Here is a 288,358-nt window from a genome sequence, read left to right on the forward strand (position 1 = left end):
TAAGAGTCTTGGAGAATCTAAGATTCACGCTATATGACATGAAAGTACCTCCAAGACCAGCACAGTTTGAAGCATTAGCGATTTGGGAGCAAATGGGTAGGAGGCAGCTACAAAAGAAATTTGAGACAAGAGTGAGAAAAGTAGAAAAGACACTTGCGGATGCTAGATGGGATAGTACTCAAAAGGTTTGGAGATCAGATATATTGCAGGGAATTAAATTGTTTCCAGCAATTACTGACGAACCAGAGACGGAAGGAAGGAAAGCTACCTAGAAAACAGGCAGGAGTCAGTCCGGAGATAGAGAAAACAATAGAAATTCGAAAAGGTTACACGAATCAGACGATAAGGAGTTCATTCTGCAATTGCTAAATGACCGCCCGCCACCATATGTGGAAAGCGAAAACGGCCCAAGCACTAGTACTGCCCCTCCAGAACCAATATAGGATGCTGTAACACCGAATTTGAGAATATCGCCGAGGCAAAGTAGTCGCGACATGCCTTTTACACCAGAAATACCACAAGTTCAGAGAATATATCCTGACGTGCCTAAATTGAAACCTGTCAATGATTATCACCCACAGGTTCAGAGGCGCTATTATGATGAGCATAATTTGGAAATGACTTCTAGTTTAATGGCACAGGGAGGACAGAATTATCAAAGACCGACATTGATTCAAGCCGAATCAACACAAATTTTGATGCCTCAAAAGCAGATGCAAGAAGTGCTGAAATACATTCAAATAGCAGAAAACCAGTTAGATATGCCAGCAATGATGAACCATAATGTGGGAATTAACAAGCCACAGAATTTGGGGAACAGACAGAATCCAGACGCAATATCTCTGCCTATCACTGTAGGTCCGCCAGTACCATTGTATATACAGGCAAAGCCGAATGTATGCGACCAAGGGGTAGTGACACAAAATGAGACAGGGAGGAGATGCATAGAAAATACTCAAGAAACGACTCCGGTAGGTACACTGCTAAATAGATCTGGGTCCTTGTTGGAATTCAGTCCAATTCCAGCTTGTGCTACGTCAACTGTGGTAAGATCAGGTCCACCACTAATAGTACAGCTAACTTCAAAAACAGAGATTTTACAGAAACCATCAGTAGCAGTAGACGTAAGTGCCACATTAATGGGACTGAACGCACAACAGTTAACACAATGGTTGAACAGCCTGAACTCTCCACAGAGTACACCCAACGGGAAAGGAGAAGAATATTTGAATAGAATAAGATTGGGCATGGAAGCAGACGAACTAGTAGAGGGAACGATGGGTTTGAACAGGTTAGAATCATACACAGAAGAAGAGCTGAGATACATGTGCCTTAGAATTACAAGAGAAGTAAGCAGCATACATAAGAAGTTACAAGAAATTGCAGACAGAAACAAAGTCGACATAGGTAAAACCAAACACTTGAGCAGAAGTTACAGGTTAGACTTTGAGACAAAAGATTTTGAACACATGAGATCTGCAGGAATGAAAACACACCTTAAAGAGATACTGCAAAGCGGCCAGGTTTGGAGATGTTTAGACAAATGGGAGAGCAGGTGAGTTAAGAAAAAGGATGAGAAGAAAGAAAGTACCCCAGATCGGAATGAGAAAGCACAACAGAATGACGATCTTATAACGATGCTACCAATGAGAGAAACAGCAGGGGGAAAGCTTGTCCATGTACCATGGCACAGGTGTGATATTCAATCCTTTACGGATGACTTCCCTAAATTAAGAGAGAAACCGATTGAGTGGTATCAACAGACAGATAGATTTGTGAAACTCGCAAAATGTCTTTGGGAAGACCTGAATACCTTATTCGAAATTGTGGTTCCGGTAGATTTGTGGGAAGATTTTAAAAGGGCTGTAGGTTGGCCAACAAGTGAACCAGAAAGAGATAGGGACACAGGTGCACCATCGCCTACAGTAATGATTTTATACCATAAGGTGATTGAGCATTTAAAAACAAAGGTGGCGTCGAAAAATGTGGATTGGCAGAGAATTGACAGAACAGCACAAGAAGTTAACAAGTTGATACATGCATACCAGGAGAGATTGTTGAAAGCATTTAAAAATTACAGTGGCACGGAAGCGATTGAGGCAAAGGACATGCTCCATTTTGTGTTCAGATTTGTGGAAGGATTGAGACCCGAAATCACGCAGATGATTAAAATGCATTTGATTTGTTGGCAGTCAAAATCGATCGATGAAGTGTTGAATTATGCAAAATACTGCAGTGATGAGATCGAGACAAAACAGAAAAGGTTGAAAGAAAAAGTGATGGTGATGCAGATTAGAGCAGCTCAGACTGGTTTGCAAGGTCTACAAAGTTTCCAAAAACAGTTGCCGCAGCAGCAACAGCAGGGAAATGCTATGTTTCAGCCACAGATGAGAGGCAGAGGCCGAGGAGGTTTTGTGAATAATGGTCCTGATTTAAATACTGTTGTGATTCCAAATGGTATACAGGCAATGAAGAAGGTGATGCCATGTCACAGGTGCGGAATCGTCAGGCATTGGAAACGGGAGTGCCCAATGTTGGTGCGGGAAGGTGTAGGTCAGCAAAACAATGATGTCAATACATTTCAGAATATGAGAGGACCAAAATTGAGAGGTCCAAATCCAAATTTCCAAAATAATGTGAATCAGATGCAGGGTCTACAACCCATACAACAACAGCAGATGCAAATGCCCCGTGTACAAATGGCATAGTTGAGGCCAATGCAACAGCTGTTTCCTATGGTACCTAATCAGCAAATGCAAATACCCTTAGCACCAATGAATCAGCAACAAGTAATGCTTCCTCAACAGGTCACGGGTCAAGGAATGAATCAGAATGACACAGTACACCAATTCCCGTTACACAGTGAATAATGGAATAAACAATGTGTGGGAGAGTGAAAGTTCAGATGAGGAGGGAAATTGTATGCTTGCAGCATCTTTGGAAGTTGATCAAAAGGGACTGTATGTGGAAGGAAGAGTTATGGGTCACAGCGTTTCATTCTTGGTTGACACAGGAGCTACACGCTCTACAGTCAGAAGTATCGAAGTACCAAATTTGCCACTTTCAGGGAGAACAGTTCAAGTAGTGGGAGTAGCAAACAGGTATCTGACAAACCCAATCACAGATCCAGTGCAAGTCAGAATTGGTAACTTTCAAGGGTCACATAAATTTGTGGTGTGTGACTCAAGTCCGATATCCCTATTAGGGAGAGATTTATTGTGCAAATTGGGATGCTCGATTATGTGCTCAAATGATGGAATTAAAGTTCAGACAAACAGTGATGAGGAAGAAGAGGACAGTTTAGGAGGGGACGAAGTGGAAACTGTTGATGAAGAGTATCCCCTGATTACTCTTTATCCAATTCTCACTGAAGCAGATATTCCTGCTGAGCTACAGGAAACAGTTGAAAAAGAAGTGTGGGATATGACAGGGAAAGAAGTAGGATTGGTTAAAGGAGCATAACCAGTGAAAGTGACTGTAAAACCTAATGTAAATTTTCCTCAGACTCTACAATACCATATGTCACAAGACACTCTCATGAAAGTCGCCCAACTCATTGATGAGTTTGTGAAACAGGGAGTACTGAAAGAAGTACTAAGTAGTCCATGTAATTCACCAATCATGGGACTAATAAAACCGAGTGGAAAGATCCGAATTGTTCAAGATTTGAGAAAAATAAATGACATAATAGTCAAATGTTGTCCCGTGGTACCAAATCCAGCTGTGATAATGTTTCAAATTCCCTGTGATGCAGAGTGGTTCTCAGTCATCGACTTGTCACAAGCATTCTTTTCTGTGCCTCTTCATGAGGACAGCCAATTTCTCTTTTGCTTCAAATTCCTGGACAGAGTCTACAGTTGGTGTCGAATTCCTCAAGGGTTTTCGGAGTCACCATCAATTTTCAATCAGATTCTAAAGAAAGATTTGGAATCATTGGAATTACCTTTTGAATCAACCTTAGTACAGTATATTGACGATTTACTGATCGCATCCAATTCAGAAAATGACTGTACGGTTGACACTATTGCCCTATTGAACCATTTGGGAAGGAATGGACACAAAGTGTCTCCTTCAAAATTGCAATTCTGCCAGAAGAAAGTGAAATATTTGGTTCACCAAATAGAGAAAGGGTCGAGAAGAATCATGAAAGAAAGAATAACAAGTGTACTTCAAATGAGTCCACCCAAGACGAGAAAGGAGGTGAGAAAGTGTTTGGGAATGGTAAGCTACTGTCACCAATGGATTCCCAATTTCTCAAGTCTAGCAAAACCTTTACTGAAACTGACCCAGAAAGATGCGCTGGATGAAATAGTGTTGAAAAGAGATGAAATGGATGCTTTTATTGAATTAAAGGAATGCATGTGCAGAGCTCAAGCTTTAGGTATGCCTGATTACACAAAACCTTTCACATTGTTTTGTCATGAACATGATGCATGTTCCTGATCTGTCTTGACTCAAGCCCATGGTGGCGTAAACAGACCAGTAGCATATTTTTCAGCTACTGTGGATCCAGCCGCAGCAGCCTTACCAGGGTGCTTGTGTGCTGCAGCAGCAGTTGGTATAAGCCTAAATCAGAGTGAAGGAATAGTGATGGGACATCCTTTAACAGTTATGGTCCCTCACTCAGTCGCAATACTTTTGACACGTTCCCGAACACAGCACATGACCGGTGCTAGGCTTACAAGGTACGAGACAGTAATTTTGGGATCACTCAATGTGCAGCTGAAAAGGTGCACTACGTTGAATCCAGTAACTTTGTTTCCCAGTGAAAAGGTCGAAATTGAGAACGCCGAAGACATCGAGCACGACCTACTTCAGGTGACTGAATTTTGTACAAAACCAAGACCTGATATCAAAGATACTCAATTGGAAGAAAATTATCAAATTATTTTTGTTGATGGTTCATGTTTAAGAGATGCACTAGGAATATTGAAAGCAGGATATGCTGTATGTACAATAACGGGTGTTCTGGAAGCATCTTGGCTTCAAGTAGTTTACTCTGCACAGGCAGCGGAACTAGTAGCCCTTACTCGAGCTTGCCAACTTTCCGCATTAATGAAAGTCACCATTTACACTGACAGTCAGTACGGATTTGGAATAGTGCATGATTTTGGACAATTGTGGTCACAGAGAGGCTTCTTGACCTCTTCAGGATCACCAGTGAAAAATGGTGAAAGAATAAGAGAATTGTTACATGCCATCCAGTTGCCAGGAGAAGTAGCAGTGGTAAAATGCAGTGCACACTCGAAATCACAAGACTTTGTTTCTTTGGGAAATGGATATGCAGATCAAGTCGCAAGGTTTTGCGCATTGAACTGTATATTGCTCAGAGACGAATGGAACTTAATAAATGAGCAAGAACTTGAACCAAGTGAAGCCATTGCTCTAAAAGTTGTAGATACAATCGAAGAATTGAAATTCCTACAAAATAATGCCAGTAAGGATGAGAAACTCTCATGGAGCAAATTACAATGCGTAAAGAAACCAGATGATTTGTGGGTTTCAAGTGAAGGGAGATTTTTTTTTCCAGACAGTCGTTTAACGCAGTTAGCCAGGTTGTATCATGGACAAGCCCACCTTGGAAGGGATGCCATGATTAGACTATTCAAAATTGATTGGTTTAATCCCAATTTCCGTCAAGTTGCTGAAGCGGTTTGCCATTTGTTGCGTCATTTGCCAACAAATGAACGCAGGGAAGGGAACAGTAGTAAATTTGAGCCACATTGGAAGAGCAGGTGGGCCATTCAGCAGGATGCAAATGGATTTCATTGAGATGCCTATGCATGCAGGCTTGAAGTATGTGTTGGTGATTGTGTGTATTTTTAGTCACTGGATTGAAGCATACCCTACACGCAGAAATGACAGTCTCACTGTCGCAAAACTACTCTTGAGGGAACTAATACCATGTTTCGGATTCCCGATCTCTTTAGAATCAGATAGGGGAAGTCACTTCAATAACGAAGTAATCAAATTATTGTGTGCAGCACTGAACATTGAACAAAAATTGCATTGTAGCTACCGCCCTGAAGCATCAGGACTAGTGGAGCAAATGAATGGCACATTGAAATCAAGGATGGCGAAAATATGCGCATCCACAAACTTGAAATGGCCTGATGCGTTGCCTTTGGTGTTGATGTCAATGAGAAACACACCTGATAGAAAAACTGGACTATCACCGCACGAAATTCTCATGGGCAGAGCCATGAGACTTCCAGCAGTTCCTGCAAATGCTCTTGTAAATATTGCAGATGATATGGTATTGGACTACTACAAAGGTCTGGCTGATGTGGTCCGCTCTTTTTCTCACCAGGTGGAGGCAACCACCTTGCCACCGATCCAAGGTCCAGGACACGCCCTGAAAGCAGGTGACTGGGTCGTGATAAAGAAGCACGTGAGGAAGTCGTGTCTGGAACCCCGTTGGAAAGGACCTTTTCAAGTGATTCTGACAACTACCACCGCTGTGAAGTGTGCGGGAGTTCCCAACTGGATTCACGCCAGTCACACGAAAAGGGTGACGTGTCCCACAGAAGAGGAAATTGAAGCGCTGAAATTACCAGCAACCGACAGGAAAGTATCAGGCACTGAGACAGAATGAAGAGAGCCTGAAAGCGAATGAGAAGAAATAGAGGCAGAAGAAATATTCTCTGAGGAAGACGCAGTCGATCCTTTTGAGGAGAAGCCGCCTCAGGAAGCGACAAAGATCCTGAAGGTGACAAAGATCCTGTCACAGGTGAAGAAGCAGGAGAGCCTAATAAGGGGAGGGCTTTCCCAGAAGCAGATGATACAGGGAAAGAAAGAGAAAACCTGATTGACCTCCTAGGCGAAGGAGACAAGACAGAACAGAGTGAAATTGTAAAAATTCTTCCAGAACCAGTTGCAGGTCTATCAGGTGAAAGCAGCGCGAAATGAAGACAAAGCATATCGCCAGTGAAATCAAAGACTAAAGAAATATTAAAAGAAAATGAAGGGCCAAAATTGAAGGAGAAAAGAAAATAAGTTTCTATCGTAATAACAACACCGAGTGAAGAAAAGGACACAGCCAAAGAACAAGACATCAGCGAGAGAGAATCAAAAGGAGATGCAAAATTGAAAAGGAAAAGAATACCGAGCAGAAGATATTCTGGTCTAGAATGGGCATACAGAGCCACTAACGATTGGTCAGACGAATTTCTATCTCTCTGTCTTGAAAACGAAGAAGCAGAACGTCACTTTGGTACTTGAAAAGTGAAATTTCATGAACATTACCGAATAAGACATTGACAACCTGATTGACTTTTGAACCGAATAAGACATTGATAACTTGATTGACTTTGAAACCGATTTGAAACAAAGCTGCTAATCTGATAAGAGACTAAGCTGCTAAAGAAAACCGTGTGAACATTGAACTCGTTCAGCTTTATATATATCTGCAAATTTGATTTGATAAAGTGTCTTCAACTTTCTTATTCTATATAGATCATGCCAGGCAGTACTACAATGGGACATAAAATGAAATGCTGTAAATATATGTGTATAGGTCTAATAACTGCATGTGTACTAATAATTATAGCAATAGTTCTTGGAATGCTTGGAGAGAATGAAAGAGACGCGAATGATGCTTCTACTTCTAAAACTACTACTGAATTAACTCCTTTGCAGAAACTCGAACAAGACAATAAATATTTACACGACAAGAAAGAGCTCTTCTCGAGCATCTTCTATTGCTTGCTGAATGAGTATGTTGAGACAATGGATGCGAAAGATTATGTGTGCACACAAATACCTACCTCAGTAATAGGAGGAGTGACATATCATAGCATGCCTCTCACGTATGGAATTTCATGTAGTTTGTTACTAACCAGATTCTATAACCAGGAGTATATTCAATACTTCTATTTCAATCAGGACCTCGTATTTTCATTTATTCCCATAATTGAATATTTGAGTAAAACAGCAAGAGATTATTATATAAAATTAGTTAGAGGTTTCTTTGAACCACTATTGCCACGCTCATAGAGACAACCTTACATGCTTACTTTCACCCGTAGAAAAGAGTTTTTTAGATCACACTGAAGATAGAAGAAAAATGGTAAAGGAAAAATTAGAAAGGGAATTACACAAAAGGTCATCTGTAGATAACTATGCTTTTGCTGCAATAAAGACACAAGGGAAATTAGCTTTAGATGCATCACATATGGGGAAACTTTGCATATATAGACCTAAATCATATTATGACACAATCTTTGTGGGAACGAGTGAATGTAAACATACGTTTTCGTTTCAGGCTAAGTGGACATTCATGCTAAATGGACAAGACCCAGCTATTCCAGGGGTATATTATATTTGTGGATTTAACGCCTATTATCGTCTTCCTAAAGGATAGTATGGGATGTGTTATTTGGGAATAGTATTTCCAAAGATTTATCAACTGGATGACTTAAAGAAGTTTCCAAAGCTGTCTGAATCACATCACATTCAGAAAAGGGAGACAGCTTCTGGTGTGGTAGGAGATATATTTGGAGCGATGAATCCTTCAGTAGGGGTCATATTGAATTCAATTAAAATACGAAAGTTGTCTACTATTGTGGATAACATGCTGACAAAATTCTCAGGAGCCATAATCCTGATTAATGCTGAACTTGCTGCAGAAAGAGCTATGACTCTTCAAAACCGGCTTGCTTTAGACATTTTTTTAACAAAGAATGGCGGCGTTTGCAAAATGCTTAGTGCACGTCACTGTTGTTCTTATATTCCGGACAACAGTGGTCAAATTAGGAAAATGCTTACAAATTTAACTTACGAGAGTGCAGTTTTGAAAGAATTGAAAGAACCAGAAGTATGGGAAAAGGTTGGAAAAGGATTTGCTTCCGTGGGAAATTGGCTCAGCAACATTTGGAATGGACTATTACTGAAAATAGTAAAAAGGAATATTAATAATACTAATTTGCTTAATAGGTATTTGGGGAATATGGAAAGCTATTCAAATATTGAAATCAAGAAGCAAGAGGAGAAGAGAAGAGAAAGAACAAAATAAAATAGTAGAAATATGCAGAGAAAAATCAAAGGGAACAAAAAGGAAGAGAGAATTGACTGAAGTACCAAATTACTAAAAGAGAATTTTAATGGAATAAAATTTGTGATGGAAGATTTGATGTGATGACATAATTAGTCATCAGAGGAGGGATTGATTAAGCAGAAAAAGAAAGACTAACAAATATTCATATATCATGTAACAAAATTGTATAAGGCAGTGTGATTTTAGCAAAGAAAAATGATGTACTTGGGAAAATGTCCCCACGAGGTAGTTCGCCATTATTATAAACAAGCTTAATTAATCATGAAGAATTGTCAATGTAGTAATCCGTCATAATTGCAGATGTATTCCATGATTTTCTTGTTGAAACTGTTATATGCTTAGCTTAAATTTAGCAGAGGCTTTGGCCTAGTTGCCTGGTCTCAAATTTAACTGTGTGGTTTTCACTTGTATTAACAAAAACACGTATTCTAACTTTAAGGTTGTATTTTTCCAGTAGAAATGATTAATACACTTATATTAAGGTTTCGTGCTAGGCTAGTTTCATCCCCTTTGAAGCAAGGTCAGCTTCTGCAGGTGCAGACAATAAAGACTCTGATACAGAAATAATTGGCAAACTTTGTTGCAACTTGTGTTCCAAGGCTCCAAGGACACCTTATGCATAAATGAGTATTAAGAGAAAGACACTATTCATTGGTCAAAAGGAAGCCACCCTATGAACCCTCCAATGGAAGGCCCTGAAGAATTTGGAAAGTTTCTTACTTAAACCCACCGGACAAAGAGAAGTCAGCCATTTTCTTTAATGCCATTTTGAAGCCAGATCCAAGACGCCATTTTAAATGACCCTTTGATGCCTTTTCTCTGTCGCAGAGAAAGAGACTTAAAGAATTCTCACCCTAGAGACTTTAAATTTAATTTTACCCCATCTCGTCCATGCAGTAACTTTTGCCCCATTCTCCTTGCTGCCGCAAGGAAACTTGCTTTAACTTTGCCCCTTTGAAATCTGTCCCATGCTGATCGAACTGGTACCTGAAGGACAAAGACTTTTCTTGAATGCTGATTGAATTTGGTAATTATAAAAGGATAATTGTATTATGCATTGTGTTTTCCTTCTTAGGTACCAACTGCTTATTTTGACAGGGCCCAAGCTAGAAGTTTTCTAAATTCATGTTGACTAAATTTGTTTTGCATGAAGTCCCACATGCCAATGCTAATTAGAGGTTAGTTGAGGTATTCATTGGATGCACCATGCTAAATTGAAATCTTGTTATGCTGACCGATGTATGCAATTAGTCAAATTCAGTTGCTTGTATTAGTGATTTGCATTGCTATAACCGAGTGCATTATAATCCAGATTTTGCGTAGATTGCGTTTCTTCCGTCGCTATGGACAGCTAGTAACGTTCGTATACGTATATCATTTGATTTTGAGACTTACTTATATTATGTTAGCTTTGTTAATGTAGGGAAATAAACTCATTAACCTTTAATAAACAGGTGTGGTTATTCTTGACTGAAAGGTCATGGTGTGTCTAATCACTGATTTTCTGTTTAACTAATTTGTTGTTTGATGTATAAATTGAGTATTGGTTATTGATTAAAATGATTATTAGTTATTGATTTGAGGGATCCGACTATTCTTGGATGAGGAGAACCCAACTCGGTCAAAAGGTTCACCGACCTCCGGCGTGTCCAAGTACAAGTAATTTATAAAGACTGGACGCGCTATCAACATCGTTTGTCATACTTGTCTCGTGAAATTCATCACTTTTGGGAGAGTGAGCAGATTTAGCTACTAATGAACAGGATTGCCTACTTCCAAGACACTCTGGTATTAGGCTTCAAATTCAAACTGTCAGACAGAATGCTAAAATGTTAACCAGCTAATGCGTAAAGCTGATCAGCTTTTACATACTCCTTTCTGAAAAGACTGCTGTCGATATGATGTGGCTATCAGTTAGAACAACTGCTGGCTCTGCAACACTCCCAAAAAAACTTCGATTTACAGAGAGAGCAATACAGGAATGTTTGACATATCTCCACTAGATATTTGACGGTATATACTTGAATGATTTCTGCCAGACCTGTGACAGATACTTAAAGAAGCTTTGGAAGCTAGCTTTTGTATATTTAGATCTGTAACAAAATTGGGATTTATGAATCTCTGTGGAATATCCTTCCCTGTATTCTTAAAAGATAGAATGTTGTACAAATTCCTCTGCAGGAATTCAATGGGGTTGCATGAAATATAAATGCCTAAGTAAGTGATGCCCTATAGTTCTAGCAGTAGCACCGTCCCCAGTGGCAACCGCGGTATACCGCCCATCAGCAGAAATGGACATGAGTTGTCCCATTTAATTTGATAAACAAAGTGTACTCCGAATATACAAAACACCTGTAACACTCCATCAGTTAACAATTGAGTGATCCTTAAGTACAGGAAAACATTCTCTGCATAAAGAGATATGCTTTCTTCACTAGTACCTGTACCACTAATCTCCCAAATAATCAGGTTGTCACGGACCCAGGATGCCAAGGGTTCCATTGCCAGTGCAAGGATCATTGGGGATAGTGGGCACCACTGCCTGGTTCCTTTGCCCATGTTAATCATTCGAGCCAGCACTCCATTGACTCTGACCCATGTTACTCGTTTCGTATACAGAAGGCAGACCCAGGTGCAAAATTTACGGCCAAATCGTAAATGCGGGCGAACACCGAATGGGTAATCCGATTCAGTACTGTTGGATGCCATTTGTACATCTAAGAAAAGGACCATGTCAGGTCTGTGTGGAAATCCTTGGTCCTGTGTATTACCCCAATCAATCAATCAATCAATCAAAAAATGTATAGAGCGCGCTACTCACCCGTAAGGGTCTCAAGGCGCTGGGGGGTGGGGGGAGATTAGGGTGGGTGGGCTGCCGTTTTACTGTTCGACAAGCCATGTCTTGAGGTGTTTTCTGAAAGACAGGAGGTCCTGGGTCTTGCGTAGGTTGGTGGGGAGGGAGTTCCAGGTTTTGGGGGCAGGGTAGGAGAAGGACCTGCCTCCGGAGGTGGTGCGTTGGATGCGAGGAACTGTGGCGAGGTCGGCGGAGCGGAGGTGGTGAGTGGGAATGTGGAAGTTCACTCTTTCGTTGAGGTAGGCTGGTCCAGTGTTGTGGAGGGATTTGTGTGTGTGGATGAGGACTTTGAAGATTACCCTTTTGTCGATAGGAAGCCAGTGGAGGGATCTGAGTTGGGCGGATATGTGTTCATGGCGTGGGAGGTTCAGGATGAGGCGTGCAGCTGCGTTTTGGATCCTCTGGATTTTCTGCTGAAGCTCGACTGTGGTGCCAGCATAGAGGGTGTTTCCGTAGTCTAGCCTGCTGCTGATGAGTGCATGGGTGACGGTCTTTCTGGTTTCTATGGGTATCCATTTGAAGGTTTTTCGCAGCATGCGGAGGGTGTTGAAGCAGGAGGAGGTGAGCGAGTTGATTTGCTGGGTCATGATGAGAGAAGAATCTAAGATGACACTGAGAATGCGTGCGTGGGTGGCAGGTGTTGGCGGTGATCCTAGGGTGGTGGGCCACCAGGAGTCGTCCCATATTGTTTTGTTGGGGACGAAGATGATGATTTCGGTTTTGTTGGAGTTTAGTTTGAGGTGGCTTGCTGTCATTCATTTGGCGGTGTCTAGGAGTCCGGCGTGGAGGTTGGTCTTGGCGGTGGTGGGGTTCCTGGTGACAGAGATGACCAGCTGGGTGTCATCTGCGTAGGATATGATGGTGATTCCGTGGGGGACGGAGGATGTTGGCGCGTGGGGCCATGTAAATGTTGAAGAAGGTGGGGCTAAGGGAGGACCCTTGGGGAACTCCGCGGATGATCTTGGTTGGAGGCGGACTTTCTTTGTCCCTTTGGCGAGGAAGGAGGCGAGCCAGTCCAGGGCCTTGTGTCTGATTCCTGCGTTGTAGAGGCGTGTATGGAGTATTTGGTGGCAGACACTGTTGAATGCTGCAGAGAGGTCCAGGAGGATGAGTGGGACGGTCTCGCCTTTGTCGACTCTGGTTCTGATGTCGTCAGTACAGGCGATGAGGGCGGTCTCAGTGCAGTGGTTCATGCTGAATCCAGACTGGGAGGCGTTGAGTGCATTGTTTTCCTCTAGGAAGTGAGACAGACGGGCGTTCACTAACTTCTCAGCGACCTTGGCGCTGAGAAGTTAGGGAACTACCACATGACTGTTGTAGACTGAGTCGTGTTCACTTATGGGCGTGAACCGGGACTGATTGGGTTGAATTAGTGTGGTGATCGCTTTAAGTAGCCTAAGTGCCAGCACCTTGGCCAGGACTCTTGATACACCTCCAGCATGTGTTGAGCTACCTTAGTGGCCATTCCTTTATTGATCTCAATCGGAAGGCCATTGGGGCCCACCGCTTTCCCAGAGTGTCTTGATTTTAGGGTACCCACCAGCTTACCCTCTGTGATATCGCTCTACAGAGCCTCCATGCCTTCATCCGGCAGGGTTTGAACCTTAATGTCATTGAGTAGCTCTATACAGTCCTCCGGTGTGGCCTCCGAGGTGAGTGTATACAGTGGAAAGTAGTAAGAGGCAAGAGTATCTGCAAACTCATAGGCTATCTCCCACAGGTTTCCTGCCTTGTCACTTATGTTGAGTACCCAGCTTCTACCTTGATCTATCTTCTCCAGCCATGCCTGGAGTCTTCCCGCCTTGTTTCCTACCTCGTTTAGTTGAGGCTGGGTGTTCAGGGTATGTGTCCTAGCCATGCCCCCGAAAGCGCTCGGAATTCACTTAGTTTAAGCTACAATTTGTGGCCCTTCTCTTGGTCCGTCTGAGTCTGACTGTCCTGTTCCAGTTCCTGGATCTCACCCTCCAAATTTTCAAGTTCACCTAGCACTCTTTTTTTAATTCCAGTGATCAAACAGATTGCATGTCCCCGCAGGACGGACTTTAAGGTCTCCCACACTGAATTAGATGAGTCCACAGTGCCCTCATTTTCTCAGAAATAGAAATCACCTCCTCCCTTAGTTGTGCTATTTTAGCCTTGTCTTTGAAGTACCAGGGATCTATTTGTGGCATTGCATCTCGTCTGGGTGTCTTCCCAAAAGATCCCCACTACCGGGGAGTGATCCGAAATAACCCTGGTCATAAAATGGGTCTGCGTGAACCTGTGTGCATGCATGCAATGTGTCAGTAGGTAATCTAAACAAGAATGACTGGAGTGTGCTGCTGAATAAAATGAAAATTGACACTCAAGGGGGTGGTGTTCCCACCAAAGGGTCTATCAAGCCAAAGGCATCAATAAAAGCTGGCAGACTAGAGGTCCCACCATCTCCATCTACCCATCTGGATCTGTTATTGTTATGGTCCATTACAGTGTTCAGTCCCCCCCCGCCTCTACAAAATAAGGACCCCAGGAGACATTCCCACCTACCTGGCGCTTAGTTCTGAAAGTGTTTGTGAGTGCATCTTAGGCAGAATGTAAACAGAGCATAAGTTCAAGGCACATCCCTGCAAGTTACCCAACAATACTACAAATCACCCAGCTGGGTCTTGCCATGCGTGTTGTAGGATGAATGGAGTTGATTTTTTTTTAAACACTTTTTTATCACCCATTATCCCTACTGCTCTAGAGTTGGTCGTGAAGCTTTCATGTGCTGTCAGGGAATATTCCAACCTAGTCAAGCACTTGGTGTCGGTTGCACTTTAGATGGGCCTCTTACAAGAGGACAATGTCCAAGGATTGTCGTTTCAGATATTGTCATACCATGGTTCCTTTAATTTTGCTTCCCAACCCATTAAAGTTCCAGGTCATTATTTTTAGTATGGTTCTTTCCTCCCCTTGGTGGCCATCACAGAGCGTTTCCTACGTGTCTTCTCCACCCCATCCATTTCCTGCACCATTATATCCCTGAGGTAGGTTCCCCCCCCCCCCGGGCTTCCTTCCCCTCATGGTAACTCTCTGTGGGCCCATCTGTCCCTTTGTCATTCGCTCGTGTTGAGAGCACAACTGCATATTTGTCCATTTTCTTGAGCTGTGTGGGGCATCCCCCCATATCCGCCCACCATTCTCCCAAGTGTTCCTTGATGTCCTCTCTGCACCTACTACAGGGCACTGTCTGGAGACAGGGCCAGGCTATGTCAGACTTCCCAGACTTGTGGGGCCAGCGCTCCTCCGGGGCCCCGCTGAGCGGAGTTGCACTGTTGGATTGTCCCTTGCCAAATTGGCTGGTGTATCAATTTATAGGTCTTTTCCCCACTGATGCATGAGTCCCAAATTGTGGTGCTTATCAGTCTTCAGAACAATACTATCAAATGCAGGGGATCAGTACACCCTATTGAATCCCTCAGGAGAATGCCATACAAAGGAAGTGTTATTCACTGCTGTGCGGTCAGTCCTACTTTCCACAGAGCGATATTTGCGACTCAACAGGGTCTCCCAAGCCCCCACTGCCTAGTTTATTAGAGGGAGCCCACACGTACAGTTTAGTCACTGCTTCGCCGCTTGCCAAGCGGAGAGCCAGGCCTGACGGTAAACTCCAGCCCAACACAGGTGCATTCCCCACTCACCCGGCCTCTCTTGTGTACTGGTGTGTGGTCTGGTTCTGAATGCCTCCCCCTCTAGGAAACAAAAGGTCACTGCGTCGCGATTTCAGTAGACCTCCTGAGGCAGGCAATCTGCTCAGAAGTGCCGATCTCTGGAGATGAGGCTTGGCGGCCCCAGTTCTGTCTCTGAGGAGCTGCTTACCTTGCAGGCGCCCTTTCCTCCTCGGGACAGTGCTCCGATAGGGAGGGCCCACTCCTCATCCTGGGCCCCCAGTCTGCCCCTTTTTCACGTTGTCGTGGCTCCCCAAGTCTGACTAGGGCCCTTCGGTCTTGGTCTCTTGTCCTCTGACACATACGCCCAGGAGCTATCTGGCTGCACTCGGTCGTGCAGGGTCATGTGAGCCTTTGGGCCCCTCAATCGCATCCCTGCCTCCTTCGCATTAGGGGAGGAGAGGTTGGGGAGAATGTCAATCAATCTTCCCTGCTTTGGGCAGATTAGTGATTAGATGTGGGATGATTGTAAATTCGGTGTCGGAGCTGACTTGGGCTGTGGCCATCTTCCTCGGGGTCAAGCCATGCCCCGCTGTGTCCATCATTCTAGATCGTTGGAGCAATATGTAAACACAACTTGCTCCATCCTTCTTTAACCCTTTGCATGTGTCGGATGGCCGGGAGCCATGTGACGCTGCAGAGCTCATGTGAGTCGGACGGATCCCCTGAAGTCAAAATCCCTCTGATGCGGGCAACTGAGGGATTTCATTTGGATATTTTTAACCCTGGTTGCTGGGGAAAGAGCTTCCCCAGCAACCAAGGCTAAAAATATCCCCACCGTGTAATGAAGATCGGCACGCCATGTGCGCCAATGTCATTACAGGGGAAAATGAAAGTAAGATCGGCTCATCAGCTCATCTTCTTTTATTTTCTTTGGGGCTGAGGGGCACATCTCAGCCCTCTGAGCACCGATTTCAATAGGAGAGCCATTGTTGGAAAGGGGAGGATCACCCCTTTCCAAAGGCACCTCTCCCTGGTGGATCCCTGCTTTGGCGCCTCAGGAGTGCGATCCCCAAGCCAGGATTCACACCACCAAGGAGGATGGAGTGGCCCTTTAGTCAAGGTTTTTTGCGCCCCCTTTACTTTTTTTTAACTTATTGGGGGAAGATAGGGTAACTACCCCCAACCTGCCTCCGTAGTGGGGGGTTGGAAGCCCAATAGATGCCGGGGAATATTTTCAATGACAAAAAGAGGGGTTAGGGCTGCCCACCATGGGCATGGGCATTCCCCCAACCCCAAATAAATTGGGACACAGTCTTGCTGCCCACCTGGGATGCAGATGGAGCTACTTCCCACTGATCATCCCCCCGGAGGGTGAGAAAGCTCGCTAGACACTAGGGAATAAAAAAAATAGAGCGGGGAGGGTGAGCCACCACCATGGGCATGGTTATGCCCCCAACCCAACTGACTGGAGCAACTGTCTTTCCGCCCCCCCTCCCCAACTCAATCATCTAATCCCAGTGGCAAGCAAAGGACATTTAACTCTTTTGGGTGTTGATATTGCATATGTGCTAGGAGAGCTTCGCCAACTCCTAATATCATCCCACTTACAATGGTGTACAGCTGTACTTTTTGGACTTCTTACACTGCCACCTGCAAATACCTACCAAACTCAGACACGTCTTATAACTACACATCTGGGGGAGTCCAGGGTGGTGTACTTCACGTGCACCCCACTCCATTTTCCTACCCCCAATGCCATGCAAACCCCCATCTTTGCCTGAAATCATGCATTTTCGCTACACCTGTGATGTAAACTTCTGGAATCCACAAAATTCCTACCACCCTGCATTGGCCCATCTGTACTGATGTAAACTCTGCCCCATTTGTGTGGGTGCCCAAAGCCGAGTCAGCCTAAAAACGTATTTAAAAAAAAAAACCTTTTGGACCCGCTTTGGTTCCCTTCAAGGGACAGTTTTTGATCCTTCCCTGTAGCAGGCACTTGGCCCACCTACACAAATGAGATATCATTTTTATCAGGAGACTGAGGGAACAGCTGAGTGGTAGGAAATTTATGGCTCCTTTCAGATTCCAGAACTTTCCATCACAGAAGCGTGAGATAAATATGTTTTTTAGACTAATTGGGGTTTGCAAGGGATTCTGGGTAAAAGAGCCTGGTTGGAGCCACACAAGGCACTCCATCCTGGATTCCACTGGATGTCTAGTTTTAAAAAATGTACAGGTTTGCTAGGTTTTTCTAGGTGCCGGCTGAGCTAGGACCCAAAATCCGAACCTAGGCACATTGCAAAAAAAGGGTCAGCTTTGGGTGGAAAAAATGTGATGTATCCCTGTTGGATTTTGGACTGCTTCTTGTTGCGGGCACTAGGCCTACCCACACAAGGGAAGTACGATTTTTATCTGGAGACTTATGGGAACACAGAATAGTAGAACAAGTGTTATTACCAATTGCCTTTCTCTACATTGTTGCCATCCAAATGTAAGACAGTGTGTAAGAAAGTCATTTTGAGAAATGCCCTCAAATTCACATGCTAGTATGGGTATCCCCAAATTCAGAAATGTGTAAATAACCACTGCTTCTAAACTCCATATCTTGTGCTAATTTCAGGAATACATAGGTTTCCTTGATACCTATTTTTCACTCTTTATTTTTACCAAACAAATTTCTATATACTCAGGCCCATATTTATACTTTTTGACGCACAACTGCGCCAACGCAGTTGTGCGTAAAAATTTTTACCGCCGGCTAACGGCATTCCAACGTGACATGCGGGCGCCTTATTAATGGAATGACATTAGCCGGCGCTGCGGACTGGTGTGCGTCCAAAAAAATGACTCACACCAGGCAGCGCCGGCTTATGGGAAAATGGGGGTTGTGCGTCAAAAAACGGTGCAAGTCAGGTCTGAGGCAAAATTCAGGCCTCAAACTGGATTTGCGCATTTTTTTTTTACGCCCAGCCTCCATTGACATGACTCCTGTCTTAGCAAAGACAGGAGTCATGCCCCCTTGCCCAATGGCCATGCCCAGGGGACTTATGTCCCCTGGGCATGGTCATTGGGCATAGTGGCATGCAGGGGGGCCCAAATCAGGCCCCCCTATGCCACAAAAAAAATCGGAAAAAAATACTTACCCGAACTTACCTTTCACCATCCTCGGGTGTCCTCCTGGGGTGGGCAAGGGTGGCAGAGGGTGTCCCTGGGGGCAGGGGAGGGCACCTCTGGGCTCCTTCCGAGCCCACAGGTCCCTTAACGCCTGCCCTGACCCAGGCGTTAAAAAACGGCGCCCATCAGGCTGTGCGCCTTTTTTTAAGGCCAACCCCCTCCTGTGCGTCAAAATGACGCCAGAGTATAAATAAGGGGCACAGGCCTTAAAGTCATTTTTTGGAAGGGAACGCCCACCTTGCATATAATTGACGCAAGGCTGGTTTCCCCTTCCAAAAAATGACGCACATGGTGGAATTTTGACGCCCGCGGGGTCGGACGTCAAAGTATAAATATGGGGCAGGGTTTGCGCCGATTGTGCGTCAATAATTTTGACGCACATTCGGCGCAAACAGAGTATAAATATGCCCCTTAGTACTCTATGAAGAACCATTGCAAGGTGCAGCTAAGGTGTTGGTTTTGGGTACATGCGGTTCTCTTTGAACAAACAATCCCTATCTATACCCGCAGCCAGAAGGGTCCAGCAGACGTAACAGTATATTGCTTTTGAAAATCTACCATAGGTAGAAAAAGTTACAGATGAAAACGTAGTAAAAAATGGCTGTATTCAACTCATTTTCAATATTTGTTTATTTCAACTTTTACTTTCTTTGGAAAACCTTGAAGGATGTCCCCTTGCTGAATTCGGGATTTAGCCTACTCTTCAGAAATGTTTAGCTTTCTGAGATCCACCATTAGGTTCACACTCATTTCTACCACTAACTGGAAGGAGGTTGAAAGCACACAAAAAACGAAAAATGGGCTATGTACCAGTAAAATGCCAAAACTGTGTTGAAATGTGGTTTTCTGAGTCAAGTCTGCCAGTTCCTGAAAGCTCAGAAGACAGTGATTTTAGCAGCGGAAACCCTTCATTGATGCCATTTGCAGGGAAAAAAAAGAATCTTTCTTCTGCAGCACATTTTTCGCCAAAAAACCAAATTGGCTGTATTGTGGCTCATTTCTCGTTCCCCTCCAGGAGAATCCACAAACCCTTGGGTACCTTCAGAACTTCCAGGATATTGGGGGAAAAAAGGACACAAATTTGGCGTGGATACCTTTTGTGGACAAAAGGTAATTGGGGGGGTCTAAGTTTGAAATACCCCATGTACCCAAAAAAAGGCTCTGCATTTGGGGTGGGCAGGGGGACGTTGGAGGAACGGGAGGCCTTGCAGTGAAAGGGTTAAACAGCTCTGTGCTGAATCTCAATTACAAAATAATTACGACGAGGCACAGGCCCAATGATGAAGCGTGACAACCATTGGGTGTGTGTGGGCTCTTGCTTCTACTTATAGAAGGGCCTAGCTGACCGGTGGAACAGTGTACCTAATTATTTTGTATTTGACTTATGGGAGGTTGAGCATTGGACCAATCTAAAAATCTCCCAGTCCCTCTACTGTATTCTGAATCTTAATTACAAACAATTCTGTTTAGACCTTTATTTGTGCACCTGAAACATGTTAACAAGACAGAGAGACATAAACTGACAACTTTACATGATAGCAGCAGTATTCAGTGGCTGGACTTCTGAAAAATGTCACCCTGTAGACTTTGCCTGTCCATTGATCTTTTGTTCACACAGCACAACAGTTGTGTAAAACTGCATAGCAATGCGCACCATGTTGGGAGGCAGAGTAAGCAATTTACCCTCACCACGTTACATGCTGAAGCATCATTTCACTAGAAGAATGCTCCACAACATGAATCTTTACTTGAAAACCCCAAACCAGTGAGTAAACGGAAAGCTAATGGGCAAACCGATGAAGGACACTAGGGGCCATATTTATACTTTTTGACGCACAACTGCGCCAACGCAGTTGTGCGTCAAACATTCTAACGCCATTCCAAAGCGCCATGCGGGCGCCTTATTTATGGAATGACGTTAGCTGGCGCAGCTGACTGGTGTGCGTCAAAAAAAATGACCCACACCAGGCAGCGCCGGCGTAGGGAAAAATGGAGCTTGGGCGTCAAAAAATGGGGCAAGTCAGGGCTGAGGCAAAATATTGGCCTCAACCCGATTTGCGCCATTTTCTTTGACTCCCAACCCCCATTGAAATGACTCCTGTCTTAGCACAGACAGGAGTCATTCCCCCTTGCCCAATGGCCATGCCCAGGGGACTTCTGTCCCCTGGGCATGGTCATTGGGCATAGTGGCATGTTTGGGGGCACAAATCAGGCCCCCCTATGCCACAAAAAAATAAAAAAATAATACTTACCTGAACTTACCTTAAGTTCCCTGGGATGGGTCCCTCCATCCTTGGGCGTCCTCCTGGGGTGGGCAAGGGTGGCAGGGGGTGTCCCTGGGGGCATGGGAGGGCACCTCTGGGCTCCTTCCGAGCCCACAGGTCCCTTAACGCCTGCCCTGACCAGGCGTTAAAAAATGACGCAAAAGCGGCTGGACGTCATTTTTTTTGACCCGCACACTCCCGTGCGTCATTTTTGCACGGGAGTTTAAATAAGGCGCACATGCCTTGGAGTCATTTTTTAGACGGGAACGCCTACCTTGCATATCATTAACGCAAGGTAGGTGTCCACGCAAAAAAATGACGCAAACTCCAAGATCTTTGGCGCTAGACGGGTCTAATGCCAAAGTATAAATATGGAGTTAGCTTTGCGTCGGATTTGCGTAAAAAAAAACGACGCAATTCCAGCGCAAACAGAGTATAAATATGCCTCTAAGTTGGCAAGTATAGGTCTTTGGAATTAAGATCAAAACCCTTGGGGCCTGGCAAGTTAATGTTGATAGGGAAGAGAGCACACATGACCACCAAACGATATGAGACTCCAGTTTATGATGCAAACCTGAAAACGATTTAAAAAGTCTGTTCTGGACCTAGAAAAGCACCCTAGAAACATACTACTTGTAGATTGAGCGCTATAAAAATGCTATATTTCAGCTATACAAGTTGATGGATGTTGAGAGGAGTCTATGTTGCTGGATCCTATTTACTCACTGCAGTTTTAGCATTTAATAGCACAATATGGGCAAAGTACAATAGAAGACACCTTCTAAAATACATACAATCAAAAGCTGTTCCATATATACATTTCATTCCATACAAATTACGACCTTATTTACTTTCCTGATTACACGGAAAGTTGAAATAGACCCCAGCTGGCAGGTGTTGCCTCGGCTCCAAAATAACTTGTGTGCCTCCACGAATTTTTGTCACAGAGCCTGTATGACACCACACCAGTGCACTGAGGCAGTTCACTCTTCAATGCTAGCCAAAAATGTTCCAATTTTTTTTCTGTTTGCATATCATACAGATAAGGCCACAGAAGAAGTGCCCTGGACACCATAGGTGCTGTTCCAGCCGTCTAAAAAAATCTTCAGATTCACACATTGTCTGCCTGGGCAGGCTGAACTCTGCACACGCTTTAGGACTCACATTTTGATTGTACCTTCTTGAATTTTTTTGATGTCTTTAACTCTTTTCTCACAAGGTATAGGATGATCTTCTTTTGAGACTCCTGTGGTTCTTTCTCAACCCTTGAGAACTTTGCTGCCCCAAAGTTATAGGCAGTGGATTAGCTGTGTTCTTACTCGTACTCTTGAAGGTCCCAAGTGTCGGTAATGGAATTTACATTCCCTCTGCTATTCTGCAGCAGTTTTTTTCCAACGACCATGCAATAATCCCTTCCCATGTCCAAAAGCAACATTTCTCATTATGCCATCCCGCCCCTCCCTCTCCCAGTTTCCCTGTCGAACCCTGTATATGTCTCCCTGGAAAGAGGGTCTGAATATGTGATTGTGTTCTTGGAAAGACTGCTGTTCATAATGAGCCTTCACGGCGGACTTCCTTGCTGTGTGGTCATCTTGTTGTTCGCATGTAGCCCACCAGGTTATCTACGGTTCATAATATCTGAAGTTGTGCTCAGAATGTCAACATTTCCTCTATGCAGTGCTAGTCCTGTTCGTACCAGGATTAACGGCAGTGTATGAGATGAGCGTGCACCATTGTGGTGCCTAGAAGCTCCTCTTGGAGAGCACTTTGTTTACTTCTGCATGGATACTTCTGACACCCAGGATATACCTTCATGATAAGGCAGACCGCGTACGTTGGTTCTTTTGTTTGATTCTATGGCCAGATAATTGTGATGATGGCGTAGGATGTTGGATGTTTTTCGGGGGAATGGCTTTCTATGGCTGCCTCTGTGAACAGGTGTCTATTTTAGTTAGTCTCATCTGTTGCTCTCTCAGATGCAACTGTCTTGTCCAAGATATCTGGTTACACCCTCATTTGGCCTCCTCTTCCATCACTGTTGCTGGGGCTTCCTACATCCTACTTAATTTTTTACTCTGGGCCTCAGTGGAGCCTGTTTGTCCCAGTTCATAGGTTGTTTGGTGTTGGACCTTACTGAGTGTCATTGTGTTCTCCCTGTCTGGGCAGTTATTGGTTGCCAAGGCAGCATACTGCAGCTGTGTTAACAGGTTCCTACTCTGTTTTGCCTTTCTCTACTGGAGCAAGATGTTGTATAGTGGGAGGTAAATGTCAACTTGTCATTCCCCATTGTTAAGCAAAACCTGACTTGCCGTGTGAAATGTACATTAAGTCTTTGTGTTGAAGGTCCCTCTCTCCCGTTTCTTTCGTATGCATTAGTAAAACAAAAAAAAACGGGTTGATCCAAATTGGAATTTAGAATAAGGACCGTTCTATCAGCAAGTGTATATACTGGCTTACTGTGCAGGGATTTTCTTTTTTTTCTCGTTGCTGGTCTCAGTTTGCAGCTTGGACTAGGGATAATCACTTATGCACATCCCTTAGTGCTATTCTTCTGTCTCTCCACAGACTCTCATCTTGATGTAGTGCTTTGGTATGGATTGAAGAGGTCGGGCATCTGCAGGTAGAAGTATATATCACAAGAATGAGTTATCGTCTGTAAGTGTTTCTGGTGAAGACTTCTCACCGAGCAATCCACAGCCTCATTGTGAGGAGTATTGTTTGACAGGGGTGGCTCCTCTGTTATAGTGGAGGAGCAGCACCCCGCACCCCACTCATAGTCAGGCAGTGGCAAAATGATAAAATTATTTTATTGGTCACTGTCTCTCTGACAACCAATGAATCTAGGTATTGGCGGGGCCGGGCCATAGGGAGGAGGAGTGGTGGGCACCGTGAAGTTTGCATGTCTATTGGTTTGGTCAGCCGTCTTAGGCCACCCAAACTGATATGCACACTTACATTTTTCCAACCCAGCTGTATTGCACAGCCAAGTTGAGAAATGGTACAGACTCCCTGTGCCTGAGGGGGCGTCAGATCAGCCCACTCAGGCCAATCCTAGTGCTGCTCTCATACTTAGTATTGCATTTGAGCAGCATCTGGATTGGAAGCCTGTGTTTGGTGGTGACTGCCGGGAAGAGAGGGAGCTGGCGGCAGTGGAACGGGGAGCAGCAGCAGCAGGCAAGGTTTTTTTATTTTTATTTTTATCCCCCTGCCCCCACCACTTTTGATTGGCCGTAGCCGCCACTGGTGTCTCATGGCATCCCCAGTTAGTTAACTGCTGTGATTTCTGTCAGTTATGTCAGTCTCATCATCACCTTTAAGGGAGTTGAAAAAAGGATGGGAACAGATATAAGAACATCACAGTGGCACCTTTCTAGGCTCAATGTAATCACATCTTGGGTGATACTAGAGTTGTGTTGGAGCAAAGGCATCACTTGTCAGAAACGGAGAACAATGTAAACTTTTCTGTGTTCAGTTTGGTACTTAAAGAGATTCAAGAGATAAGAATTTACAGGCAGCATATCCACCGGAAACACAAAAGGTAAGTAAATTATTCTTTATGTACAGAGATATTTTGACAGACATATGAGCCTCTTTTTTGCATTCTGTTTTCACATGCTACACATCATCCACCTACATGAAATTAATATGTATTCTCAGTTCAACGGAAAGCATCAGTGTTTTTTTGTGTAACTCCCTTATAGCTATTGGTAATATTCACTTACTTGACGTCTGCTATGGAACTTGCCAAAATTCTTCCATGGACACCAGGTATGTCTGAAATCTGATCTTGGACAACTTCTTAATTGTGGGACTCTTTGTGTACCCAGAAGCAGTTTGTGGTTACTCCATCATCGTATATTCAAATATAATAAAATCCTGGTTCAAAGCTGGGCATTTCTTATTTTGGCATTTCTGATCGAAAGGACGAAACTGTGAGCGATTCCTCCCCACACATCTCTAACATTGGACGACTCGTGGAGGTGAGTAATGAGGCAAAGAAGACTGTAAGGAAGCATACATTTCCTGGTAGTATTAGGGAGGTAGGTACTGATACAGTTGGAGCCCTAATTTTCCTATGGTAGCAGATGCACTGGTTCATAGTCTGCATATGGCGTGGATCTTCTATGAGCAGTATATAGCACTCTCCAGGTTTCAAAATTAAAACAATTGTATGAATTTGGGGTTGGTTTTGTTCTTAAGTACTTTACTTGGTTCTAGTGGATGGCAAGACATCAAAGTTTGCTGGTGTTCCACACTCTGAAGAAATTTCTGCCATAATAGTCTCTCTGATTTTTTGTGCTTGGATTAGCTTTGAAGGTGTTTCTTTTCTTTTACCATTGACCATAGTCATTGTGGTTATTATGTCATTCAGTCAAACCTATCTTACCTCAAACTATACCATGGAGATAAACGAGTAAGAAGTGTGGTGGACGTGAAGCAGTGGGTCATTGAGAGGGTGGTGGAGGTTAATAGAGGAACGTGTTGTAGGACACTGGTAATCTGGCATGTAGTATTTCTTGGAATGGGAGGGGTGGATGAGTACCCTATAGCAGCACTGCTGCTTAAATTAATTACACTGACTGAAAGCTTGTGCTGACCTCTAGTGGAACAGTGTGCTTTTTGCACCATGAAACAAACAGCAATACTAAATTAGACGTGGACATGTGCAAATCATCCTACTTTGCTTGCATGATGTTAGAATGCATCTTTGGATTTCATCCAGTCTGCAGTGTCACCGCTATGGGTGTTAGGTCATAGGGGCGGTTGAATGTGTGTTCTTGTATAATAATTGGATAGATGAAGGAGGTTAACTGGTACCTTCAATGTCTGCACTTTTCTGCTTGTACTGTACTAAAATAGATGGAGATAGTCACCTGCTCTTCCACGAGCGCACTGCATGTATTATTAGGATAGTGGGAGGCGGTGTCAACTAGTTTCTTCAGTGTTGTGATATCCACAGTTTGTACTCTAGCAGGGTAGTCTGGGAGGTTAGCAGCACTGGAGTCTTAGAGTGGTCTTTTTCGTCCTCTTTTGCAGGATATGGAGAATTAAATCAGTAGCACACTCAATGAGATCTACTTTGGGAAAACCAAAGACATAGTGAATGGACTTAGGTAAACCTCCATTTTTTTACCACATTTTGTTGGATTCCTAAAACTTTTTTTCAATGTTTTGCACGCAGGCAGACACTTCACACCACTTTGCCCCTTTCCCTTGAACCACTCTGATCTGTTCACTTATCTTCTGTGCATTTTCCATCATTTACTATCCTGTTGATTGTCTTCCACTAGATTCCTGCTCAGTCTGATTTACTTGAGCTATGGTTAAAGCTAATCCATAATATCACCCCCTTAACAGCTCACTTATCAGAGTTATTTGCAGCGGTTGGGTCATTTCCTTCTTGTCTCATGATGACATCCACATGCGCTGGCAATAATTGTGCTAAAGGCTTGACCCTCCCCACAGAAGATCTTGTGTGTGCCACCGACCTCTGTAGTACCCCACTTGTTAACAGGCACGACTTTCTCCAGCCACATGTTCTTTTACCTTTTATCTCACACTCCAACTGCTGCCACAAATTATGAAAACATTAATATGCTAATTCTAGTTTTCCCCAGCACCAGTTCAGTCATTAATGAGTAATGTAACTCCAGGCCCTCCACCGAAATACCCTAGCCCCGACTCTGGTGCATTTATTTTCCAGTGCTTGATCCTACCTTCGCTGCTCCTTTTTGTGCTGGCTCATGCCTACGCTCCCTCTCTCAGCTGGTTCATGCCTTTGGTGTCAACTTAAGCGGGATCATGCATTTTGCTAGCCTCCTGTAGCCCTGGTAGGGGAACATCTCCTGGTTTGCAAACTAATGAGGGGCATACATCTGTCTTTGCCGTCTGAGCCACGCTACTCCGCTCTGTGGGATGTGACTCTCATTCTCAATCTCTTCCTTCCATGGCAACGAAACAAATATTTATCCCGAAAGGAATTATTGGCCAAGTCAGCCATGCTCTTGTGTCTGGTCTCATGTCGTCAGGTATCAGACGTGAGGTCTCTGGACATTTTGGGCTGCTCCTTCACTCCAGACTTGGGGGGACGTTCACTATTTTCAGGCGCATAAAAACTAATTTGAGAGTGGTTACTTACCCATCTTTTCAGGGCTTCCCCAAACTATGTGTTGTGCGTTGCCTTAAAGCCCATGAGAGAATGACGGAAGAGTTCAGACCTTCCAGGGAGAAGGAGTTACTTATCTCTTTTAAAAAGCCTCATAGGGCAGTCTCATCGCCAAATATCGCGATATGGGTCCAATGGATCATGCAGGAGGCAGGGGTTAATACCGTGATGTTCAGAGCTCACTCAATACGAGGAGCGATGGCTTCTAAAGTGTTCAGCCCACTTGGAAGGCATTATCAATGCACCGGACTGGTCTTTAGATTCTATGTTCAAGCAGTTTTATTTTAAACCATTATTGGTTATGGCTTCGTTGGTGGTAAGTAAGCTATGAACTGGCATAATCCTCACGTCCAGTCCTAAAATAGGTTGGAAAATTTCCTAGTAAACATGAAGGAAAGTTTCAATTCGATTAGGGACACGGAGGTGAGGATTATTCCCACCCTTGGCTTATCAAGACCATTGCCCAACCCTTTATTATTTCCCGAAGATGTGCTAACTGTTACAGCATAAGGTCTAAGTAATCTTTATGGTTTTCTCGGATCTGCATGCCCTAAGGAATGGGAAGTCATATGAAGTTATAAATGTGTTCACGCTGCGTACCTGTTTTTCTGCCTATGACTACCTGGGGTGGCTTTTGGCTTCATAGGAATGCTTTTTTTTGTTGGCTTAGTTATTAACTGACATTAGAATACCAGATACTTTCTCTTCGTTTTAACAGGAAACGAGGGGTCCAAACAAGAATGAGGAAAGCAGTAACCCACTTTTCTCCTTGCAGTCAAGAAAGAGGACGTCACAGGGGAGGCGACCCGGATGTGATTGTGCAGGTCTCGGTGCGAGGACCTGCAGTTTTTGCCCTGTGTTTCTTGGTAAATGTAGGTCATTGTAGTTTAGTTGAAGCTGCTGTTGAAAAATAAAGAAAGAAACAATGAATAATCCTCTGCTCCGGTCCTGAAATAGAATTAACATGGGAAGTGCACTTTTTTTTACCCCTGATAACACAGCCCCCCACCCCTCTTTTCTTGGCCCCCTGCTTGATGGATCACACCAAAACTTTCCACGCACAAAAAACCCTAAAAGTCAGGTTTTCACTAAGATTCATCAAACGGCGCCAAAGATATAGCAAAGTCAAAAAAACGCTTTTACTATGGAAACTAGGTCATAACTATAACTACCTGCTGTAGGAGATATATATAGTTAAATGTAGATATAGATATGGAGGCAGTTAATACCTTTAAGAGAAGGAATACTATCAACTATACATACCTTACCCACTGACCATCACATGAAAATGGATCACAGATCCCCATTCATTCAGGTCCCTGTGTATGTCCTACATTGGCATAAGGGGGTTGATGCAGGCTTTCACATCACCTAGCATTAATCAAAATTATGCTAACAGCTCTGTAGTTTTATTTTTTTAAACAATTATTTTTGGATAACAATTGTTTTATATGTTGTGAATTTTGTTAATTTGTTTGCGAAAATAGGATTTGAAACTCAACATGCAGTCTATAAAGCAGAATTGCAACAAAAAAAAAAAGCACAAAACTTAAAATATGTAGCTGGGTGGGTATAGTGATAGTCACTCAATCTTCGTTCTATATAGAGAAAATCTAATCTGTTGACTTCATCTAATTTTCTTTGATGCTCATGAAATTCAGATTGTATGCTATTACTCTTATCTGTCTGTGAAGATTTGTAATAATTGATCTTAGTCCTGATGAATGTCCATCTTATTGCTGTTGATGATTGTATTTGCAACGACATGTGTACGTCATATCTGTACCCAGACTCCTCGGGAATATCAGATTGCCTGTATATTAATATTGGGCTTTGACGTTAAGTTTGTTGTCATTAGCCACCCTAGGTTGTTCCAGAGCAAATTCCACCTACAAATCCAGCTCCAAAAACGATAAAACGAACGCCTACCATATGAACCTCCTCTACACTGCTACAAATTAGAAGAAGTATCGTCTGAAGCCATTGCCTGGACCTTTGCTTACGTTTTTCCACCCATTCCCCTGAATTCCTGTTTTTTGCGCTGAGATAAGAGACCTGCACGCTTCTCATTGCTCCAGCATGTGTGAGAAATTACCCATTCACGGACCTTCTGAACATGTCACTGTCTGAGTACACCTGAATCAGGTGACAAAGTCAAGTCGATCCCTACACAACGCCCCAGCTGCTGACAACGCAGCTCCCGATTAGCTAGGAATTGGAAATACCACAACCTCGAAAGATTACAGTCTTATTTTGTGTGCAGCCAGAGTAAATATCTAAAACCTACTTACTGAAACAGACTTGTTGTCCCGCAGGAGGGTCTCAGTCCCATGTCTGTGTAATTTCACCTGTGATTGCCAGACCTGCTGGATCTGTTGACGCATGGACAAGTATTGCTTTCACGATGCACTTAAAACGGGTTATTGCTTCAGGAAAAATACAAAGTTCACTTTTATTTTCACTTTTAGCGTGATAAAGAAACCAGTGTACTCATTAGTACTTTTCTAGCAGTCTCTGCAGTATCATCTACACTGAGACGTGGCACAGCTCTTGCAAAGCTCATATCTCTTCCTTTGAGACTTAATGACAGATTCTACACGTCTGTCTCCGAAGACAGCTCTGTTGACAATCACATCACTCATGTTAGTTGCACATGTTCCACCAGAGCTATAGCTTAGATTTTCCATTAGCATTGTTATCCTAAAGATTAACCTAGATTTCAGCCCTAAACTAATTTCAGACTTTCCCTAAAACCAGTATGTTATACTACCCATTTTATTTTCGAATCCCAAAACGTCAGCTAAGACGTTGTTTCACTAAACAGTGCCTCATTTTATACTAGGAAATACCGAAGCCATCCATAAAAGGGATAACTTTTTCATTTCTTTTGGATGCAAGCAGCAGAAGCAATTGTTAGGCAAACATGCCTGCCTCAGTGGATATTACCATGCATTTGTCTGGTCTAGTTGGAATAGAGGAGTAAAGACACATTCGAGCAGAGGAATGCCAGGACCAGCAGCACTCTGTGTGTAGGGGGGGGCACGGGAAGCCTGCTGGTTGACCCATGAAAGATTGCAACCTATAAGTTGCACTTTTACTAACCTCTGCTTTTCAATCTGAACTGCATATCTCATCAGTTGAGTGCATCAAGCAGCTTTAAGAAATCCCTTTGTAAATTGAAACTTAGGCCCATATCTATACTTTTTGACGCAAATCAGCACTAATGCAGATTTGCTCAAAAAGTTTACTGCCGGCTAACACCATTCCAACGCACCAGCTAGGTGTCTTATTTATGGAATTACGTTAGCCGACGCGGCCTGGTTAGCGTCAAAATAAATGACGGTAACTGGGCAGCGGAAATGAAGGGAAGACTGAGGGTTTTGCGCCAAAGAATGGTGCAAGTCAGGTTAGAGTAAAAAAATATTGGCTCAAACCTGACTAGTGCCATTTTTTGACGCACAACCCCCATGGAAATGACTCCTGTATTAGCAAAGACAGGAGTCATGCACCCCTACCCAATGGCCATGCCCAGGAGACTTCTGTCCCGTGGGCGTGGCCACTGGGCACAGTGGCATGTAAGGGGGCCCAAGTTAGGCCCCCCCCATGCCACTTAATAAAAAAATAAAATGTTACTTACCTGTACTCAACCTGGATGGGTCCCCCCATCCATGGGTGTCCTCCAGGGGTGGGCGAGGGTGGCAGGGGGTGTCCCTGGGTGCAGGAAGGGCACCTGTGGACTGCTTCCATGGTCTCCCACCATGGAAATGAGCCCACAGGTCCCTTTATGCCTGCCCAACATTTTTTACGATAAACCTGCAAAGGGGCGGACTAGCGTAAAAAATTCCGACACTAGTCCCTTAACTACTGCCATGGTGCGCCATATTTTAAGAATGACGAACACATGGTGATGTTAGGGGGTGCTAAGGGGTGCAAGAAAAGTGGCGCTGCACTGTGTGCAGTGCCACTTTTCCTAAATATGCCCCATAGTTCTGTTTTTTGCAGCAGGCATATTAACCCTCTATGCTACTTTATGTTGAGTCAAAACTGCCACTGGGCAAAAACTCCCATCTCTCTCCCTAGCTAGAACATTAATCACCATAGGTATCCTGACATTTTATTTGTTTCTTGAAGGCTAAAAGCACAAGGAATTTTTCAGCAGGTGCTTTTAAATCGCAAGTTTCGGAAGTTATTGCTAAACACAGCGCCCCCCTGAGGTAAGCGCCCGGTGCGGCCCTGCCCACAATAGTTAAATTTTTGTAAGCTGGGTGCATGTGTACTGTTGGTTCATGTATCTCAATTCTTGCCACACAAACCAGACGTGGCTTTACAGTGGTTCTGCTCCTAGAATCTAAAAGGAACGCCCCGGTCATTAATTCCTGATGTGTTTTAATATAATTTTTGTTGTACCTGTGCATCGTTTCCAGAGTATCTACGTATGGTTTTAACATTTTAACACTCCTGGCATTTTTACGTATCTCAAATGCGATTTTAATCAAACCTTACCCCTCCCTCTCCATTTCCTTCCCTCAGCGGCCTAGCCCTGTTGTGTACTGACTCATATCACTTTTTCACCGCAGGCCATCATGTCTCTTCTTCCTCTCTCTAGTTCTTCCTTAGGTTAGCATTCATTTCATGCCATAGCACCTTTTTCAGTACAGACCCGCATGCGCTATGTGTGAAGTACCCGAGTATAAAGTATATTTAGCTTCACACTGTTTGCCAATTGTACAGTCGTGCACCTTTCAATAGGCTTTGTCACTCTACAGACCATGTATGTGTCTTTAGCTAAGATGCAGAAGAGACAATAGCAGCCTAAGGTTGTATTCCCTGTATTTTCTCAGGCAACTCCGCTGGGAATAGTATTTCTTCACATTTTCTCTCATCATGGTGGAATACATAGGTAGTTGCTTCATATGTGCTCATAATTTAAAAAATTAAAAAGACTTACAACTGGGCAGATAGGCAAACTACTCCACAACTGCATTCCTCCAATTTGTACCCCAAGTTTGAAAATAAAGCTACAACTACAGAGGACAATGTGACCTCCAAAATATATGCTCATCTCTTATTCCCCACTATTACAACAAACGTTGCAGTAATAGAATCTGAATCCTTTGTTCCAAACCACTTGCATTGCAGACACAATACTAAAACTATCACTTACCCTCTGTATTGAGTCTGAAAAAGCAAGTCGATTCTCACTTTCTTTTCTCTGCCATTTGGAAGTACCTTTTGAATTGTTTCTGGCATGGATCATAAAACATTCATTTCAGTTTATCACAGCTGAAACCTAGATAATGAACCCTTGAGGATTCGTTAAAGATTTGTTTGGAAAATCCTTCACATATTTTCATATGCATAGTCTACTGTTAGCTAAATATATTCATAATTCAGCATCTTCTGCACATAACCATAAACATGTTTTATGTTTTTGAGTGAGAGTGTCAGTGAGAGTGAGAGATTGAGAGTGAGAGATTGAGATTGAGTGATAGTGTGAGAGATTGAGTGAGAGATTGAGTGATAGTGTGAGAGATTGAGTGAGAGTGTGAGTGAGATTGAGAGATTAAATGTGAGTGAGTGTGAGTGAGAGATTGAGTGAGTGTGAGTAGGTATGTGAGAGTGTGAGTGATAGATTGAGAGTGTGAGTGATAGATTGAGTGTGAGTCAGTGTGTGAGAGAGTGTGTGTGAGAGAGTGTGTGAGAGAGTGTGTGAGAGAGTGTGTGAGAGAGTGTGTGAGAGAGTGTGAGAGAGTGTGTGAGAGAGTGTGTGAGAGAGTGTGTGAGAGATTGAGTGCAAGTTAGAGATTGAGAGATTGAGTGAGAGTGTGGGTGAGTGTGAGAGAGAGATTGAGAGAGTGAGAGAGATTGACTGAGAGTGTGAGTGAGAGTGTGAGTGAGAGATTGAGTGAGAGATTGAGTGAGAGATTGAGTGAGAGATTGAGTGAGAGATTGAGTGAGAGATTGAGTGAGAGATTGAGTGAGTGTGAGAGTGTGAGTGAGATTGACTGTGAGTGAGAAATTGAGATTGAGTGAGAGATGGAGTGGGAGTGTGAGTGAGAGATAGTGTGAGTGATTGAGACTGCGTGAGAGTGTGAGTGAGATATTGAGTGAAAGTGAAGGATTGTGTGAGTGAGAGATTGAGTGAGAGATTGAGTGTCAGTGAGAGTGTGATTGCGAAAGTGTGAGGAAGAGATTGAGTGTGAGAGATTGAGTGTGTGTGAGCGAGAGATTGAGTGAGTGTGAGTGAGACTGAGTGTGAGTGAGTAAATGAGAGATTGAGAGTGAGAGATTGAGTGTGAGAGTGAGTGAGCGAGAGATTGAGTGAGAGTGAGAGATTGAGTGTGACTGAGTGAGATTGAGAGTGAGACTGAGCGTGAGTGAGATTCAGTGAGTTTGAGTGAATGAGTGTGTTAGTGAGAGTGTGAATGAGTGTGAGATTGTGTGAGAGATTGAGTGTGAGTGAGACAGTGAGTGTGAGAGAGTGAGTGAGAGAGTGAGATTGAGGGTGTGAGTGAAAGATTGAGTGGGAGTGAGTGAAATATTGAGTGTGAGTGAAAGTGTGAGAGTGAGTGTGAGAAAAGTGTGAGTGAGTGAGAGAGTGAGTGTAAGTATGAGTGTGATTGAGTGTGATTGAGTGACAGTGTGAGTGACGAGAGAGTGAGTGATTGAGTGAGATTGAGTGGGAGATTGAGAGATTGAGTGAGAGATTGAGTGCAGGTGTGAGTGAGAGATTGAGTGCAGGTGTGAGTGAGAGATTGAGGGAGTGTGAGTAAGAGTGAGAGTGTGACTAAGATTGAGTCAGATATTGAGTGAGATTGAGAGTGAGTATGAGAGTGTGAGTGAGTGAGAATTTGAGTGAGAGATTGAGTGAGAGTGAGAGATTGAGTGAGATAGCAATTGAGTATGAGTGAGAGATTGAGAGTGTGAGTGAGAGATTGAGAGTGTGAGATTGAGAGTGTGAGAGATTGAGAGTGTGAGAGATTGAGAGTGTGAGAGATTGAGAGTGTGAGAGATTGAGAGTGTGAGAGATTGAGAGTGTGAGAGATTGAGTGAGCGATTGAGTGAGATTGTGAGAGAGTGAGTGAGAATGAGATTGAATGTGATTGAGTTAGAGTGTGCGTGAGAGTGTGAGTGAGTGAGAGATTGAGTGAGAGTGAGTGAGAAATTGTGAGTGAGAGTGAGTTAGATTGAGTGAGAGAGAATTAGCGAGTGAGTGACAGGAAGTGAGAGATTGAGTGAGTGTGACAGATTGATGAGAGATTGAATGTGAGTGAGTGTGAGAGATTGAGAGAGTGTGTGAATGAGAGATTGAGTGAAAGTGAGAGATTGATTGAGACTGTGAGTGAGTGATAGAGAGATTGAGTGTGAGAGTGAGTGAGATTGAATCTGAGTGAGGGATTGAGTGTGTGAGAGATAGAGTGTGAGTGAGAGATTGAGTGTGAGTGAGAGATTGAGTGTGAGTGAGAGACTGAGTGAGTGTGTGAGTTGGAGATTGAGTGTAAGTGAAAGATTGAGTGTGAGAGTGAGTGTTAATGAGAGAGTGTGAGAGAGTGAGCGATTGAGAGATTTAGTGAGAGATGGAGAGAGAGAGAGTGAGATTGAGCGAGAGAAAGTGAGAGTGAGAAAGAGTGAGAGATTGACTGTGAGTAAGCATGTGAGTGAGAGATTGAGGGAGAGATTGACTGAGTGTGAGTAAGAGATTGAGTGAGAGCTTGTATGAGTGAGATTGAGTGTAAGTGAGAGATTGAGTGTGAGAGAGATTGAGTGAGAGAGTGAGTGTGAGTGAGTGTGAGAGTTGGAGATTGAGTGTAAGTGAAAGGCTGAGTGTGAGTGAGAGTCTGTGAGAGAGTGTTAATGAAGGAGTGAGGGAGTGAGAGTGAGTATGAGTGTGATTGAGTGTGATTGAGAGACAGTGTGAGTGACCGAGAGAGTGAGTGATTGAGTGAGATTGAGTGGGAGTGGGAGATTGAGAGATTGAGTGCGAGATTGAGTGCAGGTGTGAGTGACAGATTGAGGGAGTGTAAGAGTGAGAGTGTGACTAAGATTGAGTCAGATATTGAGTGAGATTGAGAGTGAGTATGAGTGTGAGTGAGTGAGAATTTGAGTGAGAGATTGAGTGAGAGAGTGAGAGATTGAGTGAGATAGCAATTGAGTATGAGTGAGAGATTGAGAGTGTGAGTGAGAGATTGAGAGTGTGAGAGATTGAGAGTGTGAGAGATTGAGAGTGTGAGAGATTGAGTGAGAGATTGAGTGAGTGAGAATGAGATTGAATGTGATTGAGTGAGAGTGTGCGTGAGAGTGTGAGTGAGTGAGAGTGTGAGTGAGTGAGAGATTGAGTGAGAGTGAGAGATTGAGATTGTGAGTGAGAGTGAGAGATTGAGTGAGAGATTGAGAGTCAGTGAGAAATAGGGAGACATTGAGTGAGATATTGAGTGAGAGTGAGAGATTGAGTGAGAGTGAGTTAGATTGAGTGAGAGAGAGTTAGCGAGTGAGTAACAGGAAGTGAGAGATTGAGTGAGTGTGACAGATTGATGAGAGATTGAATGTGAGTGTGAGAGATTGAGAGAGTGTGTGAATGAGAGATTGAGTGAGAGTGAGAGATTGATTGAGACTGTGAGTGAGTGATAGAGAGATTGAGTGTGAGAGTGAGTGAGATTGAATCTGAGTGAGAGATTGAGTGTGTGAGAGATAGAGTGTGAGTGAGAGATTGAGTGTAAGTGAGAGACTGAGTGAGTGTGTGAGTTGGAGATTGAGTGTAAGTGAAAGATTGAGTGCGAGAGTGAGTGTTAATGAGAGTGAGAGATTGAGAGATTTAGTGACAGATGGAGAGTGAGAGATAGAGTGAGATTGAGCGAGAGAAAGTGAGAGTGAGAAAGAGTGAGAGATTGACTGTGAGTAAGCATGTGAGTGAGAGATTGAGGGAGAGATTGACTGAGTGTGAGTGAGAGATTGAGTGAGAGCTTGTATGAGTGAGATTGAGTGTAAGTGAGAGTGAGTGTGAGAGAGATTGAGTGAGAGAGCGAGTGTGAGTGAGTGTGTGAGTTGGAGATTGAGTGTAAGTGAAAGACTGAGTGTGAGTGAGAGTCTGTGAGAGTGAGTGTTAATGAAGGAGTGAGGGAGTGAGAGTGAGTGAGCAACAGAGATTTAGTGAGAGATGGAGAGATTGAGCGAGAGAAAGTGTGAGTATGAGAGTGAGTGTAAGTAAGAGCCTGAGTGTGAGAGATTGAGTGAGAGTTTGAGTGTGAGTGAGAGATTGAGTGAGATTGGGTGAGAGATTGAGTGAGATTGGGTGAGAGATTGAGTGTGAGAGTGTGAGATTGAATGTGAGTGTGTGTGACATTAAGTGAGAGTGAGTGAGAGTGAGTGCGAGTGAGAGATTGAGTGTGCGAGATTGAGGGTGAGTGAGAGTGTGAATGAGAGATTGTGAGTGTGAGGGAGAATGAGTGAGTGAGATTTAGAGAGTCCGTGAGAAAGAGAGAGATTGAGTGAGATATTGAGTGAGAAATTGAGTGAGAGTGAGTGAGAGTGAGTGAATTAGATTGAGTGAGAGACTGAGTGAGAGAGTGAGAGGAAGTGAGAGCTTGAGTGAGTGTGAGTGAGAAATTGAGGGAGAGATTGAGTGTGAGAGTATGAATGAGAGACTGAGTGTGAGTGAGATTGAGTGAGAGTGCGAGTGAGAGTGAGTGTGTGAGAGAATGAGTGAGTGTGAGTGAGTGTGACATTGAGAGTGTGAGTGAGTGAATGAGTGTAGGAATGAGAGTGAGACAGATATTGAGTGAGAGATTGAGTGAGAGTGTGAGTGATTGAGAGTGTGTGTGAATGAGTGTATGAGTGAGTGTGAATGAGAGATTGAGTGAGTGTGAATGAGAGATTGAGTGACAGTGTGAGTGAGAGATTGAGTGCGAGTGTGAGATTGAGTGAGTGAGAGAGATTGAGTGAGTGTGAGTTGGAGATTGAGTGTAAGTTAGAGATTGAGTGAGAGTGAGTGTGAATGAGTGGGTGAGTGAGCGCTTGAGTGAGAGATGGAGAGTGAGAGATTGAGTGAGAGATTGAGTGAGCGAGAGAAAGTGAGCAAGAGTGAGGAAGAGAGACTGAGAGATTGAGTGAGTGAGAAATTGATTGTGAGTGTGACTGAGTGTGAGTGAGATTGAATGTGAGCGTGAGTGAGACATTGAGTGAATGTGTGTGAGAGTGAGTATGAGTGAGAGTGAATGAGAGATTGTGTGAGTGAGAGATTGAGGGAGTGTGAGGGAGTGAGGGAGAATGTGAGTGAGATATTGAGCATGGGAGTGAGAGTGAGACTGAGTGTGATTGATTGTGGGTGAGAGATTGAGGGAGAGAGTGTGAGTGAGTGAACGTGTGTTAGTGAGAGTCTGAGTGAGAGATTGAGTGAGATTGAGAGTTTGAGTGTGAGTGTGTGAGATATTGAGTGAGTGTGAGTTGAGTGAGAATGTGAGTGAGAGATTGAGAGAGTGTGAGTGAAAGTAAGTGAGTGTGTGAGTGAGGGTATGAGTGTGAGTGAGAGATTGAGGTTGAGTGAGAGTGTGAGAGGGAGTGTGAGTGTGAGTGAAAGTGTGAGAGAGAGAGATTGAGGTAGAGAGAGTGTGTGATTGAGAGTGTGAGTGAGAGACTGAGTGGGATTGAGTGAGATTGAATGTGAGTGAGTGGGAGTGAGTGAGTGAGATTGAATGAGATTGAGAGTCAGTGAGAAATAGTGAGAGACTGAGTGAGAGTGAGAGAATGAGTGAGAGTGAGTTAGATTGAGTGAGAGATTGAGTGAGAGGGTGACAGGAAGTGAGAGATTGAGTGAGTGAGAGATTGATGATAAATTGAGTGAGAGTGTGTGTGAGAGAGTGTGTGTGAGAGATTGAGTGTGAGTGATTGAGAGTGTGAGTGTGAATGAGCGATTGAGTGAGAGTGAGAGATTGAGACTGAGTGAGAGAGTGAGTGATAGAGATTGAGTGAGTGAGATTGAATGTGAGTGAGTGTGAGTGAGAGACTGAGTAAGGGTGTGAGTGAGAGATTGAGTGAGAGTGAGTGTGAGTTGGAGATTGAGTGTGAGATTGTGCGAGTGTGAATGAGTGAGGAGTGTGAGAGGGATTGAGAGAGATGGAGAGTGAGAGATTGAGTGAGAGAGAGATTGAGCGAGAGAGTGACAGTATGAGAGAGTGAGATATTGAGTGAGAGAGTGAGAGTGAGAGATTGAGTGAGAGAGTGAGTGAGATTCAATGAGTGAGTGTGAGAGATTAAGTAAAGGTGTGAGATTGAGTTTTAGTGAGATTGAGTGTGTGTGAGTTGGAGATTGACTGTAAGTGAGAGATTGAGTGTGTGAGTGTGAGTGAGAGTGTGAGTCTGAATAAGTGAAAGTGTGAGAGAGTGAGAGATGGAGAGTGAGAGATTGAGTGAGAGATTGAGAGAGAGATTGAGAGAGAGATTGAGCGAGAGTGAGTGTGAGAGAGTGAGAGATTGAGTGAGAGACTGAGTGACTATGAGTGAGTGAGCGTAAGAGATTGAAGGAGAGATTGAGTCACTGAGGGAGAGATTGAGTGTGAGTGAGAGTATGATTGAGAGTGTGAATGAGAGATTGAGTGTGATTGAGTGAGAGATTGAAAGTAAGTGAGAGAAACTGAGTGAGAGTGTGAGTGAGATTCAGTGAGAGATTGAGAGTCAGTGACAAATAGTGAGAGACTGAGTGAGATATTGAGTTAGAGTGGGTGAGAAATTGAGTGAGTTAGATTGAGTGAGAGATTGAGTGAGAAAGTGAGTGATAGGAAGTGAGAGATTGAGTGAGTGTGAGTGAGAGATTGATGAGAAATTGAGTGTGTGTGAGTGTGTGAGTGAGAGATTGAGTGAGAGTGTGAGATCGAGTGTGAGTGAGAGAGGGTGAGTGAGAGTGTGAATGAGAGATTGAGTGAGAGATTGAGACTGTGAATGAGAGAGTGATAGAGATTGAGTGAGTGTGAGTACGAGTGAGTGAGATTGAATCAGTGAGTGTGAGTGAGAGATTGAGTAAGAGTGTGAGTGAGAGATTGAGTGTGACAGATTGAGTGAGTGTGAGCTGGAGATTGAGTGTAAGTGAGAGATTGAGTGTGCAAGTGAGTGAGTGAAAGTGGGTGTGAGTGTGAATGAGTGAGTGTGAGAGAGACTGCGATTGAGTGAGAGATGGAGAGTGAGAAAGAGTGAGAGGTAGAGTGACAGTGAGAGACAGTGTGAGTGACAGTGTGAGAGATTGAGGGAGAGATTGACTGAGTGTGAGTGAGAGATTAAGTGAGAGCTTGTGTGAGTATGAGTGAGTGTGAGAGGCTGAGTGTGATTGAGATTGAGTGAGTGTGAGTGAGAGATTGGGTAAGATATTGAGTGAGATTGAAGGTGAGTGAGACACTGAGTGACTGTGAGTGAGTACGAGTGAGAGTGAATGAGAGATTGAGTGTGAGAGTTTGAGTGAGAGTGTTAGAGAAAGATTGAGAGTGTGAGTGAGAGATGGTATGAGTTAGAGACTGAGTGTGAGTGAGAGATTGAGTGTGAGTGAGAGACTGAGTGTGATTGAGAGTGTATAAAATTGAGTTAGAGATTGAGATTGTGAGTGAGAGAGTGAGAGAGATTGAGTGAGAGTGAGTGAGAGAGAGTTTGAGAGAGAGAGTCAGTGAGAAAGAGAGAGATTGAGTGAGATATTGATTGAGTGGGAGATTGAGAGAGATTGAGTGAGAGTGAGTGTGTGAGTGAGAGTGAGTGTGTGAGTGAGAGTGAGTGTGACAGTGAGAGTGACTGAATGAGAGTGGAGTCAGAAAGAGAGAGATTGAGTGAGAGACTGAGTGAGAGAGTGAGTGAGAGATTGAGAGACAGAAAGTGAGGGGGTGAGAATGTGAGTGAGTGACTGTATGAGTGAGAGATTGAGTGAGAGACTGAGTGAGGGAGAGTGAGAGATTGAGGGCGAGAGAGAGACAGAGATTCTCGTTTCAAATTGTCGCTCTTCTCAAAATGCTACATTGTTGCTAGTCACTTCTGCGAACGCCGTGTCCACTTCAGCTGTCACGACTCTCACTTTCCAGCACTACATTGCCTTGCTTCCATCAGACATTTGCTCTTTGTAATGAAGCGACAGCCAAAATCTTATAGTGCACTTCATATGGGACTTGTAACAAAAATCCGCTCCCCAGGTAATTTGGTTGAGTTGCCTCTTGGGGTGACAGAACAAGCAGGATGGCACACGGCGATTAGGCCGTGAAATTCGCGTGGACACTCGAGCTCCTCTACATACACGGGGGACTCTACATGCTTTAACATAAGAGTAAACAGTGTTTTCACAAATGTTATTTGCCCTGGACGGCAGCAGGAAAGGTCAGCGCGGGCTGCTTGCATGAGCATGTGTCTTTTGTTAGATATGCACTGGACAGTCCAAACTGCCGTAGGGGGGTTTAAGTGTTCTGCTGGAAGCCACTATGTGGCGAATTTGCAGCTGTTGGTGGAAATATCCGAGTTCATCTGACACTGCCACAAGGCTGTGGCCTTTCATGGAACAGACTACACATCAAAGCTTGACGCCACCTCGGACAGAATTGTGTGTGTGTGTGTCTCAGAGGTGAGAGGGAACCCCTGTGGATGCCGGAAGAGCCTTCAGCGAACCAGGAAGAGCTTGAGACAAGGCCCCCATTTTGTGGGAGGGATTCAAGCAGTAAGCCAGTCCAGTAAGAAGAGCACCTAGGCTGCAAACCGCATCACACTGTCATGAGCTCTTCTCTTGCAAACCAAGAGGAAGCTTCAAGATAGTCTACATCAGTCCCTTGAGAGATGATGATCAGAGCTGCCTTCTCCTCAGTGGTAGTCTTATCAAAAATCAATGATTTGCGCCGTGGTCCGCATACCGGCACACAAACATGCAGGCCCTAGTCCTGGGAGCTGGTAAGGCTGGTGGGCAGAGCTCATGCCTTTCTAACCATTTCTATTCTCCAGTTATTAATATCCTGTTTCTCCAGGCCTCAGAGTTCAGATCTGACTTCTGGGGATGGTACCTTCCCTGACTCGGAGCAGAGGTTCCAATGGAAGTCGATGTGAAGATGTACTACCTAGCACACCGGGCCAGCCTATATCCCCAAAGGTTAGTAGTTGGACCCAAACAGCCGCTCGGAAAAAGTGCAACACTAATGTTTTGGTGGGATGCAGAAGAGTTAACGTGCATTTAGCTTGGGCTTCTGTCTGGTTTCTTTGAAACAAACATCCAATAACTTTCTAAAAAAGTTCAATTCCTTAGGGGTTTGGTGGGGTGCAAGGATGGTTGCATTTCCTGTAGTTGCTACAAAGGGCGTGTCCTCGGTTAGTCTTTGTTAAAGTGGAGCTTCTTTTCCAGGCATAGGCTGCCTCGCCCAAATGTATCCTAGCCAGTGGGAGGTGGGCGAGAATCACTAACTTTGCATTTATTTGGATCCAAACACAGAATGTGGCAATAATGGCCACGGAGGGAAGTGCGAAGGAAACATGCAGTGTGGCAGAGGGGATCGCTAACCCAGTAACTGGGCCATATTGCACAATAATTTGCTTTCTTAGGGCTACAGATATACTGGGAATCCTGAGTCTGAAGTATCTGAACCCCTCCATATACATTTTAATCACGTTCTACGCTATCTCAGACTCTAGTGTGGGAGTGTTGTCCTTTATTTAAGGTTTATTAGGTTTATTGGGGGGAACCAGAAGAAATTCTTAACTAGGAAGACAGGTAGAAAACTGCCTGTACCACATGGGTATGTAATCAGCTGCCATGTAATAGCCTGGTAATGCCCTGGACATCGGGTAGTAGTCACCAAAATTAAAAGGTACACTACTTTGGGATGAGCCAATCATTAGTCCTGTCAGTACTAGTGAGTAACTGAACCAAGAAATCATGTAGATAGTCTGCAAGGAAGGAAGACATCTGAGTAGCTGGCCTCTGTGACAAACATAATAAGCATGCCAGAAATGAAATTAGGAGAATTTAGTAGAGTGGCCTTGCATCAAGGACCAGTGTGGTGGATGTCTGATCTCTGAGAAATGTGCAAAAATACTAGACCTAAAATGTGTTTTTTGGAGACCCAGAAACAGAGTAGCAGCCCTTGCCCCCTTTCTAAGGTCTCTTTCATTAGTCAGTGAAATCTTGTTCATCAGGATGTTAATTGGGGAACGTCTGAGCAGGGTAAGCAAGTGACATAAGGAGGTCTTTCTAGGAAAGACTGGAAGTGCCTTAATTGTCTAGTCCAAAGGACCCACTTGCCTGAGGTAATCTCTTAATCTCAACCAGCGCTCCTATGCAATTCGACATTACCTAGTTAAGACATGTAGATGGTATCTGAGCAGAAGACGTCTGTGTTGCTCCTGCCCACTGAAATTCTGGCAGTTGTATTTGTAGAGGTTAGCAAGGCCGAATAAATTGGAGTGGCATTTTCCACAAATGTCCTTCCTTAGAGAATGGCATATCGGTGAGTTTGAGGGCATACTGTACGACAGTCTGCGGGGCTGAATTCGGGGCGTTTCAGCAGAGAATGACAACTGCGCCCATCCATCTTGTCACAGGACCAACTGTGGTCAGACTGGTTCAGAGACTTTGCTCGGGCACACCTAACCCATCTGTGATGACTTGTGAAAAAATTTAGGTGGGTAGATTAGACTGAGAAAGGTCAGCCATTTCTCAAAAAGCTATTTACGCTCTTTTTGCATCAGGCACTAAACTGATGTAAAGATTTCAGCCCATGGGATCAATGCGTTTAGGCTCACGGTGATGAAGTATTGAGAAGAAATTGAGCCTAACTTGGCCAAGAAAGTCGATGACAGGACACTCTAGTGTAGGACGTGTACAGGGAAAAAATAAGATTGGTGGAAACCTCCAAATGTTTAGGGCTCCCTGTCTACTTAAGCAGAAGGCTCTCTTCCCGGCTGAAGTAATGTGATCTTAATGTCCGCTGCTAGATGGCAAAAGGGATTTAGGGTCCTCCTAAAGAAATCTCTTATGGCCTCAGCTGCCAAAACCTGTGGCCCAAAGCCTCTATAAGCTTTTGCGCCAATTTCTACATGCGGTAAAGAGAACAGGAAAGTCACTCTCAGGAGATGCATGACATTACACACGTTTTGAAAATGCCGGTAAAATGCCCATGTCAGAATATACTGATGGCAATATCTGATCAGTCTATTACTATACGAACATCAAAAAAGATTTGCCATCAAAGCTGAGTCACTCTTACTGCAGAGTGATTCACTCTAGTGAAGTAATGCTCCTTGGAAGTTTTTTGCAGAGGACCTCAGATCTCATTCGCACTGTGTGGTAGAACAGGTGTTGTATTTCAAAATGCAAGCCATGTCTATTGTATGTCATAAAAGTATGAGTGGTGCGAGCCATCTCACGTGTCAGCCGCATGCTCCTGCATACAATTGTTGATTCTTAAATTGTTAGCTTTGGGTTACTCTGTCGGTTGGAAGTTGGCTGCCTTTGCCTAGGTTCACCACTCAGCTGCTGGGGACATTATTACTCAAAAAAAGTACTTACCCGCAAGTTGCTGTCTGCCTAATCACTTCACCAGGACATTAGTAGGCCTAGAAATGGACACCATAAATTGAAATGGAACCTAAGGGGACTTGGCGGCTGATGCCTGATACCTCCTGCCAACTGAGTCAAAATCAGAACTTGTCAAGAACCATGATGGGCTTGGATGACCAATCAGACCCATGGATCAGTGACCAGCTCATACTGGTCTCTTGGACAAATGCGGTACTAAGAGGTACACATCACCACTTATGGTTGTGCTTCCTTAGATGTTACTAGCAGTCATCCTTGAGAAATGAACAGCTGTGCGGCACGAACGGAAGGCTTCTAACGAAATTCTAAGAAAAAAATCTGGATTTTTACTCCATTTCTTATCACTAAAAAGACATGAACAGTTTAGCCACTATCTTGCTCACTACCTGGGATAGCTTTGAGTGAAAGATAAAGATTAAATCTGTGTCATGATTGTTTGTGTGGGACATTGAAATATACCTGGGAGGTTTAGTTAAAAAAGTCCAAATAAAGCTGTAATGTGTCTAAAAAAAATAAATATATATATATATATATATATATATATATATATATATATATATATTTTTTTTTAAAGTATGAAACCCCAGACAGCAGCTCTGCAACCTTCCTATCCACGAATTTGCGGTTTGGAGAAAAAATAAACAAATGTCACTAGCACGTGACGTGAAACTGAGTAGCAGGTCCTTGAAGCATATCTGTGATTCATACTGCAATGATGTCACATTACATGTCATCAAGTATACATAGCTGAAAGTTTCAAGATTAAATCTGATGTCTGTAAATAAGTCTGAACGGGGAATATGCAAGATTCAGTATGCATTATAGATAATGATCTGAAGTGTGTATTTTTTTCACTAAAGTGAATTGAGAGCTTCATAAAAAAACAAAGTAGCCTTGCAGAAATGTTTTGAATCATTGCCAAGTCCCGGGAGGATTCTGCTCGCTTGTCAATCTCTCCTTGTTAAACATCACAATGTAGCTATAGAAAAAGAGCCGGCATTTGATTGGTTTCACAAAGAAATCCGTAGTGAAAGTCTGAGAAAGCTAGAATCAAAGATAAAAAAAAAAAAATCGGACATAGCCCACATGACACCCTCCATTAATGATTTCAAAGACAAAAACAACATTTCGAAAAACAAGGTTAAACATAAGAAACAGCATAGATGGAGGACGACAAGGATCATTATATGAGGTCTATTTCACTTTAATAAAAATACATTGTTTTTTAAACTTGTTGAGTATGGAAGAACTGGAACAAACAAAAAGAGCATTCATAGGATATCTCATTTTTCCTCCGCATTTGGTAATCTGGCAATCTTTGTAGATGTTATTCCACAAACCTTATCTGAGAGTTCACTTACCTCCTGAGGTCACAGTCGGATGAGCTGGTAACTGAGCAGATCCACAAAATTTGAGGATCTAATGTCAAGGGACCCAAATGTTAATGCATAAACATACTGAAAAGGGATCCATGGTGGTGGACCTCTATTTTGGTGCTACTTCTTAACTTCACTCTTAACAGAGGAGGATATACAGACCTTTAGGGGGCAGCTGTCTTAGTGGTAATCTTTAAGCAAGGCAACCCTTTTAATTTCAGGAACTACATATTGTTATCTTTGTCATGCCCACTGGCTAAATTATTTGCTTGACTTACTACTCAAGAATTAGTGTTCTGGAATGAGGAAAATAAAACCTTGCCAATTACTCAATCACTATTCTGCAAGAGTCTAGGCACTGGCAGAAAGAGTCTATACTTAGTCGCAAACAAAGCTGTGGGGATAATTCTAATGCGTTTCATTGTGATTTCATTGATTTATCGAAAGCATCTGATTTTACGACCCATCACTTATTATGGGAGGAAGTGAATACACTGTGATGTACAACCAGCATAATTAACATCCTAGTGAAACAACATATAAACTTGACCATTTCAACCTCACATCGCAGATGAATCTTCACCCAAAACTTTCTTTTGTGCCATAATTATGACAAATGACAAGCAGGACACAGTGAAATTTAGGGTCAATGCAATCCAGCGTTTTAATAGCGCATGAGGTGCTCACTCAATCCAGTCCTTGACAGATGTATGCCAAGGTGACAGCAACTTAAACTTAAGGCACATCTATCTGGTTCCCCTCTATAACACACCTGAGGATTAATGCCCCTAAACTAATTTCGGCACTAACGTAAATGTAGCTCTCAACCTTTAACATTTTGAACTCGGAAGATGTAATTTCACTAGCAATGTTAACCTAGTTTTAAGATATTGAATTACAAATTTTACAAGTTGTAAAATTTATTTTTTTACAGGTTTTGTTAAAAACAGATATGAAACACAAATTGAAAGAAATACAAAGCTATGAGTTAACCTTTCTTTTCTCAGTGGTTTCTCTAACTTTAAAACTCGGACATGGTAAAGTCAGTGACTGACTAAACATGCATCTGCTGTGCTTTTATATGTTTAAGGAATTCTGCCTAATGTGTAAATTTAGATTATTTTGTAGTAATAATAAATTGTTTCCTACAATACACAAAAGATAGCCATGAAACACATTTTTCAGCATACGGCAGTTTATAAATGATAATTTAAGAGGTACAGTTATAATTGTATACTTATTTGTAAATAAGGGTGCACAGATTTTGGTGTACTGCCCACAATTTGTTTGAAAGTGTAATGCTGAGGTTTTCCAGCTCACTGAAAAAGCCTCACACTTCTATGGCAGCCTTCCCAGTGGCAGGCTGCTGAGGGTTTAGAAACCTTTTATAGTCACTTGTACATTAGTGTACGCGGAGATTCAGATAACGGATGTGCGTCCTCCGCTTACACGGTTGCTGTTGGTTTTTGTTATGTTGATATCTTATCCAAAACTAGGAGCCTGTACCATTTGTCTCTACTTTTCAAAACATAATAACCAGACACCTTTATTAAATCAACAACATAAACTTTCTCTATTACCCGTCCATTGTAGACAGTTGTCACGTGAATGCGCAGAAAATACTTCTGATAAGTTCAATAGCATACAAAAAAAGCGTCAAATAAATCAACATAAAAAAGTAGAAAAGATTTCTTTATTCAACGTTTTTAATATATATAAGGCACTTAAATAACGGAACCGTAGGTGTGAAAAAATAATGTTGTTGGAAATGTAACAGAGTCCATTATGTTGTACCTTCCCAGTCACGTAGGGTAGGCTACACTCCACGCCATACTCTACTAAGTCTCACTAGCACATTAGGGATGCAAATGACAGTTATCATGCAGTTCGACAAGCTGTTCTATCCAAGGGCTGTTTATTGAATTTGCCATATTTCTTTTCAGATTCCATATCTTGATAATAAATAGTGGCCTCACAGCAATTCATGATGGACACAAGCAACCGTTTAAAGAAAAGATCCTAAATATCTTTAAAGTCTTGAACTTATCTAAAATGTCTGCCTATCTTAATAGTTTGCAGGCTAGGTAGCCACAAAAGATCCACTTAGGATTGTTCAAGGACGGAAGTTGTGAGAGCAACTGATTCTCAATGATCCAACATTAATAAGATGCAACGCTGACCCCAAGCGGACAGACTCCTTAGGGATGGGTTACTGCTGCAAAAAGTTGGGATAAATTGATCAGCTTCTTCATCCAATACGTGCATTATTACTTAAGATACCACAGAAATCTTTGCAGATGTATATGTTGGTGAGTACCATTGGCTTTCACCTGAAATCCTTCAGGTAGAAGGGATTCAACAAAGGATCGCCACACAGAAAACCTGTCACCAAATCAAAATTGCCTACTTTTTAATTGCTCATTTGATTGCCAGGCTTCAGGCAAAAGATATGTGCATTCTTCCATCCAGTATTTATTTTTGAGTTATTTCCTTGTAGATTGCCCTCCTTGCAATGTTTGTGAACAGATAATGGATTGTTCATTGGATGTCAATCACGTCTTCAGCATTTAAAAAAAAAATGTAACTTTTTAAAATACTGTTTGCTCTGTACTTTCCAATTTACCACAAGAAATCAATGTCTGATTTTAGGCCTGCAGTCTATGAATAGAGGTTATAATTCACTTTTGTCAGATAAACCCACTGAAACACCTGGGATGGTGGGGTCCTGTAGCCCGCCTTCAGCGGCTGCATCTGCAATGTCTATTGTAGTTGACTCTCCCATTGCTTCGGCTTGGCTGGTCAGGGCAGCCTCTGGTTCGGTTGCCTGCGTTTCCACAGACTGCTCTTTTTTCTCACTCTCCTCGCTTACCTCCTTTTGATTGGTCTGTGCTTCTGCAGTGGTTTGAGCCCCCTGTGACAAATCAATTTCCTCTGTGTTGAACAACATTTTTATCAAATCATCCGCTTGTACTCGCTCCTGAAATAAAATAAAAAAATACAGATCATAGGAAATAACAGTGAAAACGGGCATCAGGAATATAAGGAATAGTCTTGCATTGATTTTAGCTGCTTGTGCATGGTGTACATCTCAGAAACCAATTAACATTGTGGTAGACCCAAGGATAACTGTTCCACCTGTTCTAGGTAATAAAGAGAATGATTTCTTAAAACCCATGCAATACTTTTCTGCAAAAATACAAGATAAATCAACTGTCATAGGCATGTCTAAATATCTGTATTTATTTAATACACCCATACAATGTCTGAATGAAAATGCCATGGAGCTGCAACAATAAACCGTTTAAACAAGGTAAAGCACACATTTAAACTAACAACTCTGCATCTGTGTGTATGTGTATATATATATATATATATATATATACACACACATATCTAAACTATATCAGGGTCAGTTGAAAGCTGATACATGCTACATGCTATTTTTTTTAGTTTGAATTAACCATCTGTATGATCAAAGTACTAATCCTAGTTTCCAAACAAGATGTGCAAATTGCTCACTGACTTGTTTACGAACAAGGAGGCAAATTGCAAAGCTGTGTAACTACAAAGTGGCCACTCTGTAAATTGTTAATTTGCACAGGGTCGCAAAATTGACTATCTAATAAATATTAACTAGGCTTGACACATTTTACAATCTACTGCAATTAGATACAAATGTAGGGATGGTGGCCTGCACGGAATGGCACACCTTCTGCCCTACATGTACATTCCCAAATGAAACACTTTTTTTTTCTTTCAAGGAGCCAATGTCCATTAAAGAGATGCGTGCTGTTTATAGAAAGGGTTCCCCATTGATAAGACATTAAGGTGTGGGTAAGGCAAAAGTGGTCCCCAATACCACTGTCGCCTGAGACCGACTGACTCAATCCCCAAAGCGACAGCTGTCCCATGCAGGGTGCTCCCTCTTTGCGAAACAGATACCTCTGCAAATCGGGTGTCAATATCTTATCAATAGTTTGCTCCTGCAATTAGAGCAACAAACCACTAATATGTCATTGTGAATGCAATTAGGACGGTTTGCCCCTTTGACAGCCCCACCTAACTGCTATTTCAGAAGAGCTGCAGAACTACCTTTTTGTGGATTTTCTGAATCAATAAAATAGGTCAATACATCCCAAAACACCATTTTGAAGATGCAAAATCTCTGAATTTGTAATTCATACGGTTTGGGACCGCAAAGCTATTTTGTACTTTGGACCCTACGTGCCTCATTTTCTTTTAATGATAATAACTGAGAAAATAACAGAGAGCATGCACATTTTTAGATCGAGCTCGCAAGCACTTTGACCTGTTAGAATTATGGGCTTTTGGCCACGCCCACCACACGCCCATCACTTTCACTCGTTCGTGGGCTTGCCTTTCAAAAATCCTTTGTTATCATTGTTAAATGTTTTACGTTTGTCCCTCCTTGGTGAGGTTTTGTTACGGCCATGCAGACTGACCCTGATACATGGATAATTGCATGATTGCCAATATGTTTGGCTGTGAGCAAACTTCTTTTTCCTTTTGTGTCTCACGTTCACACTCATGCTCATGGCGGTCATGGCGTTTTGAATGTGCTCGCTTTTGTCAACTAATGTTTTACTTTGCATTTTCAATTTATGTGGCAAGAAAAGTCCAGTTAGGAATTTATAACGGAGCAAATGTAAGACCGATTGCATTGCAAATGCTTGTTTTTAAATGTGTCTGTTTCTGATTTACAGGAGTATGGAAATGGAGGTTCACCAGAAGGAAGATATTCTTTAAAACTCTCCTTATTTCTATTTTGCGATCCTGATTTGAAGGCCTAACTTTGAACTTGATAACATCGGCCATGTAAATTGTAGATTCAGGTACAAATTCTCGCATACTTACTCGCTCATTGTGTCGAGGGTCAAGAGTAAACCACAAAGCGACTGCACAGCGCTGGCCTTTTGTCACGGCTTGAACGCCATGAGGATTCTCTTCTCCTGAGGAAAATCCCACCACACGCCCACACTGTGGTCTCACCTCAGCCTGAAAAGTAGCACGTTAATCATGAGAATTAACACATCATGCAACAGTGAAGCACCCCAATGTAGTATGAATAATTTTGAGAACAATCATTCGCAAAGCCTATAGGTCCGGCCTTGACATGCTGCATATGCTAGAATAATAAAACTAAAATGAAAACATGGCACTACCCACGTGTGGCCACCATATGCTTGCAATAAAACATTTTAATTCAAAACACATTCGCTGATGTGGATATTTTAATATGGCTTTTTAAAAATGCAACAAGAACAAATATTCACCCAACCAAGCACTCAAATTACAGGCAGCTAAAATGTCACTTAAGAAAATGAGAATGACAGAACACTGGATGAAGCCTGCTGATCATATGCCCCTTAATGTATGCACACTATGTATGAATAGCCTGAAAAGACATAAAATGCATTCCGAAATCACCCGGTCTCACTTCCAGCAACAACAAAAAATCAGCTTGGCACACAGAGTAAAAATTGATAAAATGTTAATACCGTTTAAATATGCATGCATATGCAGGCCTCTGAGGAGGAGGTAATAGCACATATGAGCACAATGGTACTAGCACTACCAGGACTTGAGGCGGTATGTGGCGGCACCCAGATGAAGACTGGCATACTGGTGCGCAGGGTAACTGGCAGTGTGGCGGATCTTGGGGCAGTGGAAGAGGGTGTAGTAGGGGAGGAAGGCACGCGAAGAGGGGCGTTTGGGGAGAGTGGTGAACAGCCGGGCCTGACCGTGAACAAATCTCGTATAGGTTTTTGGGTGGGCTGCGGGAGGGTCAGCGACCTTGGCTCTAGGCCACAAGATGGCCGAACCATACCATAAGAGGCAGTGCGGCCAGGTGAGACGTCCTGAGAAGGCCGAAGACACAGGCCAGGTAGAAGTGTCACCTGGTCGCTACAGGCAGTCAGTCCGAGCACAGCTCCGCGGCTGGCATTCCTGTCAGGGATAGAGGGAGGAGTATGTAAAGGCACTTTAACAAGGAGCCCCTGAAGACGCTAAGGTTGTTACCAAAGGCGAGTCAGGAGGGGCTGTAGAAGGGACCGGTGTCCAGGCTACAGCAAGATGGAGGGCATTACAGGGGTGGCTCGCTTACTGCTCGATGGGAGAGGGAGAGGGAGAGGGAGAGGGAGAGGGAGAGGGAGAGGGAGAGGAGAGAGAGAGAGAGAGAGAGAGAGAGAGAGAGAGAGAGAGAGAGAGTGTGTGTGTGTGTGTGTGTGTGTGTGGGGGGGGGGGGGGGGGGCGAGGTCTGTGACAAAGCAAGGAGGGGGCAACCAAAGAGTGGATTAGAATTAGAGATGCCTGAGCTGATGCATGTTTTTGGTGGTGAACGCCTAAAAAAAGCTAGGAGACATAACAAATTCACAATATTAAATCACTCTGTATAACACCAGCCCTCTTGATGCTGGTCTGGCAATAATGAAATGTACCTTACTGGGAAAATTCACTTTACAATTTGGTCGTAAATAATACAAATACATCCTGAAACCTGATTTACAGTTTATGCTTTAAAGGGGGTGTAGGTTTCAGAAGAAAATGTAGGTTTTAATAGTATGCCAGTCTAGAGAATGTAAACAATGACTTCAACAGAAGACTACCAATGACCGAAAATATTCAGCGTTCCATTTAAAATCTCAAAATAATTTCTTGACACCATTAAGGCTCCAGTGAATAATGGTTTCTGGAATTAATATAAATCAAGGAGTGAAAACAAAAGAAAAGTAATTATAAAAACGACACCATGATTTAAAACTGCCTCACAGAATAGACCGAACACCCCCTCCTTCCACCGCGAACACCACCAGAATCCAAACATATTTCTCGTCAATACAAGAAATTAAAATACTTTTTGGAGGGTTTTAGTTTGGCCATAAAACCCTTTCAGGTCACAAGGGAGATCTTTTGGTTAAAATAACGAAGGTTTTTCTAAATCTGTAGAGTAAAATGTCGTCGTTGGTCGGCAATAACAGGGGCTAAAAGTGTGTTGCTGCATTACAAGTGTTTGGTTCAAAGATGTCTTTCCGAGGGCTTTTCCTTAATTGACGTACTTGCGTGTAAAGTGCTTAGTGCCCGGGACATAGCCGCGAATGGTTTGCATAGCGTGTGCTCGCCACCAGGCGGTTAAATCAGGATTAGCATTACACATTTTCACAGGCAAAGGAGTGTCTATAAATAGACGCTAGTTAGGCATGCTACAGGAATGCAGAGACCCTCTTTTTTGTCTCAATTTGTAGACTGTTTGGACCGATATTATTTTTTTCTGAAAAAGCGTGAAGGTAGAAAATATGTCTGATCCAAACATTGGGTTACACATACATAAATTATTCTTACATAGCACGAATATTTTAATCTCTACAGCTGGGCATCCAATTGGGTTGGATATTTTTTTATCGAGGAGTTCTGTAATTTTATAATACTTTTTCTTCCGTGAAAAGAGATTTCAAAGTATACATTTAACTGAAAAAACACAAAACTGCAAGGAAAAACGAGAGATTAGCTTTTAATCGAAATTGGGATAACAACGTGCATGGCAGGCTGGTTGGTGGTTATCCCTATTGCATTATCAAATTGAAGGTTAAGTGAGTGTTAAGATTATGTATGGGTAAGCATAAGGGTTAGGTTTAGAGCTAGGGTTAGTGGTACAGTTAAGTTAGGACAAGGATTAGGTTACAGTCGGGATAAGGTCCTGGAATAAAGTCTCAGGTTATATTAAACTAAAGGTCAAAGATGTATTCAGAATTGGGGTTAAATTAGGGTCATGGCTAGGGTTAAGGAAGGGTCATGAATATGATTAAATTAGGGTCATGAATAAAGGTAAAGTAAGGTCATGATAAGGGTGGGAAAGAGCAAAGATTAGGATAGAGCCAGGGTCGTGATTAGGGTTAGGGAAGGGTCAAGATTAGGGTGAAGCCAGGGTCATGAATATGGTACTTAGGATCATGATCTGGGTCACCGAAGAGTCGTAATTAGGATTACGTTAGGGTCATGAATAGGGTGAAGCCAGGGCCACGATCTGGATGGGGTAGGGTCATGATTAGGGTTAAATAAGGGCCATTCTACTGATTAGAGCCAGGGGGAGGTTTAGTAGGCAAGGCCAGGGTCAGAAAAAGGCTTTAGAACACATTTGCTTCAGGGGTTGGTCAGAGTGTGGCCGTGAGACAAAGATTACCATAATAACTGACCGGGGTTGAGTCGGGGCTAGGGTTCAGTTAAAAAAACAACAACAAAAAAAAACGGTTTGCGGTTTATAAAATCGAATCTTTGAAAAATATGTACTAGCAGGAGAAAGGTACTTGAAAATCCATATTGCTTATCGATAGACAGTTTTTCAAACGCATTTTTATGAAATTACAATTTCAACGGAGGGGTAGGTCTGTCCTATGTAGAAAGTCCCCAACAATGAGAAATAAAGAACAGCTAACTATCCCACTGTAGTGGCATCCACTGAAAGTTTTAATTATGTTTTCTCTGAAACATCACTCCGTTGTAAGCATGTGATTGTAGTGGTAAGTCGAAGACAGCTAATAAGCATTTTCATAGCCCGGCCAGTGAGACACTGCCCCAAACTACGCCAGATGGTGCTGGGTCCAAACTGAGGCGTCACTGGGAGCAAAAAATGATGGATTGGGATGCAGCCACAAGCGGTCACCAGTGGGCGAGATTAACATAAGCATTCCATCCATCACCTTGTTGTTTCTGCATAAGGTACTGCTGTACTGCTCGCAGAATATACTTTAGCCAACTAGAAGTAGAAATACGCATTTTCCCATCCACATTGATAGGGTGCACTAGCTTTGAAGTTGGAGAAAGAAAGGTAAACATCAAGCTCTTTCACACAGCCCGACATCTGATTTCTGTCTGTGAACGCACAGCAAATGCCACAAGATGAGAACACAATTTAAAGGCCTGATTACAGAAAGCAAGCACTTGAGGAAGAATACAATACACAGTCTATTCTCCACAGGAGAGACACGGATATACTTGACAGCCTAAAACAAATAAAGCCAGCAAATAGAAAGCAAGCAACCGTGAGTTACAAAACACAAAGCTCATGGTAAGCAATGGGCAAAATGCATTCCAGGAAAGCTTTCCGCATGGCCTCAAGAAGTCTTTGCAAACCTGTCAGTGGGCTGTCTAGTAGGCTTCAACCTAAAAATTACGATGTGAGAGAGTACTACTCCAATGGAGTTAAAGATCACTCCATATATATTTGAAAGAATTGGTAACAATAGATATGCAGACAGCTCTGCTGTCATGCCAGAAGAAGTTTGACGATACTGGTAAAAGCTTGTCAAGAGATACTAATAGTCCTGAGAGTGCATTTCGATCACACAGAAGAGATGAATGAAATGTGGGCATCTAGTCAAAAGGGAAATATCTAAAAGTGATACCAGCACAAGTTACTTAATTAGCTGTCCAAGTAAGGAATGTGACTGAAATAAAGAATCCTTCGTTGAAAGCAGTAGATATATCAGGATTTAAATTGACAAAGTACTTTGAAACTCATGTAATTAGCCTAGGTAAGCAAACCATGATCCAGCGAGGTCTAACAGTTTAGTTCACTCCACAATGATTAAAGGCACACAAATACAAATTGCAGATCATTAACACAATCGTTATGTGTTGAAACATGGCAAAAAGTGCCAAGAAGCAGCCTGAATCTACTGCTTGTAATGAACACAAAAGAGCAAGCTGAGAGATGACTTTGGACTGTCTATTCAAGATTTCAATTTTTCTCAGAGATCCCAACATTGGCCCTTAAATGATCATCTAGTATGCGACAGTTATCCCCTATGTTACTGGCTCATGTTTCTTTAAAGCTGCCTCTCCATTGCCTTAGCACCAAGACAACCAGAACAAGGGCATAGGTCTCAGCAGTCTGTGTATTTCTCACCTTCGCATATGCAAGTTTCTGCTAATGGACCCATCATAATTCAGTAGGCACTGATACTGAGGGCCTAAGCAGTGATTATGCTGAACTTCGAATATACAGCTATTCAACATAGGAAGATGCAGTGTACATTTGATTATTACATTCTGCTGACTACAAGTAAGTACTAAAAGAGTGATCTGCAGCTTGTAAATAAAGGATGCACTCTGGTTCCTATTGTATTGGGAGTTTCATTAAAGTTCTTAGACATTTGAAGACTGATGCAAAAGGACTACAACAAGAAAAGAAGGGTCTGGGGCTCTGTCTTTTGTGCTGCAAATGATACGTCTTTAATGGCTCTTTGTGATTCAGCGGCTTGCTTTTTAATGTGATATCTGTCAGCAGTCAATACCAAAATTGAGTTGGAGCCACAGAGAAAGCTCTCCCTCCTATCATATGGTTCCCAAACGTGGGTGTTTGCAGCAAGCCTTGACTAGCTGATCTATGGGGCATGAGTGGGGTGACATCAATGCAAAGGAGGAGAGAGGCCTTATACAGTAGTATACACATTTCAGTGGCGGAGACACAGACAAACAGAAATCTGTGATAGGCATCATGTAGAGGCTCTTTAGGACATGGAAGGTGTGCTTTATTCTCCGGACACTCCGAATCATTCTCACTACCGTAATCCTTATCAGATGGAGTTTGGAAATGGATCCGGCCAGAAGATCAAGATAGGGCATATCAGTTGTCAATGCATGCTCACATGAAGGCATGCATAATCATCAACAAATTCAGAAAAGAAAGTAAATGGAGTATTGTTATCAGTCTATAAGAAGGAAATGACAGCCATGAAATAAAACACTGATTTGAGATGTAATATCCAAGCCAGTATCGAGTTTCAGACCTGGATTGGTCACCCCTATACCTAGTTTGATTACCGCCAAATCTCTTAATGTAGTTCCACCATCTTGACTTAGTTGAGTTTGCTACATTTCTTTCAACAAGCCAAGCCACAGAGTCCTCGTATGAGCCTTTGCAGCCGAGTTGCATAACATTTACTGCAGCTCGGGTTCTTGCTGGCTAAGAGCCATTATAGGCATATCCTTACCCTCTGGCGTTTTGCCTGCTTTCTTGAAATCAGTTTTGTGATACCACTGATTAAAAGAACTTTGCTAAATGCTGACACTCCCTCTAATTTTATGACAAGACAGGAGGCGAGTATTATGCTTACTTTTCCTGCTTTATTTACAATAGCAGCTGCAGTCAAAAACAATAACCAATCCCATATGGCTAGCAAAACAAGCTAAAGAAAAAACAAATGACCAATGAGAACACAATACACACAAAAGATATACCAGGCTTGACTGCAAGTAGCCCTCTTTTCGTGCTGCTCGCAGTCAATATAAGTATATCTGTTTGCCTTCAACTAAATTTTACAGTGTTTATTATTACAGTGTCTATTGTACTGGCTATATTTATGTCTTTCCACATTTATAATACGGGCAACCCTTTTCTTTGAAGTTTTTCTCCCTACTGCTGGTGCTGAGCTTCAGCCGTTCAGACCATTATCTCGCGCCTATTGCTGTTGCCATTCAAGCTGTCTGCAGCTAAATCACTTCATCAGCCTTTCATAAGGCTATTTTTAGCCTTTTTTCCTCAATTGGCTCTTCACGCTTCACTGCCTTTTATTGGAAGCTCTCCTTTCCCTTCACCCTTCACTGCCTTTTATTGGCAGCTTTCCCTCTTCCTCTGGGGACCCACTAGAGGCATGGCCTCAATTACTGGCAAGTCCTGACTGACTCAAGTGTTTGTTTTGTGTCACGCCCCTCTCCCTGAGACCTCCCTCTCAACAATTAACCATTTTCCCCCCAGTTTGCTTGTTTTGCACAGATAAAATTGATTTTTCGTCCTTTTTTGAGGAAAATAATGATTCTGAAGAGATTTTTTTCTGATAACTTGAATAAGTTTATACAGTCTTCAGTGGCTAAGGCAGTTTCTGCCTCAATGTCTAAATTGTCTAAACAAATTGAGAATACAGTATCATCCTGTCTATCACAATCCCAATCAGCCCTGTCTGCGGGGGAAAGCAGAAAGCACAAAGCCATGGAGGTTTCTACTGTTAACCAGTCCAATGTCCCTTCTGCGCTGTTGAGTAGTGAGTCTAACTCAGGATGGAGGACGGTGTTCCTCACAGGCCTCCTTTGTCGGAGGGGAAAAACTCTATGGGTTCTAAGAGTAAGGCTAAGACCAAACATTTACTCACAACCCATAAGATTGTGATTGACAATATAAAGGACACTGATAATGAGATGGATGATATGGAGTCTGATAAAGACTTGGATGACATCAATAACTCTGATTTCTGGATTGGTCCACCTGCCAAAAAAGCTAAACCAGTGTCAAATGAACACATTTCTACTCCACTCCTAGATGCTGAAGGGAATCCTATGTTTGATCCCAAACTAATCCACCACCCTAATTCCACCGAGTGGCTGCCTTCGGATCATGTCGCAGAATATATTACAGCCAAATTACGCCTCCCTCTTGACAAACAGGTGCGCGCCAAACTTCGCTCTGAATGTCCTAGACCTTATCTTCCTCTTCACATTACTTCCACTCCCTCTATGGATTCTTCTATGATAACTTTTTTCTCCAAATTTGGGAAGGACCCGCGTAAAGGAGTGGACAGAGCTTGGTCAGTCTGTCAGGACAAAGTCCTAGATACAGTAGGTCCCTTGGCTCATATTTTTGACATGGCAGAATCCGCCAGACTGAATAATGATGCAATCGATCTGGAGGAACTCTCTCTATGAATTCAGCGAGCCTTCTGTCTTCTTGGAAACGCAAACTCTGCCATGACCCATGAACGACAAAAAGGTCTTCTGCTTAAATTGGATCCTAAACTGGCTAACCTCGCCGCTATAGAGCCAGGCCCCAAAGCAGATGGTCTGCTATTTGGAGATTCCTTTATCAAGGAACTAAGTAGATATGTCACAACCTTCACTTCTTTGGATAAAGCACAACAATCACTCAAAAACGTTTTTAATGTGTAGGTTTTTGCCAGGGCCGGTAGAGGAAGGGGTCCCTCTTCCGGCTGTTATGCCAGATAAGGCTACAGAGGCTCCTTCAATTCACAACAAGACTTCCATCCTAAATTTTATCCCCAACGTTCCAAAGGCTTCAGGGGCAGGAACCAGTGTAACTCCAAATTCTATACTCCCTCAGGTAAGCCATCCTTCTGGCCATCTTTCCATAGGTGGTCGTCTAAAATTCTATCTCCACAGGTGGAATGAGATTACTTCAGTTCCCTGGGTTCTCGATACTGTCAAAGGTTATTCGATAGAATTCTACGACACCCCCTTCCAATCGTCTCGTCCTCCTCCTCTAAAATTCTCAACAGACATGGCAGCCCTGGTTTCTTCGGAAATCCAGGCACTCCTTCTCAAACGAGCCATCTAACCTGTTCAACCTCATCATTCAAGTTTCCTAAGTTCAATTTTTCTAGTGGTCAGGAAAAACAAAAAGATCAGACCCGTTATAAACCTCAAACAATTAAATCAATTTGTTGTTTATCGCTATTTCAAAATGGAAACAATTTGGCATCTCAGAGATTCTCTTCTCTTGAACGACTGGATGGTTCGTCTAGACCTTCAAGACGCCTATTTAACAGTACCCATTCATTATTCTCACAGAAAATTCCTTCAGTTCCAATGGCTTCATCAAACCTATCAATTCACTTGTCTACCTTTCGGTCTTTCTTCAGCCCCTTGGTACTTCGCCAAGCTAATAAAACCAGTAGTCGCTCATCTCAGAGCTCAAGGGTTCAGGCTAATCATTTATCTAGACGATATCCTTATTATGCATCAAAACCTGTCCACCCTCGCTCTCAACTGTCTTACACCATTTCCCTCCTGTTGGAGTTAGGTTTCATAATCAACAACGACAAATCTGTACTAAACCCATTCCAATCCAAGGAATTCCTAGGATTTCTAGTGAATGCCGCTCAAGGCACTCTTCAACTCCCAGATAAAAAATAAAATCCATCAAGTCAGAGATAATCCACTCTTTACAGCGGACTTCTCTCTCCCTCTCTTGCAAGAATTGTAGGTCTTCTTTCCTCCTCGATTCAAGCGATTTTCCCAGGATCTCTTCATTATCGAGCGCTCCAAAGATTAACGATTCGGCATTTGGGCAAAGGTCTTGCTTATTCAGACTCCATCCTTCTCGATCACGAATCCCGTACAGAACTTCAATGGTGGCTAGATCACCTAGAAGCCTGGAATGGCAGGACTATCTTTGCATCAGCCCCAGATCTTGCATTAGAATCAGATGCAAGCCCAACAGGTTGGGGAGCAAGGTGTGGTCAAATATCGACTGGAGGCACATGGTCACCTCAGGAGTCTTCATTGCACATCAATTGTTTAGAGATGCTTGCAGGCTCCTTTGCAATCAAAATTTTTACGAAGGACAAAGTACAACGTACGGTCCTTCTTCGTATAAACAACCTCTCGACTGTCAAGTACATAAATCATCTCGGCGGTACCAGATCCAAACCCCTGGGCGAATTAGCCAAAAGCCTCTGGGGACTTTGCCTTCACAGAATTTTTTTAGTTCAGGCACAATATCTGTCAGGTTCTCTCAACTCAGTGGCAGATTGGTACACGTGTCATATCTCCGATTTCATCAATTGGAGGCTTCATTCTTCCATCTTCAATTTGATCCATCGCAAATTGGGTCCCTTTCAGATAGATCTCTTTGCGTCTCGACTCAACACTCAACTTCCTCAATTCTTCAGTTGGAGGCCAGATCCTCATGTCCTAGCTATGGATGCCTTTCTTCAAGACTGGTCACATTCAACAAATTATGCATTTCCTCCTTTCATTATGATCAACAGGGTTCTTGCACAAGTATGACGTCAGATGGTCACCGTAGTTCTTGTAGTCCCGTTTCGGCAGTCCCAAGTTCGGTTCCCCTCTCTTCTCGAATTATCCATAGACTTCCCTCTCCTTCTCCCCTCCTTCCCATCCCTTCTTCTCAACCCTCAGGGTCTTCTCCACGATCTGATCCTCAACAAATCCCTTCTTCTCTCAGCCTGGAAAGTGTCAGGTCTTCTTCCTCCAATCCAAGAATTTAATTCAAAGCTTCATCCTATATTAACAACTCCTGTGCCCCAGGTACATCCAAAGCCTATAAGTCTGCTTGGGTCAATCTGGTCTAGCTGGTGTCTGGGAAAATCTAGCAATCCCTTTTCAGCAGATTTAAGCCTAATAGTTAATTTTCTTGCTTCCCAAGCTAGCTCTGGTAAATCCTATAAGACTATCAACCTAGGTCAGCTATTTCCCTTCATCATCCCTTCATCAATGGTAAATCGGTGGGCGAACATTCTGTTATTTGTTGGCTTATAAAGGGAGTAAAATTCTCCAATCCTTCTCTTCCTAAATATACAGTTTTGTGGGATGTTAACCTTGTTTTACAGATGTTCCTATTTTGGCAACATAATGACTTGTTGTCTCTAAAAATGTTTTCTGCTAAATTAACTATGTTGCTGTGCCTAGTCTCTATTAAACGTCTTTATGATGTCAGGACGCTTGATGTTTCTGCTCGTTGTTTTACCCCTACAGGTGTTCTTTTCAATGTTTCTAGACGTACGAAAACCAATATTTCCTCTGTGTTTTACCCTTTTTTCCCCAAATATCCAAAGCTCTGTGTGGGTAATTGTTTAAAAGTTTATGAACAAAAGACTATTGATCTCAGAACGTCTTCAGCTACCCAACTTTTAATTTCCTTCAGGAAACCCTATAAACCTGTCTCTTCCCCCACCTTGGCTCGTTGGGTCAAATGGATTATGTCACTTGCAGTTTTTGACACCTCTATATTTGGAGCCCATTCTGCTCGGGGTGCTATGGCGTCCAAAGCTTTCTGGGTTGGTTCCCGTTTGGAAGACATTCTGAGATCAGCAGATTGGTCAAATGATGTTACATTTTGTACTTTTTATTGTAAACCTGTTAATACTGCAACTTCAGTGGTAATTGATATGCTTTAGTTGATATGCTTTAAACAAGCATAACAGGAGCCTCCGGTCTTGTCATAAAATGTAGATTTTCCAAATAATTATGATAGAAAGTCTTAATTTTATTAAAGACACGGAGGCGAGTATTATCCCACCACATATATGCTAACTTTGTTTTTATATCCCTCCCTTTAGTCTCTACCAACGCTCCCACTGATTACCTCTGGATAAATCCCTGCGTTCTTCCAACCTCAAGATTCACACGTTCTCTCATCCTGTGTTTCCTTCGAATTGTCTCCAGTTGCATTCCAGCAAGACAGTGTCTGCTTTTCCTCTGGATTGTTTGCGCTAATTTTAGCTGCCTGTATAATTGCTTGCATATTTCCAATGTTTAGATTCTTTTAACGACTTCTCGCACAAGAAAAGAGGGCTGCTTGCAGTCAAGCCTGGTATATCTTTTGTGTGTATTTGTTTTTTCTTTGTTTCCCATTGGTAGCTTGTTTTGCTAATATGGGATTGGTTATTGTTCTTTACTGCAGCTGCTATTGTAAATAAAGCAGGAAAAGTCAGCATAATACTCGCCTCCATGTCTTTAATAAAATGAAGACTTTCCATCACAATTATTTGGAAAATCTACATTATCAGTCAATATCTCAGTTGCGCTATATTGGTAAGCTTCTAGAGAAGGCTGTTTTAAACCACCTTTTACTGATCAAAATGCTGTTCCACATTCAGCACAACTGAGCTTCCATCATGGAAACTGATCCGAACTTACCATTCTCTCATTTCTTGATGACCTACGCAGCTGTGATGATCACATCTCTCCCTCTGTAATAACTGGTAGCGTCAGACACAATGTGCCTCCAAATCCTACTAAACTGGCTATGAGATCTGGCCACCATAGTTTCTGTGTTAGCATAGTTTAGCGACTACCTGTCTCACAGATATATTCTGGTCATTTTTCCTCCCTTTTCAATCTTTGCTAGAACATGTCCATTTGGAGTCCCTCTGGCTTCTATCTTTCTTCTTTGGTTTTTAAGTGTATGTATGATTCATTGATCACATCTTAGCGAATTTTGTAGAGTCAGCCTTTACCTCAACACACAATCATCAAAATGTCAGGCAAAGCCCAGATGGCTGCGAATAAACTTTTTGACTGCCTTACTAAAGTCAACAGTTGGATGACTTATAGATACTTAAGATCGACTTGAGACAAGGCAGAAGTTCTGTGCCGTTTGAAACCATTCCCATTTTCGAAATTCGATTTCTGTTCCCTGTTAAATCAAAAACCAGTCTCTGCCAGTTAGGGAAATATCTAGCAGTGAATTTGCATTTGGCTCCAACTCTGAGGCTACAAATCAATGCAGTAGTGAAAACCTATTTTTTTTTAAACTGCATTTACTGAAACAGATGCTACATTTTTTTTGCATTCCTACTTAAGTTTAAAGTTCTTAAAGCTGAGGAATCCGTCTGTCTGGGCTACTGCAATGCTATATGTCTCGACTGCCCAGATTTCTTGGTGCAGAAGCTATAGTTAGCCAACACCTATGCAGCCAGACTGGTTCTGTGCTTGCGTCCAAGAAATGATATCACCTCGGCTTTAAGTTCTTTGGATTGGCTACCTGTAAAGAAATGTATACTTTTTAAGTTAATGTGCCTAATTCACAAGGCAGTGTTCAATACTCGGTGTTTGCTACTTTCTAAATGTTTTCAATTGTATCTTCCCACCAGGGATCTTCACTCCAAGGACAAAGGTCTCAATATCTTTACGATTAGTTTAAATACCACGAGCTGCTGACCACTGGTGGTACCGGCTAACTTTTCACCTACTTAAAGAAACATTTTTTATTACATTTCATAAACAGCTCAAATTTCGGTTCTTTATTTAAACACCTGCATTTACTTCCTGCAACTAGTAATTACCAATTAGCAATTTGTCCTCGATTTATGTGTGTTTTCTATCGCCAAGATAACTTTAGTGTGTGAATGCATGTGTTCTACAATAATCCAAATTATTAAATAAAATAATTGAATTCTGGTTCCAGACTAGCTGCTAAGGGCAAAGTGATAACTCCAGAATGAGATTAAGTAAAAGGAGAATGTTTCTCAGTTATAACTGAGCTTCAGGTGTTGCTACTCATCCAGTTCTCACCCTGTTGTACTAGAAAAGGTCAATAAATGGCTAACACAGGTATTCATAAGATATCTTACAAATATTTGACTGTGAACACCACAGAATAAAAAAAAAGTGCAGCTGAATGACTGGATGAGATGAGCCAGCAGAAGAATATATAAATTAAAGAACAGAGGAGACGCAAAAGAACCCTGGGGTATTCTGCATTTATGCTGTCACAGGCTGGAGGCATACAATGATAATCCTAACTTCTAGGTATGTGAAGTTAGGAAATTCCAAAATTAGTTCAAGACTGTATCCTGCACAGTGAGACCACCGAGAGAATGTCAATAGTGCCTAGTGGTCCAAGGTCTCAACCTCCACAGATAAATCCAATCAAATATGGGCTGCAGGGGTGCAAGTAGCCGAGATCTGCCGTTGAAGCTGCTTTAACCGCCATCACTGTACCATATGCCGGACAGTAACTCACCTGACAAGGACGCATGCAGCATTGATCCTTAGAAAATTCTTATAGTTGACCGCACAGAATTCTCTCCAATAGTATGAATAACGACAGTAGTTGCAAAATGGATCTGTAACTTGATTCAACTGCTTAATCTAGTGTTTTCTTTTTAGGCACTAGAATGACTGTAAGTGAGGCATTATTGATCAACCTATAAACAATATGTCCCTTTCGAGTAAATCCTGAAGTTTACCTGAAGCATTTCATCAGAGGATCCAGATGGTCTGTATTTACTTACTATAAGATTTAGGTTTTTTATTAAGAAGTTTAAACGTAAAGTAGCAGGATTAGCCATTGTTACCAAATTGGAGGAGGTAATAATCCCCCTACAGTTATTCAAAGCACAAATGGGTAAGGTACATTTTTCAGTGAAGTAAATTGTAATATGAACACATTTTTCAAGCGGGTTCCTTGTCTGATTTGAATATGAGGGCTTTTTAAGTTTGTTTAATGTTGAGGAGACCCATGCTGATATATTTGGAGCTGAAAAATGTCGGTTAGGCTAATATGCAGACTACGTTTTTTAAGGTGGATTTTTAATTTCAATTCATAGTAGCGGGTCTGAGTGTCACTCCTCTGATGAAGGCGTAAATTAGGCAGAAGATATTGATTTGTCTTTCAGACTTGGTGGCCTTATTAAAAGTGCTCCTGGGAACCATGAGGTAACTGTGCTCGCTCCGGAGTTACAGATGCCAAGAAAGCTGGTAACTCCAGGGTAGGGCAGCGTGACAAGTTGATTATGAGTAGGGCTATGAAGGTCCCATGGTCTACTTAGAGAGGGGAATCAGTAAGTCTGCATCAGATTCCCCATTGAAATTCCTCATTTTCATTGGGTTGCCTTGCCAGAGATTTCATTTTCTTGGAATAGGTGAAATCTCTGGGAGTTAAACTCCAGGTCTGCAGTCCCTCTGCACACCTTTTAATTTTCTTGGGGTCAGTAGCACAGGTTATTGGACCCACATAAACTATAGGGCAACTGTGCCCTAAGTAAATGGAGGGCCCAATGGGTAAAGTGCATCGCACATTCTTAAAAGCATTTCAGATGTTCTCCAAGGCATTTTAAAATTACAAATTTAAAGTTTGCAGTAAATGCAAACTCAGAGTAAACAGGACAGGTGAATTAGGCAACAGTTATTACAGTCAATTCTTACAGCGCACCTGATCTGAACCTTGCTCAATTCACTCGGGATAGAAGAGAGGCAAATTCTCAAATTTTACTTCGAACCTCAAATGTTTTTGGAAGAATCTATCATTCCTTTTTTGGGAGAATTTCAATTTCAACTATAAGTTATTTGTTAAAACTGTGCACTAGGAGACTCAAAATGACACCCTTTTCAAGTACACTAAACGTAGAGAAATAAACGCAATAGAAGCAGTAGGAACAGCTTTGATAACAAAAGCAACAGGGCAAACAGAAATTAAATAAAGACCCAGAAAATCAAAAACCAATTGTTGCAGAGCAAGAAAGGGTAATTACGCTTACTGATTATATACTTACAGTTACTGTTTTAGCATCAAGTTCTGTGAAATAGAAGTTCCCACCTTCAAAGTCCTCGTTTAAATATAGGATTGCACTGAAACAAATACAAATTCCTTTGAGTTGTAGAAAACAAATAAACACAACTTGAGTGGCATAAGGTAAGCAACCACAAAGGCATGAGTAAGACGACCTAGAAACTCCAGCAGTAGAAAAATAATTCAATTTGTGACTTAAGTTTACATTCAAGACTAGCAGAGGCAAATAAGAGTTATTTTGGGTGAACTTCAGAAAGTTGTAAATCTCACTACGGGAAACCATGGGAAAACGACTAAGGGGGTTATTACAACTTTGGAGGAGGTGTTAATCCGTCCCAAATGTGACGGATATACCACCAGCCGTATTACGAGTTCCATAGGATATAATGGACTCGTAATACGGCTGGTAGTATATCCGTCACTTTACTGTCACTTTTGGGACGGATTAACACCTCCTCCAAAGTTGTAATAACCCCCTAAGTCCCCTGTGTTTAAGTGTAGAAGGCGGACAAGGGTTTTACCCCTGTACCCACCACATCTAGTGTCTGGTGTGATATTACACTAACACATTCAAGGTCTGTGAACGCATGCAGTGTATTACCTATGTAGCAATATGCTCTTTATTCCTCTGCAGAAAGTTAGCCTTACTCATAGCCAAGGAAGGCAGGCCACCACATCCTTTGAATGAAGATATTCTCAAGGTCACTGAGAATGCATGGAGCTTTAATTGCACCAGCCATCGTATGGGCCCCAGGCCTCAATCATTAACGCCAAGTGAAGGCGTCCCCATTATAGAACCAGGCTGTGTGGCCCTGGCCCAATTGGGTTTCAACCTCCAGTTTGGCTTTGAAGCACGAACCACCAAGTAGGCTCAGGTCACAACATGAACACGAGCTTCCGGGCTTCGCTTGGGAGTCCTTTATAGAGACATAAGCGCTAAATATACACAAAATACTCTGTTTGGTGAGAATGTTTCAGGTTGTCTAGAGATGAATGAGGGTTAGATGTGTTTCCTATAGTTGCTCCTACATTACTAAAATAAGGAAAGCACTATCATTCTGTGTACTCCTCACCTCATTAGAAGAATAACTGGTGTGTAAGACAGTGCTTTATGTGTTGAAATGATACAATAAAAAATAAATAACTATGTGGTTCAAGGTTTTTAAGACGCCCACCACCAGACCAGTGCTATGAAATGCCGGAGTGGCTGAATACCAAGGCTGCCTCGTCTAAACCACTTCATACCTCTTTCTTCACTAACCTATACTTCCTGTCTATTTTTCTCACTCCTGCATGCTCTTTTGCAAGTCTACGCTCTGGCTTGGTCACTCTTTACTTATATTTCTGCGCCAATATTTTTCTCCCTTCTCTGCTTTACTCCATCTCTAGGTCATAGCCTGAAAATAAAAAATAAGTCCTGGATCCCAAAAAGGAGTGCCAGCGCAACCAAATGATTCACTAATTTATATTTGCTTACAACTTAAGTATTGAATAGCCAAGAAAGGTTCTGTTTACATCATGATTATGGGCCTGCCACCCTCAGCTGACAGAATTAGTAGATTCAAATTGTGGATCATAACTATGAAATGAATAAAACTTACTTGATACTTTATTATTTTTCCCTCCTTCGTAAATGGCATGGTCTTATCTAAGCATGCAAATATAACATTTGAAGCTGCACTGCGGCAGCATATATATATATTTTTTTTACAAACATAAATTCTTCAAAGAGTTTTCACCACTTTGTAATTTATTACAATTCCATTCAGATACCACTGAAGATGTGAAGTGTTATCCCTAGGATGAGGCATTCAAATGCATTCATGGTGTCAAGCGAAGGTGTGTATCTGCGCCCTTCCTTTTAGTCTCGCCTGCAGACTGTGTCTTCAACTTCATATTATCAATAAACACACACATACCTACAAAACATGAGTGGACTTTTGGTCAGCCCCCTACAGCCGCCGGCTGCTGACAATTTTTTGAAGTTTTTATTTGAATGGGAGAACATTTCATAAAGCTGTGGTATTAAGTTACATGGGACTTTAAGTAGACCCTTGTGATAATATCTCTACTGTTCCTCCACCCACACCTGCCTTAGTACCCCCCACACCCTCCTCCAACTTCCTCACTTACCAATCCTCTCCACACCCAAGTTTACGATGTGGGACTTATGCTCTTTGGCAAAACTGCACTCATGATTTTGGTTGTGCCAACGTTTGAGGAATTGCTTCACAAGCACTGGCAAAGCCAAAGAAGAAGAAAATGAATGTTATGCATGCTCATGTATACAGCAAACATCTTAGAATTGATTTTCAAAAGATCATAGGAAACTCCCATTACAAGATGGTAAATGCATGTGCCTGAGTGCGCACCACCCATCTCAAAACAGATTTTCAAAAACAAAATAAATGTTTTGCAAGATGGCAGCTTTGCTTGCACGGAAGCCATCTTGCAATAAAAAAAAAATTTAAAGTAAGAAACAGCATTACAAGATGGCCATGCATGCCAGCCGGCACCCAGGATTAAAAAAGAAAGAAACACATTAGCAAATCCAAATGTTTTGGCGCCCACTAGCTAAGGCGAGACGTATTGGCTTTGGAAGTGCTTGTTAAGATTTATTTTGACTGCCAAGACACACAACCTGGGGGGCAGCCACTACAAGATGGTGGACGTGCCTTAGCTCAGCTCCGCTGGGAAACTCCAAGATTCAAACCCATCCGGATAAACACAAACAGCGAGCCCCCACCACGCACCTTCAGATAAATGGGGGATTATTAAGAGCGGTTTCCAAGGCCATTGAGTGGATTGGAGGGCTCGCCACTGCCTAGGATGAGGGGAGGGTTCCGCGGCCCACGTTGACGATGCAATGAAGGACTGCAGTCCCAGGGTATAGCGTGTTGCCTGGCCCACTCCCACAGGCACTTAGTAGGCAGGGAGCAGTGTGCACCGCGGGGTAAGGAGAGGGCCAGCTGAGAGCCATAGAAAAGAAGCCACTGTGGTCACAAATTTAAAAGTGCAGCCATGCAGTGCCTAGGCATGCTGGGCCAGGCCGCATTATCCCTGCATGACCCTGTTGGCTGGTGCCCCTCCTTCCAATAGCACTTGGAGATGCAGTGCATCAATGCTGGATGGTGGCCTGGGGGACTGGAGACCCCGCCCCCAAGTGCTGGAAAGGGAATGACAGACGTGCATGCTATGGGAGTAGACTGTGCTAGAGAAGGGTGGGGGCTCCCTGTATATGCCAAACCTCATTTGACAGGACTGGTCGTATTATCCCTGCACCCCCCAGGCATTAAAGGACTTGTGCAGTATGGCCTGAGGGGCGAGGTGGGTCCCGGAGAACTAAGAGTGTTTACCCTCTAGGCAACAACACAGTGGGCCCCCATGCTGTGATGCAGAGTCTGGATTGCAAATACCTTCGCCGGGTAACCAATCTTCCTGAGGACCCCAGGTATCAGTGCTTGTGGCACCTACCCTAGGACTGGGGCTTGCGAACAAGAAAACAAAGATAATTCTATGTAGTGCATGAGGCAGTGGGGGCCAGTAGATTCCCCCCTCCGAGTGTCATCTGGACCCCAAAAGGAATGCCGTGAACTAGTTCAATCCAACATGTTGTCAATGGGCATCTCGGCAGAACCCATAGCTGCCAAGTTCAATGAAATCCTAGCAGCCATCTCTGACACCAGGCAAGATCTGGGAGGCAGACAGGACGCAGTAGTAGGTGAATTGAGCCTACTGTGCAACAACCAACAGAAGCTCCCAGACTGAGTTAAGCAAATTGAAACTGCTCTACAAACACTACAGTTGGCTACGGCGGACCTGGAGAGGAAGGTCAGGGACCTCATGGTCAGAATCCATGAGCTGAAGAACAGAACAGAAGACTGTTGGAAAATGGCCCTCTATGAAGTGTCACCCCAAACATTTTGTCTTCCTCCTTTTCTTTTTCTGACCTCGTTTTTGTTGGCATTAGGACTCTGGGCACTTTACCACTGTTAACCTGTGCTAAAGTGCATGTGTTTTCCCCCTAAAACAAGGTAACACTGGCTCATACCCAAATGGCATATTTAATTTACTTGTAAGCCCTAGTAAAGTGCACTACATGTGCCCAGGGCCTGTATATTAAATGCTACTAGTGGGCCTACAGCACTAATTGTGCCACCCACATAAGTAGCCCCTTAACTAGGTCTCAGGCCTACCATTGCAAGGCCTGTGTGTGTAGTTTCACTGCTACTTCGTCATGGCATTTAAAACTACTTGCCAAACCTTAACTCCCCCTTTTATTACATATAAATCAACCCTAAGGTAGGCCATAAGTAACCCAAAGGGCAGGGTGCTATGTAAGTAAAAGGCAGGGCGTACACTTGTGTGTTTTACATGCCCTGGCAGTGAAAGCCACCCAAAGTCATTTTTCACTATTGTGAAACCGGCTCCTTGCATAGGCCAGCACTCGAAATTCCCTTATATACCTTTAAGTGGTAATTTCTGATATGAAAGGAGTGGCATTGTCATGTTTAGTATGGTTGGAATGGTAGTGAGAAATCCTGTTTACTGGTGAAGTTGGATTTAACATTACTATTTAAGAAATGCCACTTTTAGAAAGTAGGCATTTCTCTGTGCTCTCTGTGCTTTACAGCCTATCTCCAATCCAAGTCCGGTCTGTGCTGGTTGACAGCTCCTCTTATGCATCCCCCTTGACAGCCATAAACACAGGACACTCAGCTGCATCTGCATTTATCTGCATGCTGATGGGTCTTCCTGCCAAGCTACACGAGGGTGACCCTCGGTGCTCGGAGAGACAAACATGGACGGCTAAATCCCCACCATCCTAGTAGTGGAAAAGAGAGACACACAACACTTCACGAAACACAACACCAAAACGTGTGTTAGTCCTTCACTTTTAGGTCACCCTTCTCCTTACTCTCCAGGGGCCTTGCCAGGTATCATGGTAGTATGCTCAGAGGTCCCCATAGATGGGATAGTGTGTCATTTGTTTGGGCAGTTAGATGTAACTCTGCCATCCAGGGATCGAGAGCTGGGAGATTTATTCATTGTTTTTTCCCCGCAACATGACATGCCATGCTGTCACCATACACGCAGCCTTCCCCCACACCAACGCATCTCAAGGCTACCACCCCCACTCACTTGTCTATCCCACATTGCCTGGACTGGGAGTGCAGCATGGCTCGAGTATTGTTTCTAACATGGAATGTCTAAGGGATGAGTACAGCACAATCACGATATGGGGTACATCAGTATATCAAGAGAAGGAGTGCACAAGATAGTGTTCCTCCAGTAGACACACATCGCTAAGGGGAGGATTGTCACCTCCAGAAGCACTGGAGAAGCCAGTGTTACAGCACAACATATTTTGGGTAGGCCAGGGGAATGCAATATGGGATAGGCCCTCAATGCCCTTCAAGAGCACAAGGGTTGAATTAGACCTTGAAGGACATTTTCTTATAGTTGAACAAGTGACTGGATGGCAAAGATGTCCTTTTGGGCATTATTTATGTCCCGAATGTATTGCAACAGCAGTTTCTAGCATGCCTCTCCACTCGGCTGATGGGATGGTCCCATCTGCCCTGGTTCACTTGAAAGAGGCTTCAACTGCATTGTAGACCCACAGATAGATCGCTCACTCCCTGACTGCCTAGCTCCCAGCGTAGTTGGCAATGCATCCTAACTATGCCAATGGCTTTCATATTAGTCCTTGACTGATGGCTGGCGCATATTACACCCAAACACTAGGGAATACTCCTATTATTCACTACCAAATGAGCTACATGTATGCTAGACTGGTTTCTATGCAGTTGCTCCCTTCAGCTGAGTGGCCAAGGGGTGAAATACCTAGGAAAAAACCTGTCAGACCACAACCCATTAATTCTCTAGGTAACATTAGGTGCACCACATCCTCTTGTACTGACATGGTGCTTACAACCTACAACACTAGAAGACACTGTATTTTGCTAGTCGAACAGTGACGCCTTGCTGTCTTGCAATTGCTGACAACTGGGGGTCTGCCACCACTCTTCTAGCTGAGTGAAAGCTTCCAAGTTTCTAATATGTGGCCACTGCCTACACACTGGAAGCGAGAAATGCCATTGACCGAGAACTAACACAGGTAGAAACTGCATTAGAAACCCTTGAATAGGATAAGCGGGATGACCCCTCCATGAGTGCCACCGTGACCGAGCGGAGAAAGCAACATGCGCGCCTTATAGAACCAGTGCCATGAAATGATTATAAGGCCTAATCAGGCTAGGCTGCACGCTGCGGGGACAAGGTGGGCCATTTGTTGGAGTGGCTGCTGACGACTGCAAGGGCAACCACCCAGTGACTGTGATTCACACATATCCGAGAAGACTAGTCACTAGTCAGAAGGAAATACATGAGGTATTTTATGGCTGTTATTGTGCTCTCAATAGCTCACCCCGGAGGACTGACAGGAGCAGATCCACAAATTCCTTGAATCAGTCCTCTTGCTCACTTTGTAGCCAGAGCATTGTGATAATTTTAATACTCCCTTTACGGAGCAGGAACTCTGAAGTGTAATTTGAACTCTCTTAAAACCCCACGATTAGACGGATTTCCCATAAAGTTTTATAAAACATATGGGGCACCTCTGACCTCCAAGCTATTGGAGCCATTCCTGGCTTCCCTCCATGAGGTGTTTTTGGTCCCACTCATGAAGCTGGGGCATGATCCCCTCAAGATAACTACATATAGACCGCTGTCCTTGGTAAGCAGTGACTATAAAATACTGAGCAAGGCCTTATCCTCACCACTCCTACAACATCTACCCGATATAATCCACTTATATCAGATGGAGTTCATACCAAATAGATTCAAGATAGTTAACATCCATAGACTACATAGGAAACTGGAGGAGTCAATGGCCTTTTGTGGCTTTAGTCCTAGAAAAAAGCATTTGACACCTTAGACTGGGGGTACATGCTTGCAATGCTGGATGTGCTGGGCATTAGCGGCAGAATACAGTGCCTTAGAATACTCCTCTATACAGATCCGGCCACCCTGGTGAAAATAGTGCAACAAATACCGGCCCCTTTACGGCTGGCAGGAGCACACGTCAAGGCTACCCTCTCTCCCCCTACTCTTCGTCCTGGCGATTAAGACACTAGCGGAGAGACTCCAGCAGGCAGACCATGACTGGGGCATAATGATAGGAGTGATGACTCATGTAACTCCTTATACGCCACTGACATTTTAATTTACATGAGGGACATTAGGTCTGGCATTGGTGAAATAGCGAATATCCTAGACGCCTTCAGATTTGCCTTGGGACAAACTGCTCAAAGACCTGCTTGTTCCCGATCCATCCAGACTGCCCCACCTATAAGTTGTGGTGGGTGCTCACGCCCACCAATGGGAGCCCCAAACATTTTGTTATCTGGGAAACAATGTTTATCATGTGCCCTGCAAACTCATAGACAGTAATCTCATGGATGCAATCATGTCCCTGTGTCCTCAAATCGCCTTCTGGTGCTCCCTTCCCCCACTCTTGGTGTAGGGCAGAGTGGCCTTTTCTAAGATGGTGATGCTTTCACACCTAGTATATTATTTTGTTAACTTACCAATGACATCCCACGTATCACCATTCGTACATTTCGTACACACCATGCTTGGCAGCTTCATCTGGAAGAAGTGAAGACAACGGGGAGCACTGACCAAGCTGAAGCCCTGTGATGCTATTGTGTTTGACCAATGACTTTGTGTTTCACCACTGCACATATTAGTTGCTCAATGTTCACCAGTAGCACATTATATGTTTTGTTCAGTTTAGCTACCTATTGGCTTTGACATGGCATTAGCCATTACATTCTATATTCAGTTTAGCTGCCTATTGGCTTTGACATGACATTAGACATTACATTTGATATTTAGGTTAGCTGCCTATTGGCTTTAACATGGGGTTAGACATTGCAGAGGAGCTGTGTTTTTCCACAAGATGGACCAAGCTGTTTTCTTCACACCAGACCTTAGCTGATAAGAGCACGTAGATTTTGTGTTTACCTCGCAATCCAGTCTGAGAGCGAGTGAGCTTGGGAGAATTGGCCACTCTCCAAGGTTCTTCGGCTCTCACACTGAGTTTGCTTTTAAGGATGACTCTGGGCTACAAAGAGGTAGACTGAATCTGCTTGACTTCAGACAGGAGCTAGACGTCAGTTGCCTGTCTCCCGTTTGGGTAGAAAATCTCTTTCTCGCAGTCGACCGGAGTCATCAATTTGCAGACCCCAGAACGATGAAGCTGAATATAGGCCCTACAGCCTTGCCCATATGGTGATGAATTTTGACTTTTATGCTTTGCTTTGAAGTTATGCCATAATATAATCACATATATTTGCTGTGTACATTGCAACTTAGAAGTACTTTGATATATATTGCTTTCATTGCTGCGACTACTTTTGAACGTGGGCTTCCAATCTACTAATTTTGTCTCTCAAGAACCTCGTGGTGGGGAATTAATAACAATAAATGTCTTCTTTAAACTCAGAAGTGCATTCCAGAGAGGTTCTGTAAGCTCGGTTATGAGATAAGAGGGAAAGCAGAACAAGCTCCCTGTGGAAAATGGGGGTTGAGCGCCTGAACTTTGAGCATCACTAAATGCCCACCCACCCGCTAGCAGGGAGAAATTTAGAGGAGATAGGATGGGTCCCTTGTAGGAGGGCACATAAGTTAATGCAGGCGGCACGCCCCTCACTTACTAGTAGTCTGATACGGGTGGCATATGCCAGCTTTGGAAGAGCACCACGCCTCATTCCAGCTATGCCTCAATACACCCCTGGAGTACACTTGAGCTCTATGCGAGCATTCGGAGAAGAGGCTAGCAGGGAAGGAGTAGAGCTTTGAGAGGCGGTGGGCATGTACACCCAGGACGAACAGTTTCTGGATGGAGCCCTTATCCCCTTTGATCAGCTGGTGGACAGTGCAGGCCTTCCGGTAGGCCACTTGCTGGCCTATATAGGAGGCTGGTGGGTGAGACGGAGAGATTGTTGGGTATAGCGGATTCGGAAGGGGACCTGCACCGCTTGGTCAAAGCCCTGCACACAATTGGTGGAGGCCATTGGCTAATTACCTGGCTTCACAAAGTCCTAACCCACATGCAGCAGGATCCTCAGGACACTCTCGGGCGGGCTTGGGAGGGGGGACTGGCTGTGCTTTAACCTTGAAAGAATGGGCTAGAATAGTGTTGTACCATCTGAAGGTTTCCCAAAACGCCTGCTACCAATATATTCGATACAGCATCCTGCACAGGGCATAATTCACACGACCAGGCTTCATAAAATCTATCCTGAGGATTTGTCTGCCAGCGCTACCGAGTGGCCTTGGATATGCTGCACATGTTCTGGGGCTGCCTGATGGCTCGAAGCCTATGTACAGTGGTCTCAAGCTAAATGGTCAGTATTAAAGGCTGCACCGATCTCAACTGCATGACTGGTAGCGTGTTAGGCCTTAACAGGCTCAGTAAGGCTGAGTAGGGGCACAAACTGCTTTATCAAGCTGGCTTTGTGGATGACACATAGGTTAATAGCATGCACTGGAAGGGTGACAAGCTGCCAAGGCAGCACATATTGGCAGGCAGGGACCCTGAAGTGGGCCAAAGCAACAGTGCTCCAGCGATAAGAGGTGCACAGGCAACGGAAGTGGCCCACAGCGATGGACTGGGATGATTTGCTGGCTGCGCCCCACAGACCGCAGGACAGTCCCATCACCTCAGACTGATCAGCCACTTGCTGCAACAGTCTGCTGGACTCATTACAGGAGTGTAACCCCCTCACACTTTTCTCTCCCCCCCTCTATCATCCCCTTACTCCCTTCCCTGTGTTGCCGAGGTGCAGCAAAGATAGACTTTGTAACATGCATAGCGATTCTAACCCGGAATCTCCACACCACTGGGGAGATTTGGTTTAGACTGCCTGGCATGAATACAAATCACATGTTCTCATTTTTGCAGCTGTATTTGGATTGGCTCATAGTTAGAACGGCTTGTTGAGTTGCTGGATCATGGTCTTCCCAGTTACCACCTACGTGGGCTCATGGATATGGGCCTATGTGGCACAATGCTCATAACGTTGTTGCAAAAATATACCAATGAAATGATAAATCCACTGAAACATATGTAATAAAATCCAATAAAGAGGGTTAAAAAAAGACACACAACCTGGTAAAGAATTATACGACAGCATTTAAAGCAGAAGGAATTATTTTTAGCAATCCTGCTTTACGCAGACAATGCTGCCCTCATAGTGGATCTCATAGGTCATGTACTATCACATGTACTTTCCAGGCTTGAGAGGCTTTTGGTGTATTTGTGGGAAGCACACATATTTTCACGAATGCGGGACTACCAAATTAAATTCAAGGTACTCCTGGGGCCAGATATTTAAAAGCAATGTCCTATATGCATTGATGAAATACTAAAAGAGAGAATGCATTTCCTTCAACTCACTCCTAACTGTGGCGAATCACCCAGATGCGGCTCCTCCGTTAGGGGTGGAGGAGCATCAACACCCCCACCCCAAACTTCCAGAAGCAGCAGCTGCAAACCTTTTAATACAAACGATAATAAACTATGTTATTTGGGCCAAGGACATGACGGGCACAGAGGGGAAGTGCACAGCACTCCACCTCAGTGCGCATGTATGTTTGGCTGGCCGTCTGGGGCTGGCCAAACACACATGTGTAGCAGGCTCACTCCAGCCCGGCACTGTGCTGCCGGGCTGGAGAGAGTCTGCACAGGCTCCCAGGCTGCCTGGGAGCAGCCTGGCTAGGAACTCCCAGCCAACCCTGACACTGCACTGAGCACCGCCAGGATTGGCCTCAGGGCAGGCTGGAAGCCTGGACCTGCAGCAAGAAAGGAGGAGCGGGGCAGCATTAAGGTAAGTTTATTCTTTTTTTTTAATTATTGTATTTCTCCCCCGCCACGTGCCGCACCGCCCTTTTTCCCTCCCACAAGCCACCACTGGAACCACCTGCAGTGGAATAATACATGCATGGATCAAGCCAATGGTGGTATGTTTCCAATTTGGTATGCAATATGGCAAACGATCAGACTTATAACAATGTTCTGTCTAGCTTTGCTGGAGGGTGCCATTAACAGACTTCCCAAAATATGCCCCTTATAGATTTCTATCAAATGCCTGTGGTTAGTGTAGTCAAAATCAATTTACTAAGGCACCAACAACATGTCACAAAGTATTTTTTAGAAGGCTGATTAACTTGAATCCTCCTGCTATTGTGTACCTCGAATTGGATCAACAAGTGAGCTAGTTTCAAAGTACTTCTCCAGAATGTGTGTTCTGAAAAAGCTGTTCTAAGCATCCATTCCTAAGGCATGTATTTAATTTATTTGTAAAATCCCGTGCCTTTGCTAGGGAAAAAAACGGGAACCCGATTTATTTTTCGCTTTTAAGCACAGACTCCTGAAAATGGAAAGCATTTGTCATAGAAAATGTATCACTGAAGCATCAAGTGATCCTGAACCTTATCAGTACTCTGAATTGCATTACGCGTTGCTACGACTTCAACTGTATGCTTAACGAGTGGGTATAGAACCAATTATGTATCTGAGAGTGGGGGCAACAGGTTGGGCATTTCGGTTGAAAGTACAGCCACTGTCGGTGATTTGTCAAGCTTCTTAACCAGTTAAGACAAACATATTGAACACACCCAAAAAAGTACAAAACTACAATCAGAGGGCAGCGTATTTATACATTAACACTTCCGGGTGAAAGTATTCGTTATACAATGGGCCAATCCGTCTTTCACGAGTTGACAATTAGAAGGAAGCTCTACCCTCGAGATTTGCCTGCACCCTGGAAAATTCTCTATGTAATAACTGACTGTGTGAAGTATACTGCTGGCCTAAAGAATGTGCACTTTTTGCATCTAAACTTGCACTGTATGGATGCATCATGAACTATGTGCGGGGTCTACCAGGCAGAAGATGCCTGTGTTTTATATTGGCATTTTCACAACTGGCGATCGGATGAGTTTTTATGGACTGAACAAACTGAATTAACTTGAATACACCACACGGCACATGTAATGGAGTGCAATGGTGCCATGTTGACATTGGTGGACCTGCAGCTGAACAAGTAACTAGTTAAAAAAAAACTCAGGGACTAAACCGAGAGATCATCAAAGCATACTAAAATGCATAAGGATCAAACATTAGCATAACAAAGAAGTGTGCATATCTAAGTGTTAAAACATTAATTATGCATTTGTGCTTTTGCCCAAGAACCATATAGTAATAAGCCACATTTTGGGCTCAATTATAGGCAGTCTTTTAAACTGCAATAAATGTGCAAACAGCTGTTTGAACATGGATCGTACTTATAAGTGACAAGATGTTTACCACACACGGTAATTACCAGGAACTATAAAGATCACACCATACGATAAATTTCAGCCAGTCAAAACTGCTGAAACTTGGCTGGAGAAAAAGTCTTGGAATGTATTAGGGCATGGGATTTTCATGCAGTGATCACCAAAAACCGCATGTTAATCACCAAAAGGAAAGAAAATAAGATAATTATTGCATCTGAGAAATTCTGAACAAATCAATTCCAGGTTTTATTGGGTGCAATATCTATTGGGTCCAACAGCAGCCCTTATAATCAGGCATTCAGTATAGCAAAATACTACATTTGGGTATTTGGTTTATAAATTAAAATAAAAAGCATGTGGTCAAATTATATTAGAGAGGAACAAGTTCACTGTAAATCTTCATTTTTAAAACAAGAATTTTAAAATCACGTTTCAGATCAGGAGAGATCATTAATTTTGCCCAGAATCTCGCAGTGCAACTGCCCTCTTGCTCATCGTCTAGGCCTCCTCAATACATAACACACAGTACACCACTCACCGCCTCACTCAGTACCGTTCACCTCTGCCTCGTAGTTAGTGATGGAAATGAAAAAAGTAAAACAGATAAAACAAGCAGTGGCACAGCCATCCCACCTGGCTTTCATAGCACTGACCATCCACATCCAATTCTACAATATAGCCCACATTAAACAAGAATTTTCACAGAAAATTCAATTTCTAAATTAACTTATGTCATTTAATAAATAGGATTGGACAAGAGTCCCCCCAAAGAAATATTTTTACCCCCAAGCAGTACCTTATGAATATAAAAGTAGAACACAAATGATTACGAACATGTTATGTTTATGTAGGTCTGTAATGCACACTGCAAGCGTGGGGTAGCACCATTATTCCATGCCTGTGAAACTGAAGTATAAAATTATTGCAACCACCTCATTAACATAATGCAATCACTACAGCCATGTGCGTTATGGGCCTCTAGTGATCTCATTAGCATTTGCAACAGACAGATAAATATGTATGTATCTAAACCAAAAACTACATCTGAAAAGGGTTATAAAATCTGCAATATTTTGTATAATTGAAGCTGCGTGGGAAACAAAACTGTATGTGAGTGCTCGTTTAATTTCAAGTCATCTCAATTCTTCAGTACAATATTGTAGAAAAACGGGTCCCTACCCATTCAACCGCCTGGGATTTCTTGCTTTTGAACTACTGTTTTTTGGGCATTTACTTTGAGTAACTCACGCTAACAGAGTCTCACTCACCGTAAACCCAGGTAAAATGGATTGAGGGAGCTAGTTGCCAGTGTCTGCCTTTTAAAACAAGGTCCGCTGCTGCACAGCTTCAATAAGAGGCTCTGGGTCGGCTGCGTGTGAACATGGGTGCAGGGCTAGTAAGTCAGACTACTGCTCAGCTAAGCCTAGTATCTGGTCGCAGGTAGCCTGTCACAGAAACGTTTCCTCAAGTATTGGGGCTGACCTGGAATAAGCCTTATAATGTGAGTGAGCATTCATAGTGAGCATTTAAAGTGCTGAGAGCAGATGTGTGGTTCATTTTAAATTAAGAGGAAAATCAATACAGAAGTAGTTTCAGCATTGTTAGGCCTAGAAACTAGTTTAACCTACTGTTCAACATAGCCCTCAACATCTCCCACAGGCAGCTACAAGAGACTGAGAAAACAGCAGTAGCAACACTGATTGAAACCAGCTCCAACACCAGTTAACAATTTTTCAAGATCTTCAGAGAATTCTATAAACCCTGCGACCGCAACAAACAAATTCCCACCAACCCAGAAAATATTCAACAATTTCTTCCACAAGATGGCCAAGATATACAAGAACTTCAAACTCCTGCCCATGCCTACCAGCGTCTTCAACCACCTCATCCACCCCGTAACCACCACAAGTAACTTATTGACTGCATGCAACCAGCTCACCCCCAGGAAACCACCTCCATCATGTAGACTACCCACTCAGGGGACCGCAATGGCCCATGCCCACGCCACATTTTTATACTACGAGGCACCAAGATCAGCCACTAACCCACCTCCCTACTCAGTGCATCTATAGCCATGAGCATCTTCCTGAAGGGCAACCCGCTACTAAAGAAACCTTCAGCAGACCCCAGCAACTACAGGCTCATCTCCCTGCTCCCATTCCCTCCAAAGGTCCTAGAGACAGCCATCAACCAACTACCCACAAAGCACCTGTAAAAGAACCATCTCCTCGATACCTCCTAATCTGGCTTCGGCACAAACGGCCTGATATGTTTCACCTTGGAACCCAAACAAATCGTCTGTAGAGTACCCCAAGACTCATCGCTTAGCCTCACCCTCTTCAACACCTACACTGCCTGACATCATCAGATCCCACGGGCTCAATATCATCTGTTACACTGACAACACACAACTCATCCTCTCCCTCTCCAGGAACTCCACCACCAGCAGGCCCATCTTCTACAAATGCAAGACCAGCATTGCCAGCTTGATGAGGAACAAGGGCCTAAAACTCACCACAGACAAAACCGAGGTACTGATCTTCGGGAACAACCGTTCCCTCTGGGATGACTCCTGGCTGTCCACAGGACTGGGCCCAGCACTGACCCAGTCAGACCATGCCAGAAACCTCAGCGTCATCCTGGACAGCAAGCTGACCATAACATCCCAGGTCAACGCCATCTCCTCTTCCTGCTCCTTCATCCCGTACATGCTGCAGAAAATCTTCAAATGGCTTCCACAGAGCTGAAGATGCACTGCCACTCAAGTCCTCATCACCAGTGAATGGATCTAAGGCAAAACCCTCTACTCTGGAATGCGGCTTACCTCCTCCATAGCATTCAGATCATACAGAACGTAGTCGCAAGACTTGTCCTCCACCTCACCTGGTGAACTCACAACATACCGCACCTCAGGGAACTCTACTGGCTCCCAGCAGAAGAGATGCAAGTTCAAGCTCCTAACCCATGCATATAAAGCCCTTCACAACTGCGGCCCAGCCTACATCAACCACCGCCTGAACTTCCAACAGTCCACCAGACACTTACACTCTACATCCTTCACCTCGATTTCACCCTTCATATCTGACAATGCACAAGCAGTGGATGTTCCTTTTCCTAACTGGCACCAAAGACGTGGAGTGACCTCTCTCCCTGCACCTCCGAACCTCCCCTTCACTACCAGAAATCCGAAAATAATTACAGACCTTGCTGTTCAACTGAACCACTGGACCCTGCCAGCACCTGGGTGCCCTCAGAGGTGACAAGCAGAACTCTAGAAATGATTGCTTGATTGATCAATTGAAGATAACTGAGATCTATAAATGGGATGTGATGTGATATGGCAATGGTAATTAACACTATTTCACAGGTAATAAGACTCTCAGATATGATATGAATAGAGACTAACTTTGAAACTGCAATTAAATAAGTCTCCACCTACCTGTAGTCGCGAAACGTATATGCTGGATGCTCCTTTACACAGATCAAGGCTTCAGCGTTTAATATACAGTTATCCACATGAACCGGGTGGCTTAAATCCTGTCTATCTTCTTGCTTATCTGAAAGAAAACAGATATCTGTGTAAAATTGACTAAAATGTTGCACTGGCTGTAAATGTAACTTTGCTGTATGCTGATGGAGGAGATGTCCCCTGGAGTTTCTATGAAGGCATTTTTTACGTTCACTTATCCACAAGTCTCGCCCATCCCCAATTAGTGGGAAAGTATTATGAATCAAAGACTTCAGTGCAGATGCAATTCACAAAAGTCAAAATGTCAAGCCAACCTAGTGCCAAGAACTTCTTTGAAACAACTGGTCATACTTCCTGGATGAAGAATCCAATCAATAATTGTTACTTGTATCCAGACTTTGAATAGCCCTGAAATCAACCTTCTTTGGGACAGCCATATGTCGCCTTGGATTTGGTGGACTGTACATAGATACTCTGTGGAGTAGAGGATACTCTGAAATTGTAACAAGCTGAAAATATGTGCAACCATGCATGAAGCGCAGAATTGGCCAATACAAGAAGACGTTAGGATGAAGTGTTAGGTTTGGATGAGGTGCTCCGTAACATCAAAGAGAACGGGGAGAGTAATATAAACATTGTACATGAGACTTCCAAAGTACACGGTAAAGAACAAAAAGGGAAATGCAAGTGTTGAGACTAAAACAATAACATTAATTTGAGTGAATACATTGTAATATCATAATGAGTGAGAGACGGCGTACACTGATTTTATAGATGTGAATTTATCAACATTTACACTGCCACCTGCTGGTAGAGGTTCGAGAAAGAGAAGTACAAGGCTTATGTGCCAGTCATAGAATACTTAAGACAATGATCCCACTATTTTATTTTCCCGAAAGGGGCAATAAAGGGTCTCTGTGCACTGACGTTAATGCCACATGCGTTGAATATCTGCCAACTCACTTTGCAAGTGAAGGAGCTACCAGAATCAATGGTATATGCCACAAAGATTATTTTTCAAATACACAGAGAATGGCGCATTTGACTCACATTTAGCTGCCTGAACAGGTTAGTGACATTATTGGCTGCAGACAGTGCACCATGCAGGGCAGATAGGCAAGTAGCACAGCAACATGATCACGGGCAGCTGAAGCCCTCCATCATGGCAGAAAATTAATTTAAAGCCTTCAAAGAAGATGGGAAAGTTATTGAAGAACTGTAAGATGTAATTCAGATCCCCTTTGACGTGCAACTCAATTTAACACTGCAACTGGATGAGCCAGGTGACATCCTGTAGAAACTCGAACCACAATGTATGAAATCCAATATATGACAATTTCCACTGAAGCACAGGTTCCATACTTGGGGCCTAATTAGGACCTTAGCAGAGGGAATTACTCTGTCACAAATGTGATGGATATCCCGTTGGCCGTATTACAAGTTCTATAGGATACAATAGAACTTGTAATATGGCGGGCGCGATATCCGTCACGTTCATGACAGAGTAATCCCCTCTGCCAAGGTTGTAATCAGGCCCTAAGTGCAACACCTTCAGCCTCTGGCCCTTAACCAACAGCCCATTGCTTTGTGTGTTGTATTTCTGTTTTTGCTTTTGAGGAACAGGTTTAAAAAAAAAAAAATAGCAAGCAATGCCCCAACAGCATGGATATTGGAAAGCAGGACTGAGTTGCTTAAAGGGTGCTTTGTGTGAAGTTTTCATATTTGTAATTTTTGCCATAGTGTATGGAATTTATATGTATCTCCAAACATATTGATAAAACCAAAATTGCACATGGAAGTGTCCCTCCTCTCAAATAACAAAAATGATGCAATGCAAAACTGTGGTGCATTAGATCTGGGTGTGGAGGCAGGGTTCCAAAGACATTTGTGCTTAAAGAAAAAAAGAGACCTGTCTTTATCACAGATATGTACACAGAGAAAATTAACAAGTTATTTACCTTTGGTAACACCTTATCTGGTGGAGGCCATCCAGCCACAAATTCCTTACCTTAGAATCATCCAGGCATCAAACTGGATCCAGACATTTTCAAACTGTATCCCTGCACATTTGTGGGTGGTGGTGTTTGGCTATATGTCTGTGTCGTCCATGCCGGAAGTGACTTATGCAGTACCAATATAGGTGCCACCTCCGCGTGCTGACATCAGTTCATTTTCATGACTTTCCACATCAGAAGTGCACAGCCCTAATGAAGACTGACCACTGGTGTAAGCTGCTAGGGCCCTTTGTAAGATGAAGCCCTCATTCGTTAATCAGGTCGCAGAGTAGGGAGGATGAGAGGGAGGGTAAGGAATTTGAGGTTAGATAGAGCCTTTACCAGAAACAGCATTACCAAAGATAAGGAACTTGTTCATCTGATAGAAACTTCTAGCCACAAGTTTCTTTACCTTAGAAGAGATCCCCAAGCATCGCCTTCCCGGAGAAGAGTCTGCAAACCCAGCTTAGACAAAGGTTCTACAGGACTGAACGGCAAAATGCCCATCCTAACGGATCTGACTGTCCAGGCAGTAGTGCTTTATGACTGTGCTCAGTGGAGCCCACGTTGCCGCCTGAAGGATGTACAAGACTGGAACTCTGTGTGCAAACACAGTGGTCACAGCTCTGGAAGAATGAGCACAAAATGCCTCACAAGGTTGCTTTTTGACCAATGCATAGCATATTTTTATGCAGAGTATAGTCCATCGGAGATGGTTTGTTTCTGCACAGCCTTTCATTTCTCGGCCCCAGCATACCCTAGGAAGAGCTGGTCATCCACCTGGAATTCTTTTGTGCAGTCAAGGCCGAATGGCAATGCTCTTTTTCTATCCAGAAAGGGGAGTCTCTTCTCTTTCTTACAAGGATAAGGCAGGACAAAAGTAAGCAAGGTAATCGTCAGGCCTACATAGAAAGGGGTGACTACCTTCGGGAGGAAGGGGGCACGTGTCCAGTGGACCAGCTTGTCAGGATAAAAAATAGTGTAAGGCAGGTGCACCAAGGCAGCCTGCAACTCGCTGACGTTCCTGGGTGATGTAAAGCTCACCAGAAAGGTGTTTTTGATAGTTAATAACAGAAGAGGATAGCTGTGAAGATTCCTCAGAAGTATGAACAACGGGTGACAGAAATAAGGAAGGTTGGTCTTGCAACTGCAAAATAAAACAGAAATGGCTGAGAGATAGCACTGAGAGTGCCTAGAGCAAGGCCCTGCTGGGCCAAAGAAAGAACACATTACAGGATCTGAGAAAAAAGAGCAGATAGGGGATCAATGTTTTTTCATACACACCAAGCCACATATTTGTTCCAATGGCAGGCATATACCGATTTGGTGGAGGGACGCCTGGCTGCCAAAATAACATCACAGACTTTGGGAGGAAGTATTAGCAGAAAGGAATACAGGAGCTGATAGCTCCACTCAAGATGAAAAGCATCTCTGAGTGAGAGCCACATAGGAAAATTCAGCACACAGTACTGCCAATATTGCATGTTCTTGCAGTGGCAAATAGATCTAACCACGGCTCTCCCCACTCTTGGAAGAGGCCTTGCACCACATCTGAATGGCAATGTCATTCGTGATCTGTCAGGAGTTGACAGCTGAGTTTGTCTGCCCTGGTGTTCAGAGAGCTTGCCAGGTGTAGAACCAACAGAGAAATGCCCTGGTGTTCCAGCCATGTTCAGAGACACAGCATCTCTTGACAAAGGGTCCACAACCCCATCCTGCCCTGTCTGTTGCAGTACTACATGGAGGTGGTGTTGTCCATAAGCACCTGCCCTAGCCTTCCCCTGATGGAGGGCAGAAAGGCTTTCAACACGAAGCGTTTTGCCCGGAGCGCCATTAAGTTTACGTAGATTCCTCTGACCTCAACCTCTTCCAGATGACCGCACCAGCTCTGGAGCAACTCATCTGCCACTACAGTCAGCTCTGGTTGGAGACGGGAGAGGGATCTGCTACTGACCTGATCGTGGTTCGTTAGCAACCACTGTAGGTCTGCTGCAGTTCCCTCAGAGATATAGACTATGTCTGAGAGATTTCCCTGCTGCTGCGCCCACTATAACCAAGTACCACTGCAGAGCTTGTATATGCCAAAGGGCATGTGTTACCAGCAGGATGCCGGATGCTATGAGTCCCAGGAGCATCAGAGTCTGCCTCACCTAAATCGAGGATAGAAGCTGAAACATCGTTATTATACCCTGAATATCTTAGACTCGCCATTTGAGAGGGTAAACCCAAAACTGCACTGTGTCAAGAACAACTCCAACCACAGGGAGATTCTGAGAGGGAGTCAGTTTGTTTTTTGGCGCGTTGTCAGTGAGCACTAGTAAGTGCAGGATGTTCATCGTAGTCTGGAGGTAGGAGACCACCGCCTGGAGCGAGCCTGCCTTCAACATCCAATCGTTGAGGTAGGGAAAGACTCAAGGGAGATGTCTATCCCACTGGCATCAGCCAGATCCTCTTACGAGGTGTCCTTGGTATCATCCAATGGGTGGCAATATACATCAGGGTAGCCATACCCCTCCCATTCATCCCCTGTACTAGGCCTGTAGTAGACAAAAGGCTCTGGCTCTGACAAGAGTAGAGGATGATAAGGATGGCATTGTCGATTGACGTCAACAGTGTCTGCAATGGAGTTGGCCACAGAGAAGGTCTTGATCTCGCTGGTGGAGCCTCTCCAGATCCAGGACCAGTCTCGTAGGGCCCAACTGGCACCAAGGGCATACCCCACCAGTGGGAATTCAGTATGGGCCCCTCCCGAACCCATGGGGCCTGAAAGCATTTCAAGGGGATCAGGCCCCCCAAAAATGCAGTGCATGGCCTCTCAGAACTCAAGCATTTGGGTGAGGGTCGCTCTGGCTCTGTGAAAACTAAAGTGTGGAGTCGTTACCGGCAGGGCTCAGCAGAGATGCGGGGTCTGGAGTGCTGAGGCTCCCTCGTCTCACCCAAGGATATGGAAAGGCATGGAGAAGTCGAAGATCTCTTCAACTACTTCTTTTTATAGGACTTACGCTACAACAAATTCAACTGGGACAACAACCGTCGGGCACGGCACCACAAGCAGCCCAGGGAGCTTGATCGGTGCAGAGGCGTTCAACGTCGGGTGGCGAGGAGCTTGAAGAATCTTCCCTCAGAGTCTTCAAGTGCATGGCGTGGCAATTGTCACAGGCCTTCGAGTCGTGGTCTTTCTCGAGGCACAGTAGACAGACCAAGTGGGGGTTTGTCACAGACAGGTTTCTGCCACAGGAGCCACATGGTTTGAAACCAGCCAGTTTCCTAGAAGACGTCCCTGTCACACCAGGAGAAAGGACTTTTTCTCAAAAATAGTAGACAAAATGTTGAAAAAAGCCAATCAAAAAGTGACAGGGGGGTAGATCTTCACAGATCTAAGCTATATGGCGGCGGCCAGAAAAGAACGGACGTTAGCGTGCTGAAGTTGCACCTTTATAGGTACTGCAATTGTCACTTCTGGCACAGAGGTCGCCAACGCGGACCTGAATACCACCACCTATTGGCTTGTAGGGGTACTGCCCGAAAATGTCCAGATCCAGTTTGACACCTGGGGATAATTCAAAGGTAAGGAACCTGTGGATAGAAGTCTCTATCAGATGTCTCTATCAAATATTGGTAATATGAAACCTCTCATCATGGCAGGACTTACATGTGTCCGTAGAGTAGAACAGTGTATAATTTATACAAAGCACAGGGAAAATAGATCATCTGTAGGTGGCAGGCCCTTTAAATGTCTGTAACAGAGAATGCAATGCATAGATAATATGGAAGCTTTCTACAGTGCAGGGCCAGAACACAATTCTCAATTTAAATGGCTTGGGAGGTTGCTGAGAGAACCAAATATTGTTTTTGCAATATTGTACTTCAGGGAAAATGAGGGTCTTTTAGTGCTGCTGCACAATTACCACATGAGCCTGGACCTTCATGCAACAGATGGTCAGACTTCTTTTTCGCTATTGGGGCATCTATAACCATATCATTTATTGTGCTATTGTCACCAAAGCAGCCTGTTGCTCTCATCCGGAGATAGCTGCAGTGTCACTTTTGGAAACTATCAGCACATTTCTCAGCCTTGAAGCAGCTCTTCTGCCTTCCACTACAAGAGAAAGGGATCTGCAAAGCCTCCACACTTTGTTGGGAATAGATGTCATTCTAGGCAGGCTCTTGCAAAAGAAGAAAAGTGATTTCAAAGGATGGCAGTTGAGAGCCTCAATCTTGGACCTCGAGGGGGCACAAGGAGCAGCCACTGCAAACAATAGCAGATGTGGGTTTTCTATGGATCACTGGTGGCGCTCAAAACGATCTTGGGGGGAAGCCTTCACAATAGAAAAAAAATGTAAAGCAAACAGACAGAGTAATGGAGCAATTCAGGAGCTGAGAGGGAAGCAACAAGGATTGGCAGGAATGTTGAGGTTGAATCAACACATGAAAAACAGCACAAGAAAACACATGTACTCTAATGAGACTGCTTGAAAAAAAGAAACAAGCACTGTCAAATCCAATAGCTCTCACCTATGCAAGAGCGATTGGCTTTGCCAATGTGTTTTAGTAATGTTGCACACCAGCATGGCTAAAATGTATTGCCATAGAGGAGAGTGGAGTGGAGTGTTGTAGAGTGGAGTGACAGTGTCAGGTATTGAAGTGGTAAAGAGTGGAGTCACACAACATGGCATACAGTGGAGTGGTGTAGAGTAGAGTGGAGTGGACTGGTGTAAGGTGCATTGGCTTGGAGTGTTTCAGTGTAAAGTGGTGTAGAGTGCAGTGGTGTAGAGTGCAGCGGCACATAATTCATTGGTGTACACTGCAGGGTCATAGATTTCAGTGGCGTAGATTAGTGTTGCATAGTAGAGTGCAGTGGTGTAAAATGCAGTAGTGCAGAAGCAGTGGTGGAGAGCAGCGTGGCGTACAGTACAGTGGCACAGAGAGCACTGGTGCAGAATAGAGTGTGGTGGCATAGAGTGGTGCAGAGTAGAATGGCGTAGAGTGGTGCTGTACAGTGCAATGCCGTAGAGTGGTTTGCTGCAGAGTGAAGTAGTGTAAAGTGATGCAGAGTAGAGTGACGTAGAGTACATTGGCAAAGAATGCAGTAGTGTAGAGTAAAGTGGCGTAAGGTTCAGTTAGGTAGAGTGCCGTGTTGCAGAGTAGACTGTCGTAGACGGCAGTGGTGTAGAGTGGCATAAAGTGCAGTGGCGTAGAGTAAAGTGGTGCAGTACAGAGTGGTGCAAAGTGATTGCAACGACGTAGAGTAGAGGGACAGAATAAAGTAGAGTGGAGTACAGTGCTGTAGAGTGGAGTGCAATGGCACAGAGTGGGTTACAGTGAAGTGGGATGGAGTGGCATAGTGTGGACTGGGGTAGAGTGCATTGGCGCACAGTGTTGCAGAGTATAGCAGAGCAGAGTGCAGCAGTATAGAATTCAGCGGCGTTTAATGCAGCATTGTAGAATGCAGTAGCGTGGATCAGAGTGGTGTATAGTAGAGCACAGTGTCTTAGAGTAAGGTGCTGCCGAGCAGAGTGGCATAGAATGCAGTGGTGTAAAATACAGTGATGCAGAGTACAATGGTGCATAGTAGAGTAGCATAGAGCACAGTGGCTTATAGTGCAGTGTGGAGTATAGTGGCAAAGAGTTGAGTGGCATAGAGTGCAATTGTACTGAGTGGAGTGCTACAGAGTGCAGTGTTGTAGAATGCAGGAGTGCAGAGTAGAGTGGCGCAGAGTTCACTGGCAGAGTGTGCAGTGCTGCAAAGCAGAGTGTCCTACAAAAATGTATAAAAGATGTTCCTCTTACAACTGTGTATTTATTGTGGTTGTTTTCAGAAAGAAGGAAAATCATTCTAATGCCCTATATTGAAGAAACAGGAGCACTGAGATTTGGAATTCCTTAACTGGTAAGAACATGCCACGCACTCAAATCTAGTTCTATTCCTGCATCAAAGGCAAGATATCAAGAGTACCCCAGTTTACAGCAACACATTACAGAACAATACAAGATTTGTATATGGGGAGCTTAATATGATTTGAAAGGGGCTCTATAGAAGTATGTAGTGTATACATTTTCCTTACATTAAGGTTTACGTTTTTGAAGAGTTTGCTTCTGCAGAAATACCCGTTATATTTTCCACTTACGTCCTGCATGTATATGAAACTCAGCATCTTGAACGCTGATGCCATCTAGTGGAAACACGGTGTATGGTGTTTAGTCCAGTTCTCACCCTGTATTTCCTTACTGCTCTGGAGTTGATAGATAATATTGAAGTATTGGGCTGAAGCTAGTTTGAATACGATGAAGATTTTTTTTTTTTATTACAAATTGCAGTAAAATGCATTAATTTATTATGCCTCATATGTTTGCATATATTATTTTTTATCTGTAATTAGACATGAAATGCAGCACCATCATTTGTACTACGAACGAGGCTGTGTTAGTACATGAAGATAGCCCTCTATATAAAACAAGATAAAGAAACACTAATAACTTAAAGAAAAACATAACTTACGGGTGAGGCGGGGCATAAAGAAAGACGAACAAATAGTACCTGAATCAGAGCAGGATTAGCAGAGGGACGCTAATTAAAAATAAAAAAATCTGAGGCTGGGCCCGGCACCCCAGACGAAACAGGAAGTGATGCCAAGGCACATACTAGCCAAGCAGGAGACCATAAAGAAAAGTAAGAAAGGGGCCAATGAACAGTAACCAAGGGGCGGGATGCAAGCCCCTTACTGAACAAAACAGCGTCTTACAAGCGCATGCTGCTCACGCAGGTTTAACCCTAAAAAGTAGTTTCCTAAAACTGAAAATGTAAGGATATAAACCACACAGTAAAAAGGATGGTAAAGAGGCTATGCTCCAGGGGTGGGAAACACACAAGACGTTGAAGGAAACCCATCAAATAGGAAGCAAGAAAATGAGAGTGACAGTAATGCCAACCAATAGTAATTTATGGGCGCAGTCTAAACTCATTGTAAGTTCTTGGTAACCCCACAATATATCTTTCGCAGCCAGACAGCCAACACGGTCAGTCTGCTAAGCCTAAAAACTGAGGTGATTCACGAGCATCTATGAGTAAACGTCTGTGTCAGGAAAGCTGGCATGAGGCATATGAAAGAGAGACAATGACTCTGGGGGAGGAGAAAAATAATGAGAAATGCAGGACAAGTCACGGGGAAAGGGATACACTGGAAAAAGGAGGAGGAGGTGTAATTTTAGAGATGGGGAAGAAGAGGCACTGATAAGAGTAAGAAGACAGAGGACCACTCGACATGCATGTAGCACCCGGTGCTAATCCTGCAGGTGTATATTGGGTGGGAAATGTGACCCTCTCATCCAGAATAGTGTCCTTAAAGTACCCATGTCCTGCACGTGTAATAGGCAGTTGAACAGAGTGTATGCATTGGATAAACAGGATCCCAGATTATCTGTGGTATGCACAATTGTTAAGCATGTGAAAACAATTATACTGAAACAATTGGATGCAGATATTTGGCTCCGTTTTTTCAGAAGTGTCACTCACGGGGTCATATATGAGACCTGCAAATGGCACTCACACACATTAGAAATATGGAAATATCACACATAAGCAAACTGGCAACTTGGCAGCTCTGCTCAACTGCCATCTCACCCACACTGTATCTGCTTACATAAACAGTAGCTGGGCCCCACCAACAGCCTTGTGAATATGGCTGCCATGGACATGGGAATCAGGCCTACCAAATTATTGGTAGGGGTCATGCCATGTGAGCTATAATGAGGTCAGATGTCGTATGTGAAGCGCATAATTACTGGCGCTATTTCAAACTGAAAATACTTGGGAATGGCTCCCGCAAAGCCCACTCTTTATTTATTCTATATAGCCCCAAACAAACAAGCTCTGACACACAGTACACGGAAATCAGGAAACAAATCCTATAAAATATAGGTTGGGTAACCTACCATGCAATAAAACAGACATCAGCAATACAAATTCTGGTTTCACAAGTTATGCTAGCATACTTTATATATGGATCACATATTTATTTATCAGTTTATGGGCTTAATTACAAGGTGTAGGTAATGTGGTAATGGTAAAATTGCATATTTTTGTTTTTACAGTTCCTGTGCGGGTGTGGGGGAGAATGAGGGAGAGGCAGGCGGAAGGTTTTTTACTGACAGCGGTGGGAATATCGCATTCTCCAGTCAAGAAAGGGGGGGAATGAGGCTTACCTGGTGCCAAAGCCTAAAGAGATTTGGTAACGGTTCTTCCACACACACAAACTACCCAACTTTTAACCAGCCAGTGGTTAGGTTAAGTGTAATATATGTTTGAGCTATATTCTTTATGAATATCATCATCATCATCTTAATACTATTGTGGGTGTGTCATGGCAAACGCATGTTTATGGGATTCACAGAAGAGAGTGCTCAATGGTGCATTTCTGTAGTTTTACATCAAGGGATTTCAGATGTCTGAGATCATGTTCTGTTTGAATAGTGCTCTGAAGCGTACTCTTACTCGTGTGAACGCTAAACATAAGCAACACATATTTTCTCTCACAGAAATACAATAAGAACTTTTAAAAATACGAGTATATATTGAAAAGTCACATCATATATATTTGTTCCAGCAGAGATTAGTTCATATTATAAGTGGCAAAGTGATGGTTGACGTGGGCTATCCAAAGAAGAGAAGAACCACAGTTATCTTAGCCCATTAGAAATTACTAACAATTATAAAGAAAAGGTATTGTAGAATGTTGCTTTGTTTGATGATGTCAGCTTACGTTTTGAGCTCTTGTAGTAACATCATGCACTGGATTGCCTTATTAACCCCTTTGCTGCCAGGCCTTTTACCACTCAGGTGCCAAACCTTTTTTTTTGGCTATTTGGGGCAGTTCGTGCTTAGGCCTTCATAACGTTTTGTCCACATAAGCTACCCACGCCAAATTTGCGTCCTTTTTTCCCAACATCATAGGGATTCTAGAGGTATCCAAGACTTTGTGGGTTCCCCTAAAGGAGACCAAGAAATTAGCCAAAATACAGTGAAAAGTTTGTTGGAAAAAAAAAAAAATGGGAAAAAATGGCTGCAGAAGAAGGTTTGTGGATTTTTCCCTGAAAATGGCATCAACAAAGGGGGTTGCAGTGCTAAAATCACCAACTCCCCAGCTTTCAGGAACAGGCAGACTTGAATCAGAAAACCCAATTTTTCAACACAATTTTGGCATTTTGCCAGGACATACCCCATTTTTACTATTTTTTGTGCTTTCAGCCTCCTTCCAGTTAGTGACAGAAATGGATGTGAAACCAATGCTGGATCCCAGAAAGCTAAACATTTCTGTAAAGTAGACAACATTTAGCAAGGGGTAATTTGTGTAGATCCTACAAGGTTTTCCTACAGAAATAACAGTTGTAATAAAAAAATATTGAAATTGAGGTGAAACAAAACAGCCCTTTTTCTCCACGTTTTACTCTGTAACTTTTTTCTGCAATGTCAGATTTTTTAAAACAATATATAACGTTACGTCTGCTGGACTCTTCTGGTTGCGGGGATATATAGGGCTTGTAGGTTCATCAAGAACCCTAGGTACCCAGAGCCAATAAATGAGCTGCACCTGGCAATGGGTTTTCATTCTATACCGGATATACAACAATTCATTTGCTGAAATATAAAGAGTGAAAAATCGGTATCAAGAAAACCTTTATATTATCAAAATGGGCACAAAATAAGGTGTTGAGAAGATGTGGTTATTTCCACACATCTGAAATCCGGGGTGCCCATACTAGCATGTGAATTACAGGGCATTTCTCAAATAGACGTCTTTTTTACACACTGTCTTACATTTGGAAGGAAAAAATGTAGAGAAAGACAAGGGGCAATAACACTTGTTTTGCCATTCTGTGTTCCCCCAAGTCTCCCGATAAAAATGGTACCTCACTTGCTTGGGTAGGACTAGTGCTCGTGAAAGGAAACAGAACATTTGTATATTGAAATCTGACATGTTTTTTGCAAAGTGCCTAGCTGTAGATTTTAGCCTCTAGCTCAGCCGGCACCATGGGTAACCTACCAAACCTGCGCATTTTTGAAAACTAGACACCTAGGGGAATTCAAAATGGGGTGACTTGTGGGAGCTCTCACCAGGTTCTGTTACCCAGAATCCTTTGCAAACCTCAAAATTTGGCAAAAAATACAACTTTTCCTCACATTTCAGTGACAGAAAGTTCTAATATCTGAGAGGAGCCACAAATTTCCTTCCACCCAGCGTTCCCCCAAGTCTCCCGATCAAAATGGTGCCTCACTTGTTTGTGTAGGCCTAGTGCCTGCAAAAGAAAATGCCCCAAAACACTATGTGGACACATCAAAATTATCAAACACTAAACTACCTGTTTTTGCAGGGGGGGGGGGGACCTGCGTTTTTGGTCCTGGGCTCAGCAGCCATATAGGGAAACCTACCAAACACAAACATTTCTGAAAACTAGACACCTGAGGAATCCGGTGAGGTGTGACTTGCGTGGATCCCCCAATGTTTTCTTACCCAGAATCCTCAGCACACCTCAAATTTAGCTTTAAAAAAAATCTAATTTTTCCCACATGTGTGTGTGGGATCACCGCACGGGGACAAAGTTCCTACCACCCAACGTTTCCCTCAGTCTCCCGGTAAAAATAATACCTCACTTGTGTAGGTGGACCAAGTGCATGTGACGGGGAAGTGCCAAAAACATGTCAAAATTGAGGGGGAACCAAAGCGGGTTCAAAAGGGCAGTTTGAAAAAAAAAACATTTTTAGGCTGACAAGTGGGGCAGAATTTTTATTGGTATAGATGAGACAATGCTGGGTGGTACGTATTTTGGGGATGCCTGCAGATTCTGGAAGGTTCCATCACAAAAATGTGGGAAAAATGTGTGATTTCCAGCAAAGTTGGAGGTGTGCAGGGCATTGTGGGTAAGAAAATGGTGCGGGGTGCCTGTGAAGCACACCACCCTGGACTAAATCAGATGTTTAGTTTTCAGATGTGCCTAGGTCTTGTGGATTTTTTTACATGGCAGCGTCCCAAAGTCCAAAAAGTGCAGCCCTCACCATTCCAAGTGGGACGATTTTGAGTTAACCAAGCTCTCAAGGCCCAAAGGTCAAACCAAAACCCAAAATAATCAAATGTCCTCTTGCTTGCCGTGGGATAAGATGTTTTAGTGTGCGGGGGAGAGCTGAAAGAGTTATCCCCTTCAGTTGGGGTAGGGGCATAACCATGGCCATACTGGTTGGTAGCCACAACCTGGCTATTTTTTTTTTTATTCCCTGGCATCTCGTAGACATTCTATCTCCACACCCCAGGGTGTGGATCGGTGGTAATTGCCCCATCTGCCCCCTGGTGGGCAGAACAACTTTAGCCCCATTTATTTGGGGTGGGGGTATAGCAGTACTCTTATTTTGGAAAAAAAATCTTCCCTGGTCTCTGGTAGGCTTTCTGCCCCCGTTGGGACCAGATGGGCTTTCCAAAACTAGGCCGATATGGCCAACAGTAATGTGCCGCCATGGGGAGCAGCCCTTGCCCAAGGGGCTGCCCCCCAAAACAAAACACACATATACACACACATTAATCCCTGGTGCCTAAGTGGTTTCTGCCCCCCTCCACCACCCGGGGGGCATATCGGCCTAATAGAAATAGGCCGATCTGCCCCCATGGGAGGTAGGAATGGCCTAAAAACAGGGGAGCGACCCTTGCCGAAGGGGTTCGCTCCCCTTATCAATATAAATAAAAAATAAAATAAAAAAATCCCTGGTGTCTAGTGGCTTCTGCCAGAAAATGCCTCATAAAAGAATTGCCCCCAGGGAGCGACCCTTGATTAAGGAGTCGCTCCCCTTATCAATATAAAATAAAAAAAAAATCCTTGGTGTCTAGTGGCTGCTGCCCCCTCCCTGAGGGCAGATCAGCCTAATTAATAGGCCGATATGCCATCAGGGGGGCATAAAAGGCCTAATAAAATAAATTACCCCCTTGGGAGCGACCCTTGCCTAAGGAGTCACGTCCCTTAGCAATATATAAAAATAAAAAAAAATCCATGGTGCCTAATGGCATTCTGCAGGAATGCACAGAGAGACATGAAAAGGGAAGGAAAAGCTTTTCCTTACCTTTTCATGCCTCTCTGCCTCCCCTGCCCCCGTACTGATGAGAAACTAATCAGTTTCTCTTCTGTCGCACTGGAGACGGGAGTTGACCTTTGATGAGGTCAGGGTGCGTTGGCACGCTGACATCTTCAGGCGTTACTGTTGGAGTGGGGGGGGGTCGGGGGGGGGGGAGGGGAAGCGATTCCCCTTCCAGCCCTGCCCTGGGGGAGGAGGCCCCCGAGGGCCTCTACCAGGACGTAATGGTTATGTACGTGGCGCCTCAGCGCCACACCACAGGACGTAACCATTACATCTGTGGCGAGGAAGGGGTTAAAGGAAAGTTGAGGTAAACTTGGCCTGATAAAATAATCCTCTGCAATGGCTAGAAAAGAGATTCAGGCTAGAAGGTGGTGAATGCATGCTGGAGAGCAAAGAAATTGTTGTCTATTGATGGTCCAACACTAGGTGGACTGTACAGATAGCTGTCAAGGTACGCGAAAATCAGTATCCCCAATCTGCAAAGATGTGCCACAACCACCAACAAGACATTTAAAAAGGCTAATGCAAATCCAAAAAGCAGTAGGGTTAATTGGAAGTGGTCTGATCACACACACAAAGCTGAGGTACTTCCTACAGGACCAGCATATGAATGTGTGCATCACGTGGGTCTATGGACACCATCCAGCATTCGGAACCTTAGGCATACAATAGCTCCTATCCGTGTTATAATTTTGAACTTCTACTTGTGGAAGGAATTCAAGAGTCTGAGATCTAGAATCCATCATATACCCCTCTCTTTCTTGAGAATCAGAAAGTACTGGGAGATGTAGAGAAAAATACTACAGGGCCGGTTTTGGATGTTTGTCAAAAATTTGCAATCATCTTGTGCTGGCATTTGATGCCTTGAAATGGGTCAACAGATAGAGTGGAATTTTATTTGACCAAGCATTCAGAAACAAGTCAGTCAGGATATCAGAATTTGACAGCACAGGATGATAAATGGTTATGAGGATGTTAGCCTTGGAGTCTTGAGATAGTAGCAGTAATTGCAGGACCTCTGCCAAGGCCTAAAAAAACTACTGCAAATGAGGCACTTTTCTCCGTAGACAGTTAAAAGGGTGATTCCATGGCAGACATCAAAGCCACTGGTATTTTGTACATTGAGATAAAGATTAGCATATGCATCAGGAAGAAGCAAATTATTTGCCTCCTTATAGTCAGCCTAATCTTATAGGGCATGCTGTAGACCTAAAATGACATCCAAATAGAACCTGAAGATGTCCTCTAACCTCAGGAGGCTCTGCTGCTGAGACAGAGGGATTGTGAGGTTTCGCTATCACTAGCATTTCCCTTGATAAATATGTACTTCACCACAGTGCTGTCTCTAGCTGAAGAGGATTATGAACCAGAGGACTGAAAATACTTTGGAATGTCTGCTGCAAAACCCACTCATCTGATCTGCCAGATTCTTAACTGGTGCCCACAAAAGAGTAATAGAAAGGGCCAATGGCATAGGGAACAGCTGACTTTGTTCGGGTCAGTTGGCGCCTAGCAAGAGTCCACCCCTGGAAGTCCGGCCTCAGGCTCTAAGGAGGTCCAAAAGGTTCATTAGACAGAGCGGGAAGGAACTTACAAATCTGCATTTTTAAAGGTAAAAACGTGTTGTGCAGTCGATAATATTACTGGGAACTCGAACTAGCCAAGAACATGCACTTTCCATACAACAGGGAAACTAATAAAAGCAGCGCAGTGCAATGAGAATTAAAGGCATCCTAATCAGGAGTGTGTTGAAATCTCTGTAAAGAGAGGAAAGAAATTCATAGGGTTCAAACAAGTGACATCGGTTTTTTGAGGTTTAAACTACCATAAACAAACACCGATTGCAAAACAGACTGAAAATAAACACCAGTTAGTTATACAGGAGTGAGAAGTAATTATGATAAATAGATTAGGACTATTTACATATCAGAGTATTTAAAGACATAACTGAATAGGTTACCTTCTATGGAAGTCCGACAGACCAGATGAGAGTATGAGAAGTAGAGTGGGTTGTCCAAGCGGAAGTACGATTCAATCACTCTCCTCACTTTATCCGTGGCATTGTAATAAAGAAGTGCACTCTTCATAGGGACTTTTCTTTCCTGCCCCAACTAAAGGCAAAATAGTTTGTTATACTTCAACAGCCAGCTAAAAGCAATTCAGTTTCTACAAGATATAGCAGCTATTTACTTACCCCCAAGCATAAGCCAGCATGCCTCTAATGTACTCTTCATTTACTGTACTACAATTAAAGTATTCACCTTTGTTGAGAAACGTAAATTAAGGCTGAAGTACCATGGCTATATTCTCAGCATCACACCTACCTTCCCACATACAGCTATTGCCATAAGTATCTTTAGTTCTAACACACAAAGCAGGAAGCCCCAAAATAAACTTTCAAAGTGAAAAGGCCAGAGCAGACAGCAGAAGCAACATATAGGCAGTGTATGAGTATGCTGCATTGTATACAACATTCTTCACTATAAGAGGTTTCATATCCTGAGTCTCGGTTATGAAATCCTCCCTTAGAAATGCAACATTAGGCTATTGAGGCATGGGGTAACTTACTTAAACGAAAAAAGGTGATCCAGTAAGAAAGATGGCAATAAAACACTTCCTCCTCGTTGCCATGTTTGCTACCAACACACGTCTGCTCTGCTTTTAACTACATAGTTCCAAACAGAAGATACCACATGACGTCATCCAGCCCAGGTGGAGCTTACTTGGAGCAAGGAAGCACTTCATTCCACCCCCTCCCAATTCCCCTTTATCCAGAAATGACATAATTTAGGACTTTAAGACACAAAGTATGACAGAAAAGCAGCATTTACCATAATTCAAATATAAATGTCAGCCTGATGAAGGCACAAACTGTTGTTTCACAGTCACAGAGGCAAAGTGGATTTTCTTTTTTTTTTCTTCCAAATATTCCGATTCGTTTTTTTCAATAAACAATACAATAAAATAACTCATCAAGTCCTCAATCCCCACTCCCCCTCCCCCAGCGCCCAGCGCCACACATTGATGCACATTGTTCTGGACAGTCTATATCAGTCTCACTATCAATGAATACGTGCGGGTTTACGCCATACCACTCTACAACAACATGCTTTTGTATCATGACAATCAAAGGTATCAATTCTGCGTCTTTGCAAACATTTCGGTCAGCACAGTCAGGTCATAATATTTACACCATGATCCCCAGATCTTAGCAAACTTATTGGGGCAGCCTCTTGCTTCATCCGTGACCTGCTATGCTACCATTTAATGGTCCATCCCCCTACGTCATTCCGTCAAGGTGGATGTCTCCGGGGCTCCCCAATGCTTTGCTACATCTTTTTTCACCACTAACAGTGCCAGATTACTTAAGAGGAGTTTGGAGCTTGGGACATCTAAATCCTTTGGGATACCAAAAAAGATATATTTGGGGTCTAACGGTATACCTATGGTGAGGACTCGGCTTAGTCCCATACTAATCTCCGAACAGTATGTATGTACATCTGGACAGTCCCAGAGTGTATGATAGAATGACCCCTTGTGTTCCCCATATGTCAAGCAATTTGGTGTCTCTGCCAAAGTGATGTAATCAGGCTCGGTAATAGTAGGCTCTATGAAGGATCTATATTGGATCAATTGGAGCCTTGACTAGATCGTCTATTCCCTTGGGTGCATCAAGGCCTCTTCCGGGTCTGTATCGTCCAAGTTTCCCATTTCAGCCTTCCATTTTTCCCTAACCTTCTTTAGTTTGTCTGGCATATTATTGTTAATGGTTTTGTAGGTATATGAGACAGCCTTCTCCTGTATTTCCTCCTGGGGCAGTGTACCTTCCTGGGGGCCGTAGTCCAGGATGTCTGTCACAGCCAGGTTCTCTGCTTGTTGTAATCACATGTACTTTTATTATTATGAGTCGTACAATAAATAGTCTTGTTGGAGAGAGTCAAATGTGATTAACTCACCATTCTCAAGTAGGTCTCCTAGTTTCGGGACCCCGATAAGATCCCACTCTTTAACATCTGTTAAATTGCTAATCTCGTGGAACCTTGCTCCTAACCAAAGCTGAGTCTGCCTAGCATATTCCCTTTCCCATCCTATGCAGCTCAGTGTTTTGGTCTGGGCATCTATGGTTACATGTGTAGCCAGTAGCAGGGTCTGTATTCCTTTGCCTCTGAAGAGGTAGTGCAGATACAACTTAGTTTGGAACTTGAGACGTTCCACGGCGTACGTATGATGGTCGACGGGTAAGTGACCCAGTCGTTAATGGCTATCGGGTAGGTTGCCCAGGATGTCAGGAGGTGCTATTCTTCCATTCTGCTGTACGGTTTGAAGTGCTATTCTGGGGTAGACGTCTGTCTGGAATTCCTGCAAAACAAGGGCTAAGTTCCGGTTAAAGTGGTGATCGCTGTCGCAGGTGACAAAGATGCCAGGTTATTTAAAGCCCTCTCTCCTGATCTGCAGCTGTTTAGGGAGTGCCCCTATCCCTTGTTATTTTCCCAACGGCTAAAAACCTGACTTCCCCCAATTTATAGTATAACCGGAGTGCACCCCATATGGGACAAAGACTTCTAATATCTCCGGGATAGCAAAATTCTTTCCTCTTCAGCTAACTCACTCTGTGCCTGGAAGCCCGTATTGTGAATGTGTCCTGATCAGACCAGGCAGTGTCTCTAAAACCAGGGCAGAAAAGGAGAGGAGACAGCGGGCGAACCTGCCTAGTTCCGTGTCTGATGGGAAATTCCAACTATAGTGTCCCATTCATTCAGACCACTGCCATCTGGTCAGAATATAAGAGTCCGATCCATTCCCTAAATGTGGGTTCAAAGATGAACTTCCCTAGGACCTTCATCAAGAAGGGCCAGTGGAGAGCATCCAAGGCCTTTTCAGCGTCCAATGTAAGTTGGCATATGGGTCTTCCCTGTCTTTGACTGTTTCTATCCAGTTAAATACTTTATGCAGATTGTATCTAATCGATATGTTGGGCATAAATCCATATTGTCATTGTGGATTAGTGGAAAGATCACAGCTATCAATCTCGTGGTCAGATCTGTTGCCAACTGTTTGGTCTCCACATTGAGAACAGACTTTGGGTGATAGGAAGCACACTGTGTGGCTTGTCTTCCCAGTTTTGAAATGTCTACTATTATTGTCTTTCGCAAGTCAGGTGGAAGGCACCCGTCCTGTCGAGCCCTGTTACAGAGTTGTAGGAGAAGAGGTGCTAGGATATTAGAGTTTTTCCTAAAACATTCTGCCTGCAGCCCATTAGGACAGGCACCTTGGCCAGCTTAGGGTGCTTTATTGCATCTATTACCTCTTGGAGAATAATGTGGCCTTCCAGGGTATTATGGTTATCTGTCGGTAGTGGGATGTGTCGTAGGTACTCATCTATTTGAGGGGCGTCCACTAATGGGTGTACTCTAAAGAGGTCTGAGTAATATTGGGCAAATGCTTGGACTATCACCTTGTCGGTATCATGGACAATGTGTGTTTCGTCTATTATAGTGTGCACCCAGTGTGCCTCAACTTCTTTACATCCCAACCGGGCTAGTAATCTACCCACCTTATTGCCTGCGATGTATAGCCTATGTTGTGCTGCTAAGATTTGTGTCCTCACTTCTCTATCTGCCAGAGCTCAATACTCTTCTTGGAGTATCTCTGGAGTGCGAAGTGTCATGGAGTCTGGCTCTGTTCCCACATGTTTCTCTAGGGCCAGCAGCTTCTCTTCCATAGTTTATTCGCTAACATTCTGGGCTCTGTCACGTAGTACCATTTTAAAGGCCTCCCATAGAATCAATGCTGTGTCTACTGAATCTTTGTTCTCCTTGAAGTATAGCTCTGTATCTACCTTTAGTTCCGTCTCTCAGCTCACAGGCGTTTAGGCGCCATTCTGTGGCAGGTCTTTGGGCCCCAGGGTGATTAGAAGTGGCGAGTCATCTGAGATTCCCCTCGCCAAATAGTCTGCCTTGGTGATTTTGGTGATTTCTCCTGCTGGGGCCAACACATTGGCAAGAGAAGGCCTTATGGGTGGCAAAATAGTAAGAGTATTTGGTTCTTGTGGATGATACTTATGCCAGAGGTCAATGAGGCCCATGGAATGTGCAAAGTTAGGCAGTGGTGTGTCCCTCAGGGAGTCTAGGGTTGAACGTGATCTATTTAGACTTGGGATTATGACATTATTGAAGTCGTCTCCCACTATGTGTAGCGAAAAGTCTGTTTCTAACAGTATTCCAGTCACCTTTCTCAGTGTTGTTTGTTGCAGTCTTGAGGGCGTACACATTGCTTAGTGTGATGTCTTACCTACCCCATAATCCCCTGATGGCTATATATGTTTGTTTGGGTCAGTCCACGTCTTCTGAACTCTAAATGGGGGGGGGGGGGGGAGGCTTTCTGATAAGGATAGCTACTCCCTGGTAGCCTGAGGTATAGCTGGCCTGTGCTAGGATTGTGTAGGCTCCTTTATTAAGAACGCAGTTTTTGGTTCCCATTAGGTGTGCCTCCTGTAGGAAGAATACATCTGGCTTCAGGCGGCTTATATATGTGGTCACTAGTCCTCTTTTTATTTTGCTGCACAATCCCTTCACATTCCACGATGAAATGGTAGTGAAGCTCTGAGACAGATCCTTATCTGTGTCAGGCGCAAACAGTTTTGTGATGACAAACATGTCTCAACGATCTTGGTGTCTTGCCAGGTGGGAAATGGTGTGACTTGATGAAGGAAACTATGAACCCCCTAATCCTATCCCCCTTCCTTACCCTCTGCCCACATGGATGCATAACCCCATGTGTTTAAAGCAACTGCATTCTGCAGTAAGCTTGAAAAGTATGCTTCCCCCCTCCCACAACTTTTCAAAAATTAGCACTAGAAATCAAGATAGGAGCAAAGCAATGTTTTCTCACTTTATTTTTTTGCCCAGTCAAATCACTCATACACTTTCGGGTAGTGATATACTTACCCCAACGTTCTCACTCAATCAGTGTTCCCCACTCATTCATCCTCAGGCACCCTTGAACACAGTAGAGATGGGAGGAAATAATCAGATCCAAATGTTCTGGCGCTCCTTTCGGGGCCCACTCATCTGTTCTCCATGATGTTGCACCCAAAGTCTGTGAAGTGTCTCTTTGTATGCTGTTGTTGGGCAGTTGATATCCAAGCTTAAAGGTGTTGTTGATAGATCCATTCAGCCCCAGATCTCATTGCCAGTCCCACAATAATGCTGTATTTGATATAACCACTGCCTCCTCATTTTGGGGGAGGGTGGGTGGAAACTTGTGTTCCAGATTTGCGATTGCTGCTGCCAATGGATGTGTGGTACTATTTTTGGTGTCTTGGGTTTCTCCCCTATCAATTCCCTTTAAGTCCCCCTTCCGGGAATCTCTTTTGTTTTTTCTGGTCGGTCTTCCTCTGAGTCAGAGGTGTGGTAATGCTGTCACCAACTGTGTGGGTTTCATAAGTGCATCCGTTCTTGGTTTTGGCATGAGCGTCTACCTCTCTACCTAAGGGTTTGCCAGGTGTCTGGACGGGTCTATGTCTCTTCGATAGTATGTGAGTTTATCCCCTCTTTTGGGTGGGAGGGTAGTGTTTGTCGTTCCTCCAACCACTCTCAGGTTTCTTCCAGAGTAGGGAAGAAAATGGTCTTCCCCTGAAACAGTATCATAACCTTCATGGGAAACTGGAGCATGTAACGCAAATTGAGTCCCCATAGTTTGACCTTGATGGAATCAAAAGTCAGTTTCTGTTTTTGGACTTTTCATGTGTAGTCTGGAAACACCATGATCTTTATGTTCTCGTGTCAGACTTCTTCCTTTTTGCGTGTTTTAGGGAGGATCATATCTCTGTCTTGAAAGTTCAGGAATCTCGCTATCACTAGTCTCGGGGGCTACAGAAGGGGGTCTAACCCCAGAGAGCTCAATGTGCCTTCTATTACAAAACAGGAGGAGAATCAATCAGGGGACAGGGTGAGCTGCAGCCACTCTTGCAGGAATTGTGTCATATTGGAGCCTTCTACCCCCTCAGGGAAGCCCATGAATCTTAAGTTATTTCTCCAAGCTGGATTTTCTGCATCTCCCAACCTCTAGGATATTGTCATGTGGAGACCTGGGCTTCAGACACCACTTTAAAGAGGTCCTTTACCGTATTTTCTAGCTCCGAGATTCCCATCTCTGCTTCCTTGACCCTCTCCGTCACACTGCGTAGGTCCTGTAGTAGAAGGGAGACCTCAGAGCGCACCATGCCCATCTTTACCTCCAGGGCTTCATGTAAGGACTCTATGGTCATGAGAAGGGCTGCATTATCAGGGACAGCCGGTGGATAAATGCCCGGCGGGGGCGGAATGTTTTTTGTATACCTGTCCATTTTGCCCTGTTTTGGGGGTTTCCGGTCACTGTCCTATCCCATGGCTGTCTCTTTCAATGTGAAGGATGTCCTGTTGGGGTTCTCCCCAACTCTCCTTCCTTGTCCCTTAAGTGCCCCACTGGACATTCCTTGCGGCTCGTCGGACCTATCAGTGACAAGACTGAGGTGTGTCTTCACACGTTTCTATGGGTCTCCACATCTACTGGTCAACGTCTCAAAGTGTTCACGGATTTTTATCTTAGTAGGCTATCTGGTCTGGGTCACTCTGTTTGGCATATTTGATAAGAATAGTGTTAGGGGGAAAGAAGGAAGTCTCTCATAGATACCCTATTCACGGGGTATTGAGTGGTGTGTCTCTCTCTCTCTCCTTTGCCTTGTGTCTTAGCCCCTGTGCCACAGATGCGCACGCTGCCCTCAGGTCTCTGAGTCACCCTAAGGACAAAAGTCTTCCTCCTCTGGAGTTCGGGTCCATTTTGAACAGTAGTGCTGTCACCTGTCTTCTACAGTGATCCCCCGAATGTGTCTTTTATCCAGTGCCTCTCTATTACGGGGTCTCTCTAGGCCTGGGCCGATCGATGTCTGCCAGGAGAGGGAGGGGGGCCAGCTGTTGCCTGCCGGTTCAGCTTGGAACTCTCTCCAGTGTTTTAAACTGCGGGTAGGGACTGTAGGAAGTTGGCTCTGTATGCCCTATTTCAAAGTAAGGAATAGTATGCACAGAGTCCAAGGGTTCCCCTTAGAGGTAAGATAGTGGCAAAAAGAGATAATACGAATGCTCTATTTTGTGGTAGTGTGGTCGAGCAGTAGGCTTATCAAAGGAGTAGTGTTAAGCATTTGTTGTACATACACAAGCAATAAATGAGGAACACACACTCAAAGACAATTCCAGGCCAATAGGTTTTTGTATTGAAAAATATATTTTCTTAGTTTATTTTAAGAACCACAGGTTCAACTTTTACATGTAATACTTCAAATGTAAGGTATTGCAGGTAGGTACTTTAGGAACTTTGAATAATCAAAATAGCATATACACTTTTCACATAAATCACATATAGCTATTTTAAAACTAGACAGTGCAATTTTCAACAGTTCCTAGGGGGAGTAAGAGTTTGTTAGTTTTTGCAGGTAAGTAAACCACCTACGGGGTTCAAGTTTGGGTCCAAGGTAGCCCACCGTTGGGGGTTCAGAGCAACCCCAAAGTTACCACACCAGCAGCTCAGGGCCGGTCAGATGCAGAGGTCAAAGTGGTGCCCAAAACGCATAGGCTTCAATGGAGAAGGGGGTGCCCCGGTTCCAGTCTGCCAGCAGGTAAGTACCCGCGTCTTCGGAGGGAAGACCAGGGGGGTTTTGTAGGGCACCGGGGGGACACAAGTCCACACAGAAAGTACACCTTCGGCGGCACGGGGGCGGCCGGGTGCAGTGTGCAAACAAGCGTCGGGGTTGTAATTGAAATCAATGGGAGACCAAGGGGTCTCTTCAGCGATGCAGGCAGGCAAGGGGGGGGGGGGCTCCTCGGGGGAGCCACCACCTGGGCAAGGGAGAGGGCCTCCTGGGGGTCACTCCTGCACTGGAGTTCGGATCCTTCAGGTCCTGGGGGCTGCGGGTGCAGTGTCCCTACCAGGCGTCGGGTTCTTAGAAGCAGGCAGTCGCGGTCAGGGGGAGCCTCGGGATTCCCTCTGCAGGTGTCGCTGTGGGGGCTCAGGGGGGGCAACTCTGGCTACTCACGGTCTCGCAGTCGCCGGGGAGTCCTCCCTGAAGTGTTTGTTCTCCACAAGTCGAGCCGGGGGCGTCGGGTGCAGAGTGTCAAGTCTCACGCTTCCGGCGGGAAATGCAAGTTGTTTCAAAGTTGCTTCTTTGTAGCAAAGTCGCAGTCTTGGGTGAACAGAGCCGCTGTCCTCGGGAGTTCTTGGTCCTTCTAGATGCAGGGCAGTCCTCTGAGGATTCAGAGGTCGCTGGTCCCTGGGGAAAGCGTAGCTGGAGCAGTGTCTTTAGAAGTGGGGAGACAGGCCGATAGAGCTGGGGCCAAAGCAGTTGGTGTCTCCGTCTTCTCTGCAGGGTTTTTCAGCTTAGCAGTCCTCTTCTTCTTAGGTTGCAGGAATCTAGTTTCCTAGGTCCTGGGGAGCCCCTAAATACTGAATTTAGGGGTGTGTTTAGGTCTGGGAGGGCAGTAGCCAATGGCTACTGTCCTTGAGGGTGGCTAAACCCTCTTTGTGCCTCCTCCCTGAGGGGAGGGGGGCACATCCCTAATCCTATTGGGAGAATCCTCCATCTGCAAGATGGAGGATTTCTAAAAGTCAGAGTCACCTCAGCTCAGGACACCTTAGGGGCTGTCCTGACTGGCCAGTGACTCCTCCTTGTTTTTCTCATTATCTCTCCTGGACTTGCCGCCAAAAGTGGGGGCTGTGTCCAGGGGGCGGGCATCTCCACTAGCTTGAATGCCCTGGGGCATTGTAACATGAAGCCTGAGCCTTTGAGGCTCACTGCTAGGTGTTACAGTTCCTGCAGGGGGAGGTGTGAAGCACCTCCACCCAGGGCAGGCTTTTGTTTCTGTCCTCAGAGAGCACAAAGGCTCTCACCACATGGGGTCAGGAACTCGTCTCTCAGCAGCAGGCTGGCACAGACCAGTCAGTCCTGCACTGAACAATTGGGTAAAATACAGGGGGTATCTCTAAGATGCCCTCTGTGTGCATTTTTTTATACATCCAACACTGGCATCAATGTGGGTTTATTATTCTGAGAAGTTTGATACCAAACTTCCCAATATTCAGTGTAGCCATTATGGAGCTGTGGAGTTCGTTTTTGACAGACTCCCAAACCATATACTCTTATGGCTACCCTGCACTTACAATGTCTAAGGTTTTGTTTAGACAATGTAGGGGCATAGTGCTCATGCACCTATGCCCTCACCTGTGGTATAGTGCACCCTGCCTTAGGGCTGTAAGGCCTGCTAGAGGGGTGACTTACCTATGCCATAGGCAGTGTGAGGTTGGCATGGCACCCTGAGGGGAGTGCCATGTCGACTTAGTCATTTTCTCCTCACTAGCACACACAAGCTGGCAAGCAGTGTGTCTGTGCTGAGTGAGGGGTCCCTAGGGTGGCATAAGACATGCTGCAGCCCTTAGAGACCTTCCCTGGCATCAGGGCCCTTGGTACCAGGGGTACCAGTTACAAGGGACTTACCTGAGTGCCAGGGTTGTGCCCATTGTGGAGACAATGGTACATTTTAGGTGAAAGAACAATGGTGCTGGGGCCTGGTTAGCAGGGTCCCAGCACACTTCTCAGTCAAGTCGGCATCAGTATCAGGCAAAAAGTGGGGGGTAACTGCAACAGGGAGCCATTTCTTTACAGGGACCAGACCTGTGTTTTGGTCTTGTGCATCACACTTCCTTGGCATGTGTCCCCAGGCACTCCTGGTCCAGCGCCATGCTGACCGACAACCCGCGACTTTTCTCCCCCTATGGGAGGCAGGTCAATATCTGGAGGCGGATTTTAGTGGATTATTTAGGGGCCCAGAGTAGAGCTCCCTCACGGAGCATACGTCTCGTGAGCCATTCTGGATTTTCAGACGAAACAGTAGTAGTCTCTTAAACTGATGGAAAAGTAAAACGTTGTTATCCCACTTGGTGGCAGGCAACCCTTTTCCTGACTTTTCTCCATGCAGTTAGAGACTTGTCAAGGATATCCATAATAGTGAAAAAAGAAAAATTAAAAACACCCATTCAGAAATAAAATTAATTCTAATTCCCCAACAAAGAGGAATGATGCATCAACAAACAGGACAGAAGGGGGCGCTAACACAGACTTTACCAACTCAAACTTACTTATCTAACTCCGCCTACCTTGTAAAGTAAAGTTTGCTTTTAATCAAATAAAGTCAGAAGAAAAAAAACACCTGACTCACATACTCAACATGCTTCCTCAAATCAAAAAGATCTAAATTGCAGAAAAAGCAACATTGATTAACCCCCAATTCATAAAACACACAAGATTTAAAATGAAAAAGGAAGAAGACAAACTTGCCAATACAAAGGTCTAATGAGAGCAAATCACATACAACTGGCCATACAAGTCATATATGAATATAGCAAACACATTACTGCAATAAGCAAGTGAATCATATGCATCTAAATGGATTCATTAGTAACATCACATAAATTGCCAAGTAAGACCGTGCTCACACACAAGCCTGCCCTGCAGCACCCAACGACAACACAAATACAGGTACAAAGTTAAAAGTCATGGAATATGAATATGAAAAACTCCAAGAGCACTACACAAACTAAAAACAAATAGGGGACAGAATCATTGAAAAGACCGACATTGAGCTGGGCCATTTCTCATTTCCAAGGATGTTTTTTAGGACTTGCTGAGGAAGAGTTGCTTGCCACTGTCACCAGTTTCACCCTTGTTGTCTTCATGGGTGTAATCATCTGGTGGTACTCTTGTTTTTGAGATTGATCACTTGTGGTATTGCCTGTGGCATTTTTAACCAACTGTTCCACAAATGTATGAATGACAATTAATAGCAAGTTGGCACTGTATGTTTGGAGGTGCTAGAATTTACAGTTCAGAAAGAAGGGTCCTTAAGTGTAGGGATGTCGGAATGAATCATGGTTGGTGCTGGAGGCTCACCACGTTTCAAGGTTTCTGTTTTTCTATTAGAGCTTTCAGCAGCTAAAAAGAGTGCTACATCTGGCAGCTGCCTTGTGTTTAAACTTCAGGACTACCCCAGCCAATTGTCTCAAGGCAATAGTTGCTTTCTAAATGCGGTTCCCCCATTGCAATTTATCTGCAAACCGTATCCCCAGATAATCGTACTGATTATCAGTTTCAATGGAGATACTAACTATTATATGATTCCGCTTGAGAAAAGTTCTCAATACCATACTCTTTGTTTTACTTTCGTTGATGTTCAGGGATTTCCTATCACAATAGTCCATGAATCGATTTAATAACCTATGAATTGAGTTTTCTGTTTGCGCCATCAGTACTGCATCAACAAATAATAGTATCAGAACCCTTTTTACAGTTATGATATGGAAATTTAGGGGTTCATCAAATAAATATTCCACTGCATCATTTAAGAAAAGGCTTAAAATGTACAGGCACCAGCACACAGACTTGCTGTGCACTCTTTTCTACTGGGAAGGTTTCAGTGCACTCGCCACCAAACCATACCTGACTCTAGCAGTTTTGTCAGCATGGAGAAACATTATTGCACGTACCAGGTGGAGGTCGGCCCACTGTTCAACCAATGATCTCCACAACTTGTCCCGACCAACTAGGTTGAACGCGTCTTTCAGATCCACGAATATCAGGTACAGTGAAGATTTCCTTATGATAGTAAACTTGTATGAAATCATAAATAATCTGACTGCTTGATCAATGTTATCTACACATGCCCTGAAGCCAGCTTCTGCCTCTGTCATAATACTGTCAACCCTCCCTGTAACCGATTGAGCAGGTCTTTCCTTGCCACATCGAACAGGGAAATTGGGTAATAGTTGAAAGAGTACTACTGTATTCTGCTATGGTACCACTACCATTCTTAAAGGCACTCCTTTCAAAGGAGGACCAGCAGATGTTTTGCATTTCTTTAGGATGTCAATTTGAAAATGAGTACTAATACAGGTGCCTATGTGTCTGCAACTTGAATCGGTTACAGATATGCATATCCTCTAAAATTCTATTAGCAAATGGATCCAGACCCGCTTTTCACCATTATCCAAGACTGCACTATTGGGATATGTTAAAGAGACATCGGTGGCAGCTGGAAGCTAACTGCTATCACACTTCTCTTAGCTGAAAGGCCAATAATAATGAATTGGGATCGGGTTCTTCACTACAACATGAAAATTGGCTGAAAGACATAACATACAGGTACGAGTAGCTGTAAATATATGAAACAACAGCCAACAAGCCCAAAAGACATCTGAGGTCTCCTCATTAACTTGCTATTGCTACTCAGCAACACTTCTCCCAAGTGCTGTAAAATCTTTGCATACTTCCACTTGATGATTGCTGGACAGACACCCGGAGCCCTGGTTACATCCAGGATGGATTACAACAACTGTTTACCTGGGCTGCCCAGTCTACCAAGTCCCAACCCTGCAAATTATTCAAAACACTGCAGCCGAGGTCACAATTAGGCTTCCACTTCACTCGTCTTTTTTCTTTACACTTTAAAAAAATTACACTGACTTTCTATGGCCAAAGGGTGCTGCTTTAAAATCCTCTGTGTTTGTCTAAAAACATTAATAATAAAGGACAGGCATATTTTACAAACAAATTCATTTCATATCTTTCTTCGCCTTCTCTGTGCTATTCATCTAAACCTCTGTTAGTGACGTTTTCTGAACGGTCAATCAGGTGACCGCTCCTTTGATTTCCTTACTACCAAACTGTTCTTTTGAGCATCAAAACTGCTCCTTGCTACAATTCTTCTAAGAAAAAGATAAAACCTGACTGCTCACTCCGCCCTGAACCTATTTCCTTGAGTATCGTTTCCTTCGGTGCCAGAACACGGGCTCTTTCAGATAGCAGCTCGCACTCAATGAATGTCTACAATATAATATATCCATGCACCTAGGAGGTGGCTTCCATCACCGCTAAAAATGCCTAATCGTTTCATGAGATAGTTTGCAGGGGTGGACATAGTATTAGATTTCACTTCATTTGCTTTTGACAACAGTACTTTATCTATTTACGATGTAGGTTATTGAAATGTGTTATGTATATTCTTGTCACTGAAGGTTAAAAAAACTAGATGTGAAATAAAATGTACAAGTTACTAATCATGTTAATAGTAACCTTTGGTCTTATATATTCATACGTTCCTCTGAACTAATGAGCTGTGTAAGCCAAGTCAAAGCAACGTGAACATTTCTTGCACAACACTTTTGGGGCAGGCACATGAGCGCAACGCATACGGCAGGGTCCCCACCGATGTGCATGGTGGCAGAAGAACAATGAGATGGCATGCTACCCCAAGCAATAGACAGCACTTAAATGAACTGCAAGCATTCCTCCTGTCACATTGTGTGCGTTTGATAAACTATCTTGTTGACCATCAGCACATTTGCAAAGATGTCCACATTAGGGAGGGAGATTAACCCATTTGTACAGCTCAGAAATGCAAGAGACGAAACGGAGGTCACGGAGGTGTCATTTTCTGGAGACGGACAACCTCTGCACTCAGAACTGGAGGACTTTTGTCTTTGCTGGCTATAACATCCAGCATCCATGGTAAGGATTGCCATTTCAGTACCCAAGATCTGGGGCAAGTGGAAGGAGGCATCCTCATTACTGTGCTAGTCCAAGAGCACATTTGAGAGGAATGTTGGATGTGTGTGGAGCACAATTTTGTTTCTATGAAAACTTGTAGCAGGCTTATAGCACCAGAGAGTGCAACTCACTCATTTAGAACTTAACCCTCTGAATCACCAGTCTAACATCGCTAGGTCAAAGGTTTTAAAAGTGTGGGTGACATAGAAAGTCAATGCAAGTTTATAAGAGAAGAAATAAACTCAACAAGCCATGAAAGTGATGTTTCATCGCAGCATTGAGCTGGCAAAATATGTTACAAAATTCCTGCAGACCCTTAATGCCACTACATAGGTCTGACACAGTGAGTTGGAAGACCAAAGAAATGATATCAAACACAGCACAGGAGGAAAGATTAATATTCTTTGTTAGTAAATCAGCCGTAGCCATTCAGAGCAATTTTTTTCAAGAGATGGATTTAAAATCCATGATTCATGCTTCTAACTGTGCCTTGTCACGGTTCACTCGGTTCAAGTGAGCAGCAAAATGGCAGCCAGCTTCCCAAGTTCAGGGCAGCCAGAAACCATAGCCCAAATGCACTCCTCCTTCAAATCAAAGTGAGAGTCCCTACTAGCATTACAGCGAAACTCACCCACTAGCGGCAAAAGAAGACATTTTGGTGACACTTTTTATGGATGGGAATTTAACTTTCCCAGAAGATGCAAAAGTATGGGTAATCTCTGTTCAGGGCTGTCACAACCACAAAGTAACGTACCCACTTATGTGGAACAGCACAGACATTCTCCAATGCAGCATGAACAGCAATTGGGGTACAATTCTTTGTACATCAGTTTGTACTGGCACTATGGACCCCTCTGAGCACCTAGTATGCCAGTTGGACAGATCCTTTACTGGAGGTGTCACAAACATATCTCTAGGATCATGAATTTACTCAAGTCAATCATAGGGTTGAAGTCTATAACATTTCTGATAGAATTCCTACATTTGCACTTCATCCAGCTCTAGCCTCTTTGGAGGCAGCATTTGAGGAAAACAAGTTGGAAACCTGAGTACCGGTTGCTCGGCCTGGTTCGCTAGCAAGCCTAATGTGCTCAACTGGCTCTGAATTCCTAAGGACAAAATTGTCTAGACAGGATTATGTACATTAGCCAGAGCGAGTTTCCCCACGAGGCAGTGCTTGAGGGAAATTCTGGCTGAAGCTTCTTTAACTAAGGCAATAGAATGGTCCTGGTCAATGTCAGAGTGCCCAACAATTCCTGCAGAATCAGCCAATCTTCTCAATTTAGGAGCACAATGCCTGAGTGGGAGGGCACTAAACTTTCCCACGCCAGAACGAAATAATTAGAACCTGGTGGTAGGCCATTTGGCCTTTTTCATCTTTACTGAATGCTGATGAAAGGAGGTTCTCCTGTGCAGCATTTTCCCCCCGTTTGATTGGAAAACTCTTCATAAGGCCCAGTGTTTACGTGCAATTATGCTTCTGTCTTCAATAGTGCTTTTAACATCCGAACTGGGTTAAAGCACTGGTGATATCCAATGCAGCCACTTGAGAATTTGGACGTTCACCTCATGCTGGATACTTTTTGATTTTAAAATTGATCCTGGAAGACTCAGACCTCGCAAACAATTAAGAGGCACCTGCAGCACCCTTGAGCACTGTCCAGTAAGTCATTTGACATGCTTTTGACCTACCTTTGTTAGAGGAAGTACAGACAAACCTGAGATACAATGGCACATTTCACAATGCTGAGGACAGCACCCAGAAAAAAACGAACTCCTGCAAAACTAGGGACTCCTCAACACAGACCACTGAGTCTCTTCGGCTTTCCTGTGTTGAACCACTGTATGCTCCAAAGAGCACAGAACCTAGAAATGTCTGACTTCCAATAAAGCAGTTTACCAATAAAAGAGACACAGATTCAGACAATGTTTTCTACAATCAAGTCAACTTAAGCAGAGGGAGAGGAGAATCAAGGCTGTAGAAGAGTCTGTCCGAGAAGGGCTCCAGGAGAAAAAGTATGAAGGACAAGCAGCTGTGGTCGGTGACATCCAGGTGAAAAGGTGTAGCAGAGGAGAGGAGCAGGTCCTAAAGGCATTGTGTCTGCAGTTATACATGCACAACCACTTGCAGTGCAGACGTTTTAATACCTGGCATAAGATCCGCAAGTATGGAATAAGGAAGACTAAACCTACCAGTACAGCCTGAAAAGACAGTTTTGGTTTGAGAATACATAAAAAATATCAGAATAGCCATTTTAACTGCACTAAATCCGATTACACGCGCTTGGGTGTATAATAAGCCACAAAGTGAACTTTAAAACTTACCTTCAGTGCTTTGTATACAGTTACTCCATAGAACTTCTCATTGGGAGTGTGTGGAGACGTTTTACCTCCATATCCATCTCCAGCAGAGGCAGCTGCCTGTAACATTTATGACATTTTGTAAGACACAAGTAATCATCAAATCAAATAAGCCGCATTTGTTCACACTGGCAAATGCACGGTATGCGGTACCATGAAATTGTGCGCTTTATTATCACAAACAGTAGGAACGTGGACATGGTAGTGCTGCTAGAGCGAGTATTAGAGAAATAGTTCCTTACATGCTGACCAACAGCACGGATTGCTTGGTAGCCCTTCTCTACGGCACCTACAAGGGGAATGAAGAGTAACAATATCGAGCACTAGTTGCACTAGTTGTATGACCTGCAGTTGCACTACCAGTAAAACACTACAACTAGCAGTACATACTTTGTGATGGTGAAGAAGTAACGCTATCACGCAGAAGTATTTACACTGCTACCATGCCACCATTTTCTGGATTTCATTTGGTGTACAATGCACGAGCCTCAAGCGGAGCAAATGCAAAGGAAACCATGGTTATCAGCTATAACAGCAAACTAATAACAGCAGCTCAAGTCAACTTTATGAAAACACCTCTAGACTAAGGTGATCACAACTAAAAGCACTCAATCTAAAGGCTTCTTTTTTGTGGTGCCACAATGAACCCCGAGTGTTGTAAAACAAGAATGTATATTAGATATACCGGACTCAATACACATTGAAGTGAAAAAAATACACATAATAGTCAGCAGCCAGGACTCAAGTGTGTAAGGAGAATGGCCTGCCAGGAGCTAAATTTGCCATGCACAGCTAACTTCTCTTTACTGCTCTGGGGGGTCCTTACACTGTGATACACCCAACATTTCACATGACCTTGGCAGAACATAGCAGAGGAATGCCATAGAAGAGTTTTGTGTTATAGCCCGCAGCTAAGGGCTATGTCTGGTTTTAAAGGCCCGCTACTCGACATGTAGGCCCAGCCACTGTGGGTGGTTTAGAACGAGGGAGAGGGCCATTAAGTGAAGGGCAAAACCTGAGTGAGGACAGCCTGTTCGAAATTAAACTGGAAGAGAAATAATAAAACAACTGGAAAGTATGAGCAGAAGGTCAATAGCAATCATTACTGGCCCTGAGACAGACAGACAGACAGACACACACAGAGTAACGGCGTGGGTTCTTGGGCATGTACATTTGAAAGCCTCTGTAGTTCACGGCATTCATCCTCTGACAGGAAACCATCCAGTACAACCCGCTGGGACCCGTTCAGGGACCTTGAATTCAAGTTCATGCTGATACCATCGTATAAGAGAGGTCCACCTGCAAGAAAAAAAAAAAATGGGCCAAATTTACATTAACTGAGAAACAGCACATTAGACAATTCCCAGGAAACAAGATTTTTTTTATACTGATACCAATGTTAGCAAAACATCTGTTAAATATAAACATGCAACTCATTTGTGATTGGCCTTATGCGAGGAAACCAGAATGACAGCATGCAATCGGCCAATGCGTAAACAATAAATACCCGCTGTGCTTCTAAAAACACCAGTTAAATATTTGTTTTAACTGTTTCAGTTCCCTGGCGGACGCTCAATAGCAACTATATAACAGTAAGTCAGAGAAATGCATCCAGGATGAAGACACTAACTTCGGGCTTGGGCAGTGCAGGGGACTTTGCAGACAGTGAACACTACGATGGTGCTGGTGCACCCTGCAAGCTACATGATTGCCACTGGCTAGGGTGACCACTTGGCATTGAGGCAAATTCTGGAGAGAACTGTACAAAATTCAGGGCATAGGGTCAAAATTCAGGACAAACATTCAGGACAAAGGGTCAAAATTCAGGACACAAATTCAAGCACAAACTTCAGTTTTACAGACACATCCAAGAGAGGCCATGCCTCACTATGTTATCAGTGTATTTATTTACTCTTTTATAACATAGCACTATTTATTCAACTGTGGTCTTTTTGTGATTGCCTCCTGGTATGCTACATTCAGGTGTCACATTAGGTCCTTGTTCAGTAGTAAATTAATGGCCTTCAGCACTGTCAAGGCCATCACCCGTACCCAAATCTACCCAATCTTTCTTAAAGAGAAAGTAACAACAACATTTTGATTATGTTTCTGAACATTTTAAAACCCCTGGAAAACAGTTTGGGAAACATTAAGGTAATTAACCTTATGCCAGTTTAAACAAATTGAACAAAAACATATGTCTCACCCCAACCGCCCATGGACTTTCAACCTAAACAAAATGTAATGAGGCAGGGCAGATGGTGTGGGCGACAGTCTCACACCTAATGTCAGGATGTGAGGTACCCACGACATGCCTGTGGTCTCACAGCACTAGAGTGTGTATGTCTGGCACTCTACATTTATCTCAGAACTGGGTGCCCGGACTACCAAACATAAAAAATAAAAGAGGAGAATGAAATCAAGATCAAATGGGAGGTTGTTGCTAAGAACCAGTTAAATAAGGAAGAGAAGAACATGGTAGGACAATTCCTAAAATCAGACAAGATAGGTCCACCAAGACTATCGGAAGGTATTGGGAACCTGGGGAGTTGTCTCTGTAGACAGGAGAAAAACAGAAGAGGCACTGTCAAGTGGATGAACAAGCAGCATCCACCCACCTTGGCAAACTCTTCTGGTGCAAAGCTCCGCTGTCCGTGCTTGTGAAGGATGAGCAGGGGCCAGACCCCTTGCAAGGTTGTGCAAGGCAATTGCCCGCTTTGTCCATGTCTTAAAATGGTTTTGAAATTGAGCAAAAACAAAACTAGTGATCTGGGTTATCCCTAAGTGTCAAGTACACATAGAATCTTCAAAATATTTGGGATGTAAATTGCGCAAACAAAATGTAAAAACTTTAAAATGTAATTAGTGTTTCTTTAGCATATGGCACTGTTTTCCCTTTTATATACAATTAGACTTCAGAATGAACTGGGAACCGGATACCTTTCAATATCTAGTGATTAATATCTACCATTCTCCCACTGATTTGCAGGATGGAAATCTAGGCAGAGCGTCACAGTCCCTACGAGCCCAGTTTCCTTTTTGGTCTTCTCTTCTGCTTTCTGTAGTGGGCCACATGGTGCTAGTGAAGATGGTGTGCTACCCCGAAAATAATATTATTTTGCAATCCTTTGCCTGCCCATTCTTCTTCAGTCACACATCTGATTTTGTCGCTGGGGCGCCGTTAGGTAGCTCTTTCCATTCTAAAGCTACCCGAGACTGCGGGTGGATTAGGCCCTTGGGACTTAGCACGCTATTATTCAGCTGCACAGATCCAATGAGTGGATCACTGGCTTTCTGCCCGCCCCATTGCATGAGATGGGGTTTATTCGTAAAGACTTTTAAAGAGGGCTTACTGTGCTGCTCATTGTTTCCTACTGACCATTCTACGGATCACCAGCTGGGGTTATCATGTACAGCTTTCTCTTGCCTTGCTACAACCTATAAACTCACTGACACGAAGAAACCCTGTGCTCCTGCACTATCTTTGCTAAGCCTTCCCACTCGCACAGGATGGCTGTGCTCAAAGCAACTCCATCAGTGGCATGCTGCAGGTGTCTTAAAAGTGGGGGATTTGTTTCTGGACTGCAAGCTACTAAATTTACAAATCCTTGAGGAAGACTACCATCTTCACCCCGGTCAACTCCTTACTTACAACCACCTTAAACAATTAGTAAATGCACTATTTCATGTCTGCCACCTAGCACTAACCCTACATGAGGTGTGCCAGAAGGTTTACACCATAGGGACTGGTGGTAAACTGATACAATGGGTGTATAGACCTTTCCTGCAACATTGAGACCACTCCAGGTCTTCTCTTCATACTACCTGGGTGAATGATGTGGCCAAACCTCTGCAAGATACGGACTGGACTAAAATACTGGACTTTCCCAACAAAGTATCCCACGCCTGTCACTTTAAGTACATTTATAAAGCTTCCTTGGGAATACATTCCGCCCATTGCTTGCCATTGTCTTTGTGGTTTCAACTCACATTTCGTTGCTTTCACTTTGCTGGCTTTATTTGGTTTATGCTATGCAGCTTGAGATCGTCCCTTCCCTTGCCCAAACTTTATTTACACTATCCTTCCGAGTGCTCCCTTTCTGTAAACAGGCTGTAAATCTTGGTCTTATCTCATCACATTTGCTGTGCATTCAAAGAATAAGGTCAAATGTCAGGCTCTGTCTTTGTTGGGGACTTAGGGCCTGATTACAACTTTGGAGGAGGTGTTAATCCGTCCCAAATGTGACGGATATACCACCAGCCGTATTACGAGTTCCATAGGATATAATGGACTCGTAATACGGCTGGTGGTAAAGCCGTCACTTTACCGTCACTTTTGGGACGAATTAACACCTCCTCCAAAGTTGTAATCAGGCCCTTAGTGTTTACTTTTCTTTCGCTGACTTCAAAGTGAGAGGATTTATGCGACAATCTTGCTGGATACTGTGGTTAGGAAAGAGATTTTTTCTATCCCATGACAACATTTAAATAAACTTCACAACATATCAGAATTAGGAGAATAAATGAAGCACATTTATGTTAATTCTGAACTGTGCTGGAAACAAATACCTCTGTATGATTAAAACAAATCATTGCATTAGGTGAGGAAATTGCCACACATCATCGTCTGTGCACTGTATAGTTTTATTTGAAAAACTGTATGTCTGTGCAATGTATTGGTCATTTCAGTCAAAAATGTTTTGCCTGTAATGGTAGTGTGTTACCACACCATGCATACTCCACTCCACTCTGCTCAGCACCACTCCACACCACTGCACCGTGGGACACTGCACTCTTCTCCACTCTACTATATGCCAATGCACTTTACACCTCTCTACGCCACTGCGCTCTGCGCCTCTGTACGCTATACAACTCCAGTCTAGGCAACACCAATCTAGTCCGCACAACTCCACTCTATGACACTCGGCAACGCTGCACTCTATGCTAATACAGAGTGAAGTGCACTAGCACAGAGTGTAACACTCAACTTTATGCCCCTGCACTCTACATCAATACACTGTATGTCACTATAATCTACTCTATGCCACGGCACTCTACACCACTTTACGCTATGCCATTACACTCTATACCACTCTATGCAACTCCACTCTACCCTGCACCTCTCCACTCTACGCCACTTCACTGTACTGTGAAACAATGTACTTTACGCCACTGGACTCTACCCTACACCTCTCCACTCTATGCCACTGCACTGTACTCTGAAACAATCTATTCTACACCACTGTACACTATGCCACTCTGCTCCACAACACTCTACGTCACTGCACTCTACTTCAATGCACTCTATACAACTTTACTATACGCCACTGCACTCTGACACTCTATTCTGCAACACTGCACTTGCAGCTACTATACTCTACACTACTCTACTCTGTACTACCTCATTCTGCACCAATACACACTATTCCACTGCACTCTATACCAGTCTACTCTGTATAACTCCATTCTACGTCACTGCACTTTACAGCACTATAGTCTGCTCTGCACTGCACCACGCTACACTATGCACAATTCTAAGCCACTGCACTCTATGACACGGAAGTCTGCTCTGCACTCTATGCCACTGCAGCACTCTACACTTCGGCACTCTCTGCCACTCTGTTGCATGGCACTCTACTCCATTACACTCTATGCCACTCTACTCTGCCCCATGCCACTCCATACCACTGCACTCTGCGCCAATGCAATATAAACTGCACTGTATGCCACTGTCCTCTACTCTGCACCACTGTACTCTACGCTACTGCTCTCTGTGCCACTCTACACCACTGCACTGACTCTACTCTGCAACATTGCACTCTCTGCCACTGTGCTCTACACCACTCTACCCTGTACTACTGCAGTCTACGCCACTGCATTCTATGCCACTGCACTCTACAGCACTATACTCTACTCTGCACTGCAACACTTGACACTACTCCACTCTGCGTCACTGTACTCTATGCCATGCAAGCCTACTCTCCACTCAATACCACTGGCACCACTCTACACTACTTCACCCTCTGCCACTCTATTGTGTGCCAATGTACTCCACTGCACTCTATGCCACTCTATTCTATCCCACGTCACTCCATGCCCCCACACTCTAAACCACTGCACTCTACGCCAATGCACTCTAAACAACTTCACTGTATACCCCACTGTACTCTACTCTGCACCACTGTGCTCAACGCCACTGCCTTTCTTATCCATTAGGCGACTAACTTTTAGCCATGCAGAACAGCAGCCACTATGGTGTATAACATTAAAACACATTGGCAAAGCCAATAAATCTTGCAAAGATGAGACCTATTGGCTTTGTCAATGTTTGTTAGTACTATGAGGTACTGAGGTCCCTGAAAGAACCGTGAATGTGTAAGTCCTTATTTTAAACATGCATTACACACATCAAAATATAGGCTACTACAAAATGTGCAAATACATTTCAGTTAAATACAAAAAAGTCCTTCTAAAATACAGATTTGAATAATATACAATTTATACCTACAGCTAGTTTCTGCCAAGATGAAGTTTTCAGCCAAGTAGCTGATCAGTTTTCAGCCGAGTAGCGAGGTGAATGTAATTGCAGTGGATTTGTATGCCCAACCGAACTACATGCATACATTTGAAAACATGAACGTACAATCAGCTCCCAGGAGCAACATAACTGCCAGTCTTCAGTTAAGTTTGCACCCTTTGAAAAAGCTAATTAAGTTTTAAAGCCACTCGGGTGCTGGATATGGGTTCACACCAAGTGAGATTAGAGAAATAAAGGTCAACATTGATGAAACTTTATTGATCCATAATAATAAAATTAAGATTTTTCTGGTGAGAATGCACAATGACCGAATTCGTTTTTGTCAGTCTAACAAACAAAATGAGCCACTTACGGTGCTCTCAGCTGACTTGACTCCTCAAGTTCTTGCTGCCAAAATAGGATCACATAATGCAGTAAAATCAGCAGGAACTATTTTAAGAAACATCCTGAAAGATTTCGATTTTGGACTTAATGACAAATTTTGTGATGTCCCAGAGCTCTGCAAATCATGTGAGTCAACAAGAATGTCTTTTGTTGTCTGAACATTTTTTTACCTCATTGTTTTATATCAGCAAAGTAAAACTGTTACAAACAAACGTTTTTGAGTTCGGAACGGAAGTTGACAACATTGATGATGGATTTGCACATGTAAGTGAAAAAGTGGAAGACAATCCCATGAAACGACACGCTTTTGCAGCCCAAATGTACTGTTTTTTCCAATCATGTTTTATGATTTACATCATGACAAAAAAAAAAATCCATTACACATGATGACAGCCCACGCAATCTATGACAAGTGCAAAAGTAAAGAGCTAATCACTTCAATGAATAGTGTTGGTGTATCAACAAGTTATAATGACATAGTACGGAGCAGAAACTTGTTAAAAGCTCATGCTGAAAAATCTTGTGAATCCGACAGCACACTACTTCCAACTCACTTTACCAGGAAAGTATTTACAATTGTAGCTCTTGATAATTTTGATTTTGAAGACAGCTCTTCTTTGTCTGGAAATTCCAGAACACATGATCATTCCATGGTGGTTTTTCAAGACTGTACCAATGAAGTGGCTGCTGGAAAACAAGCTGTGTCAGCTGTAGGCAAAAACAAATGAAGCTGCAAACGTATAATCTAACTGCATTGACAATGTGTGCAAAAGCACTACAAGCCATCAACATGTCCCAATTTACCAGAAAGTTTCAAACTGTCTGAGGACATGGATCTTCTTCTACCAGATGCTGCCGTCCACAAAGCTGATTTAACAGAATTGATCATATTGCTTATTTGGTGAAGACCGAAGGATGAATAAAAGGCAGTTCCTCTGTGAGCTTGAATTCATGCTCTGATGATCCAGATTACCGAAGAATGTTGAGTTTTTACCAGAAATACCATCTCCAGTCACAAACTATACAAGAGTAGTGCATGCTCAACTTGAAGACCAGTCTATCCTGCCAATTTTCTGTGATGAAGATGTTTTCTGTATTGTAGCTGAAATTTGTATGAGCAATCCAGTAGAATTTAATGTTCTTTATCCAATGATGGGGGTTTTCCACATGACACATTCCACATTCCTGCAGTGTGCAGGAATTTATCTCAAGAAATGTGGCATAGACAATGCACTTACTGAGGCTGAAATCTTTGGAAGCAAAACTGCCCAGTCAGTATTGAGCAGAACTCATTATGTTCATTACAACGTATGCTCATCATATATGAGGCTACAGAGACACTGCATTGGAATGCTTTCTGGAACAAGAATAACAAAATTAGGCTTTGCATATCTTATCTCAGAAGTGAACAGGGCACAGAGTGGACTTCATCCAAAACACTTTGGGGGTCATTACAGCTGTGGTGGGCGGCTACCGCCGCCCGCCAAGCTGTAACCGCCGTGCAGCCGCTTATGCGGCCGCACTCCAGCGGGGATGTGGGCCGCAACATGGGAGCCGGCTCCAAATAGAACTGGCGGTGTTGCGGCCGTGCGACGGGTGCAGTTGCGGCCGTGCGACGGGTGCAGTTGCACCCGTCGCGCTTTTCACTGTCTGCATAACAGACAGTGAAAAGCCGCATGGGGCCCTGTCAGGGGGCCCCTGCACTGCCCATGCCAGTGCCCCACGACTCCCCGTACCACCAGCCTTTTCCTGGCAGTTCATACCGCCAGAAAAAGGCTGGCGGTCGGGGACTCGTAATCCCAATCGGCTTATCACCGCCGGGGCAAATCTTGCGGAATACCACCGGCCCCGGCGGTGCGACCGCGGCGCTTCCGCTGCGGTCGTAATGGGCCAGGAAGCACCGCCAGCCTGTTGGCGGTGCTTCCATCATTTTAGCCCTGGCGGTCTCGTACCGCCAGGGTCAAAATGACCCCCATAATGCAAAGCCAGGCAATGTTCAATATAATCAGTTCAAAATCAGAAAACCAAGTTTGTAGAGTATGTCAAAGAATGAGAAGAAACATAAGAAATTTGTAAGTACTAGCGAAATGTTTTACACATGATAGCTCAAGTGAAATACTTGGTACATGCAGATCGGGAAAGTGAATGGGAGCGGCGCATGAAGACTGTGGAGTCACTGATGACTGTGTTTTGCAAATTTGATTGTATACGCTGCCTGAGATATGGGTCCTGGTATTTGGAAAGAGTGAAGAAGCTGGAGGTAGAAAACCCACACCTCTACAGAAAATTCATCCAAAGATATTTTGTGGTGAAAGACAGAGACTGAAGGTTCAATGCTGTGGCTCCAGATATGAAACTGGCACAGACGATCCAGAGATCACAGAAAAGCTCCAAGCGCTTTGTTGGTCAGAAAAGTAAAAGTGAATATGTTGCTCAATGGCAGCTAGTTCACAATGAAGACCTTTCTATTTGCAATGTTTTCAGAGATGTGGCAAATTCAAAATGAAACCATCGTGAAACTGTTTCTCACCATGAACTTGAGGGAAAGAGAGGAACATTTTAATAAACATGTGGACAGCCTTCTTCTTTTCAAGCAGCAGCACGGAAACCACTTTGAAATGACTGAGCCTGTGCGACTACACAACTTTGTGACCAAACAATATGTTGATAACGATATAAAGACAAATCTACTAGATGTCCTAGAACATAGATCATAACTATACGTAGAACTGAAGCAGGAGAGATTAGCATTGAAAGAGAAAGGGTGTTTGACATAATCACTAAAGCTAAACTTCTACGCTTTATTGCCATAGTAAGAGTTTCATCCAACTAGTTACTACAAAACATGTTACTGAAAAACACCTTTTGGAAACACCTAAAGAGATGGATGTAGCAAAAGCAAGGGGTGAATATATCAAGGACATTCTGTTGCATGATCTTCTACTAACAAACGCATTATTTGATGGAGATGCTGCAACCAAACCAGTGAAGCACAAACTCCTACAAGAGCTCGGAAAAAAAAATTCACCTGAAGAATTTCAATTTGAAAAGGTGTCCATATTTAAACTGTTGTTGCTGTAGACTATATACGACTATTGCGAATGATCAAGATTTCATCCATGCAAAATTTCAGTAAGGCCGTTAAGACTGTTCTAGAAATATCAAAGTCAGCATGCATCTTTCATGAACTGCACATTGCCTTTGACAATTATCTTAAACTATTTTTCAAAAAATGTGAGAGAATCAGACGAATGTCTACAAGTGGAAAAATTTACCTTGCCTGCATCAAACATTTGACACCTATACCTGTGCAACTTGAGAAATTCTGGTCATCAACATCGAACAAGATGAACTTGGAGATGTTAACTTGCTGATGCTTCAGTGAACACTGAATTTCCACTTATTGGAAGTGGAATGATTGTCAATGAGGAGTTGGTGCCTGCAGAGATCATTAAAAAAATGTCAAGCCATATTGTTCAAGATCTTAGCAAACTGAAGGAAGCTGCCCTTCCTATTGTGCCATATGTTTAGTAAGCTGTTCGAAATCGTTTCAATCGAGTCATTGTATTGCTAAATGACACAAAGGTTACTATTGTGCTACTAGGGTTTGTTGCAATGTTCATAAATTAAGGGTTGCCAGAGTTATGGATACGTTATGGAACAGGCAAGAAAAGGCACTTAATCCCGATTCATATTCTGTACAAGAAAGATGGCTGAGAGATTCCCAGTGTTCTTATCAAGGCACATATTCTTATGGGCAAAACTGGAGCTTTAACTGCTGAACCTGCGAAGTTTCTAAAAGGATTTTCTGAGACGGAAGAAGAATGTGACTTTAAAGATGTTGAAAAATAGCTTGTGTGTGTGTGGAAAACAAGTTCTGACTGTCACACATTCGACAATCTTCTGTACAGTGAGTTCAAGAGATCAGTCGAGCTAAGTGACCTTCCACCAAAATCATATTCTGTAATTATCCAAAAACACAAATCAAAAATTAAAATCTCTGGAAAACATTTTTTTTTTTTGCGGAGGCATAGCAGGGGGCCAGGATTAATTTAAACCTTTCAGCAATGACTCTAGTCACACTACGTCACTGCTCTTCACACCAGTCCATCAAAGGCTCCCCTACTCCTACCGGACATAACAGAGCATGCATTAACTGGGCAGAGATTGAGCAAATCTAACACTTGGTACCTCGAACAAAATTTTGACTCTTCCTCTCCATCACTGCTCATTCTTTCCTTTTCATGGACCCACATCTGTTTCTACCCTTTCTTATCCTGAAACAGTCCTTGTTTCGGTGCTGGAGAGGAGAATGAGGTATTACCTTATTCATCCCCCATTCTATCATACATACCGAAACTTGGCTATGTGACTCCTCGTCTCTCATGCGTCAACCGTCAAGGAAAGCGGGGGCGGCTTTGAGACTGTTTATTGCTACTCTCTGGAATATTCCACCACCTTTTTTTCGTACCTAGGCGAAGCAATTTTGTTCACACTCAAATTCAACCTTTGATCTAACTTCATCCTGGTTCTACTAATCATTCCTGCACCTCTCTGAGATTTGAGCTGCATTCTTTCTCAAATATACTAATTTGATACTGACTGGTGATATTAGCATCTACTTCGACAATCTCTCAGATACTGCCACAGTCTCTCTCAGACTCACTCAGTTCAGTGAGACAGTCATTGATCTCATCAGCTCCCAACATAAAGCGGGACATCTTTTAGACTCCATCTTCACCAATCTTCCTAACATTATGACTTTCTCCACCATTCCACTTATGTGTTCAGATGACTTTGGTATCACTCTGGTGCTTCATTGTAGGTACCATTCTAACACTCCACCTCATTTAGGGAGCCCTAGGACCAGTCCTTGCTGGGCAAATATTAATTATTCAAATGTATTTAAAGTTTGACTCCGTATGCCGGTTACCCATACACGAGACATCACGGAGGCCTTTACCTTTGCAAATCAATTGCTAGGTGGTATTCCGGACTTAATTACCCCTATTAAGACCAGATGTTCTATTCACTCCCACAGCACCCAGGTACAGCAACGAACTAAGGATTGCAAAGAGGTATTGCAAAAGGCTTTAGGTATCTAGTGCGCCCTCTACAATCCAAGGGACAAAGCTTTAAACTAACAATTTCAGCTTTTATTTCGTTCCTCATTTAAATTATATTTTACTAAATAGTTTAGAAACCTCCTGCAATGCCCTTGGGGAAATCTTCAGTATAGAAAATGACTTAAAAAGCTCAGTAGAATGTAGGAAATACATTCCTACTCAAAATCGCTTAACTAATCTAGCTTCCTTTTCCCAACAGAAGTTTGCCACAGTTGATCTAATTCCTCCCCTCATCCCAATGTGACATCTTCTATATATACCCTGGCAACACTGAAGTCTTATGTTAGCCCATCTCTCTCAAATTTCAGCAGTCTTTCTGTGGAAGAAGTCGAAAGTCTTATGACAAAGATTCAATCCAGCTCCCTCCAGTGATCCTTGCCCCCTCATATAACACCCTTGCCTCTAACAACCTGAATTTATTGACCTTTTGTGAAAAAACCTTCAGCAGATCCTAATACTTTAGGTAACATTTCCAATCTCTCTTTTGCCTTTATCTTCAAATATTCAGGAGATTAGCTATGAACCATCAACTCTAAACTTTCCTAGAAAAGAACTGTCTACAGCATACATCTCAATTTGATTTTCACTTCCTCCATAGAACAGAATCTGCTTTAGTGACAGTTTTCGATAATTATGGAATGCCTCTAGATAAAAGGCAGAAACTCTGCCCTAATACTGTTAGATCTCTGATCAGCATTTGTCAAGGTCTTCCATACCTCCCTCCTTTACAGTCTACTTGGCACAGATGTTTGCAACCATGACCTTACATGGATAGATCAAATATTTTTCTGAATAGTACAATCAAAGCAAGCCAACTTGAGCTCCTGTAGGAGAGCAGTGGCCCTACTGATTAAGTTAAGAAAGTATTCCTTTAACAGTCACAAACCATGGTCTTGCTATTTAGTCAGTGTAAGGAAAGGGGCCATTAGTTGTGTGGCCTGCACAAGTAATGGGTCCACATTTGCCCTCACCTGGGAAATAAACACCCCATTGGAGCACTTGACTCTCTCAGGGTAGCAGAGCAGTCCAAGGCCTACTCAAGGGAGGTGGTGCGGGCTAGTAATCACCATTCGCTGGAACACTATAATAACACAATAAATTACTGTCCAGTCTGTGCTCTTTGCTTTTGAAAACGGAAAAGAACTTTCATTACACACACTAATCAATACTACTCAGCAATTTACAAACATAAGGCTGAGGAAAATATATTTTAATGATATTGTGTAATCACCTCTCACCACCTAACAAGGTCCAGACGAATAAAGTACATGTCAAAATATTGTCCTTTTAGGACAAAATTCAATACTCGAAAATAACTGTGTGTAATTGCACTTAATATTATTAATAAATCATATACTTTTTGATCAATAATCACTGTCAACATTATTCTTTCAATAAAACATTTAAAAATGACAATAAAGTATACACCTTTGATAGGTAATCACTGTCAACATTGTTCGCGATGTGCCTGTGTGCTTTGTTAAACACTTTCAGCATTGAAAAGGCAATGATAAATATAGCCCCTAGGGGATATTAAATTTTGAAAAGAAATTACATCTAGCCATAAACCTCACCCCAGAAGGCGCTATACAACAGGTACTTGTTTTAGACACCTTTAGGCCACACTAGTTTCAGTCATAAACTTCGCTCCTAGAGAGCACTACACTTACAGATGAAGAACACACGCACCAGCCTAGCGAGTGCTTGGACTCAGCAGCATATCGTGGGGTGCTCATGCTTTCTTAGACCCGTCAGACAGGGTCATGACTTTTAAAAACAGTTAATTGAGGGGGGTAGCTGTGGTGTCTCTGCAGCTTCCTCATGCTCTTCGTGGTGGCCCGCCATCCGGGGATCACAGCAAGCATCAGAAAGGTGTTTGTTAGTTACAGCCCTGCAGGACCAGTGAATGCTGTATTAGTGGCTCTCCCACTGAGCTGGTGAGAGCCACTGCCTTCCTAGAAGCCATGCAACGTTGCATTTTTCCTTTTTATTTTTTGAAGGGGGTGCCCTACCTCACTTAAGCACCCCTTTGTGCCGACTTTGTTGGGTGCACCTCACGGAGCCCAAACCTGGTTGCCCCTGGCCGGTTCCCCTCTGCCTTCTGTGGTGGCTGCCCCCACAGCCCCCAGACACAGGCACGGAGAGTGTGGTTGAGGCCACCACTATTGGGGTGGGGGGAGAGGACTGCACTTTCCCCCACTTCCTTAGTTTCCCGGGCTGGAGTCCTAGCCCCCATTTTAGCCTGGGGGATGAGGTCATCAGGCCAGTAGAGTCCAGGCAGAGGGCTCCACATACTCTTCGTCCGGGGGGGGGAATATATGTAAGAGTCAGCCCCCCAGTAGGTGGAGGCCCCCGGGGGGCTGGAATGAGACTGCGGAGGGGGCCCCACGCACTGAGCGGAGGTTTGAAGTGCTAGGGTGACAGCTCTCCAAGTGCTCTGAGCTTCGCTGAGGGGTGGTGGAGGGGGCGAAGCAAAGATCAAATCCTTCTCCTGCTGGTATCTCAAACGCCACTGGGCCATTGTGCATACTTTTAGGCTCATTTTGCTCTGCGTGGTGAGCCCTAGCCACCTGGAGCACTTTCCTTAGCCCTCCTGGCCTCTAAGGAGATGACATTTGCAGGGAGCAGGTTCCACTGGCTCCGTGTGCCAGCCTTTGTTTTTGGTTACCTCGGGACCTCTCTCCTCCAGGGCACAGAAGTTCAATCTTTTCCCTCAACTAGTCCTCATGGGGTATAAGAGGACCAGCTTCCTTGGTCCTGGGTAGAGCCCCACTGATCCTGAGGTAACCTGAAGGCACAGTCCTTAGCCCAGATGGATATCAGGGGGTTCCTCCTTTCAGATGTCCATGGCTACAGCCTCCAATCACAGTGTCTAGCAGAAAGTCACAGCCACCAGAGAGCTCTTGCTCTTGTGCAAGACCTTTTAAGTTGGGCGACAGGTTCCAGGTGCGAGGCACATCTGGCCTATCCTGGGGTGCCACATCACCTCTCCACATGTTTCCCAATCTTGCTGCACCACCTGCTGGGACATTTCAAAATGTCAAACCTGGAGTCACTTGTCACATCTGCTTTGGGGGACTGAGCTCTGTTGGCTAAAGAGGCCTGGCAGAAGTATGCAGAGTATACAGATCTACAGCTACACATGCCAGAAACAATTATTTCAAGGACTCATTTTAACAGTAATTTAAATTCCAATTTAATGGTAAGGCCGAATTTTACATTACTATTTGGGAGAAGGCACTTTTGGACAGTTGTCTTAATCCTGCCTACAATAAAAAGGCTTTTTGCTAGTGCCCAATTGTCAGCAGACTACTGATGGCTCCCATGTGACGAGATGTCTAGTGCTCCCTGGCAATGCACAAAGGCCTCTGGATTTGAGGAGGGAGGTACCCCTTGACACGATTGCCTGGGGGCTGCGTCTAACCCCTTCTTGAGCTTCTAAAGATGCCTATCCTGTCACTAGCAGATGGAGTTCACACCTAAGCCTGTCTCGCTTTTGACTTTCTAGTCAGGGTGTCTTGAATCTGAGTGGAAGTGGGGGAGCTGCTCAGAACTGGCTTAGCAGGTGGACAAAGGATTGCTGCCCAACCAGAGGCTGGCACTGGACGTAAAGGACGCATCCCCAGAACTCTCTTCAGGGCACTCCTGGATTCGAGGAAGATCACAAGAGAATTAAACCTGCTGTCTGCAACCTAAGACGAGCCTTAGATGGCTGGACCTGCTCTCTCACAAGACACCTTTCCTGCAACTATCCATCTGACTTGTGGCAACTGGACATGGACTGGACTCTGCTTGAGACCCAGTGAGTCCCTAGTTGCCACCCCTGAGATCCTGGGGGGCTTTAGAAGTGTACTCTTGTGGTGGGGGATTTGGACTTAAAGGACTAAATACAGAAGATAACATTTTTAACTGAGGAGGAACCTGATTTGTGTATGTGGCCAATGCTCCAGATACTGGTCAGTGTCAAATAGTGCTGAGGTCCATTTCTGCTGCACCTGTTAACTACCCGTGGCACTTTATGATGATTCTGGGCGATATTTTTACTTGAAGTTTATAAAAAAATAAAATCCCCTTACTGGATATTTGTCATTTTGGTGTCATTTTGTTCATTGAATTGACTATTCTTTAATTAATTTTGGGATTTAATGTTTTGCATTTCGACTATTACTGTTTTCAGTACTGCATAAATTATTTACACCTTGCCACCAAGATAAGCTTGTCAGCTATGTGACACAGCTACCAGGTGTCTGAGATCAGGTTGCTTTCGTGACTTTTGAGGGTTCACCCTGACAAGGATGGTGATTATTACTTGAAGTGGGTACTTATCGCCTTCAACTAATAATACAGTTTCTTAAACATCTGATTTGATAAGTACCTCAGCTTCTCAAAGCACACCAACCAGTTATTGGGCACCTCTTCGGCCTTCTGTAAATGCTCAAAAAGGTCAACCTTGTCCTACCCACAGAGGCCTGAAAAAACTGTGGTGCATTCTCTGAATACCTCCCATCTCGATTACCGGATTTTGTTGTATCTGGGTTGTCCTAAGTATGTTTTTGCTACGGGTAAAACTGCTCCAAAATGCAGCTGCTAACCTGATTCTGACTCCTTCTCTTCTCATCTAAAACAACTCCAATGGCTCCTTCTTAGCGAAGCTGTCCCCATTTAAGGCCTTACGTCTAACCCACAGAGCTATCTACAACTATGGTCCTACTCATCTAAAAAATGTTTAGGCTCCATCTAACCACTCGCACTTTTCGTGCCACCTCTTCTAAAGTGGTCCTCATCTCTCTCACTAAGAAAACCAGAACAATAGGCAAAGACTTCTATCGAGTGGTTACACTATGGAACTCCCAGTCTATAGACATTAAATCCACTTCCACTCACCTTGGCTTCAGAAAAAAAAGAAATAAATGAAGTGATTTTTCCCTCCTATGCTTAATGCCATGCACTTCCTTTTCTCCCTCGAGGAGGACACCTCCTTGGGGTAATGTTACGCTTTATTAAAACTTGATTACATTACTTTTTGGAGAGCGGGGGTTCTGTATGGTGTAAAGGGTTTGGCAGAGGCACTTTCCAGCACTCAAGGAAGATGTGAAGCATTCAGAGGTGGCTTTAGAGGTGAAGAGAGGAGGGAGTCATTTCACCATCACAACCAGCTTCTCAGTTATTTAAACTGGTGTTCATGCAAGAGCATCAATATGCATATAGCCAATGAATACAGCTGCCGCATGATAGCAAACGCCCGAAATGAAATAGTTACTTTTAAAATATGGCCCACTTCCTATCAGCACTGAAATAATGAAAATATAATGGTGTGCAGAATCAAAACTCCATCCCTGAAACTTAACATTAGTGGTGAAACCTTTTGTGAGACAAGTGATTTCACGTACCACAGCCAAAGTCTAAAATCTAATTTTATCTCCAAAACAATTTGTCATCTGAATAGCGGTGGTATTCATAATGCCAAATCTAAAAAAGATCAGAGACCCCTGTGTTTGTATCTCACCTTCTCGTATGGTCTTTGAAGTCTCCAGAGATTCCTTGTTTTTCTCATCTACAAGTGTTTCAATTTCTTTCATCAGGTTGCCAATTTCTTCAGTGATTCGTGCTGCAGTCTCTCGCTCAACCCTTCAATAGACAAAGAAGCAGAACACTTAAAGGAAAGTAAAAGGATCTCAACCAACCATGATATCTATATATAAGATTTTATTTCCACTCAGCAAAAACAAAAAAAACACTTGAATGCCCCATCCGACCTGGCATCTACTTTCCCAAGCCCAACGAACTATGAGAGGGGCTCTTACACCAACCAAGACTAGGGCAATATTGTGTCTTTAAATCCTTGTGTTTCTATTATCTCCTAAGCCAGTCCTAAATGGGAGGACTTGACTTGAAAACTGGAAATGATTGATGGAATCTTCGATAGTGTAAGAGAAGCGAACACAAGGGAATACGCTAGACACAGACCTCTTTTAATAAGGAGTGATATACTTGACTCTCTGTGGGTTAGTTAATTACACATTAACTTTATGTCCGCGAATGTAAGCTAATCACAGAAACCTTCCAAAAAACAACTGTTGCGCAAATGGGATGAAAAAATAAATGAATATAAACTATTTACGTCAAGAAGTGGTTGATCTGCAGTTCATGGCATAAGAATGCAGTCTGAATGGTAATGCAGAATTGGGCCTACGTATTTGAGAATCCTTAATCTAAATCACAACATTTATAATTAAAAAACACATATTTAGTAAATTATTTTTTGGTCAAAGCAATTTACTTTCTCTTCGTTCAAATGTGCATTATTTGTATCCCAAATATACATACAATATAAAAAGTCCTCGTTCGCCGTCTGTGATTTCACCTGGATCATTAGTCATCAGCTGTTCGTTCATTACAAAGTTTCACAATTACTCATTCAGCAATGTTATCTATATTCAGTACCAAATATTTGCTCCCAAAGTATTTTCACGGAGAATAAAAAATAACATTGTGAAGGCAACAAAGTTGTATATGTGTAAGAAGACCCATATTTTTTCCAGCATTTTATTCTTCATATACTTTTTGCGGATATTGTCAGTGCATAATATGAGCAGGTCGTTTCCAGTATTGCACCGGCACTTAATTCTAAACTCCGGTGTACTGACTCTTGGCGCTCCCCCGTCCGAATGTGTACCCCCTACGTCAGAGGGTGCTCTTTCATTCAGCTGCTTCCTGGCACTCCACCACATGGTAGCGCTGTCTAATTTTGAAATTAGCTCAACAATAGTGTCTAATAATAAATAACACAGTATACGTTAAAGATCAGTTATGCCTGCTGCCCAGCCATTCTCAAGCTTTGAATGGTCTGGAACATACCAAGTTGCCACACGTGCATTGTCAGTAGTTGTGTTTGAACTGTAATTGGCAGCGCCAGCACAGGCAATAGAAGGCGCAAGGTGCAGGGCCCTCCTGAGAAGGACCCTGGCGCTTCATTTTCACAAATTAAGCACCGATTTTGATGCCCTGGAGGCCACTACCCACAGTCCCGGGTGCGTACTCAGTGAGACCCGGCTACGCTTCCCTATACTGCCTAGCCCGTTTTAGGTCGTTTGGCGTCCACTGTAAGCTTCAGAGAGAACACGAAGACTTGTTCGTTTATGTCCTTCCTCGTCGCGTTCCTCCAAACATTAAACCGAATTTGTTAAAGGGCCTGAACCACAAATCGTTCTCCCCCAACTGTGACTTAGGAAATTAGGTAGTAAATCAAGAGCAAGCTGCACCTAGAAACCACTGCGCAGGTTTGGGCCCAAACGGTCAAAAAAAATGTCTATGCCAGAGAAACAATGACATCCTTCCTGCTTTCTTTTTATCACAACGTACCACCATTTCCAAACATGGCAATGGACGAGTCTTCCAAGATCGTTATCGGAAACTACTTTTCTGCAAGATACAAAGAAGACCTCTTTCATAAAACTTAACTGCACTAGAGGGACCAGTCATTGAACAGCAGCACCACCTTCAGGATCCGAACTAGCATAGCCGTCCGCTACATAAACGCTTGCCTTCTTTCTACCAATTGACATGGTTGGTCTGGGACAAAGGAGTGTCTACAGTCTGACCAATCACCAAAGTTGCTTCACACGTGGGACCCGTTTAACTGCTCGCCACAGACACTTAGCCACATAAGCTTTTGCGCTAAGGATGTCTGGTGGCAAATAGACAAGATATTTTCAGTTTATACAAAGAATCAACACTTGCCCTCTAACCCCATCTGATTATCCAGATGTCCTAGACCAGTGGTTCCCAACCTGTGGTCCGGGGACCCCTGGGGGCCCGCGAAGTCTCCTCAGTGGGTCCGCAACTGCTCAGAAAATGTTATAATTTCAACAGATTAGGTCCCCTGCTTTGGATAATGACTTAGTGGGTGGTCGCCGCATTGCAATAATGATTCAGTGGGGGCCCCCGGGTTCCAGTGTTGATAAAGTGGGGGTCCACAGAAGTCAAAAGGTTGGGAATCCCTGTCCTAGACCAGTACTAAAGGGACCATATTTGGTGTTAATGGCTATTAAAAACACATCCCACTCACTAGTACATTATATGAAGGGATATAAAGCCACGCTTTGACACAAGCAGAATAACTAGATTGCACAGAATAATCTGAATATATATAAAATTGCTGCGAGGAAGCATTTCTTGCTAAACTAAGGCTCGAAATTACAAATTTGAATTTAACATACTTGTTCGTAATGTGCCCTAATGTCAAGTAATGACACCCGTTTCTCATATGCTTGGTTAAGTACTAGTAATTCCTTTGGTGACGTGTACACGCACATCACTAGGAGAGCGAAGGTGTTAAATAAAGCAGCAGGTCTCGGTGAGATGGGACAAGATGTGTTGCCCGGTGTACTTCTGCAGTGGAAGAGCTTCTGCCTTGTACATAGGGTTGTGCTTAGCAATGTCAGCCCTACAATACCGACAACCACTGAATCACTTAATTACGTGTACATGGTATACTTAACTCCACACCTACTTACCTTGACGATACAGTGGAGGAGTCAAGGCTGATATTTCAAGCACAATATTTTACTCGTCCCCGCGGTGGGATCAGTACCATATTCTATGTCAGGACCGGAGGCTTCGGATTATGCTTCTCTTTCTTTACTATCAATTAAAATAGCAGCCAATAAGTTTACAGGAAAAAGAAAAACTACAGCTACCATGAACATCTGTAGTCCAGCCTGGCCAATCCCAGGTTAGCCCCTCACTATAACAGCCACCATAATAATAGTCCTTCCTCTTTCTTTGCTGCTGCATCCAGAGTTAAGTCACTTTTTCCCTTGATAACGCTTTTATGCTATGATTGTCTTTTCATAGTTTTATTGAAGTAGGGCTGTGGAGCGGGGCTGAGCAGCGCTCGGTTTCTGGGCTTATTTGGACACGCTTGCGGTCCTGCATTCATGCAATTCTGACCGCCCGAGGGTTTGGAGACTTTCCCTTTTGTCCAATTGCGCGGTGCGGCTTTGATTTATATAGCCGGAGGCTCCCGCCGTGCTCCATGAGGTTTTTCCTTTCGCCGCAGCGGGACGGCTTTCCCCTCAGGCATTCCAGTCTAATTACAGGCCTCCTTGGGAGGCCTGCTGAGCGCTGCCGCTGAGAGCCGTCTGCTCTCTATTTTTTGCACCTCTTCGCGCATGAGCATGGCCGAAGTTCCGATTTTCAAATCGGATTTTGGTCGGGCGCTGCGCGCGAAGCGCTGGGATTATTGTATGCCCTGAGAACGCCTGACAGGGGGCAAAAACATTTGAGGCCTGGCCTTGGGAGTTGTTACAGGTGCTCCCTCCACATAATTTGAGCCCTATTGTGCAGTGCTTCCAGAACGTTTTTTCTGCTACTATTTTTTGAACCTGTAGGGGTTTTTCCTCCCCCTTTTGAACTCCTTCTTCTTTCCTACTATGGCTTATTTTGCAGAGGAGGACGAATATTACCAGGAAGAAGTGGAAGGGCCCTTCCCTAAACAGATGGAGGAAAGATTGGTACAGACCCTTGGCCACCATGTACAAGACTCAGTAAATCAAGCTTCAATTAAAGCATTGAAACCCTTTACAGCGCCCTTAGTAAGATATGGGCAAAGAGAGTTGATGGGACCTCTGGGTCATGGATTAGAGAGCCTCAATCTGAAGAAAGCGGTTTTACTTCTAGAACATCCTTGGACTCTTTATCTTCGGCAGAGATTCTTTCTCAAAGGGCCAGTGCGGTCCTACGGGATCACTAATATGGTCCTGGTTTTGCTGCTGCTTCTGAAAATTTCCCTCCGCCATCAGATTCACGCAAAGAACTCTTGCAGTCTTCGGATTCTCACTCCGACTCAGAGTTCTCTGAGCCAAAGCAATCTGGTAAACGCAAGCATAAATCCCATCACGTTCCAGATGAAATGATGTCTCAAAAGAATTTACTGTTTGACCCTGAGAACATCATTCACCCTCATTCCACAGAATGGGTTCCAAGTATGGAAGTGCCACACTATGTGCAAGATAGACTGCGCAGGATTTTCGATAAAGATGTGCACAGCACCTTGCGTTCCAAGTGCCCTCATCCCTCACTGCTGGGGAAAGTGGCCGACACTACGGAGCTCGACCCCAGTGTTGCTATCTTCTTGAAGAAGTTAACGAAAGATCCCAAGAAAGGGCTTGATCGTGCCTGGAAGGGCTGTCAGGACAAAATGCTAGACCTATCAGGCCCCATTACAAAGATTCTGGAATTAGCTGTTCAAGCTAAAGAGACTAATACGCCCTTGGATCCGAAGACAGTTCTTGAATGGGCGCAAAGAGCCATCTGTCGCCTGGGAAACGCAAACTGCGCCATGTCCACTGAGCGCAGAAAATCCTTTCTTATGCGCATAGACCCTAAGTTGGCTGAACTGCTCCTACCGAACCAGGTTCCCTGGCTAATGGACTCCTCTTTACAGTGTTAGATAAGGCCCAATCCTCAATGAAACGGATGTTCAGTCGCGGCCTTTTTACCAGGGCCGGACGCTACTGAGGTCATGCGCCAGGCCGAGGTTTCCATCAGACCTCCAACAACTACGTCCCTAGAGGCCGAGGTTACTACCAATCCTCATCAGGATTTTATCCAGCCAGAAGAGGCCGAGGTCGCGGCTTCTGAGGGAAAGGTTTGGAGCGCAATCAAGACTCCTCCGCCTCAGGTGAGAATTATTCCCTTTTCAGTGGTAACCCTTGGGGGGAGATTGAAGGCTCATGCTCAGGCTTGGGGGTCGCATTACTCAGGACCCCTGGATTCTGCAGCCGGTTCGGGGTTTCAGACTAGAGTTTTATTCCACCCCGGTTCAACATCATCTCCCTCTTCCTCTTCTTTGTTCCACCAAACAGAGAGTGCCTTTATATATGTGGAGATCGAAGATCTTCTTCGCAAAAACGTAATAGTCTGCTCAACTCCATTTCCAAACAGGTTTGTCAGTACTATTTTCCTAGTACAAAAGAAAGGCGGAGGGTTCGCCTAGTACTAAATTTGAAAGATTTCAATTCTTGGATAGTCTATCGCCATTTCAAGATGGAAGGCATCCATTTATTACAAGATCTGTTACTAGAAGGAGATCGATTAGTGCATCTAGATCTCAAGGACGCCTATTTAACGGTGCCGATCTTTTGTCCGCACCGACGTTTTCTAAAGTTCCTTTGGCGACACCAATGGTACGAGTTCAAGGTTCTCCCCTTTGGTCTCTGCTCCTCCCCTTGGTGTTTCACCAAATTGCTTCGCCCCGTAGTGCAATTCCTTCGAGAACGAGGCGTTCGTCTCATCATATATCTCGACATGTTGATTATGGCCCAATCCAAAGATTTAGCCTCGGTCCATCTGTCCTGGGCGATTCAAGTCCTCCAAGATCTGGGTTTCTTAATCAACAGAGTAAAGTCAGTGACTCTCCCCTCGCAATGTGTAGAATTCTTAGGCTTCCAGGTAGATTTGGTTCAGGTCCATCTAAGATTACCATTGACAAAACGGTCCTCCATCAAAAAAGAATTACTGAAACTATATCCTTACATCCATAAACTATATCCTTATAGATTTTGCCACGGCTGGTGGGGCTGCTAGTTTCATCGATTCAGGTGATTTTTCCAGGCCCGTTACACTATCAGGCTCTTCAACGCCGAAAGATTTTGCACCTCCGCAGAGGTCTAGCTTATGCAGAACGGATTCCGTTATCGGAGGAAGCCAAAATGAAGATCATGTGGTGGCTGAACCACATGGAAGCCTGGAACAGCAGGGCCATTTTTGCGTCCTCCCCAAAGGTTGTGATATAATCGGATGGCAGCCTATGGGGCTAGGGAGCTCGTTGTGGCTCGGTGAAGACGGGAGGACGGTGGTCCTCGGAAGAACTGAGTTTTCACATCATTTGCTTGGAGTTACTAGCAGGAGCCTTTGCGATTCGCTCGCTCTCACCCAGCAAAGCCCATTGTTGAATTCTTCTTTGAATGGACAACATCTCAGCAGTGAGATATATAAATCGACTGGGTGGGACCAGATCTCGCATGCTAGCGGAGATCGCCAAGGAGTGTTGGCATTATTGTCTTCTGAACCAGATTCATGTGATAGCAGAGTACATCCCAGGTCACTCCAATGTGGTAGCGGATTGGAACTCAGTTTCTGAGAGACGGCAGCGACTAGAAGCTTCACCAGTCGGTTTTTCAAAACCTTACACAGAGATGGGGTCACTGCTCAATAGACCTTTTTGCATCACGCCTCAAATCCCAACTACCTCGGTTTTTCAGTTGGAGGCCGGATCCCTTAGTGATGGGATCGGATGCTTTTCTTCAGACCTGGTCGCTGGATCTGCTTTATGCTTTTCCCCCATTCTCAATGATTCAGAGTCCTGGTTCAGGTCAAGAGACAACAGTCCGAGATTATTTTAGTGACACCGCTCTGGAAAGATCAGGTTTGGTTCCCAGTTGCTATGTCCCTATCATGTGCACCCCCAGTTCTTCTTCAATTGTTCCGGTCATTGCTTCTGGATCCTTTGGGTCTTCCCCACCCTCTAGTGGTGCAGGGACAGTTGAATCTCATGGCTTGGTGACTTTCCGGAGATGTTGGCAAATGCCAGGAGTTTCAGGAGAAACTATGTTCTTCCTATCTCAATCATGGGCTCACTCCACCCATAAACGATATGAAGCCTCCTGGAGGAAATGGGTGGGTTGGTGCAGTGAACGGAGTATTGATCCCTTGGGGGCCCAGATTTCCATAATTGCTAATTTACTCTTGGAATTGGCAATTCAAGGACTCGCTTACAGAACTGTTAATAATTTCAGATCTGCAATCGCGGCGGGGCATCAACACGTGGACGGTAAGCCCGTTGGGGAACATCCTTTGATTTAAAAAATCCTTCGGGGTATTTGAATGGTTAATCCCCCTCAAACGCGTTACTCTGTTCTTTGGGACGTGGATATTGTCCTTCGTTTCATCAGGTCTTGGCCATCCAATGATGATTTGTTGCGTAAGCAATTATCTGCCAAGCTTACAGTTCTTCTATGCCTAATCTTGTGCAGACGTGTTTCTGTTTCAGAATTTACTCCCTCCGGAGTTTCATTCACAATTTCCAGACGTACAAAAACTGCCACTAAATGTATTTCGTACCCTGCTTTTCCTCATTATCAGAAATTGTGTGTGGTGCAATGTTTGAAGTCTTATGAGAACTGTACGCGGGAGTGGCGTAGAGATGTAGGGGGTCAACTTTTGATTTCTCTGCGAAGACCTTATGGTCCAGTGTCGTCAGGTACTTTAGCTAGATCGGTCAAATGGCTTTATGGAGAGGCTGGAACAGACACTTCCATTTGTAGCACTCACTCGATTCGAGGAGCTATGGCATCTAAGTCCTTAGGACAGGGTCTAGATTAGAGGATATCATGGCAGCAGCAGATTGGTCTTCAGACAACACATTTAAAGTGTTTTATCACAAACCTATTGTGGATATTGAGACAACAGTGGTGGATCAGCTTTAAACTAGCATAATCCGAAGTCTCCGGTCCTGACATAGAATAAAAGATTTTCTAGCTAACGCGTCAAGAATTTTCAATTCTATTAAGGACACGGAGGCGAGGATTATCCCACCCGTATATGTAAATGGTAATCTTATTGACTTGTAAATATTTAATGATAGTGGTACATTTGCTGAGATGAGTTGTTATTTCTAAAAAGTTTTAGCCCCCCTGTTTTTTGTGATTCATTTTTCCAAATGGTATTATGGGTGTTTTTCCTTTGTTCTAGGTGCTGGTAACAAAGGCGAGTGATCCTTTGGACAGAGGATGGTTCGAGTTCGTGTTCCGTCAATTGTTGGTCAGTATGTTCCGCTGCAAGTTTTATGATGTTGTGGAGAAATTGTCGTCTGGTGCAAAGAAAGAGGAAGGACTATTATTATGGTGGCTCTTATAGTGAGGGGCTAACCTGGGATTGGTCAGGCTGGACTACAGGTGTTCATGGGAGCTGTAGTTTTTCTTTTTCCTGTAAACTTATTGGCTGCTGTTTTAATTGATAGAAAAGAAAGAGAAGCATAATTCTCGCCTCAGTGTCCTTAATAGAATTTAAAATTCTTGACGTGTTAGCTAGAAAAAAAATTACTGTAAAGTTAACATAGTGCTTGTCGCAGGTTCCATTGTGTAATTCACAATATGAACCACTGCAACATTTTCCAATAATCTGACCATTAAATCATGAACCAAGACATACCTGGTTGTCTCTCTAACTGAGCAGGCCGAGGCATTATGTGACCACTATGGTTAGATTAGCGTTGGTTCATTAAAATGTTTCTTAAGTGCATTTCCGGATTAACGTCGAATCACCGTAACAATCATTTTAGGTATTTCAGTTCTGATATTGTGTACTAAATAAGTATTTTTGGACGGTACTGGGCAGATGAGAAAGGGGGGGGGGGGGGGGGAGTGGGGAAGCAGAGTGGTGGGCGCAGTGGAGAGCAGGAGGGGGAGAGAGAAAGAGATTGGACGGTACCGTTCATAGTGAGTGGAACACACACACAAAGCGAGAAATGCATCAAACATCTGCTGGATTTCTGGTTCCTCACACCTCTGAGCCCAACCATTTAAGAGCTAATATCTAATTTCCCCCGCATTTCAGCCTTTTTCATACAGCTCTAGAAACTTTATACTGCTTTCTCTCAGCGGCGTTTCACCTCATCTCATGCAAACATGCTAAATATATACCACATGCATCATGCTGGAGCCCTACTTTTGTTTTTCTCTTAGTCTCTTTGGTATAATGTCCACTGGGGTCCAGGTATCCTAAAAGAAACAGAATATGACAAAAATATTACATTGTCACGTATCTTTAAAAAAGGGAATACTGTAGACGTATTACATTTTGTCACTGAAGGAAGACACATGATCTACAGCATTTAATCGCCTTTACATTAACAAACTATGGGAAGTTATGTATTTAAACATATAATGGCAACAGCAATTAACATTGTAATCATCATAGTCTTAAGAAGAAAAACACACATTCCTCCACATCCCTTAATATCATTAAAACGTGAGGAATCTGCAGTGTTTCCGAGACTAGTTTACCAACACATGTGAAGCAATCCCGCTAATGAATGAGGGTGCCATATTCTACAATTTATGGACATTTTGTTCCATATGCAACCCTTCCCCACTATAAATTCTTGAAAACGGATGCACCTTTGTATTAGCAATGGAAACAGTCCCTTAGCAGCTGACAAGTGTAGGGGAAGGCATGCGTAGCGTGGACCTACCGTGTAATACTCTGCTCTTAAGGGGACACCTGGGCTCCCCACCTGTCAGTTCGGATTGTGAAACCTTATCCAGAAGCACTAGACCATTTTATTGCCAAAGTAGGTATGGATATTCATAATAGTTACAAAGTGGTTTGTGTCACCTACATCTGCGGAGTGAATAGTAACTCAATGTGTGTTATTGACCAACAGGGTCAGACCACTGGAAAGTCAGGACTTAATGCATTTCCAAAAGGCAGACCTTTTGCACATGGACAATGGAAGTGAGTTCCACAGCCTCCACATCAGATCACAAACTGCTCCTTGAAGCAGGGAATTTGGTCCCACAAGCGAAACACAATACAGTATTAGGGAGACAGGGCCTGGAGCTACCACCTGCAAGGCCTGATGAAAGATCAGCAGGACATAAAAAACTATAAACTAAACATGCTCAAGTCACTAGCAGTGATTAACTTATCCACAGATCTCTGTTTAGTTGCCTTCAAGTTCTCAGACTAAGCAGATGCGAGGAGGACATGGGGAGTCCATGCAAACAGTTACAAAAACTGGCTTCCTAAATGGGTCTTGTAACCTCAGAGTGGTGCCTGGATGGAAAGTCATACAGAATGCCAGCTGGATGGTCTCCATTCCTCAGTGAAAATATTTAATTGGGTATTTAAAGATTAGGCAATAGGATGTATTAAGAGAAAATGGCAGATGCAGTCTGCATCTAATGACAGCCAGATTCATTTCTTGGAAAATTCTAAGAGTATAGCTTATGTGTCGGGATACACACAGAAGTCTTACCAGGCAGATGGGCTATCAAAAGTAGGAGTTTAAACCCAATGGTTTTAAGATGAAAACTTTTTACTACCAACTGATGCACAATACCAAACGTACTATAGACTGCCCAACATTAACCATTAATCACACATGTCTCTATGCTTCTGCAATCCACCAAAGCAGCGTTTGCTTGGGTGAAGTGGCTTGCACACAACAAGGAGAATGTCTCTAGACAGCTCTCTGCAGAGTGATAGGATTGGACATGGAGGTCTGGAAAGCATTTTTATTAGACAACAAGTTACAATCAGCCACCGAAAACCAGGAGAACATCCAGGCTCCTGGGTCCAAATTTCAAGCATATGTCCCACGCAGATTATACAGCATGTGTGCAGCCTCAGGTGACTGGGACCTTGGAAAGGAAATGTGGCAAGCGATGGAGACATGTATGACATTGTCAAATGTACGGAGTGACACGTCTGTCTAACCCAACAATTCACAAGGCAATTTTCCATCTGAAGAGTGCAGATTGCCTCTCTGATGTTGGGTGTTGCCCTCATTCAGTGTTTACACAGTACACACGTGTGGGTATGCAAGCGTCTTTGTGTCTGAGGGAAGGAGAGGTGTGTGTAGGGGAAGAAGGGCAGTGGTGTGGATAGGGTTTGTCCAGAGTGTATCCGAGTTTTGGCATCTCCGTTGTTCTGAGTGTGGACATGGAGAAGATTTCTGTGACGGCGTGTTACAGCTTATGTAGAGTTGATTTGGTGATGGTTTTGTTGGTGTGAGCAGTTTGGCGGTGGGGCCAGGTGGCAGGTGTGTGAATTACTATGATCCCATCTGCACCTGCATAATACCATCCACCAGACACAGATATATCTAAAAGCCGGCCTAAGTACAGAGTCTAACAACCCTTGCACATCTAAGACAACCACAGCTCTACGAAGCCATCCCAACGTGTAAACGTGTAACACCAAAGGAGGAAGAAGTTATGGGAATATACGGTGGCTGTACAGACAGGATGGACACACTTTGCACTACGTCCTCTTATATTTTTTAAAATAATGAAGTAAAATTTCCGTCCAACTATCTCTCAGAACATCATTTTCCTTAAAGATGTTCTGTGTTGTGCACAGAGTCCAGTCTTTAGTACAGAGTAAATCTCTCAACTTCACTGCATTTCCTACTTTCTACACTTATCTTGTAATGCAAGAGATTTTTCAACATTTTCTGAAAAAGAGATTTGTGGGCCCTTGAAGTTTAAGCATAGGTACCACTGATGCATTTTATTTTCAGATACATCAGAAAAAGGTCTTAATACTCAAGTGTTTGGATTTAAAAACTCACCTGCCCAAAAGACAAAATAGTCCAAAGAAAAAAACAAGCATGAAGATCACCAAATGGTACTATGTAGGGTGGCCTACTTAAAAGATGTCACACAGAACCCAACCAATTGGACAAATTCAGGACATGAAAGAGTGGGAAGCAGTAAAGATGGCACAGACTTGCATACATTCAACTGCTAAACGGTTCCCTTGAAGCAGAGGATACACTGGACTAAATTTTTCAGGCGAGTCAAGCAATTCTATTTTGTCTGTATACTCATTAAATTACTCCATTAACATCTACAAGATTCCTCTTTAGCTTACTATAATGACCATGGGAAGATCTCACTTACTCTTAGCCATGCCTCTACATTGTATTCCCCATTTATCTATAGCACCCACTTTCCATGTGATTTCTAATAGCAAACCTGGGACCACATGGAAACCTGAGCATTGCCATCCACTTCTGCCTCCTACAATAAAGGAAATGTGGCCCTCCTAGTGGTAATGGACAATGAACAGCCCACACATTCACACAAAAATCGAGGACATTGTGAAGCCTTTTTCGCAATTTGGGAATTTATTAAACTTCCACCACATATTGTTAAGGTCTGAAAGCGATTGCCATGCTGTGCTGAAATCAAATGAATTGCATGACTAACCCAATAAAGATAACAGGTTAAATTAAGAAAAGTACAGTGCGTCCATCTCTAACATCTACAACTGTACAACCACCATTTTCAAAGCCCGACCATTGATCTTCTCCCATTCCCTATCCAACATACTGCAGTAGCAGAGTAATTATGCACAAGAACCTTACTTAATTATCAGCTTTATTAATTATGCTTATTCATACTGGGGGTGTCCTACTGAGAATTAAAACCTCTATGAGATGGCATGTTACGCCTTGCTCGCTACCATAATACAATCTGTCTTTGGAGTAGTCAATTACAATCATTTAAAAACTATTATGCCAAGTTATAAATTACAGCACTTGCCTACATATTTTTTATCGCGGGGTGCCGTCTTGAGGGTAGGTCCACTACGTGGGACCAGAGACTAAACTTGGTCTTTCGATTCCATAGAACGTGCGTCCCAAGGAGCCTGGTCTCAATTTTGGGGATGGGCGACCTGACTTTACCAGTTGACTTCAATGTAAGTGACAGCCTTTAAATCCTAAAGTTAGGGTGTTTAATATCTTTTGTTGGAATTTGGAGAAGAAGTTTAATCTTTTTGGTCCTGATGAAGCGTCAATGGATCCGGCTGGACCATTAGGACGCGAAACATGTTGACCTTGGTATAGAGGCACTATATGAATTATAGTCCCCTAGGTTTTGTTGTTTTGAGAGTCACTTGAGCATTGCACTCCTGTGTGACTCTCACCCATTTTTTTAGTCTTCGTCTTCATCCACCCCATACTGATTAAAATTATGAAGTTTTGGCGCGATGAATAACCAATTTTAACACTTTCTTCTGTTCTCTCCAACCCTAATCTACTCCTGTTGTAGGTTATCACGCTTAATCTAGTAGAACAGCACAGCATAAGAGCCCCCTTCAGGGAGCCTGCAAGGTGTTGCAGCGCCGGCCTGGTGAGGAGCTTTTCCCGATGATGATGCTAGTCATCCATTGTGATGCTTGAGGGCTCTTGCTCCTGAGGCCCTAGGTCCCCTAGGAAGTCAAAGTAGTTTGGAACAGTGTACTCTAATTCATAGGATTATAGTTGGGAGACTGTGCACTGGACCATTTAATCTCCCGGTCCCTCCAACCCCCTTCTTGTTTGTACATATTTTTATAGTCATTCACAAACTAATCTCAGTCACTGTGGAAAAACAAAACTTTCCAAACATGTGTAGGAAAAAAACTCAATAATCTTACTTACCGGATCGACAAATGGAATTCCGAACACATCATAAGCAAAGAAGAGCAATTCTTTTTCCAACAGACTACGTTGAATGTATTTCTTCACATTCTAAAAGAAAATAGATGACAACACTGTAAAATTCAACAAAACAACTACTTAAATGTGGTACCTTTCATTTCTCATGGCAGAAGGAGCTAGGGATAAGTTGTATGGAAGATGCTATTAAGCTGTCACCAGGTCTTTAATTGGGCCAAACCGACTACTCAGCTGAACTGTGAAATTATTCCTGACTGACCACGTTTGAATACCCATTGAAAGATCCAGTGGTTCAAATATATCAAGGCCACTGATCAGACTACCACAGGCCAGATCCTTCCAAGTACTCGTTATAAAACAGTAAAGACAGACAACCATGGCCAAGAAGACCTTGCTTCAGTGGATGCAGTTACTTAGAGATTGTGCTAAATTATGTAAGCAGTCCGTCATATCTTTTCTGACATTGAAAATAACCATGGATATGGAACTATGCTTACATTTGATACATGAATTATAAGAGTGCATCTTACTAACAAGGTTCAGGTTGGGTATTGTTCATTACAAGATGTTCATCCTGAAAGATGTGGCACCTGGGTTTCCTTGAATTGTTGTCTATGTGAGCACTGACAAATCTAAACACTGATGCACTTTATTTTTGTACATTATATAGAGCTGCTAGATTATTTAAGTAAGGAAAAATGACAAACTGCAGACCTTCCTTTTTTAGGTCTGGCCAACAGACGGCTTTAGCGATATGTATATGTACAAGCTAGTGGTGCTCACCATTAGGTAGTTGTAGTTGGGACCTAGTGCCTATAATTTTGGCTTGGCTTGACAAAACTTCATGACATTTTCAAAACGTATACTTTAGTCAGTTCAGCTGCTGTCTTGAAAGTTTCAGGGTGATCCGTCATGTGGAGGATGAGGAAAAAAAGGGGAGGAGGGGTCCCAAAATGTGTTTTCCTCATTCATTTTTCCTTAGGTTCTTAAGACACACCTACAGCCTAAAATGCTGAACGGAATTACACCAAATTTGGCAGGAAGCTAGATCTTGTTCCGTAGATTACGCTTTATGTGGTTTGGTGTAAATCCGCTCAGTAGTTTTGGAGTAATTTAAGGCCAAAAAATATAGTAATATAGGGACACGGATCTGGAGTCACGGATCCAGGGGAAAAGCAAGGCCCTGATTGGCTGGCCACAACCTGACAAAAAAGTTGCATCTGCCATTTTGTTTGATGCATCGGCTTGGGGTGGGAAAAGAAGAGTGCAAAAACACATAAGTGGTCAGGATATTTGTATCCTAACTCCATAGGACACATAGAGGGACCCCCTGTGGGTAAAAAATAGCCCAATTATTTTTTTTTTTCCATCTGATTCGCGGATCCATGGGTGGATAAGTGGATCCCCTGGTGGATCCGCGGTCCCAGAGAGAAATTGAAGGTGAAAAAAAACACCTGCTGCATTCAACCTCATGCTGCGCACGGCTTTTGGCCGTGCGCAGGTTGGGTTTGGGGGCATGCAGGAGGGTTGGCCTCTGGGTCTGGCCATAGGCAAGGCCCTGTGGCCTATCCCGGCCAAAGGCTGTGTCTGGCGCTGGTTATAGTTACGTCTGTGCATGCTAAGAGTAAATGCCTCATATACTTGCAGACAGCACAACTTGAACTATAAATACCATCCATCAATAAGACCGTAAGGACAAAACTCACAAATATGCAGAAGAGTCAAGTCACTAATATTTATAGGGCATCAAACCCAAATACAAAGAGGACCCATTTGCCTGGGGAAGGACAACAACCTGAGAAGAATCTAAAAGAGGTGGGATTCCATCCACTTTTGTAACTGGGTAAGTTCTCCGTAGTGCAAGCTCCAACTACAACCGTTACATAATTTAAACCCTCACCAGCTGAAGAAACTTTCCTTCAAACATGGAGCACACTATCTTCAAAACTTTCAACTGGATTTGGCCCGATGAGTTGACTTTTCTCAAGGTATAAATGTTGGACCATTGACAAGGATGTTAAATAATGCATTTTAGTGTACAGAAGTGCAGCACGTTTTCAACAGCTGAGCACATTAAAAATGAAGTCTACTGTTGCCTATGTGTATTCCTCAGTTGAGAGTCGAAGGGTTTGAATTATGCATCATTAGGAAGACAGTAACAACAATACTAAAATGGGAAGCGATGAAGAACAGTTTTAGGTAAAGAGTGGTACTTCAGCTCTACGTGGGCCGCAGAGTTCAATGACGGCGTGCCAATGGAATACCAATGTTGCATCCGGATTACAATCAGGGCAACCCGGAAAGAGAAGTCTGAATTGAGTTCTATTGGAGCACTTAAGGTAGCATACTGGAGCTACACAGGAGTACAAAATTAATAATGTAAAAATATAAATGCCAACATTTCGGTTCAAATTGAATTCATGGCACACATTTGATTCCCAATGAGGGGCAAAACCAAAATGATTCTGACTGATTTAAATACTCACCTCTCTTGGACCGATGAGCTTGGCATGGTCCTCTCCTAAAACAGCAGCATAATATGCTAAATTCTGATTCATTACTTCATCATTAGGAAAGAACAGAAGAAATGTTTTGGCACATTCAATAGCCTTCGTGTAATTCTCAGCTGAAAAAATAAAAAAATGAATACAAATGTTATTTTGTTCCTTAAAAAAGCAAGTTTCTGCCAGAAAATATTGGAAAAATGCAATGTTTTACTTGCCAACTGAAATATTAAACCTTTTGGAAAAACAACCAAGGCATTATGTTTAGAATGGGGAAAGGTAGAGAATGTTGGCAGGGCAGAACCAGCAGACCCATACTGTGAACAGCTGTGGAGTTCATCCATAATGTATAGAGGTTTATTATAGAGGTTTATTGCAACAGGTAAGAAACAGTATAACAGAAAAACACAAAAAACAAATTGATTAGATGTTGAATTGAAAGACTGCCCTAAGAGGAGGAACAAGTAGACAGCATAAAAATAAGCCAGTCAGAGGACCAAAAGTCCAAAATAAATTTAAGGCTCACAGCAATTGTTAGCAAGAATTAAAGTGATAAAGTAAACACAGCAATAGTTGTGAAATGTCTAAAGAAATGTATAGACTTGGGTCTGACAAAGTTTGGAGGACAGAGTAGTGTCCGCCAGGATGGTGGAGAACATTACCTCCAATATTTCCAGGGCACACCACGCACTTTATTTGGAGATGACCAGTGGCCCTCCAGTCATCTATGTACACTGAAAGCAACTTCCATCACCCTAGAAAATTTCTTCCAGAAATGGGCGGTCATTATTGATTTTTTCATGTCCCTCAATGCTATGTTTTTCCTGGTGGTAATGGACATAGTAAAAAGGCATCACACAGCTTATCTTAAATAGGTGTAATATCCTTCATCCAGCGGCCCCAACTCCGTTAGGTTGGCGGGAGGAATTGATCTGTCAATGGAGCCAACAGGGGGTCCATCTACGGAATACTTAAGGACTGCCAACCTCTAAAGGAGTCACGCGGATCAAGAGTTTGGCAGGCAGGATACACTGTGGCAATGGAGTACCTTCTCCGCCAAACTCTAAATCAGGCTGTTTGCAACATCGAGGGGGCAGAGTGGTCTTCATCAAGATCAGAGGCTATTGAAACAGTTTCATTATGTGATAAAGATCAAAGAGACCTTTCTCAAATGCCTTCGGAATTAGCTAATCTTGAAATAAGATTAAGCAAAGACAGGCAAATGGACATGCCAGTGGTACAAATGCAATACAAACGTAAGGTGCCAGGGATGAAGGGCCTTTAACACATAATTAATTTGAATTTCTTTAGTTGGTACTCAGATGCAGGTAGGCACTTTCACGCAGGAATAATTATCAGACAGCTGCGGAAGCAAGACGCAGCTCTATCCTCACACTCGGAAAATGCAACTGAGGAAAGCAGAGGCTGTAATGAAATACACAATTAACAAACTTCTCCTTCCGCAACAAGTTCTCAACAAGAAGCACACAACATTGAATAGTAAATAATATTAACTTGAGCCCATGACTGTACATGCCATAAACTCCACTTGTATCTAGTTAGGCATGAAACAAAGGTAAAATGGATCAGAGTGGTGCTTAAATTGTTTTTTTAAAAAAGACTGGTTGAAAGTCTGATGACGTAAAATAAACCTTAGTGACCAAAATGGAGTACTGGTACCGACCACAAGCTCAAATTAAGCAGTGGGTTGAGGTCGTAAATGGACCAATATGGATAACAAGCATTAACAATGACACGCAAAGCCTTTGTCGAGCCAGGTAAGGAAGCCTTGGTCTGAACCTCATGTGGTCACGTATATGTGAAGGGTGGGCAGGGTCCCCAACAGAAGGAGGAGGGGGAGGTCAAGGGAAACACAGACAGGTCCTGGATAAGGGGGGCGAAAAAGGGTCCCATGTCCCTTCTGACAGGAAGGTTCTGGTGGGCGGTGGACCAGGGCACCCCATTTTCAACCCCAGTGCTTTGAGTGTTCACAGTTAGGACACAAGCAAGGGGACTCTCTCTGTCCTAGGAAAACCCCCACTGGTGGCCCCTCTACAGGGGTGTCCAATGTGGCCTTAGGGGGGAGTTAACCCACAGGGGCAGGACACACACCATGCCATGATATCCCTTAGTTGGGAAGTGGACTCAGAGGGTGACTTGGTGATCCCTGAGGGTGGGATTCGTCAATTCCACCTGGTGAAAGTGAATGGAGTTCCAGTCACTGATCTGAGGGACAGTGGGGCTAGCCATACCATGATGGTGGAGAGGTTTGTCAACCCAAAGCAGTACACCGGCCAGGTGTGTAGAGTGACACCAGCCCATGGGCAGGACTTCTTCCGCCCTATGGCCCTGGTATCCCTATAGTGGGGTTTGGGGGTGACTCAGAGAAGAGTCACAGTTAGTCCCAAGATTAGTTGCCCCAGGTGTCAGGGGAACTGGGACGGGCTGCCTCCAGAAGCACCCTCACAGTTCAGTTGTCTGGGGGTACCACTCCAAGGCAGACCCCAGCAAGAGGGACAGGAGGAGAGAGATCCCCTGCTCAGCCTGAGGATACAGACCCTAAGGTGAGTAGCCAGTCACAGGATACTACCCCTGAACTGGTGGGAGGTGAAGTGGCAAAAAGGTGCATGTCACCTGGTGCTACTGCCCCCCACTTTTCAAAACCACAGAGGTTAGAGACCCTAGGATGGCACTGGGCCTGGCTCTTGACACAGACAGCTGTCAGTGGCCTCTGTTGGCTGTTATCCTTGTGGTCAGAGTTTTCCCTGGGAGGGGAACTGAGGTCAGACCATGGGGGGGGGGGGGGAGGGGGCTACATCACACTGTTGGCCATGGTGGTACCGTCTACCTACTGGGATGCATCTGTGACCAAGGTAAGGTTAGGTGCTGCAAAGATGGAGTCCTCAGATGAGGGGAAGGGATCCACCCCCATCCCCTGTTCCCCCCGGGTTAGTTCAGTGGGCCCGGTGAGTGTTGACTGAGGGATACACCTGGGTTCAGAGATGCGTAGAACTGGAAAGAGCCCCTGCAGTAGTAGGCCATTATAAAGTTTCTATCGCCCTAAGCAGGGAATTCCAGCAAGGTATTGATTGTCCTACCCTGGCTTTACGCTGGAAGGGGTTGTGTTGGAAATTAACTTTTTTGCAGGGGTTATCCCCAAACTTTTTGCCTTCTTCCTCCTATTTTTTCTGTTCTGTTTTTGCTGATTTATTGTCTCTGCGCACCTTACCACTGATGATCAGTGCTCTCTATGTAAATTGTACTGGTGATTGGTTTATTCATGGTTGGCATATTTGATTTACTGGTAAATCCCTAGTAAAGCACACCAGAGGTGCCCAGGGCCTGTATATCAACTACTACTAGTGGGCCTGCAACACTGATTGTGCCACCCACATGAGTAGCCCTGTAAACATATCTCACAACTGCCACTGCAGTGTCTGTGTGTGCAGTTTTAAACTGCCAATTCGACCTGGCAAGCTGTACATGTAAGGCACCCCTACGTTAGGTCCTAGGTAGCCCCCTGGGCAGGGTGCAGTGCATGTTAAAGGAAGGACATGTACTGATGTCTTTTACATGTCCTGACAATCAAATACTGCCAAATTCAGTTTTCACTGTTGCAAGGCCTATACCTCTCATATGTTAACATGGTGACTGCCTTTAAATATCTTTTAAGTTCAGAATCCTATTTGGAGCAGATAGAGATGTGGAGCTTGGGGTCTCTGAACTCCACATTTAAAAATACACCTTTTGGTAAAGTTGGTTTCTAGATTGTCAGCTTGAACATGCCACTTTTAGAAAGTGGGCATTTTCTTGCTTAAACTATTCTGTGCCTCTGCCTGCTTGTGTATTCCATATCTGCATCCGACTGACAGTTAGGCTGTTGTGAACTCCCTCTAGACAGTGACACAAAGGGAGCTGGGGTGTAGCCTGCATATCCTGATAAGTCTTCTGGGCCAGAGTGGGGAGGGAGGAGCTGACACTTACACCTGAAAGGGCTGTGCCTGTCCTCACACAATGCAGTCTCTGACCCCCTGGTGTTACAACTCTGTCGTCCCATTTCTAGGGGGCGCTGTAAAGCATCTGTCTGTAGCCTTGGAATCACCTTGAACACTCATCTAGAGTCCCTTTCTGACTCCAGTGGGTTTCCCTTTTCGCTATGATATGCTTTTGTAGAATTACATTTACTTCCTAGGACTGCAAATCCCATAATGCACAGCCTGGTAGACAGGAAAGCCTGGATTCTGGTATACATTGTTTTCTATGGGAGAAGTCCAGTTGCTCCTTTTTACTGGATTCTCTCCTCCAGGACGTGCGCGTGTCTGAAACTACACACACCTGAGACCTCTCCTGGGCAGCCCAGTCATGTGGTTCCACCTGGGGTTTCCTGCAGCCTGGAACGGCTTAGAAGCAGCCATTTCCTCAAGATCCTCGTCGTGCATTGGAGTTCAATTCCTTTGTGTTCCAGACCCTTTATCTGATGGTGTTCCAGTCTTGTTCCTGTTCTGTTTCAGCTTGAACCTGCTTTCTATTTCTCTGTCCTGTTCCTGCTTGTTCCAGCCAGAGTCTGCTCCCTGTCTCTTAGCCTTGTTCCTGTTTGTTTCAGCCAGAGCCTGCTCCCTGTTTCTCTGCCCTGTTTCTGCCTGAACCTGCTCTGTTTCCCAGCCCAGTTCCTGCTTGTTCCAGCTCCCTGTATTCCAGTCCTGTTCTTGCTTCTTCCAGCCAGAGCCTGCTGTTTCCTATTCCTGTTTCTGCTTGTTCAGCCAGAGCTTGTGCTCTGTTTTCCAGTCCTATTCCTGCCTTTGCTTCAATCTGAGCCTGTTCGCAGTTCCTGCCTCTGCCTCCTAGTTTGTTCCTTCTGCTTCAGTTTCGTCTTGGGTATTTGTGTCTGGTAAGTGTACTATCAGTCTTCACCTGTGTATAAGTGTTTTCCTTTGTACTGGGGTTCGCTCCTGGTTTCCAGGAGGCAATTCCAGCCCCCATCCTTTGTCTGGTGTTATACGTAGTCTTCAGTGCCTAACAGTGACATTGTACTATTGCTGTTTTTTCAGGAATTGCCACTGTGTTTCCAGCTGGACCCACAAGGGCTTGTCTTGTGTATGTAAGTACAATCCTTGTTTGTGCTCCAGGGTCCAGAGACAGAATCACTTCTGCTGCCTCCTTTCTATGGGGCTTGCGGGTTGACTATCTGTAAGAGCAATCTGCACAGAGGTATTGACTTTCCCTGTTGCTGTGGGAAGTTCTGAGCCCTACCCTGTGTACAACCTTAGTGGTAACCTCAGTGTATTTGTCTATTAGTAATCAGTTTCCTGTTTGTTCACACTAAGGTTGCTCTGCTTTAACTTTCCTGTTTCCTGTGCCTGCCCATAGCTGTCCTTTCCCGTGTATGCCTTTAGCTGCTCGTCTGCCCCAGTACACTACCTCTTTGGGATATTCTGTGACCTCAAGGGGTGCCCCAACCAGAGTCCTGATCAGACCCGCCCGAAACCGTGACACCCTGGAGGCAGGATCTTGTGAACAACAGAGACTTTCCTTTGAAGTTTGCCTACTTCAAAGGCAGAAAGTAGTATAGGTAGTGAACCCCAAACCCCAGATTTTTAGAATACTTAGGGATTAAGAGGAACTCTGCCAAGGAAAAGAGCTGAAGAGCTGGAGGAGGAGTACTGCCCTTTTGCTGTGGGTGCTTTGCTGGGTTGCCCTGCAGTTGCTGCTTCTGCCTTAAAGAGGACAAACACTGGACCTTGTTGTGTATTCTGCTTGTGAGGTTTCAAGGGCTTGAAGTAGAGCTTGCCTCCTCTTGGAAGTCTCAGGGATAGCAAAGTCTTCAGCTTCATCTGCCTACAGCACTGGGAACTGTGTATTTTGTGCTGCAACCGAAGAAAAGCCACAGCGATGCAGTCACCAACACCTCTGCCTGCACTTTGACCTGACAACACCACAGGGAGTCGTGGCCCACGTTGCACCACAACCCTGGTCTCACCGCAGCCACTACCTGAAGCCGTCACTGTGCCGCTGCTTGCACCGTCACCTGTGGGCCCGGCACTCCACATCGTCTTGCTCACAATGCAGCCCTGGCATCCCCGAAGACGTCACTCCACACTGACACCGACACCACTGCCTGCACCGTGGCTTGAGGAAACTGCTCGTAAGGCACAAGACGCACCGTTCTGTCCTGCACCGCAGACCCGGTCCACCGCACCAGTGTCATCAACAGATGCCTCTGTCTGCACCGCGACCCGTGGGCACAGCACGGAGCCTGCCCCGCGCTGCACTGCTACCTTGGGCCTACCAGGGACAACGCTTCACTAACGACGCTGCCTGCACCGTGACCTAGAGACACTGCACGTCCCACTGCCCTGCTTTACACCACAGCCCTGGTCTCACCAATGCCGCAAGACGCCATCATAGAGCTGCTGCCTGCACTGTGACCTGTGGGCACTGCACGTCGCATCGACCCACTTCACACAGCAGCCCTGATGCCAGCACTCCTGACTTCATCATCAGCCCAGAGTTCAATCTGCAACGCGTGTGAATTCAAGGGCCCAACGATCCCCAGACCGACCTCCGGAATCGACGCCTGCGATACCGCACACTAGATCTCATCGCAAGGATCACAATGCCTTACATTTCCAATGTACTGTTTGTGGGTCTTCCCAACATAGTAGCTGGCCCACCACGCCACAGCCAGCCTGAACTGTTGGCTTTGTTGTTCAAGACGCTTTGATAGTCCCAGGCGGAGCTATCACTTCAAGGAACTTTACTTTTAAGTTAATTTTTGCAAATTTCATATCTTTATTATTTTTCTCATTTTGTTCTGGTTTTACACAGATAAATATTGGCTATTTTTCTAAAACGGGTGTGGTGTCCTTTTGCTGTGTTTTCACTGTTTTACTCTGTGTTATGTGTAAAAGTGTCACACATTGCTTCTGAGACACGCCTTGCCGCTTGTGCCAAGCTACCAAGGGGGTGAGCAGGGGTTATCTGAGCTAGGTATCTCTCTTTTCCTGACGAGAGTGAGGGTTCCGACTTGGAAAGGGTGCAAACCAACTGCTAACTAGAGAGCCCATTTCTAACAAGCCATTAAATATAATGGGGTAACCCTACATCCCTCCGAACATGGGTACTGTATACTATGAATCTACAATGGGTTTTGTCGGAAAAAAGGAATTATTGTACACTTCGTCTATACAACTCAGACATATCAATCAATGATTACTAACACACAAGAGACAGATTTCCTTCGAATAATATTATCCGTATAGAGAGGGTTACAGAAAGAGAATCTCAGAAAGACATTTTTTGGAAGTGAAGTGACCATGCAAAGCGATCGAGAGACTTTAAATAGCACAATAAAATCACCATAAAACATTTGAATTGATATGATGCCCCTCTAGATTCTTAAACCTCTGTCCAACACCTTCTGTTATAACAATGGTCGGCCTTGAATATTTTACTCCGGGGTCAGAGTAAATGCAAGGCAAAACAATATATATTGTCAACGTTTCGACCCGTTATTCTTGTGTTTTCTCTTCTGCACCGAAAGGGTCTTCATTAGGACAAAATACACAAACAGCCAGTGTGATGGAAGATATTATGATTTACAACCATGTGTGCTGGTAAAATACTGATCATAAATATATACATTAAGGTTGCACAAATAACTAAAGGCTTACCTGGGGTCAGACGAACCTTGACACCCCTTGAAAATCCAGTCTATATTAAGGTCACAACAAATGTGCCTAATTCTGTAAAACAGCCCATCTGAGTCGGAATAAGCTAAAAAAAAAAAGGACTGGATCAAGTAGCCTACACAGAAAAAAGCTAAAAGTGGAATACATAACAGGATCAAATGGCATTCTCACCAATAGGGCCCTTTCCAAAACATAATAGCACTCTTACCTAATCTTTCCAAAAAGGTAGAAAATAATGCGTTAAGTGTACCACTTCACAAGGGTCCCAGAAGGTATACAAAGGACAGAAGCCATGTGTCCGATATATGAAACAGACGGGGTAGCAAATAGTAAAAAAAAAGACTCATTTAAATAACAGACAAATCATCTTTGGAAAGAAGGCGGGAATAAAATCTTCATCCTTTCCTAAAGTAGTGGTACCACAACCGTGTCGTAGTTACTCTACATTACACTACGAGAGTCGAAGCCAAACAAGGACCACCACTTAAGCGGAGTAAAGCTGGCTACGTTGGCGTGCATGTCAGTTTCACTTCCAAAAATCCTCCCACCAAGATGGCCGACCGGCAAATAGCAGTCTAGCTTCTGCTTCTCATGTTTGATTTGATGAAGCACGGATGCAACAAAATAACTTTACCAGCATCTATTTGCAGAATAGAACCTCCGACTAATGCAGGCAGATACATAGTTTTCAAAGAGCTGCTCCGCATATACTTTTAAAGAAGGCATGAGAATCAGACCTCGGAATGGAGAAAAAACGCAAGAGTTGTACATACCAATTAGCATATCTAAGAGTGTGGTTTCCTGGCAACAATGACTGTACAAATTACAAATCTAAAAAAAAAAAAAAAGAACTGGAATAGATCCTCAGTGGCTAAACATCCAACCTACTACATGTGATATCTTATTTACAATGCATGTGAACACAGATATCAGTTTCAAACGCATTAAACAATATACAAAAAACAACAATGTTTACCTGAGACTAATGTTGATGAAAACTTTAAAAGACTTGTGATACTTTCAAAGGGCATAACATGCACAATGATGCTGGTAAGGTACATTAAAAATGTGCAAAAACATGAGTTAAATACTGCTGAAATAAAGGAGTTATTGGCAATCACTTAAAATGATTATAAGCTGTAAAAAACTGTCCAGGGTCCAATAAAAGTATTTTAAGTATGATTTTTGAAAAAGAAAGAGAAACCCTATTCACATTCAATAGTTACATTTATTAATAAGCAACGATGCACAAAACCCCAGTTTATAAAAAAAATTTCTCATAAGGAAATATACATCCATGTATAATCCATTTTATATCCTTTAAAAACCATTTGTTGCTCAGTAATGCTGCCTGTCTAGAAATCTCCTCAAACTTCTCCAAGCTCTGGTTTACAATATCTAGTCTATGGATCCATTTGCACTCCTGCAGATTAATAGTGGATTATATATCACCACCTCTATAATTGGGGATTACTTTTTCCAGAACCCATCATCTCAAACTTCCTGCCCCTTGTTCAGTTGCGTGAACATGCTCCACCAGTGGTGACCCTTGGACACCACATTGTATCCTACTACAGCGTTGTAGGATTCTCACCTTCACTTTTTGCCTTTCCACAGGGGCACCTGATCCCATAAACCACATTAATGCTATTACAGTTGGTATGATGTTTCAAGGTGTATGTGCAGTCCATATGGTCAAACTCCTTACTTTCAAGTGCTAGGGGTTAACCCCTCTCCCTCAGTATTTTAAGTAGTAGATAAGTCTCCTTGAAAAAAATCTACTCACCAAGAACAGTTCCTACAGATCCTACGGAACTCTCCATAAGATAGGTTGTTATGCAATTTCTTCGGGTGATTGCTAGTATATCTGAGTAATGTATTAAATTTCACTTGGCTTCCTGCACAGCCACAGGGCTTTATACGGTGCTAAATAGTTTACTGTCTTCCACTCAAATGGTTAAATCCTGGGATCTCTCATTGAACTACAGGAAACACTCTGGGACTCCCATAAGAGTATATAGGGGTATTCGCATTATTTAGCCATGTAAAGATTAGCCACATCAGGTGACAACCCAGCCCCCATATCTACTCCCTTTATTTTAAAGTAGTACTCATTGTGATGAAAAAGAAAAACAATTCTCATTGCTACCCTTAAGAGGTCAACTAAGAACTCTGTGGGAACTCAGACAGAGCCCTCTCTCCTATTCAAAACCGCACATAGTACTTCTACTGCTTTTTCCTGAAAAACATTGTTGTATAGGGAGGCAAAATCCAAGGTTACCAATAATTGACTGGAATAATCAAAAGGTTGATTCTCAATCATCTTGATAACATCCATGATGTCTCTCACATATGACTTAGGGACTCATTACGAGGCTGGTGGGCCAACCACTGGCCCAACAGCCCCTAGAGAGGAGATCGCCATGGAACTGGCGGTCACCCCCAGGCCCAACTGGACGTACTCGATAAGTCAGATATGACCAGTAACATTGATTTGTGTCACGGCATTCTGTACACGCAGCAATGATATTAGAAAGTTTATTGGATGGCACTGGAACCTGATCGCAGATGAAGTGGATACTGAAGATAAACCATTGTATACCTTTAAGAGAGGGCAGAATGTGAGAGATTATGTAATCAGTTCCCTGCTTAAAATGCCACAAGTTCCTGAACTGAGGTCACAAATAAACTTACCTGCACTGGTGGGACTCTACTTAGTAAATGCAAGGCCTGTGAACTAACAGTTGAGAGTAAGGAGTTTAACGATATGGACCACACATAAATCTTGAACCATTATACCAACTGCAATAGCATTGACGCAGTTTACGGGATTTGGTGCCCGTGTGGCAAACTCTACATAGGTCAGAGAAGGCAAAAAGTGAAGGTGAGAATCTTACAACACTGTAGACCATTTTCACACAGTTGAAATGGTGGATTCTGGAAAAGGTAATCACCATGTATAGAGGCGGCGATGTATCATCCACTCTTAATGTGCAAGAGTGCAAATGGATCCATAGAATGGACACTGTAAACAAGGGCTTGAAGGAGTTTGAGGATGTTTCTAGACAGACAGCATTACTGAGCAACAGATGATTTTTTAAAGAATGTATTATGGACATCCTAAGAGAATTCGTTTTTACAAAGTCAGGTTTTGTACATCTTAGTTTATAAATAATTGTATTTATTTAATCTGAACAATGTTTCTCTTTCTATTTCAAAAATCATGCTTAAGGTACCTTGACTGGACCCTTGATAGTTTTTACAACTATAATTGTCATAAGCTGTTGCCAATAACTCCTTTATTTCATCAATATTCAACTCATGTAAACATTGTTTGTTACTGCACATTTGTTAATGCTTTAATGTCATTGTAACTATATGTACATCATTGTGCATGGTATGCCCTTTGAAAGTATCACAAGCCTTATTACGTTTTTATCAACATTAGACCCATCTAAACATTGTTGGGTTTCGTATTTGTTTAATGCCTTGGAGTCTGATATCTGTGTTCATATACATTGTAAATAAGATATTGCATGTATTGGGTTGGATATTTTGTCACTGAAAATGTATTCCAGTTCTTGTTTTTGAGCACTGCCCAATTATTATTGCCATCAAATCACATGCTTAGATATGCTATAAACAAGTCTTGTCTATTTTCTCCCTTCCAAGGTCAGATTCACAGGCTCTCTTTTAAAGCACACACAGAGCGGCTCTTTGAATAATTTGGATCTGCCTGCATTAGCCGGAGGTTCTATTCTGTATGCACAGTATACATTCTGGGACCCTGGTAAAGTGCTTCACTTAAGGTAATGTTTTCTACCTTTTTGGAAAGATCAGGGAAGAGCGCTATTATATCTTGGGAAAAGGGCCCTACCTGAAAGAATGCCAATCGATCCTGTGATTAATTCCACTTTTAGCTTTTGTCTGTGTATGCGACTTGATCCAGCTCTTTTTTACCTCATTCCAGCTGGGAGGGGCTGTTTTACAGAATCAGGCACATTCATTGTGACCTTAACTTGGACTGGGTTATCAAGGCGTGTCAAGGTTCGTCTGACTCAAGGTGAGCCTTTAGTTATTCATGACACCTTAATGTATATTCAGGATCAGTATTTCATCAACAACTCATAATATCTTCCCTCACACAGACAGTTTGTGTTTCTTGTCCTGGTGAAGACCCTTTCGAAACAGTAGTGAAAACACAATAATAATGGGTCAAAACATTGACAATACATATTGTCATATTGTTTTGCCCTGCATTTACTCTATCCGGAATAAAGTATTCAGGGTCAACGATTGTTATAACGGCTGGTGTTGAACAAAGGTTTAAGAATCTAGAGGGGCATCATATCAATTCAATTGTTTTCTGGTGGCGTTATTGTGCTATTTAAAGTCACTTGATCACTCCACTCTTCATGGTCACTTCACTTCTTACGTCACGCCTAAAAATGTCTGAGTTTATTTTTCCATAATTCTCGCTATATGAATAATAATATAGAACGGAATCAGACTTGTGTGTTGGTCATCATTATTTGCTACGTCTGAGTTAAATGGACAAAGTGTACAAAAATTCCTTTTTTCCTTCAGTTAGATGTATCAGAACATATGAAATAATGACAGAGGAAATGCTAGACAGTTACTCATTTATTTAAAGAAGTCTTTAATCATGTCTCCTCCCCCGCAATAGACCGGTGGGTCCAGTGGGCAGTAGAGGAAGTTGGCATAGCTCTCTGCCTTAATGGTGCACATTTAGCTAGGGGGCAATGGCATCTAAGACTTTCTGTTGTAGGTAGACATCTGGAGGACATTCTGAATGCAGCCGATTGGGTTGGTGAACTCCATATTTAAAAAGTTCTGTTTCAAGCCATTCATGAGCATGGCTTCAGTGGTGGTGAGTAGGCTTTAAACACACATAATCAAAGCCTCTGGTTCTGACACAGAATGAACATTTTCCTAGCTATTGCGAAGGAAAGTTTTGATCCCATTGAAGAAACAGAGATGAGGATTATCCCACCCAGATGGAGACATAGTTTGTCCCTCTCACCCTTAGAGATTGAAGATTGGATTATGTTTGGCATACGTATTACCATATTAATGATTATTTCATAATTGGTAGTTATGTGAATATCCTTAATTTAGTTCACGGCTGTACAACGTACATTAAAGAATTTTGGTAGGTTATGGGATGTACTTCTGATTCAGCCTTTATTTGATAGGAGAGGAGCAGAAACAACATTAGCAAGAGGAAAATGTCACAATGGACTGCTTCACACAAAGAAAGAGGAAGTGCAGTTCCTTGAGGATGTTCTTACGGGGGCTCAGAGACATATGACTGGTGGAATTTGTCTTTGCTTAGGCTCATGGGAGCTGTAGACGATTACCTAGTAGTGGTCATTTGTTTCTGTAGCTGAGCTAAAATAACGGAAGAAAGAAAAGCATAATCCTCACCTCTGTTTCCTTAATAGGATTTAAACTTCCCTTCACAATAACTAGGAAATTCTCAATATTCCATGCATCCTAAACAGAGCACTCACTTGATTGATATAGCCAAAACTGAAAAATCTGACATCTAATCACCCTTAATTAATAGGAATAATAAAAATATTGAGAGGATTCTTTCAAACGATTCAGGAATTATAAATATTTATCAAAAACATATGAATCCATAAAGATGGTGCAATTATCATAAAATCTCTGTGTCCATAACAAGGACAACGCCATATTTGGAATTTACATCCACTCAGGAACAGACAAGTCTGGTGCCGGCCAACTACCAAATTAAAGTCCGAGTTTACCAGAGGAGCAGTCATTTCTATTACAAATCTCCAGTTGTGGGTGATCAGGGAAATGGAGGATCCAGATAGAAAAAGTACAACCGAGAGGATAACTAATGGAAATAAAAATTGCATTCTTTGTGCAGTCTATGAACACTTTGTAGACAATGTTTCAAAATCTATTGTGTGAACTTATGAAATGAGATAAATTACTAGCACCGGGTCATAACTGTAAATTACGGTACATCTTCAGGTAGCTTGCGCAATTGCTGGACCAACATAAATGCAGGTTTGCATGGTGGTGAAACAGCTCATTTAAAACTACAGTGCAACTTGATGGTGGTACTTAGGTAAACAAATGCTTTCTAGTCATATTTGAATTTGCATGCATTCTGCTTAAGGATCGATTTAATCTTGGCATCAATTTTAATCTTAGAATTCAATTAAACAATTATAAAATCAATGCTGCAATTTCAATAAATTTTAGTGGTGCCTGGGAAGAAAAAAGCAGAAGAGGAGGAAATGTAATTAGACTGTCCTATTAGTAAATGTGTTTGATGGATTTTTTTGCTGTAGGTAACTGAGGAGCATTGTGAGGTTATTAACAACCTTGTCTTCACGGAAAAGGCTTGGGAAGAATTAAAAGCCTTCTTCATGAGCCATTATCTCACCTGCATGAATGAGGAGAGGTTAGAAATCACAGGAGCCACTGCAGTAGATTTGCAAAAGATAACGGCTATACATACATGGGCAGGGGTGGGATTCCTTTCGCCCAGGACGCATAGTTTGGGGTTAAGGGCAACACCTGTTCATGTTTAATTTGTCTGACATACTAGTCCCAATCCCTTGAAGGAAAACCCCTTTGGCTGCTAGTTTACAGTACCTATCTGTTAAAGGATTGTCTGCCACTAAAGTAAGATTTCTTTTTATATGCATAGATGGTTTAAGCATGCATACATGATTCATTAGCACAAAGCCCTTATTACTTGAGAAAGCACTGTAAGAAAATGCTGCGAGGTGTTGGCTCAACGTGACAGTGGTTCCAGTGCAAAAACATGTCTAATTGTTTGTAAAAAGTAACAATTTAATGCAAATTATAATGCTCACAGTGTTCTTAAACGAAAGAAACAAAATAATGTGCAACTCCAGATATGTTCTTGCAAATGGATGACTACCTATTGCAATAAAGGTTGACATTTGTTTATTCACCTAAGGAAATAATGTGAACGTTTGTGGTGCGGCATCAGCATGTGAATGTCCATGTAATAGTCAAGAGACTGAGGGAATGGCAGAGGTATTCATTGGGCAGAAGTGGAATGCTTCTAAGAGACAGGTAAAAGGTTCGGGGGTTGAAACCAGCAACTACAAATGGTGAGAGCACAAGCTGAGATGGGTAAGTCTAAGTGATAAACTACATTTATAGGATTCACCATATTCACTATTGGGTTGTGTTAAAACAGTGAAAAAGGGTACATCTCCCCATTATGTTGGCAAAACGTATTCCAATACTTTGGTCCTGTTTTCCAATTCCATGTTGTCCATCTTACAAAGTTTTCAAAATGCCTAATTTCTATCCTTGCTTCTTAACTCTGTTAAATGTAATTGAAAGTTTGGCAACAAAGCAGCCTCCATAAAAAATAAAATTGTATTATTGGGATACTATTTGGAAAGAACACAATGATACTGAAGCGAAAAGATGTTCCTGGAAAAATTGTTTTTTGATTGTTATCAAGTCGCTAATGCACGGTTTAGCTCTAAAATGTAATGTCCCAAAAAATGTAACTGATGTGACTTTTGACTAGACAATGGATAATGTCTGGAAAGACAAGCAGAATCGGAACTAAGCTTAAGGGTTATAAAGTTGTGTGGCATTTGTACGTCTCTATTTAAATAGGTTGATGATTTATGCTATGGTACAGACCGGTGCTTAATTCGTAAATAAAAACATGCCGGTGCCAAAAGCTCTCTCTTAAACACGCGAACACAGAATACTGAGACAGCGTAATCCTGAAGCCATCTCGGGCCTCTTTAATCCATTTACAGCTACTTCTGGCCCCTTCAGTTCACTCTTGCAGCTTTCTGCTTTCTCCCTTTTTCTTTTTTACTCTTCCTCTATCTATCCCATATGTGTCATTTGCTCGTAGTAAATGCTTGAGGCAGAAAAATAAGTGTCGGCCCTCAAAAATAACTGCTGGTGCCCCTCACCGGAAACTACCGGCTCAAATTAAGCACTGGTATAGGCATTTGTGTAGTGAGGACTGTGATTCAATAATTCACAGAAGCAGCAGCCAGATGTTATACTTCAAGGTCCAAATACCTCAAATTACTGGATTATCAATCAAAAGAGACCGGAGTCAACAGTAACTTAAGCAACATTAAATGCTGGACCCTATCAGTCCACACCCTAATCTGAAGATCTGCAAATGGTATCGCACTTCTTTAATATTTTAAAAACAGGTAAAATGTAGAATAGAGGCCAGGCTTGTCTAGAAACAAAAGACAACACTGTACTGTACTATGTTTGACCATCAATGTACTCTTCAGAGGATGTGTGACTGGAAACTGAGGGGGAGTTGAGGTGTCCACGTCGGAGACAGAGAGGGGCAGAAAGTATCCCTTTACACGCACTATGTCAAATTGAAACTGAATAACTGAAATAGATTTTTGATGGTCTCAGCTACATAATGGGGGAGCATCAGAACATATGTAAAATATACGTATGAAGTGTATTGTATACTATGAGGGATAGAGAATATTCATGGCAACATAGGTTGGATGGTTCCCGATGACAATGGGACGAGGAACAAACAGCAATGTTTTTGTACTTAAAGCAGGTATCGCTTGAATAGTATTTTGTGCCACAAACCGTGGTGATCAGGCATGTGTAATACTTGGCTGTTACCCCAAAAGAGGTGAACAGTTATACTGGTAGTGTTAATATAATTGATTCTTGTTTCACTTTTTATTATATTCTTTTATACAGAATGTTATGAAAATGTTGAGTACCATATTCTATCCGCTATAAAATTAAAGTGCTACACCAGAACCTGAAACAAATTGGTTGATACGTGTTGTAGGAATGATACTACCAGTCATCAACCTTGAAAAACTGAAAGCTTCAGCCAGCGATGCACAATCCATGGTAATATAAATGGTTTTAGGTCTACATAAGCAGAAAGGCAATATGTAAACATGACCAAAAGGTACCACCGCCAATGAGGAAAAGAGAGAGAGCGAAGGCTGCGACCCTTGTCAAGCTGAAATCTATTTGCATATGCCAACCAGAAAATGCTAGGGCCTAGCACTGTAACAAACAAGAATAGCCTTCCTAGATAAAAACATTCTTTGTGGCACAGATTCATGTAATTCTGAAAAGAAATCTCAGACTGTGATTGCATGCATAATTTGGATGAAGGAATCCATCTTGCACGCCACAGTAACCTATCTTCATTACCAAATTCTTATCAAAATGCTAAAATAAGCATTGAAAAAGATGATGGTAATAAGAGGAGTTAGGACTGCAGGACAACTGTTTTTCACTTGAAAGGTAACTCTGTCCACCATGCAACTGCCAGTACATTCTCATTTATAAGTCTCACCTACGAGGCAGCTTTTAGCTGTCTGGCTGAGAAATACATTTTTTGGGGCTATACCAAGAATTTACTGTGGATGTACTGCCTGCCTACTGCATCCATTGGCTGGCTTCTTTAGCACTTTCAATTACAAGCTTCTTATTGGTTGGCTTTCCTTGCTCTTGTGTTTGTCCGTACACTGAAGCCTAGTTTCTCAACCATCCTTTTGATTTGCTGACTTGTATACTTCCCTACTCACTTTTATGGAACTACTTTATTCTTTTTCACTAAGCACACCGTTAGAATGCAAGGGTTTTCTAGATCTCGCTTCTTCCCCCAAATATCCACCTCTTGGTTGCTCTCTCCCTCATGTGCTGCTTTTCCACTTCGTCTCCCACACCCATATTTATTTTATTCCCTGCCTATTCAAATTCTATTATACACATGATTCTCCATTGCTCCCCGACTTCTCTTGGGCATTAATATATTTTTTTTAACCTGCCTTTTTTTGAGAGCCCAGCAAGCTGTCATTTGGTACCCGGTGTTCCACAACAAGTAAAACGCTGTTGAACACTTACAACTTTTTAATTTATTTTTTATTTACTGATGTAGGTGGCATTCACCACCTTAGATCAGTCACAATAAAAACAAAAGTGGTACCCATGTCGTTCTTTACGTGCACAAATGCATGGGGACACAAGTGTGTGCATGTCATAATCGATCCACCCATCTACAAAATGAAGCAACAAATAACAGCAGAAACGTCATCAAGTCTTTTTTTCTAAACATTTTGTTTACTGGCCATGCTGCACATCATTGGCAAAAACATTAACATAGGGAATAGGATCACAAGGCAAGAACTATTAGCTTTGCCAATGCTTGGTGAAAGAAACCTACGAATCGAGAAATACATGCCTGAAGCAGACACATGTAAATAAAAGAAACTGAAGTATAATGACTGAAAATTTTAAATGGAAAAGATCCAAAAAATAAATTTACAAGATGCAACTGAATTCCAGGACATGGAAAGAAAGGATTGCTTTCTATGGAAGACAAAGGTAGGAAGGGCCAAGTTCTAAAGTGCATCTCAGAAGAGCCTTGCCAAAAAAATAGAACTTTCTGGGAGTACGTAGCAATGTTTTGACCATTTCTGCAGACTGAAAAGAAAATTGCCACATATGCTGAATAAATTATTTTGATTTTCTTACACATCACTTATAGTTTCACTCAGCTGTATATGAGAGCAGAAAGAAAGGCAGAAGGTGATCCATAAACACTTACTGTTGTAATAGGCAAACTGCAGATAGTTAAACTGTGACGGAAGGAAGTCTTCAATTGCTTTATTCCTTCCGGGCTGCATGGCTAATTCCAAAACACAATTCTGCATGCAGTTCAACACATGCACATAATGATCTGGAAAAAAAAGGTTGTAAATGTAAGAAGTAGTAAGCAAACATAGTACAGTATCCTATAGCCCAATCTCTACTCCATATATGGAAGATCCAGGTCAGATGTGCCACTCAGAGAAGCAGGCACGTGGTGCATGGTCTCTGCTCAGAGCCCGGTTGCTACTGGCTTAGATGCCTTTGGTGATGAGCAGTACTGCTCCAGTAGAAATGCAGAGGGTAAACTTGCAATTAAGACACATTTCATGCAAGTTCATTTAATGTTGTGTGAGATGAGAGCTGTACCATATCAGGAGAAAGCTGGCAAGTGGTATTTTTCTGCCCAATCTGTATTTTACCACCACTAATCACGAAAGGCATAAATGGAACAATGGTATTGAGGAACTGCTCATTCTTGCTGAGCAGGGCTCTTAATGCCCCCCATCTACTTAAGCATGGGTTTCGTAACTTATCCGTTGGAGTCAGTCACCTTCTCATCATACCTGTGATACTCTGGAAGAGGTCGGCATTGTATTCCAGATAGTTGTACCCTTCGTAGTCGTACGGCCCCTCGCACAGATTTCGACATTCTGTGTCCGCTTTGAAATACTCCTCCAGGGCCCTTTCAAAATGTTCAAGAGCTGGTGCAGGTTCCTCCTCTGTGTAGAATCTCACCCCGGTACGGAACTCTTCCTGCAAAGATAGGATATCAACTATAAGGATTCCAGGACACTAAAGATGTGCAGTTTGCAAATCCAGGACAGTGAAAAATGTACATGTTCATTTTGCTGATTTAATCATATGTACAGCAATTTTACCCAGATACATAACTAACCCTAAATTTAAGGTACCTTATTTTTTAAGTAACTAACCTCTACTAAACTAATGTTAAGCCTTTTTTCTCTAGGTCATTGGTCAGTCATTAATTACCAGAAAGTTTACTAGAAAGTAATTATTGGGCTATAAAGTCAATGTGTCTCGAACCCAGCACTACTGAAGCTACTTAATGAACGGCGCTCCCAGGAGACCAGCATGCAAGCTGAACTACAAGGATGTACTTCTGGGAAAGGTCTGCAGAAAATACAACTAATCATGGGATTTTAAGGAGTTCTTCTCAGGAGGGATAGAGGGCTCAAACGAGCGGCTGTCCTTTCGCTCAACTGCTGCATTAATCTGAGATATAGGCAGTGGACTGCAAGACACACAAGGTACAAGACAGCAGAACAAGAGAGCAGGCTCATAATTCAGGTGCTGTCTGCAGGCCTCGGTTGTGGAAATAAGTGCCCTTGTGATGTTTTCGCATTGAGCATCTGGGCAATTAGTGTGTAGAGTTCACCTCTCCCCTTCAAACAAGTGGAAACAGCTCAACTCTAGTTGTGAGGCACAATATCCTCACTGTACAGGGTAATTCATAATTTGTCTTATTCACATAGAAGGAAAAATGCGTTCTCAAGCTTAACAAATGAATTTAAATGGAGTAAATAACCTCAGAAATCAAAGGGCATTATCAAATGCTACTATATGTATTCAGGGTTGTGGGTACAGGCAGGAAACCCAATGACAATGAAAATGAAAATGAGTAATACCTTCAAAAATAACTCCAGTGCCGATCAGTTTAAAGCATCCCTCCCTGAGCTATTCTCACTAAGAACCACAGTGGGAGGGCGGAGACCACCATTGTTGTGGGGTATATATTGACTCCTCATATCCCCATCAGTCTACTGGTGCAGGGCAGATCTTTCAGACTCCGCATACAGACAACAGGAGGCAAGTCGTTACAACCCTCCTGAGGCTACAGGCATCACTTTGCTGAGTATTCTTTCGCCTTTAGTTACTGAAAGCCCAAAGTAAGACAACTGGAACTGGAAGAGAAAATCTCATTTTACCTGGACGTTTATCCTTGGACTTCCTCCCAGCATGGCGATTGACATTCCTGGTTGACATTCTAGTAGTTAGACCAAACAGCATGACTGGAGATAAGCGCGTAAGGTTGAGTCTTGGGAAGTTAGATAATGTCATACACAGATGACACCCAGCTTCTCTTGGCATTTCCAGACACCACCCCTTCAACTCTGCTTTCCTTTAAATTATGCCTCAAAGCAGTTGTAAACTGAGTGAACTCAAGCTGTCTTAAACTTAACTCAGAGAAGAAAGAGATCCTTTTTTTAGGGCACCAAATATTTTCCTGATCCCTGCCTTTGGTGGCCATCTCAAATGGGTGTCCCTCCCTCTCCCGCTTCAGTAAAAGAAATTTGGGTGTAAAATTTGATTCTAGCTTGACCTTTGAGCCCCAAAAACAAGGTCATGTCCTCTACCTGCTTTCTTACCCTTAGGTCATTAAGAAAGATGTTGCATCTTATCCCTTTGGAGTTCTGCCAAACAATAATCAATGCCCTGATTACTTCCAGACCTGACTATTCTAATAGTCTGTATCTGGGACTGCCGGCTTATTTGTCCCATCACCTGTAAAACATTCAGAACGCCGCTGCCCGGCTAGTTCTTAGGATCCCCCCCCCCCATGGCTGGCAGTTGTGGGTTATCTACGTCATCTTCACTGGCTCCCAGATATAAAAAGGATACAGTTCAAGGCACCCGTTTTTTCATTTAGGGCCTACTCTCAAACTGGTCCTGGTTACCTCAGGCACCATTTCAAGATCTACCCTCAGGCTAGATTGTGGAGATCTAGCCATCTGAAATTTTCCTAATACTATGCATTCAGAAGGTCAGAAGAAGGGGTTGATCATTTGTTTTAGTTTTTTTGTCCTCGAAATTGTGGAATGCTCTTCTGCTGGGTCTGAAAAGAAGCCCTACCGAAGCCGTTTTCAGAAAGAGCCTTAAAACATTTCTCATTGGCTCCTGCACTGTTGACTTCTAGGTTTTCTGATAGTTTAGTCCTTTTAAGGTGCTCTTTCGGCTAGCGCTGGGACGCCTCTTCGGAGGTAGCTGTGCGCTCTACAAATATATTGTACTGTGCTGTACATGGTGCTCTTCCCGCTTGATAGAATTAAATCTGAATATACAGCGAGTGAGATACTTCTTGCCTCATGCCTCTGCGGAACCCCCTCATTCCAAGCTGATTCTACACTTGGGTTCCGTTGGCATAAACTACTGCTAAGTGAGATTTGTGTACACGGGGACTTAGTTATACTTTACCTCGCAGATATCATTACTTACTTTATATCCGCTTGCTTTCACTCCAGGCACTCTGGCCACACATGGGGCTTTTAGAGCAGTCATTATGATGTTTAATTGGCCCTTATAATTTCACATTGAGGTGAGCAGTAATTATGCTACATGTGTGTGTATAGCAATGATTCGGTTGCTAAGGGGATAAACAATTTCTCGCTTTAACTAGGACAATATGGGTCTGTGAAATTGTTAAGATCGCCGGGGTGTCTCCTTTTGTGTAGTGACGAGAGTATGCAGCATTGTCACTATGTATTTCACCTGGGGCCGATTATTCTAAATAGATATTTAGATGGCCAGTTTGGAACGGCTGTTGCCTCCAATTTCCTTTTTTTATTTTTATTCTGTAGCTGTAAATCCGTCTTTGAGTGACACAGAGGACACCTCCTGTCTGGCGGGAATCAAATACTGAGCTTGAGGTAGCCCACAGTACTAAGATGTGGTCCATCTATCATACCTAATTTACGTTATCCATAAATATTTGACAGAACTTTCTTTAATCTATTATGTTGATGCATTTCACATCCTGATGAGACAGTGAAAATTATATGAGAAGATTAAAATTTCGACAAAGCTCAGTGATTGTCTATTATTAAGCCTGTAAATCACAAGAAATCAATATGTCTGAACCTGTAATATATTGAAGCCATTTTTATCACTGATAGTACTGAAATTGTGAGGATCATTTTGTTTTTATTTGCACAACACTTGCACCTATGTGCACTGTGCCATCTTGACTCACAGGGAAATGTCCTTGCATTTGAAGAATACAATTCCGTGAAATGACAAGGCCTATGTAATTCGCTTACTTTTTAAGAAAATCAATTTGACATAAAAGTGACAGCCCATGCAAACATGGCAAAGACCTGCACGTGAATAAGACCCGCAAAACCGTTGTGGTTGTTTCTCCGTTTTTGGGCAGAAAGGGTCTCAATATGATATAAGGTTTGTGGCACAGTCAGTGTAACCTCTAGAACGGAGCCAACTATACTCTTACTGTAGAATGCAAAGCACACACACACAAACCGAACAGCCTTCAAAGTAAAGGAAAGAGAAACTGATTTTCTGGAGGTTTGGAACGACCATTCTGTCAGGAGGCAAAAGGCCTGTACATTTCTAAAGCATTACAAGCTAACACAAACTGTAAATATTCCAATAGGCTGGTGGGGCCTAGTAGTTAATCTATACTATTGGTGGACATACACTTAAGTGAGCATCACGCCTACCAGTGTACCAGAGCACAGAACTTTATAAAGGGAAAAGAAACATGAAGTGCGTAGGAGAACACCGGGATTGACTGCAATAGAAAGCATGCTCAAAATGGAGGTTCCAAGGCACTGTTCAATGTGCGCGGAAGAACTTTTGACCTACAATTACAGAGCTCATATGTGGTAGTATCGCATGCTATTTAAACTTAGTTTATTATGTATGTTTTTAATAAACAAGACTTACTAACGAAACTAGCTAGCAGCCATCACAAACTAATAAAACCTATTTCAAAACACTAGAATTAACACAAGTAGGCACCTCATATATTTGAATGGAATATTTCTAATTGGGGCAGGCTTTTTGGTGATTACGATTTTTTAATGTTTAACAGGAAATTCTAAAATATGCCTTCAAGAAATGTGATGTTCAGATCTCATGTACCTAAAGAAAAATATAACCAAAAGATTAGGGCGTTAACGGGATTTATCATCGAGTGAATTATATCTTACTATATCGGTCAAAGTCTACCAAACTTATAATTGTAAAATATATTTCTATTGATTTCCCTTCTTTTCAGTGCACTTCTTACCTACCTTGTATCTCAATTACTCTATTCCATCCATTGGGAAGCTACCTATGGTTATCCTCGTGATATGTATCACCCATCACCAGTAGCTAGTACATAATCCTAACCCCTCTACTCTAAAAATCTAAATACAAACTCCTTAAAGGTGATCCAAATTTGGACTGGGCCCACAGTACACCTAAAATAGGCCACCATCACACAGCAATATTAGAAATGTGACAACATTATGATGCAGGTTAATGTATATTTTTTGCATTTCACTCCATAAAAGCCCACAACTGGAAAAAAAGTAAAGTAGAAAATTCTTCAACGGACAAAACCCCCACTTATCCACCCATCTCGTATACACAATCTTCACTCACCTACAACAACTCACCACTCATACCAAATACAATTGAAGACTTCCACCCACCTAACAACCTGTAACAGGCAAACAAGCAACGCAGACTGACCTCTAAATGGGGTACCCGCGCCAACACTAGATGTAAAGAACCACACGTAAGCAATCCATGTCACTTGTCTATCCGTACCCCTTCAGACACAGCTCAAGACAATAATATCCCCAAGCCTACTATGACCTAGCCAAAATCCAATCCCCCTTAAAAACATGGTCATATTAACCTTACTTAACACTATCTAATTCAATTAATTTGCTGGTTATTTCTGAACACATACACAAATGTTTTGAAGATTTTTATAACCAATCACTCATAGTAACCTCCCAATTTATGGCAAAAACAGTGAGTGTCAACCTAAGCAAACTCCACTCCCCAATTGCGTCTCACAATATGAATCAAACAAAGTCATCCACACAAAGGGACTCCTAACAATAAGGATGAAAACCTCATAAGTAGCATTCCCCCATTTCCAAAGTATCTTGCTTGCCAAAAGCAAGCCTGTCTGTGCCCATCCGTGCTCGGACCACGCTCAGCGCCAACCACTCGGCTGGTTTTACCTCGCAGCCCAAAGCCCGATGTATTACTCTAGGGATGAGTTGTTCAGCTTGTCCCCACCCTATGCCAGTCTAATAACACTGATACTCTCACATCACATGCCCTAGTTGTAGGATCACCCCATCTAATATAAAAATCAGGGTCCTGACTGCTAAGGAGGCCTTCACTCCTAAGCCCTTCGAGTTGGGACTTTCTGCTCTACTCTGATCAATGCTCGCTCCCTAATTAGACATGTCGTTGAATTTGATGATTTTCTTTAGTCCAACCTCTAGATACTGCTTTTATCACAGAATTCTGGGCAGACGCAGCCACCGGCCCAGAATTGTCCACTGCAGTTCCGGACAGATACTCAATTTTCAAACAAGACTGCCCAGAAAAAAAGAAGCACGGTTTAGCAGTCATCTCTTGCACCCTGTTCAAAAGCTCATTTGTAGGGCACAATAGTTCCCAGGAGCTTGAAGCACCTTCATTTAAAATCGAGCTAACCAAAAATTATTTTTTTAATGGTCTTCTGATCTATTAATCTCCTAGCCCCTGGGTCCCCTCTACCCACACTGTTGGTCAACTCTTAGATATCAAAGTCAACTCGTAAGATTTCTTCGTCCTCTGCGATTTCTATCTACATTTAGAAAATGCACATAACATTGACGCCACCCACCTCATAGATGTAATCGATAGTATGGGCCTAGAACAACATTTTAGAAGAGCCACACGTTTAGAGGGCCATCTGCTAGACAGATTTTGTTCAGACAACTTCCATCTTCAAAGTCTCCCATCCCTCACTCTGGTATGGTCTGACATCTTGGCAGTCATGTTTAATCTCAAACTTAACACATTCGTATCTGTCCCTAAATGGCCAAAGCCCTTTATATCCTCTCGCCCGTGGTATACTATCACATCTGATTCTGTCAAATCGTCTTTAGTTCAAAATCCCCCCACACTTCAGAAGGACCTTGACTTGGCCGCTGATGCGGCTTCTAAGTGCTTTCCAATTAACCCCTGCAAGCACTGGCTTCAGTCCTGTGTTGCAAATCCAGGATGCATGCACAATGGCCCCAGGCTCTAATAGACAAAAAGCATATAAAAGACTCTAGCAATTGGTGCAAAACAAGCAGATTCACCATTTGCTGTGGATAGATGCTGCCAAGAAAGAACCAATTTGAGACTTACTAGCAGGCAGTACATATGCAAGGGGGTTTATATCACTGCAAATAATGTGTATTTACACCTGAAGCTGCAAGGATGCGTAACGTACTACTGTCAGAGATTTTAGAATAATAAGTTAGAGTTTGCGATGAACAATGTTTGGGGTATATTTAGTTTTCACTCAAATCTTATTTTTATTAGTGACGTGTTAATTATTATGATGGAAATTCTTTCCCGTATTAGTTGAAGAATAGCATATTATAACTTCTAAATTACTGTAAAACCCTCCGTGTTTGTCCTGATATTTGAGGGTTCAGGGAGGGTCTCTACTCTACCACCTGCCGACATACAGGCTTCTCTGACAGGAACTAAACATACCTACTCTAAAACCGCATAACTCAGTGGGAGGGCTAAGAGACACTGTGCCACTTTCCTGTCCTCCGAAAAGGCCACTAATTTTTAAGACTTGCAAATCCTCAGGGGTGCCCCTAAGCTACTGAGACATGATGCCACCCACTATGGACTAATAGTTCAACGGCGCCCAAGTTATGAAGGCTCTGTAAAGACAATATTTCCTAGTTTAACTTCTTAGAACTCCCAACTGACATGGACACGCGCCTTTCAGCATGCTGGGTGAGCAGCGTGATCCATCTCTTCATTAAACTGTGTGTGCAAAGTGTAAAATATTCTTAGAAATCTCTTGTACTAGTCCTTCACATATAAAGATGGTTTTATCCCGGCAGACAAGCAAGTGGTCAGTATCTTCTTAAAATGCCCCATGACCATAATATTAAGCGTTATGGTCCTAAAAGAACCCATAAGTTGTAACATGCTAGCTTGGTTTTGGAAGTACCAAAAATGATACTCCCATCAAATTTGTGATAATCCTTGTTATTCTAAAATGGTTAAATACTCCATCAAATTGTTGAAGCACGTGCAGCCTGAAACTGGTACAGAAGCCTGCTAAAACAAGTTTATGCCAAGGCCTAAGTGATCTTTATGTGTCTGATGTACCATCAGATCCCTTCCTTGTCTACCTATACCTGCAGATATAACTGCTATTTGTTCAGTCGAGTGAGATACACTTTGTGGACAAAGCCATTTTACAATTCTGGGCACTGTTCACTCAAACAAGGTATCTTGTGCAAAATCTTACATTGGCATTATTCCTCAAAGTCAGTATTGTATTGGTTCCTAGGTAACAGTTTGTTTACCTGGTCTCCTCTTTTGATATCACTTCGGTTCAAGACTGAAGTATATACTTTGCCACATTGAGCAAAGGATTGTGGATTTAGTGTCCTAATGCAAGTATTCATTGTTTTAGCTACTAGCACGGCAAGCCTGAAGCTGTATCCAATAAAGTCCTTCCAAAATCGAGACACGTTTATCTCAAGGGCCTGATGAAGCTCCGGAGGTCTTGAAAGTCCAGAAATCATCTACGTCCCATCTTTTCAGGTTTTCTGCAGGAGTTATTCTTGCCACTTGTAAGGAGGCTTCAAAGCTTTCAGGGACAACATTAAGGAGTCAGGTCACACTCCAGCAGAGGCCACCAGCAAGGGCTACTTGAGTTCCAGGTGTGACTCGTCCAATTGTCACTCCAGGAAAAAGGTCTCTTACCGATATTTATGTCCCTGTAACCACATAGGTGGTTCACCCCTGGAGTCCACTTCTTAGTCCTAGGTACAAGTGGGAACTGGTTCAGTTCTTCTGGTCTCCACACAGAGAACAGACAGAAGGTCCAGTCCTCTTCTGTTCTGCCAGAAGTCCAGAAAGTCTTCTGACAGGCTAGGGTTGAGGTACTACTTTTTTAAATTCTACTAGTCTGTGGGTGGGGGTAACTCTTGTATACTACCTGAGCATCGGAAAAAAACACCCAAGGGCAAACCTTCCCACTTTTAGAGCATATCCTTTTTGTTTCACTGCAAACTATCTCATAATTCAGCATTCTCCGTAAAATCCAAGTTGGCAAATATTTCTGCTCCTGGAGAGAGCTTTTTGGGATGTTTTGAAGGTAATGAGAAGATCCCTCCCACTGAGCCACTCTAAACTGTTTCTGAGGCCAGCTCCATCATGCCCGCTAGGAGTCTAAAGTGTATTTTGGGATAAAATCACACCCTCCTCCAGGCTTCCCTTCTCATTAAACTATAAAAAGCACAGGTCCTACTTGGACCCTCTTACCTTAGTGAAGTTTCTGGACACTCCTAAACTGTACTGCTTGTGTCTATCTGGGTTACATAGCTTCCCCAGGCCAACCTACAAGGCCCAAGCCATTGCCTCTGTTCTGAGAACAGTAATTCACACATCTTCAAAGCAGCATTGAAGGGCTAGCTGAAGGGAGGCCAGTGCTAGTTAGCCTGCAGGGGTGTCAGGCAGGCAGGAGAAATACATTTTTCAAAGTAAACCTTTCTTATATATTTATAAAAAATCCAATTTAGTTATTGAATTGGATTTAAAATTAATAGAAAAACAATGGTTGAATCATCTCTGTAGCTAATTCCAAACCAAAAACACAGAATTACCTGTACTTTAGTTTTTTCTTTATAGAACCAGCTACTTTATTAAATGTTCTACTTTCAAGTACAAGGCACCCCACCTAGTGGGCCTCAATGCCTATTTATGGGTGACTTACTTAATATTTAAAAGTAGGATTTCCCTCCTGTCAGAAGGTTTATTTTGAAGGTGTGCTTGCACGGTTAAACGATGAAGAGATCAACCTATTCATGCAGGCCTGAAGCCATGTTGTCCTTGTCAGACTACCTATTGAACAGCACAATAAGTGTTGCAACCCACAGGTGACATCTTTCCATGTTATTGGTGTATTTTCTTACAACATATGTTATGGCCTCACTGAAAAGGTAAACATGCCAATAAGGGATTAGCTAATGTTCCCATGTTGTAGAGATCAGGACCAGGACAGTGGTGACTAGAAAGCAGTAACCCAGTGCACAGAGTTAAAAAAACTAACAGCATCAGTCAACTAAAAATAGGGGTAACCATTAAAAAAAAGAGACACTTTCTCGCCACCAGTGGCCACATCCCAGCATTGTGCCTGTGCTTTCTCAGCTCTATTTTGTATCTATTGTTAGTAGTGTACCCCTCCTCACTGGTTAATAGGGAGCCACTCTGTGGAAACATTTATTTGATGTTATTAGTTCTCTTGCCTCTCTCCGGTCTGCCAACTCTGCTGAAGATATCACGTGAAGTTTGTGTTACTATGCTTGCAGAACAAATTCTGTGAACTTGAGCCATAGATATATTTTCCAGTGAGAACAAGCCGGACCATAAAAGTGAAACAAAGCTTCTCCACTCATTCTCAATGCCTCTATATTGATTATGGGGGCAGAAGGATTCTAAGGAGTGCAGACAGTATAGATTCCAGATTATGCTACAGGATAGCTCATTCCTGGGGCATCAGGATTTACCCCCTCCAGATGTGAGGCAGTACAGCATAACATTCCAGCACAGTATTCCTCAGCCAAACAATGAGGTGCATCTCCTAGTGCAAGACCACAAGAACAGCATTATAATCTGCATCACTACTGCCGGAGTCCCACTGCTGTGTGTAGGAGTTTGCACACATTAGAGGTCTAATGCGGGGGTGTGGTTAGTCAGACCTTTGCATTGCTAAAGGGATAGACAGGAGGTGCAGGGCATGAACAAGGTTGCCCAAGTGTGTGGCGGGATCCACATTTTGACCATTCATCCCACATGCTTGGTTGAGAGTGGGGAGTTTCCAGGTGGCCTGTTGCTGTTGTGGCGTTATTACTGGTCGCATGGTCTACAGTAGTATGGGTAAAGTATAGATAACTCCACACTACAGGGGGGAGTCACATAAACACATAGAGCTACCTAAGCTGTGTCACTCTCTCTCACCTTTTGGACTGTTCCACTGTTGCCTCAGTCAAGGCTGGACAGTCCCAGCTACTGTGCCTCAACTATGGTGAGGTATTTGGAGTCAAAGGTGCGATCTTCAAAAGGGGGGCACTTCTGCATAACCTCTCCAGGCAGCGTGTACAGCAACTCCACTGCCCTGCCACTTCCAAATTGCTCTTGCAGGTGCATATTCATCCCCGGGTGACAATCATTTTCCCAGGACCTGTATTCTATGGATGCCACACATCAAGGTGAAATCAATTTACTGCCAGTGCATTAGGAGGTGTAAATGGATTAACACTGCTTCACTGAACAGAAAAATGGGGAAACTGGTTAAATGCAAACTGTGAAGTTGATCGTTCTATGCTCATGGCTACCCTGCCTCTTCTTTTAAGCGTTCAACAAAGTTTAGTATAACTCCATGCAGTTTATTGAGGAAAAAATACATTAAATATTGCAGCATAAACAAAACATAATTGTGTAAGACTGTAAATGCAAAGTACCCCTGGCGTGCAATATAAAAAAGACAAGAATGTGTAGCAATTGTTAATTGGTGGAAATAACCCTCAATAAACATCTAAGAATAGATTATATAAATGGTGACCTATTATTTTACAAATCAAGGTCCTAAAATTTGTTTACATGTTTGAAAACCAAGTGTGTTACACATTGACAAGATGTTGATTAGCACCAAGCCAGGGGTGAGTGTCTCAACATATCCTGCTTTGTACTGTGGTTCTTGCAAGCTGTATTTATAATGATAAAAAACAAACCTCCTAGTACAGAAACATAAAACAGAAGTGACACTAGTTACGATCTTCACAGAGACAAGATGCAGTGACATCATCAAAAGTTTAAAGTAGACCAGATACGTTGGCCAACAAGAAGGAGGTTCGAGGTATAACACATGGGCTAGAGAGAACTTGTCTGTGAAATGAGGAAATATGGGGACAGCAACAGGAAGAGGAGAATGATGGAGAGAGTGAAAGAATGATGGAGGAAGAGGTTATCAGTGGAGTTGGGAGTTCGAGTGAAAAAGAACGGGAGACAGCAAGAGGTAGAGTGAGATGACAGTATGACTGTGCCCAGGAATAGGATGAGAGTGGAGAGAGGGTGATGATGGCAATGTTTAGAAGGTGAAGACAATGGACAGAAGACAAGGATGACAATGGAGTAAGGGAAAGTTGACAATGGACAGGAAGCCAGGACCGCAACTGAGAGAAGAGAATAGCAATGAATAGTAAGAGGATGATAATGAAAAGAAGATGAGGACAACAACAGAGAGAGGGTGGATGGCGGAGAAATGACAATGGTGGAGAGAGTCTGAGATTAGTGCAGGAAAGGAATATACAAGGAGTAAGGACTTTAGTAGCATGCCGAGTGTGGCAGCGAAGGATGTTGACAATGGTGAGTGTTTTAGGGAAGTATAAAGGTGAGAGACTGATGTCAAAGAACAAAGACAATAAAAATAGCAAGAGCAAAACATGGCAAAAGTGGCAAAGATGACAGAAGTTAGAGACCAACAGTTATTGGAGGGGTGACAAGGAACAGTCAGAGTAAAGAAGGTAAGGACAGCAATTTTGACACGAGGTGGAGGACGACTTCAACACCATCAGAAACAGGGAACAACACTGACTGCTGAGGGAAGGACAGCAACGCCAACAGCAAAGGGGAGACAAAGAGAATTGGGGTGGTGGGACAACCATAGTGGGGAGGGGGAGGACTATGTCAGTCCTGAGGGGAGAATAAGAGGGGTAGTGGTAATGGAGGAGAATGACAGCAGTGGACAGAGTGGAAGGAGGAGAGATGCTGACAATATAGAGAGGGGAAGAAGTAGAATGGAGTGTCATTCTTTACCCAAATCTTCCAAACGATTATAGAACTTTTCAAAGAAATAACCCTCCTAACGGTTAAATAAGTACTAATGACGGGGGGTTTCAACATGTATTGTAATGTAATGTATGTATGATTTATTCAGTGCAACATAACCCTCAGAAAGAGCATCTAGGTGCTAATGCATATGAAAGTGCAATCTGGGGCAAGGTGGAGGAAGTGAAGAGATAAAGATAGAATAAAATATAAAGACTCTAACTCTGTTAATAGAACCAGGCATTTCGGTTTTTCAGGAATAGTGAGAAAGCTGCTCTGCCATGTAGTGCAAGTGGCAGTGTGTTCCATAGTTCGTCTCCTACAACTGTTGAAAAATAGCTGCCTCACTTGGTTTGGCAAAAATTGGCAGGAACAATACCAAAGGAGTTTGCGGATCTCAGGGGTCTGATGGAAAAAATGAACTTATACCGTTTCTGGAAGCTGCTGGGACCCCAGCTCAGTGATTATCCATCAAGGTTTTGAACTGGATCCTTTTTACTATGGGGAGGGATTGCAGGTCCTTTAGTACTGAGGAAACAGACTAATGCCTAGAGAGATTGAGTGATAAACTGGCAGTCAAGTTCTGGACTAACTGAAGATTCCTACTAAGCATAGTACAGACCTTGAAAGAGTGAGTTTGCATAGGCCAGTCTGGAAGTTATCAGGGCATGGATTGCACTTTTTTCCCTAGGAGGCGGTGATAAGTCTAGAAACCTGCAGAACGTTTTAAATAATCCAAAGAAGGTAGAGGTTATTGCCAGAATTTGATGTTTAAAAAAAAAAGTTTGGGGTCAGATTTGATGCCAGAATTTCTGACCACTTACACCGAAGAAGCACTGAGCAGAATTACGGCAGCTTTCTGTCGTCATTTTAGGCTAGACGGTTATTTTCCAGAATCAGTAGTTCTGCCGTGTTAGAAATAAGCTTCAGGTGGTTCTCATTCATCCAGTGGGTTATGGATACTGGGCACTGCCTACATCATTGTTGGCTAGAGTCGGTGTTGGGCAATAAAATAAAAAAATTCCTTTAGCGTTAAGGCAACACTTCAAAGCTGAAACAACTTATCAGTTTGCCAGAGGGGCCATATAAATATTAAGGAGCGTAGGGCTCAAAGATGATCCTTGTAGTTCATCCAGTACAGTAGGACTGGGTCCGAGGAAAAAGGAGGAAGCTTAGCTGCCTGATGCCTATTAGTAAGAGATAGAAATCCAGGCAAGTGAGGGCCCTTCAACACCAATATCAGTTAGACCACAGATCAGAATTTTATGGGATATGGTATCAAAGGCCATCTATAGATCAGGAAGGATGAGGGTGGCCCTAACACCATTATCCAAAAGATCTTAATATGTTCTGAATCCGTAAAAAAGATAGATTCTGTGCTATAAGAGGCCCTGAGGCCAAATTGTGAGTTATCTAGAATGTTGTAAGAGTCAGAAAACAACAATAACTGACATATTATGTGCTTTTCATGCATTTTCACCAGGCCAAAGACCAATGAGAACATAAACTACCACCCCCCATTCCTACAACCCTTGAAAATTACTATCTGGGAATCATGAGTATCTATCTGTTCCTAACGCACTCAACTGTTCTTTCTTCCAAACGTTGTGTTATTTGTGTTCAATATCATACAAAGTAAATTGTCTGCACGTGTTGTTGGAAAAAGACCCAATTCATGAGCGGAGGTAAACATAAATCGTACTTATCTGAGGTTCTGAACTTTATAAACATTTTCACTACCCATTCATTGTGCCCAACTCCCACAGGCTTGTCAAAGGTTTGGTGCAATCACTTAACCTTGAAATCTATTTTTTTTTTAATTACACAAAGAATTGCATTTTTTGTATTCAGAACCGATACACTAAAAATAGTTCTATACTTTTGAAATAACTGTTTTTACAATGACAAATATTTTGGTTACAATTAAACTGCAAACAGAACAACTACACAGTTAAAATTCTTGAAACTGAAAGCTTTCTATCTACAATTTAAACAATGTTCTCCACAAAAGTGAAAATCTCAAAGATTTTTTTAAAACCAAACTAACAAAGATATAACAGTTTATCCTTTCCTAAATAGGAAAGTAGTATTACAATTTAAAATATCTAAATATATGTATATTTATATTTACAGCTATAAATATAAATATACACATATAGACACAAACACATGAAAGTGAGTGACTAATTGTGGGACGTTTACCTCCTAAAGCATGTCACAAAATGTAAATTGAGAATATATTAAAAATTGTTTCTGCAAACAACAAGAGCCAAGCATGTATAATATACCTTTAGCATGATAAAATTAGCTTTGTATTGCAGGATTGGTCAATATTTAAAGGATTTAAAAATTCAAAGCCTTTGACAAAACTCTCTTGTGGAAGACACCTCACTCGACGTGTTTTCCAACTCAACTAATGCCCAAAACTGATGCCGCCTGTGAACATTTCTGATATGACGGGCAACTAGAGTATTACCACCAACATTCGGAAGCACCAAAACAAAGCTCTCATTTCCTAGTCTCAACATCTAGTGTCCTACTGACCAATGTGTGATAACTCTTAAAGCTGATTAAGTTGAACAGAAAACACAAACTTTAATGTAATGCTAAACAGTGTCCTCTTTCTGCAAATGTGTATGATGGATATTTTTTAAATCTGGATTTTTATTGTATTTTAGCTATTTTAATTAACACAGACTTCACTCCAGGAGGAGTGGACAACCCTATAGAGATCGATTTTTGTTTCAAACCGAAACACTGCATGCATGGGTTTTTCCACATAAAACAATGCACTCTATATGTGAGATTGGGTTGAGGCTAGATTGCAAAAACCAGAATATGATGAAGACAAGCTTAAAGTGATCTGCAACCTAGAGTTCTCAAATCAAACAACAAAGCTCTTGCATCGATTTCAGCTGTCAGTTTTAAAGCAGGGAGTAAAAGATTTATTGTCCAAGCTGTCAAACAACACAAACAGCTATCAAACGAAATTAAGAAAATGGAGGATTAAAATACTGTTTCTAGACAAGCTAAGCTATTTTATAGTCTACATCTGTTCCAAACATCTGCTGATCTTTATTCAGTGCTTGGGTGCCTTTTAGGTTTTAGTACTTTATAAATGCTTTGGTATTGCTTTCGAATGGAATGAGAATGCATAACCAAGCACTGGAGCCTAATTATCTTGTCTACAAGGTACCTTTAGTGGTCGTGGTCAAAAGTAACAATTGTTCCTGGTGGGAAATTACATTAGACCAAAAAAAAGCATACTCACCATGTGGGGCTTAGATTCCAGGTCCTTGAAGTCAGATTCTTTGATGCCAGCCATCAATTTATAATATTCTAGATTCTGTCTCATCTCCAAGTGGTCGGGGTTCGCCACATAGAAGGTGTGTGCAGCAGCAACAGCTTTATCCAGCATGTTAATCTAAAAGGACATTTACAAAAAATGTATCTAATGCAGGTATGTGAGTGAGACTTAAAAAAAAGAAAACAAACTACAATAATATACCTAAGCAGGGGTGTGAAATTCCTATAGCGGATGCCCAGGACATACTGTTTGGGGTCAGGGACAATATGTTTTCATTTTTAATGTTGTCCCTTGGGAAAAGCTGGCCAAGTCATTGCAGCACAAATCATTGTTTACAGTTGAAGTAAGATCTATATGTTCAATTTGCCCGACTTGTATGTATGGTTCATTATTCAAAGCCTTTATTATTGGGGTGAGTGCTCTAAGGGAATGCTGCAAGCTCAGACCACACTACCATTAGTGGTTACAGTATGAAATCCGAACACACGTTTGCAAAGTTTAACAATATGAGAGTATGTACAATACTCACAGAATGGTCTCCGATTAGACGCAAATACCTGCATACACTGAAAGCAAGACAGATGATTCTTTGCTTTCAAAATAAAACGTTCATTAAAAAAAATGCAATAGAAAAAAATGTTTTGTCAAACAACTGTGAAATTGTAAGTATCTCTTTTTGAAGAATCATTTACTTAAACGTTTTTGATGTATACTGGTATCCCCCAAAAATATTCATAACAGAAAATCAGCATAAGACAGGTTTCACCAAGGATAATAGACTATAGGAAACAAACAAAAAACCCAAACATTAATAAAGTTAATATGTCTGGTTTGGGGATCATCCTATTGTTTGTCAATGCATGCCTGTTCTGCCATGTCTTATTGACATGTCTTATGGGATCTGCCAGGCCCTCACCATTATAACAAAAATTTAAAATGAAAACTACTTTTTCTGCCGAAATGCTCCTTGTGAAGCAGATAGACAGAAAGATATTTAAAGTTTTTGGTTAACACCAGAGCTAATTAGGGGCCCAATTCCTAAAGAGAGTCGCAAAAGTGCACCTATAGTATATGTCCTTTCATTAGAGCAGATTTATGACGTTCATGAATTCAACATTTTCAGACAATGGGTTGGAAACAGTACTCCTTGAAAATGTTTGTGAGCTGCATTTTAGCAAGAACAGCTATGCATGTGTAGACTTGGCCATGCAAAGATCTGCTGAGTATTTAAAAGTTCACTTTCCCTCAAACCGACACCCCCCCCATGAAAGATGCTTTACTTCTGGCTTTGTCAGGAGTTAATTTCCAACTTTTCTCAGCGAGGGAAAATATTACAGAAGAGCTGGCGAAAACCCTTAAACATGCAAGTTTGCAGGTTTGCACAGACTCAAAAGGGCATTCCAACCCTGAAACTACTGCTTCCCACTACTTCCAGCCCCAGTATGTGCATCGGAGGAAAGGTGGCAAAATAGAGGAATTACTTGTATGCAAACCCTGCTGAAATGCGAGCCCTGACACAATCAGAGAGGCTATAATCAGAGGTCTTATACAACGATATTGCTGCTGTAATTTGTCACCTCACTGCATGGCAGCAAAGTGACAAGTGGATTTCTTTTACAAGTCAGGTAGATTTATGAGGCATTCTGTCTCATGCAGAAGTAGTTATTTTATTACATCCAACAACCCTGCTGGTTGCTGTGTTTTCAAGGACATTTTACAATATTTATTACAAAAGGAGTGCTTAAATACAATTGACTCAGCGCATAACATTCTTAAGTATCATACCAGTAGAATCAATAAGACAATTCTAAAGACTACTTTGGAGAAAGTGTTTTAAAGTTATTCATAAAAAACTGCTAAGAAACAATGGAAACCCTTTACAAAACATGTAATGTGGATGGTAAGAATAGTAAGTGAAAATAGAAAGAAAACAAAGAAATTCTGAGATCCGGTAAGCTAATCTTTTACAGGTGACTCAGAAAGATCACCAACTCCCAAAAAATAAAGACTCATAAAAACTTGATCAAATTCAATAACATGATACATGGAACAAAATTGCACCAAAACAGAGAACTCATTGAGGATATTCAAAATCCTTCTGAAAACTAATCAGTCCTGACATATCAATGGTAAAATCGAAACTCCTAAAGTATCAGGGAATGTCTATATAAGGTAGTGAACAAAACTACCTCAAATGAAACAACCTGATACACTTCGAATTGATATATTTCCAAGGGCCACAATTTTCAGCAATACCTTAAAAAATGTGCTTGTTTTTTAACATGTTATCTAGTACGTTACAGTTCATAAAATGCCTTTGTCTTGGCATGAAAACCTAATTCCTATAGTACTAAACATTTTTATTACATATTTTCTCACACACCTGCAGGACTATGTTGCACAAAAAGCAGGTTCATACAAAGTGATGGTGTTTCATTTGCAAGAACAAACACATTTGTCACCTACAGAAGAGCAGCAAGCAGTACATTATTTCACACGTATGTATAAGCAATAGGCTGTAATATTTTATTTCACACATATGTATAAGCAATAGGCTGTAATATTTTATATGGGTATAGATTATGTCGGTATGGTAAGTGTCTAATAAAGTCTTCATTGACAAGAGCCTGATCACCTGAATGCAGTATTTTTTCAGATGTTTCTTGAAAACTGAATGAGGAAGCAACTCTGATGTCAGGAGGAAGGGTGCTACACACGCTGGCTGTCTGGCCTGAAAAGGATCTATACTCTTTTTCCTGACCCACGGAGTGTCGAACAGGAGTTCCTTTGAGGTTCGGAGAAATCAAGATCCACATGAAACCTTTAACTTCAGTTTTTAGGCATTTTGAAAGTGCACCTGACCTCTAACAGCATCCACCTGAAAGTTCTGTGAGGAGGGTAAAATGTTCAGATATTTTTGTGCTTGCCAGGAAGTGGGCTGAAGCTTGCGAACTAGGTCTTCAGGAAGCCAGTAAGTTGTGAATATCAGTGTTCTAGAGTATATATCACTAACACTTCTGTTGTTTTTATGTTCAGTTTAAAAAGAACTTGCTTGAGATTTCTGACTCTTTCTAATGGGATTCCGATGATGTAGACATGGTCTGAATGTGGTTGTTGAAGTGGAGGATTACTTTCAGTAGGACGTCTACGGATTTTGCTGCAGTGGCAGGTTTTTGTGTGTTGTCAGCATCTTTTAGGTATATGTCCATAAATGTTACAAACGTTTGTTCTGATTGGAAGGAACTCTGTCTTTAGTGGGTGGAATTTGAGATGTCTTCACTTGAGCTATGGTTGGATGCAGTCAAGTTGGGAATTAAATTTTTTGAGGTGAGCTTAACTTTAGATATCACTATTTAGAAAAAAATCTATAAACTGATAAAACAGGATGTCAAACACAGCCAGCAGATCTCCAAAGAGCTCGATACACACGTTAAAAAGTAAGGGTTATACAATGCAATCTTTGTGGCTGCTATAAGATACAAAGACAGTGTCTGAGAAGGAGTTTTACATTTTTACATCTTAAGAGTGATCCGTAAGGTAGGAATCAACACATTTCGAAAGGCATTTGCCCATGCCAATCCTGTTTTGAAATTTTTTGTTTAGCAGGCTAAGATTTCGGTAAAGTTACACAATATAATGGAATGAGGAGAAAAGGAAGGCAATCATTGAAGTTTCTAAATATATCATGATCACTCATTAGGGTAGCAGAATCTCTTCCAAGTCCTGTTCAGATGACAGAAATAATTAATCCACATTGGACAGTGATTCTGCCTGTATTTAGAAGCGAGGCCACACATTTTAAAATTATTTTTGCCTTGAAGGGCACTACCTGGATCCAGATGTGTGTGATCTTTTACGAGTGGTTTAATGTGCCCTGTTTTTAGAAAATTCGGGACTAAGTCACTTTGGAAGGGGGCATTTGTCAGGGTAAGCTAGTGTGGATTCAAGGATTTGTGGAATATGGGAATATGTTTTAGCTATAGATGATTGGGATGGAGGTCACCTGTGAAAACTGGGTGCTTACTATCTTCAGTGGCAGATGTGAATGTCCCACTGAGACTGAAGACAAAGGATTTCCGTTGTACGATCTCTTTGGTGAAAAAAGGGGCATGGATTTTCTAAGTAGCTGAGTGAGCTGAATTCACCAATGGTTTTATATATCTTTTCAAAAACGACGGTGTGATATAGTATGTTAAAGTTGGATTCATTTGGACCTTGAAAAAAGGAGCTCTGTATTTCCTGGCTAACGATTTTGAAGTATTTTTTGTATCTGCACTGAAAATTAAGGCACGCTGTTTTGAGTAACAGCATGACGTTTTGTGCGTTTTTCTGTGTTTTAAGCATTTATGGTATTTGGAGGTGACTACTTCCTTCACATTCTTTTGCTTGTCTCAGTGGTGGATGACCTCCACTGACATACAGGCGAGAACCAGTTGATTAATTTGTTTCTGTTGATGATTTTTCTAGATTTGGTGCCCGTGTTAAACACAATTTTGAGAAGAGTGGAGTTAAGTTGTCAAATAAGGTGCACAAGATATGTAATAAGGAAGTGACCATGGTGCCTATATTGTCTTTGTCAACAGATATCATTACACAAATGATATGAGGTACCTATGCAGAAAAATATGGTTTTGTGATATTATGGAAAGTGGAAAGCAAGGAATGACCCTTCAATCAAAAAAACCTAAATCTGAGCACACTCAGTTAAGACAAGAACTTCCTGTGACAGCGGTTAAGTATAAAATACATGTAACTCTGTTATGAACGTGACGTGACATTCATTAAGCAACATGGAAATGGAAAATAGAGGAGTTCCTTATAAAGAAATAATTGTAATTGAAAAACAGGAATACATACATCCATTCAAATGTTATGGTGTGGCAAACTTGGTCCAGCCCTATACGTCATATGACTGGTCACCCCTATACCGTCATATGACTGGTCAATGAAGTATACTAAACCCCAGGCAAAATCCAATATGGGGGAGTAATTTTACTTGTGTTTTATTGTGAACACAATGCTGTTAAATCCGCAGTTGCTATAAATATGCAAGTAGCTCAGATGATCAAGGATCCAGACACTTCAATTAAACTTTGAGATGTGGGCTGCTTCATGTAAAAGCTATGGAGGGGTCTCCAATATTGAAAGGTGAAAAGGTTTCACCATTTTAAGAAATTACATTACACTGGTATCATGTATGACAATTTATTTGTATGTGTTCCAATGGAAAACTTTTAACAAATAATTACACACTTGAAGTGCTTGCATAGAAAGCCCTTGACAAGTTTCTTCTTTTACTTTGTGTTGCCCCCATTCTCCTGCCAGACGCAATACATTAGGGTGTAGATCAGGGTTCTCCAAAAACTTAGCTTGTGAGCTACTGATAGCTCTCCAACTACCTGAAAGTAGCTCTCCTATGTGCAGTCGAGTTTACTAAATTTGCACCTTTTATTTGGCTGAATTAATATATGTATACCAAAAGTGAAGAGTGTATATCTAGGAATAATGTATGTGTAGTTTCAGACTTTTAAATGCGTGGTTTAAGTAAAACGGTTGGTATTCCAAATTAAATTTACATTTGACATTTAAGTGATAAATCATGTGTCACTGGGGGGAAGAATATTACTAATATTATTACCTTGGTGCCAGTGGGGGTGCAGCTATGGCTGCTATGTATTATACAAGTAATGGCATTCCAAACTGACAACGCCTTTTTTTCACACTGCTTCTGGAAACCCTATCTGGTGCCCTGTAGAGATCATTGCTAGCAACCCTTTCCGGAGCTGACCACTGCTAGTAATCGTCCATCGGGGGGACACCAATGTAATTTTGTCTGATCTGGTCGCTATTAAAACACTAATTTTGTGGCTCTCAATGGTTTTCATTAAGCATAAGTAGCTCTTACTACAGAAAAGTTTGGAGACTCCTGGTGTAGAATGTAATCTTTATACAACTTACAATCAGATATTCATGACTGTTAAGATTCATGCTTTCTTCGCAGCATTTCTGGAATAACTACATACAATTAAACCAGAGCACGAAGCTAGACCTCTTTTGCCTATGTAAATAAGGTGCAACTCAGCCATCCTTGTCACATGGTTTGCCTGTTGTCCCTTGACTGTAAGAACTAGAAACCACTGCAAGTTCTATGAAATGCCAAGTACCTCTTATTTTGGAACAAGGGCCTTGAACAATCATTTTAAAACACATGCTGACATGTTATTAATAGTACAAAGCTGAATCTATGGTAAGTACTGTAGGAACGTTGAGTATTATGTGGCATGGGGGTCAGTCCTCACCATGTAATACTCTCACAGTACCCCAAAGATGTTCCTTGGATTCACACTAGTAAATCCTTAGCTCAGTCATGGTGGTGTGGCAAAGAGCAGTTGGGCTTTACTTCTAGGAACATGTGTTAGGCATTTCAGTGCACCAATACGGATGATAAGTAATGACACAACTCCGAAGAAATCCAACACCAATTTATAAAAATAGAGCCTATTTTATCTTAATTTAGACACCAAAATGAACCGAATTACATAAGTATAACCGGAGCTATGAATTTTAGAACCAAACTTAAATCACAGGAAAAATGGCATTTAAACGTTGGATGGATGTCTATAGAGAAATAACACTGGTTGCAAACAGTACTTAAAAAAACAAGGAACCTGTGTAGGGTGCCGTTCCTCGGACCAGATCACGACAGTCAGTTTAGTTTTACCTGGCTGGTGGCATCCGGGTGCAGAGTTGCCCTAGCTGACTGGGACTCGCGGTGGTGCTGGTTTTACCACTTATACGATGGTGCTGACAAAAGGATACAAAATCACAGCTGGGGCGCAGATGTCAGATGCAGGCTGCACTATGTGAAGCATTGAGCGTGGACGTTAGTTACAGAACTGGCAACCAACAAGTCTTGGCAACAGTAAAGGTGCAGAAAAGCTTTGGGAACTTCACAGCATCTGGGGCGCAACGTAGCGGCCTGAAACTCTGGGGCAGACAAGACTACAACTCCCACAATCCAACTGCGGCAAATTCTATGATGCCCCCAGAGGTACTCACTTTTGAAAAACTGGTTTTAAAAGGCTTTGAGGATTTGAAAGCCACTGAAAAATGTGTTTCATATAATATTTCTTTGGAAGAAAGACAAGCTTTAAATACCTAACGAATGATGGATCATTAGTCATCAAACCAGCTGATAAGTGGGGAGGGATTGTCCTCCAAGACTTTGATACATATAATAGAGAGGTCTGTAAAGAGATCCTTGATTCTAAATATTACACTAAGCTTGCTACTAAAACTATTGAAAATATTAGATTAGAAATTTTGAAATTAGCCACTGAGGGACAAGAGTTGGGTTATGTCTCAGAGAGAGAGTTCCACTATCTGAATAAGAATAATCCTAGAATACCGGTTCTTTATACCCTGCCGAAAATCCATAAAGACAGTCAGAATCCCCCAGGCTGTCCCTTCTTATCAGGTTGTCGTTCCATTATGGAGCCTTTAGGGGCATATATTAATTATTTTATTGAAGGTTATGTTCCTCAGCAAGAATCATATGTAAAAGACAGTACCTACATGATTATTTTGATTGAAGAGATGCACTACAGATATAGCTAACATTCTTCAGGAAGATAACAAATGTATTATTGAAAATCTTCCGACCCAACATTCCCAAACAGTATCAGTCCCTACAGCCTTCATTGTTTCTTTTCTTAAAATAGCACTGCAGAGGAACTATTTTAAATACGACAATCAGTATTTCCAGCAATGCTTCGGTACATATATGGGAGCAATCTGTGCCCCAAATTTGGCTAATATCTATGTAGATGACTTTGAACATAAATATGTATTGTCGGATTCCAATCAACATCGGCCAAACATAAAATGTTGGAAGAGATATGTTGATGACATATTTCTAATCTGGACAGGCACATTACAAGGGCTAAGAGATTTAGGCCCTCATACAACCCTGGCAGTCGGTGATAAAGTGGCGGTAATACCACCAACAGGCTGGCGGTAAAAAAAAATGGGATCATGACCACGGGGGAAACCACCAACACATACAGCCACTTCAACACTCCGACCGCCATGGTGGTAGCAACAAACACCGCGGCGGTAACCGCCAACAGACAGGCAGAAGACAATGTACCGCCCACCCCATCAAAACCCGCCAATCCGCCAGCTTTTACGGGGCGGTACCAAAGCCATCAAAAGCACGGTAGAAACGGTGTTTGGAAGGGAAACCACTCACCTCTCAACACTCAACAAAGAACCAGGACGCCATGGAGCCCGCGTTACAGGTCCTGCCCATGCTGGTCTACCTCCTCATCTACCAGGAATACCAAAGACGGCGGTGACAACCACGGTGAGTACTGCACCTAGTAAACAGGGGAGGGGGGAGGAAAAAGAGAGTGACACACACATGCAACACCCCCACTCTCACCCACAACACCAAACACACAAACACATGCATCAACATTTCATATACACCCCGTGACCCTGTGGAAGAACTCAAGGACAAAAGTAATAGAGTCAAATCAGTAATATTTTAGAAATAGTCAGATATACGTAAAAAAATATAAACATTATTTACAAAAATATGCAATATGTTCAGAAGGCCGTACATTGTCCTTTCCAAATGTTGTGGGCCACTGGGCCAAAAATCACACTTGACTCCTGCTTCAATACAGAGAGAACACTGCAGGGGCATCAGGTCGAAAACACACAGGCACCTCAGGGGGATGGGGAAGGAGGGGCACCTCAGCCGGAAGATGGTACTACGCCACTGCTCCTCGTGGGGGCTCCATGCCCACAGCGATGTCCTGGGGAGAGGAAGGCCACAGTCTCTCAAGTGGGTGGTCTGCCCACAGCAATGTCCTGGGGAGTACAAAGCCACAGTCTCTCAAGTGGGTGGTTTGCCCACAACGATGTCCTGGGAGTGCAAGGCCACAGTCTCTCAAGTGGGTGGTCTGCCCTCTGCTTGGTCCTGGGGAGTGCAAGGCCACAGTATCTCAAGTGGTTGGTCTGCCCACTGCTTGGTCCAGGGGAGTGCAAGGCCACAGTCTCTCAAGTGGGTGGTCTGCCCACTGCTTGGTCCTGGGGAGTGCAAGGCCACAGTCTCCCTAGTGACTGGCTTCTCCACTTGTTCTGGAGGTGGCTTTGTGCCCAGTGTGCTTCATCCTACCAAGGAGGAGCTGAGTGGATGCATATCTCTACTGGTTCTGGAGGGGGCTTTGTGCCCAGTGTGCTTCATCCTGCCAAGGAGGGGCTGAGTGAATGCATATCTCCACTAGTTCAGGAGGGGGCTTTGTGTCCAGTCTGCTTCATCCTGCCAAGGATAGCGTGAGTGGATGCATATCTCCACTGGTTCTGGAGGGTGCTTTGTGCCAAGTGATGCAGCACTTGGGGTGTGCCAGTTCACATTCCCTCACCTGGGTGTCTGAGGCACGAGATTTGCAGGGAACATGTAGCATGATAGTTGATGGAGGCAGGGCTAGACTCCATCCTGCGGCGCCAAAGGCTGCTAACTGGTGGTAGTGCCAGTGCTGGTGGGGGTGCTGCCAGTGGTAGGCTCCAGTCCGTCTCCTGCAGCCTCGGACGGCTGCCCACTGGGGCTGCTGGTGCTTGTAGTGGTCCTACTGTCAGCAGTGCTGGTGGCGGTGCTTGTGGCGGGGCTGCTGGCGGTGCTAGCCGTGGTGCAGGTGCCGGTGGTGGAGGTAGGCTCCAGCCCTTCTCCTGCAGCCTCGGATGGCTGTCCACTGGGGATGCTGCTGCTGACAGTAGTGGTGGCAGCCAAGTGGCAGTGTAGGTGGTGGTGCTTGTGGCGGTGCCTGCGGCGGTGCTGCACGCAGTGCAAGTGGGGGGGCTGGCGGTTCTGCTGGTGGGCACCAGGCCTTCCCCTGCAGCCTCTGTCGGCTAAAGTGCCTTGCCTCGGCTTTTCTGCCCCTTCCTCACCTTGGCAGATGCTGTTGTGACCTTGGCTCTGGCAGCTGTAGTTTTGGAGGAGTCCTTGCTGAGTGGGTCGTGCTCCTTGCCCTTGCTGCATGCTGGCCCCTTCTTCACCTTGGCAGGTGGCGGAATGGTTTGGTCCTTTGCAGGGGTTGTTGGCACACTGGCTGGCCTGACGGGTGCCCCCTTTGAGCCTCTGGGAGTTGCAGGTACCACAGCGGACGGCAACTTGGTGGCTGAGGTGCTGGCCTGGGTTCTGGACACCCTGGCCCGAGGGGAAGGACAGGGGAGGGGGGAGGGAGGGATACAGGTCAATGTTTGCCAGGAAAAGCTTTTTAGACACACTGGGGTGGGAAGAGGGAGAGGGCTTGGGTGTGAAGGAAGAGGGAGTGGTTGTAGGAGGTGTCTGTCTGCTGAGTTTGGGTGAAGGTGCATGTACTGGATGCTGTTGTGAGGTGGATGGCTATTGGGTGGGTGGGTGCTTGCGTTTGTGTACTTTGGGAGGAAGGGTCACAGACACACTGGGAGAGGACACAGGGGACATGTGCATGGTTGTGGGGGTGGTTACTGCCAGTGAGGGGTGAGTAGTGATGGGCGTGGTGGTGATGGAGGTAGTGGATGAGGATGTAGTGCATGCAGGTGTGAGTGGAGACGACAATGGGAGGGAGGTGGACGAGGAGGAGGTGGGGGACACAGAGGAGGCAGTGAATGTTGGTGTGTCTGCATGGGTATGGTGCTTGTGTGAGTGCCTCTGGGATGATGTATGGTGCTTGTGTTTGCCTGAAGCACTTCTGGGTGTTGATTTGGGTGAATGCTGGTCTAAAGGTGTGCTTGGGACAGGCTAGGGTTGAATGGATTGGGACTAGGTAGAGGAAGTTGGAGGGGGGGGGGTTAGACAAAGGGACAAGGGATGCCATCAGTGCTGAGGCCAGAGCCTGAAAAGCTCTCTGTTGGGCCGCCACGCCAGAGTGAATGCCCTCCAGGTATGCATTTGTTTGTTACAAATGCCTCTAGACACCCTGGATGGCATTCAGAATGGTTGAATGCCCAACAGTGAGGGATCTTAGGAGGTCAATAGCCTCCTCACTGAGGGCAGCAGGGCTGACAGGGGCAGGGCCTGAGGTGCCTGGGGCGAAGGAGATGCCCACCCTCCTGGGTGAGCTGGCACGGGAAACACGCTGAGGGGCTGCTGGGAGGGCGGTGCTGGTTGGGGGGAGTGGCGGCTGTACCTGTTGATGGGGTGGGCACAGAGGTGTCCGCCACCGCCAGGGAGCTTCCATTGGAGGAGTCGCCGCTGTCTGTGGTCTCCCCTCCTGTCCCCGTCGTGGTGTTCCCCTCGCCCTCCATCCCTCTGGTGCCCTCACCCTCAGTGGATTCGGCCTCCAGGGGCACCCACAGCCCACATCCCCCACCCAGGTAACTCTTAACACGCGCAAAGTCAGGAGTCAGATTCTGTACTCGCCCCCTTGAGGCTGCTGAGATGCCTTCAAGCGCACATCCAACTCTGGATAGGCCACTGCCAGGATGCAGAACATCAAGGGGGTCATGGTGCGACTGGCACCCCTTCCTCGTTGGGAGGCAGGATCAGCTGGGCCTCCGCCGCCATCTTTACCCAGCGGCGCAGGTCCTCCCACTTCTTGCGGCAGTGGGTGCTCCACCTGTCAAAGACCCGCAAAGGTCCGCACCTCCTTGGCGATGGCATGCCAAATACCCTTTTTCTGGTGGGCGCTGACCTGCAGGGAAAAGACAGCAGAAAAGGGAATTAGTCAACCGTCCGGACCGTCAGACTCATGGCCCACCAGATCCCTCCCATCCCCTGACGCACATTCATTGACCGCCTTACCCCCCCACCCACATGTGGCTTACATACACAGCACTCCATACATTCATGGCCCACGCATCATGCTCACAGTGTACTCACCTGTTTGTCTGGAGGACCATAGAATAACGTGTACTGGGGTAGGACCCCATCCACCAGTTTCTCCAACTCCTCCGCAGTGAAGGCAGGGCCCTTTCACAAGACACATGAGCGATGGTCGGTTCCAGACACAGGTAACAGCAGCACTTGCAGTGTAGGTCCTCTCCTGTTGAAGTTCAGGTAGCAAGGGAGTGGATAGATAGAATATGGCGGTGACGTCTGAGACGGTGCGCACTGTCACCGCCGGCTCCTGGAACCCATAGGGCCCAATGATAACCAATGCGAAGTTGCGCAGCGGTCATAGACCGCCTTCCGCGATGGTGCACAACGCCAGCGCAATTACCTCATTTCCACTTGTCCATCCTCACAGGTCAGGCATCCGCCATTTCATGGGGGGCACAGGACATGGCACCTAACTGTGTCACAGCAGACACTGGCACAGCAACTGATTGTCAGTAAAGTAAAGTAAAGTAAAGAATTCAACATTAGTGCAATAGATGTGGGAATATGACCCTCTGCTCACCGTTCTCTTCCATAGGCTTCAACCGATGAGGCTGAATATGAGATGGCGGCATCCTCCGGTGTACAGACCCCTGGAGGACCTTGCGACAATGGAGGAGACACATTATCATTACATACAGACTTGATTGTGCCACAATCCAAGGACTGTGTGCCCAACTGGAGCCAGACCTGATGTCAGCTATCCGCCAGCCCACAGGTATCCCCCCCCCTCTAGTGCAGGTCCTGTCAGTGCTCCATTTCCTGGCAAGTGGTTCCCTCCAAACAACAGTGGCCATAGCATCGGGGATGTCTCAGCCAATGTTCTCCAACGTGTTGACCAGAGTGTTATCAGTCCTGCTGAAACACATGAGCAGCTACATCGTGTTCCCCCAGGTGGAGGATTTGGTCACAGTGAAAGCTGACTTTTATGCCCTGGGTCATATCCCCAACATCATTGGTGCCATTGATGGTACACATGTGGCATTTGTCCCCCGCCCCAGAGAAATGAACAAGTTTTCAGGAATATAAAAAGCTATCACTCTATGAATGTGCAGATGGTGTGTTTGGCGGACCAGTACATCTCCCATGTGAATGCCAAATACCCTGGCTCTGTGCATGACGCCTTTATCTTGAGGAATAACAGCATCCCATATGTGATGGGCCAACTCCAGAGGCACCGGGTGTGGCTAATAGGTGAGCCTAAAGTCCTCACACACACACTATGAGTAGGTGTCTGGGTATGGGGTTGTCCCTAAGGGTTAGTCTGTGTCTAACAGTTGTCCCTCGATATTTGCAGGTGACTCTGGTTACCCCAACCTCTCATGGCTACTGACCCCAGTGAGGAATGCCAGGACAAGGGCAAACGAACGTTACAGTGAGGCAAATGGGCGTACAAGGAGGATTATTGGAAGGATCTTCGGCCTCCTGAAGGCCAGGTTCTGGTGCCTCCATCTGACAGGTGGCTCCCTGTACTACTCACCCAAGATCAGATCATCGTTGCATGTTTCACAACCTGGCCTTGAGACGCCAGGTGCCTTTTCTGCAGGAGGATGTGCCTGGAGATGGTCTTGTGGCAGCGGTGGTGCCTGTGGACAGTGAGGAAGAGGAGGCAGAGGAAGAAGATGTTGACAACAGAAGCAACATAATTCAGCAGAACTTCCAGTGACACACAGGTAAGACACTGTGACTTCACTTAACTTTTCAGTTATCTGTTGGACATTCTACAAGGCAGCCTCTTACCCTATGTCTATTGCCACTGACTGTACCCTTTGGCATCTCTATTTTCAGATCTCTGTGCCCCACTCTGGCTCCTGCTATGTGTACTGCTGCCCACCAAAGGTCATTCGAAAGTATATTTCACAGTACATTTGAGTTGCAATGCTTTGATAAAGTTGTACTAATACATTTGTGAATCATTTGACATACTCCAGATTAGTATTTGTTCCAAGGGTGTGCATTTGGGTGCTCCTAAGTAGAGGGGGATGTGCAATGGGCTGGGCTGATGGTGGAGGAAAGTCCAGGGTAGAGTCCAGCCTCTTGGTATCACAGGTGCATTGTCCAATGGGGACAAGAAGGGGAGTAATAGCAGTTCAAGGTGGACAGGGTGACAGAGTGGGGCAGAAGGTTGACAATCAGGAGAGTCTTATTTCTAGTGGGGGTCTTGGCAATGTTCTCTTGCCTCTGCCTGGATCGCAGGGACCGTTTGCAGGGTGGTTGTCCTTCTGCAGCGGGTGGGGTGCTGGTAGATTGTTGTTCCTGTGGCGGGGCCTCCTGTTCACTAGTGCCGGCAGAAGGCTGTTCATTGGTGTGGCTAGTATCAGGGGCCCGTTGGTGTGCCACTACCTCCCTCACTGTCTTGGCCATGAAAGCCAGCACTCCTGCAATGGTGACCAGGACGGTGTAGATGTTTGTTAGGTCATCCCTGATCCCCAGGTACTGTCCCTCTTGCAGCCGCTGGGTCTCCTGCACCTTGGCCAGTATCTGGCCCATGGTCTCCTGGGAATGATGGTATGCTCCCAGGATGTTGGAAAGTGCCTCGTGGAGAGTGGGTTCCCTGGGCCTGTCCTCCCCCTGTCGCACAGCAGTCCTCCCAGCTTCCCTGTTGTCCTGTGCCTCTGTCCCCTGAACCGTGTGCCCACTGCCACTGACCCCAGGACCCTGATCGTCTTGTGTTTGTGGGGTTGCCTGGGGTCCCTGTAGTGGTGGACACACAGCTGATTGACGTGTCCTGGGGACAGTGACATGGGCCAGCTGGGTGGGTGCTGTGCTGGTGTTTCCTGAGGGGGGAGGCTCTGTGGTGAGTTGGGACTGTAGCAGGGGAACCGACTGTCCACAGGTCCCTGATGGGCCAGGTTGGTCATCCTGATCCAGGCGTGCAGAGCTGCTGTCGTCACTGTGGGCCTCTTCAGGGGGGGGCTGGATATAGCTGGCACCTCCTCTGCGGTGACGTTGAGTAGGGGTCCTGTAAGGATGAAAATGCAGTGTTAATGTATCTGCGTGTGCCATCTTGTGCATCACAACCATACAGGGGTGTGTTTCCCTGTATGGTTGTGATTTCCCTGTCAGCTTGGCCTTGTGTGAGTGGTGATTTTGCAGACTGGGTGAGTCTCTCTACTGGGCATGCTGTGGTGATGGGTGTCCATACAGGTCTGTGATGGCGGTCCATGCTTTGGTGTTGCATGCAGTGCTTGGTATTGGGATGGTGGGTTGTGATGGTGGGGTATATGTGAGGTGTGGGAGTGATGGGTGTGAGGTTAGGAGTTTGTGATGGCATGCAAGTTGGGTGATAAAGTAGTAAAGATTTGACTTACCAGAGTCCAGTCCTCTTGCTACTCCTGCGAGGCCCTCAGGGTGCATGATCGCCAAGACTTGCTCCTCCCATGTTGTTAGTTGTGGGGGAGAAGGTGGGGGTCCACCACCAGTCCTTTGTACTGCTATCTGGTGTCTTGCAACCACGGAACGCACATTACTCCATAGGTCGTTTCACCTCTTCCTGATGTCATCCCTGGTTCTTGGGTGCTGTCCCACTGCATTGAACCTGTCGACCATTCTCCACCATAGCTCCGTCTTCCTAGCAATGGATGTCTGCTGCATCTGTGATCCGAATAGCTGTGGCTCTACCCGGATGATTTGCTCCACCATGACCCTTAGCTCCTCCTCTGAAACCCTGGGGTGTCTTTGGGGTGCCATTGTTGTGGTGTGAGTGTGTGTGTGTGTGTGTGTGAGGATGTGTGGGGTGATGTGTGGAGTGATGTGTTGGGGTGTATCCTGTGATGTGTGTGGATGGTGTATGGGTGATGGTGTTCTGTGCCTCTGATTGAGTAGGTGCTCCTGGCTTGTGTCTATCGGAGTTGGCAATTTTTTTTTTCATTGAAGGGGTTGTAGGTAATGTGGGTGTGTGTTTTATAGTGTTGTGGGTGTGGTGTGTGTATGTATGTATGTCAGGTGTGTGTAGTTTGAATTGTCCAATGTGATGGTGTTTTGTAAATGTGTGTGTTTTTTTAGCACGGCAGTGTGTACCACCAATGGTTTACCACGACTGAAAGTCCGCCACAGTGATTCTTGGGTTGTGATACTGTGGGCGTATTCCTGTTGGCGTAACGGTGTGGGTTTGGATATCGCCAGTTTATCACTGACCTTTGGGCTGGTGGACTTGTGTGGGTGTCTGTATTGTGGCGGTATTCTCAGTGTGGGTCATAATACCTGCAGCGAAATACCACCGTGGTCACGGTATGTTGGCGGCCGTCAGCACGGCGGTAGGCAGCATTTACCGCCAGGATTGTAATGAGGGCCTTAATTGATTATTTGCAACAAGTTCAGGAGCATATTACATTTTCCTTCTCAATTAGTGACTCTAATATTTCTTTTTTAGATTTGATGATTTCACATAGAAAAGGTAAACTACTGACTACGCTATATCGTAAACCTGTGTATAGGACTACATTGCTTTCATACAAAAGCTATTACCCCAGAACCCTGAGGGATGGCCTTCCCTTTGGCCAGTTTCTGAGATTACATAGAAACTGTACATTGAACTAAGACTTCTTTAATGAGGTATACATATTACAGGAGAGGCTTATATCTAGGGGATATCCTAAGAAGATGGTAAAAACAGCTGTGAAACAAGCATGGTATTGTCCTAGAGAAGAGTTGTTAGATTAAAAACAGAGGAAATCAATGGATAAACTGGAATGTTTGACAACATTTTGTCCTCAAACCAGTAAGATAAAAAACTGGTCACAAAGAATCGGCATGTCATACGCAATACTGATGTTTTATTGGAAGAATTGCTGTTCACCTATAAGAAAGGGAAAAGCATTAGAGATCATTTAGTACATTCTACTAATCATAATTTGCCAAATAAAGGACAAACTTATACTTTGGATGTAGCATGGGATTTACCACTGGTAATTGGTCAATATCGTTGTGGAAGCTGTGAGGTTTGTTCCCTCACTTTTGACACTAAGACTTTTGAGCATGGCCCTGTGAAATCGGACCTAAAATTGTTTTTGAGTTGTAACTCTAGAAATGTGATATATGCGATATGGTGCCCTTGTTCATTAATATAAATATAGGACAGACTTCCCAACCAGAAAAGACACAGATTTTCCAACATCGTAGTCACATTAGATGCATGGTTATGACAGCACCATTGGTGCAACATTTTCAAGAGAATAAACATTCTGCAGATGATTTGAAAAGGCAAGTAACTGACACTGTGACAACCCCAACAAGATAAGGTAATCCAGTTTTTATTCTGAAAAGGAACAAAGTGAGATGGATGGAACAATATACCTCTAATAATGGATTAAATTCAACTGAAGAATGGCACAGATTTATAGCTGAATTGGTACACTAAAAACAAATGATTTCTACCTTGTTTACGGGACATTCCTCAATATGATGTACAGAACTTAGGTTGTGAACTATTATGTATATGATGCACTGTAGAATACGCTATTTATTTTCAACATGTTATTGATTTATACCAAAACAAAGGAACTGGTTTATGAGATATTTTTAAATGATATATGCATTTTGATTGCACACCAGTATTTACTTGACTGTGAAATAATGTTCCTCTTGATGTATTTTGCATTTCCTCTTTTTGTATTCTTTGTATTGTTTGTTCCTTTTTTATTGTTCTTCCCTCTATTCTTATTTGAATAATTAGAATTGTAACTAGTATTTTTATTTGTTAGCTTTCTTTCTCTTTATTCGTTTTTTTCTTCATTTTGATACTTTCGTTTGCAAGCGTGATTATACGTCCAAAATTCGTAATTTGGACTTGATTGGAAGATATCATTGCTTGTAACTTCTCTTTTTCTTTCTTGCTTTTTTTGTGTTCTTATGTTCATTTTGCTTCAGCTTTTAGGCATACACATACGCAAATAAGTGGTTGAGTGTCAGTAATTTTTAGATGAAATTAAGGTTACAAGTTTTACCCTGGTCCTAGCGACATTAGGCACACAAGTTGAATATAAATGCTGGGCTGCGGTCTAATGTTGAATCAACGTGGTGGGAGTATTGCGCGGGAGCGCTTTCCTTTTTGGGCGCCTGTGGCCCTTACGGTACGTGATTTAACAGATCATGTGCGAGGTGCGATTGGACACCAGTGTAGATTTCCTCTGTAAATGGCGTGGAGCTTCCTGCTACCCCTAATCCTTTGGAATTATGTTTGAAGGGTTAGGCTTTGACTCCAGAAGAGTCTATCACTCTAGTTAATTTTTTTTTATGTAACAGACGTTCTTTTCATTTTATTTAGAAATAACATATATTTGGAGTTCTACAAAAACTAGCCTTCTCCCACTTTGAATGTTAAGCTCATGGGGGTAAGTAATACCCAGAAACTATTTAATAGCATTTTGTAGAGACCAGTTCATTTGGATGACAGACCTTTCCTAATTAGTATCCGCTTTTATTTTAGAAGTTGTATACAGCTTTTCCTTGTGAGTATAAGTACATACGTTGGGATATGCACATGGTGGGTGTTACTTTTATTCTTGGAAAGCGTGTTTCTGCACCAAACAATTTGTCCTGATGAGACCCCATATTATATAGAGGGTCGCAACATCATCGTCTGAGCCACAATGAATTCAAATTGTCCTGTCTTTTAGGATAGGATGGACACTGTTTATCCCCTTCTGTATAGTCACTTATGGCGTTCTGTTTGAAACCGGTTTTTGTCTTTGTCCTGTGGGTTATATTGTTTTATGCACATGGTATATGTCACAGATTAAAATGAATGGGGTTCCTTTTTGCTGTATGCACATATATGTTTGGATATGCATATTAAATCAATCTGTGTAATTCAAAATCGTGAAGTCTCCTTCTTTGTACATTCTCTTGGAGTATTTAACTAATTCTACAGTGCATGTTTTATTAATAAATAATTAAATATTAGGGACAAGAACCACTGTGCTGGATGTAGTGACATATATGTAAGGCAGTGCATGGGACTCAGCCACTCATGGTGAGGGCATAGTCTAACTCGATCAGTCTACACTGCTCTGGAAGTCTGCAGTGGCAGGCCTGCCATCAGCAATTCGTGTGGGTCACCTAGGGTGGCACAAGTGCGTGCTGCATCCCTGGGGACCCCATTATCTATTTCCTGAGGCCCTAGGATATCATTTACTAGGGCCTTGTACGGGGTAAAGTCCAGGGGTGTGGAATTCCTATAGCCTAATGCCCAGGACATATTGTTTGGGGACAAGGACAACAGGTTTTTATGTTTAGTTTGCCCTTGGGACAAGTAGGCCCAACCCCCTACAGCACAAACCAAGCAAAATAACAATGGATTAAACCTGGATCTGTGACTAGGGGTTGAGTGCTTGAAAGGTTTCAACACTCCATCCATGTTTTTATTTTGTGATGTTGCTATGTGCACCATAAGTGGCTAGGGTATGCCCAGACGTGGGTCCCTTGCTCACTGTGCCACTAGAATCAAGCTAGCCTGGCTGATACCCCCAAAACTGGACCCAGGATGCCTGTTTCCAGTCCAGGAAAGACCTGGCTTAGCAGTTCAGACTGGACTGTTTCCATGGGGAGAAGGGTGAAGACTGATTTGCATATGAGTGGGTCCAAACTGGGGTGACGTGTTGTGCAAAGTAACGATGGATTAAACCCATATCTGTGGCTGGAGGTGAGGGTTTTAAACGTTTCAACACTCCATCCATCATTTTATTTTGTAGTGTTGCAATATTCAACAACCACTACCCGGCAAAACCAACACCTATTTATATACATCCAACCTAACTGTTGCTATGTCTCTTTTCTTGTCAAAATTCTCGTTCTTCCATAAGAGATAAATACATTTTTAGGCCTTAACTTTCAGATGAAAGCAAGATCAAACAAGGCTTACACTTGATGCCCGGTAGCGGGGTGGAAACATTTGAAACTGAAATAGTACACAATATATGAAAATGACCAATTGGTCTAAGGTCTTTTTGTATTTCATGCAATAGCATAGTAGATCTGCAAAAGCTAGCAATTCAATACATGTCACCCTGTGTAGGACATTATAGCCGGGCAGTAGAAGCACTATCAAGATCCCAGTGTCTGAGAGGAACCATAGGTTAATTTCATCCAAGAATACAAGTGGTGCGAAATAGCACATCTGGGAAAGAAATAGTTCTTGGGTCATTTGAACTGTGGATGCAGAGGCCAATCAGCAGGGCGGCATGAGACAGCCATTGGCATTCAAAAGTATTCTGCAACACAGGATACAGCCAACAAAATGGCCCTGTAGACACGTTTGCTGGCATCTCTGTCAAAGTCTGACAGATATCCTGCCATCCGCCCTTGTTTTAAATCCCCTCAAAAACACAAAGACCTGGCGATCATCAAGGAGCCGTGAAATGCACCCTGAGGTTCAGTGCAAGAAGCACGACTATTGAAGGCGGGGACTCGAGTACGTAAGGCGGCAGTGTAATGGCGGAGGCGGGCAGGAGATGTGCCTAACTGGAGCTCCGAGGTACAGTAGTGGCAACATCGACAATTAGAAGCCCGTGCCGCAGCCTGAAAACACTGTAAAGCACCTTTTTGCCCATCAGCTGCGAGACCCTGAGCCAGCCTGCCGTGCTGGGGAAAGGAGGCTGCACGTGGAGGAAAGGCCCGGAGGGGACCTCGCCAGTGGCACAGCCTGTGTCCCTAACCGGGAATTCTGCCAGGATTGTGAGCCATGGTGATCGGCCCTTGGTGTCTGCACCAGGCCGGTGCTCGTCCTGCCCCCTCTCTACAGGCCCGACGGATGGCTGGGCCCAAGGAGGCGAGACCCGAACCAAGGGTGGCAGGCCATGGCTGCTGGTTTGCCCCAGATTCCTGCTGATGAACCCTGACTGGAGCAAGGGGAGTTGAGGGGACTCCCATACAGGGCTGGACAAGGTGGTTGGGAGCCCTAAATGGGACATAGTAGTGAGGCGCATCGTCTGCGGCTCCCGGGTGGTCTGTAAGCTCCCCGCCGGTCCCTTGAATACAGACTGGGGAATCCAACTAGGTCACATGGAGTGCGCCCACACACTGGAATTTCTTGCTTGGACTAGTGCACAGCCACGAGCTACAGCTCCCACGACCCGGGTGCCTTACCTAAAAGTCCGACGGGCCCGGTTATACACAGATCAGGAGACACTTGCAGGCTACATGAGGGATGCCCTCACACCACAATCGTCCTGACCATATGTCTATCAAACAACTCTACATAGCAATACACAAGACATTATTAGAGAGGGCCTAAAGACAACCAGGCTCACGGTGGAAAGAAGCCCTCCCCAAACCCACCCTCCGCCTCCCCCCAGGACGGAACTGTTTCTCTGCCCTAGGCGCCGCACTATGGACCTCATTTTTCTACCCTCCACCCCTAGAGAGGCCGCATGTTGGTGACTGGGGCTGAGAGAATGGGACTGCAGCCTCAAGAACCACCCTGTTAATGCTGTGTACCCAGAGGGGGAGGGTCCTTCGTGGCCCTGGGTGGCACTGCCATTGCCATATGAATCTCATCAGCACATAAGTGGAACATACCAGAGGTGGAGATTGGGTAGAGGGGTGCAGCAACCACTAATTCCACGACCATCAGCCTACAATAGAATAAGACTACCCTAAGACACCTACCATAGTGAAGAAAACAGGCAGCCCACACAATGGCAAAAGATAAAGACATAAAGCACTCAAAACGGGGCAAAAAAGACTGATATGCCAAAATGGTACACCCCCTACAAGAAGCACAAGCTATGGCTTCACCAATATCAGACAATGCTGCCTTGCTGTCAGCAATCCAGTCCTCCTGGGAGGCACTGGCAAAGAAGATATGTGAGGTGAGTTCTGAAGCAACCTTGCTCCACAAAAGACCTCAGAAATGTAACGGCAAGTGTAACAACAGGGGAGACCAGGATCTCTGCACTAGAAGACACAACACTTGGACTGCAAAAAGAGGCCATGGAACTAAAGGCCATGGCGAGTGATAGTCAATGGAAAGTCAACAATGTGGAAAGTCAGGCGTATAGAAGCAACTTGCGCTTTTCGTTGGCTTCCCAGAAGGATTAGAGGGACCCAACATGAGACCCTTCTCACCAAATAGCTGAAAGAAACCCTTCCTAATGGACAATTTTCTCCCTGCCTCATCCTGGTAAGAGCCAACCACACCTTGAGCTTTAGGCCACCACCGGGGCCCTAGAGAGACAAGTGATAGCCCACCTTCCTAATTTTCTGGACCGAGACATGAGCCTACGAGAAACGCGGATTTAGGGGAGATTCACTACGGCCAATTGAAAATTATGGCCTCCCTGATTACTCACAGGAGGTCCAGAAACAGCACTGTATTTCGAAATCTGTAAAGGCAAAGCTCAAGGCCATCCAATTGCAATACATGCCATTATACCCAGTGAAACTTAAGGTCATTTTTGAGGGATGGGCCCACTTTTTTCACATGCCAGGGGAGGCCTGGACGTGGCTGGAGGAAAGATCACGAGAGAGACCTAAACTGGGGAAAGAGGCCTCCACTTGTAAAATCCTGATGACAAAAGACACAGGACCGAAAATAAACAAAGATCGAAACAGAGGGCGAGGACAACTACAGCAGCAACAAGAAAAAGGAACCCCATTTTCTGGCACACTACTGACATATAGTCCAGGCCTTTCCTCAGACTCGGGGAAGAACCAACCACACTTGGGGGGGGGGGGGGGGGGGAGGGGGGGAGGGGGGAGTGAGAACAGACAAGGCTCAAAGAAGGGCAATTTCACTCCAGAGGACCTCACCCACACCTCCCCCTTGGAATCCGAACACACCCACCCTCAAATGGCCCGGATAGTTGATCTGAAACAAGTCCACCAGGAAACTTCCTGCATCTGAGGAGACATGCTGCCAACCACAGGTGGAATGGACAACTAAAGATGAATATTGCCGCAAATGGAGCCAACTGAGACTGGCTACGCTCCACCAACACAGATCTCTCCACTGAGTCCCTAAGACTCCACTATGAGAGAGTGCAAACTTTTTTTTCTTATACTGAATTTCTCTTTAACAACCTTTTTGTTTAATGCCTACGTAGGTGAATACATTGGACGACAGTCCTTGCCAATGGACTAGATCAAATGATATGGTTCAGTGTGGGCGGACAAATATGTGGGGGGAGGGGGGACAGTTGTGGGCAAGCTGTGTTGTGTTAACTGGTTTTCATCGACTGTTGTTGGGACCGAAAATGTACAAGTAGGTGTCTTGCGGAACAGAGTGGGAATAGGCGACAACATGCGTACACCATACCACTGCTCAACAAAATGACATGTGATGGTAAACATGGTAACTACCCCATTACTTTCCTATACTGGAATGTCAACTGGCTAAACTGCAAGATTAAACAAGGGTTAGTGACTCAATATGTCAAGAGGCAGCAACCAGACCTGGTTCTCCTCAAAGAGACGCACCTGCAGGGAACAAACTGGGACGAGGAGCGTATCACACTTTGGCCCACGGGGTTATACAAGGGGGGCTCAATGGGTGGCCATTCTGGCGAGATGAAACTCCCCATCCCAAGTGGTTAAGACGTGGCGGACCCAGGTGGTAAATTTGTGAGAGTGCATGCCTGCCGAGGATGAAGGGAAATGACGGTTTGGAGCGTGTACGCACCACCAACACTACAGGCTGCCACCCTAGCCAAACATACTGATATACTACTCACACTACCCTCCCCCACAAATATCCTCGGTGGGGATTTTAATGATGTTGGCCTTGACTGATTGAGCACACGGACTATCACCTGAACACAAATGGCATTAGCACAGTACGCAGACTAAATGGGATTGACAGATCGACAATATTAATATTTTCTGGGGCCCACAAGTCCTACTCGCGTCTAGACTACATACTAGTATCCACAAGCAGGGCAAGAGACATCCAAAAGGGTAAATTACCAGGCACGAGGTCTATCGGACCACTCATCTCTGCTGGTCACATTGGGGCCCCCTAGAGATAGAACAGACAAAGGACAGAGACTGAATGCATGGGACTTGAAAGATAGAGAGGTGGCACCTAAACTCCTAGTCAAAACAGAGATATATTTTGCTGAGAACCAAAACTCAGTGACCTCTTAGGTGGTAATATGGGAGACATAAGACATACATGACTGTCCTACGCAACAGACACAACACGCAATAGCAAACAAAACAAGGGAACTAAGGAACTAGAAGAGCTTGAAGCACAGATAATGCACCTTGAGGGCTCTCCAAGAAAGAAAACAGACCCCCCTCCTACTAAGGCAGATAACGTCCTTACAAGTGGAATATAGAGATTTGGCAAAAGCACTGACCATTAAACACATACAGGCTACTCACCACAGACCTTATGAATCCACGGACAAAGCAGGAAAAGTACTGGCATGGCTTAGGAGAAAGGAACAGGAGGCCAGATGGCTACAGTAGCTTAGGTCAGACAAGGGGGAAACATATGACACAGATGTTCAAATAGGAGGGGATTTTGCACAATACTGTGCACATTTTTATAGCACCCAGCCCCTTGCAGACTCCTTGGCCATATTGCAGTACCTATCAATGATTTCAGCTCCAGAACTAGAAGACACAGATACAGAGGACCTTGAACGAGATCTGATACTAACTGAGATACAGGCAACAATAGCCAAGCTTTGCCCTGGGAAAGCTCATGGACCTAATGGTCTCCCGGTGGAGTTTTACAAAAGACATTCCTGCTAACCTACTAGGGTCCCATTTGCTGAACATTTTTCAAGAAGCAGAAGAGAAAGGAGAACTCCCCCCTGACCTACAAGAGCTATAATTGTCACAATACTTAAAGAACGGCAGCCAAGAGACAGATGAGCATCATACTGCCCAATTTCACTATTAAACGTACAGACAAAATTGCACGCCACCATCCTGGCCACACATCTCTTACGGATCATAACCAAGCTGATACATCAGGACCAATCTGGGTTTATGCCGGGTAGACTGACACAACAGAATCTTCAGAGCACGCATAATTGGCTTTCCACAGTACAGACACGAGACGCACCACACACTTTCCTGTCCCTCAATGCCGATAAGGCCTTTGATGTGGTTCATTTGCCCTTTTTAGAGCAGACGCTGGGTCAGTTCAGGTTCGGCCTAAATTCAGACAATGAGTAGCGCTGATATATTGCGATCCAATGGCATCAGTTAGAGCCAATGGACTGACCTCTAATGTGTTCCCTATTGCCAGGGCTACCAGACAGGGTTGCTCCCTACTAACCCTTCTATTTGCCCTACAATTGAGTTGCTAGTGAGCAAGATAAGACATCACCCTGACATACGTGGATTCCGGACCTCCCAGGGGGATGGCTGTGTGGCAAAAATATCACTCTATGAGATTGAGGGTCGCTCCCCTAAGGGGGAATCATATTTTTCGCCATTTCTGCCCCTCTGAGGGCAGATCGGCCTCTTATTTTTAGGCCGATCTGCCCCCAAGGTGGGCAGAAGCCACTAGAAACCAGGGATTTTTTTTTTTTTTTTGGTGTGGGAGGTGGCCCCAAGGGAACAAAGCACTGTTTGGCAGCTCTGCTCTCCCCCCCCGGGGGGGCAGACTGGCCTATTTTTTGTAGGCCCATCTGCCATCAAGAAGCCACTTAGCACCAGGGATATTGTATGTGTGTGTTTTTTGTGTGTGGGGGGTCGGCCCCTTGGAAAGGCTTGCCCCCAAAGGGAGCAATATATTTTACGCCATTTTTGCCCCCCTTGGGGACAGATGAGCCTCTTATTTTAGGCCAATCTGCCCCCGCGGGGGGGAGCCACCAAGACACCAGTTTTTTTTTTCCTTTGTTTTTTTGTGTTGGGGGGCGTCCCCTTTGGCAAGGGTCACCCCCCCCCCCACAGGGGCAAAGCACTGTTGGGTAGTTCTGCCCCTTTGGGGGCAGATCCGCCTACGTTATTTCTAGGGGGAGGGTGTGTGTGTGTGTGTGTGGGAGAGGGGTTGAGACCCCAAGGGGGGGTGAAAAATATTTATTTACACCATTTCTGCCCCACTTGGGGGCAGATCGGCCTATTATTTTTAGGCCTATCTGCCCTAAGGTGGCAGGGATTTTTTTATTTTTTTAAAAAAAATTTAGGGGGGGGGGGGGGGGCGGGGCGGCACCTTGGGCGAGGGATTCAGCACTTTACTGGTGGCCATTTCTGGCAGATCGGCCTGGTTGTTTTAGGCCCATCTGCCCCAGAGGGGGGCAGAGACCACTAGACACCAGGGAAAATTTCTAATTGTTTGGTGGCGGGGTGTTTGTCAACTGGTGAAGTATTCGCATTTGTGAGTATAACAGTTTATTTCCCCTTTTTGTTCTAATTAAAAGCTTTTGCTTCCTTTTCTGTGGCTCATTGCGATTTTGACAGTAGTTGACCTGCGTTTTGCGTAGTTGCATGTTTTAGGTAAGTAAAAACAATTTACTCCAAATTACTATTGTTGCCATGCATGAATTACATTTTGTAAGCGGTGTACTAACTGCAGGATTGTGTGTGAAATTGTCATTAGATTAGTGAACAATTATATTTGCATTGTCTTATGTGTAATTTTCTTTTCTTTTTCTTTTAGTGGGATATCATTGGTGATTGCTGTGACTGTGCAGAGTAGTTGCTGGGGAGTCTAGCTTTTTAAGTCATGTGAGTGGTATAGTTTTTCAGTTTGTAACTCTTAATGATAAAGACACACTTTGTTTATTACTTATCTTACACAGTGCTGGTTGTTGGTGGTGCATTTGTCCAGTTACTTTTCATTGAAAGGATCATGGCTAGCCGTAGGATGACCGCTCAGCAGGTTGTTGGTGTGCTTTTTGAGTCATCTTCTGACCATGATTATGAGACCAACTCTGCTTCTGAGGCAGAGGAGGATGTGCAAGATTCTGGAAGTGAATTTTCTGTCAGAGAGGAATTGTCTGATGATGAAGCCACTCTCAGTGCTCATGAAGTGCCTGTTTTAGAGGAGGGCACTAATGTACCAATGGTGCCGCAGACTGCGGCTGAAAGGCTTCCCATTGGAAGACCTGAACTCTGGGTTGCCCCAAACATGGAGCAGCCACATTTGCCTGCCTTTACCGGTCTCCCAGGGTGTAGAGTGAATGCAGAAAACTTTTTGCCTGTCACTTTCTTTCAGTTGTTTATGGACGATGTATTTTTGCAAGAGATTGTTTAGCAGACTAATTTGTATGCAGAGCAGTATTTGAGGGCCAACGCTGCCAGACTTAGGCCACACTCTAGAGCTAGCCGGTGGATTTCAACAAATCTGGAAGAGTTGAAAAAGTTCTTTGGTTTAACTTTTTTGATGGGCTGATAAGAAAGCCATCACTGTCTTCATATTGGTCTATTAGTCCCTTGATGGCAACTGCTATATTTTCTGCAACCATGAGTCGTAACCGGTATAAGCTTCTTCTTCGGATGCTGCATTTTGTTGATAATGCTTTGCCTTGCCACAAGATCACCCTGATTCTGACCATCTTTTTAAGATTAGACTTGTCCTTGATCATTTTGTAGATCGGTTTCCAGAAGTCTATGTTCCAGGCAAAGAAATATCTATAGTTGAGTCTTTGGTCCTGTTCAAGTGTCCTTTGGTTTGGTTTTTAGGCAGTACAATCCTAGCAAGAGGAAACGGTATGGAATTAAATTGTATATGCTGTCTGAAGGTAGTACAGGATACGTTTATAATTTCCGGGTCTACACCAGTAGGGATTCCAGTATTATTCTCCTTGTTGTCATCCCACTTTTGGAGTTAGCCAGAAAATTGTGTGGGATATGTGTGGGAACTTGGTAGACGACTGTTTAACAAAGGTCACCATTTGTACGTAGATAATTTCTACACTGGAGTGCAGTTGTTCAAGGAATTGTTCTGAGAGGACACTGTTGCTTGTGGCACAATCCGCTCTAACCCAGAAAGGCTATCAGAGAGAGCTTGTCTGTAAAAAAACTTAAGAAGGGACAGCGCAGTGCCATGCGGAATGATGAGCTGCTAGCTCTGAAATTTGCACACAGGAGGGATGTCTACATGCTAACTACCATCCATGATGAGAGTACTTCACCTGTGGCTGTTTGGGGTCAAGTTGCTGAAGTGCGCAAACCTGTGTGCATTTTAGACTACAATAAACACATGGGTGGTGTTGACAGAGTAGATCAGAGGTTGGAACCTTGCACTGCTGCTTGTAAGGCTTATGTTTGGTATAAGAAATTAGCGGTTCACCTGTTCCACTTGGCAACTTTGAATGCTTTTGTTGTGTTCCAGAATAGTTCTCCAGAGTCAAGGATGACATTTGTGAAATTTCAGGAGTCTGTCATAGTGAGCCTTGTTGTGCTGGAACAGGCAAGAGTTCCTAGAGAAGCAGTGGTGGAGGATGTGACTAAATAGAAAGATCGCTACTTTACTGAGCACATTACGCCCACAGCCGAAAAATACCTTCCTGCTAAGAGATGTAGAGTCTGTGCTCAAAGAGGTATCTGGAAGGAGACTACGATGTACTTACCTGATTGTCCTTCAAGCCTGGGCTGTGTGTGGGTGGCTATTTCAGGAGTTACCACACTCAAAAACATTATTGGAAACTACTGCGAGCATAAACTGCCTGTTTTATATTTTCATATGCTCAGTTTCACAGTTGGCATTGCTGTCATGTATTCAGTTAGAGCTTTTTGTTTGTTTGTAGTTTTGTATTTCATTCCAATTGGTTAGTGGCCTCTTTGTTGTTTTAAAAAAAAAAGCAATGGCCATGTGCGTGGAGTGGCGCTTGGCTGGCGGTGTAAATAGTGACTTGCTGTTGGCCACTGCAACACACTGCTAACCAAATGCCCGTCCACACACTCTCATCAGCTGGTGTGATTTCTGTGTCAGGCATGTGGGCGCATAAAAGTGATGGGCCCTTGAATGGCGCTGTCTGTTGATGCAAGTGTTGTAATGTGTTGGGCCCGCAGCTGGCGGCGTGAATGGTCTTGTGGATGTCATGTATGAAAGGTGTGTGAATGGACTGTAAAGCGATTGGTGCCTTGTCGTGGCTTTACAGCTCACAAGCTTTGAGTCATTGGTTCCGTTTTTTTGGCCTTTCAGCTATTAACAGTGCATATCGTTTTTGTGAAATCTCTTGTTACTAAAATTTGATCTACTGAACCATCACTCACCCTCGTACCAAATCCAACCAGTATGTGTGGTAAAAATGAAAAAAACTGTTTCTCTGTTATCAGGCGTCGCAGCACACCCGTGACACACTAGATGTCTCGGCCATGTCTCAGGCATGCTCCACCCGATGATGGAGCATGCCACCAACCTGGATGGTGGGTGAGGGGTCTTTTTAACATAACCTCAGTGTGTTTCTTTTCACAATTTTAGTGTTTGGAACATCACAAAAGGATTTGGACAAATCAAAATGATCTATTGCAGAACTACCTGTGTTTGTAGGGGGGTGGTGTTTGGCATTCATCTAGGAAAACCTACCAAACGCAGACATTTTTTAAAACTAGACACCAGGAGGAGTCCAGGGAGGTGTGGCTTGTGTGGATCCCCCAACATTTTCTTACCCAGAATCCTTTGCAAACCTCAAATTTTGCTTAACAAAAAGCATATTTTCCACACTTTTCTTTGTAGGATCACCGCGCAGCTACAAATTTCCTACCACCCAGCATTCCCCTCAGTCTTCCAAGTAAAATGATACCTCACTTGTGTGGGTCCCCAAAGCAGAGTCAGACTAAAAATGTGTAAAAGGAAACATTTTGCTTATCAACTTGCTGTGCTATCTCCTCAATATCTACACGTTTTGGCCTTTTCCTGTTGCAGGCACCTAGGCCACCCACACAAGTGAGGTACCATTTGTATTGGGAGACTTGAGGGAACGCTGCGTGGAAGGAAATGTGGGGCTCCTCTCAGATTCCGGAACTTTCTATCACCAAAACGTGAGGAAAAAGTGTTTTTTTTGCAAAATTTTGAGGTTTGCAAAGAATTCTGGGTAACAGAACCTGGTGAGAGCCCCACAAGCCACCCCATCTTGGAAGCCCCTACGTGTCTAGTTTTCCAAAATGCACAGGTTTGGTAGGTTTCCATAGGTGCCAGCTGAGCTAAAGGCCAAAATCCACAGCTAGGCACTTTGCAAAAAGCAGGTCTGTTTTCTATGGGGAAATGTGATGTGCCCATGTTGTATTATGGGGCCTTTCCTGTTGCGGGCACTAAGCCTACCCACACAAGTGAGGTACCATTTTTTATCGGGAGACTTGGGGTAATGCTGGGTGGAAGAAATGTGTGGCTCCTATCAGATTCAAGAACTTTCTGTCACCGCAAAGTGAGGAAAATGTGTTTTTTTTGTTTTGCCAAATTCTGAGGTTTGCAAAGGATTCTGGGTAACTGCACCTGGCGAGAGCCCCACAAGTCACCCCATTCTGAATTCCCCTGGGCGTCTAGTTTTCAAAAACATATAGGTTTGCTAGGTTTCCCTGGGTGCCGGCAGAGCTAGAGGCCAGAAATCACAGCTGGGCACTTTGCAAAAAATAGGTCTGTTTTCTTTGGGAAAATGTGATGTGTCCATGTTGTGTTTTGGGGCATTTCCTGACGCGGACATTAGGCCTACCCACAAAGGTGAGGTACCATTTTTATCGGGAGACTTGGGGGAAGGCTGGGTGAAGGGAAATTTGTGGCTCCTCTCAGATTCCAGAACGTTCTATCACTGAAATGTGAGGAAAAAGTGTTTTTTTGCCAAATGTTGAGGTTTGCAAAGGATTCTGGGTAACAGAACCTGGTGAGAGCCCCACAAGTCACCCCATCCTGGATTCCCCTAGGTGTCTAGTTTTGAAAAATGCACAGGTTTGTTAGGTTTCCCTAAGTGCCGGATGCTCTAGAGGCCACAATCCACAGCTCAGCACTTTCTAAAAAACAAGTCAAATTTCAATGCAAAAATGTGAGGTGTCCATGTTGCGTTTCCTGTCGCGGGCATTAGGCCTACCCACGCAAGTGAGGTACCATTTTTATTGGTAGACTTGGGGGAACACAGAATAGAAGAACAAGTGTTATTGTCCCTTGTCTAACTCTACATTTTGTTCCTTCCAAATGTAAGACAGTGTGTAAAAAAGATGTCTATTTGAGAAATGCCCTGTAATTCACATGCCAGTATGGGGACCCCGAAATTCAGAGATGTGCAAATAACCACTGCTTCTCAACACCTTATCTTGTGCCCATTTTGGAACTACAAAGGTGTCCTTGATATCTATTTTTGACTCTTTATATTTCCGCAAATGAATTGCTGTATACCCGGTATACAATGAAAACCTATTGAAAGGTGCAGCTCATTTATTGGCTCCGAAGGTTCTTGATGAACCTACAAGCCCTATATATCCGCGCAACCAGAAGGGTCCAGCAGGCGTAACAGTATATTGCTTTTGAAAATCTGACATCGCAGGAAAAAGTTACAGAGTAAAATGTGGCAAAAAATTGCTGTTTTTTTCACCTCAATTTCAATATTTTTTTTATTTCAGCTGTTATTTTCTGTAGGAAAACCTTGTAGGATCTACACAAGTGACCCCTTGCTGAATGCAGAATTCTGTCTACTTTTCAGAAATGTTTAGCTGTCCAGGATCCAGCATTGGTTCCACACCCATTTCTGTCACTGACTGGAAGGAGACTAAAGGCACAAAAAATAGTAAAAATGGGGTATGTCCCAGTAAAATGCCAAAATTATGTTGAAAATGTGGTTTTCTGATACAGGTCTGCCTGTTCCTGAAAGCTGGGAAGATAGTAATTTCAGAACCATAAACCCTTTGTTGATGCCATTTTCAGGGGAAAAAACACACGCCTTCTTCCGCTGCCGTTTTTTCCCATTTTTTTTTAACAAAAAATAAATTTTTGCTGTATTTTATCTGATTTCTTGGTCTCCTCCAGGGAAATCCACAAACTCTGGGTACCTCTAGAATCCCTATGATGTTGGGGGAAAAAGGACGCAAATTTGGCGTGGGTAGCTTATGTGAACAAAACGTTATGAGGGCCTAAGCGCGAACTGCCCGAAACAGCCAAAAAAGGTCTGCCACCTGAGGGGAAAAGGCCTGGAAGCGAAGGGGTTGAGTGCTTGCCATTCGGAACACCACCTGAGAGAGAAAGACACCCCAATACTAGCTCAATTGTTCTACCAAGTGTGGTATTAATTCTAGTCTCAAAATATTTTGTGCAGGGTTGGAAGATGATTTTCTTAACTAAAGGAAATAACATGGAATTCCATGCTTTTAGACCAATCAAAATGGATTCCGAGTAACTGCTAGTATGTTGTAGTGTCCTCTACAATTGTGGTCTCCCTCTCATCAATCAGTGCACTGATTATGGGATTGAAGATATCAGTTATTAGCGTAAAGTAACCTTTCTACATCCATGAAAATATCTCATGAGGCAGTAAAATGGCCGTTCTCTTCAAAATGAACCATTAATTAAAACCAAAATGCACAAATCCACAGCCTCCTATAAGCAGTAGGCAATCATCTACAATATTTCTTTGCTCAAAACTCCAAGTGATCAATGACAAAACAGATATTCCACAGCCTCCAATTTAACTCGATATTACCTAAAGCTCAGTTTGTGCAGCCTCTTTCAAACTGTTCCAATCGTCAATTGACACACTCTTGGAACTGGGCCACTTGCTTGCATTTTGTCTGAGCTCTAATCTGGTGCGGCTTTCAACAGGGCCTACACAGCTTGCTCCTGACATCACCCTTCTTGAAAGAGATGTTATTACAATTTTAAAGTATGCAACAATCACCCCGCTGTTGACAAAGCTTTCCCTTGATTTAGACATTTCCTTGACCTTTCACCCCATACCCAACCTGCATCGTGTCTGCTGGATTATGGGAAGATTTTTGTCCAGCTATTTTTTTTATCTTGGTTCAAAACCAACATTTTCCTGGATTCACTCTCATAAATCAGGTTTCAGTTTTCCAACAAGTGGCTTACACAGGACAAGCATGAGCCAAGTGCCACAACAAGCTCAGGATCAATTTGATGCAAAATGATCCATACAGGACGAGCACGAGCACTCTGACCTTGGACAGAGAGAAAGCGCACACCATTGTACTGGGCTCAGCCCCGCTCCCATTCTAATGGCCAAACGCCGATCAAGCTAATACTCTCATGGTTGGTCCCCTCTTAAGCTTAACAGGTTTAAAGATTTTGAAAAGACCATAGCAAAACAAAAAAAGTTAATACTTCATGTTTTTGTAATCAGTTTCCAAATTTGTCAGAAAGAGCACCTTCCTCCTCCTTCTCCTTAAACCTTCTCTCATCCAGCATTCCAATGCTCGACGGTTCACCTGCCAACACATACCCAGATGGCAACTTTTAATGCATCCAAAATGAAGCAGATAGGTTCATCTTCATCTTGAAACAGCATGACCACATCAAGCCTGCCTTTAAAAACATCCACTGGCTTGCAGCTGAGGGCCACTTTAAACTCAAAGCCACATGCGTTAGTTATAGAGCACTCGTCAAATCTGAACAATGCTGCAATCAGGACAGAGTCACAACAAATGCAGCTTCCAGCCAGCTACGATGAGCCAGCTCTACACTTCAATGTGCTTGTCTATCATTATGGCTGCAGCTTAAAGTGACTTACTCCCACTTCGCCACGGGGATGAGCACAATCTTGTCAGACTCTCCCTATTTCACTGTAGAACAAAAATACACCCATAGCCTTCTGAACCTGTCATACTTCCAGAAATGTTTATGTTGGCACCTCTCGCTGTCAGCATCTTGCACAATCCTAACCCCATCACCATCCTAAACTCCTGTCCCCATACACGCCTTCACCTCCACCAGCCTTCCCCATTGGGCTCCTACCACTCCAGTCTCCTCCTCCGTTCCCCCATGATTCACTGTGCTCAGAAGAGGGTGTGCTAAATGCTTAATGACCTACTTAATGCATTCTACCTTAGTAAAAGTGCGTCATCAGAGCATTTTTTATAGGAGTTAACAAAGGTAACCGATGCAGGTCTACGGCAGTGTGTTACAGAACTGTGGACGCTGCAAAGAAAAGTAAATCGTGCAATCTCTGGGGGAGACTTTAGAGCTGGGATAGAAGGTTTAGATCAGTAAAATATCTAGATACCAGGTTGGGTAGTCAACGCCTATAGTTTACGAACAATTTTCTTGTTCAGTGAAGCTAATAAAATGGCTTACTGGCTGATATGATGTGTCCTCTTTTGGTAAGCCCCACAATTAGTTGAACAGCCAGCACCATTTAAGCATAGGGAATTGACATGACTACAGACCACATATGAAACATTTCAATAGTCATGCCACCACTAATGCTCTATGGGCAACAGATAGGAGAGGAACGGTTTGGCTTCATTTTAAGTGATGAAAACAGTCACATTCAAGCAGAGATATAGGGGCAATTAACAAAAGATCAGACTCCAGTCAAAGAGAAAGTGCAGATGTTTTATTTCAGAAGAGAATGGGAAATATTTGCCCAGGCAGTTCTGGCAAAGGAAAGGAGGTAAGTGTCGATCCACCTTAACAGCTAAAATGGCGATCTATGTCTTAAAACTGCTTAACTAAAAGCAGTTCTATCATCAAGACATGAACATTAAATAAATATTCTACAGGTCCAACCTGCTATTTGAGAACTTAATACTGTATAGCACTGCATGTACTGTAACCAGTTGATCTAAATCAGTGTTGAAGAGGGGAGTTAGGTAAATGTCGAGAAAGATGAAAGGTAGAGAGGAAACCTTTAGATCTCAGCTTATGGATGAGATCTTGTTGGATGAAAAAGAGGCCACAATGACTCACTGGGAGCGCCGGTGCAGAAATATTTTTTTTCATCAAAATGGGCAACTTTGGATTGTCTATTGAACATGTATTACGATTCAACACATCAAAAGATGTCAAAAGGTCATACTCACAAGTGGTCAGCAGGCCCCTCATCAATCCAGCCAAAGGATGGCATCCTAAATGGTCAGGCTGACTGTTTCAAACTCATGTTTATATCAAAATACAGACCGTTGCCCGTGTCTAGATACTCCTGAGATGATAATGAAACTACCATTTTCATAATTTTGGCCTTTACTCACAGTAAGGTAAAATATCTCAAACTAAATAGGATGGATGGGACCTAAAAGTTTTCTTAATTTTCCTCGAAGCAACACTGCAAAGCAATGGCTCACACTCTTGTTGAAGCTACTGGCAGCAGTATAAGGAATCGTCTCTTTCCTGTATTGACACCTACCGAGGGCATGTGCAAATGGGACTTTCCCCCGTTAGTGGGGGGGGAGGCGAAAAAAGTGCGTCATTTTTTTTTTTAACACCTGAAGAGCAGGCGTTAAAGGAGGCACACCATTATTCATAACTGGCCTCAATGGGCTTTGCAGGATTATCGCTTCGAACTAGCATAAAAAAATGTTGATGGTAGTTCCCTAACTCCCACCATGGTGAGTTGTATCTTAGATACGGCGCACACATGGTGTTGTTAGGGGGCGCTAAGGGGCGAAAGAAAAGTGGCGCTGTACTGGGTGTAGCGCCACTTTTTTTTTTTTATCTGACCCTTAGTATTTTATTCCCAAACACGGATAACCTTAGGCTCTAATGGAAACTGCCTGACCGTGTGAAATTGTTGGAAAAAGCGGTAGCAGAGAAAATGGAGGTTCTTATGGGGTTCCTAATAGACAATCATGAAAAATGGGTGATCATAAAAAATATTTGTGGCCCTTTGCTTTAGGAGTAGACAGTCCCTTTCTAAACCTCTGACACCAGCCCACTCGTCCCCACGGTGGTTCACTCACGCCAGCTCCGTGGCCAACCGTCACTTGCACAGAGCTTTAAACTCGCTCCTCTGTGATCGTGCAGTGGTGGCCACTCTACAGAAGCAGTATGAACTAGTTACGAAGTGGGGAAGGGAGGCAGTGGGCCATATTAACATACGCTGCTTTTTGGAGAGCTGTATCACACATAAGAAAGATCCCATGATCAGGCAAGCACGTCAATTAGTTGCCACCTAACAGGCGAGGAATGGGTGGCTTATTTCTCAAAGATCTACGTTGACAACGAGCGTAACTGTGGGCAGGTAGCTCTTAGGGACCGACCAGCTTGAACTTATGGGTGCTATCCAAGAGAGTGCGGGGGACAAAGCACCAGGGTCGGACGGCGTCCCCATTGATCTAATTACGTGTTATGTGAAATTTTCTGGTACCGCCCTCCAAACTGCAGTACCATAAAGATGATAGTTTTGGCAGTGGTGCAGTTGGGAGTCTAAGAGGGCTTTGCTTGCATGCTCAGTCTTGTACTTACTGGCTGTAATGTTAGTTTATTGGTTGCTGTACAGTGCGAGGGGTCCCTTGCTTCTCAACGGTAAGTTGACTTCGGACAAATATGTAATGTCCATATAAAAGCTCGGCATCTGGGAGGATTGCAGTGGTATTCTGGTTTATGTCACCTTCTTCATGCACCGTTTTAAGTGCAAAAGTGTAAGAGCCATTGATGATCCTTTTAGTCTTGCTTACAATACTGACAGTGATAAGGCAGATGTTAATGTGAGTGTTCAGGGGGCACCACTGAAAAAGACATTAGGAATCTTGTGATCTTCAGCGATCGCTTGTTTAGATTAATCAGTCAGTCAGGTAACACTTTAGAGAGTTAGAATAATCGTGAATGTTCATTCCTATGGGTTTACAGTTTCAGTATCTAGAGCATTAATGAGCAACTACGCACGGAGGTCAGGTTTGCACATCTTTGACAACCGTAGTCCTGCTTTGATGTCACTAAATGAGAAAAAAAACACTGCAGATTATTGTAGCAGTTAGTTGGCACTTTTCAGGTGACTAGGCCATGATAAAAGCTCCCCTCACTATCCATACCGGGGGCTACAAGCTCAGCAACATTTTATGGACTAGAGTTTATCCAGGAAGGCATAGGTCGTTGGCAGCAATTGATCGAAGAGAGAGGTGGGAAAGGTAAGGGCTCAGGCTACAAGAAGATGCTGAGATGACGTAACGGCTATCGTGAGCATTATGAAGCAGGAAAGGAAGGGTGAGATCATGGGTCTGAAAAGGAGAAATTGTTAATTTGAGTTTCTTGAGAAGCAGGTAACTATTTAGTGGAAGCGATTACGAGCCGAAGAGGTGGACCTAAGTAAAATGAGATTGACAAATGATTGATGAGTTGAAAAGTATTGTATCAGAGGGCAAATTAAGCATTCAGCGTAGGATGTTCCCAACCTCCCAACTAGGGAATCCTTTATGGCGACATGGGGAGTGAGCATGTCCCATCCGTCAAGGGTGACATGCCATGGGTGACATGACTTACTTTGTGTCCTGCTCTCCAACCACTGATTGTCTTAAAGGCATTCCCCAACCCCAGCATGTGGCCAAAACGGATTCCCTAGTTGGGAGTCAAGATGTGAATATACCATGTTTTAGGCGAGTGAAACCTCAGTATGCATGCATGAGTATGTTGCATGTTATGTATGTTTGAAAGAACACAGGAGCAGTTTTCTTTTGTCTTGATGAAAACTCTGGACCCAAGAAGCCTTCACTTTTGGAGCTGAAGCAAGGTAACCATTTACTAGGGTAATAGGACCATTAAATCCTTTCCCCACAAACAGAATACCTTGTAGGCATACCAAAGCAACCCCTAATAAAGGGATGCCTTGATTGTTAGACGTATTTTTATTATCTCCTGAGGACCCTGGCATGAATTATAATCAAAGTGCTCTGTAGTATACAGTTGAGCCCATCCCGGTTTTGAGGCCCAAGATGAGATCCCTTGATGAAGCGTGCCTCTACTAGAGTGGATGAGGTACTAAGAATGAATATTTTAATTCTTTGTCAGTAGGATAAGGTTGTATATCTTTTTCCTCATAGCAAACTAATCAGGTGTGTGATAAGTTGTGTAAATTGTTAGTCTGCCCACGGAGTGTGTATCCCTTTCCCTCTATACTCAAGGTCTCTCTTCCCTTCCAGGACCCAATGATACTCCCATTGGGGTTTTTGTTTGATAGAAGGAAGGGGGGGATGGACAGAATGACTGATTGAAAAATGTTGTAAGTTATCTGGAAACACTTTTTTTTTTTATTATAGCAAAAACCAGCTGTGGAAAAGATATTGAATCCCAAAATGATGAGATCGTTCACTTTAGTGCAATCTTTGGACTGGTAGAAAGTTTACACAAGGGTTCAGGTACAACTGTGCACTAAAAAGTGTGTTCTTAGTTACAAACTAATAAATAAATAGTTCAGAATCAAGGGCAGATGGCAATCATTTAGATGTGATTTCTGCTCCCCTGCGCCCTTTAATTTTTGAGGGCAAATGCAGATTTGCAGTGCTCACTGAAAGCAGTTCACTACAGACTAGATGGGTGTGAACCAGCAGGAATGGTGATTGTACTACTGAATATCAGTCCCCAGCATATCGTGGTACAGGAATATTGAGGAGCCAAAACCAGAACCGCTTCTGTGGTTGAAAACGTAGGCCTTCAATTTCTTCTTGTATGAAACCTACCTTTTCTGCATGGTCATCCTGTATTTTTCGTCTTTGCTGAACTCTATATTTTTGCTGGCTTTAAACCTCTTTGGTCCTTAGCCTGCTACCCAATACTAAAGTGCCTGTGCTCCCTCTTTGAACATGTTTGAATTGTCTTTTTCCTAACTGGTATGTTTGACTTAGCATTGAGTCTCTAGTATCACACATTGTGTACCGTGGTCCTGAAAGTTAAACACAACTGCTGGATTGCAGCACACATTGACCCATCCACTACAGTGGCAGTGCAAACAATGATTCAGGCCTATCAGTATAACCTGACTGTAACAGGGCAGAACATGTACTGTGACCTGTCAAAGTAAATCTCATTTGACAGGTATAAAACGTATTTTTAAATATTAATGTCACCATTATATAGGCTGTGTAGCCCACAAGGTGTGTGTGGTATTTAAGAGTAGCACATGTAGAAATTTCAAGATAGCATGTCCACATAGTAACAAGCACCCAAAAGCTATCTTTACTATAGGAGGACTGCTTGGCCTGTAGACAAACAATTGACAGCAATATTAAAGGCTTATAATAAGGGACCAGAAAGAAAAAAGATTAAATCACTATTTTAACCATTATTAAAAGTGGAATTCAGTGGTGAAGTTGATTTTTAATAACTATTAAGGAAAATGATGTGGGAGGACATTACAATTACTGTAGGACACTCCCTATATTCTCCCCTAGTCTTTAGAGCCCAAGTTTAGTGTAGCCAAAATCTTTTGCTATTTTGAAAATGCCCTAAGTGGCTATGGGTGACCCTGGGAACTTTTACCCTATTGATTAGGGCGTCCCAGTATTCATTCCCACCCATTAGCTAGTGGTAGGCATAAATGTGGTAGCTCAAGGCTCCCACGACAGAACTCTTCAGAGCCTGCAGAAGATCAGAAGAGGACTGGACCTGCTGTCTGTGACTTGAAAGGCACCATTAGGGACTGGACCTGCTTCTTCTCATACCCAGGACAAGAAAGTTATGACTGAACAGGAAGTCAATCTTAGGACTCCAAGGGTCATAAGATTGACTTCCTGTTCAGTCTACAGGGATACAACAAGCTACAAAAGGTCTTTTCCTGGAAGTACCCAGCTGACCAGTGGCAACTGGATCTGTACTGCACCCTACACTTGGCCTCTTCCTGACAAATTTGACTTTCTTAGTGCCTCCCATGAGGTTGTGTGCAGGCTTATTAGGTGTTCTTGTGTGGTGGATTGGGGCTTAAAGGACTTAGGGTTTGATTCAGAACTTGGCGGACGGGTTACTTTGTCACAACAGTGATGGATACCCCATCCGCCGAAATCTAAATCCCACAGAATATAATGGGATTTATATTTTGGCTGACAGGATATCCGTCACCATTGTGATAGATTAACCCATTCGCAAAGTTCGAAATCAGGCCATAAGTCAGGAGGTAAAATCTTTAACCAGAACAAACATGGTTGGTGTACCAAGCCAGTGTGCCATCACGGTCAGGTTCAAATTGTACCTAGGTTCCAGTCAGCCCCAACCATTGACTATCACTGGTGCTCTGTGCTTTGGCCACTATTTCTACTTCAAAGTTTAAACGTTCATACTTCAGGTTCTCCTTACTCAATTTTTGTCATTTTGGTGTCATTTTATTGGTTCATTTTTACTCTAACCTTTTGATACACCGGTGTGAACGTCTAGTCAAGCCGATGGCCTGTGTTGTGGTGCTACTGGATTTGGGGGGCACTCCTGCTGTGTCAGACTGCTTTCTTGACGAACGGCAGAGGAGAGGGCACTCCAATAGGAAGCAGTTGCCAAATAAAAACTTCATAGACTTAAACTCTAAATCATATTTGGTGTCTGGAAATGGACTATAAGAAGGAGAGCTGTGTAAGGAGGAGAAGCTGTGTAAGACTTCTGCCTTTGACCAGGATTTGGGGTCAAGTTCACCTAGTCTCCCCGATTGGTATTGGGACATCATCAAGGGAATCCAAGAACACCTGCCCTTGGAACCTGCAGCGCCAGTGCCTGCCTGCTTGCCAAAATCAGTGAGCCCTGTGAAGGAGAGGAGAGCTTTGGAAGAAGCAAGGTCCAGTGGGGCACCCTCGTAGCGAGTTGTGGGAGATGGCTGTTGCACCTATCTGGCTGAAAAGTCGACCACCCTTAAATGACCACTGTGAAGTGAACCGTGACCGTTGCTGCGTTGATCAGGTTGGTGCCCGTAGGCACCTACCAAGTCAGCAACCCCGTATGTCAGGTCAGACCACTGTGAATATTATTGCTGTGCAGATCAGGCAATATCCCGGGTGCGGAACCAAGTTGGCCAACCCATATGCCAAGAGGGCCTCCGCTAAAAATGCTGCTGTGCCAATAGGGCCATAACCTGTGTGCTGAGGAAGCACAATGACACCATATGCCATGGGAGGCCACCTGAACAAGGCAAAGGGCATGGTCTGGTCGGGACAGTCATCTGAAGAAGAATGTCATGGTGGTGACCCGATTGTGCCCAAGCCGTGACTGAGGACCAGCCAAATGCAGCCCTATTGGGATGCACATGTGAAAGACTTGCAGAGGAAGTCACTGCAGCTTCAGCATCCGTACAGGGTGGGGTTCAGAGACTCTTGTCACTTGGATCCTGTTGGTAAGGGTAAGACTGACTGATGGACAAGATGGCCCCAGGAGATCTTGCCTGTCAGATAGGGCTTCAGCACTGGAACACTTCTGCCTTTACTAAAAAGTTTGAGTTGGACTCCTGAGACGTGGATTACTAATGGGAGCTTAACCTGAATATCACCTTTAGTCAATGGTAACTACCTACTACCACTAGGAGATGGGAGTGGGACTCCAGGAGCCACCCATGAAACACTAGAGCCTGGACCTCAGGAGACCGTGTGTATTGTTTGTGAATGTCCTATTTCACTTCATGTTCGTATAGCAATACTCCTTTATCCATGAAAGCGAGTATTTGACTGGACAGCCATTTAATGCTGCTATATGTATTTTGAGTTGTGAGCCTGTGTTCGCCCCTGTGTCTACCCATTCCCACACCTCCTAAGAGCCTTTAGACAGCTCAACCCACGCTACCACTGAAAGTCAAATACTGAATGGATACTTAGCCCAGTTACTCAGGATCCATAGTAGGCCGGGACAACAGAGGTAAAATGCCTCAACCACCACAGTTCGGCCCAGTAGCTCCTGTTTCCCTGTGGCCCTCTGAACGGAGGGATTGGGCCGACCGAAAGTGCACTTCAAGTATTGTATTAGACATAATTGATTTTCTACACCAAATAGTTACAATTGGTCTGTTGGAAAGAACTCAAAACGGATACCGAGGAGCACCACAAAGAGGGTTGTGTTACTGAAATCCTTTTTCAGAAACCTTTTATCAGTGCTATAAATGGGCAGGTACTATCCGGTACTGAGTATCTGCACTTCTTTAATTTGAAGGGGAGAGCACTAGCACTTCTGAGAACTCCCGCAATACAATACAATCGATCAGTAACGGCACTTCTCAGGAGCAAATAGGTACTCAAAATTCTATTTTTCCATCTAAAGCACTGCTTTAAATAACGTGATGTTTTGATGCTCTAACACTGAAGAGGGCGCACGGAGCAATGGCGCTCGACTTTCAATAAAATAAAGAATAACATTTTGCTCAACTTAGAAATTGCTAATTAACTTCAAGCGCTAACACGATGAAGTTCCAAAACCTCTGCAAAATGTATAACAACGTAGATGCAGGAATGTTTATGGTAGGTATGCGACCAGAAGCCAGAACTGTTTCCCTTGCAAAGACATCAATCCTAGGCCACCCGTACAATTAACACGCCTGTTAGTTTTGGTGTGGAATAATTTTCAAATTGATTTATTTGAAGACTAAAGCACTATGATATATATTACCTTCTGAACCTATTTAAAACATTACTGCGGTTTAGACATTTACTAAATGTTAACGTTTGGCCAAAAAAAGAAAGAACCGCGGATAACAAATGTGATGCACAGCTGCAAAGAAAGTTATCAGGCGGCTCTCTGATCTTGCAGGCTCTAGAGATGTTTTCTGCAGACAGGAGCCGGCTGATGATGTGTAACGTCGAGATTTGTGGGGGCGTGGAAAGGGGTAGCCCCCTCCACTACTGTGCATGCACAGACAAGGGTAGCACTAGCAGCCTCCACCCATCCCTGTACGTGGCATCCTGACCCCTGGAGGGGCGGGCGAACTGCAACCTCCCCGGGAAGTTTTCGACGGCGTGCAGAGCGAGGGACACCCTCCCTCACCATGGCGCGTGCTAGTAAGAATTCAGCGCCTGCGGCTCCTGTTTTACCTGCCGCCTACTTCACGCCCAACCGACCTGGTACACACGAAAATAATTCGCAGCCTAGATTCACAAGTAGTTGATTGCACGGAATATGGCCTTTCGTAAGGGGACTAGTAAAACTAGTACATGCAAAGTGCTCCAATACCTTCGGTCGAGTGGCGCTATATAAAGCTGTATAAATAAATTGCGACTACAGTGACAGAGTGTATTGAACCCGATGAGCCGTTGGAGTGTTTCCAAGGCGGGGAGAGCGCGCACTATAGTGCCCAGTAGGTAACCCATACATGGGAGGTGGCATGCACATTCCTTAAAGCTGGCGCGTAGATATTTGAAGTATGCCATCGTACTGTATTGTAATAGCATATACATAGCGCTATCTGCTACTGACGAGGCGCCGGAGTGCTTTGCGGACGGGTAGCACGCCGCTCCTTGGGATGCCTAAAACGTTAAGAGGCATAGTCATGCATATGGATGACTGTGATAGCTCCTTCAACAACTGTGAAAGGATCACCGACGGGTACTGGAGGCAATGAACGGTGTGTGCCGCCCCCACAAACCGACACCAGGTTACAGATAAAATACGCGCGAGCTCCGAGGTGTGGACTGATAACGGAGACGTGACTGATACCTTATCAGCCGGTGCCTCACAATGTGTGGCTTCCCTATTAGTGTATTGAACTATTTTGTATAACTCGATCAAGATCCAGATTGCCACCAGAGGGGATCCCAGGCAGGCTTCTTTTACCGAACACATTTTGTAGCAAAATCCCACGTTGGACTGCTTTGCCCTCCTCGTAACACTTTTTATGTTATTTTTCCCTAATTCTCATTGTTCCATCGGGGGGTGGGCTCATACCTCCCCAACGCAACCACTAATGGCAGAGTCCATTGCTATTTCCCTACTACTTGGGTGGTGCTCAGATTTTTACTACACTATTGCTGCTGCTGTCCCCAACTCCAAGATTAATTGTGTGTGCCAGCCTGCGCCCACACATTGTTCCCCAAAGGTAACCACGACTCCCACTCCTCTAGGCCAATTGGGGTCTGCTGAAACTACAACTCCCAGATTACACCATTTCCTAAGCGACTATAAAGGACTTCAGCAGTATCTCAGTGAAATGAAAAGATTTGGCAATGCACAAATGCCCCCCCCCCCCCCCCCCCCCCCTCTCTCACCTTGAAGTAAGCCACTTGCAGGTAGTTGTAGGGGCTCCTCTTGCTGAATTCGAGCTCCAGCTCCTCGGCGATCTGGTAGAGGCTAGAGGGGGCACCAAGAAGCCGCAGCTCACAACTCTTCAGGCAGTGGGCTCGGTGAAGCACGGAGCGGAAAAAGTGCAGGTCTTTCAGGGGACGGGGGTCTCCCGGGGGGCCAGGCTCCGTCAGCCCCGCGCAGTGCCCACGACACCACGCCCGGTGGGTGTGCAGGGCCGCCCGGCTGCGCAGCGCCCTCTCCATGTAGAGGATGACCGAAGCCCAGTCCCCCCGGTAGTACGCCTCCACCCCGCTGTCGTAGAGCCGATCGTAGGGCTCCAGGGGGGCCTCGGCCGCCGGGCTCGGGGGCAGCACCAGCAGAACGGCGAGCAGCGCCAGCGTGGCCATGTTCGGGGATGTTAAAAGGGGGGCAGCTCCAACCAGTCCAGTCTGCTGAACTTGCCAACCCAGGCAGAGCATCCAGCAGAGAGAGAGCAGCGCAGGACCCGCTGAGTTGGCACCGGGGAAAAACTACAAGTGTACTGGTTAGCACCACTAGAGGGCCCCGCTGCACGGGGGCGGCATGGAGGCCATCTTGGATTGGGGGTGTACTCTGTCTAGGCCACATATCTGGGTGATCGGATTACTTTGAACAGCCACTCCGTCGTGAGCAGTAAAACTTGTCGGGCCCGTTGATTGAACTGCAAACTGCAGACTAGAAAAACCAAACGTGCAATGCAGCCTTTTCAAAGTATTCTACTACAACATATATTTATAATAATATGATTAAAAATCACTATTGACGAATTTATTATCAATCACGATTGTTTGCGTCTTAAAATAAACCAAGAGGCGCTTACTTTCGTAGTTTCTTCGAATTTTCTAGGTGACCAATTGAAAGGTGCACAATTTTGTATTCTTTAAGAATGAAATGCTAATCTTAGTTGACAACGTTTTAGTTGGACCGTAAGTGACATTTCCAAACCTAATCTCTTAAAACGTCATGCAGGATTTGAGCTGTTCCAGATTATTTTTTTAAACTAAACCGAGAGTCTTGAGGAGTAAAATTAAATGTCACTTTATTGAAGCTGTTAGTGTGTATGCTTTAAATGGAAAATCTTTACTACGTCTTCAAAAAACAGAAAGGACCTTTTTCTGAAATGCAGTGATTCTGAAGCTATATTCCCCAGTTCCCATTTGAAATCAACACTGCCTGCAGATGTGCTCACCCACAAACAAAGCAAAAAACTGTTCTGTTCAAGGAAAATGTACATGACTTATGTGCATTTCTGTAAATTGGTGAATGTGGGGTAGGAGCATGTTATCAAGGAAAATTAGTCCCAGCAATATGTGTTTTATGCTGCCAGCTGTCATGATTCACTACCTACTTTCTACAGAGTTCAAATAACTTGTAGTCTTTGCTCTCAGTTTGTTATAATTGCATCAATATTAATCAGGCTGAAACAGTGAAATGACTCATTTAAAGGGGTGAAAGGCCGCTTTAATAGAACCGGTCTGCCAAAATTACAACCTTGGCATAAAAGCCTCACAAAACTACCCAAACTTCACTAATAAAAATTCATCACCTAACCCCTCCCCATCCCCCTCCCTCTAAACTGACCCCACCGCACTACCCCTTGTCCCATCCCCACCTTGATCCGACCAACCCATTATCCCATCTGTCCTGCAGTCACCTTCTCCAGTTACCCTTGTCTGCGAAAACTCCCTGCCCTCTCATCTTTTCTGATCTACCCCTTCTCCCCGAAAGGCCTCAGTGAACAGTAAAACCCACCCTACCCAAACCAGACCTGCCTATCAGTGACAAAAAACAACAAACCCCTCCCCCCCCATAATTCAAAATGCCCATTACACCGTAGGCAACACAAACAAAACAGACAAAAATTAGACCTGCCCTGTTAAAACTTGAAAACAGCTAACCACTGACCCAGGGAAAAAGAACTAGGAATAACCAACAACCCCTCCCACCCCCCAAGGAAACACCAGAAAGGAAGGAGGAAAAATTCTCACGGGAGGGCATGAAGACAAAACGACCATTGGGTGTGACAAGGGCCAAAGAGGCCGCCCACACCCAGCCCCTACCTTTTTATCCCCCTGCCCAAAGCACAGCCCTATCCGCATCCCAGACCAATCCCATTTCGGGCTTGTGGATCATTCCACAACAGCCCGATAAGCCCGGTGGGAGGCAGGGCTAGCCCTTTGCTCACCCAAAGCCCCATCGGGCTGAAACAGTGAAATGACCACGAAACTCATTTAAAGGGGTAAAAGGCTGCTTTAATAGAACAGGTCTGGCAAAATTACAACCTTGGCATAAAAGCCTCACAAATCTACCCAAACCTCACTAATACAAATTCATCACCTAACCCCTCCCCCTCCCTCTAAACTGACCCCACCGCACTACCCCTTGTCCCATCCCCACCTTGACCCGACCAACCCATTAACCCATCTGTCCTGCAGTCACCTTCTCCAGTTACCCTTGTCTGTGAAAACTCCCTGAGGCCACACAGGAAAACCCGAGCAGGCGTTTTCCTGCCCCACCCAAACCTATCTACCTGTCCCATAAACGTTCCCCCATTAATTCAGCAATCAACAGCTGAAGCTCTAACAAATAGTGTTCATTACCCAAAAACGATAAGTGCACACCATCTTGCCGAAATAACTCCACATCAGAAACCACAATATTCTCATGTGTAAGAACCGAAAAACCCTGAGACTTACAAAAACTCCTCATTTCCCTGTTAATTTTCCTACGCTGCTTCTCTCTCCCTTTAAATGAATTGGCGCCCCTCCACACCCTTCTCGGCACCAAACTCGTCCAAACAATATGCGTACCTGACCAACGTTCTTTAATCCTGCGTAAATCTAGCTTCATGACCTTCAACAAACCAATACCTGACAATGCAACTAAGTCATTCTCCCCCAAGTGTAATACCAATAAATCCGGACAAACCCCCTGTTCCATCCTTCTAGCCAACACATAAAGTAACTCACCCCATCTCATACCACTCTTTCCTACCCAACTAATTTTTATCCTTGCCCCATAAAGCCCCAATTGCCTCCCAAAATGCTGTGATGAAACTTGCTTCTCCGCCCAGCGAACAAAGGAGTGTCCTACAATCCACACAGTGCACACTTTGTCAGGACCCCGACGCAACCTACAAGAAAAAATATGTTAAGTAACATACCTTGCATTCATGTATACCAAGACCCCTTAGAACGAAAACGGAATAGTACATAGCAGAGGGTTAAAGGTATAGTAAAGACCGATAAGAGCATGAACAAAAGAGATACAACAAGCTGAGACCCCTATAAAAGAAATCCTACTGCTTAAAAGAGCGCACGTACCTCTGAAAACATCTCGATCTCCATCTACCCAATTGCTTAATCGACTGATCTGATTTACCTTGTCTTCTCGCTTCAGTAACAGCCCCAATCCTAAATGAATGTGTACCGTAGCTACTAGGATCCAAACCCAACCTCCTGAGAGACATCCTCAATACAGCGAATAACTGTGATGCTGGCAAATGCGTCCCATCCTGATGAACAAATACAAACCTTGAAGCGTTTGGCAACAGTGCTGTAAAGGAAAACCAACATCGCACTGGACAGTCAATTGATTGTTTAGCTTTTAATATCACCTCCTGACCCCTCCCCAGCTGGACCCCTTTGGAAAAAGGCAACCATATGCAAATACCCTCCGCTCCTACTTGAATATTCTCATGTGTAAGCCCGTCTCTCCCCTTCACACCCAAAAGCTCAGAAATACGAAAGGCCCCATGAAAAAGCCAAGACATATAGAGAGAAAACAAACATACTTCCCAATCCGAAAAACAAACGCGCCCAAATTCCCCAACAAAGCCCTCAAAAGATGAGACGTGATGGGGCGCCTCCGATCAGACCTCACACCACCTGACCGAGCCCAACCAGCCAAAATCCTCCTACATAACTCACCCTCCACAGGATCGTAACCCCAAAAATACTTACCATAAAAAGAAACTCCAGATAACTTACCCAATATGGTGACCGCCGCTAAACCAGCCTCAATCTGTTGCATAACGAAACGAACAGCATCATCCTGTCTCCTGGAGATCACATCAAACCCACCCGATCTTCGTACCGCACCTGAGTTCAGAAACTCCAACCACGCCTGAAAATAAGTCCTCCTCGTCGACGGAGCTATAGACTGCTGAACTAGCTCCAACATCCTCAATCTCCTATTTCCCACAACTCCCCAGGTTTGACCGTCTTCTGAACGTCTGCTCCCGGCACCAAACCACGGAATCTCTGCCACTGAAATCGAGATAGGGCATCAGCGATGTCATTATTAATGCCAGGCACATGTCGAGCCTTGAACAAAATATTGAACTTCAATCAATTCAGCAAGAAAATCCTCAACAACTTAAGTACCTTTTCATCCTTTGCCTTCTGGGAATTAACTAAGTGCACCACAGTCTGATTGTCCACATTGAAAACAACATTCCTATTGGCCAAAAACCGACCCCAAATTGCCAAAGCAACTACTAACGGAAAAAATTCCAAAAATGCAATGCTAAAATTAGCTCGCTTCCAACTCACATGCCAGGCCTCTGCTGCCCAATGACCATCCCAAAACAAGCCAAATCCATGAGCACCAGACGCATCCGAAAATATCTGAATGTGCCAAAACCAATCCTCATCCTCCACCAGCATCGCCACACCATTAAAATCCCCCAGAAACCCAATCCACATCCGTAAATCTTCTTTAACACATGCCCGAAGGCGAATATGATGATGTGGCAAAAAGGCACCCGCATCGCGAAACCGAGTCTGCGGCAGAACGCCCTGCCAACCCTTACCACCTTACAAGCAAAATTCAGATGCCCAAGCAACGATTGTGCCTGACACAACTCCAGCTTGGGTTTCCTCACAGCCTCGTCCAACATAGAAATCAACTGCTGTACTTTGTTCCTAGGCAACCTCACTTCCATTCTGTCAGAGTCCAATTCAATACCCAAGAAATTGAGGCATGTTGCAGGCCCTTCAGTCTTGTCTCTTGCCAACGGAACACCAAAAAGAGACATCAAACACTCAAATTCACTCAATGCTCTGCCACAATCGCCCGACTTGGCTCTCCCAACAAAGAAAAAATAGTCTAAGTAATGAGTCACTAATCTGCCACCACCCTGAAATGTAAAACACCATTCCAAAAATGAGCTAAACATCTCAAACAAAGAACAGGAAACTGCACACCCCATTGGCAACATCCGATCAACATATATGGCCTCTTCGAATTGCATTCCCAATAAGGAAAAATCATCCGGGTGGACCAGCAACAACCTGAAAGCTGACTCAACATCTGATTTCGCCATTTCTGCACCTTTCCCGCACTTCTGTACCAACGCAATAGCTTCATCAAACGATGCATAATGCACCACCGAATCTTCCGCTGCTATGAAATCATTGACTGAGGCACCCGCCGGCCATGACAAGTGATGGATCAACCGAAACTCACCAACCTTTTTTTTAGGGACAACACCCAAAGGGGAAATAGTCAAATTCGGCAATGGCCACTCTAAAAAAGGCCCCACAATCCTGCCCAATTCCAGTTCTTTTTTTAACTTAGCCCTCACCACCTCAGGATGTTCCCTTGCCGACTTCAAATTATTAGCCCTTGGGCCTTGATAACACAACCTAAAACCTTCTGAAAAACCACTAAAAAGAACCTTAGCCTCCTCAGAACATGGATAAAACTGCAACCAATAAGCAACTACATCAAATTTAATAGGCGTAGGGCGCTTTTCCTGCAACTTGCTGCATATGTTCTCTACCTCTGTCGCCACCTCTTGACGATGGCCCATGCCAAGACCACTGAAGCCCACCGAAGCATTGGTACGCTGGGTGTCTCCCACCGCAGTTGGAGCAATCATGTCTAAATTTACATTGCTGTCTGTTACAAAGGCCGATGTTGAAGGACCAGCACGCCCCATTAGCTTGAAATTGTCCTCTATGCCCGAAACCCACCCCAACTTGGGTGGGACGCCCCTGAAAGGGCTTATATTGAACCGGTAATCCACTCGCCGTATGCGTTGTGTGCGCGTTCCTTGCAGTCCGTAAACACTGCATCCATAATTCGTTATCAATTTCACCCCACATCTTAGTCGAGTCCATTGCCTTCCTTGCCCTGAATTCCTCATCATATCTGAACCAACCAAAACCACCGTAATCCATTTGAGCCCTCCGCACAACGTCCATATACTTTAACAAAGCCACACAAGAATCCTGATGTTTCTCGCAATAAACACTAGCATAGATCAAAAAAGCCGACGTCCAATTCTCTATCGTGGTTGCGACTCTAGGCCTCCTAGCTAATTCCCATTCCTCCTCCTTTGACCCTTCTTTCGCCTGAACCTCCCTATGAAGCAATTTAAAAACATCAATGAACTCCCCTTTCCAAATTTTCTCCTTCAAATTCAGAGTGAGATGCACCCCCAAAGGCATCGACACTCCCATATAAGGCAGCTTCTTGGACTTAATCCCACCCCCCCACTCCATCACCACCCGTATTAACACTTGTGGCCGTCGTACCACCCTCACTCGACTCAGCCTTTTGAACTGACCCATCAACATTACCCCCACTTACCTCCAACTTACCATCCACCTCCGTAACCGAACTCACCTGAATGGATGCATCCACCTTACCCATCCTTTGCTCCCTTGAACCACCCATAACAGTCAAGGCCCCCGACCGACTCAAATTCCCAAAATTCTCCCTCAACTCATTCACTCTCATAGACCCAACAAGCCCATCCTTACCTCTCTGCAAGCTGCCGGCCGACATATCCCGGTGGTGAACCTTAGAATGTCCACCCTGGACCACCCCAGGCACGTCTCCTGCCATCACAACCCACTGCCGTGGCATAACTGGCTCTTCCATGTCATCTTCATAATCAAGTAAGTCTTCCTCCATAGAAGCCCAACCAGCACCAGCGCCCTGGCTAGTGGATGGCTGTGCATTGTCAACTCCAGCTGACTCCCCCGAAGTCGGGTAAACCGCTCCGGGTTTAACCCTCCATTCAGGCCGGTGTTCTGAAGGTGCCCTTACCTTCACTTGAAAGCTTTGATCACCAACCATCTGACCAGACCGCTGGTGACTCGCCTGCACCCCATGTCCGCTCGAAGCATGGGACGTGCCACACCCAGTGGGTCCCTCACCACTATCAGGCTGCCAAAAATCTAGGCTAACGTATGCCCTACCCACTGCACCAGTACTACTCGCCTCACCACACACAGTACCTTTAGACACAGCCCCACTATTGTCCACTAACTCAATCTGCTCCCCTAACTGAAGAAACGCCTGGTTACCTACCTCCCAAGACTGCACCCTGTGCAGCATCGGACTGACCACCCTAGGTATCCACTGCATAAACCTGCCACACCTCTGACCATAAAACCCCACCCTGCCTCTTGAACTCTGAACTAAACCACTGGCTGCACTCATCTGCAGCTCGTCATCCTCATCTGAAATAATAACCACATCATTACTTACATTAGAAATGGGCGCCGCCATCTTAACAGGCGTGCCCACATTACTTTTCTCAAAAGCCGACATCAGCCAAGAAACATCACTGGGCGCCGCCATATTGGAAACGCCTCCTAAGGGCCTTTCCTCTACATCACTCGTCTTAAGCTCGTCGCCTCTTTCGAAAGGCGATCAAGCTTGCACACGCTTATCTAAACGCGCATGCGCGCCTCGAGCCAGAGCCCCCATGTGGCTGCCCACCGTTACCGCAGGCATGAGGCCAGTGCCTCTCCCGCCCTCCGACAGACGCCGCACCAGCGACAAGCCCTGACGCCTGGGCAAACTACCACCACGCCTCCTCCGCATCCCAGCCAAAGACTGTAGAGACCCAATTAGATCAGCCACAACTTGCACAACTTCAGGTGAGCGCGAAACCTTCCTACCGGCAGCGCTCTTGGTTTTAAACTTTTTACTTGACTTTGGTGGCGAAGAACAAGCCGCTACAGCAGCCGATACGCCTTCGGTTGAAAGCCGTTTTGGCCTTCTTAACCCCACCCAGGCCTCTTCCAGCACCCCCTCTTTAATTAAATCCTCCCTCCCCTCATCTTGAAGAACTTTTAAAGCTTTCACCACCCTGCTCGGCTCCATAATAAAACTATTCTTAAAAACCAGCTACCAAAATCCAAACAACTCCGCCCAAACAACTTAAATCCACCTACACTTGCCTATAAACACGCCTCACTATACACCTTGGCACGAAGACAAAACACCCACTGGATGTGACAACGGCCAAAGAGGCCACCCAAACCCTGCCCCTACCTTTTATCCCCCTGCCCAAAGCACCGCCCTATCCGGATCCTAGACCAATCCCATTTCGGGCTCGTGGATCATTCCACAACAGCCCGATAAGCCCAGGGGGAGACAGTGCTAGCCCTTTGCTCTCCCCAAGCCCCCATTGCGACACATAGTTAACAATACCAAGGTATGACCTTTAACTAATGTGATAAATCCCTGATTGCATACTGGTAAACTTCGTTATTCTTAACCCTACTCGTCCTAGACCCATTAATTAAACAGTGAAGATTGTCACAAAGCACGGACAGGAAACAAGTAGGAATGCTGTCACCAAACTCACCATCCCTCAGCTAAGTGCTATAATAAAATAGCATTCCCTCAGCACCTCCTTTAATCCAAAACTATGTCAAGAGCATGGACATTGGGGAGGGTGGGTTGAATGTAATGACTTGGAGCAGTGTAGATTTTGCTGCTAAATAGCATACAAACTCAGTGATTAACTGCATTCGCTGTAGTATTGGTTAATCTGTACACAGTGAGCTTTAACCTATTAAACGAAATCTAAACATTGGATTTGAATGTTAAAACTATCCTCATGTTATTTGAATATATTTGTAATAGAAATGATAATGATTTATGTAAGGTGTTGTTTTGCTTTACTGCAGACTGAGAAGAAATACACAAATACTGAAAGGAATTTTTGGTATGCAACCCTCTTAATCCGAGAAACACATTTATCAAGGCACTTTCTAATGATGTACAACACAAGTGCACATTTGTAGAAAATCACTGCAGTGAAATAGGTGTACTGCTTTACTTTAAATTGAAAGGAAACATGAATAAAAGGAATTTCACCAATGCATACCTCTTAAGTTGAGTATTAAATTGATTAAACCACTGTTTCAGGTTGGAATAGCGGAGACATGTAGGTCAAAGGCAGCAACACGAATACACTTCCAAAACTAATCACAGCAGTAGAATAATACTTATAAAAACAAACAATGAATCATGGATTCTATATCTGCATATACAGTGATTATATATTCATGCACAATGCAAAGCTAGAAATAATAATCAAACCGAATACATCACTATGGGGCTTGCTTGCTTGCTTCATCTCTTTGCCAGCAACAGGTCGTGAACCCAGTCGTCCGTGGAGAAAGCAAGACATCCACTCTCAAGGGAGTGATGGCAGGTAGAGCGTCCTCTCCCGCCCAAGATCAATCTTTTTTCACAGTTGTCTAGTTTCCTTCTCTTTTTTTACCTTAAACAAGCCAAAGAGGAGAATTCTAGAAATCCCACCTCCCACCCTGTGAGTTGTGGTTCCAACGCTGGCTACCTCAGGCCAGTTTTAAAAAAACACTTTGAGACTGGCCACATCCCAAGGTGCGTTCTCAAGTGGTTCCTTGCCGTACCTATATTCGATGGTGCACCACTTGCAGTCTATCTAAAAAAAAGTCCAATAACTCTATGTTGTCTCATTGTTGCCTTCTCTTTGTTCTTCTTTTCTTTAAAACACTTCATAACAGCATCAGCAAACGCGTTTCGTCTTCAACACAGGACTTCTTCAGGGCTTTTTCGCTCAAATTGTAATCAATTTCCATCTTTCCTGTTCAAATCACTAATTGCACTATCTGCATCATATTGCCTAAATTGAGCACAATACCTTCTTAAAACCTCAATACTGTGCCTTCCATAATCCTAGTGACGTCCGTCACCAAGGCATAAGACCTTGCCGTACCATAAACATTCTCTTGGTACATCCTTATCTTACTTTTGCTCCCCCATATTACGTCCTAGCCCTTGGTGAGAAGAGAACACGTAGAGTGAAAACATGAGCGAAAAACACATTGCATAACTTGTGTGCGGAAAAATACCTGCATCTCTAACGAGGCTGTGGCTAAAGCTAAGTCAAGCACAAAATGGAATCTTTAATCAGAATGGAGCTGGTGGCTGCCAATGTGACAGTGTGTAGAGCTAAGCTAAGCACAAAATGGAGTCAGTGGTCAAGCTGGAGCAGTGGTTAAATACAAATATTATTACAGGTGTGCACTTATGTTTTATAGTTTATTGTTAGAAATGTATTTCCTAGCCATACTTAGGATCATGGATTTTATAATTCATGCATTTACTTTTAATCTTGACATGAAATCTCATTTGAATTAATGTAACTGACTTTCATATAAATGTAGAAATTAACATGTGCACAGTATAATGTGAAATTGAATGTGCACTAGTGAATAATGTCCAAACTTGATGTTACTTTGCCTGAATGACTTTAAACGTGATAAACTGTTTTTTATTTTCTGCTAACATGTTGTTTCATTATAGGAGCATTCACATGAAATGTTAGTTTGAAAATATACGTTCTATTGTTTTACTCATAGAGATTCTGAGAGAAGAACCTTGGAAAAAGAACATGAAGAAACAAGTGCAAGATGACTATTCCTAATTTATACATGTTGCAAACGATGTCTAGAGGACCAAGAACAGCAACATTCTCTGGCCTGCTCTGGGAGAGAAAGCTAATGTTCAAGTAGCACCGCGGGATAGGAAAATACAATGGAGGTTGTGGTGGCATGATTGAGGGTGTTACCTAATCACATTTGTGGTAATAACTAGTGTTTTCACTGATTGATTCTGGGTAAGATGGACTTCCCCATGGATTTTGAGAGGTACAGACCTCTGACTTCCCCTTGTCCTCAAGCTTTATTGAGTGAGGGTTAAACTTACACTTAACTTCGATTGAGAAGACTCTTGACCGAGCTTCTGAAATACTGACACTTTCCTCTTCACCTTCCCTTTTCATTTTACATCCCATTTTGTGCTTATGTCTTTTAGGTAAGTTTTTCCTTTTTGTAATAGCTTAGATTTTGGAGAATTCACTGTCGTCTGACAGCTTAACTTAGCTAGATACTTTTAACATGCACTCATGTGTAAGAGGGAAGACCAACAATTATTTGCTGAGCATCAAATCTTGTTCCTGATAGTCTGCATCACTGTTATTGAATTTTTTGATTGTCTTATGCTAGCCCATCTAAATGTCTTCAGATTCGGCTAACCTATGGGTATTCTGTATCTATACAGTATGTTTTTGAGATCTGTTTACATTAACCAGAGTGTTAATTTGTAATAAAACTGTAGGAAGCTGGCCTGGTGTGTGGTGGGTAATTATGGTATGTACACCTTATACCAGGACCAGTTATCCCCTCTTAGTGAAGTGTAGGCAGTGTCTAGATCTTGGAGACATGCCAAGCTCATTCACTAACACTGTACAACACAGCACTTACATGAAAGAAAACACTCAGTTTTACAAAAATAAAGGTACTTTATTTTTGGAACAAATCACCATAAAATACTAGAAAAGGTAACTTACCCTAAGAAGGTAAGTAATACACTAAATATATACACTAGTAACCAGAAACAGGCATAGAAAAGGCTAGAAAACAGTGCAAATAGCAAAAACCAATAGTAACCGTAGGGGGGCACAAACCATATACTAAAAAAATGGAATGCGAACAAGGTTCCCCCACCTAGAGGGGAGCGTGAGGTATCAGAAAACCACAAAGGTAAGTAACACATTACCCCCCAGCGACGATGAATGCAGAAGTAAAACACTCTATTTTCCCCAAACCACCCAAAAGGAGGAAAAGAAGACACCCAGACACAATCCAGTGGTGGATTCTTGATGAAAGAAGACATGTGGAGAGAGGGGGAACAAGTCCAGGAGGAGTAGAGGCTACTACCTACCCAGCTGTACTTGCAGGGGTTGGTCGACGGTGATGAAGAACAGGTCAGCCCTTCAGCCCAGGAGCCAGAGAAGAGTTCCTGATGGATGCAGATGTTGTCCCACACTGGAAGGAGAATTGCAGATGGGTGTTGGTGCAGGAATTCCACCAACAAGCCTTGGCAAAGCCAAACTCATGGTTAGTGGAAAAGTGGTGCTGCCAGGGACCAGCAAGGCCCAGGAGGGGGAGTCACAGGGGACCATCAGCATTGTAGAGAGTCCATAGGAACAGAGGCAGCACCCACAGGATGGAGACACAGGAGTCGCAGAGGAAGCCCACGCAGCAATACAAAAGAAGATCCCATGCCGCAAGAGAACCACTTAGGAGGCTGTGCTTTGCAGAATGGAGTGCTGGGTACTGGAGCTACATGTCGCCTGAAGATCCCTTGGAGGAGATATACACAAGCCTTGGCAGCTGCTAGAGACGCAGTGCATGGGGTTACTGTGCTTTGTGAGAAGGCAAAGGCTTACCTCCACCAAAGTTGGACAGCTGGCAGAGAGGACCAAGAGGGCTACTCCGGACTACCACCCGTGATGCAGGATCCACGGAGCTCAAGATGAGGGGAGATCTCCACAACCAGTCGTCGCTTGTTGTAGGTGCCTGCGGGTGCAGGGGAGTGACTCCTGCACTCCAAGGGAGATTCTTTCTTCTTCTTGTGCAGGCTGAAGAGTTGCAGTCTTCTGAGGATGCACAGCTGGGGAAATGTTGCAATGCAGGCAGGAGATGTGGAAACAAACTTGCAGAAGAGTCTTCTTCATTGTAGCAGTGTTTGTCGGTTCCTGGAGGGTCCAGTCGCAGTTCCAGTGACCAGAAGTCGAAGCCGAGGTTGCAGATTAATCCTGCTGGAATATTGCAAGCCAAATCTGAGGACCCACCCCAGAAAGAGATCCTAAATAGCCCTGAAATGGGGATTGGTCACCTACCCAGGTAAGCACTTATCAGGAGGGGGCTCTGAGGTAAACTGCCTGGACTGGCCACTCAGATGCTCCCAGAGTTCCCTGCCAACCTTGTAAACAAGACGGCAGAACCCAGGGACCAGCTGGAGGAGATCTGAGCACCACCCCTGGGTTGGTGATGGACAGGGGAGTGGTCACTCCCCTTTGCACTGTCCAGTTTTACGCCAGAGCAGGGACGGGGGTCCCTGAACCGATGTGGACTGGTTTAATGCACGGAGTGCACCAAATGTGCCCTTCAAAGCAAACCAGTGGGTTGGGGAGGTTACCACTCCCAAGCCAGCCATACTTATTTCCAAAAGGAGAGGGTGTTACCTCCCTCTCCCAAAGGTAATCCTGTGCTCTGCCTTCCTGGGCTTGATCAGATCAAGCAGCAGGAGGGCAGAAACCTGCCTGAGGGATGGCAGCAGTTGCCCAGAAAACCCTGAGAGACTGGTGGTAGCAATGCTGGGGGCCTCTATGGAGCCCCCAGAGTGCATGGAATCATACTTTCAATACTTGCAACAGTATGATTCCTACATGTTTGATACCAAACATGCCCAGGTTCAGTGTTATGGAGCTGGACATAGGTAGTGACCTATGTCCAGTACATGTGTAAAATGGCATCCTCGCACTCACAAAGTCCAGGAAAATGGATCTGGAGTTTGTGGGGGCACCTCTACTAGTGCAGGGGGTGCCCTAGTTACCTCCACCCTCCCCTCTGGGCTGAGAGGGATTACCATACGGGTGAATTATAGTGACCTGGTGTAGTGTCAATCAATCAAAAAATTTATAGAGCGTGCTACTCACCCGTGAGGGTCTCAAGGTGCTTGTAGAGGGGGTGGGGGTGAGGGAGGGGTTACTGTTCGAACAACCATGTCTTGAGAGTTTTTTTCTGGAGAGTAGGAGGTCTTTGGTTTTGCGGAGGTTGGTGAGGAGGGAGTTCCAGGTTGTGGGGGCGAGGTAAGAAAAGGCCCTGCCTCCTGTGGTGGTTCTTTGGATGCGGGGGACTGTAGCTAGTGCGAGGTCAGCTGATCGGAGGTTGCGGGGGGGAGTGTGGAAGTTCACTCTTTCGTTGAGGTAGGTTGGGCCGGTGTTGTGGAGGGATTTGTTAATCCCGTGAAAACGGGTGTATGCACCCATTTCATGCAGTCTGCAATGGCAGGCCTGGAGAACCCTTTGCATGGGATTCCTATGGATGGCAGAATAACTGCTGCAGCCCATAGGGATCCCCTGGAACCGCAATGCCCTGGGTACCTGTGTACCATATCTAGGGACTTACATGTGGGGACCAGTATGCCAATTGTGGGAAGTAAAGTTACCAGCAACTAAATTTAGAGGAGAGATCAGAGTCACTGGGGTCCTGGTTAGCAGGATCCAGTGAACACAGTCAAACACACTGACAAACAGGCAAAAAGTGAGGGTAACAAAGCTAGAAAGAGGCTACCTCCCTACAAAAATCCTTTAATTTTAGTTCTGATTTGGGTTTTCATTGTGTGGCCAAATAGGTTACACTGTCATTTTTGATGATTGATTGATTTGTTACATAACGTCCTAGCTAATCCCTTACAAGGAATAAAAGAACTGTTGACCTCAAGAAGAGAGCATACACATTCTTCATCAAATTAATTTGACGTATAGGACTAAAAAGAAATTAAGATTTCTGGTAAGTAATCAGGGCACTACCTCTAAATCTCTTGTCTTTGACCCAGTCATTAAACAATGAGGTATACCAAATCCAATAAGCTTTTGACAATATCAAAAACAACACAAATAGAAGCAAAATGTAAATGCAAACCTTGGTAATTTAATTGTAAATGACATAGTCACAAAGCCATGAAAGCCGAAGGCCCTGCTAAATTAAGGTTATGCAGGATGTAGTACTCCAGAACAAAGATTTTTAAGAATGTTCTGGAAATTATGAAGTCTGTAAAGTCTTATAATGGTGTGCTCTGAGGCCCGAGTACCAGCTCTGCAGATATCCCCTAAAGCACGCCTTGCAATTCCGCCCACTGGGGCCACCACATTCTGTGTAGAGTAACCTTATACTGTGTGGGTTACAAACTCTTCCAAGTATGGAAAAAAAACCAAAATGTTTCCTTTGTCCACAGACTCAAGGTTATCTTACAAGCCTTCTTAGCTCTTCCAGGAAGGTCAAAAGTAATACACACAGAGTCTGTTTTTCTGAATTCACCGGATATGTTAAGATAAATGAACAGGGTGTGCTTACCATCCAAGAAACTCAACATTTGTTCACCTTCATGAGAAGGATAGAAGACAGGAAGAGAAGAATCAAACTCAGAGTTGACCTTAGATAAAAAGGCAGACTCCTATCTTAATACAACATCATCCTCTAATAATCTAAAGAAAGGAGCACCACACAGTTGAGCAGAGGTGATCGCCACCAAGAAGATAACCTTGTATATGAGAAGATTTCATTCCAGTGTGTTCAGGAGTACTGTAAAGCTTTTAATCAATCAATCAATCAATCACTGCATTTGTAAAGCGAACTACATACCCGCGAGTGTCTCAAGACGCTGGGGAGGGGGTGGGTTGCTACTGGTCGAAGAGCCAAGTCTTGAGGAGTCTTCTGAAGGCCAACAGGTCCTGGGTCTGTCGTAGGATGGTGGGGAGAGTGTTCCAGGTCTTGGCGGCGAGGTAGGAGAAGGATCTGCCGCCGGCGGTGGTTTTTTGGATGCGGGGGACTGTGGCGAGGGCGAGGTTGGCTGAGCGGAGGCTTCGGGTGGGGGCGTGGAAGCTGAGTCGGGTGTTGAGGTCGGTGGGTCCGGTGTTGTGCAGTGCTTTGTGTGCGTGGATCAGGAGCTTGAAGGTGATCCTTTTGTTGACCGGGAGCCAGTGCAGGCCTCTCAGGTGGAGTGTGATGTGGCTGCGGCGGGGGACATCCAGGATGAGTCGGGCCGAGGCGTTCTGGATGCGTTGGAGTCGTATCAGGAGCTTGTTTGTACTTCCTGAGTAGAGGGCATTCCCGTAGTCGAGTCTGTTGGTGATGAGGGCCTGGGTAACGTTTTTTCTCGTGTCGAGGGGGATCCATTTGAAGATCCTGCGGAGCATACGGTGGGTGTTGAAGCAGGACGCGGAGACGGCGTTGAATTGCCTGGTCATGGAGAGAGTGGAGTCGAGGATGACCCCCAGGTTGCGTGCGTGGTCCGTGGGTTCCGGGGCTGTGCCTAGTGACGTGGGCCACCAAGAGTCGTCCCAGGCTGATGGGGTGGGTCCGAGAATGAGGACCTCCGTCTTGTCTGAGTTCAGCTTCAGTCTGCTGTCCTTCATCCAGTGGGCTACGGCCTTCATTCCTCGGTGGAGGTTAGTTTTGGCGGTGTGGGGATCTTCGGTGAGGGATATGATCAGCTGGGTGTCGTCGGCGTAGGAGATGATGTTGAGGTTGTGTTGTGGTGCGACGTGGGCGAGGGGGGCCATGTAGATATTGAACAGTGTCGGGCTGAGGGAGGATCCCTGTGGGACGCCGCAGATGATCTCGGTGGTTTTGGAGCGGAAGGGTGGGAGGCGGACGCTCTGGGTTCTGCCGGAGAGGAAGGATGTGGTCCAGGCCAGGGCCTTCTCTTGGATACCGGCGTCATGGAGGCGTGCTGATAGGGTGCGGTGGCAGACCGTGTCAAAGGCTGCTGATAGGTCCAGGAGGATGAGGGCGGCTGTTTCTCCTTTGTCCATCAGGGTCCGGATGTCGTCAGTGGTGGCGATGAGGGCGGTCTCGGTGCTGTGGTTACTGCGAAAACCGGATTGGGAAGAGTCCAGGATGTTGTTGACTTTGAGGTAGCGGGTCAGCTGTTTGTTGACAATCTTCTCGGTCACTTTTGCCGGGAAAGGGAGCAGGGAGATGGGGTGGAAGTTCTTGAGGTCCTTGGGGTCCGCCTTGGGCTTCTTCAGAACACTTTTGCATGCACTATTTCAGACTCCAACGGGAGGTCCCAAGCCGAAACTGAAGAATGAGATAAAGGCGAAGAGATGCCAAAATTCTTAAACAGTTTTAAAATCAAAACTTCCACCTTTTTTATAATATCAGGTTCATTAAAGGCTTTGATTGGGTACCACTGCACCTTGACAGTAGAGAGAAACAGATTTTTCTTAAACCCATCCAGCAGAAATTGTAGAATAGAAGAAATAGAACAGGGCACTGAAAAAATTGTGAGAAGAACACCACAAATCAAAAGTGATTCCATGTTTATAGTCTGATCTAAGATTAAAAGACCTTTCTGGATCAATGTGCCATATCAATTAAATATGGAGGCAAACCCTGCTGCTCAATAATCACCCCCTCAACTTCCAAACAATAGGGTGAGATGGAAAGGCAGATCATGGCTGTGTTTTATTAAAGGAGAAGAAAAGTGAGGTGGAACCCAATGAGGTTGAAGTCATTCAGAAGCGGAAACAAGGTTCTCCTAGGCCAAAACGGGAGAACCACCACTATGTGAGCCATCTCTTAAAGAACCTTCCACAACAACCTCTGGATTAAAGTGAAAAAACAAAAAAAAAAACATTTGTTTGGCCATTTTATTTAGAGATAGAGCATTCTCTCCCAAGGCTGCCTGTTCAAAACTTGGAGCAAATCCTTTGGAGAAGAGACTTCCTTCCTGATGCAAAAAGGTACATGAACGGGTTCCCAAGCTTCCCCCAGATCTTTAGAAATATTGTTGGAGACAAATTCAGGTTTTGAGAAGAGGGAAAACCCCATTCAAGAGATGTGCCTCTGTGTTTTCCAGACTATTAATGTGGACTGCTGCAATTGATAGGAGATGCTTCTCTACCAACAACACCAGACAGCAAGCCACTTTGTTCATATAGTGCGGATTAGTGCTGCCTTGGTGATAGATTTAAGCGACCGTCCCTGTGTTCTCAGCCCTTACCCATAGATTGAACTGAAGCAGCCGAAACTTGAAATAAAGAAATGCCCTGGCTAGGACTGTCAGTTATTTCCAATTTGACAACCTTGATGCTTCTGTTGAAGTCCAGGTTGCCTGAACTGACCGACTGCCTGGAATTGCACCCATCCCAAAGTACTGGCATCTGTCTCCAGGTCTTGTGGAGGATCTAGATGAATGAATACTTCCCTGCATAGATTGTCCATATGTAACCACCAGTGAAAACCTGACCCAGTATCCAGCAATACAAGCACCTTTCTCTCCAAATGTCTTGCCAAAATGCCACAACAGTGGTCTCAAGTGCATCCTTGTCCATTGAACGGTGAACATTGTTGGCACCGTATGTCCTTGAACTTTCATCCATTTGAAGAACATTGCTTCCTTAAGAAACAGAAGAGACTTGTGCAGATTCTAGAGACGAGAAATTCTTTCCAATAGGAGGAAAACTCTGGCTTGCTCTGTGTTGGAATTGCAGACAACCTCTCATGAGGACTGAAGCTGATGAGAGCAAATTGAGGAGAACCCCTTGTTGATTAAGCATAGCTGTGGTCCTCTCTAAATACAGATTAAGAACTTGAACAGAAGGGACTTAAAGCAAGAAATTATCCAAGAAAATAAATATTGATGGTCCTTAGAGATGACAACAAACAATCAAGGAGCTACTAACTTTGTGAAGACTCTTGGTGATGTTTATAGTCTAAAAGGGAGGATTCTGTAATGCTAGTGTTGCCTCTGAACACAAAACCTCAAATACTTCTGATGAGGTTTTAACATCAGAACACGAAGAGAAACATTCATCATGTCTAGTATCACCAACAGGTAGCCATTTTGAATCAATGCATTAATTCTCTGGAGGGTTTCCACGTTGAAAGGAATCTTCCTCACTGATTTGTTCATTTATTCAAATCCATAACAATCTAAAACCTCACTTTTATTTTATGAACCAGGAGGACAAAAAGTATACACCTATCTCTTCCTCTGCCTTTCGTACAGGAACAATAGTATGTTTAAACTTTAAAAAAAGTGATTGTTTCCTCTTTGAAAGCTCTCAACTTCACTTGAGATTTTGATACAGAAGTGTGAATGGTCCCAGAAGGGGTTGGGTGGGACAAAAACTTTATCTTGAACCCTCTCTGAATGATGTTCAGTACCCTCTTGTAAGGAAATGCCTCCTTGGCATGGTTGCCCCCTGACTTTTTGCCTTTGCTGATGCTATGTTTACAATTGAAAGTGTGCTGAGGCCTGCTAACCAGGCCCCAGCACCAGTGTTCTTTCCCTAACCTGTACTTTTGTATCCACAATTGGCAGACCCTGGCATCCAGATAAGTCCCTTGTAACTGGTACTCCTAGTACCAAGGGCCCTGATGCCAAGGAAGGTCTCTAAGGGCTGCAGCATGTCTTATGCCACCCTGGAGACCTCTCACTCAGCACAGACACACTGCTTGCCAGCTTGTGTGTGCTAGTGAGAACAAAACGAGTAAGTCGACATGGCACTCCCCTCAGGGTGCCATGCCAGCCTCTCACTGCCTATGCAGTATAGGTAAGACACCCCTCTAGCAGGCCTTACAGCCCTAAGGCAGGGTGCACTATACCATAGGTGAGGGTACCAGTGCATGAGCATGGTACCCCTACAGTGTCTAAACAAAACCTTAGACATTGTAAGTGCAGGGTAGCCATAAGAGTATATGGTCTGGGAGTCTGTCAAACACGAACTCCACAGCACCATAATGGCTACACTGAAAACTGGGAAGTTTGGTATCAAACTTCTCAGCACAATAAATGCACACTGATGCCAGTGTACATTTTATTGTAAAATACACCCCAGAGGGCACCTTAGAGGTGCCCCCTGAAACTTAACCGACTGTCTGTGTAGGCTGTCTAGTTCCAGCAGCCTGCCACACCAGAGACATGTTGCTGGCCCCATGGGGAGAGTGCCTTTGTCACTCTGAGGCCAGTAACAAAGCCTGCACTGGGTGGAGATGCTAACACCTCCCCCAGGCAGGAGCTGTGACACCTGGCGGTGAGCCTCAAAGGCTCACCCCTTTGTCACAGCCCAGCAGGGCACTCCAGCTTAGTGGAGTTGCCCGCCCCCTCCGGCCACGGCCCCCACTTTTGGCGGCAAGGCTGGAGGGAACAAAGAAAGCAACAAGGAGGAGTCACTGGCCAGTCAGGACAGCCCCTAAGGTGTCCTGAGCTGAAGTGACTCTAACTTTTAGAAATCCTCCATCTTGCAGATGGAGGATTCCCCCAATAGGGTTAGGATTGTGACCCCCTCCCCTTGGGAGGAGGCACAAAGAGGGTGTACCCACCCTCAGGGCTAGTAGCCATTGGCTACTAACCCCCCAGACCTAAACACGCCCTTAAATTTAGTATTTAAGGGCTACCCTGAACCCTAGAAAATTAGATTCCTGCAACTACAAGAAGAAGGACTGCCTAGCTGAAAACCCCTGCAGAGGAAGACCAGAAGACGACAACTGCCTTGGCTCCAGAAACTCACCGGCCTGTCTCCTGCCTTCCAAAGATCCTGCTCCAGCGACGCCTTCCAAAGGGACCAGCGACCTCGACATCCTCTGAGGACTGCCCCTGCTTCGAAAAGACAAGAAACTCCCGAGGACAGCGGACCTGCTCCAAGAAAAGCTGCAACTTTGTTTCCAGCAGCTTTAAAGAACCCTGCAAGCTCCCCGCAAGAAGCGTGAGACTTGCAACACTGCACCCGGCGACCCCGACTCGGCTGGTGGCGATCCAATACCTCAGGAGGGACCCCAGGACTACTCTAAGACTGTGAGTACAAAAACCTGTCCCCCCTGAGCCCCCACAGCGCCGCCTGCAGAGGGAATCCCGAGGCTTCCCCTGACCGCGACTCTTTGAATCCTAAGTCCCGACACCTGGGAGAGACCCTGCACCCGCAGCCCCCAGGACCTGAAGGACCGGACTTTCACTGGAGGAGTGACCCCCAGGAGTCCCTCTCCCTTGACCAAGTGGAGGTTTCCCCGAGGAACCCCCCCCTTGCCTGCCTGCAGCGCTGAAGAGATCCCTAGATCTCCCATTGACTTCCATTACAAACCCGACGCTTGTTTCTACACTGCACCCGGCCGCCCCCGCGCTGCTGAGGGTGAAATTTCTGTGTGGGCTTGTGTCCCCCCCGGTGCCCTACAAAACCCCCCTGGTCTGCCCTCCGAAGACGCGGGTACTTACCTGCAAGCAGACCGGAACCGGGGCACCCCCTTCTCTCCATTCTAGCCTATGTGTTTTGGGCACCACTTTGAACTCTGCACCTGACCGGCCCTGAGCTGCTGGTGTGGTGACTTTGGGGTTGCTCTGAACCCCCAACGGTGGGCTACCTTGGACCAAGAACTAAGCCCTGTAAGTGTCTTACTTACCTGGTTAACCTAACAAATACTTACCTCCCCTAGGAACTGTGAAAATTGCACTGTGTCCACTTTTAAAACAGATATTTGTGAATAATTTGAAAAGTATACATGCAATTTTGATGATTTGAAGTTCCTAAAGTACTTACCTGCAATACCTTTCGAATGAGATATTACATGTAGAACTTGAACCTGTGGTTCTTAAAATAAACTAAGAAAAGATATTTTTCTATATAAAAACCTATTGGCTGGATTTGTCTCTGAGTGTGTGTACCTCATTTATTGTCTATGTGTATGTACAACAAATGCTTAACACTACTCCTTGGATAAGCCTACTGCTCGACCACACTACCACAAAATAGAGCATTAGTATTATCTCTTTTTACCACTATTTTACCTCTAAGGGGAACCCTTGGACTCTGTGCATGCTATTCCTTACTTTGAAATAGCACATACAGAGCCAACTTCCTACACCTCTTTTCTGATGTGGTCTTTACCTACATCTCAAGGAAGTAATGGACCGAGCCATCTATCTCTAAATTGTGACTATTGTCTTTCTTGGCTCGGTATAGTCTGGAGCTCTGATTAGCATTACACAAAATTTATTTCCTCTGGATCATTTGAAGGAAAATATGTTTCTTGAAATCTACTTTCTGCCTTTCAGAAGTTGTCTTAAGGATTTGTGTTTGAACATTATTGCGGATTTTGTTTGTTTTCAAAAGGAATAAGAATGTTTTTTTCTTGAATGTTTTTTGTTTGCTTGTCCTCAAGAACAAAGCAAAACAGTCTGGGTCTTTTTAGTCCAGTGAAGTAAGTAAACTGGCTCTTCTTGTTCTTTCCTTAAAAGTTTATTTCCAGTTATAATGTACAGACAGAGATACATGAGCTTGCCATCCCCAAACCGGCACAACTCTGACCTTTCATATGAAAACATTCCAATCCCCAGTCACAGCCTGCCCCAACATTCCACTGCCCCAACATTCCACTGCCCCTGATGTCATAGCATTCTTCTTTTACATACAAACCAATACATCACTACACATCCCCATCCCTTAAAAAAAAACACCAAAAAAACAAGAAAAAAATAAAATAATAATATGTATATAAATAAATATATATATATTTTTATTTAATCACACACCAAATTTTCTAATACCTTAGGTTTTCTCAAAACCCTGCCGAAACAACTTTTCTTCACTTCACCACAAACTACATTTTTATTCTGTTCACGCTCATTCACATTACATTCAAATTCTCCCATATTAATACGAGTCTGGACACCTTCCTGACAGCCCCTAGCTCCCAATTCCCCAATAACTCTAGAATCTTTGTTACCATCAATATCACACTCCAACCACCAATACTTGTTATTATTACCTTCCAGCAAATCATACTGCACAAATTGTTGTTTGCAAGGCTTAGCAATAGCAACGCGACTCATGTGACATACACTGCCATCATCCAAAATGACAGTATTTCTCATCACTTTCTTAATTCTTATAGGCTCGCCAAACTTGCTCTCACCTTTAGCCACTTTCCTTACGGATTTCACTCTCACCCAATCTCCCACATTCAAATGTGCTTCTTTAGTGCCATATTTATTATTAAAATATTCCTTGTTCTTTTCTTGTGAATTCTTTATGCACTTTCTTACATGTTCCTTGCTCCAAAGTACTTGTCTGCTTCTTTGCATCCAACCAGGGTTAATCTTCGAAAATGGAATTCTACCTCGCATTATATCAAACGGACTTTGACCTATTGTCGCATGAGGTGTCACTCTATAAGCCCATAACATTTTCCTTAACTCAGAAACTATATTACTTTTGTTTCCATGCTTTGCAATTTGAATGATGCCCTTGAAAATCCTATTTATACGTTCCACTACAGCATTCCCCCTGGGATGATATAAAGCTGTAAACCTTTGTTCAATACCAGTCATTTTAGCAAAAGTTTTCATTTCCTCAGATTTAAATTGAACACCATTGTCCGTCAATAAAATTCTGGGAAATCCTTCCCTCAAAAATATTTCCTCCAAAAAATTAATCACTGCCTTGGTATCAATTTTTTGTAACACAGAAAATTCAATCCACCTTGAAAACAAATCAACTAAAACCACAATAAACTTTGAAGTCCCATCATGCCACGTAATAGGACCCATAGGCCCTCATTCTGACCTTGGCGGGCGGCGGAGGCCGCCCGCCAAAGTCCCGCCGTCAGGTTACCGTTCCGCGGTCGAAAGACCGCGGCGGTAATTCTGACTTTCCCGCTGGGCTGGCGGGCGGTCGCCTTCAGGCCGCCCGCCAGCCCAGCGGGAAAGAGGCTTCCACGATGAAGCTGGCTCGGAATCGAGCCGGCGGAGTGGAAGCTGTGCGACGGGTGCAGTTGCACCCGTCGCGTATTTCACTGTCTGCGCAGCAAACAGTGAAATACATTTAGGGGCCCTCTTACGGGGGCCCCTGCAATGCCCATGCCAGTGGCATGGGCACTGCAGGGGCCCCCAGGGGCCCCGCGACCCCCCCTACCGCCATCCGGATCCCGGCGGTCGGACCACCGGGATCTGGATGGCGGTAGGGGGGGTCGGAATCCCCTCGGCGGCGCAGCAAGCTGCGCCGCCGTGGAGGCTTCAATGGGGCGGCGGTACACTGGCGGGAGCCCGCCAGTGGTGCCGGTCCGACCGCGGCTTTACCGCCGCGGTCGGAATCCCCATTGGAGCACCGCCGGCCTGTCGGCGGTGCTCCCGCGGTCCTCCGCCCTGGCGGTCTTTGACCGCCAGGGTCAGAATGACCGCCATAATGTCTAAAGCAACTTCTTCCCATGGTATATTAGGACAACTTGAAGAAGAAATTGGCGGGTTAAGTGTCTTTTGAGATTTGTCACTATTCTCACACTCCATGCAGTCACGTACATATCTCTCAATTTCTACATCAATTTTTGGCCACCAATAAAGTACTTTAATTCCTCTTTTGGTGCGAGATATTCCTGAATGACCTTCATGTCCAATAGCAATAAGTTTATTTCTAATATCACAGGGGGGAATAATCTTCCCACCTCTACACACAAAATCACCTTCAATGCTCTATTCATCTCTCACTTCCCAAAAAGCTCTTAACATATCACTGCTTTTGACTTTCTTGTCATTATACCAGCCGAACATCACTTTGTTTTTAACTTCTTTCAACACTTCGTCTTTCTCATACTCCATGATCCATTCTTCTTTTTGCAATGAGCTTAAAGTATTCTCATCAAACACACCAGCTACACACCAGTCATTCCATGGATGTTGATCCAACTCTCTTAAAGGTAAGGACATTCTACTTAAAAAATCTGCAGTAACATTTTTTACCCCAGGAACATACTGCACTTCATATAAGAAATCTTGTAGACTCATAGATAGTCTAGCTATTCTCGCAGATGCTCTACATAAACCTTCTGTAGTTAACAATTTAGTAAGCGGCTTATGGTCAGTCCGTATGATGCATTTTTGCCCCCAAACAAATTTCCGAAAGTGTTCTAATGCCCATACACATGCCAAATTTTCTCTCTCTATTACAGAGTATTTTTCCTCTGTGGGAGACAAAGAACGGGATGCAAATGCAACCACATATTCTTTACCCCCATTGTCACTTTGTGTTAATACACTACCAAGGCCCTTACCACTCGCATCCGTAGTGATAATAGAACAAGCTTTTGGATCGTACCCATGCAACATTGGAGCACTCACAATTGCATTCTTAATTTCCTGAAAAGCCTTCTGACAACTTACATTCCATTCAAATTTCACTTTGTTTTTTAGTAACAGTCTCATTTGGTAGGTTTTAGCTGAAAAAATTTCTACAAATTTCGAATAAAACTCGGCTAGACCTAAAAAGGATCTCAAATCATCTTTAGATGTGGGGCATGGGGCATTCTTAATAGCTTCCACCAACTTTTTTTTTTAGGTCTTATGCCTTCATGATCAATCTCATGTCCTAAATACGTTACTTTTCTCTGTGCAAATCTACATTTACTGATCTCTGCGGTCAAACCTTTTTCTTGTAAGATGTTCAAAACATTCCTCAATTCCTTATCATGATGTTCCCTGCTACTTCCCATAACTAAAATATCATCCTGAAAGAATGTAACATTAGGCAAATGTCCAAATAACTGCGCCATCAACCTTTGAAAGACGGCAGCCGCCGACGCCAAACCAAATGGCATACGTTTGAAACGAAAACAACCCCATGGTGTACAAAAAGTTGTAAGATGTCTGCTATGATAGTCCAACCTAACCTGGTGGTAAGCAGACGACAAGTCCAAAGTGGAAAACCATTTAGCATCTCTCGTGGCAGACAACATCTCATCAATACGAGGCAAAGGAAACTGATCTACTATGATATTATTGTTCAAACCTCTCAAATCCACACACAAACGCACTTTGCCATTAGCTTTACGTGCAACAACCAAAGGTGAAACCCACTCAGAAGCTTCAACTGGTTCTATAATCTGTGAATTTTGTAACCTGTCCAACTCTTTTTTTTACCTCTTCCCTGACAATAAACGGAATATTCCGTACCTTATGAATTTTTGGTTTGGCATCCTTTTTGAGTCTAATCTGATGTATAAAGCCTTTCAGTTGACCTACTTGCCCATTGAACACTCCTGGAAACTCTTGTGTGACCCATTTCTTTGTGTCTTCTTCATCACACATTACTAAGACTTGCTCTACACTGTTAGGATCAAGCACAATATGCAGTTTCTTTTGGTCTTTCCAGCCTAATACAGACGGACCATCCTTAGCCACATATAATTTACATACGGCTTGTCTTTGCTTAAATTTGAATACCAGCAATCTAAAACCAATAATATCTATTCTATCACCAGTGTAACTTTCAGGCGAAATGTCAGAGGTTTCTAAATGTTCCCCTAAACTATGTACAAAATGCTTTTGCCATGTGCATTCTGAAACAATACTGTATGGGGAACCAGAGTCTGCTGCCACCTGCAACATAACTCCCCCAAATGATATCCAACACAAGGGTTTGTTTGACGTTTGTCCTGAAATGTTCAAAACCACAGTTTTGTGACCCCTCAGTTTATAATTTACGTCTTCATCACTGTCATCAGAACAGTCTTCCACCACTTCCTTAATGCAGGCCACTTTACTGTTCACCTTCTTCAGTTGTTTCTTCCTGCACACCCTAGCAAAATGGCCTACAATTCCACATTCCAAACACTTAGCATTTTTAGCTGGACACCCATCAAATTTTGCAGAATGAAAGGAACTCCCGCAACGGAAACACTCATTTCTGGATCGATCAGGCATGTTAGATTTTTGATTTTTTTAAAAAGTTTGATTTTTCTCTTTTTTAAAGTCATTATCCCGCTTATCCATGGACCATTTGTTGTGCTTGCGATCACTAACTTTGGCAACAACTTCTTCAAAGTTCTTATCCTGTGCCAAAGTGATTTTCGCACATCTTTCGGATAATTCTGCTTTCTTTACTAAAGCAATAATATCCTTTAGACTGGATTCGCCTTCAATCCACAACCTCTCTTGAATAGATTTGTTTTTAGTATACATTACAATCTGGTCCCGTACCAGTTCATCATGTAGACCAGCAAACCTACATGAGCTAGCTAAATGTTTTAAAGCAGAAACGTAGCTCTCTATGTCCTCGTGTTTCTCTTGTTTCCTGTGGAAAAATGCGTGACGAGTAACCGCAATGCAAACAGCAGGAGAAAAATTATCATTTAAATCCAAAATAGCACTTTGAAACACATCTTCATCGCCTCTATCGTGTTTTTGTAGTTGATTGTAAATACGAAGACCTTCAGGGCCTAAACAGTGCATTAAGATCCTTTTTTTTCTTTCAACAGAGATTAAACCATTGCAATCTTCTAAGTTTGCGATGTAATTCAAAAAATATTCCTTCCACTCCTTCCATTGTACAGCTGGTTCACCAGGAGACGCTAAAAATTCCTTTGGTGTACTCAACTGCAAAGAAAGCGACGTCCCTGTACCAGAAGAATCTCCACTCGAAGACATGGTGTACTAAAAATTATAGCTGTAAAATATAACTCTTTAGCTTACTTCTTCAGCAAGACATGTATCTCTGTTATAATAATTTCTGTTAGTTTTCCTTTGTGCTGGATAAACTTCAGCAATGAAGTTGCTAAAAAATTAAGAATAGTAAAAATAATACCATGTACTTGGTACTAATTAACATTAAAAGGGCGCTGTTCCTGCTCCCATGTAACTTCCAGCGCAAGAACCAGCACGTTCACAAGACATTGTTATTAAGCATTATGTTGTCCAGGCAACCAGTAACCAAGCGGGGGTGCACGCGAGGACCGAGGCGATGAAAAATCTAACGTTTGAGCAGTACACACGCGCCTCAAACAAAGTAAACAAACGGCAACTGTATTAGAGAAAGAAAAAAATAAATAAATAATAAAAAAAAACAAAAAAAACAACTTCCCTCACTTGCTTAAAATAAGTTGCCTTTAACAAAGCAGGTCCGAAAATAGCTGCTCTCCAATCCTCAGTCTGATGTCTGTAGCGTTGCCTTCCAATAATTGCAGTTTTCTCAGTCCAATGCTTGCTGCTTTACGATCCTGCTCGTCGCCATGTGAAGTAAGTACACTGGCTCTTCTTGTTCTTTCCTTAAAAGTTTATTTCCAGTTATAATGTACAGACAGAGATACATGAGCTTGCCATCCCCAAACCGGCACAACTCTGACCTTTCATATGAAAACATTCCAATCCCCAGTCACAGCCTGCCCCAACATTCCACTGCCCCAACATTCCACTGCCCCTGATGTCATAGCATTCTTCTTTTACATACAAACCAATACATCACTACATCCAGCTACAATCTGGGCTAAATCTATATTCCAGTCCTTTTGTGTCACTACTAAGCACGATAAGCCAACACAGAAGCTCCAACTGCATTAAGCAATATGTCTGCAAAAAACTACTTGCTTCTGAATATTGACCAAGGGATTAAAACCCTGCAGTCCCTCCTGCATAGCCATAAACAGGTCTTCAAAGTCATGAGTACATGAGCCGTGTAACTCCCCTAAACACCAGAATGACGAGCAAGGTAAAATCCAGAGTACTCCTTCTTTAAAGCAGCTTCTAGTTTCTTCTTTGTAGGCTCTTTCAATATGTGTTCTTTCCCTATCAAAGTTCCACCAATCAGGCTAGCAAAAACAGAATCAACGTGACTAGTGTTTGGTAGTTTTTCCTCCATTTTCTCTAGAGGACATAGCTTTGTGATAAACAGGGGCAAATTTGACCTTGTCCGGATTCCTCCACTAAATGAGGCTAGCTTCCATAATTAACTGATGAATAGGTACCCCAACATGTGCTGGCTTCTTATATTGTCTTAGGAGAGTGCCGTTTGGTGAACCAACCACCTCATCAGCCTGAAAACCGATAGCGTCTATCATAAACTTAATTAATTCTGACAACATATCCTTTGCAATGTACTTCTGCTTATGTTCAGTGTGAGGTGGGAAGGAGTCATCTAATAACTCTGGCATTGAAGGATCCGAATCTACACTCTCTTGCCCACCTTCTTTAGCGACAACTCTGTTCATTTTCTTTCTGGATACCAATGTACCCAAAATCAGTCTTTTAATTCGGTCTTACTTTGAGACACTGCTTCTTTTAGCATGAAAAGAGGTTAATAGAGGTCTGCTCTGAGATTAAGAAGGCAAGCAATGTCTCCTCGTACGCAAGTGCTTCCCCATCTAGCAATCAAAAACCCAACTAAAACACCAAAAGCAGTAAAGTATATTGTTAAACAGTACAAAGCCAAGGTTAAACAACAACCTACCTCCATGAATTCTGCCCATAACTCAATGATCCTCTCCATCAGACAGAGACCCGAAAGTACGATCAAAAGGGCTCTAGCAGCCACGCCTTCATGCAGCTCGCAACAGATTTCTGCCTGTGCAAACTCAGAGATCCAAAATCAGCGGTTGCCTCTTCAAACCAACCTATAAACATTTGTGGTGCAATTCGATATCTAGAAGCGAAACAAAAATATCATTTTGCAACAGCTATAGGTTGTGACCTTTGCCAAGCAGGATATGCCTAAAGAGATTGTCGCCTTACTTTATGCAGCTCTCAGGGATCCTGCTGAACTCTCTCTCGAGCATGGTGCTTCCACGTTGGTAATGGAGTTCTCCCCAAGCCTGGCAGGGAGAGCTACTGTGGTGTAGAGTGGGCCTTGTGGGGGTACACAAATCACACAGACACTTGTTTTACTTGCTGGCTCAGAAGGGGAACTGCGTCAGTGCAGCCCCGTTTTCATCTATAACCTCGCTCCGTGCCCCTCCCGGACACGTGGAGCACGTTACAACATATAGGAGAGCCCGGATGGCTCTCTGGCTAACTCTCTACATCCCTCCCATGTTTTACTCCACACAGGAGAGATGTGTTTATATTCATATAACATAATCAAAACCGAACAACATACCCCAAAGAAGGAGCGTGAAAAAGAAGTTAAAGAAAAGGAAAAGATTAAAGATACTCCAGGAGGACAAACTACACATACAACCAAAATGTTCACTTAGCCACAGAAAAATGTCCTCTTGTTATCGATACTCAACACCACCAGCGTTCAGTTTGTAGCAGCTGATGTAGGACTATCAGTTACAACAGTCACAACAGGTCTGCTTTACAGACAAAGGGCCTGATTCTAACTTTGGAGGACGGTGTTAAACCGTCCCAAAAGTGGCGGATATACCACCTACCGTATTACGAGTTCCATAGGATATAATGGACTCGTAATACGGTAGGTGGTATATCCGCCACTTTTGGGACGGTTTAACACCGTCCTCCAAAGTTAGAATCAGGCCCAAAATCTTTTAGCTGGCTGTTGGGAGCTGGATTGGGGCGCAAATTATATCTTGCACTTCGAGTGAGCAAACCCCCATTATCATGATCACCACATGGTAGGTCTTGTGCAGCGGGCACCGCCACAGGGGCACTCACAGTTTCTTCATTTCGGCTTGTTTAAGCGCTCGTCGCTTCCTCCATCTCTCCTTCTTCTTCAACGGGGACAAAGACTCCTGCTTTACGAAAGTGTGACACATTCCTCGTAACCCTCTGTCTCCCTCGGGCAGCCGTTATCATTGCTCCTTGAATGCCAGTGATCTCCCAGACTTCAGATTCGAATGGTGTTCGGAACTTCCCACCTGCCCGGCGATTCTTCACTACCACCCCATCACCTTCCTGAAACTCTCTATGCTTTGTTCGCCGTCTCTCACTGGCCTTCTGATTAGTAATTTCCAGGCGCCTCTGAGTGGCCTTGACATCCAACACCGGTGGCTTCTAGTGCGTACCAGCTGGGATACAGTCACGTGGAGAGACTTTGAACATCAAAGCTGCTGGGGTACATCCAGTGGTGCTATGGGGCTTCTGGCGATAAGCACTCAAAAACTGTTGTAGACATTGCTCCCCTCTTCTCTTTGCTCCACACCGATCCTGAGGGCTCTATTTAGAGTTTGCATGAATCTTTCAACGTCGCCATTCGCCTGAGGCCAATACGGCATGATCTTGCGATGACGAATGGCCAAGCCATCAAGGTAAGAGCGAAATTCTTGTCCCTGAAACAGGGGCCCATTATCTGTCCTGACCTCATCGGGGAGCCCAAATAATGCAAATGTCTTTTGGAGTACCGGACGCACATTTTCAAATGCTGTAGAAGATATGACTTCAACCACAGGAAACTTTGTATAAGAGTCTATCAGGACGACCGTCAACCGCCCATCCGGGAAACTCCCAAAGTCCATGCTCACCTTCGCCCACGTCTTCAGACTGGCCGGCTCTGTGACTATCGGGCAACTGGGCGGTTCTGCAGACGATTTCACCAACTTGACTTTCCATGCCAGGGAACCACACTTTAGCACGCAACCTAGCCTTTGTTTTTGCAGCACCTTGACTCCCCTGATGTGCCAGTTCTATCACCGAGTCCACAAGCACTGAGGAAGTACGATTCGCCTTCACTCAGGACCAGTCCTGCATTATCGGTGGACAACTCATCATGCACCTTCCACATTCCTTGCATAGGCACTCGATGTTCTGGGCCAGATAACTTCGTTTTTTGTAGGAAGTGTTTCCATTTCCTGTGATCCAAGGCCTCCTTAACCTGGTTTAACACCACATCATCCTTGGTGGCATTCACAATGTCAGTTATGAGAAGAGCGTTTGGACATGCGGGTTGCACAACCATATTGACAAAGACTTCTGTGCTTTCTTCATCTTGCTCTTGGCGGGAATCTAACGTTTGCGGCGATGGGTGGCGAGATAAATAATCCGCTGGGTTATTCGCCCCTGGTCGATAAACGACTGTGAACCGATAAGGTTGAAGTAGAACAGTCCACCGCTCAATTCGAGGAGGTGCTAAGCGTGGGCTTCCCACAAACAGCGAAACTAAGGGGTTATGATCAGTTACTACTTATAATTCATTCCCATAAAGATATAAGTGAAAGTGCTTGCATGCCCATCGAATTGCTAAGGCTTCCCGCTCAATCTGTGCATACCGTGTCTCAACTGCAGACAACGCCCTGCTGGCATACGCAACTGGAGTCCACTCTTGATGTCTCTGTTCCTGAAGAAGAACAGTGCCAAGCCCCACGGGGCTCGCATCCACCACTACTTCCGTCCGCTTAAGCGGATTGAAATATGCCATGGTTGACTTTTCCAACAAAGCTGCTTTTATGTCTTCGAATGCCTTGTCCGCAGCCTGGTTCCATTCCCAGCAATGTTGTCCCTTTGTGAGCTGTCAAAGAGGCTCTGCCATTGTGGCAAGCTGTGGTATGAATCTCCCACAATACGTGGCCATTCCCAAAAAACTACGTACTTCCGTTGGATTCTGGGAAACTGGGGCTTGACGAATGGCCTCCGCTTTGCACAGATCCACTTGGAGACCATCCTTTGAAAAGATGTAGCCAAAGAACTCTACTGACGTTTGATAAAACGCACATTTCTTCTTGTGAAGTGTCAGTCCCGATTCAACTAGCCGTTGCAACGTAGCTCTTAGATGGCAATGATGTTCATCTCTTGTTCTGGAGTATATCAAGATATCACTTAAATTGATCACCCCCGGCAGTCCGGATAACGTCTCCCTTATGGCATTCTGGAACACTTTGGCAGCCGAAGATACCCCAAAGCTCAGTCTCTTGTATCGCCGGAGACCCACATGTGTTGAGAAAGTGGTGATGTTTCTGCTATCAGGGTCCAGCTCCAGCTGACGATAACCAGCATTGAGATCCAGTTTTGAGAACCATTGCGCCCCATTCAGATCGGCTATGATGTCATCCATGGTGGGCGTTAAGTGTCTCTCTCTCCTGATGGCTTTATTGGGCAGACGCATGTCAACACAGAGGCGAATAGCTCCAGGTTGCTTGGGCTTTGGCGCAATGACTAAAGGCGAAACCCAGGGTGTGGGTCCATCTACCAGCTATCTTTCTATGACTCCCTGGTCTTCAAGCAGTTGCAGCTCCTTTTTCACTGCTGGTCGCAGATGAAACGGCACCCGTCGATGTCTCAGGGCAACCGGGGCGACGCTCGAGTCTATGTGGAGTTTGATGCGCTTCCCTTTTAGCAGCCCCAACCCCTCAAAGAGCTGCGGAAACTCACTGATAAGGCGTTCCACCTGAGTGTCATATGCTTGACGAGCAAAGAACACTAGCTCCAAATCCTCTGCAGTGTGACATCCCAACAGGGCGCCTCGATCTCCAGTTACCACATAGAACTTAGCTTGTGTCGAACGATCACCACTGGTTACTGCCACTTCCACTGTTCCTTTGAGAGGAAGGGGCTCCCATCCTCCATAACTATATATCTTGGTGGTAGTTGGGGTGAGAGATGGTGTGGGAGTTAACTGTCGGAACAGGGTCTCATCCATCACGTTAACTGACGCCCCGTGTCAATGAGTACAGATGCTAACGTGTCATTGACTTGGACATTACTCATGGGAGGCGGTCTCTTCTTTTGTTGTCTTCAGCCAGTAAATGAAATTACAAAAATGTCCTCCTCCTTGTCTTCCTCAAAGACAGGTGCTCCAGAGGCTGTATTTTCTCTCACCTCTTCAGTCTCCTGGGTTACACTCTGGACATTGGTGTCTTTTCCCTTTTGATCTCCTTGTTTGCCTCTCCCGGACCTACACACCCTTGCAAAATGATTACCTTTGCCACAACGATTGCAGGATTTCCCTTTTTACCGGGCAGCCCATTGTGGCCTTGTGTTCATACCCGCAGCTACCACAGGCACATTCACTGGGTCTAAACAGGTTTGGTCTGCATCCTGGCGCTTGGCGTGCCTGAATGGCATCTACCTGCTCTTCTTTCACCTGGATCGGACGTGTAGACGAAGCCGCTGCCAGCGACTGACCTCGCACTGCCGCCATGGCGTCTGCCCGGACCGCTGACAGTTCGTGAGAGCGTGCAAGGATAAAAATTTTGTCGAGGGAGATCCCTTGCCGGCGTAGAATAAGCTTTCTTAGAGAGTTGGACTGGCACCCGTGGATGATTTGCGCGCTGATCTCTTCCTGCTGTTTGAGCCCTACACACGAACTTGCTAGTTTTCTTAGTCTTGCATAAAACATGTCCATGGATTCAACCTCCGTCTGTTGTGCCTGTCTAAGTTTGAAACGCTCATAGTCTGAGTTCAGTTGGGGATCAAAGTGCCTGTTTAAAGCTGCCACAGCCGCATCAAAGTCAGATTTGTCACCGGTGTCTGGGAGTGAATTGAACAATTCTTGTAATTCATCTCCACCCATCAGTAACATTAGTGACCTGCGCACCGCTCCGTTTGTCTCCCTGGTGGCACAGAAATAGTTGTCTAGTCGATTTCACCATAGGCGCCATCTTGGAACCGCTGTGGCCGGATCAATCAGTTGGCTGAACAAGGGTAACGCTGTGACTGAAGAATGAACACTGTTATTTGGTTGTGCCGGGAGCTGAGGATTTTCTTGTGGTGGCGCACTCATGTTGTTGCTATATGTAGACGCTTTCAAGAAGGCTACAGCTCTTGTGTGGAGCTTATTATTTTTTTTTTTCCAGTGTGGAGCCTGTTATTATTATTTTCTTTTCAGTGTTCACTTTCCTTTCTTTTATTTCTCCCTCTCTTTTTTTTTTTTCCCTCTCTTTATCAATGTTCACTTTCCTTTCACTTTTTTTTCTTATGTCTCTCCCACTCTTAGATTTCTTTTTTTTCTTATTATTATTATTTTCTTTTGTTCTTTATTTAAGCAGCTGTGTGCAGTACTCCCTCTTTCCAATGCTGCTTAACGTGATTATTTTGGTTTTTATTCCTTTGTTCCTTATTTAAGCAGCTGTGTGCAGTATTCCCTCTTTCCAATGCTGCTTAATATTGCCGCTGACCGGCAAAAGGTGCCTCGCGTCTCAAGACGCTCTTCCTTTGCCTTTTGGTGTGTCCCCCTGGCGCGCGCAGGGCGGGGCTCACCTTGCCAACAGGGAGTTCCGGATTCTACTTTCTCCGGCGTCCGCGCTCAGGACAGGCTTCGCGCGGGAGGCTGGGAGCTTCTGCTAAACTTCCCTTCCGAGAAGGGCAGCACCGCACAGAACACCGCTGCGCGGCCCAGTACAGCCGACCAGAGGCTCCAGGAGCGCACTCACGCCGAACGCCTCAGCCCAGGTGAGATGGTGACATGGATTCAGCAGCGGTACCACCGGCCACACCTCTGCGTATTGTCGACGGTGGGTGGGGCAGAGGCTTACCCACGCTGCTTGGGTCGATGGCGGCAAGGTGCCAACGGTCCACACTTTTCCCCTTCTCCTAGTTTTTCTCTTCACTCTCTCTCTGTCACGCGTTTCGCGACTCGCGGGTTAACCACGCGGGTACATTTGGTTTCCCGCTCATCGCCAATGTAGAGTGGGCCTTGTGGGGGTACACAAATCACAACTACACTTGTTTTACTTGCTGGCTCAGAAGGGGAACTGCGTCAGCGCAGCCCCGTTTATATATATAACCTCGCTCCGTGCCCCTCCCGGACACGCGGAGCGCGTTACAACATATAGGAGAGCCCGGATGGCTCTCCGGCTAACTCTCTACATGTGGCACATGTAGGAGATCGAAGTCCGGCAACAACCTCTGTGCTCCTCCCACAAGACAAGAAACAAAACAGGAAGTGATGAGGAAGTATTGTTCTATTAAAGCACCCCGATGAGCCTACGTGGGGAGTAGGAAAAGCATTTCTGTTTTGTTTCCTGCCCTGTTTTTGGTGCAAGTCCTCATTGCTTAACGACGGGGTCAAGGATAAAAGACGTGGAGGTAATAGCAAGCACAAGGTTTGCCCTGAAAAATTGTATATAATGTGTAGATTTTGGTGCAATCACACCAAAATCCCCAAGTCCTGTTATTTACCAGATCTTCCTGTTAGGTTGACCTTACAAAATGTATTGCATACAAAATCTCACCTGTGAAAAAAAGCTGACAGACATAATTCCAACACATTTGCTATTGGTAGTTTGCAGGGTAATGGATTTTATGAGGGTTAGGGCCTTAGTATGGTGCCTAAAGGGTGTGACAGTGTTGGTGTTTACTGTGGAATGACTATTCTATCAGAGGTAACATTGTTTCTGAGTTGGTCAGTATTATTTATTAGGGTCAGTATTCACTTCATCATGGATTTGCTTTCTGATTTTGAGTTGTTCATCAGAAGATTTTTTTGTGTTCTTTTGTGCATAGTGTTCAATGATATTTTGTGCATAGTGTTCCAGTACTGGTCAGAGTTGGAGCCCCTGTTATGTCATAATTTGAATGCCGTTGATGATGTGAAAGAAAGTGGATTAGTATTGAGAAGAGAGGGAGGAGAGGTCGGGAACCACAGACTGACACAGGTAGCCTTGATAGGAGTCTTCATATAGGTAGCCACAGGAGCAACTTGTTCTTGAAGAGTGACCTGCAGCCTCTCAAATGCTAATCCATGGAGGGAGCCCAGGTTCCTTAAAGTGTCCAAAACAGTCAGTAAACCGGCCTGTCTTTCTCATTAAAATAACCCACATTGATAGGTGAACACTGATTTAAAAGCACTTCCACTAAACGGACAAGATTGCAATATTTCAAGTAATAGACTTGTTCCATTTTTAGGTCAAACATGCAAAAGCTTTCTGACCTATTGTTATCTGTCTATGGGCTTTTAACCCCTCCAATCTCATGCCCACCACTTTCACTCATTCGCGGGCTCGCCTTTTAAAAATCCCTTGTTGTCATTGGTAAGTGATTTATGTTTGTCCCGCCTTGGGGCGGTTTTGTTACCGCCTTGCAGTCTGACCCTGTTACATGAATAATTGCAGGATTGCCAATATACTTCAGCAAGGTCAAACTATTTTTTGATTTTGTCTCTCTCCTTCGTGCTCCATGGCGCTCACAGCACCACCTGCATGATCTCCAAACAGTGGTATTGGAGCGCCGGTCACATTGTTCACTCTGTTACCTAATCAGTCATTTCTTTTGGCTCTCCCCTTCGGCTCCATTGCTTTCCTAAAAACACTTTAATTGATAAATGCTTTACTAAAAACCACAGAAATCTGCAAAGTGGTTCTCCCGGCATAGCGCGAGAGCTGATACTACAATATGCACTGCACTTGGGAAAACTTGCCTCAAAATGCTTTGCAAGCATTCTTTCTCAAAACATTGTTGCTCATAACTCATCCTGTGGTGGTCCTAGGACAATGGGACTACCACTAAAACATTCAGCACAACATACTTTTTCTGTCATTTCTGGGTCACCACACTAGGTTAGTGCAGACCCCAAAATAATATCCTCCCACGATTCAGTGCCTTTTTAAGCTCTCTTAAAGCCAAACGTTTGTTCTACAGCTGGAAGTAGTTTGTGTTCCAAGGGACTTAATACTGCAATAGGCTTGCTAGGCCTGAAAATTTGTAAGGTGCTATGCCCTCTAGGGGCCGAATATATGCCTGCACTGTATTACTTTCTCTTATTCTATTGCCTTGTGGTTATTACTTCTGGGGCTAACTATATGGTTACATGAGCTTGTCACTTACAAATGCTATTTTTATTGTGGTGTCCTCTATGGGCTGTTCTGAGCATTGCAGTCAACATACTACAATATTTGTTGCACTCAGTTGTCCCGTAATGCTTTGCAGGGCATTCTTTTTTGCAAAACATTTTTTGCTCATAACTCAGCCTATGATGGTCATAGGACATTGGGTCCACCTTCAAAGTCAGCATGATGCGCTCTTTCTGTCTAGATTATTTCTGGGTCCCCGCATTAGGTTAGTGGGGACCCCAAAATAATAACCTGTCTCACCATTCAGTATCTTCTTAATCTCTCTCATGGCTGGAATGTTTGTTTTACAGCTGACAGTAATTTGACTTTTAAGAGTCTTGTTTGTAATATCATTGCAGTAGGCCTGCTAGTCCTGAAAATGTGTGATGCACTATGTCTTCTAGGGGATTAATATAGTTACGCTGTGGTCATTTTCTTTTCATGTGGTTATGCTTTCTAGGGGCTAACTATATGGTTACATGGCCATGTTTCTTACAAATGCTATTTTCATTGTGTCCTTTAGGGGCTGTTCTGAGTATTAGTCTCATGTAAAAACTTTATTTCTGCAATTTTTTTTATTGGGTTTATATCATAATTGTATATATTTTTATTAATCTCTTCTTATTGCAATTATGACCAGTATTCAGGCCTACTTAACATCCTAATTACACTCTGACTGTTTGAACACTCTTGAAATGTTTGTGTGACCCTTCTAGTTTATTTTTCTTGTGTCTTTTTTTCGGGAATTGTGTTAGCCAGCCAGCAACTCTCATGGTAGGTGGAGAAAATGGTATTCTATTGGAATTATTATGACAGATTTAAATTAGGATGCTAAATGGCAACATTTTCATTTTTAGCAGCAGATAGTGGAAGAAGGTAAATGGAAGTGATTTAGTTATATGCGGGGCCACTGGAATTTTGTGGCAGGAAAAGACCGAAATATGAGGCAGGATTGACCAATATATGTGGTAAGAAAAGTCCAGTTGTGAATTTACAACACCAATAGCACTAACTCAAGCAAATGCAAGACCAATTAAATTGCAAATGGTTGTTGTTGGTTGATTTCGTAGAACAGGGGATTGTCAAATGTGATTGATAAATGGAGGTAGAGGCGTTCAGTACTGTGCATTAAGCATCTTGAGTTCTGCAATGATCTCTTTGCCCAACTTCCACAGAGTGAACATGCAAATCTCTAATTCATGATTGATTTATAGGCAAAGCAGAGGCACTTGCTGAAACTGAGGTTCAACATTACATTTATGTCCTTCAACCTGGGATGTATTTTCAGCACATCCCTGGAGTTTTCCAGGTAGGGTGATTACCTCATTAGTTATGACTGAGACAATGACGAGTAGTCTAAGAGAAATTAAAATTACTGTTAAGTACTTTGGGCATTCCATTTCATTTGAATAATATTGTTATATTTGAATTGTATAGTCCATTTAGGGGTTCTAAAGAGTTAAGGTAAATTTTACTTATGTCACATTGCTGAAAGAGCTAACCCCCACCTCCCATTACACATCAATCAGCACTGTAAGGATAAAACTACACTCTTATATCTCCATGTACATCCTGACATCCATATGATTACGAACAATATAGGGTTCAAGAAGAGTGAGTATGAAAATAGAGAATACAGATTGAAGCACTACTGAGATTCTCTAAAATTGTTTATTATATATACATGGGATAAAGTACCCTTTGTTGTAAATTAGCATGATATTGCAAGTCACAAATGAGTTCCGTGACCATATTGAGGAACGAGTTTGAAGGCTAGATTCTTTTCTAAGGTCTTGAATCTTTGAGGTGGGTCGCAACATCCTTTTAATGTTTGACAAAATGTATTTTATCCTTATAACAGATGTTACAACATCACTCTTTTCACAAACCACGTAAATCCTTGGTGTCTGGTGCTTTCATATGAAAGAGGCAGTATGGTTGCAGCCTTGAAGAATAAAAGCAGTACAAAATTAAACACACCAAAACATTTAGACATTTGTTACAAAAAAGACATTAGAATGAGTTTATTCTAAGTCAGATTAAAAATGCTGCAGTTCAGAATATTTAAAAGCATGCTAAGAAATTATTTCCTGTAATGAGCAACAGAGTGAAAAAATTTAACTTGTTGTCATATATATCTTGTTTCTGGTGATTCATTTTAGAAAAACCAATCACAAGAATGAAAAACTAGGTTTTGTTTTCATTGGTTAAACCGCAGCTGTTAATTATGATCTTTGGCCTGCCTTTCACCTTGGCTGCTATGTCTTGCAGTTGGCACCATCATATCACATCACAATTCAACTTTAATAATACATCACAATTAAGGGCGTGGCTTCGGGCGTCAAGATGGCGGTCGCACTCTGAGAGTGCTCTGGACCCCTCCGTCATCCGCTCGAAGAAATCGCGGTCCTTCATCCTGGTGGCGCTGCCCTGGTTGTCTCCGCGGACCTTCTGACCTCTGCAGATCCTGTCGAGGGGTTTGGCGGCGAGGAGTAAGCCCCGGGCGCCTGTCACGGCACGATCGGCCCGAGAACCAACATGGCGTCTGCGACCGGAGCGCCCCGACGAGGCCGAAGCTGAGCCTCTGGCCCTCTGGTGGGGCTGCTTGGGACCCGGGACGCTATAAGCGGCTCGGAAGGAGCCGGCACCACGCGCTGAAGCGCGGACCCCTGTGGACTGGGGGGGCAACGCGGTGTCGACCCGCGAGGCGGGATCCCAGCGCCCGGGCCGCCTCCGCCCTCCTATCCGGAGGTGCCGGGTGTGGAGGTTCGCGACGGCTGGGCCGAGAGGGAGAGGCGGTCCGCGGGCCACCTGAGGAGAGGACTCCCCAGTTTAAATTGAGCGGCGAGGCGGCCGCGCAGAGGACGCGTGCGCCTACGGCCGCTGGACCCCAGTGCTTGGGTCGGAGTGAGCGCGCACCAGGAGCACGCCCGGCACTGGGGCGCGGGAACCCCCTGGGGGCGACCCGATCCATCGGGGCCTGCGCTGTGGTCCAGACGCGGGCTGCGATATGTTGAATGGAGCGAGGCGACACACCTGGCAAGCGAGGGCCCCCCCCCTGAGTGGGGAGGAGAGGGAAAAGAGAGGGGAAACCAGAAGAAACCCAGCACACATGGATACCAAAAGGAGAAAAATGTAAAGTGAGTCTGGTGGCCCTGATTCCCCTACCGGCGGGGCCAGCTGCTGATTGTCGTCACGGCTGGGCTCTGGGTGCGGAGCCGACCTTGGCCTGGCCCATTAGAGAGAGGGTCGGCTCGTGCACCAACCTCGACTGAAGAGATCCGTGACCTGATGGAGATGAATGTGGGCCTATAGGGGGCACACCGGGTCCCGAGGAAGTAAGGAGCTAGATCCCCGTGCATCAGACCAAGCCGGTGGGGCGCCGGCGGAAAGGGGCCCCTTTCATTCATCTTTTCCCCCCCTGTGTGGGGGGTGCGACGGGTGGACGGCCAAGGACGGGTTGATCTACCGACCCCCCTTGTGGGACCAGTGGTGGGTCGTCGTCCCCCGGAGCCCAGAGAAGTGCGGACGTGACTACCCTCCAGCGGAGGGGGTCCGCTGACGTTGGGAACCGCTGGTGATCCTGAACTGGTGGCGCCGGACAGAGTCCCGTGCGGGTCCGGGTGGCCTTCCGGAGCCTCCCCTCCCCACTTGGCAGCCCGACTCCGGGTGAGGATTGGGGACCATCGGTGGCCCTCTTCTGGGATACCCCCCCTTGAGTCCCCGGTGGCACGAGAGCGCTTCAAACGCCAGAGCTTGAGCGGGATCACCACAAAAGACAACACAAGTTGACCCCATCTCCTTGAGACGAGATGGGGAAGGACAGAGCGCACAAACAACCCCCGGCCTCCCAGCAAAAGATCGACCAGTTCACGACGCCGGCGGGCCGTAGGGGAGAAGGAGACGTGGCTAATGGGGGTCCGGCGCTGGACGGAGTGAGTGCCATCCTCCAAGCAATCCAATCCTCGCAGTCCGCCGTGGAGACCAGGATCGGGGAGGTCCGAGAGGACATGGGCCTTATTAGGCAAGACCTCAGAAATGCAGTGAGCCGAATTACCGAGGTGGAGGGCCGGGTCTCCCAAGCTGAAGACGAATTAGCCGACCTTAGAACCAAAGTGGCCCAGTTGCAGACTCGAACCGGTGAGCTGCACCGTCGTGCGGAAGATGCAGAAAACCGATCATGACGCAACAACCTGCGCTTTATTGGATTCCCGGAGGGTGCAGAGGAAAACAAGCCCTCTGAATTCTTGGAGGGTTGGATCAAGTCTTGGATGCCAGATCGAATTCTCTCACCTTGGTTCGCAGTTGAACGTGCCCATAGAGCCCTTGCTCCGTTCCCCCGCCAGGCGGCTCAAAACGCCCAATGATTGCACGCTTCCTCTATTTCAAAGATCGATACAATATCCTTAAGGATCTTAATATTCCCAGATTACACCCGTGAAGTCCAGACCCGGAGGAGCCGGAGGCGTACCAGATCTCAGAAGGAGAAGAGAAAAGACCCAGACACTCTTGTGGACGGAGAGGCGGCTGGGGACACTGGTTCCCAGATGGAGGGGCCCCCCGGCGGGTCCCCGGGAGAGCGAGACTCGGCGTGAGCCGCAGATGACAATCGTCTGAGCCAATCCCCGGTGCTCGGCTGAGATAAAACACATGGCTCCCATTGGGGTGTATTGGGGGTGGCTGGGGCCGCCTGGTTCACACCTGCAGACCCCTGTGGGTGCCCCACTAGTGACTCAGCGCTTCTTTAATGTTTACTATGCACGGCTTGACTCTTGACCGTTGATTGTAAATGATCCGACTCAAGGGAGGGGTCCACCACTCCACTCCAATGACAGTCCTTCTGGCTGGCTTGTTCTGGTTGGGTATTTGGGCGACAGATGCTTCCGGGGTGGGAGTATGGGGAGGGGGGCGGTTGGGGGGTGAGAGGTTTGATACCGGGTAAGATAGTAATGTGTTGATAAGCTTTTTTGTGTTATTTTAGCTTTTCATGGTTATGTTCGAAACGGTCGTCCCTATGTCCACTGGCAAACACTTGGCAAATTATAACACCCACACTACCCACACCTGGTCCTCACTGACACAGATCATCTCATGGAATGTAAATTGCCTGTTAGACAAGATTAAGAGATCCGCAGTATTTAGTACTCTCCGTAGATATTCCCCATCAGTGGTCCTACTTCAAGAAACCCACCTCCTTGGGTCTAGGTGCCCTATGCTCGCGCGAGGAGGATATGACAGGGTTTATCACGCAGGCTTCTCCAGAGGCTCTAGGGGGGTGGCCATTCTACTTCACCGCTCACTACCCATGGTGACCACAGCCACGCAGTCCGACGCACAGGGCAGATTTGTGGTGGTCACAGGGCTACTCAATGGATTGCAGCTAAACCTTGTATGTGCATACGCCCCCCAGCGGGGCTTGATACCTTCTTACTCTCGCTCCGCCAGGTAGTTGCGGGACTCCCCCAGGGAACCACCCCAGTGGGAGGGGATTTCAACGCCGTTCTCGACCCCAGACTGGTCGTATCCGGCGATGTTACTGCTGGTAGATCCAGCCAGGCCTCGAGTCTTGGTAATTGGGCCGAGAGTCTCGGTCTATGTGAGGTGTGGAGAGCCTGGCATCCTGGGAAACGTCAATACACACACACATCTGCCACCCATCTGCCACATTCCAGAATTGACCTCGTCTTTATGCCCGCTCTAGACATTATCAACGTCACCGGGGCGGAGATACTACCCCGGGGGGTCTCAGACCATGCATTAGTATGGGTCAGGCTGGGCGGGGCAGATCCCACTAGGCGCCCGGTGTGGCGCCTGAACGCATGGTACCTGCAAGACAACGATTACACTCTCGAGGTTAGGGACCATCTTAATCAATATTTTGAATTGAACCTGGGATCGGTCCGGTCTCCAGGTACAATATGGGCCGCCTGCAAGGCCACTCTCAGGGGACACGCCAAATATCTCCTCCGCTCACGTGAACGTGCTCGAAACTCACGAGTGTCTGAATTTAAACCTGGAGCGCCAGCAAACGACCTCCGCGTCGGCCTCTAGCCTGAGACAACTCACCATTGTCAGAGAAGAAATCAAGCAACTAGTGCTAGAATCAGTGAAGCATATGTGGAGGGCCTCAGCCGCCTGAGTGTATGGCTGGGGGGTATAAGAATGGGAAACTTCTACATTGACTGGCCACCCATCCTCTGGCTAATAGAATTATACCTGAAATCATGGAGGACTTGAGTTCCCTTTCTAAAACTCCCATCGAAAACGCACAAAGCTTTGCCTCCTACTACGCACGCTTATATGCAGAGCACCCCCGACCCACTGTTGAAAGGGAGTCCTTACTTCTAAACGATATAACTCTTCCCAGAGGTTCCCAAGCGGCTAGGAACAGGTTGGACGAGCCTATTAGCCTTGCGGAAATTGCCAATGCGATTACCAGCCTGGCCTCGGGCAAGACCCCAGGGCCGGATGGATTCTCGGCAGAATTATACAGTAAATGCGGTGATATTCTGGGTCCCCACCTGCTCAGTATGTACGAGGAAGCTGAGCGACGAGGCCGCGTCCCCTCTGAGATCGATCAGGCTACAATTGTAGTGATCCCAAAGACCCAACCCCCGTCGCGACACTGTTCGGCATATCGGCCCATCTCACTTCTAAACACAGAGATCAAGGTCCTGTCCTCAATCCTCACCTCCCGACTGCGGGAGGTAATGCCCACACTGGTGCATCCTGACCAATGTGGCTTCATGCCCACCGCAGCACTAGGCACTGCATTAGATGACTACATTTGGCCTTGGCACAACACAAGATCCTGTCCCGTACCCCCTTGGCTCTGCTTTTACTCGATTTTGAAAAAGCTTTCGACACAGTAGATTGGTCCTACCTTGAGTTTGTGCTACAAAAAACGTACTCGGACCTAAATTCCGAGGTCTGGTGTGGCTACTCTACTCCAATCCGACGGCTCAGGTTCAAGGGAATGGGGTGGTCTCTGACCCCTTCTCCATTGGCCGTGGCACACGACAGGGATGCCCACTATCCCCTCTACTCTTCGCACTAATAATAGAGCCCTTGGCAATGCTACTGCAAGAGGACCCCCTGATTGAGGGCTGGTCATGGCCTGCTTGCCCAGAGGATCGTGTGGCATTATACGCAGATGATGTCCTACTGTAACCCAGCCAAGAGTGTCCCCCGCACTCTACAGATTCTGGGCCTCTTTGCGGAGGCCTCAGGGCTGGTCCTAAACCCCAGCAAGTCCTTACTGGTCCCCTCCACCACTCCAGAGACTGTGTGGACTGGCAACAAAACATCCTGGTGCGGAGGAACAGTTTTAAATATTTGGGTATACACGTTTCACTGCTCCCTGAATTATCATGGGAACTCAACATCACACCACTAACTAGAAGAATCAAAAACGACCTCCAGCTCTGGAGGACCCTCCCCCTCAACTTGCTTGGAAGAATAGCACTCTATAAGATGATGATCCTTCCCAGGCTCCTTTACCTATTACAAAACTTCCCACATCCTATCCCCATGAAGTGGTTCAGGGAGATGGACTCATCAGCGCGCCAATTCATATGGAACGGCACCCGTGCCCGGCTGGCGCTCAAAACTTGCCAGAGAGATGTCTACGATGGGGGGTTAGGCATGTCCAACATCCATTACTACTACCATCCCAGGCACCTGCTCGTGATTAATGACTGGATGGGGGGTGGATGGACAGACCCGGCATTTCGGCTAGAGCTCCAGACGCTGAGCTACCCTCGGATCTTTGATGCCCTGTACGGGGGCCCGATTTCCCGGGAGGTCCCAGATGTGACCAGGGTGATTTTCCTGGGATGGCGGGCGGCCCAGAAGGTGTCGAGTTGGTGGGGACGCCTCACCCGGCAGACCCCGCTATGGTACGGGAGACACTTGGTGGAGGTGGTGGGTCTGGAGGGATTCCAGAAATGGGACAACATAGATATTTCCACATTGGGCGACGTTTGGGACGGATCGCACTTTCGATCCTTTGAGGACCTCCAGAAACTCTTTTCACTAAACAAGACACAATTTCACAAATATCTCCAGTTCCGCCACGCCCTACTAGTACATGTCCAAGCTGGGGATAACATACCTGAGCACAGCCCTATGGAGGCTAAGGCACTGATGGGAAACCTGGGCAGGGGAGGTGTTTCCCAGATATATCGCTCCTTGGTGGCCAATACTGCTTGTTCCCTGGAGGGGCTTCGCCAGAAGTGGGAGGGATGGACGGGCTCTATGGGAGACGGGGACTCGGAGGAGGCACTGATGGCTCCACGAACCTTAACAATGGCTTCTCGCTTCCGCTTGATACAGACCTACTACCTCCACACAGCTTACCTTACACCCACCACACTGCACAGAGCAGGTCTTCGGTCCACAGCCAACTGCCCCCGATGTATGAACCCGGAAACTGATTTCTACCACATGGTATGGGCTTGCCCAGTCATAGCGGCCTACTGGAGGGCGGTCATCCGGGAAATCTCCGGGGTCTTGCAGGAAGACATAGAGATTGTACCAAGGCCGTCCTTGCTGGGGGTCATGGGAGATATTGGGTTGAGGAGACCGGACCGAATCATCCTTGGGGTGGCATGCCTAGTGGCCAAAAGGGATATTGCAGCTGACTGGAAAGCCAGAGGTGCACCAGCTTTGACTAAATGGCGGTGAGGGGTGGACTGGTGTGCGCAACGCGAAAAACTTGTGTATGAAGCCAGAGGTTGCCCGAACAAATATAACAGGGTTTGGGGGAAGTGGGAGTCCGCAGTGTGAATCCTCCCTACATCACCGAACAACATTACACCGGGGAGGGTCAGCGTGGGCCCCCCTGACCGGTGAGAGTCACTCATGGGGTTACTCTAACAAAACAGCGCACAACTCTCGTTCTAGTGTGTTGTCTGGGACATTGGGGTTGACCGCCCGTTAGGTGCCCGTTGGCACCCAGTTACATGTATGTATGTTTCAATGTTTTAATTCTATGCAAATCAATAAAAATGTCTTTATCAAAAAAATAATGCATCACAATTGACAAGCTATGTCACGTCAGTATTACAGGTGACTAAAGGTGTCACAGCTCGACAGCAATATTGAAATAAGAGACGGGGTTCACAGGGAATGTATACATTTTTTAATAATCAAAGTTTATTAATTTTAACATATAGTAATAACATCCATCAATAATTCTGAAACATTGTCTTATCTCAGTACTTGTTAACTCACTACAGACCAGCCTAATATGCCAAGCCAGGTCCTCCCTGGACCAGAAACAAGCATCCTGGGACAGGTTGCGGGGTATCACCCGTCTTCAGCCAGGCTAGCTTGAATCCAGTGGTGCAGCGAGCAAAGGACCCACGTTTAGGCATATCCTGAGCCACTAAGAACACACATAGGTCATCAATGTCTACAAACAATAGCAGCATTATGTTGATAGTCCATGATATGCCCACCATACACAGCATATCTTAGTATGTTTCTGGGGGCAGTCCCTTACGTCATAAATCAGCTTCTCTTTGCAAGCACACCAATCTACTGCCCTTCTCCATACCGTCAGTAGGGAGGCCTCCACCAACCTCCAGCCTCGGGCAATGTCCCATTTAGCCACCAAATAGGCCACACCTATTAAGTCCTTACAGAAGTGGTTCCTAACCTCTTGACTTCTGTGAACCCCCACTTTATCAGTTCTGGAACCACGGGACCCCCACTGAATCATGATTGGAATCCGGGTACCCCCCCGACTGAGTCATTACTGAAAGCTGGGGACCTAATTTGTTAAAAGTATTAAATTTTCTAAGCAATCGCGGACCCCCAGGATGGGAACCACTGCCTTACAGGATACCCAGGAGGTCCATCCAAAGTCCAAGTTCAATAGTTCGCCCAGGTTCCTTCAAGATCTCCACCCCCCTCACCTCCAAATGCTTGACAAAGCCGGACAAGACCATACCTTATGGAAAAAGTCAGCAGTGAGGACAGTATATCTGGTGCACGCTGCCTGGGCAGTCGGGCCTATCCGGTGTTGTCTTTGGGGGTGTCAGATATGCTGCATGAAAAAAGTTGACCTGAACCATTCGAAGTCGTGAGAATATCGCCAGTTCTCTTAGGGCCAGGAAAGCCTCCTTCCAGTCACCATCGTCTAAATTACCCAGCCTGCTCTCCCTTCTGAGTTTCAACACGAGGAAGTGATCAGGAGCATTAATTACTAATGAGTGGTAATTTGTGGAGCTTGCTCCTTTCCCCAGTTTTCTCAACAGCAGTTTAGCTTCTAGAGGACCATATTCAGGGAGCTGGATGTCTATGGAGATATGGGCAAGGAGGGCAATACAGAGCTGAAGGTATCAAAAGAATTGCATGTGGGAGAGGCAAAACAGTTCCTGCATTTCCTGAAAGGACAAGAATGCCCATCACCTCCCAGAAAACATCCTCTAGGTAAGTAATCCCTATTCTATACAACTGGGCGAACCCCTGAAGACTTGACACCTGTCGGAGCCACGTACCGTGCCACAGTGGCTTCATTACCGTGAGGTGACGGTTCCAATGGTTGTAACATAAGGCTGCCCCCAGCAGAGCAACGTCACCTGGGTACAGGAAGGAATAGGAGAGCCCACTGTGCTGCCATAAAGCATACCAAGAAGGCCCACGGGATGGAGTTTAAGGTAGTATGCAGGGTCATCCCCACCCCGTTAACCACTCATTAATCGGGACCAAATGTGCAGCAAGGTACGAGCCATTCAAATCAGGCATGCCAAGGCCCCCCTCATATCGGGATTTCCTTGCCAAAGATAAGGCCACTCGTGTCAACCCAACCCAAAAGAAGGCTGTCATCTTTGAATTAAGGGAGTGGAACCACATCTGAGGGATAAGATAGGGAAAGTTGGATAAAACATACAAATAGCGGAGGAGGTACCTCATTTTAAATAGGGCAATGCGCCAGAGCGAGTTAAGCAGTAAATTACTCCTTTTTTGCAAATCCCTATCCAAGGTTCATGTGAGGGGCTGAAGGCTGAGGTACCAAACCAGGCCTGGGAGACAAAAGATGTGAATGCCAAGATATTTAAAGGATCGGCGTTACACCAGTATTGCAGGGCACTGGGTGTGACCAGCAACATCTCCCGCAACCGGCACCAGCAGTGACTTAGGCATATTAATCTGCAGTTCTGAGGCCTTCTCATACAGATGGAAGATCTCAAGGCATCTGGGGCCCGTCAACTGAGGATCACTGAGGAAGAGCAAAACATTGTCGGCATGTAAGGCGTTTCGGTCTTCAAAGCCCACCCTCTCACTGCCATCCCTGAAGCTGTGCATCACATCTAAGCAGGTGCGCCAGGGGTTTGATTGCAAGGGCAAGTAAGGGGGGCAGTGGGCATCCTTGGCAGGAGCCTCAAAGACAAACAACAAGGGAGACAGTTGGCAACCCTGGCATGTGCCTCTGTGGACTGGAAAGGGCCGGGAAAGGACACCATTTACACAGACCTGGGTGGGGGCTGTTAAATAGGAGACACACAAGCATGCGAAAGTGAGCCCCAAAGTCAGCTCGGTGCATTACTGCTTCCAGAAATTCCCAGGAAATCATGTCTATCGCCTTCTGAAAGTCAATAAGGAGGAGGGCCAAAGCACCCCAAAATGGGTTGAATCTTGCTAGCAACATTAATGAGGGAAATTGATCTAAAGGAAGACCATTGGTCAATACACTGGCCCTCCTTCCGGATAACCACGATTGTGGCATTATCCAGGCCAGGAGGGAAGGATCCACACCTCAACGCTTCAGTATATAAGGCCAAAAGATGGGGATCAGATGAGTATACTAGCACTTAAAGAGCTCAATTGTGAACATGTCAGGGCCAGAGGTCTTGCCCAATTGGAGGTCCAAGAGAGCCAGGACTATATCCTTCGACGTTAAAGGTTGATGGAGTTTCTAAGCAAGGCAGGCAAGGATGGAATGACACGGGATATCCCAAATCAAAGGAGACTCAACCTCCCCTGGTGGCACGGGAAGCACTACAAAAAAATCTGATAGTAGGCAGCAAATGCCTGTGCAATATCAGGTACACTCACATTGGGCCCTGGAGGCACCTCAAATGGCCAGCACTGTCCCATTGGAGATATTCTGGGTCACCAGCCAATAAAGCAGCTTGCCTGACTTGTCTCCATATTCATAAACCCGCTGGGACGACGCTATTCAGCACTGTTTCGCCTCCTTCAGGAAGATCTGGTTCAATTCAGATCTTGCCAGAGCTAGATTGACGCTCAGCATCTCCTGGGTCTTTACCCCAAGCCCAGCCCTCCAAGGCAACCACCCAAGCCTCCAGTGCTGTCACCTGCACCAGTTGGTCCAACTCCTTTCACTACAAATATCCCTTCAGAAGACCCCTTAGGGTGGGCTTGTTCGCTGCCCACAGAATGCCAGCAGACGACACAGAACCACAATTGATTTTAAAGATGGCCTTCATTTTGTCCTTCACAAAGTCTGCACATTTCCGATCCATCAAACCCCACATCGGACTAAGGGAACTCAACCTTGTCACCCAGTTGAGAAGTGGGGCTTGATCAAATATGCAACATGGCAGGATCTGGACGGACCACAGCGGTAGTAACTTGCAGGCTAGAAGCCAGAGTAAATCAATTTTGCACTCTGATTTGTGAGCCGCTGAAGCTTATGTGTAGGAGTGCAGCGAGGGTGTTACACATGAGCCACGCATCACATAGACCTAGGGAATCTGCCCAAGAAGTCAGCTGGGCAGAATGGGCTTTTTCGCCCAGAAGGGGAGCGCTGAACACGTCTTGCGCAGGGTCAGGGACTGCCTTAAAGTTCACCCCTATCAGAGTTGTCCCTTATGAGAAAGGGCATCACCAGAGAGCTTTGTGCCTGCAGGGTTGATTAACAGCTGTTGGGGAGTGTAGGCTGAGACAAAATTATAATGTTTGGCCTCAAGGCGACCTTCAACCCCCCCCCACATGTATCCCCTGTGGATCAACGTGGCATGGTGATGCCACCAAAGGGAATGATCTAAGCAAAAGAATTGCGACCCCAAGGAGCCTCTTGAAAAGCTGGCATGAAAAATGTGATCATATCTGAATTGGCCAATTAAGGGGCAATTGGAACTCAGGAGATGCTTCTCCTGGAGAAGGACTACGTCAAGCCTTTGGCATTTGATACAGCACAGCACCTCTGACTTTTTAATGTGGTCCAAAAGACCCGTAATATTCAAGGAGAGTGCTTCAACCAATTGGATATTAATCCAGAAATAAGCGGATTTGCTCAAGGCCCACTTAGCCTAGGAATATTAGAGCCCCAGCAATACCATGGAGCCTAACACTTGTTTGAGAACATTTGCGTTGGATGGTGCTGTCAGTGGGTAACCAAAAAAACAGAAACAAGTCCTGAAAATATAAGTGATTCCAGCCCAAATTCCCCCCACCCCATACTTTCAACCCCTAAGCATCTGTCACCTGACTAAGAAACATAACCCAGTTAACAATGGGAACAAACCGGTTTGGGGTCCCTATCGCCCTTGAGAAGGATGGGAGTGCCTGACAGCAAAGTGTAGTGACCAACACATGTATGTGTAGGACACCAAGGAGACATCTGTGTGCCCCACCTCCTTCCCCTCAACAACTGCACAGTGGGAGATGCAACTGTTCTCACAAACAGCACACCTGCCAGAGTGGGTGTTAGATCCCGGCCTGTGTAGTGTGAAATGTAGCCCCCCCCGCCTTAGGTCAATGAGTCAGCCACATCCTCCAGGGTCCAAAAGAGTCCTGGGGTGCCTGAGAGGGACACCTCCGGATCTAGAGCACTTGGGGCACCCCCACACTAGACGGGTCAGCAATCCCCGCCGAACATGTTGGCCCGAACAGCCCTTCCGGAAATGGGTTTTCTTCTTTTGAGTCGGTCAAGCAGGTGGAGGCTGGGGACCTTCAGCCACCCCTGTGTCCATCAGTTTCACAGACTCTGTCAGCAACAGTGGGTGTTGCTCCACCTCCCACTCCCAGTCCTGCTCAGGGGTGTCAAAAAAGTAAGTTGATGAATTGAATACCACTTTTAGGTGGACCAGAAAGAGAAGCATGTACTTTATCATGAACGCCCAGAGCTTTTGCTTCACCTCCTCAAAGGAAGAGCGTTGGTGCTGAACCGCTAGAGTATAGTCCGGGAAGATCAAAATTGTAGCATTTAGGTAACACAGGTCTTGCTGGTTTTGAGCATCATAAAGGATGACATCTCGATGATTAAGAATTCGAGCTATCACATGGCGAGGAGCGGCCTCGGTGGGGGATTCTTTATCAATGCACGGTGGAAGAGTGTTTTGCTTCACTACAGACCAGGAGGAAATACACAAACACTGAAAGAAATGTATGAAATACGACACTCTTAGTCTGAGAATTGCATTTATTAAAACACTCTGCAAGGTCCACAGAAGAAGGTTGAAAGTGTACAACCAAAAGTGCACGTTCAAAAATAATCACAGAAATGAAATCACAATAATCCTGAAAACATACGCTAAGGATAATCTACTTCAATCTATAAACAGCAATTATATAGATATGTATGTATATATTCATGCACAATGCAAAGCAGAAAATAAAGTTAAAAATTAATCACCATGGGTCAAACTTGAATTTGCTTCATCTCTTTGCCAGCAACAACAGGTCGTGAACCCAGTCGATGGTGAAGAGAGAGAAAACTGCCCTCAAGGGAATAACAGATACCAGCGTCCTGGTCCTGCTCGAGTTCAATCCATTCGCCGTCAATCTCTTATACACCTTAAACAAGCCAGAGAGGAAAATTCTAGGAAATCCCTCCCATTGTGTAAATTGTTGTTCAAAATGCTGGCTACATCAGGTCAGTTTAGAAAGAAACATGTTGGAACTGGCCAAGATCCAAAGGCGCTCTCCCAAAACTGATCTGTTCCCTGCCGTACCATAAACATCATCCTAGTACATCCTTATCACTGACTCCTCCATATTATGTCCTAGCACTCGATGAGAAAGAACACGCAGTGTAAAAACATGAGTGAAAAACACATTTCATAACATGTGCATTGGAAAAATACCTGCAGCTTCTGCACCTCTAAAGTCTGCACCCCTTTGGAGCAGTGGCTAAAGCTAAATTAAGCGCAAAATGAAGCTTGTGGTCACAAATGTCACAGTGTGCAGCTAGTCAAAGTACAAAGTGGTCAGTGGTCAAGATGGAGCAGTGATGAAATACAGATATCATTACACTCGACCCTTTAACCAATGACTCGCATAACATAGAGGTCTAAAACCAAACCTTTTTGGTTTAAACATTGCAAGCAAATTGGGTATGCATTGTACACAGCAACATAATGAAATGACAAGAGCAATCACCACTTAAATTCCACCCAAGACTTTGTGCAGTTGCCCAAAATCAGGCAACCATTGGCATAACCAGCCCCACCACCCTTAAACCACATCCCGTTTTACTCCTTGCAATAATTTATGTAGGCTGCCAATATGGGACTGGATAGATTTAGAGTGGTCTGAGAGATTGAAGCAGCACATGCCTTCAAACTCTGAGCACCCGTGATCATGCTTTAATGAAAGAGAGTCACTAGCAGCTCTATTTCACAAAGCACTTTTTCTAGTACCACGTATATCTAGCAAAAATTCAGATAAAGCAATAGAAGTGTGGTTAATATGTTTTAACTATTAATGATGCCAACTTGTTGATCATTTGAGTATTATAAACAGCTAAACCAGGCACGTCTACAATAGAAATACTCAAGCTGATATATTCTGATTGGGATAACAATCGAATGTCCGAATCGCAGTCCTCACTTAATTGAACTGCGTCCCTAGGATACCTAGTATGTACACAGTTAAATGGAAACATCATGAGTCCTAATCGTGTAAAGGTACATGGTCCACCTGTTATGTTAGCCGGAATGTAGGTGTAGGTAATGTTTCCACACGAGAAAAGCCAACCCACTGCTAGGTAAACATGTTTGATGTGACTGGCAGCAGTCACCAGGTGATGACAAGCCATGGAGTTGGTTCCATTAAAATTGCAATCAAACAGGTTGATAGAACATCCCCTGTACTCTGCATAGTTCCTATGCAGAAGTCTGATCTGTTGAGCACAACTTGGGCTAAGTGGCTTCAACTGTTCTCCGTTAAGTGCAGCAGTGGCATCGCTCAACGTGGTCGATCAATCAGGTTGGAACTGGGGGTGTTTGGTCCCTCTGACCCCCCACGCACACACCGAAAAGGAGACCACACAGCACACTCAGTACAGAGGCAAGCTGTAGTATGATCTATAAAAGAAACAAGTATGATCATTCTCGAAAATAACATTTGTCAGCTGGGATGTGCTCCCATTTTTCCTTTCCTGGTTTCATGGTTTAAAAACACATTGTCCGGGCCGTTAGCAATGATTTCTGCTGGTTAAGGAGCATGGTTTGGGGATTCTACCCACACCTTAGCACCAGGGTTTTTGTCAATTGAACCAAAGCCTCCCTCACCACGTGCTCTAAGAAGGGCTTGGGCAGATCCTTTCTTAATTATTCCTCCATACACTGGGATAATCACCATCTGGGCAATCCTATCTCCAGAGTGTATAATAAAATCAGTATCTCCACTATTCAAAAGAATAGTTTTAATTTATCCTTGAATTCCCCCCATCCTCCCACTTCCCCCAAGACCTGAATACCTTTGAGTGCCAACCCAGATCTGGGAGCAATCAATCCAAAATTCCCGAGGGAATCTGTATTTCAACATCTGTTTCACAGGGTGCCATGTCTCTCGGTTTCAATGTGTGAGCTTTTAAAGCATTTAGATCAAGACCTGCAGATTCTGGTGTGGCTCTGTAAGGTGCCAAAGCTCCAGGCTTTATTTCCCAGTACATGATGGTGTTGGTGGTCACATGGGGTTAACATTCTCATCAGGGGACTAGCTTATTGTGCATTTCCTATGTGGTGTGTTTTAGGTGAACACATCACCCAGTGAATCTCAGGTCTTGGAATCACTTTATGACCTAGGGTTATTTATTCAGTATCTACTGTAGCCCAATAACACACCAGTAGCTGTTTCTCAAAGGGAGTGTATCATTCCCCAGCCTCAGTTTAGTCCAGAACCCCAGGGGCACCCTTGTTCTTTCCTGCTTTGGCCACATGCCACAATTTACATATTGCCCCTGGACGGTTACATGCAACTCAATGTCTCCATCCTGTACTGGCCACAAATCCAAAGCTTGTTGAATTGCCTCCTTTTCCAAATCAAACACACACTGCTATTCTTCACCCCATTCAAACTCATGCTTCTTTCTTGTCACTTTGTACCAAAGGGTTAAGATTTGACTCAAATGAGGGATATGCTGTCTCCAAAAACCAAACAATCCCATGAATCGCTGTGTCTCTTGCTTAGTGCGGGGAGTGGCAAACTCCAAAATCTTTTGTTTCGCCTGTGGAAGCAACTCTCAATGTTCCTGATTCCACTGTACTTCACATTTTGAGAGGGTCCCTGTGTCATGTCTGAATTAATCATTCCCTTTTTACTTTGCAAAAGTTCCACAACCTGCTGCGTGAGTATATCTATAATAATATCTGTAAGTTCTTGCTGGGTGTAATCTTCTAAAGCATGTATTTCAACTCCTGCAAAATGATGTGGGTTAGTTTGTACTTTTCATCTAAATATTGGCTGAACACGAACTACATTCTGCTCATTTGGCTCACACTGCCCCCCCCTTTTTTTTTTTAAACCTCTTCATCACTGGAATGAGAAAAATTAGCTTTCTCTGCCACAACGTGGTAGATATCAGCCTTATCTTGAAATAATGTATTCTGATAAAACAGCATAATTATGGTATTTTATGTCAACAAGTTGTTTCTCAATTGCTGATTTTCATATTCTAACTGCTTGCACCTCTCATGCATTTTCCTGTAAGAAGAGAGGAGTATCGAACCTCTCCCACCAAGAGCAGAAAGGTTATCATTCCATTCAAAGAGCACCTTTTTTAAACATATAAGACCATTGTGTAGCTCTGCTTTACCCAGGCACCTGTCACAAAATTCAGAATCTCATGATAAACAAGAAAACTCATTTGCCAAGACATTATAAGGCATTTTAATTTCACATGCATTTTTAGAAATGGTTTGCGGTGCTGCCTTTAACTTTCTGCCAAACATATTTCACTTTTAGTTGTGCACTTTCAACCTCATTCTTCTGCAGATCTTGCAGAGTGTTTTAATAAATGCAGTTCTCATACTAAGAGTGTCATATTTAATAAATTCCTTTCAGTGTTTGAGTATTTCCTCTTGGTCTGTATTGAAGCAAAACAGAGCGTTCCACAACAAAACAGCGGGACAGCTTATTCTGTGGGACCCAGGTGTAAAACCACTCCTCCAGAAAACCATCCATTGCTATGCCCTGCACCTCATCTGGGAAGCCAATGAGGCACAGGTTGTTACATCGGGCATGATCCTCAGCATCTTCTGTCTGCTTTTCCAGGATGTTCATTACGGAGAGTAGTTTGGAGACCTGGTGTTTGAGAGGTGTTATCTCATCTTCAACCTCAACCTTGGAGACTCAATTTCAGCCTCTGTCACTGTCGCTGCTACCTTACGAAGGTCTTGCTGTAGGAGGGAGACATCAGTTTGGACTCTTTCCACTTTAGAGTCTATCACCTATCTAGAATTCTGAATAGCCCTGAGGACGGTAGTCAGGTCAGCAGGGGGCTTAGCCAGCACTGTATGTGGGGGCACTTCTGGAGCCCCCTGAGTGTCCGGCAGGGAGGTGGTATACTGGTGTACTTTTGTCTGGGCCATTTTTGGCACAGGGGTTACCCATTGTTGAGGGCAGATGGCAGCTGTTGTGGAGGGCAAGGATGCAGTCTAGCCAGCCAGCTTTCCCTTTGGCAGCATGAACAGACACCACCAGCTGATAAAGGATTAACTTCTGGAAGATGTCACCAAATTGCAGGAGTCTAGTGAGGGCTCTGGAAGAACTGAGCTAGGGGTCCGCTAGAGGAATCACACTTCTGCTAGCCCGCTTACCCTCAGACATCTCACAGGAGCTTTAGAGGCTGTATGGGCAGGGACAATGGATCCTCTACCTCTGGGCCAGTGCCCCCACCCCCACTGATGAGACATCAAGGCCACCAGCAGACACAGGACCAGGGGCTCTACATGTTCCTCCAGTGGCACTGTTGCAAGACTCCCAGTACCATCTCCTCTTGTCCTGTGTGCATTTTTGTTTGTTCACTTTAATGAGGCTGTCCAGTAAGTACAATAATAAGTAAAGTTTACCCACCTTAGATAAAATGGAATCTATAATTGGTGTCAGATTTCACCTGCGTTCGTATTAAACAGGGATCCTCTTTCCTCTGTTTGCTCATACTACCCCGTATAAATGAATAAAGTATTTATGAGTATAGCATCTTACAGCTGAGGGCTTTTTGGCACTGCATTAAAAATACTATCTCGTTACAGATACCCACTAAGAAAACTGTTGAGCCTCAGCCAACAACAGAAAAGGTGTTTTCAGCCACTTCCAAAACACTAAAAAGCTGCCTTGACTTCAGAGTGCAAGTGGGAGAGAGAGCTATATAGCACGCGAGCTGCGACGGTAAACACTCTACTCAGTTATTGAAATATTTACCCTGGTCCCACGCAGGAAGCGCCAAATTATCAGACCCTATTGTGTTTTTATCCCTTGTTTTGGTCAGAAGTTGAAAATGGAAGACAATTGTTTCATCATAAATTGCTTTGTGGCAAGGAGTTTTGAATTGTGTTCGTTCTTCCACAGGAAGCCAGTCTAGGGATCTCCGAAGCGCTGAGACTGATCAAATTTTTATAGGTTGACAATAACTCCTGTTGTTGCATTTTGGACACACTGGAGTTTTTGACACAATCCCCGGAAACCCCAAATTGCACACATTCAAGTAGTCCAAACATGAATTGATAGACGCATTAGCCACCACAGCGCTTAGAATGATTGGGCCAAAGGGGAAAAAAACGACGACGTTTCAGTTGCAGAGTTGCACAAAGCGTGTTGAGAGTGAGACAGTAGCATTTATTTGAGGGGTGCAGCTAAGGTCAGGGTGAAACACATTGACTAATATTCTCTACTGTCACAGGAGACTTCCCTAAAAACTCAGTCTAGTGGGAGTGAGTCCCTGGATTGTCCTTGCCATATGCACCTTTCCTTTTGACAGGTTCAATTTGAGAAGATTCCGGTCCACTCAGTGCTTAATTTGTAAATAAAAACGTGCTGGTGCTCAAAGCCCTTCTCTTAAACACGCGGCAGCTGCAATTAAATGGGGGAACACGGAATACTGAGGCAGCGTAATCCTGAAGCCATCTCGGCCTCTTCAATCAGATGCAGATGGAAAAAAAAAACTGCTTTATTAAAAAGCAGTCACGGACATGGGGGTCTGCTGACTCCAGCAGGCCACCATCCCCATGAGGGCCCATACTCGCAATGGGGTCGCAAACTGCGACCCACCTCATGAGGGGCGGTCTTTGCGATCCTATTGCGAGTTGCAGAAGGTGTCTGAGACACCTTTCTGCATACCAAATTGCGAGTTGCAATTTACGAGTCGCACAGACTCACAAATTGCAAGTCGCAATTTGGTTTCTTCCTACATCTGGCCCTTAGTGCTTAATCTTTTGCGTTGCGCGGTGTTGGGCCCTGCACCCGGCCCAGATGATTCCCGAGACAGTCAGGACGGCGCAGAAAAAAAGGCTGCGTGTGAACTAGCCTTTGGCGCCAAGCCACAAGCCTTTTATTGCTTTGCCCCTTACGTCTGGGACATACCATTGACTCTACACAGATAGGGGGGCCCTTAAACCTCACAATGAGGAACTCCCCTCACAATGGGGGAGCCCCACAAAACATATCACACGGGACACGCCAGGGCCAAGGTGGGATCTTCTTCAGAGCCACGTAAAGGCCACCCCGTGGTCCCGTACATTAGAGTGACTCTTTATGAAGGCCTTAAAAATGATGTGTGTGAGTTTCTGAACTCTGGGTAAGCACTCTATTTTACTGCAGGGTTGTTTATTATTATTATTCATTCTCACGTGCAATAATTCCTTTAAATCAATGTATTGTTTTATTCTGGAGTACTAATTTTTATATGACCCAAATTTAAACAGCTAGATTGTGTGTGGGACTTCCTAGCTGTTATCAGTCGGAAGAGAAAGGCTGCTGATCCTTTAGAGGGGACGAGTAAGCAGTCAAAGCTGCTAGACATGCAGCCTTGAACTGTACGCTTCAAAAGATTGATGTCTTCATTGAGGAGGTTGAGCCCGTCCTCAATCAGAAGAACGTAACCAGCAGCTCTATCTCTATTCCTAAAGTAATTCGTTTCTATAGGACAAATGAGTGCAAGGGCAATTCTGCGGATCCTAAGGCGATCCCAAATACTGCTAGCATCATCACAGCAGCTGTCCTCCTCCCCTGTTAACTTTAGGAGTTTTAACCAAATAGCAGCGGCCTAACCATACGTTGCAGCCATGTCTGATATGTTTACCCCGAAGCTAGTCCAGTAAGCACCACTTTCATTGATCCTCTTTATGTCAAGCCCTCAGCCATTTGTACCAATAGATTTGTTCCCTTCACAAGCTTGGTTAATGATAAACCGCACGCTCCTACATCAAAACAAATAACCGAGGAGATTAAGGAGGATTATATAAATTACAGGCTGTATTCCGAAGAAATTCAAAGAAGTGAAAACATCGGTTCAGGCTTTAGTTTCCAGACTTCAGCAAGTGCTGAGAAAAAGTCAGATGATTAATACTCCAGTTAAATGTAAAGGGTAAACTAAAGAGTGTAAGTGTGCCCTCTCTCGCCTCCAAGCAAACACACACTATTTTTTTTTAAAGATCAACCAGACTCTTCCCTGAGTGCCAATAATACTAAGCATCAAAGAAGTCTAGGTCCTGGAAACAACATTGAGAGACACCAAGATGACCCCTGGAAGTCAGTCAGTAAAGAGGATGTGTTCCATCAAACACAGCATCTTCCATCTAGAGTGCTTCCAGTCGTGAATGAAGTCCGTTTACAAAGGGTATCACAAGCTGATAATAGGATTTATCTATAATCACAGATCAATGGCAATGCTGGGTCTGACTGGAAGATACTCCAATAAAGGGTGCAATCGTTTTTAAAATGACGTGCCAAAGGTTGGAGAAAATATAAGTGAAGATACAGATTCGCTCGCCAATAAATTGATCCATTGGATCAGATACCAACGCCATTATTATTCTCATATTCGTTCAGACATAGCATTGCCTAAAGTGCCTGTCAGTATTCTGAATTGCTTGACTTTATTAAATTGACTTTGAAAAATCCAAAACATATTGAGGGTTTGGTGGCCCTGGATGTAACATTCCCTACAGTTGCTGCAGTATACAGTTTAAATTAAATCAGATTTCTTACGACGTAAGGAGCTCTCCTGATTGTGTACATTTATCCTGTACGAGACCACAGGATCATTCAATGAGGCTTAGTCCAGAGGCTCCAGCTATAAAGAATGTTGATTGACTGCACAATTCGTTGTACCGTTGGGTGGGCACCTCTAATTTATCTGTTCAGTTGCACATGTTCCCCCTCAACTCTACAGTAGAATGGCATAATAGTGCTGCGGACCTTCATCCTGGAAGAGATCAGGGCTAGAGTGTAACCACTTGAGTGGTGGATGAGTCCTTTAGTTTGGGTAGATCAGTGTGTTCAAAGAGCCCTGCCTTTACAGCTATTGTCTTGGTAGGAACGTGTAAACTTGCTGATCTTGTGTGGCTTGAATTTATTCATTGTTACCACTCTTGTATATTTCATGGAACTTGGTTGACGGAGACTGTATATACGTTGGTTACTAAACTTATTCTGCTGCAGCCAATTTGTCAAAAGCAGGTCGCGCATCTCGGGAACAGCTTATCTGGGTAAAATTATCTTAAAATTGATCAAGTCAAAATTACACATTAATTCCTCTGATATTTTAGTTCTGTATGAACCTATATAACATCTATAATCGTTCCCATCCTAAAAATGAAGCCATAATCATTTTGGATCACCTTGTCAAGTATTCCTGAGAGACCACCTTTCATGATAGCTTGAGCTTTTAATGTCACATGCAAAACTTAAGACTGTATGCATTTTATTACATAACATGAGAGTGAAGTTCTGGTTCTTCCCCTCACCAACCTGAATAAATCTTGGCCATCCAACTTGCTTCTTTGACACTCATATGTCCTACATGCATATAATGGCCAATCATTATCAGACATGGGCAGATCGTATACGTTTTCAAGGTGGGATCACAGATGCAGGATTAGCTACTTTATACTGAACACATCTTTGTGGAACACAGTAGTGGATTTTAAAGTATTACACAGGTTGGACACCACCATAACATGTTACATTTTACTGTGAGAGAAGAAATGATATGTGATCTCTCTAACTAGTGCGGACCGCTTCACATGGAATTAATAATTGGGAACAATAAAAGGTCAATTAGATAGTCTTGAATGAACGCCAGTGTAGATGCTCACAGGAAAATATTCAATTATTTTAATACTTCCTTCACTCCTTAGGTTCCAGATGTGAAAATTCAATTATTGAGATCCGTTGTTCCCTATTCAGGACACTGAAGGAACTCTTTCCAGAGGTTCCAACCGCATGTCTATCTAAAAATCTAGGTCTGCACTGTGGCATTTAAGTGAATGACGTAAGGCAATATCCCAATTGATCCTAGCAATCAAATCTTGTATGCCCGTAGCAATCCAAACTGCAAGAGTGTTATATAAATGGCCTTTCCATATTAACAAATAGATTTGGGACAATACCATCTGGACAGATCTTTTAGAGGCATCCAAAGGAAAGGACATTGCATCTTTTTGGCATATCATCACACATGGAACTAGAGAGGGGGGTACTCCTACTGATCATTTTATTCAACCTCGAAGTTTGGTCAGCATTTAGGAAATGTGTATTCTGTCTGTAGCTCAGAACACTGTTTGGCACTTCCCTGTCCTCAGTCTTTATTAGCAATCGCTATGTCTTCCAATGGCAATCTTGTTTTTTCCTTTCTGTACACTGTGTGTGCCTAGAAACTTTGCTAGCAGGAAAGGCACCAGGTCCTGTCATAATTCAAGGGGACATCTCTCTGAGGTCACAATCTGGGCCCATGCATCAATCTATTGTCCAATGCTGCAGTTGCTGGGGTGCATATTCCTGACTCATGGCCATGGGTGAAAATCATACCAATCTACAAAAAGGGAGAAATGTATGCCCTCAGCAACTTTGGGCCCATCAGCCTGTTGGATAACCTGCAGGTAGTATTTTGTAGGCGACTACTGAACAAACTACACTACAGTGGATGGTCGAGGCACAGATTTCTCAATTTAAGGCTAGTTTCAGGGTGACAATTAGCACTATTGAACAAGTCTTCAGATTGTCTCAATTCACTGGAACTATGTTAAGCTAAAGAAAAGACTCTATACCTCACTTTTGTTGACTTGAGGGAAGCATTCAACCTTGTCCCCAAAAATAGGGCGTGAGAAACCCTCCGATAACTTGGCGTTACTGCAAATTTATTGACAACTACAGTAAGGCTTCATGAAAATTCTTACACGCTGGTGCGTTGAGCAGACAGGGTGAGCTGACTGAATGTGTATCCATCTACACAGGTGTACATCAAGTATGCATACTAGCACCCTTCTTATTTTGTTTGCATATTAATGATGTAATTGATTCAGCTATGGATGGTACTCATGATTGAATTTAACTTGATGGTTTATGAATCCCAGCAATTCATTTTGGTGATGACACCTTGTTATTTTTGAGACCCCAAGTGGGGCTTTAAAAATTTGTTAAGCTAGTTTAAAGATGTATGTAATTTGCTGGGTTTGAATATTAATTGGGTAAAAAACAAGTACAAGTCCTTCAACCTGCATATGTCCTTTAGGGGTGGTTTGAGGTTGGGGGATCCCTATAAAATCAACAAATGAGATTGCTTGGGTATAGAAGTTGACAACTTTTTATCTTGGATCCCCCAGATTGAGAAGAGCTGGGCAGTGGTTTTTCACAGAGCTGCAGCAGCCTGAAAATAGACAGATCAACAACATCTAAATCTGTGTCACCAGCCCTTGAAATTTGTAGAGCAGGTCAAACCAGAGGCCCTGTGTCGAGCAGAAATTTGGCAAATGTTAAATGTTAACAATTTGACTTGTAGGGGAAACTATTTTCTTAGATCCCTCCTTCATTTACCCAAAAGCAGTCCTGTTTTTGCATTTAACTTTGACACTTACATCTCTTATGCATTGGGTAAGATTGGGGTCAACAGATCAGTTAGGATACTATAGGAATGGCTCATTAGAGATAATAATTTGTGCCATCAGGATATAAAGCACGGGGTGTAACACATTTTATATCATTCAGGCTGCCAAGGGTACTATAAAAGAAAGCTTTTGAAACCACATGTTGGGAATCTGCCAGCTCAGTACAGAAAGCAGAATCCTACCCAAATAAATTATTGGAAATTAAACCTGTTCCCAATTTTCAATCCTGTGTGTTTTTTTACCAGGGAAAATCTTAACATTTCAAATTGGGAGCTTATGTATCAATAACATTGTGTGTAAGTGGAAAAACAGCTCTATTGAAAACGGGCTGTGTAAAATGTGCAATAATACTGTCAAAAAATAGAACCTACTTTATTTTTCTGTCTAACATACTACCATGCAAGAAGAAAAGGGATTTGTCCTTTAAGCCTTAATTTAGGCTTAGACACTACTTGCTTGCAGCACCTTCATTGTCTTGGCAGGAGTAAATGTTTGTACTCTGTAAGCATTTGAGGCAAACATGCTTTTTAATCTTTTGGTAATAATGAA

The 288,358-nt window shown here is 44.2% G+C and overlaps 1 protein-coding gene across 1 annotated transcript; it reads right to left on the reverse strand.

Moving 5' to 3' along the window:
* Window positions 1-46,736: 46,736 nt before the first annotated feature.
* P3H1 (prolyl 3-hydroxylase 1) lies at window positions 46,737-225,771 on the reverse strand. Its single transcript, XM_069240258.1, has 15 exons — window positions 225,168-225,771; window positions 181,340-181,492; window positions 165,750-165,939; window positions 165,143-165,274; window positions 146,810-146,949; window positions 144,306-144,395; window positions 139,820-139,872; window positions 130,596-130,717; window positions 114,213-114,340; window positions 113,006-113,101; window positions 97,013-97,163; window positions 80,914-81,031; window positions 65,107-65,182; window positions 49,937-50,077; window positions 46,737-48,038 (listed from the first exon to the last, which is right to left on the reverse strand). The coding sequence occupies exons 1-15, from the start codon at window positions 225,660-225,662 to the stop codon at window positions 47,733-47,735; spliced, it is 2,391 nt and encodes a 796-aa protein (XP_069096359.1). The 5' UTR covers window positions 225,663-225,771; the 3' UTR covers window positions 46,737-47,732.
* Window positions 225,772-288,358: the final 62,587 nt, after the last annotated feature.

The sequence above is a fragment of the Pleurodeles waltl genome, chromosome 6 (genome assembly GCF_031143425.1).
Source record: "Pleurodeles waltl isolate 20211129_DDA chromosome 6, aPleWal1.hap1.20221129, whole genome shotgun sequence".
In the NCBI taxonomy this organism is placed as follows: Eukaryota; Metazoa; Chordata; class Amphibia; order Caudata; family Salamandridae; genus Pleurodeles; species Pleurodeles waltl.

Coding starts and splice junctions, on each gene's coding strand:
- P3H1 (XM_069240258.1), bottom strand. CDS start 225,662: ATGCTCTGCCTGGGTTGGCAAGTTCAGCAGACTGGACTGGTTGGAGCT. Junction 165,940..181,339: donor TGGAATCTAAGCCCCACATG/GTGAGTATGCTT, acceptor CTATCTTTGCAG/GAAGAGTTCCGTACCGGGGT. Junction 81,032..97,012: donor CTGTCGGACTTCCATAGAAG/GTAACCTATTCA, acceptor GTTTTCTTTCAG/ATAAGCAAGAAGATAGACAG.